The 244,588-nt window shown below is 38.4% G+C and overlaps 23 protein-coding genes and 5 pseudogenes across 28 annotated transcripts; 14 read left to right on the top strand and 14 right to left on the bottom strand.

The window, feature by feature from the left end:
* Positions 1-20,465: 20,465 nt before the first annotated feature.
* LOC121786856 lies at positions 20,466-21,029 on the bottom strand. Its single transcript, XM_042185464.1, has one exon. It carries the CDS (start codon positions 21,027-21,029, stop codon positions 20,466-20,468), a length of 564 nt encoding a protein of 187 aa, XP_042041398.1.
* A 19,397-nt stretch (positions 21,030-40,426) lies between these two features.
* LOC121786559 (probable LRR receptor-like serine/threonine-protein kinase At3g47570) lies at positions 40,427-47,510 on the top strand. Its single transcript, XM_042185201.1, has 2 exons — positions 40,427-40,474; positions 46,947-47,510. Exons 1-2 carry the CDS (start codon positions 40,435-40,437, stop codon positions 47,288-47,290), a joined length of 384 nt encoding a protein of 127 aa, XP_042041135.1. The 5' UTR covers positions 40,427-40,434; the 3' UTR covers positions 47,291-47,510.
* Positions 47,511-48,330: 820 nt separating this feature from the next.
* LOC121787000 (condensin complex subunit 3-like) lies at positions 48,331-54,909 on the top strand. 2 transcript variants are annotated; one of them, XM_042185596.1, is made up of 12 exons: positions 48,331-48,715; positions 49,122-49,325; positions 49,517-49,662; positions 49,863-50,131; positions 50,782-50,873; positions 51,470-51,617; positions 51,695-52,134; positions 52,279-52,790; positions 52,870-52,930; positions 53,042-53,314; positions 54,003-54,264; positions 54,447-54,909. In XM_042185596.1, exons 1-12 carry the CDS (start codon positions 48,350-48,352, stop codon positions 54,773-54,775), a joined length of 3,102 nt encoding a protein of 1,033 aa, XP_042041530.1. In that variant the 5' UTR covers positions 48,331-48,349; the 3' UTR covers positions 54,776-54,909. The 2 variants fall into 2 exon arrangements, with proteins under 2 accessions (XP_042041530.1, XP_042041529.1); XM_042185595.1 differs by having other exon boundaries at positions 50,779-50,873.
* A 533-nt stretch (positions 54,910-55,442) lies between these two features.
* LOC121786059 (15.7 kDa heat shock protein, peroxisomal-like) lies at positions 55,443-56,234 on the top strand. Its single transcript, XM_042184577.1, has 2 exons — positions 55,443-55,675; positions 55,763-56,234. The coding sequence occupies exons 1-2, from the start codon at positions 55,543-55,545 to the stop codon at positions 56,071-56,073; spliced, it is 444 nt and encodes a 147-aa protein (XP_042040511.1). The 5' UTR covers positions 55,443-55,542; the 3' UTR covers positions 56,074-56,234.
* Positions 56,235-56,943: 709 nt separating this feature from the next.
* LOC121786060 lies at positions 56,944-57,634 on the top strand. Its single transcript, XM_042184578.1, has one exon. The coding sequence runs from the start codon at positions 57,031-57,033 to the stop codon at positions 57,418-57,420; it is 390 nt and encodes a 129-aa protein (XP_042040512.1). The 5' UTR covers positions 56,944-57,030; the 3' UTR covers positions 57,421-57,634.
* A 2,364-nt stretch (positions 57,635-59,998) lies between these two features.
* On the bottom strand, positions 59,999-60,535 carry LOC121786855. Its single transcript, XM_042185463.1, has one exon. The coding sequence runs from the start codon at positions 60,533-60,535 to the stop codon at positions 59,999-60,001; it is 537 nt and encodes a 178-aa protein (XP_042041397.1).
* A 7,430-nt stretch (positions 60,536-67,965) lies between these two features.
* Positions 67,966-69,878, top strand: LOC121786268 (annotated as a pseudogene).
* Positions 69,879-74,482: 4,604 nt separating this feature from the next.
* On the top strand, positions 74,483-76,316 carry LOC121785830. The gene is made up of 6 exons (XM_042184287.1): positions 74,483-74,648; positions 74,727-74,785; positions 74,859-74,992; positions 75,710-75,774; positions 75,862-75,931; positions 76,014-76,316. The coding sequence occupies exons 1-6, from the start codon at positions 74,567-74,569 to the stop codon at positions 76,096-76,098; spliced, it is 495 nt and encodes a 164-aa protein (XP_042040221.1). The 5' UTR covers positions 74,483-74,566; the 3' UTR covers positions 76,099-76,316.
* A 200-nt stretch (positions 76,317-76,516) lies between these two features.
* Positions 76,517-77,721, bottom strand: LOC121786994 (annotated as a pseudogene).
* A 1,282-nt stretch (positions 77,722-79,003) lies between these two features.
* Positions 79,004-79,748, bottom strand: LOC121786854 (annotated as a pseudogene).
* Positions 79,749-85,947: 6,199 nt separating this feature from the next.
* LOC121785680 (8-hydroxygeraniol dehydrogenase-like) lies at positions 85,948-89,296 on the bottom strand. The gene is made up of 6 exons (XM_042184084.1): positions 89,282-89,296; positions 87,312-87,422; positions 87,120-87,233; positions 86,515-87,028; positions 86,271-86,424; positions 85,948-86,183 (listed from the first exon to the last, which is right to left on the bottom strand). The coding sequence occupies exons 2-6, from the start codon at positions 87,407-87,409 to the stop codon at positions 85,981-85,983; spliced, it is 1,083 nt and encodes a 360-aa protein (XP_042040018.1). The 5' UTR covers positions 87,410-87,422; positions 89,282-89,296; the 3' UTR covers positions 85,948-85,980.
* A 5,378-nt stretch (positions 89,297-94,674) lies between these two features.
* LOC121787553 (8-hydroxygeraniol dehydrogenase-like) lies at positions 94,675-96,340 on the bottom strand. The gene is made up of 5 exons (XM_042186324.1): positions 96,180-96,340; positions 95,978-96,091; positions 95,373-95,886; positions 95,154-95,307; positions 94,675-95,057 (listed from the first exon to the last, which is right to left on the bottom strand). Exons 1-5 carry the CDS (start codon positions 96,275-96,277, stop codon positions 94,855-94,857), a joined length of 1,083 nt encoding a protein of 360 aa, XP_042042258.1. The 5' UTR covers positions 96,278-96,340; the 3' UTR covers positions 94,675-94,854.
* A 6,791-nt stretch (positions 96,341-103,131) lies between these two features.
* Positions 103,132-106,569, bottom strand: LOC121786853 (annotated as a pseudogene).
* Positions 106,570-108,432: 1,863 nt separating this feature from the next.
* On the bottom strand, positions 108,433-121,944 carry LOC121786852. The gene is made up of 16 exons (XM_042185462.1): positions 120,854-121,944; positions 116,318-116,414; positions 115,037-115,158; positions 114,906-114,959; positions 114,717-114,833; positions 114,479-114,598; positions 112,581-112,716; positions 112,296-112,472; positions 112,070-112,216; positions 111,815-112,000; positions 111,604-111,745; positions 111,373-111,529; positions 111,178-111,294; positions 110,690-111,097; positions 108,639-108,702; positions 108,433-108,555 (listed from the first exon to the last, which is right to left on the bottom strand). The coding sequence occupies exons 1-16, from the start codon at positions 121,942-121,944 to the stop codon at positions 108,433-108,435; spliced, it is 3,258 nt and encodes a 1,085-aa protein (XP_042041396.1).
* Positions 121,945-122,153: 209 nt separating this feature from the next.
* On the bottom strand, positions 122,154-126,282 carry LOC121785745 (probable rhamnogalacturonate lyase B). The gene is made up of 12 exons (XM_042184162.1): positions 126,080-126,282; positions 125,748-125,846; positions 124,890-124,962; positions 124,677-124,798; positions 124,537-124,590; positions 124,220-124,456; positions 124,006-124,141; positions 123,744-123,917; positions 123,500-123,652; positions 123,234-123,419; positions 122,741-123,156; positions 122,154-122,662 (listed from the first exon to the last, which is right to left on the bottom strand). The coding sequence occupies exons 2-12, from the start codon at positions 125,837-125,839 to the stop codon at positions 122,305-122,307; spliced, it is 2,001 nt and encodes a 666-aa protein (XP_042040096.1). The 5' UTR covers positions 125,840-125,846; positions 126,080-126,282; the 3' UTR covers positions 122,154-122,304.
* A 7,949-nt stretch (positions 126,283-134,231) lies between these two features.
* On the bottom strand, positions 134,232-135,950 carry LOC121787465 (ribosomal L1 domain-containing protein 1-like). The gene has a single exon (XM_042186196.1). The coding sequence runs from the start codon at positions 135,912-135,914 to the stop codon at positions 134,550-134,552; it is 1,365 nt and encodes a 454-aa protein (XP_042042130.1). The 5' UTR covers positions 135,915-135,950; the 3' UTR covers positions 134,232-134,549.
* Positions 135,951-136,019: 69 nt separating this feature from the next.
* LOC121786851 lies at positions 136,020-138,743 on the top strand (annotated as a pseudogene).
* Positions 138,643-142,490, bottom strand: LOC121786266 (glutathione S-transferase DHAR3, chloroplastic-like). The gene is made up of 6 exons (XM_042184865.1): positions 142,174-142,490; positions 141,797-141,887; positions 141,549-141,692; positions 140,298-140,415; positions 139,552-139,692; positions 138,643-138,917 (listed from the first exon to the last, which is right to left on the bottom strand). The coding sequence occupies exons 1-6, from the start codon at positions 142,397-142,399 to the stop codon at positions 138,831-138,833; spliced, it is 807 nt and encodes a 268-aa protein (XP_042040799.1). The 5' UTR covers positions 142,400-142,490; the 3' UTR covers positions 138,643-138,830.
* Positions 142,491-148,197: 5,707 nt separating this feature from the next.
* LOC121787222 (probable transcription factor At5g28040) lies at positions 148,198-151,309 on the top strand. 2 transcript variants are annotated; one of them, XM_042185900.1, is made up of 4 exons: positions 148,198-149,187; positions 149,590-149,759; positions 149,938-150,307; positions 151,237-151,309. In XM_042185900.1, the coding sequence occupies exons 1-2, from the start codon at positions 148,304-148,306 to the stop codon at positions 149,627-149,629; spliced, it is 924 nt and encodes a 307-aa protein (XP_042041834.1). In that variant the 5' UTR covers positions 148,198-148,303; the 3' UTR covers positions 149,630-149,759; positions 149,938-150,307; positions 151,237-151,309. The 2 variants fall into 2 exon arrangements, with proteins under 2 accessions (XP_042041834.1, XP_042041833.1); XM_042185899.1 differs by having other exon boundaries at positions 149,590-150,307.
* LOC121787221 (mitochondrial carnitine/acylcarnitine carrier-like protein) lies at positions 150,366-153,804 on the top strand. The gene is made up of 3 exons (XM_042185898.1): positions 150,366-151,306; positions 152,586-152,977; positions 153,203-153,804. Exons 2-3 carry the CDS (start codon positions 152,586-152,588, stop codon positions 153,738-153,740), a joined length of 930 nt encoding a protein of 309 aa, XP_042041832.1. The 5' UTR covers positions 150,366-151,306; the 3' UTR covers positions 153,741-153,804.
* Positions 153,805-155,735: 1,931 nt separating this feature from the next.
* Positions 155,736-157,798, top strand: LOC121787621 (myosin-binding protein 2-like). The gene is made up of 2 exons (XM_042186409.1): positions 155,736-156,752; positions 156,815-157,798. The coding sequence occupies exons 1-2, from the start codon at positions 155,774-155,776 to the stop codon at positions 157,471-157,473; spliced, it is 1,638 nt and encodes a 545-aa protein (XP_042042343.1). The 5' UTR covers positions 155,736-155,773; the 3' UTR covers positions 157,474-157,798.
* Positions 157,799-164,910: 7,112 nt separating this feature from the next.
* LOC121785846 (HMG-Y-related protein A-like) lies at positions 164,911-166,021 on the top strand. The gene is made up of 2 exons (XM_042184315.1): positions 164,911-165,136; positions 165,430-166,021. Exons 1-2 carry the CDS (start codon positions 165,086-165,088, stop codon positions 165,850-165,852), a joined length of 474 nt encoding a protein of 157 aa, XP_042040249.1. The 5' UTR covers positions 164,911-165,085; the 3' UTR covers positions 165,853-166,021.
* Positions 166,022-169,273: 3,252 nt separating this feature from the next.
* Positions 169,274-172,357, bottom strand: LOC121787591 (glucan endo-1,3-beta-glucosidase 2-like). The gene is made up of 4 exons (XM_042186366.1): positions 172,183-172,357; positions 169,849-171,102; positions 169,718-169,745; positions 169,274-169,642 (listed from the first exon to the last, which is right to left on the bottom strand). Exons 1-4 carry the CDS (start codon positions 172,250-172,252, stop codon positions 169,498-169,500), a joined length of 1,497 nt encoding a protein of 498 aa, XP_042042300.1. The 5' UTR covers positions 172,253-172,357; the 3' UTR covers positions 169,274-169,497.
* Positions 172,358-178,432: 6,075 nt separating this feature from the next.
* On the top strand, positions 178,433-180,766 carry LOC121786396 (putative nuclease HARBI1). Of its 3 annotated transcripts, none has more exons than XM_042185027.1 (6): positions 178,433-178,654; positions 178,740-178,799; positions 178,950-179,000; positions 179,207-179,722; positions 179,797-180,022; positions 180,117-180,766. In XM_042185027.1, exons 3-6 carry the CDS (start codon positions 178,974-178,976, stop codon positions 180,587-180,589), a joined length of 1,242 nt encoding a protein of 413 aa, XP_042040961.1. In that variant the 5' UTR covers positions 178,433-178,654; positions 178,740-178,799; positions 178,950-178,973; the 3' UTR covers positions 180,590-180,766. The 3 variants fall into 3 exon arrangements, with proteins under 3 accessions (XP_042040961.1, XP_042040960.1, XP_042040958.1); XM_042185026.1 differs by having other exon boundaries at positions 178,730-178,799; XM_042185024.1 differs by having other exon boundaries at positions 178,730-178,816.
* A 272-nt stretch (positions 180,767-181,038) lies between these two features.
* On the bottom strand, positions 181,039-181,959 carry LOC121786850 (B3 domain-containing protein Os03g0212300-like). The gene is made up of 3 exons (XM_042185461.1): positions 181,909-181,959; positions 181,559-181,826; positions 181,039-181,475 (listed from the first exon to the last, which is right to left on the bottom strand). The coding sequence occupies exons 1-3, from the start codon at positions 181,957-181,959 to the stop codon at positions 181,039-181,041; spliced, it is 756 nt and encodes a 251-aa protein (XP_042041395.1).
* Positions 181,960-199,883: 17,924 nt separating this feature from the next.
* Positions 199,884-201,462, top strand: LOC121788109 (transcription factor MYB20-like). The gene is made up of 3 exons (XM_042186985.1): positions 199,884-200,268; positions 200,377-200,506; positions 200,795-201,462. The coding sequence occupies exons 1-3, from the start codon at positions 200,136-200,138 to the stop codon at positions 201,363-201,365; spliced, it is 834 nt and encodes a 277-aa protein (XP_042042919.1). The 5' UTR covers positions 199,884-200,135; the 3' UTR covers positions 201,366-201,462.
* Positions 201,463-216,770: 15,308 nt separating this feature from the next.
* Positions 216,771-218,458, top strand: LOC121787593 (8-hydroxygeraniol dehydrogenase-like). The gene is made up of 5 exons (XM_042186369.1): positions 216,771-216,945; positions 217,075-217,188; positions 217,260-217,773; positions 217,864-218,017; positions 218,114-218,458. The coding sequence occupies exons 1-5, from the start codon at positions 216,848-216,850 to the stop codon at positions 218,314-218,316; spliced, it is 1,083 nt and encodes a 360-aa protein (XP_042042303.1). The 5' UTR covers positions 216,771-216,847; the 3' UTR covers positions 218,317-218,458.
* A 1,575-nt stretch (positions 218,459-220,033) lies between these two features.
* Positions 220,034-222,995, bottom strand: LOC121787592 (elongator complex protein 4-like). Of its 2 annotated transcripts, none has more exons than XM_042186367.1 (9): positions 222,842-222,995; positions 222,523-222,690; positions 222,218-222,444; positions 222,075-222,144; positions 221,307-221,463; positions 221,001-221,076; positions 220,757-220,916; positions 220,572-220,663; positions 220,034-220,255 (listed from the first exon to the last, which is right to left on the bottom strand). In XM_042186367.1, the coding sequence occupies exons 2-9, from the start codon at positions 222,665-222,667 to the stop codon at positions 220,088-220,090; spliced, it is 1,095 nt and encodes a 364-aa protein (XP_042042301.1). In that variant the 5' UTR covers positions 222,668-222,690; positions 222,842-222,995; the 3' UTR covers positions 220,034-220,087. The 2 variants fall into 2 exon arrangements, with proteins under 2 accessions (XP_042042301.1, XP_042042302.1); XM_042186368.1 differs by having other exon boundaries at positions 222,523-222,708; positions 222,842-222,986.
* Between the last annotated feature and the right edge of the window lie 21,593 nt (positions 222,996-244,588).

The raw sequence follows: 244,588 nt of genomic DNA, 5'->3' as shown, positions 1-244,588 counted from the left end.
TTCTTGTTGTAGTTGGAGAATGATTTGGTCTTGATTTAATGGAGGTGGAGGTGGAGGGGGAATTCCCTCATTGTTCCCATGTGGATTTTCCATTGGCTCAACTTGATGTTGAGCTCTTGCTCTTCTCCTTCGTCCTCCTCTTCTTCTATTGGCAGCTTCTATCTCTAAATTAATCGGCTCAAGGGGTAAACGACTTGAGCGCGTGAGCATAAAAACCTACACAACACAAGAGAGGAAACAAAGTCAAAATAGAGCTAAACTAGAAAACTAAACTAAATAATTAAAGCAAGTAAAATGTCTAAACTAGTATTCTCTATCTTTTCACAATATCAAACACAAAAGCAAATTTAGTCCCCGGCAACGGCGCCAAAAACTTGACTCGTGCTAATTTAGTATTCAAAAGCGTCACCCGCAAGTGTACGAGTTAAGTAGCACGTGGTAAGCTAAATTATCGATCCACGGAGACTAAAAGCCGGTTTGAATACTATGATGTAACTTTGAACACTATCTAGACTAATAAAGGGGTTTTTGGTTTTCTTAACTAAGATCAAAGAACAAATAAGCTAGTAAGACAATTAACTAAGAAAAACAAACAAACAAAGATAGGTTTTCACACAAATTGGGAAAGTATAGGGAAATGGATCCGTTAGAATGGATCAAGGATTTCATCTATGGGTCATGCTCATCTATTGGGCCTCAAATGCGGTTAGGAAAGTCGGGATAATCGGTTAGACCCCCTCTCGGGTGCATCTAACACGTGGGTCAATCTCTAGTGTAGGAGTCTCGTCCATACAATTCGAGATTGACTCCAAAGCACAACGGACCCAAGCCCTCTCTCTAGCTTATGCATCTCTCGATTACATATAATGCACGGAGTTGTTGATTACACATCTATCCTAATCTTGTATTTCTCAATAACATCAATTAGGTACAAGATTTATCTAATTGGTAGCTAAGCAATTAGATATTAAAAGACCAAGGTTCAACAAAACCAACAAAAGAGATAGATACGCATTCAACCATAGATTCAATCCATACAATCCATTCAAACTTCACCAAATCCCTACTAAAAGCTTAGCTACTCATAGTCAAAGCTAACATAAAAGCAAAAGCAAGGAAAACAAAGCTACACATAATAGAAATGATACTAGAACTCCCTATGGTGGAATTGATGGTGGGGGGTCTCCTTCCTCCAATCTCTTGGAAATGGGAAGCTCCTTGACTTCAAATCCTCTCAAAACCTTACTTTCTTGCTAAGATTCGTGGTGTGGGAGTTCGGGTTTAGAAATGAGTGAGAACCCTTTTATATCCGGAGTGAGAAAGAGGCAAAGTTGGCAACAGCGACAAATCGCCCGGTCGGGCGATCTGTAAGTCGGAATATGCCCGGTCGGGCGATCTGGGTAAATCGCGATGAGGCTTCAAACGCCCGGTCGGGCGTTTTGTTGGATGAAAAACGCCCGGTCGGGCGAACTTTCTGTGGTCAGCCCGTTCGCTCCGTTTTGCCCGTTTTAGACCTGTTCTTGCATCAAAACTCCGACAAACTCGTTAACTCTAAAAAATAGCTGAAAAGTGGGTGAAACATATACTTTATACCTCAAAAGATTCAACAACATGTGTTAATCGCCCATCTAAACATCCTAAACTATGAGTTTGTCAGAGGTGGAGGACTCGAAGTAATCCCAAACCGATTTCGCCAGAGGACTCGACACAAAATGACCGGGGCGGCCGGCGCGCCTATAGGCGCGGCGATCAGGCACGGGCTCGTCCTCGCACAACTCTCGGTGGAGGCCCTTCCGCCCCGGAAATGCCGTCCGCCTCGGGGCGGACGTCCTCGTCACTATAGATCGGCGGGGCGGCGGCGGGAATGGGGTGGCTAGCGCGCCGCCCCTATAGTGGATACTCTTAACACTCGTGCATAGCACGGGACATAAGATTTTCAAACAATATAGATAAATTATAAAGTTAGTAGATTAAAAAAAAGGTTGATAAGAATATAATGATGTATATGGTTAAGAATGTGTTAATTACAATAAGTATTTATAATATTATAAACACCTAAAAATATTATACTATAGATTATAAAGTTAGTAGATTAAAAAAGGATAATAAGAATATAATGATGTATATGATTAAAAATATGTGTTAATTACAATAAGTATTTATAATATTATAACACCTAAAAACATTATAGAAATTATAAAGTTAGTATATATAAAAAAGGATAATAAGAATATAATGATGTAGTGTATGGTTAAAAATATGTGTTAATTAAAATAAGTATTTATAATATTATAAACACCTAAAAACATTATACTATAATAAGAATATAATGATGCATATAGTTACGAATATGTGTTAATTACAGTAAGTATTCACAATATTATAAAGACCTAAAAACATTATAAGTAATAGGAGTAACAAAAAGAGAAATATACTCCTCCCAACTCACTCTAAATTAAACATTCACATTCGACAAACAATTTTATACAACTTTAATTTATGATATGAGTGGAGTAAAACAAAATAAATCAAATAACAAAGGAGGGATGTGTGAATAAGGATAAAAAACAATAGAATGTGAAATTAATATATATACCTCAGCAAGAAATCTAAAAATGGATATGGAATATAAAGACAAAATCTAATGTACACATGTGAAATATAAAGACATAATATATACATATATTTCATATTTCTATTTATCATATGAAAAATCTAATAGAATGTGAACAAAATATTTATTAAAGACTTAAATATGTATATACATATATTTCATATCCATTTCAGCAAAAACAAAATAAAACAAATGAACAAATAGCAAAGGAGGGATGTGAATGGTGATATATATACGTATTCAATTTTTTGAGAAGTCTAAAAACATAGAAATACTATGATAAATCAAAGTTAACTCAATTATAACTACCTATAAATTTAATCACTTAATAAAAATGAATTTAATTTTAAAAGTATAGTATATTATATAAATTCCAATAAATTAGAAGTGTAAATTAAAATTTAGCTTAAAACATAATAATAAAATTCACCCGTCATAGTACAAGATACTATATATGCATCTTCAATTTTTTGAGAAGTCTAACATAGAAATATGAGTAAATCAAAGTCAACTCAATTCTAATTGTAAATAATTTAATTACATAAAAAATAAATTTAATTTTAAAATAATAGTATATTATACAAATTTCAATAAATTAGAAGTCTAAATTAAAATTTAGCTTAAAACATAATAATAAAATCCAATATCCAAATTAAAACTCTATTTAATTAAAAATATCAATTACATTACATAATTTTATACTACTATTATTTAAAACCAAAAGTATACTCCAAAATCTAATACACTAAAAGCCCACTAAATGCCTAAAATAATATCCAAATAATACACAAATTAATATCCAAACCCTACAATGCAACGCCCCACGCCTCCATCCCTCTCTCACCTTTCTCTCCCCACCTAATCGGCGGAAATCAATCTCCCCGGCCAGAGCATCATTTCTTCTCACTCGTCGGCGCTCCTTCCACATAGTCTCGCCGCTCGTCCCACCAGTCTTACCTTCCTCACCCGCCGCGCCGTCGTGCCTTCCTCACCCGTCGCGTCGCCGCTTCCTCTTCGTCTCCGGCATCTCTTTCGTTGTAGCCGTCCAGCCACCGTCCTCATCCGCTTACCCGCTTCCCTTCCTCACTCGTAGTTGCCGTCCAGCCGCCAAGCCGGCGTCACTGAGAAGTTTCTGGAGTGGTCGCCGGATTTCGGGCAGATTCGCGTCCATGAGATAAGCACTGTAATCATAAAATTAGTGTACATTAGTTTAAATGAAATCATAAACACAGTCTCAATTAATTGTACACTTATTTATAAGTATGTTCTTCTTTGAGAAGTCTTGCAACAATCCATCTGATTTTATTTCCACAAGTAGTTTTATTTCCACTTTATTGGAGTGTTTGGGAAGCTTTGTAGCTTTTCTCATTTTTTTTTGACTTTTCCTTTTTTTTATTTTCTAACATGTATTGATCAATTAATTAATTTCAACCAATGAATAACTTTTCCCAAAAAAGGTATAAAAAACATGTATTGATCAATTAATTAATTTCAACCAATGAATAACTTTCCCCAAAAAGGTATAAAAGTAACTTCATTCAACTGCCATTTTTAAGTAGTATAGATACTACAAGTAGAAAATAAAATGATTTTTTTATTTAATTAGATATTTCGAATTTAATTAGTACTAGTATTCAATTATTATCAGAAAAGTGGGGATGTGAACGAAATTATAGCAAACTGGTGATGACATCATATCTATTTTTGTATTTTTTTTCTTGTTAAATTTTGGCAGAATCTAAATGAAACAATTATATTTATGCACACTTGTGGAGTATTGATTATGATGGATATCAGAGTGATACAGCTCTATATATGGTTCGAAGAGTTATATTCGTAGTTATCATTAAATTTGTTTGCAAGTAGATGTGAGAGTCAATTGGGAGTAGTAGATAATGAAACAATTTCTAATTAGGTCAATCGTTACAAAAAAGTTGTATTTTTATTGCTAAATTCTTAAAATTAAATGATAATAATAAGCATGACTGGTACAACAAACTATGATACAAATCCGCATAAATCCGCATTAGTTTTTTTATACGATTCATTAATCTACTCTAAGTCACTTTACATCTTGATTTCATAATATTCAATTTACATCTTGATTTATAATTATTTTGCATTATTGTATAATTATAGAATATGAAATAGTCAGTATATAAATTATCTATTTTTATTTGATCATATTAAATAGCATAACTAGTACTATATCAACTTCTTTTTAAATTAAATAATACTCCCTTCGTCCCACATTGAGTCATATTTTGTCAATTGTGTATGTCCCTCATTAAGATTTCTATTTAATTGTTACCATAATAGACCCCAAATTCAACAATTTATTTTAGTCATATTATATTATAAAATTAATATATAATGAGACTCATATTTCACTAACTTATTCAATTCACTTTTATTTACATTTCTTAAAATTCGTGCCAAAATCAAAATAGGACTTTTATTAAGGGACGGATGAAGTAATATTGTTTGAGTGAATATAATGCCACTTTTAAACAAGTTTTAATTTTATAAAGTTTATATAAATAGAATATTTTTCAAAATAAGAAGAAAAATATGTAAATTCGTTAGTGTTTTATCTCATTTAATTGTTAATCCTCACTTCCCCATATCTTTTCACAAATAAGAAGAAAATTATGTATATTCGTTTCTTTTTATTTAATTTTTTAAGCCTAACTTCCCCATATCTATGTTTACAAATTAAGTTTGTGAATACTTTTAAATAAGCTTGGGGATTTGATGTGATGGACAGTGAAATTATACTATAATAATGAGTTGTTACTGATGTTAAAAATCTTTCATTTGAAGCTATTATGACCAATAACGATTTTAGCTATAGGTGCATAGCTAAATGAATTGTTTATTCGTCTTAATTCGTCTTAATTAGGGCTGGCAAATCGTGCGGATTGGGTCGTTATCGGGTCAACCTGATAATGACCCAACCCAATAAGGCCAAACCTGAACCCGACCTGTTAAGGAAACTGTAAATCCGAACACGAACCCGACCTGTTACCTTCAAATCCGAACACGACCCGCACCCGACACGAACCCGTTATCGACACGATATAATATGGGTTGACACGACACGATAACAACCCGAACCTGATATTACACGATTAAAACCTAATATTACACGATTAAACCTTAATTTTTAACCTAATTTACACAATTAAAATTCATTTTATACTATTTAAACCTAATTTGTAAGAAATTAAAAAATTAAAGTAATATATATTTTTTTAAATAATAATAAAAATAATAATATTATTTCTTAATGGGTTACCCGTATCCGACCCGCATCCGACCCGAACCCAACCCGAAATTATCGGGTTCTTAATGGATCAACCCGATAAGGACACGGATCCAATAAGACTTGACCCAAACCCAATAATTTCGTGCGGATTCGTGTCGGATTATCGTGTCGTGTCGAAAATTGCCAGCCCTAGTCTTAATTCGTCTTAGTATATTTACATAAGTGGAGTTTGAGCTTAATATTCCCCTCTAAGTGATTTATCGACACTATTTACACTAGTTTCTAGACCTCGCTCATATTCTAAATTTTGGGATTGACTATCTCCTACACTATAAAAGAAATATGCTAAAAAGAGTTAAGAGGATAAGATTGGAAAAAAGTAAAAGTGGCTTGAGTTGGCGAAAAATGCATTCAAAGCATGGAGAAGAAAAAATTATGAGGTGCGAAAGAAAAAGAATTATAGAGTATAATAGAAAAGAAAACGAAAGAGTTGATGTTGAAAAACAAGGAAGTTGGAAGGATGGAGCTAAATGAATGTAGTAGAGTAAATGATCTTTAGTATTTTAGGATTTGAGTTGCCATAATTTGTAACTAGCAAATCAATGCAATCAACTCTCGAACACAATCGAGATCAACACCGAAACGAACGAAGAACTAAATCGAACAATATATGAAATGAGTAAAACAATGAACAAAACAAGAATGAATCAATGTAAATCTTATTCAGAAATCTTGGGAAGAACTCAAGCTCTCGGATGAAATCTACTTCTCTCTCTCAGCTCGAGTTTGTTGGAAAAATCTAACTAATTTCCCTCTCACTCACAACATTTAAATGTGGTGGGAAATTTGAAAGTACAAAATACAATTTGCATATTAGTCCCTATACTTTTCAAGTGTTTCAGTTTTGCCCTAATTACATAACAAATCTCCACCTTGGGACACAACTGAATAAACTTCCAAACACTTCCAACTTTACCATTCACCTCAGCTTGATCAGATTTACCAACTCCATGCAATACATCAACTTTGAACCGGGTAACACTTTAGTCAGCATATCAGATGCATTATGCTCTGTTGCAACCTTCTCAATCTTCACTGATCCTCTTTCAATCTCATCTCTTATAAAATGCAGCTTGACATCAACATGTTTACTCCTCTCATGAAACGTTTGATGCTTTGATAGGCATATGACACTATTGGAATCACAGAGTACTGTCACTGCATCTTGATGAACTCCAAAGTCTGAACATATTCCTCTCAACCACATGCTCTCTTTCACTGCCTCAGTTAATGAGATATATTCAACCTCGGTTGTTGAGAGCGCCACTACTGATTGTAGGCTTGATTTCCATCTCACTGTAGCTCCATACAAGCAAAACACATAGCCTGACTGAGACTTTCTTGTGTCAAGGCTTGTTGCAAAATCAGAATCACAGAACCCCATCAGAGGCTCCCCCACAACCTTCTCACTCCCATCAAATAGAATTCCATAATTCTGAGTGCCACCTAGGTATCTCAATATCCATTTCAAAGCATGCCAATGCTCTAAACCAGGATCTGCCATGTATCTACTTGCAACACTTATAGCATGACTAATATCTGGCCTTGTACACACCATGGTGTACATAATGCTCCCCACTATGTTTGCATATGGTATTTTGTCCATCTCCCTTCTCTGATCATCATTCTTAGGACACTGATTAACACTGAGTTTGAACTGCTGACTCAGAGGCACAGAGACTGGCCTGCTATGGCTCATCTGGAATTTCTCAGTGACATTCTTGACATAATCCTTCTGTGTTAGCCATATTTTCTTCTGATCTCTGTCCCTTATGATCTCCATTCCAAGGATCTTCTTGGCATCCCCAATATCCTTCATGTCAAATTCAGTTTTCAAGTCTGATTTCACCAGCTCCACCTCTTCTCTATATTTGGCAGCCACCAACATATCATCTACATATAACAGTAGGTATGCCATAGCAACTCCATCTCTTCTTTTAATATAAACACAATGATCATACAGTGATTTCTCAAAACCAATTCTCTGCATAAACTCATTGAACCTCAGATACCACTGCCTTGAACTTTGTTTAAGGCCATAGAGACTTCTTTTCAACATACAAACATTTCCCTCATCCCCTGGTTGGATGAATCCAGGTGGTTGCTCCATGTAGATCTTCTCTTCAAGCTCTCCATGGAGGAAAGCTGTTTTAACATCTAGTTGCTGCAATTCCCAATCTCTTTGTGCAACTATAGCAAGAAAGACTCTAATTGAACTATGTTTAACCACTGGGGAAAAGATTTCATTGTAGTCTACTCCTTCTTGCTGTGTGAAGCCCTTAGCTACTAGTCTAGCTTTGAATCTGACTTGATTGTTGTTGAAGGCCTCAATCTTCTTTTTGAAAATCCATTTACACCGAACCGTTTTCTGATCAGTTGGTCTCAAAACCAGAACCCAAGTATGGTTCTTATACAGGCTGTCAATTTCCTCTTGCATAGCCAACAACCACTTCTGGACTCCTTATTGCCTCCTTATAGGTTGAGGGCTCATGAAAATCCATCTGTTCAGCCACAGCCAAAGCATAGTACATCATATCAAAATTATCAAATCTGGAGGGAAGTTTGATATTCCTTCTTGCTCTATCTCTAGCAATGACTCTATCAGGAGTCTTAGTGTCTCTGTCAGGAGTCTTAGTGTCATTCTGATTCTCAACTGATCCATCATCAATGGTTCCCTCTGGATCATTCTGAGTTGCCATTGCATTTTCCTTCTGACTCTCCACCTCAAAGTGAGATCTCTGAACCACTTTGTTGAGGAAAGGCATCTCAGATTCTCTGAATACAACATCTCTACTGAAGATCACTTTCTTGTTTCTCTCCTCACAGCACCACAACCTATAGCCTTTGACTCCCCTTTGATAGCCAATCATAACACATCTCAGAGTTCTAGGCTCCAACTTTCCTTGCTTTATGTGAGCATATGCCCTGCACCCAAATGACCTCAACCTTGAATAATCTCCAGAAGACCCATACCACCTGCTGTCAGGTGTCTCATTGTCAATAGCAACAGATGGACATTTATTTATCAGAGCAACTGCTGTAGAGGCTGCTTCTGCCCAGAAAGCCTTTGATAATCCAGAAGATAAGAGCATACACCTCACCCTTTCAAGGATGGTTCTATTTGCCCTCTCAGCAACCCCATTTTGTTGTGGGTTGTGAGGGACTGTCCTGTGTCTCTTCACCCCTTTATTCTTACAGAATTCATCAAACTCATGTGATAAGAACTCTAGTCCATTGTCAGTTCTCAGACATCTCAATGGCTTCCCTTTCTCCAATTCAACCTCTGTGCACCAATCTTGGAATTTCTTAAAGGTCTTTGACTTTTCTTTCATTATGAGTATCCACATTTTCCTTGAATAATCATCAACAAATGATAGAAAGTACCTGCCTCCTCCAATGCTATTAACTGGTGCAGGTCCCCATATGTCACTATGCACATATTGGAGTGCCTCTGTTGAGGTATGCTTGCCTACTCCATATGGCAACTTCTTACTTTTCCCGAGGATGCACTCTTCACAGGACCCCACATCTCTGAGCATTTCACTCTCCTGTATTTGAATCATGCTCAGCTTGGCCAACTGTTTCAGTCCAGCATCCCCAACATGGCCCAATCTTGCATGCCAATTGATGGATTGCTGTGTAGAATTTACAGATCCATTGATAGCTTCAGCTTGTAGGTAGTAGAGGACATTGTTTCTGATAGCCTTCATCATTACCCGGCCATCCTTAGTGACAAGCATCTCTCCACCAAACAATGTCAATTTGTACCCCTTCTTTTCAAGAAGTCCTAGTGAGATCAAATTCCTCTTAATGGATGGAATATATCTCACATCAGTAAGTGTTCTCAAGGATCCATCTTCCATTCTGAGGCTTACATTTCCTACACCCTTAACTTCACACACATGGTCATTCCCCAACAACACTGAGCCATCTGATTCTTTTAAATCCCAGAACCACTCAAGGTTTGAAGACATGTGGAAACTACATCCGGAATCCATAATCCATAGTTTTGATATTGGACTGGTTCCGGCTACATTAAGAGCTCTGGCTTCCTCAATTTCTTCAGTGATAGCAGCCGTTCCCTCATCTTTCTCACCCTCAGCCAGCTTCTTTTTCCAAGCATGACAATACTTCTTAATGTGGCCTGGTTTCTTGCACCAGTAGCAAGTCCTTGATTCTTTCTAATCAGCATCTTTGGATGCTCGAGGCTTCCATTTGTCATATTGGGGTTTCTTTTGCTTGAAAGGTTTCTTGGGCACTGCTTTCACATTCAGACTCTCTGCAGCCTGATCAATTGGCTTAGTGATCGACTTCTGCACCCCCTTTAACTTCAATGCAGAATACACTTCCTCTAAGGTCACTTTAGAATCCCTTCCTAGAAGCATGGAGTCTTTGAATTGCTCAAAACTCTGAGGCAGAGCGTTCAACAGCATCAAGGCCTTGTCCTCATCTTTCATGGCGTCATCCATGCTTTCAAGATCGTCAATGCACTTGCGGAATTCTTCCAATTGTTCAGCAAGAACCTTGGAGTTAGAAATCTTGAAGTTGAACAACCTCTGCTTGAGATGCAATCTATTGGAGATTGATTTCTCCATATAAATCTTTTCCAGTCATCCCCAAACTCCCGCGGCATCCTCTTCTTTCTTAACCTTCCTCAAAACTCTGTCACTGAGGGACAACACGATGGAGCTATACGCCTTATACTCCATCTCCTGCGACTTCGTCGCATCCACCTCTTGAGCCTCCTTCTTGTCCGTCTTGGATTTAACATAATCCCAAACGCCTTGCTGCATCAAGACAGCCCTCATTTTCAATCGCCACAAGCCGAAATCATTTTCACCGGTGAATCGCTCTACGTCGAACTTGGTCGTAGACATTGTCGATAGCGTCGTCCTTCTTCGTTCCCACAGACGGCGCCAATTTGTAACTTGCAAATCAATGCAATCAACTCTCAAACATAATCGAGATCAACACCGAAACGAATGAAGAACTAAATCGAACAATATATGAAATGAGTAAGACAATGAACAAAACAAGAATGAACCAATGGAAATCTTATTCAGAAATCTTGGGAAGAACTCAAGCTCTCGGATGAAATCTACTTCTCTCAGCTCGAGTTTGTTGGAAAAATCTAACTAATTTCCCTCTCACTCACAACATTTAAATGTGGTGGGAAATTTGAAAGTACAAAATACAATTTGCATATTAGTCCCTATACTTTCCAAGTGTTTCAGTTTTGCCCCAATTACATAACATAATTAAAGTTAAATTTAAATTCATTAATATACTTGTGAGATATATAGAATTTAAAGATGATATAGGAGTTAACAGTGAAAATGCATTGTTTAGCTTTAACTTATGAAGTTGTATTTTAATAAACTTGTCATTTTTCCATCTATCTAAAAAAACAATGATGAAGTCTAGACTCATTATATGTGAGCTTTCTTTGGTTTATACTTTATATATTGCTTTGCTCAAGGATAAATACGTAGTTAAGTTTAGGTGTTTGATCCACATGAATTTTACATGTTTTTAAGGATTAAATTTGGCTTAATTACATCTATATTTCTATTAGTTGGTTGTTAGATCATCAATTGAGTTTTCAAAATTAAAATTGCTCAAAATTGAACAGGAATGAAAAATGCAAAAGTTAGAGTCAAAACCGCGAGCGATCAACTGACTTTACTGGATAGCAACTCAAACAGTTCGTTGTAATCACACCAAGAGTCCAAACACACACATTATCAGACCTCAAACTCAACTATCCGTTGAGTTTGTATCAAGGAACATAATGCATCCAACAATCTGCTAAAATTATCTAGGGCTGGCAAATCGTGCGGATTGGGTCGTTATCGGGTCAACCTGATAATGACCCAACCCAATAAGGCCTAACCTGAACCCGACCTGTTAAGGACTGTAAATCCGAACACGAACCCGACCTGCTACCTTCAAATCCGAACACGACCCGCACCCGACACGAACCCGTTATCGACACGATATAATATGGGTTGACACGACACGATAACAACCCGAACTTGATATTACACGATTAAAACCTAATATTACACGATTAAACCTTAATTTTTAACCTAATTTACACAATTAAAATTCATTTTATACTATCTAAACCTAATTTATAAGAAATTAAAAAATTAAAGTAATATATATTTTTTTAAATAATAATATTATTTCTTAATGGGTTACCCGTATCCGACCCGCACCCGACCCGAACCCGACCCGAACCCAACCCGAAATTATTGGGTTCTTAATGGGTCAACCCGATAAGGACACAGATCCAATAAGACTTGACCCCAACCCAATAATTTCGTGCGGATTCGTATCAGATTATCGTGTCGTGTCGAAAATTGACAGCCCTAAAATTATCTTAAAAGCGTAAATTTTCTTAGATTTTTTATTTTTTAAAGCCAAATTAACAAAAAGTTAGGATTTTTTTTCAATTTTCTTACCTTTTAAAGTCCAAACTCTTCTCAATTATAAACAACTTTATAAAGCTTGTTTTGTTAATGCATAGCTCAATACTTTCTTTGTCCCAAGAAAGATGACCCTCTTCTTTGGGCGACATAAGATTTTATGCAATTTTATTTTGTGTATTAAGAGAGTAAAGTAGGAAGGAGAGAATATAATAGAAATAAGGTGTTTCTAATTTTAATAACGGGATCAGAAAAAAGTACTCCATTTATTAATTTTGTGGAGTGAGAGAGACACGTGAATATGTGACAGATTTTGTCCTATCCATAGTCGGTGCTGAATATATATACATTGTCACTATAAAATGGAAAATTGGAGTAGGTTTTGAAAACTAGCGATTTATCACAAAAAATAGATATAGGTCAACTGAGTCCATCAAAAGAGAAAATAAGCAATTGAAGTCTTCTAACTCACATCTAATTATTAAATAGATGAGAGCATCCACAACGGCGAGCAGGACGGCGTCCGTCCATGCCAGCGGCATGGAGACGCTTTCCGCCGCTGCGCTCGCCGTTGTGGATGCTCTCATCTATTTAATAATTTCATGTGAGTTAGAAGACTTCAATTGCTTATTGCTCGATGCATCGAGCACGTCCGTGCCAGCGAGCAGGCGACGTGGCAGCGTGTGATTCCGTTGGCAATTTAATTTTTTTTTTTAAATCGGATTTTAATTAAAAAAATTAGATTTTAATTATAAAATCGGATTTTAATTATAAAATCTGATTAAAAATAAAAAAATATATTTTCCCACTTCCCAAAAAATTATATCCGTTTTCTACCCACTTTGAATTTATTTTTCAAATTTTTTCCCCAAAAATACACATTTTCATCTATAAATACCCCCACTTCCACACAAAAAATTCACACCACACTACACAATTATCATCCAAATTCTCTCATTTCCATTCTCATTTCTCATCCAATCTTTCATTCACTCTTACTCTTACAACAAAACAATGTTCTGCCACGGCGATCACCCCCGAGCTCCCACAGTTGGAACCCCGATTGGTTCGGTTCACAACCGTTTCCTAGTCCGGAAACGGAATATTCAGCCCCTCCTCAAACCCAAGGTTCGGAAGTTCCGGGTGGCTATCGGCCATACCCGATCGACGACCAAGATGCCCCCGAAGGGCAATACGGGTGGACACCCGAGCCTAGAGCGAGGACGAGCGGCCCCTCCCAAACTCGGACTCCTTCTACTCGCGGTGTCCGCACACCGTACACTCCGGTGGAGATGGAGCAATTATTCAAAGCGTTCTTGTCAATCTCCGAAGATCCGGAGATTTGCACGAACCAATCCGACGATCATTATTGGTGGCGCATCTGTCGCCGGTACAATGAAAACCGGCCAACTGGAAAAATCGAGCTCAACGAGAGTATGGTGCGCAACGCCATATACAGAGCCAACGAAGAAATCTAAAAGTTCCAGGGGTATTACCTCCAGGAAGAGCGGTCGGCGGGGAGCGGCCGGAGCGAGGTCGACATCATCAGTTCCGCCTTGTCGACCACCAATCCATGAACTACAAGCCGTTCAAGTACCTCAATATTTGGCAGGAGACGCGGTCGCATCCGAAGTATAGGGGAGGCGTAACATCCTCCTCTAGCGGCTCCTCCAAACGATCAAGGTCGCTATCCCTATCCGACGCCGGCTCCGAAGACGTGGCTAGCCAACTTGTTGGAGCTAACTTGGGTAGCCCTGACGCCGGCCCGAGCGGTTCCCAACGCCGACCGCAAGGAAGGAAGAAGGCGGCAGCCAACCGTCGTCGCGCCGTGACTCCATCCGCCCCCGATCTCGAACTAGCTCCCGCTCCCTATGTGCCACCTCAACCCCCCACCAACTCGTTGTGGGGGGTTTCGGCCCAACTCAATTTGGCCGATAGGTCAAATATGACCCCCGAGCAACTTCGATCGCATGTGGCAATGATACGGGGTCTCCAAAGAACGTTGGGGGTATTGTCGGATGATGATTAGTCTTCTCCGGGGGCATTTTTACGCTTAAATTGTGTAATTTTTATTTTTAGTAGTTTAATTATGTAATTTTTATTTTTTAGAATTTTAATTATGTAATTTTTATTTTTTAGGAATTTAATTATGTAATTTTTAATTTTATTGTAATTTGTAATATTATTCCGGGTATTTTTAATGAATTTTAATTTTATGGAAATGTTTTTATTTACATTGAATAATAGAATGGTGAGACCCTTGTGCTCGTCCTTGCGGAAGAGCACGGATGTGGGTGTTGTTCTCTTGCCTAAGAGCAGGCACAAAAAGTGAGGCCGGGCCCACATTCGTGCTCGCTGGCAAGAGCACGGATGTGGATGCTCTAAGGCAAAACACGTTGGTGGCAATGTATAAGGGTATCCACTATGGGACCGTCGCACCTATAGCCCCGGCGGGGTCATTCTGCGAAACCGGGGCGAGGACGCGCCGGTCGGCCTTTCGCCGCGCCTATAGGCATGCCGGCCATAGTGCGCCGGCGCCCCTCAAATTTTTAATTTTTTTTTAAATTAACTCTATAAATACACTCCTCCACCACCCATTTTTCACCATTTTCACACACTCTCCCTTCATTCACTATCTACACTTTCACTCTCTAAAAATGCACGGTGGAGACGACGAATCACCAGACTCGCAGGAATCGGGCTATGGCGGCAATCCTTCACAGCCGTCGAGATATGGCGGCTATCCTTCTCAGCCGTCTGGATATGGCGGCTATCCTTCTCAGCCCTCGGGATATGGAGGGTATCCGTCCCAGCCGTGGATTTGGAGTCAATCTCCCCCGCCGTGGGCATCGTGTCCAAACCTTCCTCCATCTTAGTCGTGGAGGTCTTCTCCAACGCCCCAACCTTTTCAGCGGAATCTAAGTCGCTTGGCGTTTGGAGATTACAGACCCAACCTCGACGCGCTTAACTAGCCGAGTCCGGAGTCCCCTTTCCTATCCAGCCAATCTCCTTACACTGAAGCAGATCAAGACGCTCTGGATACCATGATGGGTCTGCTCAGTTCCGGCATCCCAGATACGCCTGCAGCACGGCCCGTTCCGACCTGAAGCAGTGCCGGGGACGGTGGCGGTAGGGGCGGCGGCCGCGGTGGCGGTGGCTGTAGCTCGGGCAGCGGCGTCGGCAGTGGGGGTGGCTTGGGCTCCAAACGGGGCAAGCTCTACACCAAAGCGGAGTCTATTGTCGTGGTTAGAGCGTGGGATGCCATCACATCGGACCCCATAGTGGGCACCGATCAGACCGATGGGAGCTTTTGGAGGTGCGTCCTGATGGCATACAACGAGTTCAAACCTGCCGGCTCCTGAGAGCGCGACCCAGAACAGATCCGCAAAAAGTGGTCAAGGATTCTGTCGGCTACCAAACGGTTCGCGAGCATATACCAGAACAATCTTCTCCACGCTGAAAGTGGCCGAAGCGAAGCAGACGTGAAGGCCCTATCGATGGGCCAATACAACACGGAGGGCTGACCGAAGTTTACAATGTGGGAGGAGTATCTAGTCCTCGTGGATTGTCCGAAATTCAAGGACATCTGCGCGCAAGAGGTCACTGGAGCTCCTGGGCCGAAGCGTACAAGACACAACCTTATCGGGGACTACAGTAGCGGAAGCGGCTCGTACTCGTTCGAGCAGAACGACGAGCAAGTCGAAGAGCCCGCCGCTACACACACTAGGCGAAGACGGCCCCGGAACAACAGCCCTCTATCCCGCAGCGCCAGAGGGGCTAGAAGTGCCTCCCGCCCATCGTCGGCCGCGTCTGGATCGCGCATCCCGCAACCCTCCCCATTCGCACAGCCCATGGTTCCTGGTCCCCACGAGGTTTTGAGGGAGAACCTCGATGTGCAGCTGATGCAACAACTGCAGGACGTCTGCAGCAAATACCTAGCCACCGATGACACGTACATCAGGAATATATACCAGAAGCTCATCACTTGGATTGAGCGTTGTCTAGGGTTGGCTGATGATGCTCTTGGGGCAACCGCGGCCGGCAGCAGAAAGGGAGGAGGAGAAGAAGAAGAAGAAGAAGACGAGGAAGCCGACTCCGACATCGAGTAGACGGTGGCGGAGTTTTTATTTGTATTTTATTTTAAATATTCGCTGTATAATTTTACAATTTTCAATACAACGGATATTCGGTCCCAATTACCTCGTTTTCTAATTATTTACATTGCAATGATTTTAATTATACCTGATTGAAACAAAAAATATTTTATAATAAAAATTGATTATAAAATTTGGGGACTATTGAAATTGTCCACCATAGTGACGGAAACAAATTTTTAGGGCTATGGATAATAATTTTAAAGTTGTGGACAAAAACTAGGGCGAGGCTATTAGGGTGTCCGCGTTACCGTGGACATTCTAAAGTTCGGTTGTTGGGAAAGTGAGTGGAATTGGTCGTCGTTTTTATTGGAGTGTTAAAAGTACTAAAAAATACGAAAAAGCAAAATATGAATATAAAAATGTGTACGGTGAAGGACGATTGACAGCCTGGATGCAAAACATAATTTTAATTGACACGTGTTCATCTAAATCAAAGTGGGGCCCGAAGCCATCTTGTAATTACCAATCATATATGGGACAAGATTCCCTCCTCGACAACCTCGCCCACGCCTCTCTCATTATCTTCACTCACCATTATTCAATCCAAGAATTACATACTATCTTATCACATTCCCCATTTATGCACGAGGATAAAGAGATGATCAAAGTATAATTAATACTCCTTCCGTCCAGTATTACTTGCACGTTTCATTTTTGGCATAGAGATTAAGGAATGAGTGTATAGCAAAGTCAAATATTACGGCTGTATGTGAAAATTTTTACTAAAAATGGAAATAGTGCAAATAACTTGGGACGCTCAGAAAGGAAATAAGTGCAAGTAGTCCAGGACGGAGGGAGTATTAAATATATAACTAGAGAATAAATCTCAGTTATTAGATCAAAATGATCTAGTTCATTATATGGACGATTTATTTCATTATAAGATTGATTTAGTTCACTACAGGAAGGAGTTAATCAAAACACTATTATAGTGAAGTATTTACTTCGTGAATGATTTAGTTCACTATAAGAGTGATTTAGTTCACTACAGGAAGGAGTGAACTAAATCACTCTTATAGTGAACTAAATCGCTCTTATAGTGAACTAAATCGCTCTTATAGTGAACTAAATTCGTGTTCTTTAGTTATGTATTTAAGTAGTGATTTTCCTATATCACTACTCTTTATGCATATGCTCTTTTATTTTATATATTTACTTCGCCTTGTTCATTATAGTGGATAATAAAAGTTTTTACCTAAAATTAACAAAATATAAAAGAAAAAAATGTTCTCTCCGTCCTTTAAATATTGTCACAATTTGACCAGACACTAAGTTTAAGAAATGTAATGGAAAATGAGTTGAAAAAGTTGGTGTTGATAAGGTGTAGGTCCTACTTTTAAAACATTAGTTTTATAATAAAATGTAAGTGGGAATAAATTCCTGGAATATGGAATCCATTAAGAAAAAATGGTAAAAAGTTAAATATGATAAATTTTGTAGGACAGATGGAAATGAAAAAAAATATGACAAAATTTTAGGAACAGAGGGAATAGTAGATAAAATATTATTAGAAAGGAAATATGATCATGTCAATTTCACATAAGGAGAAACTTACTAAAAATATAAGATAATTAATTATTTTTGAGCTTTGCAAATTGAGATTGATAGATGGAATATAATTTAATATTGTGTATACTATTATATCATAATTAAATTTATATCCGAATAATCAATTATATGATTTTTATGAAAATTATACTCCTACTTAAATTTACATAAACTAAAATAAAAATAAAAAATAAAAAAACTATAACTATAAATTTAAATCTCTAATTTCTCATGGAGAGCTTTTAGAGATCGGGGTACTTTTGTAATTCAGTCTCGTTCATTTACAAATTAATTAACATCATAGTGTCGTTCACATTTGAAAATTCCTCAGTTGATATCGTCCAAGGTCGCCCTCTTATCTGTGAACCATTTTCCGTACTCCATGTTTGTTAGTACTTGGTTGGGTCCATTAAGAGACTAATCTCATGCTTTTAAATATATAATGAATATTTGTTTACGGCTAATTCAACTTTTTTAGTGTATGTACCAAAGTACAAAAAGGCATTGCAAATGCAACTACTCCACTAAAACATAAAGTTATCTAGGAATTCCATAACCCACCATTTAGCTAGTCAATACCTAAATAAAGTAGTGAACCACAACCACAGGTGTAAGTTTAAAGGTATATTTAATGTTTAATAATATTCCCTCAATAGAAAGAATGGTGTAAAAAGATGACACTTATTATTGGATACTGGGTTTAATTTTATAAATATCCCCCAAATGTTCAAATTCTTATCGTGAAGACAAAACTCAAGTCAGATCATCCACTTTTTTGGTATGGTGTTGTTGAACCATTGAAATCAAAAGTATGCATCTCTAATAGGAGTTTTTCGATCTTGCCATGATTCATTATTAAATGACACGTGACATCAATCTAACCGTCGGATGACAAAATCGTGGGGCTGAGATTAAAAAAAACAATAGAACAAAAGATAAAAAAAAAGGAAATGAATATATATATATATATATATATATATATATATATATCATTAGCTAAGCCACCACTTACAATCATCCAATCGTCCAATTCATCAAACCAAAGTATTAATTTTGGAGTTTATAGTATAAAATTTGCATTATCGTGTGTACCATTATATATATACTTGTGATGCGTCAAAACTTAAAAATGCGAAAAAACTTTTAAAAAAGGCCGACAATTTTTCATCAAGATCTTTAATTATACTGCCTAGAGGATAATGCTAATTGTGATGATATATATGTTCACATCGCACATGTATTGATAATAACTAAATTGCATACCTAAAAATATACGGACATACTACTCGTATAAAATTAAAGGACATACTAGTATACGAAGTAGTATATTCGGCCTCTTTAATTAGCCCAATAGATGAAATCGTTCCCTAGGCCTTAAGCAATATTTGATTGAGCTGTCGTTTACTGTATATTAGTAGTATAATTTTCATATGGTGTATTAAAATCAAACACAAGTAACATTTGTAATGGTGTTCGGTTTCCTAGATAAAATAGTACCAAGATATAATTTAAGATTGAGTTGTGAGATTATTTTAGTTGAAGGATGATGTTAGCTATATATGACTAATTATCCCATGATTTTCCATCTAGGATGGTGTTGTAGGATTGAATCTCATGAACTAAACACACTACATATTTAATCCTAAAATACAATCTTGCAAACCGAATATCCCAATTAGAGATAACACGTTTATGAAGAATCGCAGTATAATATTTCAAGCTTTTAATAAACCAGCGTACTTTGTGCCAAATAAATATTGAAGTGTCATATACTATTATCTTATGCATCCTAAGATATTAGCCGCTCAGATAGCAGTGAGCCTGAGGCAGAGAACGAACCCTCCCGGGATTCTCGAAAACGTGTTCGGAAACTGCTTCATGTCGCCTTTAGCGTTCGGGGATCCTTCTGGAGAGTTGCACCACCTCGTGAGCAGGCTGAGGAAGGCGATACGGAGAGTGAGGGATGGTGAGTAGAGAGTGTTACATGAAGGAAATGATGATGCTCGCCGTGCTGATGGTGACGGGGAGAATGGAGTGGTGCTATTTCACGAGCTGGCGGGGGTTCTCTACGTACAAGGTGGATTACGGGCAGTGGGGATCCAGGAATTTATATTCGGGGGTGCGACTCATACGATAAATCATTATATAATATACCAAAAATAAAAACTAATACTAAAAGCAATATATTTTGAAATATACAAATTTTATAGTCATACATTTCAAAATACAAAAATAAACTACATTATAACTAATTTATTTTTCGACGAGTCTTCATTTCTTCAAAACGATTCACTATATCATCATCAGATACTTGTAGAAACACATCTTTCTCAATGGAAGTGACCAAACAATCGTTCAAAGGTTGATCACCCATTCTATTTCTCAACTTATTCTTCACAAACGTCATTCCAGAAAACACTCTCTACACTTGCAGTGGCAACCGGAAGAATCAAAATCAACTTGATAAGCAAAACCACACGCGAATAAACCACATCTCTTTTTGTTTCAACAACCTTCACTAAAAGAGAACTAATATCTCGCAAATTCTGAAAGTCTTCATCACTTCTCATATCTCCAATGAATATATCAAGTTGGCACTCAAGGTCCATTAAATCAATGTTTGAAAAATCGGAACGATAAAAAGTGGTAAGTTTGAGTACCTTTTCCTTGTCAAAAGAAGAGAAGCCATCTTTAGGATTGAAGCAAGCCATACATCTGAGCAACTCCATATTAACTTCATCGAATCGACAATCAAGTTCTTGAAGTAATAAGTCAATCACTTTGATAAACACATCAACACGAAAATGATGAAGATATGAAACTTGTTGAACAAAACGTTTTGATCTTCCATAAGGGCTATAGTGAGCTTTCATATCTGGAACAACAATGCCATGTTTATTGCAAATTGAGATTACCTTGTTCAAGTGAATCTCCCATCCATCCTCCCTCATTTTCTGTAGTTGATCTTTGGTTAAAGTGACCATTCAATTCTAATGTTGTGCATTCACAACAATTATAACTAGACATAAAAAACAACTTATCATAGAAGTCAGAAGATCAAATTTTTAAAATTGAAACTAGGGATGTCAATCGGGCCAGCCCGCCGGGTTTCGGGCCAACCCTATTCGGGTTGCGGGTCAATCGGGTGCGGGCTAATCGGGTTGTTATTTTTTCGGGTTATAAAAGTTCAGCCTTAACCCTAAAAGCTCGGGTTTCGGGCTAGCCCATCGGGTTAATCGGGTTGCTACCGATAAAATTAACATGCGATCAATCCAATAAATAATGGTGAAAATTAGTTATATTTATAAAATGTAAAATATTTAATTATGATAAATTAGTTATATTAACATGATCAAATACTAATATTTGAGATTTATGCCACATAAAACATAAACATCAAGAAATTTTAAAGCATGTTTAGAAATTTAAATATATATTTTTAGTGAATTTGAAGTTTCTAATTCATTTATCTATTATTATATTAATAAAAACTTAATATATAATTTATATATTTAATATATAAAATGGAAAGTAATTTTTCAGTAATCTGTATTATAAAATAATCAATGAAGTGTCAAATTAGAGTCAAACAAATAGAACAATATAAATTTTATCGGGTTTCCGGGCCAGCCCATCGGGTTTTCGGGTCTGGCCCTAACGGGTTGCGGGTTAATCGGGTGCGGGCTAATCGGGCTGTAATTTTATCGGGCTGGAAATTTTCAGCCCTAACCCTATAAATTTGGCGGGCTAATCGGGTCAGCCCACGGGTTGCGGGCTAAATTGACATCCCTAATTGAAACACAATAATTTAGAATCCAAAACAACAATTAAGCTATTTAAAATTAAATACTTGTGCATTTAATACTCTATAATTCCTAAAATAATAGTACATAATTGAGAATTTCTCATCCACAAATAATTGGAAGCACGGCTGTTTTCAATTCACCCCAATTCCAAGACAATAAGAGAGAGTCATAAAGTGTAAAACATTATTCTATTTTGCACAAACTGCCAAAATCCCTAAATTATTTAATGAACTAAACTTTTACACCTAAATTCCTAATCACTCACCTTTTCAACAAAGAACAAAGTGTATGATGTAAATTGAGGCGGCAAGTCACGGAAGAAGGCAAGAAACCGGAGTTGGAGAGCGGTAGTCGGCGGCGGAAGAAGGCAAGAAGCCGAAGCAGTCGGCGGTTTTCAATTGGGGATGGCAATAGGTTTGTTATTTTTATTGTGTTATGTAAAAAATGCTTTGAATTAAAATTAAGTTTTACCACTTTTTGATTTATTAAATGTATTTTATTTCTTTTCCAGTATTTATTGGAGGAATAGCCAAATATGGATTAGGGGACATTAGTTTTTGGGCACGTAGTTTTTGGAGTAGCCAAATAGGGGGACATTATACATATATTATTAATATAAACTCAGAATTTGTCTTTAAATATATAATACTACTAAAAAAAATTGGGGGTACACTCGTACCCCCTTTGTCCCTACTCCCTCCGCCACTTATTACGGGCGACGCCATCCATGCCGATCAAGAATATGGTGATTTTGGTCAACAGCGGCGGAGATGATGTTGAGGCAATAGTCACTATGCTGCCGGAGGTGGTGCTTGCGGTTGGGGCACAAATTAAACTCATATCCAAAAATGCCAACGAAATAAGTATGATTCAATGATGTACTCGTCAGTCGAATGCACTCGTATTTTTGTACTTGAAGAAAAGAAAATTATTCTCTCACATTACGCACCTATCCTACTTCTCTATTTGTGAAAATAACCCAACTTTATCTCCATTTTTAGGTATGTCAATTTTAGCGCTTCCTCCGTCCATGAAATATTGTCTAAATTTAATTCGGTGCGAATTTTAAGAAATGTAAAAAAAATGTGAGTTAGAAAAAGTTAGTAGAATGAGAGTCCCACTTTTGTAGTAGTATTAGTTTTATAATAGAATGTGAGGTAAATAGTTTGTGGAAAATGAGGTTCATTTACCAAAAATAGAAAGAAAAAAAAGCAGAGACAATTTTTCACGGACGGACCACAATGGCAAAACTGGACAATATTTCACGGACGGAGGGAGTAATAGTGTCCTAAAGATTTATTACACTAATTATCGGTTTTTTTTGTGAAATATATCTTGCATCCAGTGGCGGACACAAGATTTTGACGTTGGAGGTCCAACCTATTGGTAACAATTATCGGGTATTTTTTTATGCCAGTGTAGTCAAAAGTTGCGGAATAATAAGGATGCAAGGGAGATGAATAATGAGATAGATATAATTAAATGATATGAAAATTAGTGATATGTACATATTTAATATTATTAATTATAAATAAATTTTGAAATAAGCTAATCAATGAAGTATTATAAAGCATAAAATTTTTTGTGTATAGTAGTTGTAGAAAATAAAATAAAAAACATCGTGAATTAGCAAAAACAAAAATCATCGAGTTTTTTTTTAAATATCTTGCATCCATGTTTTGGGTAGTAATTTTATTAAATGTGTCATAAAGACCATCTCTAATGGTACACTCAAATCTAAAATGAACTAGGTAATTAACTTCAATAATACTTCAAAATTAATTTTATTGGTTTTCGAGTGTGATTGCTGTGTTTTGAGCTAAGATTTAAAATTGTTCTAATCAATATGTTGCTATATTTTTAAAATTTTCAAATTATTTAATTTTATGTTTTAATTGACCGTTTGATTCCTAGGATATCCTTATTACCTTCTTACCTAATGTTGTCATTCCAATTTCAACGACGCCAGTTCCCTTGAACTTGAACTGTGTCATATGCGAGACTATTAAAAAAATCAATGTCAATCTCTTCCTGATATTAGATTATATTTTGAGAAGTTATTATCCTTATAAAATACTTTTATTTTATGAACGACTTTGATAAGGAATAATAAATAAAGTTGTGTGTGTATTGGCCAAACGGTAGAGAGGTTAATAATGCCTGAGGCCAAAGGTCTCAGGTTCAAATCCTTTGTGGCGCGATCTTTAAATTTATGTTCATTTAACTATAAAAAAAATTATATAAATAAATAAAGTTAAATCAAACACACAAACACAAGTTGTAATTTTGTTGCTATGCATCAATACACAAACACAACGTTAATTTAATATGAATACTCCTACTAATTAATTAATCTAACAACAAATGAATTAATTATTTGTACATCTAGATATTTAGGAGATATAATAAATTGTTTATATATTTTATAGAATAAATGGACTTTGAATATTTTAATTAATGAAAGAAAAAGGGTAAAAGAAAGCAAGACTGATAATTTTTTATCCGACGCGAATCTGCACGAATTTAATCCGATACGGACACATACGTTTAGGGTTTGGGACCTTATAGGGTCGACCCAATAAGAACTCGAAGATTTCGGGTCGAGTAAGGGTCGGGTTTCGAGTTGAGTTAGGATTAGATTTCTTATGTCCCGTGCATAGCATTGGTAATACATGATTCATTTACTTTATTTTATTTTATTTTACTCCACTTAGTTTTTTTAATGTCCATCTCTTTTTTTTATATACTCCACTTAGTTCATAAATTAAAGTTGTAGGCATCGTTTGCCGAATATGAAATGTTTCATTTAGAGTGATGTACATTTTTCTTTTGTTATTATTTATAATGTTATTAATTTTTAATAATATTATGAATATTTAATGTAATTAACACGTATTCTTAATTATAAATTTCATTATATTATTATTATCCTCTTTTTAAATCTATTTACCTTATAATTTTTATTCATTATTCGAAAAAATCATTTTCCCCGTGCATAGCACGAGTGATAACACTAGTAGGTAAAATAAGAGAGATGAGAAAAAAAGTAAGAGAGAAATAGTGCTAGTGGATTGTTGAGTCTGCATTATTAATAGTATTCAAATGTTAAACTTTTCATATTTAGAAATTGGTCTAATTTTGGTGGACGACTAAGAATGGTAGAATTGGTCTATCTTTTTGGACGGAGGAAGTACATAGAATATTCTGTTAAATTTGAGTTGAATGTAAATAGTTGGATTAAAATTACTACTCCCTCTGTTCCAAGGTAGTTGGGGCATTTGTTTTGGGAATGGGATTTAAGAAATTGATTTGGTAAATGTTAAAGTAGAGAGAGTAAAGTAAGAGAGATGAGAGCACTAGCAATAGTGACTTATCTTCCGAGCCCATCTTAGAGCCTATCTCCATTTATTCCTGCCACGTCAGCAGGCCCATCTCAGAGTCTATCTCCCTGCAATAAGAGCCCATCGTCCCAGGGTCTATCTCAGAGTCCATCTCATTTCCACATCATTATTTTTATATATTTCACTTTTAATTATTCGTATAAATTAAAGACAACGTAATATACGAAAAAACACAAATTTCATTAAAAACAAACCAAAACATAAATAAAATATCCTACCTTAATAAAACAAAAAAACCACAACATAAAGATAGATAAAACATAAAAAACAACGAAAGCACAACCTCAAACTCACTCGGGTTCCGGCTCGTCCTCCACGACATGACCCATTAACCCTATGAATTTGGGGCAATCTTTCAGTTGCTGATATATTTGCTCGTACTTGAACCCTCTCGCATTGCCATCGTAGAAATCGTGAAATTTAGCGTACTCGTACACCAGGCATTTCCAATGCTTGCGTAGATCGTCGGGCTGGTGTGCTGGAGCCCCTGCGGGATTTACTTGTTCGTATCTTTTCGTGATATGCTCCCAGAAACCGCCCTCACGATTGTTGGCTACAATGGGGTCCTCAGAGATTTCTATCCAACAATGAGCAAGAGCAGTCGACTCATCTATGGAGTATGTACTCCTCGTCCGCCCAGCCTCAGACGCCTCTCCGACTGTCTCCTTCTTATTCCCCTTCATGTCGGGCACCTCATTGCTGAAGTTCATATCACCGTGGAGAGAATTAAAATTGAAATTGATATTGTAAAGGGATGACTGTGAATTGATAGGGAATGAAGTATATATAAGGGATTAAAATTGAATTAAATTTTTTAAAAAAATAATCGGCTCCGCCATCGGCCTGAGCCTCTGCAATGGAGGTCCATTGCAAGGCCGATGAGAAGCCGATGAGGTATCGGCCGGGGCGATCAGTCGGCGCAGGGGCGGAGGCGTTGGAAGGTGGAGATTGGGCTCCCTCCCGACAATGGTGACCTATGACAGCTAATGGGGGGGCTGATCGCTCGGCCCTTTGCAATCGGCCCCATTGTTGGTGTTCTGAAGAGAGAATACAGTATGAGAGAAGATAGACTTTTTATCCAAAAAGGAAATGAATCAACTAACTTGGGACAACCCAAAAAAATGCAACTCAACTACCTTAGGACCAGGCGTGTATTTGATATGACACTTACACTAAACTAAGTTTAGATTTAGTGTAAATAGTTGGAGATCGCTCTAAGATATAAATGTGTTTCAACATTTTACAAGAATTAAACGCCATTTATTTCCACGTGCCTAAAAATTTCAATACTGTTAATTGCATAGTAACACTGGGAAATAGGAGTAGTATTTGGGAATAAAAAAGGAAACTATAATATTTTTATAAAATGACGTATGCCATTAAAGAAAAGAAAAAGGAAATGGGCTGCGTTTCATACCTATGACTGTGCGTTTTGTGCACAGCACAATATGCTGTGTTTTTGGAACAGCAGGGGATCCATCCCATTCCAATGACCAATTAGCAAATGCGACACACACACACACATATATATATATATATAGAGGTATGATCTATAATACAAACTACAAACTTTAATCCTACACACTCCTTGTAAGTAATCAACGGTTAACAATGAGATTCATATGTCAATGTCAACGCCTAATACAAATTCTGTCACTGGGGGAATGTCAATGTCAACGTCTAATACAAATTCTGTCACTGGGGGGAATGTCAACAATGTCAACCCCAATTTCCGTAATAACCCTATAACTAAATCTGGACCACACATTTTTAAAATCACGTGGTCTAGATTCAAACTTAGATTTACTTCATAAAAAAAAGAGTGGGGGTAAATATGTCATTTCGCTCATGATAAAATTTACGTATCCAAATTTCGCTCATTTAATTTCTGAATTTCGCTCATTTTATCATTTTATCAGTCAGTCAAAAGTATCATTTTATCAACTCAAAGTATCATTCTATCCGGCAAAACTATCATTCTATGCAATAAACCTAACATATATCATTTTATAATTTTATCAGTCAGTCAAAAGTATCATTTTATCAACTCAGAGTATCATTCTATCCGGCAAAACTATCATTCTATGAAATAAACCTATCATTTTATCACAAAGCAGTAAACGTATCATTTTATCAACTCAGAGTATCATTTTTATAAGGTTACTGTCATTTTATCCGCTTAGATTATCATTTTATCAGGTAAAAGTATCATTTTATTAAACAAAAATGTCATTTTATACACCAAAAATACCTATCATTCTATCGGCTGAAAGTATCATTCTACCCGACAAAACTATCATTCTATCGGCTGAAAGTATCATTCTATCCGGAAAAACTATCATTTTATGCACTAAACCTAACATTTATAAGCTAAAAGTATCATTTTATCAACTCAGAGTATCATTCTATCCGGAAAAACTATCATTCTATGCAATAAACCTAACATATATCATTTTATCAGTCAGTCAAATCAGAGTATCATTCTATCCGGCAAAACTATCATTCTATGCAATAAGCCTATCATTTTATCATAAAGCAGTAAACATATCATTTTATCAACTCAGAGTATCATTTTTATAAGGTTACTGTCATTTTATCCGCTTAGATTATTATTTTATCAGTTAAAAGTATCATTTTATTAAACAAAAATGTCATTTTATACACCAAAAATACCTATCATTCTATCGGCTGAAAGTATCATTCTATCCGGCAAAACTATCATTCTATCGGCTGAAAGTATCATTCTATCCGGCAAAACTATTATTTTATGCAGTAAACCTAACATTTATAAGCTAAAAGTATCATTTTATCATTCTATCCGGAAAAACTATCATTCTATGCAATAAACCTAACATATATCATTTTATCAGTCAGTCAAAAGTATCATTTTATCAACTCAGAGTATCATTCTATCCGGCAAAACAATCATTCTATGCAATAAACCTATCATTTTATCATTTTATTAGTCAGTCAAAAGTATCATTCTATCCGGCAAAACTATCATTCTATGCAATAAACCTATCATTTTATCATTTTACATGATATTTGGCGAAATTCAGAAATTAAATGAGGGAAATGACAGTTTTACTCCCGCGCTTTTTTTTTATGAAGTAAATCTAAGTTTGAATCTCAACCACAAGATTAGAAAATATGTGTGGTTCAGATTTGGTTATAGGGTTATTACGATATTTAGGGGTATCATTTTATCAGCTCAGAGTATCATTCTATCCGGCAAAAGTATCATTTTATCAACTCAGAGTATCATTTTATCGCCAAAAGTATCATTTTATCTACTCAGAGTATCATTCTATCAAGCAAAACTATCATTTTATCAACTCAGACTATCATTTTATCGGCAAAAGTATCATTTTATCAACTCAGAGTATCATTCTATGCGGCAAAACTATCATTGTATGCATTAAACCTAACATTTATAAGGCAAAAGTATCATTTTATCTACTCAGAGTATCATTCTATCGGCAAAAGTATCATTTTATCAACTCAGAATATCATTCTATGAAGCAAAACTATCATTTTAAGCAGTAAACCTAAAATTTATAAGCCAAAATTATCATTTTATCAAGTGCAACTATAATTTTATCAAGTCTAACTATCATTTTACCTTGTGAAACTATCATTTTATCCCCTCAAACTATCATTTTATGCCTTGAAACTATCATTTTATCCCCTAAAAATGATATTTTATCTCATAAAACCATCATTTTATCAAGTGCAACTATTATTTTAGCCCCTGAAACTATATAAGCTGACACTTTAACCTGATAAAATGATATTCTAAGCGGATAAAATGACAGTAACCTTATAAAATGATATATAAGCTGAAGAAATGGCATATAAGCTGATAAAATGATACTTTAACGTGACAAAATGTCTTACAAGTTACTATTACAACTACAACCTATCTTTACGGGGTTCAAATTCTCTAATCATCTTTTCAACATTGATTTCCCCTTTTTTCCTATCATTCTGAACTTCTGTTGTATCATTGAAAATGTCTCAAAAGCCATCTTGTTAGTTTCTCCAACAAGCAATGCTTCAGTATATTTGGCACGAAGTTTTATGAAAGCCTCTGTCCCGTTCTTCGCTAAACCTGAATTCCAGTTACGAACTGGACCACCCATGTAAGTCTCCATGTGGCGCATCACATAAACTCCACAGTCAACTTTATTTGTATCGTTCTGCCATGGTAGAGTCATGTGTCTGATTTTTGACGTTTTGACAATACTCTCCATTGTTGGATTAACACCATTTCCAAGATAAATTCGGAAGAAAAATTTCTATTCAAATAACACAAAACATACATGAGGTTGATTAAAAATGATATTATGTTTTGGTACTAAATGATATTGAATGCATTTAACTAAACATACCAGCATAGTTGGTGCACCTCCATATTTCTGCTTTATCACCTCTTCAGTAACCAGAGCATTGTCAATCACATCCAGCATTTGAATTTTGAGATTGAAGCACATGATACCAAAAAGTATCATTTTATTAAACAAAAATGTCATTTTATACACCAAAAATACCTATCATTCTATCGGCTGAAAGTATCATTCTACCCGGTAAAACTATCATTCTATCGGCTGAAAGTATCATTCTATCCGGCAAAACTATCATTTTATCAGTTTTATGTCATTTTGTCACGTTAAAGTATCATTTTATCAGCTTATATGCAATTTCTTCTGCTAAACTATTATTTTTATAAGCTTACTGTCATTTTATCCGCTTAGATTATTATTTTATCAGGTAAAAGTATCATTTTATTAAACAAAAATGTCATTTTATACACCAAAAATACCTATCATTCTATCGGCTGAAAGTATCATTCTACCCGGCAAAACTATCATTCTATCGGCTGAAAGTATCATTCTATCCTGCAAAACTATCATTTTATCAGTTTTATGTCATTTTGTCACGTTAAAGTATCATTTTATCAGCTTATATGCAATTTCTTGTGCTAAACTATCATTTTTATAAGCTTACTATCATTTTATCCGCTTAGATTATCATTTTATCAGGTAAAAGTATCATTTTATTAAAAAAATGTCATTTTATACACCAAAAACTATCAACTCAGTATATCATTGTATCCGGTAAAACTATCATTTTATGATGCAAACCTAAAATTTATAGGCCAAAACTATCATCTTAACACAAAAACGGCAATACATAATTTAATTAAATAAGAATTTCAGTACATCAGAAACATAAACCAATCGATAGCTAATATTCATAAAAAATCAAATTCAATACATGAATCAAAACAATCAATAAAATAAAATATGAACACAATCAATAAGCTAAATAATAGATAATGATTGTTACCTTCGTTATTTGCTACGTTCTCCATCGAAGCAAATTCTGACAGCTATTGAACAGATAATCAATGAAAATCTGGAGATTATGGAATAATGAACCAAATCAGAAGGAAATCTGGAGTCTATTGAAATAATCGGAAGGAAATATCTATGGAAATAATCGGAAGGAAATCTGGAGTCTATGGAAATAATCGGAAGGAAATCTGGAGATTATGGAAATCTGAAACCAAATCGCGGAGAATAGGAAAGAATCGAACTGAGAAAGAGAGAAAGAATGGAGCGAAATTCAGAAATTTAAATGAGCGAAATGACATATTTACCCCGCGCCTTTTTTTATGAAGTAAATCTAAATTTGAATCTCAACCACAAGATTAGAAAATGTGTGATTCAAATTTGGTTATAGGGTTATTACGATATTTAGGGATTATCATATGATCACAAATATATATATATATATATATATATATATATATATATATATATATATATATATATATATATATATATATATTTTCTTCGTGAGGACAAGTTGAACGTAGAAATTAAGTTAGGTAGGGACCATTTGAATTTTATTGATAAAAGTCTACATAGCTTTTATATGAAAAATTGATCATCATTGTGCTCTTCAAGACACATTTATTCAATTCTGATTTAGAGCATCCACCGTGGTGCGGATGTCCCAGTGGACATCCCAAAAACAGCTCATGTCACGTTATAAAGATATCCCATTGCACTGCCACGTCATAAGGACATCCCACTGCACAATGACGGACATCCCCCAGGACATCTCGGCGGACATCCATAATAATAAAAATTCACAAATTCACCAAATTACACAATTTACGGAAATAAAATTTCGACACGAATACGGAGAAAATGCAACAATTTTATTTTAAAAAACATGCATAATTATTAAAAAAAACATACATAATTTCAACGAGAAGTATGTAGAGAGAGAAACTCGTTAAAACAAGTAGTGTGAATGAAATGAAGTTCAACGAGCCGTATATATAAAGTTTTTTTTAAAAAAATAAAAATAAAAAATCGCGACGTCCGCGCGGACTTCCCCGGAACGCCGTGGAACTCCGGTGTCCGCAACGGACATCCGTATCCCTCCCTCGCCTAATGGCGGACGTCCAGCACGCCGATCGGACGCCGCCGGGACGGGCGCCATTGTGGATGGTCTTATTCGGAGCACGATTAATGTTCAACAAGTCAACAATAAGGGGACATATCAGATCATCAAACAAGACTTATTGTCTTCCATTTCCATTGCTTTTCTTTGTGCCGGTCTTGATCATTTGGGAATTATATATTTTAATTAGCGAGTAGTATAATAATTATAATAATAATATATAATTATAGTTATAATTATATTTAGAGGTATGACTTATAATTTTAAATTATATGTTAATAAATTAATTACTAATTTATTACTATATAATAATAATAAAATAATAATAGTAAAAAAAATAATAGTAGTAGTAGTAGATGTACAAATTACACTACATTAAATAATTAAATATGTAACAATCCTAAAACTGAGAAAAAAAGAACACCTAAAAAATATGAGAATCATAATTGTAGAAAATTATACTATTCCCTCTGATCGTCGTTAGAAGTCTCATTTGAGTTCGGAACGGATTTTAAGAAAATATAAAGAAAAGTGGGTGGAAAAAATATTGGAATGTGATACCCATTTTTATATATTACTCCGTTTATAATAGAATGTGAATGCAATAAGTTAGTGGAAAATGAGGCGTGCCTACCATTTATAGTAAAAGTGAACCGAGACTTCCAATGACAGATGGACTAAAATAGTGAACCGATACTCCTAATGGCGGATAAAGGAGTACTATTTCCTAATTTTCAGAATTCGGATTAATTTACTACTAGTTTGATTAAAATCAAAACAAACACCGCATTCTAAAAATTAACCAATCAACTTATTTTTAAAATTCTAAAAATTAAGAAATTAAATTGTTTTTTAAATAAAATCTTGACAAATAAACATGACTTTATGATTTTCGACTAGATTTGACTAAATTTTAATTTTTTATAACATTTGTCCTTTTCACAACTACTTTATTAATTTCAATATTCACAACTACTTTATTAATTTCAATATCATTCACGGGCCAAACAATGAATATGTGATGAAGTTTGTTTTTATTATATCACGGTCTGCCATATTTAAATCCAATAAATGTTATTCAGTCATAATAATGCATTAACAACATGGTTATACTACTCCATCCATGAAAGGTATTTCCTTATTAGTCTGTCCGAAAAATATAAATTATTTTCTTATTAATCTGTCCAGGAAAAATATGGACTTTCTAATTTTAAAATAGTTACAACACATTATCTCTGCACATTTTTTTACAACTTATACCTTTACACCACATTACCTACTCTCAACCTACTTACACCATCGTTCATGTATCTCTTCCTCTTTTTTTTACCAGTTATACATTAAAGCTCGTGCCGAACCAAATCTTCATACTTTTTAAGAACAAAGGGTTACATTCTTTCATCTTTTAAATATAGAAATTATTTTCATTTTGGTCTACCCTTCAAAATACAAATTTTCTATTTTAGGAATTTTGTTTTCGCTAATGAGGTGAGATCATCTACTAACAATACTTTAATATTTTTCTTTCTATCTCTCTTTTACTTTTATGAATTATACAACAAAATTTATGTTAGTTTAAAAAATTCTACTAATTTTAAATGACCAAGTAGTATTTATTGTTGGTAGTCTAGCATGTTTCCCCAATCCATATGTGCTGTATCCATGGAGAAAACTTCCGATCAAGTTTTTCAAATTATAGCCTTAATAGTATTAGTTATAACCTCCCAATCCCAAAACTCTTGCACTGCCAAAACATTCACCAACCTTACCACAGATGAATCTTCTCTTCTCAGACTAAAAGCTGAAATCACCTTAGACCCTGATCTCACCATCACAAGAAATTGGAGCAGTCGGAGCTCCGTTTGTAGTTGGATTGGTGTTACGTGCAGCACGCGCCACCACAGAATCACCGCGTTAAACATCTCCAACATGGGAATCTACGGAAGCATTCCGCCACAGCTAGGAAACCTCTCCTTCCTCGCGTCTCTCGACCTCAGCAGCAACTATTTCAGCGGCACTTTGCCTCGCGAGTTGTCTAGCTTGCGCCGATTGAAATATATCTCTCTTTGGTCCAACGGTATGAAGGGAGAGATCCCATCATGGCTGTCTTTGTTACCGAAACTCGAGTATCTCTCTCTGAGAAACAACACTTTCATAGGTTCTATTCCAATATCCATCTCCAACTTAACAAATCTGTATCACCTTGATTTTTCCAACAATTCCCTTCAAGGAAAAATCCCACAAGAGTTGGTTGGAATGCAAAGACTGCAGCATCTGAGCATTCAATATAATTATCTGTCAGGCTCTATACCACCTGCTTTGTTCAACATATCAACGCTACGAGTTTTAGCTTTCTCGGTGAATATGTTGAGTGGCAGAATACCAAATGATCTTTGCGCGAATCTTCCGTCGATTGAGAGGCTTCACCTTCGTGGAAATCGATTGAGCGGCCAAATTCCATCAAATCTGTCACGGTGTTCACAACTTGAGTTGCTGTCGTTGAGGTCCAACTCTTTTAGTGGACAGATACCCGCAGCCGTTGGCGACTTGAGAGCGCTACAATTTCTGGATCTCTCGGATAACCATTTAAGTGGTATGCTCCACTTTCTTTACAAACATTTTATATTTTTTTTCTCCTTCAACTTTGCTATAATACCTAGGGGTGGGTAGGTACGGTATACCTTACCGAAACCATCATACCGTATACCTTACCATAAATTCGGTATGCGAACAAATCATACCTTTACTTTACCAAAATTTTCGGTATACCTTATTTTCGGTATGACCAATTTCCATACCGATGCAGTACCTCATTTTTGGTATACCGTACCAAAGTTCGGTATACCTTACTTTCAACATCAATGAAAATAGATAATTTGAGTTTTTAGAATATTATTTATATTTTATTTTAAAAATATATATATTACATATATTTTATTCATAATTATATTTATATTTCACAATAAATTTTATAATTTTAAAAATATATAAAATATATTTTATACTATTAAATTTATATTTTACGGTATATACCTTAATTTACGGTACATACTGAACTTCGGTATGAAGCGGTATACCGCGGTATATGAAAATTCATACTGTTACCTTACCGAAAGATTTCGGTAAGGTATTATACCGTACCGAAAATCACGGTATACCAAAAGTTCGGTATTTTCGATATTTTTTCGGTACGATAAGGCCAGTATTTCGGTAATTTTCCCCAGCCCTAATAATACCATTTGCAGTTGCTATTGTTTAAAAATATCATCACGCATCACTGAATTTTGATAATTTATTTTCACATTTTAACATTTTTTTACCAAAATATCCTACAACTCTAAAGGGCAAATTTTTTTTCCCCCAAATTTCTTTGTTGTATATTGCATCTCTCCTCTCTCTTCTTTAATTTTTAAATTAAATAATCAATATTTTATGATTCTCTAATTTGCATTTCTCTCATATGCTTGTCTCCGTACCATATGTAGCTGAATTATTTTTATAAATATATAAAAGGGTTTTTTCACAACTCATAAATAGTGAAGAGGATAATATAAAATACGTAATATATTTATCCAAATTATTAATTTCATATAAAATATATTCCCTCTCTTCTCATTAATAGTTTTTAAAGTCTCATGTGAAAGGTTCTCAATAAATATCCCATTTCATTATTATTATATTTAGTAAGTAGATCTCGTATTTTGCTAATTCATTCTAGTCACGGTTATTATATTCCACCCGTTTCCTAAAAATATGAATTTTGAAAACAACATGGGTTTAATGCAAAATCTGTAAAGTACAGTAAATGACAATAAAAGAAAATATAGGTAAAGTAAGAGAGAGGAAGAGAAAAACTGGTGGAAATGGTATTAGTGGATTGTGGGGTGTATTTTCTAAAGGAAAAAGTTTCTATTTTTACGAACCAGACCAAAAAAGAAAGAATTTCTATTTTTAGGAAACAAAATGAGTAAAATTAATAAGAGTATATAAAAGTAGGGTTCACACTCTACTGACTTTTGCCACTCACCTTCTTTCACAAAGTCACAATTTCTTAAAACACGAACTGGTTAAATATGTACATCTACTGGGGACCGGGGAAAGTAATTATTCCATCCGGTCCCAATTGAATGTCTCATATTTGATTGGTGCGGGTTTTAAGAATTGTTTAGACTTTGTGAAAGAAAGTGGATGGAAAAAGTTAATAGAATATGAGTCATAATTTTATTTATTAATTTATAATAATTGTGAATATAATGAGTTAGATGAATATGAGGTGCACTTAACAAAAATAAAAGAAATAAAATTATAGAATGACATATTTACTACTAACCGAAAGGAGTATTTTTAGGTTATCTAGTGAAAGGAGAGATGATATAAAAAGTAAAGAAATTTACCAAAGTAACCCCTAAGGGTTGAAAGGCATTTTGGTTAATAAAGTAAAAGAATAAAAGTTATTTCAGGAATATAATATCAAAGTTTATATATATGAAAGATATTTTTAAAGAATAAAGACGAGAAAGTGATATTATAGCATTGAATAGGTACTAGCATTTTCTGGTACTAAAAATATAATACACCTTCCGTCACATGACAAGAGTATGCACTTTTGATTGGAAATGAATTTTAATATATAATTGGTAAAGAAAAAGAGAGAAAAAAAAAGTAATTAAAGTATTGTTAGTGAAGAATGGATCTCGCCTCAATAGAAGGAGAAAAATTTTTGAAATTAGAAAGTGCATAATCTTATAGGATGAACTAAAAAGAAGAGAGTACATACTCTTGTGCAATGGAGGAAGTAGTTCTTTCCAGAGGTGGATCTACATGGTGTCACAAGGGAAGTGGTTGACATAAGAGCATCCGCAGCGGTGGCGGTTGGCGCCACCGCCGTCCGTGCCAGCGGCAAGGCGAAGGACCGCCACCGCTGCAACCGCGCCGCTGGCACGGCGCTGCTCGATGTATCGAGCACGTCCGTGCCAGCGGACGCACACGTGGCGGTCTCCCATTCGCCAACGGCATAGCCGTTGGTTTCAAACATTTTTTTATTTTTTTTTTTAAAAAAATCGGATTTTTATTAAAAAAATCGATAAAAAAAAAAAAAAAATCACTTCCCCAAAAAATTATATCCGTTTATAACCGTTTTTCCCCACTTTTTAATTTTTTTTTATTTTTTTTACCCCAAAAATACACACTTTCATCTATAAATACCCCCAATTTCACTCCAAAAAATTCACACTTTCACTACACAATTCTCATCATCAATCTCTCATATCCATTTTCATCTTCCTCTCACACCCTACAACACCACTATGTCCGGTAACGACGACAACCCAAGCGGCTCTCACGGTTGGAACCCCGAATGGTTCGGTTCGCAACCGTTTCATAGTCCGGAAACGGAATATTCGGCCCCTCCTCTCACCCAAGATTCGGGCGTTCCGAGTGGCTACCGGCCATACCCAATCGACGATCAAGGTGCCTCCGATGGGCGCTACGGGTGGACACCGGAGCCTAGGCCTCGCGCCCCTTCCCAAATGCCGAATCCTCCATCTCGCGCCGGTGTCCGCACACCGTACTCACCGGCGGAGATGGAAAGATTGTTCAAGGCGTACTTGGAAATCTCCGAAGATGCGGTGGTTGGAACGAACCAATCCGGCGATCACTTTTGGTGGCGCGTCTCTAGCCGGTACAATGCACACCGGCCGCCGGGAACGATCGAGCGCAACGAGAGTATGGTGCGCAACTGCATCGGCCGAGCCAACGAAGAAATTGGCAAGTTCAACGGCTATTTCATCCAGGAGTCCCGGAATGCCAGGAGCGGCCGAAGCGAGGTCGACATCATCACCGCCTCGCTGAGCACCTACCAATCCATGAACGGTAAGTCGTTCAAATATCTTAACGTTTGGCAGGAGACGCGGACGCACCCGAAGTATAAGGGAGGCATAACATCCTCCTCTAGCGGCTCCTCCAAACGCTCACGGTCGGCATCCCTATCCGACGCCGGCGAAGAAGTGGCTAGCCAACTCGCCGAAGCTAACTTGGGTAGCCCCGATGCCCAACCAAGCGGTTCCCGACGCCGACCGCAAGGTAGGAAGAAGGCGGCGGCCGAACGACGTCGCGCCGCGACTCCATCTGCCCCTGCTCCCGAACCCGCACCCTATGTTCCACCTCCACCTCCACCCCCGAACAACTCGTTGTGGGCCCTTTTGGCCCAACTCAATTTGGCCGATAGGTCAACTATGACCCCCACGCAACTTCAAACGCACGAGTCCATGATATTGGGTCTCCAAAAACAATTGGGGTTGGTGCCGCCGGATGCGTAGTCTTCCTCGGGTTATATTAGCCAATAATTATGTAATTTTTAATTTTTAGGAGTTTAATTATGTAATTTTTAATTTTTAGTATTTTAATTATGTAATTTTTAATTTTTAGGATTTTAATTATGTCTTTTTATTTTATTTGTAATTTGTTATTTTTATTGTGGTTTTTTTAATGAATTTTAGTATTATGAAAATGTTTTTGTGTAATTGAATTTTATATTAATTGTGCTCGTCCTTGCGGAAGAGCACAGTTGTGGATGTTGTGCTCTTGCCAGAGAGCAGGCATGAATAGTACCGCCCGGGCCCACAACCGTGCCGCTGGCAAGAGCACGGTTGTGGATGCTCTAAGATTTTAATACCGGGGTCCAAATTACTGTTAACAATTGTTGCATAGTTTTTAGTGTCAACTATGGCTGAAATAATTCCAACTTGAACAATATATAGCTAAGATAGAGATAGATATAGAGGTGTAAAGTGGGCCAGGCTGGCTTAACCAGGCCCATTGACATTTACGTCCAAGTAGGCCCAGACCCATGTCTGGAGTGGTCCGGGCCAGGCCTGGGTTTTTGTATATATAATGGGCCTAGCCCGAGCCAAAGCCCAGTTTGTAAGTGGGTTGGGCCGAGACGGGCGGGGCCGGGCCAGGCCGGCTCAAGTTTGCTAAATAATGGTATGTCTAAATAGAATTATACTACATGTATTGCATGCATAATCAATTATGGAACTATGAAAAAAAATAATAATTTGGAACTAGTATGATATCGCATGGAGTAATATAATTAAGGAACTAATCAACTAATACACGCATTACATGTATAAATCAGTTCTACCCTTCCAAGTTCCAATATTATATAATTCCACAATTCCCACAAAATTAGGAGCTATGATATACTCCTTCCGTTCCATAGTAGTATAATCATTTTATCATTTTGGTATGTTCCATAGTAATAAAGTCGTTTTCCTTTTGGGTAAAAGTCAACACTTTTCTTCACACTTATTTTTACCTCTCTCTTACTTTATTTTCTCTATTTTTTCCTCTCTTCTACTTATTATCTTTTATTTAATGCATTACACACATTTTTTTCTTAATCTTCGTGCCGAAAAGAAATGTCTTCACTACTATGGAACAAATGGAATACTACTATAATTATAAAACTATTTTAAATAGAAATAAATCCATTAATAACTACTATCTATAACTATGCAAATCAATCGAAGGATTCATATCTATAATTATGAAAATCAAATGTAATTGTAAATGAATTAATTGATTAATTTTGCATAATATTATTAATAAAATTAATATTATCTTTGTAATATACAAATATAAAGTACATGCAATCTAATAATAAATTAATAAAAAAGATATGAATATATAGAAATAATATCTAATCGTCTTACCCATATACATATACATGTAAGACAATGAGGCATAATAAATATGTATCATATTACATACACATAAATAAATAATCAATCACTTTATTTATAGAACTATTTTTGATAGATATACATCATTAACAAATGATCTCTATAATTATGTAAATCAAAGTAATTAATTCTAAGATACACTATTTTTAAAAGAGAAAGAGTTAACGATTAATCTTTATAATCATGGAAATTAAATATGATCATTATAATTATGTAAATCAAAGTAATTAATTCTAAGAAATACTATTTTTAAAAGAGAAAATAGTTAACGATTAATCTTTATAATCATGGAAATTAAATTTGATACTATAAGTTTTGATTTAGATTGATTAATTGAATTCATCTAATAATAAATAAAATAAAAGAATATTTAGTATAAACTGAGATGCTGTTGGATCTGGGCCAGACTTTGAGTGGGTCCGGGCCTGGTCCAGTCCCAGATTTGTAAAAAGGCCCAATTGGAACCCATTTACCTTGCTCAGCCCAGTCTAAGCCCTCCATTTCATTGGTGTACTGGGCCTGCCCTGCCTATTTGATATCTCTAGATAGATAATGAGATATGAATAATTTGAGAATAAGGAATAGGAGTATAAATTAAAGATATACTCCATATTGTGATAGTAAGAAGTTGAATTTTTTTAATTATTTCAACATCAATATTGTTATCATATGTATCTCTCACAATTCCGTAATGTATCGAGTCGTTGATATTGAAAATATGCAATAATCGTTAATAATAATTTGGTCCCTTTAATATAAAAATCATACGTCCACGACTGGTCTTTCTATTCAAAATGATTTAGTTCAGTGTATTTTCCAACAGGCACATTGCCCCTCAGTATCTTCGATATATCATCGTTGCAAGTGTTAAGCCTACAGAGGACTAATCTTTACGGGAACATTCCAAGAGAAGTAGGGAATCTTACAATGTTAATATCATTGGATCTGGGATACAACAATTTCACAGGTATGAAGACAAAAGGGTATGTGATACGAGCCTTCGTATAGTTTTGACTTATTAGGGATTTGAATATCTTTTCATATATTTGTTTCTTGTTCATTAAGTAGATATTATAGCATTATAAATAGATAGGGTGTTATCATTTTAGGAATTCAATAAATCAATAAAATCGTTATTTGTCCAACATATTGTGGACTTCTCTACAAACCCTAGTTATCGCGTTGCCCGACGGGAAGAACCCGCGCACAACTCGAAACTATTCTATCAAGAAACTCTAGCAAGCGTGCTGCCCGACGAGAGCTCTCGCGCGCAGCAGCTTCTGGATTCCGACGACCCCGTGTTGAGGGCGCCGGACGTGTGTTTGATCGACAAAAAGGTTCGTCAAATTGTGGTTAAGGGAAAGAACCCTTAACAACTGGTGCTTTCATCTGTGTACTCATGAGACGATACAACAACAACGGTAGGCAAGGTTGGGGCGCAAACCGACCCGACTACTTTCCGAATGGCTCGTCGCGCCGTGATAACGCGATTGGCCGCCGAGACAACGTCGGTTTCAACCGACAGCAGACCGACGAGGGGGACCGTGAGGGTCGCCCAACGGAGGATGCGAACCACGATGATTCCGTGGGTTATAAATTGGATCGCTTGATAGATAGACTCGACAGATGGGATTCTTGGAGGGATGAAATGGATCGCCGGTTCGATAATCTTGAACCAAACCCCCACCGCAGGTATGATCAACGAACATGGTATGACGACGATGATTCTGATGGTGACGGGGCACGACGAAAATGTAATTGGGAGAGGGGGCCTCGCCCCAGAAACCCTAATTTTGGCAGGCATGACAGCCCGCAGCGAGATCGATATCGTCGCGAGGGGATAAATCATAGGGGTTCATGTTGGGACCCACCAAGATATCAACAACATCGTCAACAAATAGGCGGGTATGATCAGCAGTTTAGTCGGCCTGCCACTTGTGACGACCCACCACAGTTGTGGCAGCCCTCTTGTTGGGAACCGTCGCGAGGATATTCGAATTATGATCAGCCACCACTGGGTCCATCTAGTCGTTGGGATCCACCCGACTATCGCTGCCCGCAGACCTTGCAGCCTACGAAGTATGACCGACCGCTGAGTCACCGCACAGCTCCGTTGTCTGCCGTTGCCACGCACCCGCCTCAACGGTCCAGCAGGTTTATTGATTCGGGGAAGCAGCGTGGTCTGCCCAATATTCCCAGTCTCAAGGTTCGTTCGCCTTGCCCGACCCAACTAGCTGCCGTAAGTGATTTCAACGAGAAGTTACGTAGTTGTAGATTGGAGCAAGCCGCCCTTCTCGCCTGCGTGAATGCATTGTTTGAGGAGAATATTGATGACGATAATCTAGCTGAGGATGTTCCCGACAACGTTGCTCACAATGGGAGTGCTAATCTTGTTGTACCAAACGACGAGGCCATAGAAGAGATCGATAAGACCGACAATATGCCGCTGCAAGGGCTCGTCGGGGTATATGATGAGAAGATTGTCGAAGAGGAGGACACATTGCTAGAAGAGGAGGAGACATTGCTAGAAGATAAAGAGGAGACGTTGCTAGAAGATAAAGAGGAGAGTGGTTCTATTGGTAAAGGGGAGAAGATAATCGCATCGTTCAATGTGGCTCAAATGTCATTGACGGATGGTGCGAACTGTGGGTTTAAGAGAGGTGGTGATTGCACTGGTGTAAGGACAATTGCCTATTTCTATGTGGATTTCGTTGATGCCGATGTTCCAAGTATTGTTCATCGTTCGACATCACTCGTCGTCGATGCGCGATTCATCCCTCCGTGCAATGACACGCCATATTTGAGTGTTCTTGGAGGTGATAAAGGAAGGCATTCAACTGTTCGATATGTGTTTGATCCTGGAGGAGATGCCTCGTCAAAGCTTCTGCGTTCGACACTTTGTTGCTTCGTAGTTTCCACCTTGAGGACAAGGTGGATTTTAACCGGGGGAGAGTTGATACGAGCCTTCGTATAGTTTTGACTTATTAGGGATTTGAATATCTTTTCATATATTTGTTTCTTGTTCATTAAGTAGATATTATAGCATTATAAATAGATAGGGTGTTATCATTTTAGGAATTCAATAAATCAATAAAATCGTTATTTGTCCAACATATTGTGGACTTCTCTACAAACCCTAGTTATCGCGTTGCCCGACGGGAAGAACCCGCGCACAACTCGAAACTATTCTATCAAGAAACTCTAGCAAGCGTGCTGCCCGACGAGAGCTCTCGCGCGCAGCAGCTTCTGGATTCCGACGACCCCGTGTTGAGGGCGCCGGACGTGTGTTTGATCGACAAAAAGGTTCGTCAAATTGTGGTTAAGGGAAAGAACCCTTAACAGTATGTTTATTCAGTTGCAAATTTATCGGCAGAAAACATATGAAAAGAATATTAATCATAATTTACTTATCTCCTTTTTTCACCATATTTTCAACTATCTGAAAACTATAAATTATTTTCATAACAGTCTGTTTTTGAAAATTTATAAACTTTCTAATTTTTTAATAGTAAAATAACACACTACTTATTTAAAACTTATATCATTACATTATACTACTAATAATGTGGAACTCACTCTCCACTAACACTACTTAAACTACCATTTATCTCTCTCTTATTTTATCAATTATATGTAAAAATAGTTGCCAAACTAAATATTTACACTTTTCAAGGTCAAAAGGAGTACTATTAATGACAATTTAGGAATTGATGATTAGGAGTATAACTTATAGAGTGGGGGGAGATAATAAATATACAGTTGTCCCTTAAAAATAGAAACTATTTTCATTTTGGATCGTCCTTTAAAAATAAGAACTTTCTATTTTAAGATATAGACTTCACAATCCACTAACACCACTTCTCATACTTTTTTCTCTTCCTTTCTTTTACTTTAACCATTTTTCTCTTCTTTTATCTTACTTTACCAATTATGTATTAGACTCGTGATATTTCAAAAGTTTCTATGTTACAATGGCGGACCTAGTATTGTAATACTCCCTCTGTCTGCGAACAGGAGTCTCATTTTTCCATTTTAGTCCGTCCGCGAATAGAGTTCTCGGTTAATTTTTACCATAAATGATAATAGATCCAACATTCAACTAACTTATTTTACTCACATTTTATTTAAAACTAATATATACAAGTGTGACCCCTATTTCACTAACTTTTCAAATCCACTTGGGGCTGACGGTGGGTCGTTGATGCACTTTTTATTAGCACTAAAAATACCTGCAGGTATACATGGTAGATCTAGTAAAGCTTAAGGTCAGTACCAGATATCAAACATAAGGAATAAATTTATAGACTGTCTACCACATACTCAGCCCATATACTATTTGGACACACAATTGAGTTGATTAAACTAAGAAAAAATAGTAAATATAAGCAAGAAAAGAAAGCAATTAAATGAAAATAATGAAACAGTTTCACATTTTGCTAATAATTTAGTTTGAGAAAGCAGATGAGACAAGGGAATCCTAGGGTAATGATTTCATCAACTCATTAGTAATTATAAGTATTTAGTTTTATGTTCATCCGACTCAAGCTCTACTAGGAGTTATTCCTATCACGTATCAACACTCATGTCACAAATATTGCATTAACACATAAAATATAAACTAATCAAAGTCATCACCGATCAAAGATTGACAATAATCAAAGTAACAACCAAGCAGTTAAATATAAACCAAAGAATAATTAAAGTAAAACGAGTTCTGAACATTAAACAAATAAAAAGAACTACATAGAGTCAATTACTTTCATCCCCTAAGATTCTATAAATTTAGCTATTCATAGACAGATAAACTAAACAAATATAAGCAAAATAAGACATGTTCAATCTAACAAAATACCCAAATATACAAATAATGGACATGCAATGCAACTTTAACACTAAAAAACAGACCAAATAATGACCTTGAAACAATGCAAAATCTGAGCGTATCGGTCGTTTGTCACCGATCCCATCCATGTCCCAACCCAGCTCCACTGGTCTTATGATTGCAAATCTAGGGAAAATCTGTTACTACATACGTCAACTAATAATAGAAACTATTTTTATATTGGTTCGTTATTTAAAATTAGAAATTTATAATCTTTTTTTAGGGTAATTTTTTTTTTAATAAGGTGAGACTCATTATCAATTAACAATAATTTAAATATTTTTTTTTCACATATCTTTTACATGAATTGTGGATTACAATTTATAACGTTTTAAAAGTTTCTTTTTCTAAATATAGAGGTAGCAATATTTAATAGCCCATACAGCCCAACAATTTGATATAATTAGAATTTAATCTTTATCAACCGACTATGCGTTCTCCAACATCTTAGACTCATCAACTATATATTTTTGACTTTATTTTGACAGATGTTATACCAAGAGAAATTGGCCAACATATTATTTCGTTGGAGGAACTTACACTGCAAGGGAACATGTTGAGTGGTACAATTCCATATGAGATTTTTAACATTTCAACTCTTACATCTCTTGCACTTTCTGGCAATGGTCTGTCGGGTGCTCTTCCAACCAATTTTTGCAGCGGGATTCCCTTTCTTAACCTGCTTTATGTTGGTGGTAATAGTTTAAGCGGCCGAATACCTGAATCCATTTCCAACTGCTCCTATCTCATGGATCTCGACCTCAGTGCTAACAAATTAACCGGCCTTGTACCTCACTCTCTTGGAAGCCTAACATTCATCGAAAGGCTTAATATTATAGACAACAACATAATCACTGGATCATCGTCTTTAGAACTCGGCTTCATTACTTCATTGACAAATTGCAGATTTCTGACTACTTTGTTAATTAGTGGTAATCTTTTTAATGGCACTCTTCCATCTTCCATTGGGAACTTATCTTCGCACCTCGAAAGATTTGCTGCATCCTACTGCGGATTGAAGGGCAGAATTCCTGATGAGATCGGCAACTTAACCAACTTGATTAGAGTTCCTTTAGGCAGCAATTACCTATCCGGTAATATTCCACTTACTGTGAAGCATTTGCTCAATCTCCAAGGCTTGTTTCTAGATAACAATTCCTTGAGCGGCTCCGTTACAGATGATCTGTGTGGTTTACACAGCTTGTCTGATTTGGATTTGAGCTCAAATAAGTTGTCTGGTTCGATTCCACAATGTTTAGGAAATGTCACATCCTTGCGTCGCCTTTCACTGAACTCTAACATGTTTACTTCAAGTATACCATTAGGAATCTGGAGCCTGAAAGATTTGTTGACACTAGACTTGTCCGTGAACTCATTGACCGGATTCTTACCTCCAGAGGTTGATAAGTTAGCAGCAGCCATCTACATAAATCTATCCATTAACCAGCTGGCAGAGTCTATCCCAAGCACTATTGGAAGCTTACGAAATTTGGTTGTTCTTTCTTTGGCGCGTAACGGACTTGAAGGTTCCATCCCAGTGTCTATCGGTAGCATGCTTGGTTTGGAAAATCTGGATGTGTCCTTCAATAACCTCTCTGGATCATTGCCAAAATCTTTGCAGGCTCTTCAATACCTCCACAGTTTTAATGTCTCTTTCAATGATCTAAGTGGAGAAATTCCCACTGGTGGTCCTTTTGTGAACTTCACAATGGATTCCTTTAAAGGGAATGTAGCATTATGTGGAATTCCAAGGTTCAATGTCCAACCTTGTGAAGTTGTGTCCGGTAGCAGATCGAAGGGGAAGAAGATAGAACGCGCTATGTTCATTCTTGCTGGTGCTGTTGCTCTTACCACAATTCTATGTTTCCTCAGATATAGAAGGAGAGGTGTTGCAACTACTGGAAGTGATGAAATTTTTTCTGTTGTTGTCCCTGAAAGAATTTCATATCAATAACTCTCACGAGCAACTCAAGAGTTCAATGAGAGCAATTTACTAGGCAAGGGAAGCTTTGGTTCTGTTTACAGAGGAATTCTTGGAGATGGAAATGTCGTTGCTGTAAAGGTGTTTCAACTGCAAGCTGATGAAGCTGCTTACAGGAGCTTTGATGTTGAATGTGAAGTTCTACGTAATATCCGTCACAGAAATCTGACGAAAGTCATAAGTAGTTGCTCCAACGAAGAATTCAAAGCTTTGGTACTTGAATACATGCCAAAGGGAAGCCTTGAGAGATGGTTGTACTCGCACAACTGTTTCTTGGATTTCATACAAAGGATGAACATAATGATTGATGTTGCAGCGGCTTTGGAATATCTTCATCATGGCTGTGGGGCTCCGGTTGTTCATTGTGATGTGAAGCCTAGTAATGTCTTACTAGATGATGAAATGGTTGGTCATGTTTGCGATTTTGGCATATCGAAACTGTTATGCGAGGGGGGCAGTGTTGTGCTGACACACACTCTTGCAACACTTGGTTACATTGCTCCAGGTGAATTCTATGCATAAAATACTTTCAAGAAAATCATGTCTTTTAACAGAACATTGTTTTTGTGATTCCAGAATATGGTTTGGGAGGCCTAGTATCCACCAGGTGTGATGTGTATAGCTATGGTGTGATGTTAATGGAAACCTTTACAAGAAAAAAACCAAGTGAGGATATGTTTGCTGGAGATCAAAGCTTGCAGAGTTGGATCAGAAGTTCAGTTCCACAATCAGCATATCGAGTTATAGATGCCAACTTAGTAGCGAATGTCGACATAGAAGATGGCGAAAAAATTTTGGAATCCGCAGCATCTATATTTGAGTTGGCTTTCAAATGCTCAGCAGAAATCTCTAGTGACAGGATTAGCATGAAAGAAGCTCTAGCGGAGCTGGAGAAAATCAAACGTCGATTTTTGGGATGAAGCCAAAATTACAGTGGCATGGCCTTATCTCAGTATTACTTCTCTACTTCTTCCATGGAATACGTCACAACGCCTATCTTATCCTCGGCTCTAGGCGGCCCACCATGGCCGCGGCCGCGGCCCCTCCTTCCTTTGAATGACATGCTCGCTTCTGTTCAGTTTGCACACTTTCACAAATTAACAAGATTTACATTTCCCATTTTTTTCTATTTGCCTTAAACTTTTTGATATAGTAACATTTTATAGCTAATTAGTAAACTTATTCATATATCCCCTTAGTTGGTTAGCCCATATTCCTATAGATTCTTGTAATTCAACCAAACAAAATCCAACGAGTCTCAAATCATATACACAAGCTAATCATAAGTATATGACCTATGTTCAAAAGTAGGTAAGTCTTACTTAAAAGATTTTTAGTAGATTTAGAAAATTTGTTAAACTTGAAGGCAATAAATTCTCGTAATAAGTATAATTGTAGACCAGTATAAAACACACATTCAAGTTGAAAAGTGATTAAATCAATTCAGCATATCTAATTTGGATGTTTTGATGCACAATTTATCCACATATCATCTTATCCTAATGCTAATTGCATAATTATAAATTATAGTAGTAATCAATTTGAGTAAAAATATCCAGAAATCGAAGCCCCAATTGAAGAGTCCCTGTTCTTCATCCCCATTCAATTTCCACCCCAAGATTGCAACTTTTTTCCTTCAATTATCATCAATACGAAGCATAGTAAGCGGAATAATCACATAGGAGTAGAATTCCAAATCCATGAAAATCGAAAATTAAAATCTTCAACTTGAATGAAATTGAAAATTGGGGAAAAGAGGAGAGGCCTAATTTTAGGAACGAGGTGGGCTTATAAATCACAACCTTAACTTATCCTAGTTTTAAGGCCCATCTTGACCACCAAACTAGGCCCGAAAAGTAGAGACCGTGTAAAAGCCCGTTTGATGAAAATTAGAATTGTTTTCCCGCTTCAAATTGAATTCATGAAAACAAAAACATTTCAAAAAAGCAAATCCCAAAAATTATCCAGCAAAAGCAACAATGGCGATCGGTCAATTGGAAGGCCACCGGAAACTTTCCGCTAAAATAGCTGCGATTCTCCAGGAAGTCCGGTCTTCCAACGCCACTCACAGACGCAAGCTCAAAGAAATCCTCGCTCTCCGCTTGTCGTCTCCGGCCGAATTCTGCGCGGCGTTTTGCGAAGCCCTAGTACCACTTTTCAATTTCCAGAGGAGAAACTCCTCCTCCGAGCGCACCATCAAGTTCGTCTCCTCTTTCGCTTGCTCGAGCAGCGATAAAGACGATTCTGGTGATGAATTTCTGGAGAACTTCCTCAGGTTTCTTCTGTTGGCTGCAACTGCGGCGAATAAGACTGCCAGATTCAGGGCTTGTCAGATTGTTTCTGAGGCGCGTTTGTGTTTTTGTTTCCCTGTATTTTCAGTGTTTTTTACTGGTTGGATTTTCGTTGGTTTTTGTGTATTTAGTTTTACTTAATTTCTTCGCCTAAATTTTTTTTTGGCGAAAATTCATTCTGGTTGGGACAGTTAAGTTAGAGCCGAAGCTGGGTAATAAGAACTGCAACGGAACGACCTTAGCATTTATGATTCCATTCTGCTTTTTCTGCCAGTATCTGGAATTTTGGAGTTGAAAATGGACATTTCAGAAGGGATGGGATGGAATATTTTTCAAAATAGACTAATAGCGTTCAGTGTTCCTAGCTGATTCGTTTTCTGAGTGTGAAAAATGTGATTTGAATTTAAAATTTTATTTTATTATTTATAGAAAGTAAAGGAACATCTTTATCACTGTGTAGATCATTATGCGGTTGCCAGATGATATGGAAGTCAGCAGCGAACTTTGGGATGAGGTGATAGAATGCATGAAGATACGTGCGGGTGATAAGATACCCACAGTTCGAACATTTGCCATCAGGTCTCTTGCACGGTTTGCAAATGATTCAGAGAACCGTGACATTCTCGAGTTGTTCCTTGAGAAGCTTCCACTGGAGCAGAATGGCGTATGTCTTTCATCTATCTCTCCTAGCATCATATCTTTGTAACTTTTTGATTATATATCTGGATGATATGCTTACGCTATTCTTCCCGACCTTCTGAATCACTTTTTCTAATGCTGCTCAAGGAGAATAATTATTTCTGCACATTTCTACATATGGTATGTTACTTGAGTAAGTCCGTAACAAATTTGCAGGATGTTCGTAAAATTCTTGTGCTGTCTTTGCCTCCTTCAAGTGAGACTCTATCAATGATAATTGATTGCACTCTGGATGTGAACGAATCTGCCAGGAAAGCTGCATATTGTGTTCTAGCAAGCAAATTCCCATTACAGAGCCTTAGGTAATTTAGTCAATTAGTCTTTTGTTTCACCTTGTGCATTTTATTTACACTTGCTGTGCATCTCTGATGCATGGTTTCTCTTTTCATTTCCAACATGGTTTCTGCCTATTCAGTTTGGCTTCTATTATCCTGATTTAAATATATAAAAGTACATATTCTACGTGCTTATTTTGCGGCATATTCCTTATCTTATATTTCAGCATCAAGCTCAGAGCAACTATTCTCCAGAGGGGCCTTGCTGAGAGATCTGCAGCTGTAGCAAAGGAGTGCTTCAGGATGATGAAGGATGAATGGCATGAAAAGTGTTGCAATGGAGATCCTATTGAACTGCTTAAATTTCTTGATGTTGAAACCTATGAATCGGTTGGGGAGACAGTTATGTCCACACTTCTAAAAGCAGGATTAGTTAAACTGCAGGATGGCCAAACTCTCCGGGAATTCATTGCACCTGGTGGTGACTCAGCTGAAGGTGAGCATTGCCATGTTGCTTGATTTACTTTTTTGTATGTGACTGAGTGTTTCTTCTCCCAGTTATCATTTTGATTCACCACAAAAATTATGGCTGTTTGATTGCAATCAAATTTTCTTTAAGTCCAGAAGACCTCGTGGGACATCATAACAGGGTTTAGAAGTTGGTGTTGTCGTTATTATTTATCAGAACTTTAATTTCTTAGGTCTTTGCATCACCCAGAGACACCGTGACTTAAGATTTGCTAAAATTTAGCAAAATGTTATGGTTGATATGTAAAATCTGATAGGTCAATTTCAGTACTCAATACTCCCTCCGTCCTAAAAGAATATACACTTTGGGTTCAGCACGGGTTTTAATGTAAAATTGGTAAACTAAGAGAAAGGTAGAGAGAAAAAATAAATAAAGTATTGTTAGTGGAGAATGAGTCACACCTCATTAGAGAGAAAAGACTTTCCAATATTGGAAAGTGCATATTCTTGTGGGACAGAGGAAGTATTAGCCAAAATCTAAATCAAACCTCTCTTACTGAAGTTTGGACATTACTATAACTCTGTAAGGGTTCTATTTCTTGAATTTTCTGATTATGCAATACTTGTGTATAAGCCGTGTAAATTTGTTCACTCTTAACATGTCTTCCAATACAGAAGGAGGAAACTGCAGTCACTCCATTGAGCTAATGGATGCGGAAGTTGCTGTTTTCTGGAGAGTGGTTTGTAGGCACTTGAACATAGAAGCCCATGTAAGCATTCGGTGTTAAGTATTTGGTTGATCCTGGATATTTTTTGCTGATTTTATAGGAAAGGTGTCAATTCATATATTTTTGCACAAGTGAGCTGAGGAAAATCTAAATGCTAAGCATGCTTTGATGATGATTAACATAATTTGAAGTTATGTTATTATAGATGGTTATTTATATCGAGAGTTAGATGACCTGTTGTGAAAATCTTGTGGTCTGCTAGACAATGTTGAATGTGGGTTTACATGTTCACCACTTAAATGGTTTCACTCTGCTCATTATCATGTCTTTCTCTCTGCTAGGACGTATATCTTAGAAGCATTTCTTGTCTTCTTCTTTTCGCTCCTCATAATCTCATTGTTAATTCCTTTGTGCCTGAAACATATAGTTGAGACTTTACTATATCCTATCCTATCACTTGATTTTTCATCGAACTTTAATAGGAGTAATTAATAATGCTAAAAGCTGAAAACCAAGTGACAAAGTCGATGACCATGCATCAATAATGACAGGATTATATTCTCCACCAAATTTGAAGAAGTGCAGCAGTATGTTCAATTTCTATTCAGTTGCTTGACTTTTTTCTCATTATCAATCAGAAAAAAGGTTCCGATGCTGCCATGACTATGGGCACAGAATCAACTGTATATGCAGAGGAAGCTTCACACAACAACGATCTTCTTGACCGAATCCTTCCTGCCTCAGTTTCTGATTATGTTGAATTGGTTAATGCGCACATTGTTGCTGGTGGGTGAACTTCAGACTGACAGTTTTTTTAATTCATAACTCGAGTGCTGGACATTTTATGCTATCTAATCTTGCAGGGGCAAATTACCGATTTGTATCCCGGCAACTGCTACTTTTGGGCACGATGCTTGACTTCTCTGATGTTTCGAATAGAAAAGTGGCCAGTGTGTTTCTTCAAGATTTGTTGCATAAAGCCCTAGATCATGAATTGGATGAGAGTGGAAATGAAGTCATCATTGGAGATGGTTTCAATTTAGGAGGGGAGAAAAATTGGGCTGCTGCTGTAGCAGAATTATGTAAAAAAGTCCATGCAGCTGCAGGAGAGTTTGAAGAGGTTGTTCTCAATGTGGTAGAAGAACTTGCTCAGCCTTGCAGGGAGAGGACGGCAGATTGGAAGAAGTGGCTGCACTGTCTTGCCGTGGTTGGGCTTCTTTTGGAAAACACAACTTCATTTCGTCATATGCAGGGAAATGCAATTGATCCTACTGAAATTCTTCATTCTCTATTGCTTCCAGGGGTATGCTTCTCCTGGACTTCTATTGTCCCTTTTAATTTCTTGCTTTATTGCCATGTGGGTGGTATGCTTGCTGCAATTGTTTGACTGCTATTACTATCCCTTAACCTGCAGTAACTGGGTTTTGTTGTTGGCTACTACATACAGGCAAAGCATTCCAACCTGGATGTCCAGAGGGCTTCTGTTAGGTGCCTTGGCCTTTTTGGTTTGTTAGAAAGAAAACCTAACGAGGATATAGGAAAGCAATTAAGATGTTCTTTTGTCAAAGGGCCCTCTACTGTATCAATAATGGCAGCGAAGGCATTACTTGATCTTGCAATATGGCATGGCCCAGATGAAATGGATAAAGTCATGAACTGCAATCTCTCATCAGATATACATGATGATGAAGTTTCTTCTACCCTGTTTGAATTTGGTGAAGGACATGAGGATTCAAATTTTGAACTGCTTGATCTGTTGTGTGTGGGACTTGAACATGATTGGGATGATTTAGAAGAGATTGAAGATCATCAATCAATTCAAGATGTTCTTGGAGAAGGTTTGGCAAAAATCCTACTATTGAGCAATAAATTCCCTGGATCGCATACTTCAAAACATCATTTGATATTGGCCAAGCTCATCAGACTGTACTTTAGTAGTGATAATGAGGAATTTCAAAGGTTGGTTACTTCTCTCAATTGATTGGTTGGCCTATTTATACGACAAGAGAACAATGTTTGACTTCCTGATACTTTGTAGGTTGAAACAATGTCTGTCAGTTTTCTTTGAGCATTATCCATCCCTCTCCATAAATCACAAGGTTTGAGTTGATACAGTAGCAGCATTGCTATATTCTACTCAATTAGCATACAAGTGTGCCATTATTTTTTAGTTTTGTTTTTCTCATAAAAGCATTTCCCTCAAATTGCAGAAATGTTTGGCAAAGGCTTTCATGCCAGTTATGCGTTCCTTGTGGCCAGGAATCAATGGCAATGCTGCAGGATCCACCATGATGGTATCCAACATGCGTAAAATTGCTGTCCAAGCATCACGCTTTATGCTGCAAATGATTCAAGCTCCTTTACTAGCTAAAGATAGTACAAGCACAGAAGAGAATAAAAGTGAGAATCCTAGCGTAGAGACTTGCCTCTCACTTGATTTAGAGAGTGAAGAGGAAGGGCTCGCTGTTAGAATCGCAGTAGAGGTATGCTACTTATTTTTCATTATTCTATGTATTATACCATTAAGTGGTTTCAAATATTAAAGACTTTCTTCAGTTGATTGCTTTTATTTCATTGTGATCCTTGCAACTGTAATTATTCATGTGACTGTTTACGATGCTTGGTTTTGGTATTACATGGTGTGCTTTGACAAGGCAAAGCTTGTAAATTCAGTTAGCAGTATCTTTTCCAAAGGAGAAATGGGAATATAAATGCTATAACGAAGCTTGTATTTTTCTTGCATTCCCAACATTTTTGACATGTTATAATATTTTTTTCTTCTTGGTTGCCAGGCTCATATATTCGAAGCTTTCAGGTTTAGGCTCCATGTTTCTAATGAAAGAAAGTAGAACATGTTTTTTCTATAGAGATCTTAGCATTCCCATAATAGGGCTCGTCTCTGATATCCCGGTGATAGATATATTTTCCTGCATTATCTTTAGCGATACACATGGTGTGATAGCAGATTACCATTAGAAGAGTTGTAAGCGGTCTAAAAGTCAATATCTAATGTTCAATAGTTATTTTCTGTCTGTTCTTTCTTTATCCGTTACATGTTCCTTTTCAGCATATACGTCTTTACTTTTAACATTTTCCTTTTTCCTTTTAATTTTTAATCCTGCTACTATTTGTTGGTTTCACATGATTATTTCATTGTTTTTGTTAATCCAGGTGGCAAGTTTCGATGCTAAGAAGACAGCTGCAGAAAAATCATACGTGGCTGCTCTTTGTAAAATACTTGTGTTGCTTCAGTTCCGAGTTTCAGAACAGGGAGTTATAAAACTGATGAGGCGGATTTTGAGTCGAGCCAGTGCAGTTGTAGCAGCTGAAAAAGATCTCACAAAGGAACTGAGGCATATGGCTGAACACCTAAAGGCAATAGACAGAAATCCTGACGAACAATTGTCATCTGAGCAAGCTTCTCAGATTTTAGGTAACGTAAAGGATTTCATTCCACTTGATTTGCATAGGCTCGAACTCAAGAGCTACTAAACTCACTACTTAGGTGCTGCCTGTATAATGAGATGAGGAGTAGCCAGAAATAGGAGCTAGCTTTGTACTGTTTCATGATCTCAATTAATATTTTGTTGCTTATTATTGTTCTTATGTTAATAGAGAAGCTGGAGCTAACATTCAACTTGGAAAAAGACGATTCAACGGAAGCGGCCCCTACTCCAGCACCTCAGTCAATCCGGCCAAGACCTACTAGAAGAAGAGCAAGGGCACACAAAGACTCTTCATCTAATGATGAAGGCTCTCCGACTTCTGTGGTTCCCAACACTCCTGTGATCGGTACTCGTTCGCAAAGGGCGAGTAAGACAGCAGCAATGTCAAAAATGGCAGCCAAGACAACAGTTAAGATAGATGAGTACGGCAGTGAGGACGATGAGGATGAGGCATTGGCTGAAGTCACCTCAGAAGATGATTCTGATGCTTCTGTTTAATCTGGTGTGAATCTTAATGTTGTGTTCAAATCTAACATCTCTCTTTTTTTGTCAGCCATTCGAGTTGTATTCTGATTGTATATTTTGTTCAGCCTAGTGTGCAATTAATAGAATCTCCATGTATTCACTTGTCACTACTTCAACTATGTAGAATGTAAGTATTGTTTATGAATCTCAGTCAGTCTCTTCTTAGGCCCAACTCCACCGTTTGCCGCTAAGGAAGCATGCAAGATAATTCTCAGATTCAACAATAGACAACAATGTTATACTCATTTGTCTTAAGGAAGATGACCCTTTTATTGGACGATATGAAATTTATGCAACTTAATTTTTTGTGTAAATAAAGAGAGTAAGAGACATAATAAAATAGAGATAAATATATTTTTAATTTTAATAATATGTCAACTTAGTTGGAATAAATTTAAAAGAAAAGTGAGTCATTTTCAATGGAACGAATGGAATAGTTTGTTTCAGAGATAAATGTGATAAGTAATGATGAATATAGGGAACAAAATATAGTATTATGAAGTAGTTTTTTTTATGGACTTGGTCAATTTATAATTACATTAAAAAAATGCTAAGTACGGCTGTCGATATTAAATAAAAAATCAGAGGGCGAAAATGTAATTTGAATGCTCTAGAATATAATAGAAGTCGAAATAGATGGATATATGTATGCTTCGGAAGCTTCGGGAGGGAGGATTACTCTTTGTAGACCTTATCATTTTAAATAGCAGTCCATAGATACAAATAGCAGTGATTGGATTATGGCTGTGTTTGGCGATCCCTTCCGGCGCTTTATCCTGAGCCCCACAGTGTACCGCTCATCGCCCGGATCAACGGCTCTCCTTGACTGGTTCGAATCCCCCACCGCCCACTTCTTCAAAATCAACGTTCCTGGTCAGTTTGCTCTCTCTCTCTCTCTCCCCCGCTTCCTTCACTTAATTGGAATTCGATTTAGTAACTAACTATGGCTTTTGAGTGCAGGATACAACAAGGAGGATGTGAAAGTGCAGGTTGAGAACGGCAACATACTCGTGATTAGAGGTGAAGGTGGGAAAGCTGAATTTGGGGAAGCTAAAGACAAAGAGAAAGACATCGTTTGGCATGTGGCGGAGAGGAATACATTTGGAAATGGGAAAGGGGAGTTCTACAGAGAGATTGGGCTGCCTGAAGATGTCAAGCTTGATCAGATCAAAGCGCAGCTCCACAACGGCGTGCTTACGGTGATTGTACCCAAAGATGCAACCAACAAACCTCCCAAGCTCAGGAACATCAACGTCACTACCAAACTCTGAATCTTCAATCACTCTCTCTTTATATATCCCTCTCCAGTCTAGTGAGACCATATTCAATAATCATGTGAATTTTCACCATCATTTTTTACTTCTTTCCGAATTTAAGTGCTGTCATATTACACTGTCTTTTCAAGATTACAATCAAACACTCGTTTGGATAATACTGTTTAAAAACAACGCAATTCTCACAATACCATTCCTATGACTAATTTAAGGGCTCATTTTGTTGCATTTGTAAGGTTAAAACAAGACTAAAATCCTGTTTAAATTAGTATTGACAATATGAAATATTGATCAAGGATTATAATAAAATTAACTTATATTGAAATGACAACCTATCATTAATTATGATTATAAGATTTAGGATCAATCTTAGTATGCCACATGTCACGCTTGCTTGCTTATTTATCGTAGATTGTTTGATTATATGTGATTTCGTATCGCACATTATTTACGCCAAATTGCTTGCCTATATATTATTGTCAGACTTGCTTGCTTATTTTATCACATATTGCTTGATTATCTATGATTTTGTATCTTGGAATCATATATCGAATTGCTTGCCTAATATTACAAATTACTTATATATTGCATATTGCTTGCTTAGGTTGTTATTATAATTATAGTGTCACCATAATGCTCCCATGTTGATAAAACCTTATTCAACTAATATATTGTCTATCAAATTAGGATTATTGACTTTTAGCAAACACATCCTAAGATTTTATCAATCCTTGTACGAGAAAATAGTATTGGATCATCACATTTAGGCCATAAAGCCCATAATATTTTCATAATTGGTTCATCGTGGATATCGGAATAGGCCCAACAGGCCCATTGAAAGGTACTTTGCTTAACGAAGTCACTCACCGCTCCAACCATTCCCAATTTAAGATCTCTCTCTGCCTAGTTTCTCTCTCTACAAAATTCCCTTTCATCTCTCTCAGATCACCGTCAATGGCGTTGGAATGGGTAGTTCTCGGTTACGCCGCTGGCGCAGAGGCCATCATGCTCATCTTCCTCACTCTCCCAGGCCTTGACCCGCTGCGGAAGGGCCTAATCACCGTCACACGGAGTCTCCTCAAACCCTTCCTCGCCGTCGTCCCCTTCTGCCTCTTCCTGCTCATGGATATCTACTGGAAGTACGAGACCCGCCCCACCTGCGACTCCGATTCCTGCTCCCCATCGGAGCACCTCCGCCACCAGAAATCGATCATGAAATCGCAGCGCAACGCGCTCCTGATCGCGTCGGCGCTTATCTTCTACTGGCTTCTCTACTCCGTCACGGGGCTCATCGTCAAGATGGATGTTCTCAACAAGAGGATCGAGAGTCAGAAGCGGGAATGATTCGGAAATGAAATTGCGCGTGTTTTTCTTATGTTGGTATTATATATCTATCTCTGTTACGGGCTGTTTTAGTGGTTAATTGAGTTTTTTTGCGTCGTAATTGTTAGGGTCCGTGTTTTCATTTTGTTGTTGGTGTATGCTTCATTTTGAATCTCAGTTGCAATTACATTTCCCTAGTTAATATTGAGGGATTTACATTTGATGTTTCCTGCTATCCTGCGTTTGCTTCATCGTTTTATTTAGGGCTTTCATCACTGAATTCTGATTTATATTTATCTCGTTGTTGGTTTGATCTGACAGAAACTAGGTTCCATGTTTTGGTGTTGAATAATTTTGTATATTACTATGAATTATAGCAGTTGAGGTGATCGGATTACAATATTTACTCTCCAGTTATAGGATCGATGTTGTTGACTTTGTAACTTGAGATGGGATTGATTATACGCGGGGCATGATAGCCTCGGGTTTCTCTGATGATTACTAGGCATTTGTGTTTTGGTTTAAAAGAAGAATCCATCTTACATCACTAGAATTATGTTTTATAGCTGTCTGTTACTTATGCAAATCCAACATGGTTGCTGAAGGCACGAAGCATGGAAATATTGTTTAGTCTTTTAGGTTAGATGAACTTTTATGCATCGTAGCAGTGGATGTAAGTGTTTGAATGATCAATTAAAGCTATGTGTTGGATATGAGTCTGCGCCAACGTTCTTTAATGGTGCAGGGTTTCAATGGTTGTTTTACCATAGTGCTAGATATTATTTCAGTTGGGGGCTATCTTAGTTTGTATCGGTTGTGTGCTTTTGATGACCAGTCACATTTATTGAATTAGGCGTATCCTACCTTGTTCTGATGACTAGGATCAGGTCAAGGATTTTAAGTCTTGCTACTCTTATTAAATGTGCTTGATTAATTAGAACTTAGTAGCAAATTGAAATAAACAAGGCCTATATAGTAGTGCCTTAACCTTTCTTCTTGTTATTTTGGTTCACTGTAAACCTGAAAACTTTCCTGGGTTGTTAATTGTTTATGCACGATGTTCTACCCAGAAGTGTGCCAGCAACTTATGCAACTCACTGTTGGAAAAGTTAACCTTGCCTCCACCGGATGTGTAACACTGACGAGTTAATCATCAAGAAAATGATGATTATTTGGTCATCAGGTGTTTTAGGCGATGGTTTATACTTCTGATTTGTGCTGTTCTCTTTAGGATTTTTTTCCCCATCTCGTCTCTTTGCTGTATTTTTACTTAATGCTTTGAAAGGAAACCTCGGTTAGAGTTTTAGCTTGATAATACTCGCACACCATGATGATTGAGACTAGATGATCTGCTAATATCTTTTCAAGTGTTAAAATATGTTCAAGGTTCATGATTTAGTAAATGGTTCAAGTTTACTTAAAAAGTTACTCTGGAACAAATTATGAATTACTGTTTGATGGAAGATACTAAAGTTGGTCTGATTTACCAGGTTACCTCGGTAGGTATGATTATGGAAAAAGGAAATTGGTGAAGTGTTAACTATAAGTTTACTAGGTGCTTCTTGTGGTAATTGTTCTGAAATTCCCATGCACTATTAAAGAAACGTTGGCTTTTCTCTCAGATAAATATGAAAATATGGTTTTCGTGGATGCTGTGGTTTACTTTCAGGGCTGAAATTTTGTTCTTTTTATAATCTTAACTTATAATGTGATTCTAACTTGGCTCGAGCCTACTGAGTTTGTAGTGTAGATTTCTGGGCCAGTCCAAATCCATCAGGCTTTTCGCCATTCTGCACTGGGCTAGGCTGCAATCTCACCGTGTCTAAAATTTGGCCCAACCAGGCCTGGGCCAGCCTATTGTGCTGGGCCTACTTTCGCCATCTCTACTTGACGTTGAAAGGCATTTGCCAGTAATTTTGAGTTGTAACCATAAGAGATTGATAAAAAACAAAAGGAGATTCATGAGTTGAATTTTGATATTTTGGATGACTTCAATGTTGTGATTTTGACACCTACTAAAAAAAGTAAAGAAATGTGTACCAATTTCTCATAATATTGTACCGGTCAGGCTGGTGGCTGTTATTTTAAGCAAATAATGTTTGTTGAACTTTTATTTTTGAGTTTATCTTGTTGGATTTCAGTGGATTAGCCATATTTTTAATTACTTTTATTATTCACTCCTTTTTTTGGGGGTTGGTTATTCATTCTTTACTAACGCTATCAAATCGAATTTCCTAATGAGTCCAAGTAATTATGATTTTTAGTTTTGGAAAGCGTAACTATCAATTTGATTAGAAGTACTTAGTGAGAATTACTGTGATTTTTTTTAAAACAAAGACGCCCTTTGTGGGCGGGGGTTTAGGCGGACCCACAACCTGTACATAAGATCAAAATATAATGTTCCGACAACATGATCTTAACCCAAAAGTGACTAAGATCCAAAATAAGAACATGAAAATATAAATCAGAGGTCCCACAAGCTGGGATCCTCCATGCTATCAACATGAAAAGAAGTGCCAATATCAAGATGAAAAGAAGTGTCAAATAAACAAAAGGAAGCGATGAATATAAAGAAAGGTAAACCATCATGAGCTCAAGATCAATCCACGTCTCTATGTCGGAAGCGGGAGTTAGGATATCCCAGCAGGTCCATCCTAACTAGCGCCTTTAGGTACCGAGGCGCAGAGATTGGATCAAAGTATGTAAGGGCAGGGGTCTGGACCCCCCTACCTGCCAGAAAGTCGGCAGTCAGGTTCCCTTCCCTGTAGATGTGTGAGAAGCGAACGTGCCGTTGAGATGTCATGCTCCGGATCAAAGCCATATGATGTCTAAAATCTGCGGAGCCAAGATGTCCAGCTGACAATAAACTAACCAGAGCCGCTGAGTCCAGCTCTATCCAAATGTGAGTAGAAAACTCCACAGCCATCCCTAAACCCCGAATCAGAGCCAAAAGCTCTGCTTCAAAGCTCGATGATGTAGCAACCGGAGCACAGAAGGCCCGTAGAAGACCTCCATCAGATCCACGAACCAATCCTCCTTCCCCCGCCTCCAGTGTCAATGTAGAGAAGGCACCGTCAGTGTTCAGCTTCACCCAAGGTGCATCAGGGGGATGCCATAAGACCATGAGCGACCGCATAACACGCTGTCTGGGGAAGAAAGGCATGAAATCAACCGACGGCGCGCATCCCCTCCAATGAGTCGGGGCGAGCTTGCCGGCCAGAACAAGCACATGTATGTGATGAGTGACCTGTCAAATAACATGTGAGTGACGAAAAGGACAGCCACCATGTTTACAGCCGTTCCTCTTCGTCCAAAGAAATCAAGCAATCAAACAAGGAACCAGAAAACCTGCTGATTTTGTCAGTTGATTACTTTTATATCCCAACAATCACATTTATATTAATTAAATAAAACCTGCTATTTTTAAGTCATAGTGTCTATTATTTGAAGATATTTCATGATCAGGAAATCGGAAAAATGAAAACTATATTCAATTAGACGTATGAATTATGAATACATCAACATATGCACACTCATTATTGTCATCATATATAATCTCGAAATTTAATCTTCGCATTTTATGTTATTGATTCGGTTTAATTATAAATATTATAGTAAGATATCACTTTAAAATCTACAAATTTTCGGAGATTAAAACAAAATCATGGTACATTTCACTTTGCAATGTGAGAATCCTAAATACGTGTAACGTTTTTTTTTTCTCAAATTTGCAAGCTTTGTTTTTCACACGGACATGTTTATCACCATTACTTTTCATTTCCAATTATTATTCACATAATCCTACTCTTTTACGCACTCCATTAATTAACTTATTTCTACTACATATTAATTTATTATTCGTATCAATACACTTTGTAGGTTTTGATTAAATGAAAAAAAAAATATTTGCATTATTGGACGAATACGTGTACTTTGATTGGTCATATGGAGTACTATCAATAATTTTGATTTAAATTATCCATTCTAAAAAGTCTATCCTATCTTACTACTATTTCGAAAACTTTCGATAGCGTTTATATACATAAATAATCCAATATTACTCGGTCCATCCATTATTTGTTTGCAGGGGCGGACGCATAAATTTTTTTCAGTAGGGGGCTGCACTATATGTAAATTTCACTTTATCCATCCTTTAAAATGGAGTAACATGTTTTGATCGTTTTTTAAAATGAGATCATATCTAAATAAGGAAACTTTTTTTCTTTTTAATAGGATATGTCTCATTCCCTGTAAGTCCGTAACAATACTCCTATCATTTTTTTCTCTCTCTTACTTTATCAACTACACATTAAAGCACATACCATTTCAAAATTAGCCTATTTTTCGGGAACAAAATATAATACTAATCAAATGCAAAAATTCACCGACACAACAACTAAAAAATTAACAAACACAACAACTAAAAATACATGAATATTTTACAGATAAAAGTAACTAAATTAAAATGTTACTACCATTTAACTAATAATGAATTGTAAAAAATAGTAAAGAGTATTTCGTAAATTTTTACTCCATATCATTGAATTAAAAATAAAAAGAAAGATGAAGAAAATTGAAATTGTGTAGTACTACTAGTATATTAATACTACCGCAAACAAGGCTCATTTTAAAGTAGCACGCCATTTTATGAAAATAACTCGTCATATTATTATAGAGTTTTAAATAATACTATTATATTCATGTTTAATGAATTAGTCTTCTTCTTCTTCTTCACGGTTTAGCGTCCGCCATTGTTTTGGTCTATTCCTGCAATTTTTCTTATTTTCAGGTTAAGTTCAGCCCCACTAATCATTCAGTTTTTAGTAATTTAGTCTTCTAAAGCATTCACATAGTAAGGGCTTAAGACAATTTTTGAAAATTTTTAAAAATATTTAAGTAGAGAAAACCAAAAAAAAATTGTTTTGGTAAGGGCTTAAGCCCTACCCTGTCCTATACTGTGTCCGCCCCCGTTTGTTTGTAGCAATTTTTTCCGATTCATCTCATATATTATAAAAACTTCCTAATCTTTAAACTAAATAAAAAAATAGTATCTGTATTCGGTATTCCAATAACAACACATTCTAACAACTAATTCAACCAAGTACATAACTCATTATGGCAGAAAGATTATGAACAAAGAGAGTATTATGATAAGTATTTAACAAATACCAACAATTACCATTTTTATTCTTTTCTTATCTCTTTCAATATCAATATTCAGTTATACTTGTATAGAATACATCAATGCTGTTGCTATCACTGATGAATTTTCCAACAACATTTCTTGATTTTGCAAATTAGTTGGTTGGAAAACATCAGAAAGAAAGTGTTGTTGTAGGGTGTTATTTATTAGACAAATTACCTAATCAGAGTTATAATCAAAATATAAAAAAGCCAAAGAAAAAGACCGCACTATGCTCAAGTCCGCCATAGGAATGAATACATAGGAGTAGTGTTGCCCACGGTTCGAAAACCGGCGGTTCCGACACGGTTCGAAAACCGGCGGTTCCGAACCGGAACCGCCGGTTCCGGTTTTGGCAGAGGCGGAACCGGAACCAGACCGTGAGGCTATTTCACGGTTCCGGTTCCGGTTCGAAAACCGGCGGTTCCGGTTCCGGTTCGGAACCGCAGGTTTTCCGGCGGTTTTGGCGGTTCCGGTTTTCGAACCGGCGGTTTCGCGGTTCAAATATTTTTTTTTTAATTTGAAATTTGGCTTTATACAACAAATCGGAACAAGACAATGCATAATTCAAGCACAAATAAGACGAATAAAGAGAAAATGAAATAAATTTTATTGATTTTGAGTTGTAACGGACAACGATACATTACAATTTACAATACATAAGTATACAATACAACAACATACAACAATGTAATATAATTTACAAGTGTCGTCGCCTCGTCGGACTCGGAAGGTAAATAAAAAAAACATGAAATGGGGGGGAAAAAGGAAAAATTGAAAAGGGCTTGGGATCAACTTAAACTTTCAAAGTTAAACTTTTCAAATTTAAGTTGAGTTGCCTACATATCCACAATTTTATTGAGGAATCAAAGCACACGTAGTTCTCTTACCTTGGGATCAACCCTTTTTCCTTGCAAAATGTTGCCCATTTTCTAAGCAAACACATATCAGCACGCCATATACACATTGCTGCATTTCTAATAGGGGCAATTTGATCTTCCAAAGCAATCAATGCATCTCGAAGACACATAGTCAGAACATTATTCAAGCATCTAGCATGGAAAAAATCAGAACAAATGCAGCAATGTGTATATGGCGTGCTGATATGTGTTTGCTTAGAAAATGGGCAACATTTTGCAAGAAAAAAGGGTTGATTCCGAGAAGAATTTTCATAGATCATTCAGGATGCGGCTAAGTTGTACTTGAAGATCATTAAAATATATTCCCCATTTGATAAGTATCTTATTGGTGAAAAAGTGGGTATCTTTGGGGCAGATGGTACTGGAACACAAATTTATATATGAAATCTGGATGAATGAGGATCAGATTATAGTTTAAAATGGGAAGCTGGGTTAACTGGCTGCCAATGAACCCAGCCTCCCATTTTAAACTATAATCTGATCCTCATTCATCCAGATTCCATATATAAATTTGTGTTCCAGTACCATCTGCCCCAAAGATACCCACTTTTTCACCAATAAGATATTTATCAAATGGGGAATATATTTTAATGATCTTCAAGTACAACTTAGCCGCAACAACGATACATTACAATTACAATACATACAGTGATACAACAATGTAATATAATTTACAAGTGTCGTCGGACTCGGAACGTAAATAAAAAAACAGGAAATGGAGGGGAAAAAAAATAATTGAAAAGGACTTGAGCTCAACTTAAACTTTCGAAGTTAAACTTTTCAAATTTAAGTTGAGGTGCCTACGTATCCACAATTTTATTGAGGAATCAAAGCCCACGTAGTTCTCTTACCTTGATTACCTATTTGGTCGGCCGTGCTCGCCGTTCATCGTCCCCCGTCATTGCTATTGTTGAGTGCTCTCGCTTCTGACCTCGTCATCACCATCGGAGGAAAATTCTTCACCATCACTCTCTACACGGAAGTCGAAATCCGGCTCTTGTGCTCTCATGTCCGCCTTTGCCCAATCATCAAGTAGCATAGTGGCTTCCATGTTCTTGGCGGAGAGATTGCTCCTTTTATCGTCTAGGACACAACCACCGACACTAAAAGCTTGCTCAACGGCGACGGTGGAAGCGGGAACGGCGAAAATCTCCTTAGCCATGATGGATAGTATCGGAAACTCTTTGTCATGTGTTCCCCACCAATTAAGGATGTCAATTTGTTGCATAGGAGGACCCGCATCTTGAAAAATAGAGCGCGATTCCAAATATATATCTAACTCACTAGTCGCTCTAGTCCTATTGGTTGTAGTACCGTATAGATCTTGCAATTGTGATACTACGTCTGGATCAATCATGACATTGCTAAACTCCCCGCCACCAAAATCAAATGTGGAAGGACTAGGAGGAGCATGTACCTGGTGAGCGGTGTTGTAGCGCATTTCATATTCCGCATAGAGAGCACGAAGTGCACTATCTAACCTTAGTTTGATTTCATCAACATCCGGAATACTTAGTTCGAAGCATTCTCCTCTTGTCAAGCCCATTTCGCGGAGTTGAGAAAAATCCAAATCGTGCAAACAACCATAGTACATGTCTAAAATTTTATAAACACCATGCAACTTCCACTTTGGATCCAAGCATTTTGCAATCAAAAACACATTTGGAATACGCGAAAAATATTTTAACCACTTTTCAACCATATAAAATAAAATTGCCCTCAACTCAATGAATTGAGTATTTTTCACACAAGTTTTAAAACCAATTGCCACATACATGCAATGCTCCAAAACGCGCACAGAAGTAGGATAATAAACACCGGATAACTCAACAGTGGCATTTTTGAAAGCGCGGAATAATCGAAATAAATCCATGCTGTGGTCCCAACAAGCGGATATCAAAATCAAATCAGAAGGAACATGAGGACAACTTCTAAAAAAATCACATAAATACTCAATGTGGTTCAAAGTCGACTCCAACATATCATATGTCGAGTTCCAACGAGTTGAAACATCCAAACGAAAGTTGGTGTACCTGCATTGCTTACTATGACAATATCTCTTCCAAGCTCTACCAATAGGAGCTTTGTTATGAATCAACTTCACATCAGTTCTAATAGGATCAACATACTTTTGCCACAAATCGATCGCATCTTGAACACACAAATTCAAAATATGGGCAATACATCGCACATGAAAATATTTGCCATCAATAACAGAAGAACATGCACTGATTAGTTCATCTATGCTAGCAGTGTTAGCGCTAGCATTGTCAAAACCAATTGAAAAAATTTTATTGATCAATTGAAATTCATTCAAAACTTGAACGATCAATTGAGCAATTGCTTGTGCAGTGTGTGGTGCGGGAAATTCCCGAAATGCAATCAAACGTTTGTTTAAAGTCCAACTGTGATCAACGAAATGCACAGTGATGCCTTTATACGAATTTTTACAAAAACAATCAGTCCACACATCAGAACAAATAGAAACTTTATGCCCTAAGTTAATAATAAACGTACCTAATTGCGCCTTCTTTTCCATGCATTGTCGAACAACGGCTCGAGTCATTGAAGTTCGACTCAATTTTCTTGCAGCGGCATTATAAACTTGCCGCATACTCGACTCAAAAGCATCGTTATCAAAAGCATTGAATGGAAAATGTTCATAACGGCAAATCTAGACATCACATTAAGAGCATTTTTGTGATCATATTTCAAAAGAGTATTGCTACACGTACCTGATGTTTGGGATGAACCCGTCCCACTCCCGGTCCCGACTCCATGTTGAAAGTTGAGTTGAGTTTGGGTTGGAGCGATACCAAACTCGACCGGATGCGCTTTCTCCATGTGACGGGTAAATGTACCGTATCCTCCACCCCTTCGGAATGTGTATACGTTTTCGCAATAGTTGCAATACACTTATAGGATCGTTACTATCTTGTACCTTCTTGAAATGTTTCACCATGATGTTTGAGGTTAAAGACCTTTCAGCTGGTCTAAGAGGTTGAGGAGGTTGTCCTCGACCACGACTACGACCACGGTCACCACGCCGACTCCTTGGTGGTGGTGGGGGTGGCATTTCTTGAACCTCTTCTACCTCCTCCCCCTTTTCCTCGTCGTCATCATCATCATCGTCTTCATCAACATTCATAGGGGTTGGACTTTGTTGTGAATAGGCACCGCGACCGGGAGCACCACTACCGGTACCAACATAAGCATCGCCTTGGTATTGAGAGCGAGAGAGAGCAATAGCATGTGCCACATCTTGCTCTTCTCGAGCCTACAAAATAATATTTGTATTGTAAATACAAAATAAAATTATGAACAATAATGTAATGTAATTCAAAATTAATTAAATTAGTAGATAATAAATATTAACCTGCCACTCATCCATGTTCATTTGAGAAATTTCATCAATAACGGATCTCCGAGATGGCCTCTTGGCCTTTCCCTTTCCCTTATTAACACGACCTTCTCGGGATGAAGACATATTGCTATGTAGAAATGTAGAAATATGAAATAATATATATTTTTTTGTTTTAGCAATTGAGAAAGGAAGACAACTTATAGAACTACGGAACAAGTATAAGTGTATAACAATGCGTAATAAGAGTAGCACTTGCGTAATTAAATGGAAGCACAATAGCACAAATGAGAAATTGGAGACAAAGTGAGAGAATTGGGAGATTGAAGAGAGAAACTCTTATTAACACAAGAGTGAGGTGAATGTAAATGAGGATAGAGGGGGGTATTTATAGATAAAAATGGGGGGGAAAATGGAAGAATTCGAATTCGAAATTTGAAAAAAAAATTTTTTTTTGAATTTTCGGAAAACCGGCGGTTTTTGGCGGAAAACCGCCGGAACCGCCGGTTTCCGGGCAAAACCGCCGGTTTCCGGGACAAAACCGCCGGTTCGGTCAACGAAACCATATGCAAAAGCTGCGCAATGTCTCCTCGTGTCTCGCGCCACAACCGGATACCACTGAACCGGCGGTTAACCGCCGGTTCACGTCCCAAAAACCGCCGGTTTTTCAGCTAAAAAGCTGCCGCCGTCGGCCCCATCCCCATGCCTTGATATACGCGCCCGAACCGGTGGTTCCGCCGGTTAACCGCCGGTTCCGAACCGTCCGGAACCGCCGGTTCGGTGACGGTTCCGGTTCGAAATATTTTGAACCTGAACCGGACCGCGACCCGAATTCCGACGGTTCCGGTTCGGGAAAATGGCCACGGTTCCGGTTCGGAACTGGAACCGCCGGTTCCGATTCGGCGGTTAACCGCCGGAACCGGAACCGGTGGGCATCTCTACATAGGAGATAAAAAAACCAATATACAGTATAAATTACCATGAGATACATATTCCATATATATTCTATGATGAGAATTTCCTTTGACCTAACTAATGCCCATTTGAAATAGTATAAAATCACAAAGGGAATAAATATGTTAAAGTTGGTAAATATACTCGTATTTAAATGTTTTCAATGTATTTTATTAGGTACACGATTCATTCACTACTCTCTCTATCTCTCAATCCCTCTCTTCATTTGTGAAAGTAAGTTTTGAGACATGAAGAATTGCATACACCACCTGAAACTTTGTTGACTTGGCTAAGTTTTGAAAAATGGTGCTCTTGAATTTCCTACACCTTTTCCTGGCGCTCCTTGTTATTATTCCCTCCGCCACGTCGGACATCGCTTCCGACAGGGCAGTGGGCGGCGTGATCTGCTCGCCGGACAAGTCCTCCGTCGTGGAGCTCCGCCTCCCCGGGATGGGCCTCTCCGGCCGCCTCCCTCCCAACACCATCTCCAACCTCACCCGTCTCCAGACGCTCAGCCTCCGCTACAACTCCCCCTCCGGCCCCCTCCCGCCGGACGCCTTCTCCTCCCTCCGCAATCTCTGTATGCAGAACAACTTCTTCACCGGCGTCATCCCGCGCTCCCTTTTCTCCGTCAAATCGCTCGTGCGCGTGAATTTGGGACAACAATTTCTCCGGCCAGATTTCGCCGGCGTTCAGCAACTTGACCCGTTTGGGAACGCTGTTTCTGCAAAACAACCGTTTCTCGGGTGAAATTCCTGAATTGAACTTGCCAGCTTTGATTCAATTCGATGTTTCCGATAACAACCTCACCGGCCGGATTCCGGGCGGGCTCGCTGGAAAGCCGAAAGCCTCATTCGCCGGGAACTCACTCTGTGGGGCCCCTCTCGATTCATGCGGCGATGAGAAGGGAAAGAAGAAGCTCTCTGGCGGGGCGATTGCCGGCATCGTGATCGCGTCCGTGATCGGCTTCTTTTTAATCTCATTCCTGATTTTCTGTTTGTGTAGAATGGTGACTGGTGATGGAGAAGAGAAAGAAGTTGAAAATGCGGAGGCGGCGGCGACGGAGAAAAAGGGGAAGGATAAGGGATTAGTGTTTTTTTGGGAAGACAGGGGAATTTTGATTTGGAGGAGTTGCTGAGAGCTTCTGCGGAGGTTTTGGGGAAGGGGACGTTCGGGACGTCGTACAAGGCGGTGCTGGAAACGGGCATTTCCGTGGTGGTGAAGCGCCTGAGAGACGTGAAGATGGGGGAGATGGAGCTGAGAGGGAAGATGGAAGAGATTGGGAGGATGGAACATCTGAATCTTGTCCCTCTAAGGGCTTACTACTTCGATCGGGATGAAAAGCTTGTGGTCTACGATTTCCTGCACATGGGGAGCTTGTCTGCACTCCTGAATGGTTAGTTTATGTTAGAATCATCAACTCAACTGCACATTGGTTTAATATTATAATAAGTCAATCATTTGAATAATTGTTTTCTTTGCAGGAGCCCTGAAATGGGAGACTCGCGCCGCGATCGCGCTGGGCGCGGCGCGAGGGATATCGTACATCCACTCACAGGGGACAGCCGCGTCCCACACGGCAACATCAAGTCGTCCAACATCATCCTCACGGAGTAGTACGAGGCCCGTGTCTCAGACACTGGCCTTGCACAGCTTGGGGGGGCGCGACCCCCAATAATCGAGTGACAGGGTACAGGGCGGCAGAGGTGACGGACCCACACAGAGTGTCGCAGAAGGCGGATGTGTACAGCTTCGGAGTGGTGGTGTTGGAGCTGGTGACGGGGAAGTAAGGGGTGGATCTGCCGAGGAGGGTGAGGTCTGTGGTGAAACAGGACTGGACCTCAAAAGTGTTGGACGAGGAAGTAGTGAGTGAGAATGTGGAATGGGATATGGTTAAGATGCTGCAGATTGCACCCTTCCTTAGGCCATCTCCAACCATTTACACCAAACTCAAACCCATTTTTCCAGTTCTGTCACATCAAACAGTAATTCTACTCCAACCATTTACACCAAACCCAAAACCCAAAAGAATATTCCATATTCACCTACTTTTTTTACTTTTTCAATCTTAACTACATATTTATTTAAATTACACATTCACCCACAATATTTTGTCAATAATTTTCCAAATATAATTAAATAATTTTGATACAATTATTTATAATAATATATTTTTATATATATATATATATATTAAATATATTATGCATTTAATAAAATATACACTAACTTCAAATTATAATGCATCAAACTTACTATAATAACATTCAAACATAAGTGAAAATACATTCAAAGACATAATTAAAATACATTCAAAGAGATCATGATTATATAAAACATAGGACAACACATAAAAAGTAGCTAAAATTCAAGATTGCGTATTTGAGAAATTTTCCCACAAATGATCAACACATAAAAAGTAGCTAAAATTCAAAATTCAAGTTCTGGTTCTGGTTTACCGGATTATTAGATTATGTTTTTCATATTTGTTATTGTAATATGTCGTTTGTCTTTATTTTAGTTTTATGTCGTTGTAACGTAATTTCCATTTTTAGGACGTGTTATGTAATAGGAGTACTTTTATTACTAAATATTGTACTATTATTTAATTTGATACAATTATTTATAATTTATATATATATATATATATATATATATATATATTAAATATATTATGCATTCAATTGTATTATAATATTTAATATAATTTCACAAATCATACAAAATAAATAGTCAATACTAATAATTTATATAAAATAAAATAATATCGCTAATCTCCAATTACTAATCTCAAATATACTCATTTCCAGTCAAATTAATTCATTAGGCTTTACTTTTATTTACTAAAATTATCAGCCCAAAGCCCATTTGACCACCTACAAATAAAAACCTAAAAAAAGGCATCGTCTTCTTCGCGTCTGGTTCATCTTCTTCAACAAATAGGTTCTTCCTTCTCCATAAATCAGGTATATCTCACAACAAGAGGGATTTATTTGCAATTATAGAAAATAATTTGCGTTTGCTACAGAGCTACTCCATCTTTGGAGTAACACTGTTCAAAAACGCAAAAAAAGGACATTTTGGGATGGGTTTTGGAGTATGGTTGGAGGTGTTTTCAACTGCAAATTTGGGTTTTTGGGGATGGTTGGAGATGCCCTTACCCGGACAACCGGCCCACATTCACCTCCTCTGCCCTCCCAATATCCTCTCATCTTCCTTATCACACACATAAATTCATATCACTTGTCAATTTCTCACATTTTTATTCCTTTTTTTCTCTCCTTATATACACATTTTCTCTTCATTGTATTGTAATTTTTGTTATTTCATTTGGGGACCGGACCACTCCTAATTAGCCCCTTTTATTTTTTTTTATAAACATGACAAAATTTGATTTTGTTAGCATGTCATCGCATGTTATACTTTGTAGTCATATAGTATTTTATTTTGCTGAGAAGATTTCCTAGTATAATTTGATATAGTTAGAAGTAGCTATTCTGGGATTGTACAATCCAACCGATTAAAGATTTGTTTTCAATAAATGACTGCTATCTAAGTTTTGGAATCAATCAAAATGTATGTTTCTTAAAAGTTATTGATTTTGAGTAGCATCCAAGTTTAACTTTAGAGTTGAGATTTTGGAGTAATGTTTCGTTTGGCGTGCGACATGCTAAAAATAGAACTTGAAATGGGGAAATAAATATTGAATTGAAAAAATGCAGAAAAAATTCCCTACTCAAGAAATACTAAGGTGACAATCCTATTTGATATGTCACACTAATAATTTTTTGACATATGGAAATATATATTACCCTAATTCCAACTAGATAAACAAATTATAGAAACACTCTAAATATGACCTCACACTATTTATTATAGGAAAAGTTTTTGCATATTCCATCCTTCTTATGTAGATATATTAGTACACAAATAAGGAAAGAATATATTTCTATTTTATTATCTGATTTTATCTTCCTATTCCAACATGATATTAATGCTAATCTTTTTGTTTATTACTTAATCGTTGATTTTTACGCGGGTTAACGTCTTTGAAAGCTTTAACCATATTTTAGCTGGATTCCGCTAGGAGCTAGCTGTTTTATGGGTTCTACTTGAAATAATTAACATTTTATTAAATAAAAGTGTTTGCTTTATAAATGTCTTAGTAGTTGAAAAAAAGAAGACAATGGAAAGCAAACCCTTTAAATACTTTCTCACTGGATATATTCAATTAAAAGTATTAAAATTCTTAATATCTTGTCTCACATCGGCTTGGTAATGATCCTAGCTCATCTATAAAAGTATGGATAACCCACCCTCTTATAAGGCCTTTTAAGGGGTGAGTAGCCAATTTCTAATATGGTATCAGAGCGGGTCCAAGTCGATGATGAATTTTATCTCTTTACCTCTTCTCTTGCCTACCCACGTGATGGAAATCCGATGTGTCATTCCGGCCCACACATGAGGGGGCATGTTAAAATTCTTAGTCATTCCGGCCCACACGTGAGGGGGCGTGTTAAAATTCTTAATATCTTATCCCACATCGGCTTGGTGATGATCCTAGCTCATCTATAAAAGTATGTATTAAGGGATGAGTGGCTCATTTCTAATAAAAATTTCATTCATTTGCTCTTTTCCCATTCTACCTCACAAATTTGTCTTATGAATTTTATTAAAGAAAAAACTCAGAAATCTTCAATGTCGAAGAATTCAACTTTATTATTACCACTATATAATTAATCGGTCTTGATTGAAATACTACTATTATTTAAATTACTTAAAGTTGAATTATTCCTTAATTTTTTGGAAAAATATCAATGTATAACTATATATGATTTCTTAAATTATATTCATCCATTTTTCAATAAATTTATTAACTGCTATTTACATAAGAAACAGTACTAGTTTTATAATATATGATTATATTCCACAATTGCTAGTATGCTAGTTTGCAAATTTCTATATAATTCGGAATTTCGAATACTATCAAGCCTGCTACGTACTAGTTTTAACCCAAATTGTAATTTGTTTCAAAAGTTGAAAATTGCATGAAAACAAAGAAATCTGGATTGGATATTCATTATGTATAAGTATACCTAACCAAAATGCCAGCCCAATAATAAAAATTATTGGCCCAAAACTAATGGTCTTCTCTTTCTCGACTTTAAAAAAACATCAATAATTATTACATCATTGTGATTGAGGTGTAATAGGAAAAACCGAAAAATGGTTGTCAGATTTTTAAATCCTCTAAACTAGAACTATACTTAATTGCATGCTACTAAAATAACATAAGGATATATTAATCTATATTTAAATTAGTTTACGGCAAAGTGACATAGGGGCATTATGGCATAGTGACATTATTTCTCTAAATCACTAACCTATATTTTATTATAATATTTTTATAATATCATACTCATATACTATAGGTAGGAAACAAAGGATTACGAAGGAGATATAAAATTAAGGTGAAATTTAAATAACTAGTAGGAGTGCTACTTTTGAATCGTAGACACGCCTAATCAATCTGGTATAATTACAGATATAATTACAGAGTAAGTTGACTACCACTTACTATCAATTCCAACTTTTCAAATATTTCTAATCTTTCTAGATTAAGATTCCACTTGCACATTGAAAACACTGGCGAATATGAATTATAGACTATTTTAACAATTTAAACGTGTTGTTTATAAAAGCCAACAGCTATTTTCAAATTTCAGTTGAATTCGATGCTTCCTATCACATCATCCCTCACTTATAGAGAGTTTGAGAATTATTGGGTGCCTTAATAAATGAAAATGTATGTACATTGCCACGCCTTGCATTATCGCAAAGTCATGGAATAATTGCTTTTCTTTAAGTGAATTACATAAATACAATCTAATTGCTTTTCTTTAGGTGAATTACATAAATACAATCTGAACTTTGTAGGTCGCATATTCACCGTCTCTAAAAAATATTATCGGAAGTCCCTAAACTTAAACCGTTCACATTTTTTGAGACTTTGTTCGGACCATAATACCCTTACCCCATAAAGGAAATATAATACTAATAATTGTGTTTGTTTTATTTTATTTTCTCTTCTCAATCCAATTTGACTATATTTTATCAAAATAAAGTTAGTGATAGTTTTGATTTTTGAGTTATTCTATTTCGCAACATTGTACTCCCTTCGTTTCATAGTAATGAAGGCGTTTCTGTTCGGCACGGAGATTAAAAAAAGTTGTGTTGGGTGAATTAAGTAAAAGGAGAATAAAATGGAAAATGAAAAAGGTAGAGAGACGAAGACAAAAAAAAATAAGCGAGAGAATAAAGTAGGTGTGGAAAAATGTATTGACTTTTATTAAAAAAGGAAATGACTCTATTACTATAGAACGTACAAAAATGACAAAATGACTCTATTACTATGGAACTGAGGGAGTATAATATTATTTGTATTACATCAAAGATTGTACTAACTTGTACAATTGGTCGATTTCTTTTTGAAGAGGAAGAGTTGTAGTGGAAACGTCAAATATGAATGTGGCAAAGTTTCACGTGGTTCAGTTTATGTGGTGCTTCTTTATCTTTTTTATCATATTCATTGATTCATCTCAGCACGTGTTTTTCGCTTTGATAAAAGATAGCCATTCATTGCCTCTCTAGTGTCTAGACAAGCCGTAATATGTCCATTATTAATATTTGTATTTCTCATTTTCTATCTTCTCATTTCTCTCTCACTTCCTTCTTCCAAATTTCTAAATCATGGAGATAGACTTTCTGGGTTTGAATTCTCCCAAGTACAAATTGGAGCAGGGGAATCTCAAGAATCCAATCTTAGATACAGGTACTTTACAAATTATTATGCAATTAATTTACTGGATTTTATTGAATTAAATTAACATATTAATTCTTGATTTTCCAGCTGGAGGTGTTGAGATATCTTTGTCTCTCAGTACAAGTTCTTCCCTCAATTTCTCCGATGTGTGTTTTCCCACTCTTTCAATTTCATTTTTTTTATGATTCAGATTGGAGACTCATATAGATTTGTTTGCAGTTACAGAAGAAGAAATGGGAATATTCAGCTTGTGATCAGAATCCTAGCCTACTTGTGGTTGCGCCGCCTGCTTTCCGCCCTCCTGCCGCCGCCGGATTTCTCTACGACCTCAATGATGCCACCCCCAATTTAAGGTACCCAATTCAATCCCATTTCTTGGGAGATCAATTTTCTATTTTCTTTTATAGGCAAACGAATATAAATTTAAAGGCAATTCTCAAATCCGAGATATATGTTCTAACTTGTACACATAGTACTCCTTCCATCTCGCAATAAAAGTCCTATTTGGTTAGAATACCAGTTTTAAGAAAAGGTAAAGAAAAGTGAGTTGTATAAATTAGGTTGAATATGAGCCTCTATATATATATATTAATATTATATTAAAATGTGAGTGGAATAAGTTGATAGATCGTGAGTCCTATTTACTATTTATGATAAAAGTGAAACATGACTCTTATTGTTGACGGATCGAAATGGTAAATAGAACTCTTATTTTACAGTGGGTCAATCGCATAAACTTTTTTCGATGATAATACTCATTTAATACTATGATTATTTAAACATGTTTATGTTTCACGAGCTCGGCAAAGTAAAGGTTATGAAGCTTATTTCCTAATAGAATAAAATAAGTAAGGCGAAGTGACATTTAACAAACAATAATCCCTTCAATTTGTCAACATTAACCATTAATATATCAAAGGCCAACCCATGTTCCTCACATGTCTATCATTATCGACATTAAAATATCTATCCATATATTTTCGTACTATATCCATGTTAAGTTTGCAATATTTTAATATCAAAATGTTGAATCACATATTTGATATTGTTTGGAATATTACTTTATGTAGGGACATCATATCCCAGTCGGCTGAAACTAATGTCTATATTGCACCCACCTGCATCTCTACAGTAGGTACGTTTTGTGTCGTGATTTCAATGTGGGACAATTGGTTTTTTACACATATTTTAGTAGTATTGATTTGTAACGGTGACGGCGTAGGTCGTACTCCAACTGTGGCGATGGCTCGACGAGCAACCTTGGCCAGATTCTTGGAGAAGCGGCTGCACCGGTAAAACTCAATTTCAGATATGAGCGCATGTTTGATAGTGTAGATAACTCAGATCTTGATTCTTATCACGTCAATTTAACAGAATGAATCAAGCTAGAGCATCTCACTTGATGAGGAGTGCCACCACCATCCACAACAAGAAGAGCAACGACCTCAAAACAAGATGATGAATAATCTCCCTCACTCTAGTTATATATATATATTCATTATTAATATTCATATCCAAGATTTGCTTATACAATTGAGCAAGTAATACCAAAAATAAGCAGGCAGTCATTCATTCTTACATGTAGTAGATAGCCTCCACAACTTGGGTTTTAATGATGTTTATTGTTTACATTCAGTATTACTCCTAATCAAAATTAGTAGTGCTATAATTTGTACACACCTAGATTGCACTTTCAAATCATTCTCAAGCAATCAGCTTTTAATTTCTCCTGCAAACTACTACTAGTATTATATTTGTGCAATGAATCTCCGAGTTTAAACCATATCATTTGGTAAATGAGTCAACATTCTGCATAAAGCTATTATGCTAGAGTAAATTTCAACAAAAAGAGAGATATTTTATTGAAAAACAGGCACGAACAGAATAAAAAGACAATCGACATGAGCCATAATATGAACGAATGAGCGAAAATAACATACAACACAGATTGGAACTTCCATCTAAAGCCCAATAGTGGCTCAAGCTTGTTTGAGGGTGTTGGCAACATCTATCACAACGCGATACTTCACATCAGCCTTGGCCAACCGCTCCAATGCAGTGTTAACGTAGTCGGCTGAAATTAGTTCAATGCGGCGAAATCAATCATTTCTTGAGTCTCTTTCATCCCTCCAATCCCACTCCCAGAAATCATCTTTCTCCCTGCAGCAACAATATGAATCCAATTCCAATTCCACATGAAAGAAACAATGTAATCTGTATATGTAAGTGTTTTGAACCTGCAAGGAGAGGAAAGATGGGTAGATGAAGAGGCTTGTCTGGGGCACCAAGCTTTATAAGCTTGCCGTGAGCCTTGGGTAGATGAAGAGGTTTGTCCAGTCCAAAGTATCTCATGGGTGATTCCTGCGCATAGCAGAGGTGCAGCGGAATCCAATGGCATGTTTTCAGGGATACGAACTATGAAATGCTCGTCGGCAACCATGATATCAGAGTAACCACCATGTGTGATGGTTCCATCAGAGTAAGGTGCACGGTAAGTGGGGATGATCTTGGGGCAGTAATTCTCAAGATCATCTTTGCAGCTCTCGCATGATCGACACGATCCGACCATGCATCCCACACCAACTTTGTCTCCTACTTTCACCTTCTCCACCTTCTTCACTACCTCAGTCACTACTCCCACAATCTCATGCCTGTCATTTTAATTCACATTAGTTAAGAAAATGTTTTATAAGAAAGAAAGAAAGAAAGAAAGAAAGGGAAACCCACCCGGGGACGAGAGGATACTGAGAGATTCCCCATTCAGATCGGAGTGGCAGATCCCGCAATACAACACTTTGAACTGTACGTCTTCGTCGCCAGTAGCCCTGAAAAATACGCCACGGATATTGAGGTTTTAGTTTAAAATCGATTGGAGGAATAAAAGAAATGAGTTGTATTTTAGGATGCATTGATATACAGGAAGAAAAGCACCTTGTGGAGAATTTGAAAGGAGAGAGATGGGCAGATGAGTCTGTGGCTGCCAATCCAAAGGCCTTCACAGGGTGCTCTGTTTCATATGATTTCGCCATTTAACACAACTGTATTGTTTTTGGGGATTGAATTATGTTAACAAACAATGAAGAAAATTGAGAGAATGAAATGAGTGAGTGAATGATACTTTGGTATAAGGTTGAAAGAATATTTATAGGGAAAAGAGTTGAAGAGAGGATGATGTATCTGCTGAGCGCGGAGGCATTTGAATGAATGTGATTGGTCAACAAACACAACTCAATTTCTTGCAATTCTTTACTCGAAACTTATTCTATTTACCAATTGTTACTATTATAAAAGTCACAAATGCGCATTCTCTCCATAGACTTGAATTTCTATTTCTTCTAGTAGTTTTGAAATTGAACTATCTGCAAATATATCTAAGTATTGACAGATTGCTTTTAATTCAATATACCTGACTTATTTGAGTTGAATAATGATTAGTTTGAATTGAACAATAAGAAAAAGAAAAGTCAGCTCAGCTGTACTAATTTCATCATCAATCGGAAATGTTTTGAACTACATAATAATATTATCTACTCATTTTATAAGCAATGCGAAAAGCTTCAGAATAGGTACCTTAAACCATTTCCAATTCCAACACATCGTTTTCAGCTGAACATTTTCATTGCATGAGCGTTTTCTTTTTCTACTAAACAAAATAATAAAATAAGAGTATCTAATTAATAAATTTATAACTATTACAATTATAATAATTATTTATGGATTAATTTTTATTATTGAATATGTATTATCCATCTGTCCAAAAAATAATCTCATTTTTGGACGGCATGAGTTTTAATGAGAACTCAGTAAAGTAAGAGAGAAAGAAAAAAAATAGATAAAATAAGATTGATATGAAAAGAAAGTAAATAAAGTATGTGAGAGATGAAAAAAGTGAGAAAAATATGAGAGAAAATTTTCATTTGTAAAAATGAGACTATTTTTTGTGGACATCCCAAAATAGCAACATGAGACTATTTTTCATGGACGGGTGAGTATACAAAAGAAATCACAAATAACCAAATGATTTACATTTGTAAAGTTTTTGAGAAGGAATGCAGAGGTTGAAGGTTTAATGAGGTATAATGCACTAACAAATGCATCATCTTAACACAAAGTAAGCAAGGTCAAACTCATTCCAATAACATGTCTATGCTTTCTTTCAGCAATGTTACTATTGTGGAGTGAAAGTGATACACTATTTTTATTAGTACTAGCATCGTTTTTTGCAACTAGATAGATGAATTAAGAAAGAGTAAATTTCAACGAAGAGAGGTAGTATATTCTATTGAAATAAATCAAAAGACAATGACTTGAGTCATAATTTGCAACACTGATTGAAACTTCCATCCAAAGCCAATAATAAAGGCTCAAGCATGTTTGAGGGTGTTGGCAACATCTATCTCAAACCGATACTTCACATCAGCTTTGGCCAACCGCTCCAACGCAGTGTTAACTCCAACAACTCCGATGTGCATCCCGGGCTTGTCTAGTCCAAAGTATCGCATGGGGCTGTAGGTGGTGATTCCTGCTCACAGCAGAGGAGCAGCGGAATCCAATGGCATGTTCTCAGGGATACACACGATGAAATGCTAATCGGCAACCATGATATCAGAGTAACCACCATAAGTGATGGTTCCATCAGAGTAAGGTGCACTGTATGTGGGGAAGAACTTGGGGCAGTAATTCTCAAGATCATCTTGGCAACTCTCGCATGAACGACACGATCCGACCATGCATCCCACTCCAACTTTGTCTCCGACTTTCACCTTCCCCACCTTCTTAAGGAAATGTTTTATAAGAAAGAAAGAAAGGGAAACTCACCCGGGGACGAGAGGATACTGAGAGATGCCCCATTTGTTCTTCAGGAAATGAAGATCGGAATGGCAGATCCCACGATACAGCACTCTCAACTGTACGTCTTCATCGCCAGTAGCCCTGAAAATATTGATGTACTATTACTTAAAAGAAATGAATTTTATTTTAGGATATATATATATTGCGATTGGAAAAATACCTTCTGGAGAATTTGAAGGGGGATAGATGGCCAGAAGAGTCTGTGGCAGCCAATCCAAAGGCCTTCACAGGGTGCTCTGCTTCATCTGATTTCGCCATTTATCACAAATGTATAATGTTTTGTAATTAGAAATATGTAAGCAAACAATAGTAGAAATTATAGAGAATAAAAATGAGTGACTGAATGATACTCCTACTTTGGTTGGCATGATGGTCAAATAGTAGTATTATTTATAGTAAAGAATTAAAGAGATGATGATGATGTATCTGCTATGACAACAAACATTTTTTTTTATTTTATCTTAACCACATACCTTCTTTCGAATCTTATGACAGAATAGCATATCTGTTTCCTAATCCAGATTACTCGAATATTTACAAAGTTGTTTGTATGCTTACGTGAACAATTAGTATAATTTAATGTTAAACTGTTTTTTTCATCCTAATTAATAAGATTTGTTTTTCAAAATAAAAATGAGGTTGCTTAACTAAAATCTTATGTCGCCTACTGTCCTTTTGATCGATGTGATATAAGAAGACCTTTTAGGCCACCCGCAACGCGTCACGCGGGTGCCCGTATTCCGTTACGAAGGGACGAGACGGCGGCGTGTCACGTTGCAGCGCCCCGTCTCGTCCCCAGCCCGTTCCACGTTCCGTCCCACCGTGACGAATGGTGAGACGTCTCGCCACGCGCCGAGGCGATGTGGAGCGCTTCGGCGCCATGCGTGACGCCCACTCGTCGGCCCGCGAGTGGGCATCGTCACGCTGACGCAATAATTCATTTTTTTAAAAAAATTTGAATTAAATAAAAAAATTTAAAAATAAAAATGGTAATATTACCGTTTTTTTCAATTTTTTTATTTTTATTTTTTTTACTCTATAAACACTTCTAATTCATCCTTATTTCACACACAAATACACATTTATTCTTCCCAAACCATCTCCATTTCCTCTCCAATTTTCATCTAACCTCTCATCACAAAATGTCCGGCGACGAAAACTCTGGCGGTGGCGGTGGCGGCTCCGGCGGGTTCGACATCAACGCGTTCGGCGACTGGGGGCATGTACAATGTCCTCGGTGGTGGTTCCGGTTCGTCGACGCCGGGGGTACCAACCACCCCATTTTGATGTGGATACATACGCCCGTCCCTTCGCCCCGAGGTATTCGCAGGGATTATCCCAGATTCAGGAGGATTATTCCGTTGATCCCACTCCGGAAGAAGGTTGAGGCGGTGGAGGAGGCCGAGGCGGTGGAAGCTCCAGGGCGGAGGCGGAGGCGGACGAGGAGGAGGAGGAGGATCTAGGCCGGCATCCGTACGGCCCCAAAGAAACGCTGGCGGTGTACAACGCCTGGATCAGCGTCTCGTACGATCCCATCGTCGGGAATCAACAACCCCGGGAATCTTTGATGTAGTTGGATTGACAAAGATGTAGACCTCCATCAGTAGTCTTGACAACTTTAACTCCCAAGAACAAGCTCACCTGCCCAAGATCTTTTAATGAAAAGCAAGAGTTGAGCTGAGATATCACCTTATGAATGGAGTCTTGAGAAGTCCCTGTGATGAGCATGTCATCTACATAGATAAGCAAGTAGATAACCTCCCCACATCTCTGTCTAATGAACATGGAAGCATAAGATTTGGATTGGGAGAAGCCAAGCTTGATCAGGACAGAATGAACTGTGAAGAACCATGCTCTAGAAGCTTGTTTTAGTCCATAGATTGCTTTGTTGAGTTTGCACACGAGGACCCGCTTGTTCAAAACCAACTGGTTGCTTCATGTAGATGTCCTCTGATACGGGAATATCTCTACTAATATCCTCAAATCTCTCTTATTTAGTCTAGGATTGATTTAGCATATATTTCTCATATATTATTAGGATATTTATTTTCTTGTTCTCTAAGTCGGGGTAGTCTTATAAATAGGAGGCATTGCATTCTTCCAATTCAATCAAGAAATATCATATTTTTCCTCAATTTATCGTTTTCTTTACTTTCCGCAAAACCCTAGTTGGAGCTAATCTCGGGGAGAGCCCGGGACGTCTGCTTTATCTTTTCATTAATCGCCGATTATCGTCGGCAATTCAGCATTAGGGAAAAACACCCTTAACAACTGGTGCTTTCATTGACGATCTCAGATTATCCATGTCGAATTGAATGGGGAGCCGCACGGAATCGGGAGTTGTGACTTCCGCCGAAGTCATACGCGGACTGGAGCAATTCCCGACGTCGAGTGGATCACTGGCCTCCACGGCGATGGCGTTCGAACATCTCCTGGCGTCGCTTTTCCCCTAATGCTGAATTGCCGACGATAATCGGCGATTGATGAAAAGATAAAACGGAGGTCCCGGGCTCTCCCCGAGATCAGCTCCAACTAGGGTTTTGCGGAAAGTAAAGAAAACGATAAGTTGAGGAAAAATATGATATTTCTTGATCGAATTGGAAGAATACAATGCCTCCTATTTATAAGACTACCCCGACTTAGAGAACAAGAAAATAAAGATCCTAATAATATATGGGAAATATATGCTAAATCAATCCTAGACTAAATAAGAGAGATTTGGGGATATTAGTAGAGATATTCCCGTATCATCCTCCTTAAGCTCACCATTAAGAAAGACATTATTCACATCAAGGTGAGTTACTGCCCAGCCAAGAGACACAGCAAGACTGAGGATGATTCTGATTGTAGTAGGCTTCACAACTGGGCTGAAAGTCTCATTAAAATCAAACACAGGTTATTGAGAGAAGCCTTGAGCAACCAATCTAGCTTTATATCTAGCAATGACACCAGACAAGTGGAGTTTAATCTTGAAAACCCAAGTGCACCCTATAAGATTCTTGCTTGGAGGAAGTGTTGTTAATGTCCATGTTTTATTATTAAGAAGTGCATTAAATTCATTCAACATAGCAGATTTCCAACAAGGAACAAGTAAGGCTTCTAGAGCTGCTTTAGGCAGATGAGATGACATAGAAAGAGTGAAGACTCTAGGCTTAAAAATTCCAGAGTTTGACCTGGTTGTCATTGAATGAGTTGCTTGAATGGTTGCTGGAAAAACTGGAGAAATATGATGAGGTGATGGATCAGATGAGTGAACATCAGGTGGTGGCTATGGTGAACGACTGTTCACTGACTCTGTACCAGATGAGTGATATTTAACCAATTCATAGCCTCCAAAATTGGGGAGCCCCCAAGGCTCCTCCTCCAACCCCAATCCTTCATATATCCATCCATTATTCATTACTTCGTTTCTATTCTAAGTATTGGATAATTGCTTCATGTTTGAGTGAAACATTCTGTGATGGTCTATTGACTTGCTACATAATCGTGACAGGAGGTTGGCGAGTTAGAAGAGCTTAGTTGACACTACAATTAGCTTCTTTTAAAACGACACTGTTAATTGAGAGTGATGACTTTTTAAGGGTCTTAGGAACTTTTGGGAGTTACAAATCTAGGATTGACGCCCCTAGTGTGTGTAACTATGCTTGTGCCGCATGAGTAAAACTTATGTTACTCGTTCTAGTGAAGTATGAACTGTATTATAACTGTGTTTCGTGTAACCATAATTGTGAAACCACTATCCTTGGAATTCCACTATTTGGCTAATTTACTTGCTTTATTTACTTTTTTTTCCTAGTTAAACCAAAACTCTTGTTTATCTAAATAATATATGACGCTTAGTACATGATAGACAGTTGCATTTATATTCCCTGTGTTCGATATCCTAGTACTGACCTTTAGCTATACTATTTCTGCCTTGTATACTTGCAAGTAGTTGTAGTGCTAAAAAATAGTGCATCACTACTTCGACGACATTTTCATTTGTTATGGACCGGTTATTCATAAAGTGAATGTTTTTGGTCAAATTCGTGTTTTGATAATATGTTTAGAACCAAAATTGACATTTACTCTATAAGAAATTGTGTTAAAAGTTAGTTAAGTGAGTGGAGAATAAAATAGTAAAGGAGAAAGATTGAGAGATGAAGAGAGAATAAAGTAAAAGAGAGTGAAGTAAGAGTGAGTAGAGTAAGAGATAAGAAATACTCCTTCGTTCCAACTAAGTCGAGTCAAAACTTTATTGGCACGAAGATTAAGAAATTGTATAGAAAAGTATGAGAGATAGAGAGAGTGATAAGTAAATGATATTTTGTCTAAAAATGAAATGACTCAACTTAGTTGGGACGGAGGAAGTACAACAGAGAAACGAATGAAGTATTTTTTTTCTCTCCCATAGTTAAAAATTTTAAATTAGAACTTATATCAACCCCAAAGTTAATACTCTCTCCATCCCAACTAAGTTGAGTTGTATTCCTCTTTGGGATGTCCCATCTAAGTTGAGTTTTAAAAAAAACAAAATATTCAATCTCTTTTATTTTATTCCACCATCTACTTTACTATCTCTTTATCTTTCCTATTTTATTCATCTCTCCTATTTTTTAACACAATTTTTTAATATCTGTGTCTAAAAAATTTGTTTAAACTTAGTTTTGGTGGAGGCAATAGTATTTTAAAGAAATTTGATAAATTAAAGAATTTTAAATTAAGTTATGTAGATCCATTAGTAGACAATTCAAATATTAAATGCTAAAGTATTCAAATCACATCATCTCCAAAACTTTAAGACTTTAATATAAAATTTTTAATATTATAAGTTGTTATGGGTGATTGACAATGGATTTTGTCCATCAAATATTGTTTAAGTGGCCAAAAAGATAATTTACTGTTTTTTTTTGCTTTATTTTCAATTTTGTTATTTTCGTTTCATTCTTTCTAAGTTTTTAAGGTTTTTTAAATGCTTATAAATAGTGGATATCTTTATTTTGACTGAAGTTTTAAATTTATAATAATAGTATTATTTTCGTTTTGAAGGAATTAGGTGTTCTTAGAATACCTTTCAGTGTAGTCATTCATCATACGTTGGTGCATCAACTTAAGGCGCCTAGGTCTATAAGTAGGGACCTTGTATTTCTTTCCATGCAAGCAATACAAGATACCGTTAATTCTTTTATCCTTTATGTTCTTTCCGTTTAAATCATGTTTTCCAAATTCCATGCAAAAATTCCTTGAATTCCGAAAATCCTCGCCATCCACGACAACAACTAGGGGTGTCGAAACGGGTACCCTAGGGTACCCGTACCCGATTTCGGCCAAAAAGTTAGTCTCGATACCCGTCCCGCAGTGAGTCGGGCATTACCCGATACCCGAGTTGGGTATCCCGCACCCAACACCGCAGGTACCCGACCCGGAACATGTTTTTTTTTAAATCTTCTTTTTTTATTTATTATTATTTTATTGCACACTTCTATTCCTATATGATTTCACATAAACTGTTATATGGAATATGATATTTTCGGATGATTTTTTTAAAGAACTACTGCTAACTAAGAACTTTATGTATTAATTTAATTTTGTTGAGAATTAAGATGAAGCCATGTGATATGTCTTCGTCTATTTCTAAATTTCGAACCTTTCATATCATTACAGTTTCACATCTAAATTGAAGAATGAATAAGGACTTAGAAGTTTAAATAATCATATGAGATGTAGGCGGCGGGTGGAAGGTAAGGAGTTGAATCGTAGAGTAATAGAAGACAAAAGGCGGAAAAAGATAAAAAATACTTAACCCTAAAAACTTTAAACTTACGCTTAATAATAAAATACTAATAAAAAAATTATATTATGACTTTTGAGTCATCCCAAGTCAGCAAGTATTAAAATTTAAAATAATTAATTTTAAAAAACTTGTATACATATCGGGTATTTCGGGACTAACGGAAAACCCAAAATAATTATACCCGACCCCGCCCCCGCCCCGTTTCCCGATTCTGTCGGGTAACGGATACCCGATACCCGCCGGGTATCGGGTCTGGTTCGGGATTACCCGCTATCTGTTTCAACACCCATAACAACAACTCATAGCTCAAGCCACTTTATCGCCAATGGGAGTACTCGGTATGATCAACATTGTATCAAGTATCCAGATGAATAAGTAGCTTGAAATCGGTTGTACATAAAGCATATGGTATACTCATAAGGAATAGGTAAGCAGTTGAATTGAAGTCCATGAGAGAAGTAGCTATCAAAAAGTTCAACGGAAAGAAAAAATCAAAAGAAAAATTTGATTGAAACTGGTGAGTATAATGTGATATGCAATTCAAATAAAAAAAGTAATACTTTATTCTAATGTGTGCGCACAACACAGATACAAAATTTAAGAAACCAACAGTAAAATATATGTGTAAAATTGAACAAAATAAGAGAAGAACAATCTCTTCCATGAAAGACCAAACAAAACAAGAGAAGAACAATCACTTCCATCGAAGACTTGAGTTCAAGATTGTTGAAGAGTGTTGGCAACGTCTATCACAAACCGATACTTCACATCAGCCTTGACCAACCTCTCTAAAGCAGTGTTAACATAGTCTGCTGAAATTAGTTCAATATCTGCTTTTATATTGTGCTTGGCTGCAAAATCAATCATTTCTTGGGTCTCTTTCATCCCTCCAATCCCACTCCCGGATATCATCTTTCTCCCTAAAAGAATATTCATTACAAACACACATTAATCTCATAAAAATAATTGATTTTAGTATATATCATAGAATTTGATACTATTTGTACCTGCAAGTAGAGGAAAAACCGGTAGCTCGAGAGGCTTATCTGGGGCGCCAAGCATGATGAGCTTTCCGTGAGCCTTCAAGAGGCCAATGAGTGGCATCAAAGCATGATGTGCTGATACTGTATCTATAATACCATCCAGTGTCCCCATAGCACCCTACATATATAATTGTAACACAATCCACATCCACATTAATATAGTGATGATGTTGATGTTGATAAAACAATTGAAAATTTCTTTATTTACCTGCATTTCATCAGCATCTTTGCTTATCAAGAACGAATCTGCGCCCAAATGTGAAAGCGCTTCATCCTTTTTGCTGATAGATGTGCTAATGACTGTGACCTTGCAACCGAAAGCCTTGGCAAATTTAACAGCAACATGGCCGAGTCCGCCCAAACCGACAACTCCAATGTGCATCCCGGGCTTGTCTAGTCCAAAGTATCTCATGGGGCTGTAGGTGGTGATGCCGGCACATAGAAGAGGAGCAGCAGCATCCAATGGCATGTTTTCAGGGATACGAACAATGAAATGCTCATCAGCAACCATGATATCAGAGTAGCCACCGTACGTGATGGTGCCATCGTGGTAGGGAGCAGCGTAAGTGGGGATGATCTTGGGGCAGTAATTCTCAAGATTTTCCTTGCAGCTCTCGCATGATCGACAAGATCCGACCATGCATCCAACACCAACTCTGTCTCCGACTTTGACCTTCTCAACCTTCTTTCCCACCTCTGTTACCACACCAACAATCTCATGCCTGCAATCACATATAACATATCCAAGTCAATATTATCTGCATCTAATAGAATGATTACATTATATGTGAGTTAGAATTAGCAGAAAGTTACCCAGGGACGAGAGGATACTGAGAGATGCCCCATTCGTTCTTGAGGTAATGAAGATCGGAGTGGCAGATCCCACAATACAACACTTTGAATTGCACATCGTCATCACCAGTTGCCCTGCAAAACGATACCAAGTATAAGTATAATAGTTTACTTCACAGAGAAATAAATATATATGTTGGAAAAGCAAAGCACCTTCTGGAGAATTTGAAGGGAGAGAGATGGCCAGATGAGTCTGTTGCAGCCAATCCAAATGCCTTCACAGGGTGCTCTGTTTCATATGATTTCGCCATTATTGGAAATGTGTTTGTGTTACGGACGTTCTCCGTAACGAGGCCGGATGGCTAACTTCTCGGAGAGATAGGGTGATCAATCCTTCGACAAGCTCGAAGGAAGGCTCACGGATTTGCTGAGTCACAGACGTTCTCCGATCAGCAGCAAATAGGGAACAATAATTATACTAGATACTCAAGACAAGTTTATGGAAAATAATATATTCATTGAATGATTAAAACGATAACAACCTAGCCCTATTTATAATACTAGAATACTAGCTTAGGAAACAAGAAACAAATATAAGAAAAGATATGCAAATCCCTAATATATCTAAACTAATAAATAATGGTAGAATACTCGTATCAACTCCCCCACGGTTAAAATCCACCTTGTCCTCAAGGTGGGAACCACGAACCAAAGACGAGAGTTGAAAGCACAAGCTTGGCGAGGCGTCTCCTCCTGGATCAAACGCATACCGAATAGTTGGACGTGTCACTTCACCTTCTCCATAAAAAATCATCAAGGTAGGATCAAAACAGTCGTCAAAATTCAGCGCTAAAACGTGAAGCTTGTTAACACGTCCACGAACTCCCAAACACGCCGTGTAATTTCGCGGCGGGACCATCCGTGCATCGATGGCAAGCAATGTCGGTCGCTGAAATATTCTTGCAACATCACTATCACGCAACTCTCCCTTTTCACCCAAACAATTCCCAACAACACCTTGGGATGTCACTCGAGCAACGACAGCCTTCTTCACTTCCTCAATGGAATCAACCTCCTCTACATCGTCTAATAATGCCTCTTCCTCCGTCTCTTTACTCATATCGGGGCTGCACGGTGGGTCAATTTCATCAAAAGATGGAACTTGTTGGTCTTCGAGTCTGCCATCTCTACCTTCCCTAGATCCCCAATTCTCACTAGGCAAACCACGATCCATGAGTTTCTTTGCTACTGCCTCTAATATGGAGTTCTCTGAATCACAAAGCTCTGCATCTAATATGGAGTCCTCTGAATCACACAGCTCCCCGTCGCCGTCTCGTGTTGGCGAATGCGTGTGAGTAATGACCTCTCCATAGTCGAAGGGTTGATAGTGTTCGGGCAGTGGATAACGAGTTTGGTGGAGGTGGTACGGCCGGCGTCTATCCGGCTGATACGGAGGCGGCGGTGGGTACCTATCCGACTGGTGGTGTTGTGGCCGCCGGTACGTAGGCTGGGTGTAACGTCGATTCTGCTTGTCCCAATCAGCGCCACCACGATCAGGAAGACCGTAAGGTGGTTCCGGATCAGGCCGTTGTGGCGGTCGAAGCTTCCCTAGTCGCCGGTCGTTCGTGTTCATACGCGACTCCAATATGTCCACCCGTCGATCCATACTGTCGAGGCGTGCATTTAATTTGGCAAACCCTAATGTGATTGGGTCGACCGAAGCCTTCCCCGATTGGTCGGGACGACGCGGCTGGCCTATATGCAGCGCCGGCGTCGCTTCCCTCGTCGGCCGTTCCGACGTAGATGGGCCATGGTATGTTGACGGCATGAGTACGGGATGAAAGCACCAGTTGTTACGGACGTTCTCCGTAACGAGGCCGGATGGCTAACTTCTCGGAGAGATAGGGTGATCAATCCTTCGACAAGCTCGAAGGAAGGCTCACGGATTTGCTGAGTCACAGACGTTCTCCGATCAGCAGCAAATAGGGAACAATAATTATACTAGATACTCAAGACAAGTTTATGGAAAATAATATATTCATTGAATGATTAAAACGATAACAACCTAGCCCTATTTATAATACTAGAATACTAGCTTAGGAAACAAGAAACAAATATAAGAAAAGATATGCAAATCTCTAATATATCTAAACTAATAAATAATGGTAGAATACTCGTATCAGTTTGTGATTGTTGGGAAGATGTAAGAATGGTATTTATAGATATAAGTGTTGAGATGAATGCATTCGGCTGCTGTTGTGTGAATACTGAAGCGATGATAAGCGTAGACTGAAGAGAGTTTGTCAAGATAGGCAATTCAAAATTTGCATTTTTCTAGAAATATTGACCTTCTTCGAAACTCTTTCGAGAATCTCCTCTCTTTTTTCTTTATCAATTCCACCGCAAACTTTAGAGTATTCAATGCCAACTGCATAGTCATTTCCGTTTGATTGCGCCATTTTTTATGCAAGCGTAGACTACTAATTTTATATTTATACTTTATCTGATTTTATAAAATTATCTTATTTTATTATTTTAATTCTTGTTAATGAATTTTTTTATTTTTATTTTTGTATATTCTTCCTCCGTTTTATTTTAAGTGGGTATTTTTAATTCTAACACAAGTTTTTATTTGATATTGTTTTGTGTATTAAGTGGAGATTAAATAAAGTGAACAAGAGAAAGAGTGATTTTATTTTTAAAAATAATGTCATTTAGAGTATAATATCCTAAAAATGATAATGTGTTATTTAGAGTTGGACGAATGGAGTATTAAATTACTAATAAGGTGAATATTAATATACACTAACATTTTTTCAATAATTTTCTTTTTTTTTCTTATACGTTAACAAATTTGTTTTTATTAATATTCATTTCATTCCTAAATTTTTTATTTCTAAGAGGTGAAATTGTAATAAATTAAGTTTTTTTCATTATGTAGCTCCATTGGCAAACTATTCAAATTAGGGGTGAGCAAAAAAACCGGAAACCGAATATCCGAACCGAACCAAACCGAAATTTTGAAATTCGATTCGGTTATTTCGGTTTTTCGGTTCGGTTTGGGTTTGAAAATACAAAAATCTCAGTTTTTCGGTTCGGTTCGGTTCGGGCGAAGAAAAAAACCGAAAAACCGAATTACCGAATTATATATATATTCTATTAATTTAATATATTATATTATATACTCCCTCCGTCCAGCAATAGGAGTCCCAATTCTCCTGGGCACGGGTTTTAAGAAAGTTGTTGGAGTGTGTAATAAATGGTGTGTGATAGTTGAATTTGTGACCCACTTTAATTGTTTTAAACTCTTTTTTGGTGTGTTGCATACAACATGCTGCCATTTTTTTCCCTTGAACAATGCAGCAACGTTTTGCATATGAGGCTGTACATTTAATGTCATACAATATGCTGCACATTTAATTTTATGTAACCTGAATTTAATTTCAGGCTGCAAAAAAAAAGTCACAATTAATGGGAAACTAAATTTAATAAGAACACTCAACATAAAAAAAATGCCTTCCATACATAATTGAACAAAGTCAGGTGAAATCACCTCAAAATACAAGGGGGGAAGTGAATTTTTCAAAGTTCCCTCTACAAAGTTTTTGAGGGAAATTTGAGTTCCAACCTGTACAAATCCTATGCTGCTATAAATGCCTCAACTACATTCATTTAAGACAACTCCAACAACCACAAATCTGAAATTCTGCCAAAAAAACTCCCAACAATGAAGTAAATTCGGCTCCCTCAGAAAAATTTCATCATCGGGATGGATATTGGGCAGAGGCAAACCATGTACTTGAGCAGCAACATGAAGAATAATGTGGTGCAGTTTCTACTCAAGCACAGCCATGATGGAGTACTAGCAAGAGGGGCTGTAATGGAGGCAGCAGAAACTCATAGCATCAGTAGGAAGACAGTCTAATGAGGCGCCGGATTCGGATTCGGACGAGGCCAACGTGGAAGTTGGATGCGATTTCCGACCGAATCCAACCCATAGATGGGGGATCGGGGTGGAGAGGGTGCATTATCCATGGACGGTCGAATGAGGAAGATGAGGAGGCGGTGATTTGGAGGAGGAAGATGAGGCGTGGATTAGGGTTTCCACGGAGGAAGAGAGTGGAACGCGATTGTGAGTGAGAGAGTGAGAGAAGGAAATCGAGAGACTGAGAGTGTAATTGAGAGAGTGCCGACAATAATTGGTGTATGGGGGGGTGTTTTTTTAATGGCATTTTTGGTAAATTATGAATTGAGGGAGGGTGATTTATTTATCTAAATATGGTAAGTAGAACCGGGACTCCTATTCCCGGACGTCCCAAAACGGAAAAACGGGACTCCTATTGCTGGACGGAGGGAGTATAATATATAGTATATTCTTTTAATAAATTCTACTATATTATATATATTATATGTATTATTAATTTTATATTATATATAAATATTCTATTAGTATATATAAAATAAAATAAATTACACACATATATATATTAATATTATATTTATTTTTTCGGGTTTTTCGGTTTTTTCGGTTTTGTTCGGGTTTTTCAGTTTTTGGTTTTTCGGTTTTGGTTTTTCGGTTTTTCGGGTTCGGTTCGGTTTGGATTTTGAACTAAATTCGGTTTTGGTTCGGTTTTGACAAAAAACCGAACCGAAACCCGAATGCACACCCCTAATTCAAATATTCAATGCTAAAGTAATATTCAAATACCCTCACGCCCAAATCTTTTTATTTAAAGCCTTTAATACCAATATTTGAAAATATTTGGATTAAGGTTTGAACTGGAGGTGTAGTTCAATTAGTAGGGCAGCCACTAGTTTTTAAATCATTTTATATAATTTCGCTGTAACGATTAAATATTGAATAGAGGACTATATTTCACATAGGTAACGTAGCGCTCCAAATATATTTTGCTAAGGTAATATTTCTAAATCATCGTTTATTTTTAAATCAATCGAATTTAGGATTATATTTTGATTAGGAGATGAACCTCAAATGTCAATACATTTAAATTAAAAATGATACTACCAACTGGACACGAATTTTAAGAAATGTAAAAAAAAAAGGATTGAAAAAGTTAGTGAAGTAATGGGTCTCACTTTATATATATTAGTTTTATAATGAAATGTGCGTAGAATGAGTTAGTGTAATGTGAGGTCTATTTACCATTTATAATAAAAGTGAAAGTGGACTCTTATTGAGGGACGGACTAAAATGGCAAAAATGGACTGTTATTGTGGGACGGAGGTAGTACTTAATAAATAGACTACATTTGTCATTTTGAGATGTCCCTTATAAAAATAATTCTTAAGGATAAAAAATTCTCTCTAATGAGGAGGGTCTCATTCTTCACTAACAATACTCCAATAACTTTTTCTTTCCATCTCTTTCTTAGAACATCTCCAATAACCGGCGTCACCACCGCGACGCCGATTTTTCGCCCACGCCGGTTTGACGCCGAACCATTGGAACCGGCGTGGGCGAAATCGGCGTCAAAATCGGCGTCGCCATGCCGATTCCCGCGCTGACGCCGGTTCCGACGCCGATCCTCACGGGCGCCATTGCGCGTCCCGGATCGGCGCCAAACCGGCGTCGGATTTAAATTTTTTTTTGTTTTTCGAAAACACTATATATACGCGCGTTGAACCTCATTTTCATTCGCACCACTTGTTTTAACGAGTACTCTCTCTCTACCTTACTTTCTGTACAAGATCAATAACGAGCAATGGAGAACAACTACGAAGGTACTCCAGTTAATCCCGGGGGATGGTCTCAGACTCCCCCGCCTCCCGGTGTAGGGTCTCAGACGCCCCCGACTCCCGGGGCAGGGTCCCATACTTCCCCGGCTCCTGGGGGAGGTGGTTGGCCTCCGATGAGCGGGTACTACAACATGTACCCGTGGCAGCATATGATTCCGGGGTGGGCACCCGGCATGCAACCCCCTATGCAGATGATGCCGGGGTGGGCACCCGGCATGCAGCCACCGGCGCAGCAGATGATGCCACCGGCGCAACAGATGATTCCCCCGGCGCAGGGGACGCACGGGGGGGACAACGCCTATCGGCCGACTTTTGATTTTTCCACCGGTTCTTCGCACACATCGACCCCAACGGATGCACAGTATACGGAGACCTTCTCCTTAGCGGACTTGGGTTTTGATATTAACGAGGTTTCGGAAACTCTCATTCAAAGCCAGGGAGTAGGGCGGGGTAAGAAGAAGGGCAAGGCGAAGAAGGTCGGCGAGTCGTCGCAGCCCCAAGCCGAAATCCGGGGTCGGAGGAAGTGGACAGACGCGGAGAACGTTGCGGTTGCCAAGGCGTGGGTGAGTGTCTGCGACGATCCTCTGGTTTCGAACAACCAGAGGATCGTCAACTTGTGGGCCAAGATAGCCGCAGCCTAAAGGGCATTTTGCCCTGAAGGGAGACCGTGCACCGGGGAGGAGGTCCGGAAGTGCTGGGACCGAATCAGGGCTGGCGTCTCTCGATTTTCGGGTTTGTACGCCAACGCCCTCCGCATGCAGACCAGTGGCCAAACAGAGGAAGACTGCAGGAGGATTGCGGAGAGAGCCTACCCCGATCCGGATAAGAAGTACTATGAGTTCACCTACTGGAACTGCTACGTTGTGCTCAACGAGTCGGAGAAATTCCGGGCAGGCGTCGACGCTGGCTGGCCGAAGAGGCAGAGACTGAACTATACCGGAGATTATAGCGGCAGCAACGGTGGTTCGTCAGACCTCCCTGAGACGGCCCAGGAGGTCCCGACTCCTCGGTCGTTCGGTCGCCGACCTCGCCCGGTTAGGCAAAGGCGGGCGCAGCAGGTTGCGAGGGGGGCACCCCGAGTTTCCAGGACGTCCATTCGGCATCCCCCCTCGGCAGGTCTACCGAGGAGCTCAAATTCTTCGCGCGCCAACAAACGCGCGCTCAAATGGTGAAGACCTTAGCCGACTTCCAAGCGGCGGTGGACCCCGAGGTGAAGGATTTTCTTCGTGTATTGCTCCAGAGCCAGCGTGAAGAATTGGAGGCGATGAGGAGGGACACCGGCGGGAATAGCCGCGGCGTAGGTGGCGACGGAGGCGGCGGCGACGACGGTGAAGAAGCGCTGGGCGACGACGGAGACGAGGACGACGGCGATGAGTGATTTTGTTTTACTTTTTTAAATTAATGTACTTTTTAATTTTTGTACTTTTTTTATATTATTGTACTTTTTTTTAAAAGTAATGTACTTTTTAAATTTTAATATTATTATTCGAATTTTCCGTATTTGTCTCGTAAATTAAATTCCGTATGTTGATACAAGTGTAAATTAAATTATATAATTGTTATTAGTGATGTGGATAGGTAGTGTGAAGGCTATGTGAGGGCTATTTGATGTCCAGTTGATGTGGCAAGCTGATGTGGCAGGAGAATTGTAGTGCTGATGATGTGGCAGTGTGAAGGCTATTTGATGGCTATTTGACGTCCGTGCTTATTGGAGATGCTCTTACTTTACCAATTATACATTAAAACAAGTGTCGTTTCAAATGTTGTCTATTTTTTTAAGATAGGAGTGAGTAATATTGTTATATAATGTGATATGCAATTCAAAACAAAAGTATATTTTTATTATAATATGTGGATACAACACACATACAGAATTGAACACAGATAAACCAACAGTGAATATATGTCTAAATTGAACAAAATAAGAGAAGAATAGTCTCTTCCATCAAGTGCCAAACAAAACATGAGAAGAACAATCGCTTCCATCGAAGACATGAGTTCAAGATTGTTGGAGAGTGTTGGCAACATCTATCACAAACCGATACTTCACATCAGCCTTGGTCAGCCTCTCTAAAGCAGTGTTAACGTAGTCTGCTGAGATTAGTTCAATATCTGCCTTTATATTATGCTTGGCCGCGAAATCAATCATTTCTTGTGTCTCTTTCATTCCTCCAATCCCACTCCCTGATATCATCTTTCTCCCTAAAATAATATTCATTTCAACCACACATTAATCTCATACAAATGATTGAATTTAGCATGTATCTTAGATTCTTATACTCCATATGGGTATTGTACCTGCAAGTAGAGGAAAAACCGGTAGCTCGAGAGGCTTATCTGGGGCGCCAAGCATGATGAGCTTTCCGTGAGCCTTCAAGAGGCCAATGAGTGGCATCAAAGCATGATGTGCTGATACTGTATCTATAATACCATCCATTGTTCCAACGGCACCCTACATATAATTAACATTAATCTAGTGATGATGATGATGAAACATTGGGATATTTCTTTTTGTACCTGCATTTCATCAGCATCTTTACTGATCAAGAACGAATCTGCGCCCAAATGTGAAAGTGCTTCGTCCTTTTTGCTGATAGATGTGCTAATGACTGTGACCTTGCAACCGAAAGCCTTGGCAAATTTAACAGCAACATGGCCTAGTCCGCCCAAACCGACAACTCCAATGTGCATCCCGGGCTTGTCTAGTCCAAAGTATCTCATAGGGCTGTAAGTGGTGATGCCGGCACATAGAAGAGGAGCAGCAGCATCCAATGGCATGTTTTCAGGGATACGAACAATGAAATGCTCATCAGCAACCATGATATCAGAGTAGCCACCGTACGTGATGGTGCCATCGTGGTAGGGAGCAGCGTAAGTGGGGATGATCTTGGGGCAGTAATTCTCAAGATCTTCCTTGCAGCTCTCGCATGATCGACATGATCCGACCATGCATCCAACACCAACCCTGTCTCCGACTTTGACCTTCTCAACCTTCTTTCCCACCTCGGTTACCACACCAACAATCTCATGCCTGCAATTACATATAACATATCCATGTCAATATTATCTGCATCTGATAGAATGATTACATGATATGTGAGTTAGAATTAGCAGAAAGTTACCCAGGAACAAGAGGGTACTGAGTGACGCCCCACTCGTTTTTGAGGTAATGAAGATCGGTGTGGCAGATCCCACAATACAACACTTTGAACTGCACATCATCATCACCAGTTGCCCTGCAGCAAATACACCCATAATTGTTAAATGTTAGTAATTCCAGAGGTACATGAGAGAGAGAGGGATAGAGAGGATTAGGAAAAGAACCTTCTAGAGAACTTGAAAGGAGAGAGATGGCCGGATGAGTCAGTGGCAGCCAATCCAAAGGCCTTCACAGGATGCTCTGTTTCATGTGATTTCGCCATCTTAGAAAGTAAAATTCGTTTGTAAGAAAATAAAGAGAGTGCGAATTGATGTTGTTGCGGTAGGTGAAATAATGGTATTTATAGAGATTATGATGTTAGGTGATGTATATGCTTAGCGCATAAGCGAGTAGAGGAATAGTCATTTAATTCTTGACATTGTTTTATTGGTCCACTTTGATCGACTTTATTTTCCAAAAACATTTTTCTTTCTTCAAATAAATACTAGTAGTACTACTTTTCGCTATTGTAAGAACAAATAATAAAAACTGTTTTCATTGCATGAATATATATTTATATATATAGTTTAAGAAACAAAAGCTTATTTACCCTAAAACTACTAGAACACAAATAGACAAGCATTACATCAGAAATAAGAGATACGTAGACATGTTAATAGAGATCGGAATATAACTCTTGATTGCAGATCATCTTTTGTAGATAAAGGCCTTCAACTCACATCATTTCATTCTAAACCATATATCTTCTAACCAATTAATCTTACTAAATGTTTGAAAATTGTATGTTGCAATGAACTATCAAACCCGAAATCTAGGAATAAGAAAATATCACAACTAGATAATTTCAAAAATTTCACATGACGGGGGAAAATTTTGCTTCTTGTAATCTTGTTTGTTGATGTGTGATCGCACTATTTTTATGCGCTACAATTAATTGTTCTAAAACTCATACTTGGCATTCAACAATCCAAGATAAACTTTTTAAAAGGATCATATCACTACTAGCTCCAGCCTTCGGCCAATAGTCGTATACACAACGAGTTTCATGTGTTGCTTCGAAGAGTATCCACAACGCAAATGTTCTGCCATGTTCGGGAGTGACGAAACATGGAAAGAACACAGTAACTCAATTGCCTAAGTGATGGAGGGAATGATTTCCCTCCACTTGCCCTCCTCTTTCGGCCAACAAGAAGTCACTGTGAAACCTACTAGCGGGCTTGCGAATGAACTTTGTTTTATCTAATTTTAAAATTATATATATTTATAAATAGATATTTGATTTTAAAAATTGGTTTTTATGTATAAATTTTTTTGTGTACTTAATAAAATTTATTTTTCAAATAAAATTATAAATTCAAAACCTAATTGCATATAATTTTTTATTTTTGATTTGTATACTAGTTTTTTTCATTTTATTCCATTCTTTTTTTCTTTTTTGACTTTTCTTTTTCTAATAGAATGTTATAATTTTGTCATTATGCAGATTTAATTTGAATAATGTCATTCAGTGAGACTTATTAATAATAGAAGAAAGAGGGAACATCTTTTTAGGTCCACGAACTTTGCCGAAGTATCATTTTAGGTCCGTGAACTTTGAAAATATCATTTTAGGTTCGTCAACTATAAGTTAATATCATTTAAGGTATTTTGAACTTTTTCCGGACGAAAATGCCTTCAAAGGGCAATTTGAACAATTCTTTCGCCACTCATCTTGCGTCAAACACCTAGAGTCCAACAATTTTTTTTCCTACTGTTTAATTCAATTACCATCCAAATTGAATTTAAATATAATTAAATTTGCCGTAAAAATAGTACATTTTTCAATTATTAGATGACCAATTATATAGGGATAGTGAATTGAGACTTAGATACTTTATTTTATTTTTTAAATCTAAACTGCATTTTAAGAACTTACTATAGGTGATTTGTGAATTATATTTAGTTTATTTGTTTTGAAATTGGATAGCTATTAATTTGGATTGTCATTCGGAGTATTATTTATACGAATTTTAGAATGGGATCAATTATCATCCAAATTAAATTTAAATATAAAAATTTACCGTTAAAAATTGTTGGACTATAGGTCTCTAGCGCAAGATGAATGTCGAAAGAATTATCCAAATTGTCCTTCGAAGGCCTTAAGGGCATTTTCGTCCAGAAAAAGTTTAAAATACCTCAAATGATATTAACTTGTAGTTGACGGACCTAAAATGATATTTTCAAAGTTTACGAACCTAAAATAAAATTTTGACCAAGTTTATGGTCTTAAAAAAGATGTTCCCTCTAAAAGAAAATCGATTGATAAAGGTAGGGTCGAGGATACTTAAAACACTATGGTTTCGAACCATAGCTGAATATCTTTTGCATCTGTACTCTCAAACGGCAACCATTTGCCAATCGCCCGTTAAAGATATTAAATTAATAATATCAGATACATGAATTTCCCTAGAGCCCAACAAAGCCAGGTCAATTGATTTAAGATTTAATGGCTGCGAAAGAATATAGACAAAATAAGTCTACATTATTTGAGGTCTTGTCCTTTATACAATATTAGTTTAATACTATAATTTAATAAAATATCGCAGCCAACAACGACAAGAGATAAATTTAATATATCCATACAAAACTGAATTCCTGATTTTTTTCCCACATACTTAAATTCGTATAAAAATTTAGAATTTGTGTAGAAGAGTTGAGAGAGAGATAGGAGGTCTATCTACTTGTAAAAAAGTTGTCATAGTTTGCGATATTAGTAATCAATAATCCCATGCACTCAATTTAAGCTTTAATGATGTACTCCCCCTATGTCCGCGAATATGAGTCCTATTTTTCTATTTTGGTCTGTCTGCGAATAGGAGTTTCGGTTCATAATTATCATAAATGGTAAAAAGACATCTCATTCCACTTACATGGACTATCATTTAAAAATAATATATACAAGTGAGACTCATGTTCCACTAACTTTCTTCCACCCACTTTTCTTAACATTTCTTAAATCTTTGCCGGAAAGAAATGAGACTCTTATTCGCGAAAAGATGAAGTAGTATTTTAGGTTTAAATTCGTATAAAAATCTAGAATTCGGATTTAGTTTGTACCAATAACCGTATTATAGTACCTCATTTGCTAAAAATAATCATAGTCATACCTATCTGTCTTGTTTTTCTGCACACAAGAGTGGACTGACTTTTCCTCGTATACAATGAAGATTACATAACACATTACCTATGAATTCATAAATGATACAGTTCTCAATAACGTCTATGTATCAATATGGATATGTTTGCAACATCAGATGTTTAAATTTTTTCAATATTATGATTGACTCTTAACTCATTAATACAAGAATTTGAATGGCCGGATTATGTATAAATCTTCTTGTATGTTTCATTATATTTTCTCGATTAATTAAGATTCTCCATCTACAAAAAAATAGTTCAATTTTATCATTTTTGAATGGTCATAAAAAATAATTTCATTTCTAAAAATGGAAATTTTCTCATTAATATTTTACTCACTTTTTCTCAATATTTCTTTACCTACTTTTTCTTCTTCCCGCTTACTTTATCAATATTTCATTAAAATTCGTATTGTCTACAAATGAAACTATTTGTTGTGACTGAATAAAAAACGTTGGAATAATACCAAACTTCGTTAATTAATTAGTATATTAATAAAGAAGGTACATTTCTATATTCATCATTAATTATAAGTTCTCTTTAGCTTCTTTTGATTCGAAAAAATAATTGAATATGATATCTGAGTGCAATACTGTTGGTGAGATGATAATGGCACTATCTTAGCTATTTCCTTTTAAATTCCATTCAAAGATAAAGGATAGAATCATAATGGTTGGGTGGTGGGTTCCTTTTGCCTCTCACTATCAAGATTGAAATTATGGAATTTCGGTGCTAGTTGTCGTTAAAGTTTTATATTAATACTATAATATAAAATTATTCCTAGTTAATACTATTCCCTCCATCTTATGTTATTTGAGACATTTCTTTTCAACACGAAATTTAAGAAAGTTGTATTTAGTGAGTTAAATAGAGAAAAATAAAGTAGAGCAGAGAATAAAGTAAGGGGAGAAGAAATAGTAAAGTAAAAGAAAGAATAAAGTAAGTGTGATTAGATGTTTTGTATTTAGCCAAAAAAAAAGAAATGACTCAAGTAATTTGGGACAATCTAAAATGGAATACGACTTAAGTAACTTGAGACATAGAGAGTATATTATAAACTTATTTTGATTGAATCTCTAGACTTCTGTATTTTAGAGTCAGAAAATTAATAATCGAAGGAAATTTTATATTGTTCCTTCCGTCCAAAGTAAGTTGGGTCACTTCTTTTGTACATAGAAATTAAGAAATTGTGTTGAATGATAATAAAATAAAATAGGAGAGAGGAAAAAAGTTTGAGAGATAAGAGAGAGTAAAGTAAGTGATGGGGTAAAGTCAGAGTGATTGGATGTTTTATTTTTTGTCAAAAGAAATGACTCAACTTCGATGGACGTCCCAAAAATAAAGATGATTCAACTTAAATGGGACGAAGGAGTATAATTTAAAAATGAAAAGTACAAATTTAGCCAATTTACTATAGGCCCACAATCTAAGGATCAATGCATGGGCATACCCAAGTGTAACATTTATCAAACTAGTGTTATCACCCGTGCTATGCACGGGGCATAATATTTTTAAATAATGAAGTTAAATTTTAAGATAAGAAAAATAAAAAAAAAGAGGATAAAGAGAATCAATAATATTTATGATTGAAAAAATGTGTTAATTATAATAAGTATTCATAACATTATAAAGGATTAAAAATATTATAAACAGTAACAAAAAGAGAAATATAACATTTATGTTTGGCAAACGATTTTATGCAATATTAATTTATGATATGAGTGGAGTAAAATAAAATAAAACAAATGACAAACATGAGATACGCGATTAATGATAAATAGTGGGTTAGTTAGAATAAGATATAAATAAAAGAAAATATATGTACAAATGAGGATATGAGACGAAAAAATCATATAATTTAAATAAATAAATAGTTCCAATAATTTTAATCAACAAAACATATGTATTCAAAAAATAAATTCTATGCATGGGGAAATATATATTTACGTAGTCTTATGTAGCATTAAACAAAATTCTTATAATCACATTTGCACACTTAAATATTTCTATCTATACGTTGACATAAAAAAATTTATCAATCGCTTCCATATTATCCTCTTTATATACTCATAATGCAAATGGTAATACAAAATGATGAATAATTTGGAACACGGATATTATAATTATAATAGTAACAATAGTAACCTAAATGTCTTTAATCACAACGGTTGCGTACTAAAATATTATAATTAAATCACCCATGAAACAATACTCAAAGGGAATTGACAGTGCGTAAAACTTGAATGACAATTTTGGATCAGAAGTTAAAGAAATTATAGGAATCAAAACTTTTTCACCAACGCTATGACCATTCGAAACTTTCGCCTCGAAAACATGATTACCAAAACGTGTGATTATCAACAGAGTTCCATTACACAACTCATTAGAATGATCAATGTTCCTTATCAACAAAACATGAAAACCAACCTTCAAAAGCTATGCATGATTAGGAATACCAAACGACTTCAAATTATTCAGCAAAATAATTAGAGATTGTATCAAACTTGGATATACTATCCGAGCTCAATCAAATAAACACGAACATCATATTTATCCAAAAAGATTATAAACTAATTAACTTCATCAAACTACATCTAAAGGATCAATGCATGGGCATACCCAAGTGTAACATTTATCAAATTAACAACAATCAAGCTAATTTGTCAAAACGGGAAATGATAACGTTGTTGTGTCTATGAAAACTCATCTTGAGTACGACATTCGACTGAAATTCAAAACCCTCGATTAAATCGATGGGTTCAGCTGCAATCGATGATCCGGGTTTCTTTAAACATGAAATCAGTGGGTTGGCACATTTCCTCGGAAGTAAAAAAGTTGTTGGTAACTACATGAAAAAATGTGTATAAGAGGGGAGCAACAATAGTACAAGCTCTTATTTGTACTTAATTATGAGATGTGCTAAAACAGAGCAATGATGGAATAAAAGTCCAATTGTTGTCCCGAAAGTCTAATGAGGAATATGGTCAGGACTTATATCTTGTGCTCGAAAAGCCCAACATAGGATAAAACGAATGATATCATACATATATCTCAGTCACATATATTACTCTACTACTTTGGGCATTGCAACGCAACCTTTGTGGCTTAACGAATGTTATGGTTTTAGTTCTCCCTAACGTGGAAGAGAGCACAAACCGTGGAGAATGAAGAACAAAGATGAAAGTTTTGCCCCCTAGTTGGAGTGCTAGGGTTAGCAATGTGAGTAAGAAGAAAGACATTTTTTATTTCTCAATATTTTGACCTATATGGATCCTATTATTAATGATCCGGAAAAGAATCAAGAAGAAAAATATGAGAACAATGACTAAAAAAAACTTAGTATAATATCATTCAAATGCTTCGAAAATAAAGAAAGAAAAAGCAAGGAAGGAAATACAATATTTAACTAATGAGAACCAAGCCTCTTCGTCTTTCGTTTGGGTTATTAGTTCCTTGTGGGCTCTGAGTTGAGGATCACGACCCCTTGGTCCTCCGCATCGGGCGCCTTGACTTGTACGTTGTTTCGAGGAGGGGCATTTGTCCCAACAAAGCACCATGTAGATCCGCCCGTGGCTGGACCATATCTCGTTTTTCATATGTATCATATTCCACAACGAGAGTTTGACTAGTTTTGTAATTGGTAGCGAATTCATTAATATATAATACTCCCATTCTAACTCAAAACGAAACATTTATTGTTCCACACAAGATTTTATTCAATAGTGTGCTAAGTGGATAGAAAATAAAGTAGCAGAGTGAATCTTTTTTTTAGAAATATGTCACTTTGGTGAAACATCGAAAAAATGTGTTGCTATGAATGGGATGGGAGATCATGTATATATAAGAGAAATACGAAGAATACAAAGGGAACAAACATGCCCTATAAATCTGAATCTTTTTCTATTTTATGATCATAGCTACTAAATGAATATTCTAATTTCAAGTAGGTGGGGCTTCGAGGCAAATGTAATCATATAAAACACCGTTGAAAGTGCCAAACTGTAGTGACTGCTTGAGATAAATGGTATTTGTTCCATGCGCAAGCTTATATCCGTCTACATTTATACTATACAACCAGTATAGCCCATGAATGCCATGTCTCGCTATCGCGTTATCTTTCCCAATTCTTCCAGTCTCAAAGTGAGGGATATTGTCATTTGGATCGTCGTTGATCCATATCTACACATATACATATCAATATTAATCTTTCTATGATAATCGGCTAACATTAATTATTTCATTTAAATTACTTGTATGTTAGCACATTGAGCATAATCTAATGCCAGCCTTAGCGTGTAATTTGCTCCCCTCGTCACATTCAATGCGTCGAATATTATCTTCCATGTGGTTGGTTTATAGCCTCTCTTCCCCTTTCTGCAAATTCAACCAAGGCCAATGGTTATTTAGTTACCAAAAACTATAGATAAATAAAGTGTAAACTACCTGTTTACATGGGAAAAAAACCAGTGTTTATGATAGTCGTTCTTTCCAACAATGTAAGTGAGATCTTGATCAGGATACAAGTGTGCGTATCTCTCCCACAAGCCATATTGTCTATATCTGGAAACAAATGTTAATCATATATTAATTGTTACCGTTTTCCTTAGTTAAGATATTTTTGACTTAGAGCTAACTTGTCATTGTGGTTGATGAATAGTTTTTTTACTAGGGCAGGCTTTGGATCAAGAATATAGAACTCAGTTGCGGTACGATCAGCAATTCCGATCTCCCTTAGTGTCGGCACGTTTCTTGGAGGACGGTACACAATGTCGCCAAGTTCAACTTTGTTGCCTGGTTTTATTAGAATGTTGAATTCATGTTTGAAATCTCCGAGTACAGTTGGTACCCAAGCATACAAGTTGTACTTGCCAGCTCGAACGCTTGTTATGGTGAACGAACCGGTTTCATCAGTTTGTGTCCAGAAGTGATTGCCCAGACATGTGATAACATCTATGATCATTATTTATATGGTAAATGAATATATGTATGTATGTATGTATGTATGTATGTATGTATGTATGTATGTATATAACCTTAGATTCACCATGATCCAGCTTTTCCAGGTGCAGCTACTCCAACATATGCAGATTTAGCTGGGACGGTTTTGCCTTGGTTGAGGTAGTTGTCACGTACAAGCAACCGACATGTGATAGTACCACGCTGATCCGCATGAAAATAATCAATCGAGGTTGGGAAATCATATGGCCATTTCTTGGTTTCTTTCAGCATCTGATCAGGTCAACTAGTGTCAGTGTAAGTAAATCTATCAAATTCTATGGTTGTACTGAAAAAGAAGATGACTTGTGTTTTAGCATCTTCCCAAAGTGTGTTTCGTTTAGTTTTATTAATCCCCGAGTTGAGGTAGATGAAGACTGGGGGCAAGCACCTTCTTCCATACCTCTCCATTTCTTACTCTAACTCTAACACCAACATAATGGTTGCTCAAAAACATCTGCCAACAACGATGTGTTGATTTAATTTGTGATTATGTTTAATCTATGTATATGCAAGTGAAGTGAACATACGGCTAATGAAGTAGAGCTAGCATGTGAGGTGAGGTCTCGTTTGAGAGGGCCGCCGCCTTGGAATTCATCACTAGGCCTTATCACCCAAAATCCCACCTTTGATTCCGAGCTAATCCATCCGTGTATTCGGTTATCCTTTGTGTTGCACGAGTATTGATACTTGACATCCATCTCTCCTTGGAGTGTTGGATTGCTAGGATTTTCCAATACCACAGCTTCCTTAAAATCAAGGGTACGACCCTTTTCCCTGTCGTTGGTAGTAGGCATCTCTTTTTCCTGTCGTTGGCAGTAGGCATCTCTCGTTGCATATCGTTAGATATTATCATATGCTGAAACCTAATCATTCAAATTTATCACATAGCAAAACGTGTTTTTTTTGTTCTAACGCTTGGACTAGAATTCAAATCTCACATGTTCTCGTCAAGCTTGAACACAATTCTTGCTTCACCTATGTTCACAGCGGGCCACCCTTCCAAATGCTCGAATATTGCGTATGAGTAGAAACTAGAAACTCCACGCAAGATAATATACCTGAAGTATATACCAAATTAATTTGATACATGTTTTTTTAACCATTATCAAAAAAACAAACTAATTAGTTCATTTATGTTCACCTTTTGTCAATATTGAGTGGCGCGACATTTTCACCATGGGACACATTCCATGTGCTAGTGAAAGAAACTTCAATCCGATCCTCAGTTTGAGCTATAAAGTTAAAGCTCGTACAATGGAGTCTGCATATAGCATAGGAAGCCATCAAACACTGATTGTTGAAAACACAGAAATATTGAAGTATGTTTTAGATCTCATCATACGCTGCGTTCTGACTTGTGCTTGATTTAACCCAGACCATGTCCCAGTAAATGCATTGCGAAAATTGGTCACATATAAAACGTTTTTTATCATCTAATATAAAAACGGAAAATTTGAAGTAACGAAGCTCACCCTCTATGGGTTTCCGTATGTCGATGATAGAACCTTAATCTATCGGACTAGAGCACCAACGATTTGTAGCGAAACGAAGAACAAGATAAACCCTAGTTGAGGTGCTAGGGGGCGATTTCCGCCAGAACCAGGAATGAGAATAAGTTTATACTTTATTTCTCAATGAATCAAAATACTAGAGAATTCTATAATTTATAGAATTCTAACCCTAAACCTATCTTGCTAACCAAGCAAGATAATTAAAATAAAAGATTACAAAAGATATAGAAAATAACTAAAGATAACTAACAAAAATAAAAGATATGCTGGATCAAGAAATATATTGGAGAGATCTTCTGCGATATTTGCTAAATCGAGGACCCTATCAACTCTCCCACCGTTGAAAACTACCTTGCCCTCAAGGTGGGTCATGAATTAAGAACACGAGTGTCTCGTCCAAGGTGGAAATACTCTCAAAATCTCCAGGGTCAAAAATACGAACTCCTTTCATCGCACCAAAGCAAAGAGTTTCATGCCCCCGTCTCGTACGAGTCGTAGCGAATGTTGAAGCAGGAAAGAAAGGCGATAATACCCGCTCCTCCAGAAACATCAAACTCTCCATGAAGAACTCCATCGCCAGCGACACCAAGTTCTTCTCAAGGAAAACATCTGTCAAGCACATGGGCTTAACATCCGTGCCCGGTGATTCAACAGCATGATCCTCAAAGAATGCATTCACAACCTTAGATGAGTGTTCGACAGCATTAGTAGGGACCTTTCCCTCACGTCCCTCAGAATTTGCAACAACAATGGTAGAGGCTTTCTCATCCCGCTGTAACTCAGACAAAGTACAATTAGTAGCCTGCTCTTTAAACCCTTTATAATAAAGATCCAACACACCATCATCTATCTTGGAGAGCCAATGCATAAATATCTCCACCCGAGAAGAATTTGTAATGGCAAGATCCTCGTTCACAACGTTGGGTGAGTGAACAAAAATTCGGAGACTATTAGGTACGACTTAGTTTGGGAGCCCTTTACGGCCATTGTAGTATGGATCAAGGAGACCCGCTGCATCACCGGAAAACCCTCGAATAGGTCGTGCCACACCCTGCAATCCACCGCCATTGTTAGAATCAACGTCCTTTATTTCATCCATAGCAATGATAGCAGCTGGCTGTCCAGAATCAAATTGGCCATTAAAAATAAGATCTTCAGCCTTCACAACAATATTTTCCGACTCCACTACAATATTGGGAACAAAATCTCTTGCTTGAGGTGAGTCCCAGCTATTTGCCGCAAAACTCTCTTAATCCATGAGCGGCGGTGATGGCCCTGCGCAGATAATATCCTGCACCTGCACCAGCGACGTTGTGTTGTGGATGTCCTGGCGGTCATCACGGGATGTCCCGGCTGGTCGAGGGGAGGCTCCTTGCACGACGGCCACGGTCTGGTAGGTCCGGTGTAGGGTTGGTTGACGCCCTACGTACTCATCATGTGAATCGGACTCAAATCGTTGTCTAACATCAATTAAAAATTCGTCCCAACCTTTACCTTTATTGGTTTCCTCCCAGTACTCTCTCCACTCCGATGCCGGATGATCAAACAAGTATTGGGTTAGGTATAAACGATCATGGAGCGGCATGTACTGATCATTGTAGTAGTGTTGGATTTTATGAATCCAATCCAGAGCATTGTCGCCGTCAAAGCGAGGGGGATCGAAGCGAAGGCGCGGTAAGGGCTCGGCCTTGACGCCCAGTGGCGGCTGTGTGATGGACGGCGGAAGTGTCCAACACTGCGGAGGCATTGCGACTGGCTGTTGGTGGAGCTCCTGATTCGCAACTAGGCACGCCGTTTTGCGGTTGGGCTTCCGCTGGTCCCGGCCAGTCGCCACGTCTGGTTTGTAAATTCGGGATTGAACCGCGTCTCTACGGCCAACAAGAAATCATCCCAACTCTTACCTTTGTTAGTTACCACCCAATATTCCCTCCAATCTGATGCTGGGTGATCGAATAAATATTGTGTAAGATAAAGACGATCATCTAGCGGTGTGTAGTGGTGGTTATAGTACGTCTGGATCGTACGAATCCAATATGGGGCATTCTCTCTGTCGAAACGTGGTGGCTCGAGGCGGAGGCGTGGTAGGGTCTCGGGTTTGATACCCAGCGGTGCTTTCGTGACCGACGACGGCAACGACCAACCTTGCGTAGGCGTCGCGACTGGGTCGGGTGGCTCTTTCGCTCGCGCCCCGGTGACAGTGGCTATGAGCTTGGCGAGGCTTTTCTCAATTCTTTTGTGAACAGGATCTTGTCGTCGTGCGAAAGATTCGTGCTCGAATTCCGGTGCCATCGGACGTGTGGGTGATTAAGATTTGAGAGAAAGTGGCGTGAAACCTTTGCTAAAATTTGAGAGGACTTTGGAGGTAATGGTTTGTGGTGGGAGAAGAGTAAATCAATGGAAGCACCAATTGATAGAACATTAATCTATCGGACTAGAGCACCAACGATTTGTAGCGAAACGAAGAACAAGATAAACCCTAGTTGAGGTGCTAGGGGGCGATTTCCGCCAGAACCGGGAATGAGAATAAGTTTATACTTTATTTCTCAATGAATCAAAATACTAGAGAATTCTATAATTTATAGAATTCTAACCCTAAACCTATCTTGCTAATCAAGCAAGATAATTAAAATAAAAGATTACAAAAGATATCGAAAATAACTAAAGATAACTAACAAAAATAAAAGATATGCTGGATCAAGAAATATATTGGAGAGATCTTCTGCGATATTTGCTAAATCGAGGACCCTATCAGTTGATGGTCTAGAACGTTCTCGATTTCTCGGTATCCGACCCTTGCAATGGTGCCGCTCGGTTTCACCAGTGTAAGTTTAATAATACCGCTGTCTAGATGCACCTGCAACTCCGATCAAATTCATAATTAATGATGTTTATCTTATACTTATGGTAAATATGATGATACTTGATTTATGGACTTACATGCTTTTCTGTTACCTGGAGCTTCAATGCTGCAAATGTTGATCGATTACTCTCTCTAATCAATCTGCAAACATGTTTTCATATATACTATATGTGTGACAATAATGAAAATGCCAATCATTTCAAAATATGAAAATCTGATGGTAGTAAATAGCAATTGGCTGTCATATTTTCATATTTAAAGATTCAAAATTATGGCTAATAGACAGAAGACCACTATGTATACATGCATAAATATAAAGAGTATACAAGACCTGTCCGTATGGATCTCGGAAGTGAAGAAGAGGAAGATGAAGAAACATAGCATCATAACAAGGCATCCTATCGCTCCACTTTTTATCATATAATTCACTCCCACACAATTACAATTAACAACCTGCGCAACAAACCATTAATCAAATCGAGCTCCAAACTACATCGAACGCTGATGCGAGTCCCGTATGCTCACGGAGCTCTCTTCTCGGGCTTGAGGTGAGGATCACATCAGAAGCTGTTCATGAATCTTTGGGATAAAACGCAAGAACATTTTGTATTATAAATAAAAAAATTGATTTCATCTTACTGTTAGAACATGTTTTTTTTTTCTTGTGGTTTGAAGCCTCTATAATGTTTAATGCATGTGTATACAAGCATATAAAAGGAACGTAGTATGGTAACTTAAGTCCCATCATCAACGATTAATGTTTCACTCTAAAAACTACGAATAGTACTGGATATCATTAGAATCTAGCTAGCCACTATTTTGGGTAGTAACACTTTGAGTAATAATCAACTTAATTGTGGCCTGGTATTCATTCTAAAAATGAAAATACAGTAATTAATCCTTACCAGAAATTCCATTAAAGTTGGAACTGGATCAGTTCTCGACCCTCTGCAAAAAATTTATTCTCGTGTGAGATAAAACAATCTACAAAAGTACTGAATCATTAACGACTCTTACCTTAAATAAAAAAATCCAATCCTTAGATGTTCACTTTTGGCATAGGGAGTAATTCTGAATCGCATGTTTATATTATACTACTTGTATAACTCTGATCATGTGTTTGTAATATTAATTATATAATTCTATTATTTTATATCAAAACCTACTGGCATATAGTAGTATTTATATATTGCCATTGACCTCCACTTTGCGTCAACATGCATGCACGTTTTGTTTCTATAGAAGCATTCAATCAAGTTGGGTATAGTTTCAATATCCATTAGTGAAGAATATCCCATTTTCCTTTCTATCTTTTCATCTCTATTAATTCCGAGGTTGTCTTTTCATTTGTATAAGTATCATTTTTTCACGTTCTCTAAAGAAAGGGATCTTTACATGCATGATGTAAAGTATCATCTACTATATTTAAGGAAACGTAACATTATTTAGATTGAAGCAACACTTAAAGTGAATAAAGAAAAAATCATATTCTTATTATACGTTAACTATGGAATTATAAAATAGTAATGCCATTACCTCTTAAGAAAAATATGATTTCTTTAAAATTTCATACTCCCCTTCGTCTCATTCTAAGATAGAATAAAGTAAATGATGGGATAAGTAAGAGTGATTAGATGTTTTTTTATTGTCCAATAAGGAAATGACTCAACTTAGTTGGGACATCCCAAAAAGGAATACGACTCAATTTTAGTTGGGACGGAGGGAGTAATTAATTAGTGTTCATGACATGATAATAACCTATTATAACAAATAATTTTGAGATAGTAAGATTCATAGTGGGACACGGATGATGGCATATAAAGCTGAGAGAAGATCTGGTTCGAGTAAGTTATGTCCAATATCTGCAATCATATTTGAGATAGAAAACAGATGCTGGTTTGCTAGGTAGATAACTCCAAAATAAGGGAATTATATATATTTTAAAATGTGTGTTTTTGTTTTTATATTTTGTCTTATCTCATCTCCCTTATTAATAACCGCTTATTTGACATATAAAGTAGTATTCATAGTTCATTAATGGATGTAATGTACAAGCGAGTGAAAGATGTAAATTAGAAGCAAGTTGATAAGCAGAGAATCCGAAATCAAGCATGCACTGGAAACACACATGGTGTTTATAGAGGCGCATGCATTGCTAATATTTGGAGCAGAGGAGTTTTGAGGCAGGGCTTCGAAGCGAATGTAGTCATACATGACGCCAATGAATGGCGATGAAGGACGTGACTGCCTCAGATATATTGTGTTTGTTCCTTCGACCAATTGAGCTCCCAATATAGTCACATTGTATAAGCTGTGGAGCCCATGAATACCATGCCTAGCAATCGCGTTGTCTTTCCCAATCAATCCTGTCGAGAAATGGGGGCGAGCACCCTTGAACTTGTTGATTCGCACTTGGATTTCCGCCATGTTGGAAGATGCCAATGCAATCCTAAGTGTGTAACGTCCTCTCCTAATCACCTTACTCATGTTGAACACAATTTGCCATGTTGTTGGTACATAGCTTGTATTCACACGCCTGCAATTGCATTTTCTTACATCTCACAAATTTAACATTATCAACTAATGCATGTTTAATGTGTGTGTATATATATATACCTGTTTACATGGGCAAAAAACCAGTCCCTACGATAGTCACTCACTCCGACAGTGTAAATCAAATCCTGATCAGGATACAAATCAGTGTATCTGTCCCACAAACCATATTGCCTATACCTGCACATATGGTGAAATGTTCCAAAATAAGCCCAATATTAGTTTGATTACTCTAAAATAAAATCTCAAGTGATGTACTTTTCTGTGTGGTTCACATATAGTCTGTTTACTAGGTGTGGGGCTGGATCGGGAACGTAGAATTCAGCTGCAGTTCGATCAGGGATCCCTATTTCCCATAGAGTCGGACCATTTCTTGGAGGAGTATATGTAATATTACCCATCCCAACTTGGCTTCCTGAAAGGATTAGGAAATATACATGCTAGATAAGTCTCTTAGCTTGTCAAAGGTAAGCAAGTATGTGAGAACACCTGGTCGGACTATAATGTCAGCATGGTGTTTATAGTCTCCGATAACTCCTGGCACCCACGCATACAAGTTGTAAATGCCTTCTCTAACACTTTTGATGCTGAAATGGCCCCTTTCATCACTTCGACTCCAAAATTGATAGCCCTGTGCTGTTACTGAATTTTAACAGAGCTAAATGATATACTATTTCACTCAAACGTGTATATATATAACCTTAGAGTTGGTTTGCCAAGATCCAGCATCTCCAGGTTGGGCCAATCCTACATATGCTGAAATTGCTGGTGTAATTACGCTGTCGTTTACAAATAGTCGGCCTGTGACAGTGCCTCGTTGGTTGGAATGGGGAAAATCTCGGGACAATGGAAAATCGTAAGGCCAATTCTTGGTCTCTTGAGAAGCCTGTTATGTAGAAAAAAAATATAAAAAATGTATGTTTTTACTTTGTAATGTTAGTGAAGAAAAATTGACCTGTCTCTTAGCATCTTTCCAGATTGATGTGGAATCCGAGTCCGAGTTGAGGTACATGAAAACAGGGCCGAATACCTTGTTCCACCACTCTCCACCGCGTAATCTCACTCCAAAATCCTCACCAGCATAATGCACACTAAAGAATATCTGTCATTGGAAAATCAATTTGATGAATTAGTAGAAAAAAGTATGTATATAGCATTAACAATGAAGGAGACTGACTGACAGCTAGGGAAGTAGAGGAAGCGTGAGAAGTGAGATCTTGTTTGACAGGACCACCGGATCGGAACTCATCACTAGGCGTTATCACCCAGAATCCAATCTGCGGATTAGATTTCGAACTAATCCATCCGTGCACACGATTATCCTTGTTCTCACATGAGTACTGATATTTATCATCCACCTGCGTATTCATGTACAAAATCTTGCATGTCACTACACCTTTCTTTTGTAACAAAACCATGTACTCAAAAAAAAACCCATGTACTTAATCATTAACTAGTTTAATTACCTCTCCTCTCAGTCGTGGATTGCTGGAATTTGTTATCAAAATAGCTTCCTTGTAACTAAGATGTTGGCCTGTTTTCAGATCCATATTTGTTGGCATTATCCTTTGCTTATCGTCAGATATTACCATGTAGTGAAACCTAATCTCTCAAAATCATCAGTCTAAATACAAAAATTTTACACAAATTGGACTTCAACTAGTTAACATTTTTGTAGCATTATTTAAATAATACAAATTGGGCTTTACATAACTGTGTTTTTTGTTTATGCCTTAGTAATGTTGTACGATAAAGTCTAATGGTAGCATCTATTAGTAATCCATTGGAAAATTTCATTTAAAATTTTGAATTAACCCCTTTTAGACCATATTTTATGCGTAGTTTAATTTTTCTCGCTCTTTATCTCCCTCAACTACAAATCACAATTCCGACAATCTATGTTATTTTTCCCCAACTTTATAATACTCCCTCCGTCCCGCACTACTCGCACTTATTTCCTTTTTGGGCGTCCCAAGTTACTTGCACTCTTTCCATTTTTAGTAAAAAATTTCACCTACAGCCGTCATTTTTGACTTTCCTATACACTCATTCCTTAATCTCCGAGCCGAAAAGGAAATGAGCGAGTAGCCCGGGACGGAGGGAGTACTACATTTTTTGCCTAATATCTAACATAGTTTTTCAACTCAGGTATAGTTAAAGAAATCCTAAGACTTAAACTCGTAAAGGAGGTCTTTGTGTTGAGTTGTACTAATAGAAATAAATCAAGAGTTTACTATAGGAGTGTTCGGTTGACAAGATTAAATCTCATGATTAAATATGCATCATGTTTGGTTCATAAGATTGAACCCTTCAACTTAATCCTAGATGGATAGTCTCATGATAATTAGTCATAGCATTCCCCCTCCAACTAAAATAATCTCACAACTTAATCTTAGATGGATAGTCTCATGATATTAGTCATGGCAACCGAACGCCACCTATATGTATATAGGAGTATTAGATTAGTGAGTAGAGCATAGGAGATATGATTAACGTATTATAGGTATACAATTTCCTAAATAAGTGATCAGTGGGGATCGTAAAACCAACGTGATCCTTAATTGATTAGAATGTCTTAGGAATGACTAAAAAAATTTTGAAGTAATTCTGAATCAAACTAGGACTATCTCTTGCCAGGGCAGTCCCGACAAAATCAGAGGCCCTGTGCAAAAATCTAAAATGAGGCCTACCACTATAGAAAAAAAGACAATGCGTTTGCGCTGCTCCCAATCGCAATGGCCGACGATGGCAGGCGCTGCAGAAGCGATCAACGATGGCTCTGGTGAGCTGGTCCCTGTTGCGGCGTTTGTCGATGAGGAACACCGAACACGAACAGGCGGCTCCCAGGTCTACGATCGGGAAAAGAAACCGATCAGAATTGGAGTCACGGTGCTAGAAAAAGGCCTGGGCGTTGCTATACAAGAGAAATAGCTTTGTTGGGCTGAAAAAATATGAATACATGTATATGGGCTGAAATATTTCAGAGGCCCCTGAAAATTGGGGGCCCTGTGCGGTCGCACAGGCCGCACGGGCCAAGGGACGGGCCTGTCTCTTGCCTTACTGTGTTGTCAACGACCTGATGGTGTCCATTGGTGATTTCAACGACCTGATCGATACGCCGGCAATGAATGCATGTTGATGACACTTATGATGATAGCTCATCGATGTACTTCAGCGTTGCTAATTCGTCAATAACAGTCATTAACGCTAATTTACCTACGATTATTTCAATGGTGTGTGTTATATGCCGGTAACTCATGTTATCGACATATTCGTATAGCTTCCGAAGGAAACTTTATCGGTAAACTTCATGTTCTTGTAGTATGAATGTCAATATAGTCAGGTACTATGAATTACGTCTTACATGTCTTGGTGAAGCTTGAAGGCGATTCTTGCTTCATATATGTTTAGATCGGGCCATCCTTCCATATGCTCTAAATTTGCATATGAGTAGAAACCCGATGATCCACGCAGGACAATGTACCTTGAAATATATTTTGCATGTATACAATTATTATATACGTTGACATAATTAATTCATGCTAAAAAAACATATGTTGTACTAATATAATGCATGAATGCATGGTAATAGTAGGGAACACCTCTTATCAATATTGAGAGGCACGTCTCCATCAAGGGAGTGATGCCATGTCCTTGTAAAAGAAAGTTCAACTTGATCATCGGTTTCTACTATAATTCTAAGGCTCTGACAATCGAGCCTGCACAATCATCATCGAAAATTTAATTTTTACTATTGTACGAATAAAACCTTGTTAAACCAAAGAACTTACCTATCAAAATAACTTTCGTTGCGATCTGGCTTACCCCACATAATATCATAGTACCTGTTATTCAATTATAGAAAAATTAAAAAAATATATATTGTGGATATACTCCAAAAATTTGAAGGACTTGTGCTCACCCTCTTCGCCCTTCTACAAGGCGATATTCAAGAACATTGGTGATGTTTTTGTACCCGAGGCTTGTGATCATGCCGGTCGGATTAGACAACGTGATTTTAACAATGCCGTTATCTATCTCCACCTAAAATAAAATTTAAAGATCAATATGTGTTGTTTACCGTTATTAATTTATTTTGGGTTTTGCATTATAATTTGGTGTTGTAAACTTTCAATTTCCAGTATTTATTGTTGAGAAGTAATTTGCAATTAAGTTAGTCAAATGTATCCCAATGAAGAGCCATGCAGAGGTTACTCTCTCGGTCCACGATTTAAATTTTCATTTGCCATTTTGGGATGTCCGTGATTTAAAGTCTCATTTTTTTCCTTTTAGGTAGATGGACCCACATTCCACTAACTCATTTTCGCATTTTTCTTCACAAAGTCAAACAATTTCTTAAAACTCGCGCCAAGTCAAAATGAAACTATAAATGGTGGATGGAGGGAGTATGGAGTATTTATGTTTAACTCATGTATTGCCTAGATTTATGTTTAGATGTATTTATAAATACAGGGACGTAATCAAATGCAAACTCTATATATTGTACAAACTTCAAACTATGATCTGAACCGTTAGAAAATGTCAACAAATGACAAAATAACATCAACAGAAAATATCAACGCAGTGTCAACGGTCGACACCGTGTTGACATCAGAATCTTGAAATTTTACACTATATTGATATTGTGTAGACACTGTGTTGAAAAGTTTAGAGTTTATACAACATATAAAGTTTGCATTTTATCACTACCCTATAAATACATTTGTCATCCTTATATTTGATTAATCAAATCAAGTTAAATATATAGTTGCCGCAGCACTATTCCTACTATTGTGGTACTAGTCTTGTTATTCAACATGATATATCATGTTTTCTTCATAATCTCAGGATGTTGATATGTAATTTTCATTTAAGTTAGTCAAACATTCATACATCTATCATGTTTTATCTATACATACACCTTTAATCCTTACCATTTCAATGATCAAACTGAATCCAAATAAATTCATATTATATTTTTCCATCAATATAGAAGTGTGTAACACACTAACACTCTTCTTACTTCTCATAACCAACAAATATATTGATAGACTTACATGTTCGTCCGTTACGTGGAGTTTGACTGGTGGGGGTGACCTGCGAATAATTCATATATTAAGAGGCAACAAAGGGTGGATAAAATTTATTTTTCATTAAAGTATATAGTAATATTTAGGTATTAATAAAAAATAAAAAGAAAAACCTTTGTGCATAAATCTTGGTAAGAAGGAAGAAGCAAGACAACATCATAAGAAGCCACCGTCGACCCTTCTCCATGGTCTCGCCGCCTCTCGATCAACCTACACCGACAAAGACATTATCGCGTTTGATGACATACAAAACCAGTGCCTGCACTGCATAACAAATATAGAAGAATTAAGAATATGATCAGAGGTAAAGAAGAAATAAAATATTTTTATCATTCTCGCGCTCCTATCCTTTCATTCTGCCCCTTTTTCCCGGATACGTATTAATTCAGCCGACGAAAAAGCTGTAAAGAATTAACCAACAGAAGCAACTAGGGCGTACCGGAGGAACAGGGTGGTACCAACAAGCTTAAATTTAATTGTATATGAATTTGGTTGCCTTAACTAACTTGCTCTTTGATCATGGAGAGCGGTTCACTTCTCAGGGGATTATGATGGAAAATCAAGAACTCAGTATTCTGTTCTTGTAGTAGCAAATTTCGCGAATACGAGTTCTCTACAAGGATTATATTATTATTGTTAACATATGATTGGTTGAACAATCCATGGTTTTATCTGTAATTCTGCTACTTGTTATAAATAATGCTAGGTATTATTTTTCCTATACTTATTGATTCTTACGTGTGTTCACGTCTTAGAAATCTTGAACAAGATTTTGGCCGGATTAAGCTAGCTGTTTTAAGGGTTCTATATGTAATTAATGATTAACATATTACTATTATTAATCCCACGCCATTCGCCAATCACAATTCTAGTTTCTAAATAGAGTGAACTACGAGACAATTCTATTTTTGTTCTAGAAAATTAATGGAATTCCATTTTAATGAAGGAGATTAGATTTATTCCGAATGGGGGAGTGACGCACAAGGGTTATGCGTCGTTATTATTGAACGATGCACAACCCTTATGCGTCGTTGGTTAACGACGCACAAGGATTATGCGTTGTTTAAAGACGCATAATCATTATGCGTCTTACCCTAATGATGCATAACCCTTATGCGTCACACTGGTAAGCATTCTCGCTTGTCACCTGGGTGACCCGGGTTCGATCCCCAGCAATGGCGCATTTTTACTGTTATTATTACTATTATTTATTAGAGTATAGTCACCGCTATTATAATAAGCATTATTTTATTTTCTTATAATAGTGTGTAGAACATTCATTAATCAATATTGCAGCAAGGACTTTTGGAAATTATTTTATTTTGTTTTCTTATAACATAAAGACTTGGATTATTTAATTAATAGTATATAATATTATGCCATGTATTTTATATAAGCGTAATCTATAAGTGAATAAAGTTTTGATTTTTATGTTATTATACAATTAAAGGCATAAACAATAGTAATTTTTAAGATATTCGAAAATAAACTTAATATATAAAATAAAATAAACAGTGGTCATAGATAATAGTAGTATAAATTACTATTATTATCAGTGTGACGCATAAGGGATCGAACCCGGGTCACCCGGGTGACAGGCGAGAATGCTTACCAGTGTGACGCATAAGGGTTATGCGTCATTAGGGTAAGACGCATAATGCTTATGCGTCTTTGAACGACGCATAACCCTTGTGCGTCGTTAACCAACGACGCATAAGCGTTGTGCGTCGTTCAATAATAACGACGCATAACCCTTGTGTGTCACTCCCCCATTCGGAATAAATCTAATCTCCTTCATTAAAATGGAATTCCATTAATTCTCTATAACAAAAATAGAATTGTTCCAGTGAACTACGCAAATAATCCCTGAACTATACGTTTTGCACGTAAATGATACCTAAATTTTAAAATTATCATGGGTAGTCCCTTAACTAAGGTGTAATCACATTTTTTATACTTTTCCACTATTCATTATAATTTTGCACTAGAAATGTCCTCCAAGGCATGAAGGACATTTTTGAACCCTCATATCTAGGTACTGGATTTGATGTTTTCTTTATCTTTCTCTCTAGTACTAAATATGATATTTTCTTATAGTTTGAGTACCTAAAATGATATTATTCACTTTATTTTTTTCAATCACTTTATGTTATATGTTCTTTCTTTCTCTTTTTCTAAAAATTTTGAGAAGTGAAAAATGAAAATAAAAAATAGTATGAAATTCTTAAAGATATTAATTAAAAAAATCAAAATTATAAATTTAATTATAAAAATAATTTATAGCAAAATTGCATTTTGATTGTGATTTGATTATTTTTTTTAATATTAAAAATTAATTTTTTTTAATTAAAACTAAATTCTTAATTTTCAATTAATCATAATATTTAATATTAAAAAATTATTGAACCAGAATCAAATTAAATGTAGCTAAAATTTATTTTGATAATTAAATTTATAATTTAAAATTTTATTCCATATTTAAGAATTTCATAGTGTATTTTTTTACTTCCTAAATATTTTAGAGAAAGAGAGAAAGAAGATATGACATAAAGTGATTGAAAAAAGTGAAGTGAATAATATCATTTTAGGTACTCAAACTATAAGAAAACATCATATTTAGTACTAGAGAGAAAGATAAAGAAAACATCAAATCCAGTACCTAAATATGAAAGTCCAAAAATGTCCTTCATGCCTTGGAGGACATTTCTGGTGCAAAATTATGATGAATAGTGAAAAAGTATAAAAAATGTGATTACTCTTAGTTAAGGGACTATCCATGATATTTTTAAAATTTAGGTATCATTTACGTGTAAAACGCATTGTTCAGAGACCATTTGCATAGTTGACTCTTCCAAATAAGTTTGGACTTCCAAACCTACTCATTGGTGTCCTCCAAAAAAAAATTACTCCTCACTACTTAAATACTGTTATACCTTGCTAAAAAGTAAACCACAAAATGCATAGGTTTCGACGAAATATATATGGTGTAACTATCTACCCCATTAAACCATTGAAATTGCTCAATATTGTATCAGGCCAAAAAAAAAGTGTGGTGCGCTGCACCCACTTGTTGCAAGGGGGTCGATCGGGTGGGGTACCAGGGGAGGGGATTGGCACCAGGGCCATGGCAGTGTGCGTTGCTGGGTAGGCGCCGCACCGATCAAGTGGGGGTGGTTTTTTGGGCCATGGTGCAAAAAATAGTATTTTTTTATTTAAATTTAAAACTCTATATATACAACACATTTTTACAATTTATTTCATCCCTTCTCTCATTCTCTACCTACATATTTTTCAATATGTGTTTATGTCTAACGTTGTTTAGAAGTAAATTGTAATAATGATCATTACCATTTAATTCTCGATGGTTTAAATTATACTACTCCTACGAGATAAATATAGAACTTTAGGTTTCATTTTTGTCACCTTTTTACATGATCAACTTGCTAATAAAATTCTGAAGATAATAATAAAAATAATATTAATACCTTTAAAAATATAATTAATCATGTTAAACAATAGATTATACGAACGTGCAACCCTTCTAGTGGTTTCAAGCATACCATTTGCCACTTTCTGGATATCATAGCAATTAAGTTTTAATACTAACAACTAACAAGTAAACACCAAGTTGCACTAGTTAATTGTTACTAGTATATAAAATTCTTTTGTTCTTCTTAATTTGTGAATATCATTGATCCATGTTAGTATCATATCTACATAATTTTGGTGGGACTGAGAGAAATGAAACTAGTTGTTTGAATTAAAAACAAAAGCCCCTAAAAAAATGCTTGCAAAACTAAAATACATGAATGAAAATAATGAAAAACATGCATACTTGAATAAATAACAAAAAACATTATTCATATGGACAATAATGCTTGCAAAACTAAAATACATGAACGAAAAGAATTGATGAAAAAAATCTGTGTATGTATATATATGCAGAGTGAGCATTTTGATAGAAAAGGCGAGCGTTAAGTTAACGTTGAGGCGGGTTGTTAAGGGTGCACTCCCTTAACACGATTCCGGCGACGACAAGAGGTCGACGACGGAGGGATAAAAGTGGACGTCTCGGGCTTTCCCCGGGATCAGCTCCAAGACTAGTGTTTGCAGAAAATTAAAGAAGACGATAAAATTGGGAAAATATGTTATTTCTTGATTGATTGAAATGAATAACAATGTCCACTATTTATAATAGTGGATACCCTAACTTAAGGAACAAGAAAACAATCCTAATAAATATGAGAAGATATGGTAAATCAATAACTAACTAATTAATAAAGATATGGGGATATTATTGAAGATATGCTCTTATCAACTCCCCCACGGTTAAAATCCACCTTGTCCTCAAGGTGGTAACCATGAAGCAACGATGCGCGTCGAGGAATCCTCCTGGGTCAAACATACACCGAATAGTTGAGCGTCTCCCTGCATCATCTCCATCAAAAATCACAAAGGGATGACCCTTATGGACATGATAATTCAATTCTAAAATATTGTGAATGCGTCCATGAATACTCAAGCATAAAGTGTCATTTTGTGGAGGAATCAACCGGGCATCGGCATCGAGTGATGTTAATCGATGATTCATATTTGCAACATTCTTAACATGTGATGAATCACTCAATAATTCCACAGACGTGTTGTACCTCATGGAATTACCCAAATCAACCTTAGCTTGAAGAACCTTGATTGGAAAAGCATTTAGTTGCATCGAGGATTCAAACTGCCCTTGAACTTGTTCCTCCTCGCGCTTGTGATCCTGACTGGATTTCGTCTCCTTCTCAGCCTTTTCAACTCCACAAAAACCAGCAGAAGAATCAAGAATCTTCACGGTGGAATAATCAAATCCATCCTCAATGGAGCCATCCTCCTCGTCTATCACCTCAATCGGAGGCAATTCTTCTGTCTGAACCTCTTCCATGATCAGCATCTCTACGTCACTGGAAACAGAGATAGGTTCTGCGAAAATCTGAAATTGGGCATGCTGCGGCGGACGCGGCAAATGTTGGATTTCAGCAAACCCATTGGCAGGGATTGAGATCGGGATAACAGTACAGGGCAGCGGCGTGGCTGTCGGTGGACACCAGCAAGACAGTGAATGTTGCGGGGGTGTTGGCTGCAAGCCGATTGAGGGCGGTGCTGAACTCAGCTGCGTGTGGGGATCGGTGTAGTACTGCGGCTGACTATAGGGATCAGTGTCAGACGGCGGCAGACTATATGGATCGGTGTAGGTGAAGGGCGGCTGCAGGGCAGCAGCTGTAACCGGCCAGTAGGATGGCTGTTTGTGGTATGCGTGCTGCTGTCCGTCAATCTCGTCCATACGCGACTCCAATCTCGCCATACTTGCCATCATATTTTCGAACATGACTTTAATTGGGTCTAGGGGCGGTGATTTGACGACCAACGACAGCACTGGGTCCGTTACCGCCGGTAGGGAACACATGGGTTCCGTACGACCTCCGAACGACTGACAATCCTGCTCTTGTGAAGCTAACTGCTGCGGTTGTGGGTTGTGTTGCCAATCCGGCATATCGGGTGGTTGCTGCCAGGGTTGGGTGTTCGGGCGTGGGGGCTGGCTGTGCAGCGTCGGTTCCTCCCACAAGGGCACACCGAATTGGTACGTCTGCTGCCATGGCTGGGCGGCACTGTGGAATATGTGTGGCTGCGCTAGCCAGTAGGGAAACTCCGCATTGGGAGGTGATCTTATACGGTGGTGGGCGGCGTAGTTGTAGGACATGACGACAGGAACTGGGGGTGAGATCACAATGAAAGCACCAATTGTTAAGGGTGCACTCCCTTAACACGATTTCAGCGACGACGAGAGGTCGACGACGGAGGGATAAAAGTGAACGTCTCGGACTTCCCCGGGATCAGCTCCAAGACTAGTGTTTGCAGAAAATTAAAGAAGACGATAAAATTGGGAAAAATATGTTATTTCTTGATTGATTGAAATGAATAACAATGTCAACTATTTATAATAGTGGATACCCTAACTTAAGGAACAAGAAAATAATCCTAATAAATATGAGAAGATATGGTAAATCAATAACTAACTAATTAATAAAGATATGGGGATATTATTGAAGATATGCTCGTATCACGGGCCTTCTAGGCGAATGTAGTCGTACAGAACACCGGTGAACGGGTTTCCACCTCGCGATTGCCTCAGATATATTGTATTTCTTCCTTCAACCAACAGACACCCCGATATCGTTACACTGTACGGTTTGTAAAGCCCATGTATCCCATGCCTCGCAATCGCGTTGTCTCTCCCAATCCTCCCCGTTGAGAAATGAGACCGTTGGTTGTTGTTGTTGTTGTTGATCCGTACTTGTATTTCTGCTAAACTCGAAGATGCCAACGCAATCCTCAGCGTGTAATTTCCTCTCCTCGCCACCTTTCCTAAGTTGAATACAATTTGCCATGTTGTTGGGACATACTCATTATTCACATGCCTGTAAAAAATAAATAAAAAATAAGTGAAATTCAAAATTTAAATTTAAATGAGCTTGCTAGGTGCTATAGATGCATACCTGTTTACATGGGCGAAAAACCAGTCTTTGCGATAATCGCTGGCTCCAACAGTGTAAACGAGATCGTGATGAGGATACAAATCTGTGTATCTGTTCCACAGGCCATATTGCCTGTACTTTTCTGGGTGGTTGATGAATATTTTGTTTACTAGGAGAGGGTTTGGATCCGGGACATAGAACTCGGCTGCAGTGCGATCAGGGATCCCGATTTCCCAGAGCGTTGGTCCGTTTCTAGGACTAGTGTACACAGCATCGCCTATTTGAACTTGCTCACCTGGTCGGATTGTAATATCGCCGTGGTATTTGTAGTCTCCAATGACACCCGGAACCCAAGCGTACAAGTTGTATGTGCCTGGTCTAACACCTTTTATACTGAAGTAGCCTCTGTCGTCTGTTCGTGTCCAAAATTGATAGCCCTGATAAATGAAACAGGATTTTAGCAAAATCCTCTTATAATTTGCTTCTAACTACTTAAATTTAGTAACTATGTAACCTTAGAGTCATCTTGCCAAGATCCTACATCTCCGGGTGGGGCCAATCCCACATATGCTGATTTTGCTACCGCGGTTTCCTTATCTTGTACTCGCAGACGCCCGCGGATTGCACCGCGTTGATTGGCATCTGGAAAATTTGGTGATTGTGGGAAATCATAAGGCCATTTCTTCCTCTCTTTTACTGTCTGATTTATTGAAAACTGAAATGAGTACTTCCTCAAATTTAATTTAAGGTTTGTGCATTGCAAGAAAAGAAAAAGAGTACCTGTCTCTTGGCATCTTCCCAAATGGCAGTAGAGTTATTGTTGCGATCTGAGTTGAGGTAAACGAAAATAGGGCCGAACACCTTCTTCCAATGCTCTCCATTGCGCAATCTAACTCCATAGTTAACACCAGCATAATGTGCACTGAAAAACGTCTGCCCATGAAAAAATCAATATGAATATATATGTTAGTCCATCACCTCATATTTCAAAATATTGATACAAATATCATGGGAGTAGACTTACAGCTAAGGAAGTTGGGCCGGCATGTGATGTGAGGTCTTGTTTGACAGGGCCGCCGCCTCTGAATTCATCACCTGGCATCACCACCCAAAATCCAACGTGCTGGTCTGTAGAGCTGATCCAGCCATGCACGTGGTTATCTTCGTTATTACACGAGTACTGGTACTTGTCATCCACCTGATTCATTCATTACACTTTTTTAGTACACTATTAGGTTTTTCAGATTCATAAAACTGAATCCATGTTTATTCTTAATTTCCTATACCTCTCCTCTTAGTCGAGGGTTGCTCGAATGCGTTATCAGAACAGCTTCCCGGTAATCAAGCGTATCCCCTACTCTTCTGTCATTGTCAGATGGCATGATCCTCTGCTTGTTGTCTGATATTACCATGTAATGAAACCTATACCCAAAAAATCCATCATCATCATCAACTAGAGAAAGGACATTTAGTCTTTATAAATACGAATGCAATTCTTACATGTCTTGGTGAAGCTTGAAGGCGATTCTTGCTTCGTCTATGTTGAGATCAGGCCATCCTTCCATATGCTCGAATATCGAGTAAGTGTAGAAACCAGAAGATCCGCGCAGGAGAATATACCTTTTGTCGATATTGAGAGGCACTTCTCCATCAAGCGAGCGATCCCATCTCTTCGTGAATGAAATCTCAACTTGATCATCACTTTCTACTATAACTCTCAAGCTTGTGCAATACAACCTGAACACAACAGCAACCACTTCAATTTCACTACATCAATTGGTCAAGTATAAAAACTCGATTTCTCATTATATACGTACGTGTCAAAATGGCTTCCGTTCCGATCTGGCCTGCTCCACACAATGTCCCAATATCTGGCATTGCAAAACCTCATTCCAATCAACAAAGAGGCTATAAATATCTTTCTTGAATTTTAACATTTGGAAGAAGTTGCACTAACCCTCTTCGGCCTTCTGCGTTACGATACTCGAGAATATTGTCAACCCCTTTGTATCCGATGCTTGTGATCAACCCGGACGGGTTCATTAATGTTAGCTTAACAATGCCGTTGTCTATCTCCACCTGCACAAAAAAATTCATATTGGTCACCTTATATAGTTGATGATTATTTTTAATAATTTGATGATATATATAGAGTTTATTTAAGACTTACATGGGTGTCCGTTACATGGAGCTTGACTGGAGGTGATGACTCTTGCTTACTCATTGGAACTAATCTCCTTACACTACAAAAAAACTTATCTTTTAAGGACATAAAAATTGAAACGCAATTACTTGCTTTGGAACATTATAAAAAAATACCAATATAGGACGCAAAAGAAAACGTCGACAAATTAATTTAATGTTTTGCTTTTTCATGACGTTTCCATTTGCGTCCTCTAATATTAGTTAGAAACACCAACAGTAAGGATGTTTTTTGAAGCGTTGGTGATATATTTAGAAACAAAAATTAGGTCCTTAATTGTATAAAAAATGTCTTTAACAGTTTTTTTTCGTTGTTGTTGTATGATAATTTGGTAATTAGTAAGGCAACATATATCAAATTAGAGAAATATTAGACTATGCATAAATTTATTTAGCTTTGACAACAAATTCAAAGGTGACAGGTTTCAGTTGTAATGAACTTCTCCAATGAAGTTGGATTAGTTATGAAATTGAAGAAGGGAAAAGAGTGGTATGGTTGGACGCCTACTTTATATCTTGACTTCAACTGCACAAATATGAGTTCATAATTACATAATATACTGTGGAAACCAATTAATTAGTCACATTCTCTCCTAATTCTACACCAACTACCACGCATATATAGAGTTAAAATATTTTTACTTTTCCATAACATAAAATTCAACATTGCCACATAAACCAAGAAAATATAAATATATTTACACTAAACAATGTAATTGGTTTGTATTAATTCGTTGGAAGATGGAGGAATATTTGTCTCCAAAATAGATGAATATATAGATTTTAGTCTCCCCATGAAGAAATAGAAACAAAAACAAAAACAAACCTGGCTGCATGGATCATAGTAAAAAGGAAGAAGAAGCATAGTATAATGATTGGCCATTGATGAAGCGATGGTGGTCGTCGACACTTTGCCATTCTCTCTCTGCATAAACAAGCTAGATCAAAATGATATATCGAATCGAAATCGAAGTTGTAGGCAGACGTCCCTTTTGCAACTCGGACAAGAAAAACAAGAAACTTACACCCAAAAAAACGTTATCGTGTTCTATGGCATACAAAACCAGTTATATACGTAATAACATATGCAGAAAAATGTAACGCCAAAAAAGAAAAAAGTTTTGAAGAATTAACCGAAAAAGGAAAAAGAATGCGTACCAGGTTATCTAGAGCAGAGGCTGGAACTTGGGCGTGATTTTGGCAAAGTTAATTAATTGTAGTATAAATAATAAATGAGTTGATTACTGATTAGTATGAACAGGCCAGGAACAGAGCCTGTGAAATAAGATTTTTCGAATTCGAATTCGAGTTCTACTACAATTATGACGAGAGTTAATTTGATATCTACTAGGTTTATGCTTTCCAAATATAGCTGCTACATATTTATACAAAATCTAATGGTAGTGGTGTGGTAAACGAAATCTCATTAGGACTAAAACATTGACTTTGTATTGCATTAGGTATTTAGGTATATAATTCGGAGTTTGAATATGTATTTACTATTAAAATACTATAGGTAAGTAGAATTTGAACAGCTTTTTTTTCCCGTTATTACCACCAAATTCTAATATGCATATAATATAATTAAATATATTGTTTACACGACTAGAGATTAATTAATTTATTAATTATTTATACTTATCTAATTACAATTAAATCATATTCCACCGTAGACGCCTGAGGTTTGTCGTCTGCTCTGGAAGAAAAATTGATGACCAATTATATCAAAGGAATTCTGGAAGGCTATTAAACGAATTTTCTTACTGTTTAGGTGAGTTGGGCGGAATTTTGGCAGACAAGCTAGAAACTAAAATTCAACCATTCATGAATTATGTTTAAATCTTTATACATTAATTCTCGGTGAACTACAAATGAATCTTGCATTAATTATTCTTAAGAATACCTACTACGTTACAATACTTTTATTATTTGAAAACTCTAATGCAAATCATATACTATTAAATTATGATTTTAGAAAAAAAAAATATTCCCTCCGTCACTATTAAAATTGAGTCACTTCTTTTCGTCACAAATTTAAGAAAATTATATTTAGTGAGCAGTGAAAGAATAAAGCAAGATTAAATTAGGTATGTTATATTTTTGCCAAAAACAAATGCTCAACTATAATCGACAATTAAAAAAAATACGACTCAATTATAAAGGAATTGTGTCTGTATATATATCACCTAAAATCTCGTGCTCAATTATGGATTTAGGAATTGAACGAAATTGATATACTGTGTAAAAATGAAAAGTAGTAGATAATATTTATAATTTATATTGTTTACACGACTAAGACATTAATTTATCGATTATTTATCCTTTTCTAGTTAAATTTAATTCTTATCCAGGTAGATCAGCTTTGTTGTCTGGATAAGCAGAGGTTAAAATGTATTCAAGCGATATAACATACTTGGCTATGTCTTCTGTCTCATGATTAACTTTGAGGTCCACGTTTAAATTCTCTTTCTTAGTAGTATTATTTTTCTCCTTTAGCCGTTGTTAATTTTTCTAATTCAATCTATACTCATTCTCTTTTATGGTTTCGATTTTTATGTTTTAATTATTTTTTTTTCTGTTTTACACCCGAACTAATTAACTTATTATACCAATTCAATTTGTAATGCTATTGTTACGTAAGAAAATTTATCAAAATAATATTGTTAATATAAGAAAATTTATTGAAAGAATATTGTACTATTTCAAATCATTAATAAAATTATGGATTCATGGAAAATGAAAAATGAAAAATATTGTCCTATATAGTCTTTTTTTTACATGATTAAAATTTAGGCCGACGCGACTACCCTATTGGTAGATGTAAAAATATGGAGTACCAAACTTGGGCATAAATCAGTTATTCCGCATACGGAAAATTAGATATACTTCGCTTGCATGAAATATCATTAGTCAAACTTGATATCGACTTTGACTTATATCTAATCATAGTTTTTTCTATGTCAAATTTTGGATAATGAATAGCGATGTGAAGGGTTTTCAATATTTGTAAATTTTCGATTCTTGTGCAAGGCTATTGCCGTCGATCCATGTGTATGTTGCAAACATCACACCAGGCATCTTCTCAAAGCTTGTAATATCCATGCACTCGCGTGGACGTAGCTTCCATGTTGAGTTTGTAGAAATAACAATCTCTTTAATTTATCAATCAAAAGAATACATTGTTTGGTGATTCATATATCTTTCCTCTTAATACAGCTTACTACCTTGATTGGTGAATCGGGCCAAACGAGCACGAAAAATTATACTCATACGTCCGTCTCCATGAAAGTATAAACATTTGATTCGACACGAATTTTGATGTATAATAAATAAAGTAAGACAGACAGACAGAAACATAGAAGATAAAGGGTAGTGTAAGTAATAATAATGGTGTTCCAATGGCCGACAGCGTTCACTTGAGTCTACGGTTCCGCTTCAGGAGGAAACTCGCAGTAATAATAATGGTGCTCCTCCGGTGGTGGTGGCACATACGTCTTCTCCTTGGGAGCGGGCGGTGGAGGAGCTCTGGACTTCTCTACTGCTTCTAGCAGCTTCTTCTCCATCTGCTCAAATCGAGCCTCCAGCTTCTCGTCGCTTCGTGCCTCTGCTGCGTGCACCACTCCTCGTCTGTACTAGCCTCGAGAAGTCTCATACGATCTCTTTGCTTCGATTAACCTCTCCAGAATGCTCTTCGCTTGACTGAACGGGGTTTTTGAGAAATCCCCTTGGGCAGCTAGGTTCAGATCATTTTTGCTGTCCACCGTCAATCCACCATAGAAGGTTGAATAGACCTCCCGCTCTCCCATCTTGTGATTAGGACACGCTTGAAGCAGTCCCTGAAATATGTCCCAATATTGGCCCAGAGGCTCATCATACTCCTGCCTTGCCTCTGTAATCTCTCTCTTCAGGGCACTTGTCTTTGATGCTGGGAAGAAACGGTCTAAAAAGATTATGCGAAACTCAGCCCAGGTTCTAATTGAGCCTTCCGGCAACCTTGATAGCCAGACTCCTGCATCACCCTTCAAAACGAAGGGTATCACCTTTAGCCTATAATCTTCTGATGTGGACCCAGTCGGTACGGGTTGAATATCACAATATCTGCAAAATTCTTCTAAAAAGGCATAAGGGTATTTCTTCGAGAGTCCGTAGAAATTTGATAACACCGCAAGCACCCCCGATTTGATTGTGATTACTCGCATTCCTGGAGTAATAGCGATGGCATGAGTGGGCTCCTTCTCGTCATGAGCATGTAGGGAGCCAATTCCCCAATCGTTGTCTACGACGGCCATCTGCTTTTCTGCTTCCTCGAGTAGTGGTGGTTTAGGCGGCGTGGTCAGTTCTCCTTCCTCCTCACTGGTCAGTTGCTCAGTAGTTGATGACAAAGCGCCTGCTGCTAACGCGGCTCTGTAACGAGTGGTTACCACACCGGCCTCCTGGACTCGCCACTGAGCGTTTATATTTCTGTAAATGAGAGGATGATTTCAGTGTCCTCCGCGGTGGTACCTTCTCATTAAAAGAAAGAAAAACAAATTAAAAGCAAGAAACAAAACTATTTACACCTATGCATTAAACACATCTTTGTAATAACACCATGCTTCCCCGGCAACGGCGCCATTTGGTGAAATGAAGAGGATATGTGAAATATGTGCGAACAGATCAAGCCAAGAAATATATCAAAATAACAACCGACCGAGTGGATCGGTTTACAAGTATCGTTGCGACTTAATCAAGGCGCTTCTCTCTTTCACAAAAAATATTTATAACTCCCTAACATGCATCCTACTTTTAACAGCAAGCGGCAAGTACGGGGTCGATCCCACAGAGAAACTGGTGCGTTGAGTGTGTGTTTAGTGAACAGGGTTCGGCTGCTGCCATGCTTTAAGTTGGGAGTTTTAAACTACTGGATTAAACTAGGTTGAATGTAAACTAACTACTGGATCAAGTGACTCATCATGTTGAAAAATAGCGAATCGATCAAGTAAACGACAAACTGGAATAAAAGATTTTTTTTTAAAATTAACTCCTATATAAGGGAGGAAATTACAAATAAATTCATATACTATAGATAGGAGAAAATTACAACTGATATCAAGAGGGCTCGAACTCGGCACCTCATGCAATAATGTCTAAGCTCCTTCTCGTTAGGACAAAGGCTCTGGACAAACTGGAATAAAAGATTCAACTACCTAAACTGCTACGAATCTACGAAACACTTTGTCATTCAACATAATGAAAGTTCAACACTGGATCTGGGATTTTTAAAGATAAAGATGAGACTAGAACAGTAGACGAAAATTCCAAAACAAAATAACTTTGAGTTTTAACTCAGAACTCAAAACCGAACTGTGAAGATGCGGAATACAAAACAAGAACGATTATTTAACTACGCAACAAACATGAAATAAAACTAGGCAACTAGATCTAGAGTATAAGAAAGCGAATAAAGCCGAGAGATCCTCGGTCGGAAACTTGAGACGGTGCCGAACAGATCTGGGTTTCTCTGTCGCGCCCCTTTCGGTCGCTTTCCTTCTAGCTAACCATTACTACTATCTAATCTAAGCTATTTTGGAACTAGAGAAAGACTTCGAACTAGGAACAGGCGGGAAAAAAGAAAAGAAAAACTACTCACTATGGCGATGCGCCCTCTATTTATAGGCTCTCCACAACAACCTCCAGTTGTGATAACAACTTTGGCAGCGAATATTCGTCCTTGCTGGGATTGCGCGTCTCATCCGTCGATACGTGTCCTCCTTCTAGAATGTAGTGGTCCTTGATAACCGATTGATGATCGCTTTACAGCGCATCGGATATACGTGCCCTCTTTCTGTTTCGCAGTGGTCCCCCGGCTAACTGCTTGACCATCAACTTGATCAACTCATACTCTTTTTGGCCTTTTCTGCCTTCTGCGCCAGCTTGATCAGTTTGGCCTTGCTGCCCTTGGTCAAGCGGCATTCCTGCACAATTAACACTCGCTTTCCGCATGAAACTGATCAAGTAGCATATTTTTTACCCTTTAAACCGATGCATGAAATAGGTCTTATCAGATTCCAACCCCAAACCACTCCACTATACTTGATCTATTCACTCTCTGAACCTCACTTCACAAGAAACCTCTCAACAAGAAACCCTAACTTCTCTTGAACCCAAGCAACCGAAGCAGTTGCTTATCGCCCACCCACACACACGTTTAATCACTCAAACACTCGTGATAAACCATCGTGTAACACTCAGAGAATCATCAGAGAAGAAGAAACACCATGGAAATTAAATCGCCAGAAAGTAGAGAGAAGTGAGAGAAAGAAGATGAGGCGGTGGTCTGGAGTGAGGTGTGTATATCATCCAAGTAAACGGGCTAGGGCAAAGCAGAAGCCCAAACAATCTGGGCCAGAATTAATCCCAGGCCCAAACAATAGTCCACCAACATAACAGTCCATTTAATCAACAGTTACATTTAAAAAGTGCAAACAAAGTATAAATTTATACACCAAAAATTACTAAATTTTGTGATATGCTTTTATATATTTTTGCGCCAAAGAAGCTGCATAATCTACCCCATCTTGTTGAGTAAATCTCTTGGCCACTAATATGGCCTTGTACCTTAAACCCTCCACCTCAGTTTTTAGCTTATATAACCACCTGCAGTCTACAACAGAAGCACCCAGAGGCAGAGGTACAAGTATGCAGGTAAGGTTTATTTTCAGAGACTTCATTTCCTCTAACATAGCTTTATGTCATTCATTCCAGAATTTAGACTTAGTAGCCCGTTTATAAGATTGAGGCTCATCACCATCAGAGTCATGAACATTAACTGCTAAATTGATTAAAGCAGCCAACCCCACATAGCCATCATACCTAGCAGGTTTTTGAATATTCTGCCTTCTAGGCCTATCTCTAGATAACACATAATCATTCAAGTTGGGAGCATCAATAGCATTTTGAACCCCTGAGCGACTATTCAACACATTCTGGACAGGCATAGCAGGAGGAATTCTAATAGGACTAACAGGCATATTAGCAGCATTGTTCACATTATCAGGCAAAGGCACATTAATAACAGCATCATCTTGCAGATCCCCCTCATTAGGTGTTTCACTAAGAGTATAGATTGGTGTAGAGTTCCAAAATGGCTGCTCCACCTCACTTGGAACATCCTCTGGATGCTCCACATCAGTGGGCTTGTCTGTGGACTCCACCTCAGTGAGAGGGTCACTGTCCACAATCTGTGGAGCTGGGTTTTCAGTCAATCTGTGGAGGGTCACTCCACCTCAGTGTAGTGTATTGGTATGAATTGTAAATAAAATGAGATGTAGGAGTAACGTATTGTTTAACTATTCCAAAATTAGAATGTTCATACTCTGCAGGGACGAACAAATAAGAAAATGGTTGATACGTTTCAAGATTTAGGGAGTATAATTTCTTTATTTAAAATATTTTTATTGATATTTTGTGTCCATAATAAATATTGCTCATACATACTACTCCATCCATCCGCAAATATGAGTCTCATTTCTATTCGGCACAGATTTTAAGAAATATGAAGAAAAGCAGGTGGAAAAAAGTTAGTAGTATATGGGACCCACTTGCATATACTCCTTCCTTCCCACCATAAGCGAGTCATTTTCCTTTTTAGAATATCCCCCCATAAGTGAGTCATTTTCCTTATAAGCAAAAAAAACTTCTCTCTTACTTTATTTTCTACTTACTTTATTCTTTTCACTTCTCTACTTTTCTCTCTCTCTCATACTTTATTCTCTCTACCTTAAATCTTTAAATACCAATTTCCTTATATCTTGTGCCAAAATAAGTGGATCGCTTATGGCTGGACGGAGGGAGTATTACTTTTAAATAAAATGTTAGTGGAGTGTGGGGCATATTACCATTTATAGTACAAATGAACCGGGACTCCTATTCGTGGAGGGACCAAATTGAAAAAATGGGACTTCTATTCACGAATAGAAGAAGTATCACATATGAGTGTTATTTTTACTCGAGTTAAATATGTACTCCGTCTATCTACAACATAATGTCCACATTTGTTCAAAAGGGCAGCGCAGTTGGTTTTGACTTCTGGTGGAACAGAGTTGCAAGAATAATGATATTTGTCCTTTTGGTTCGTCCACAAAACAATGTCTACATTTACTTTTTCTATTTTTGGTAAATGGACCACATTTTTTCTACTAATTCATTACACTTATCTTCTACTATTATAAAACCAATGTATAAAATGGAACTCAAATTTAACTAACTTTTTCAGTCTATTATCCTTCATATTTTTTAAAACCCGTATTGAGTCAAAATGAGACTTTAAATTATGGAGGAAGGATTACATTCTTTTCAAAATAATTATCATTTTTAATTTATATATAGATATTTTTTATGATAAATTTTAAATATACAATAAATAAACTAATGAGTCAATTTATATTTAAAAAATTACGACTCCATTATTTAACTAATTTTGAAAAGTTTTCAAAACAGTAATGAAAATTAAACAGTCCATAAATACTGAGAATGATTTTATTTCTGGCCAATCCTATTAGGTTGCAGATGGGTTTGGATCCCCTGCTGTGCAATCCACCACAGCAGGGGATGCTGTTACAAACACACCAATATTATACTTATAAATTATAACATTAAAATATTAATATCTTTTATATAAAATTATGTAGTGTGAGTAACAGCATCCCCTGCTGTGGTGGATTGCACAGCAGGGGATCCAAACCCGTTGCAGATAGCTTCATGCCAACACTATCGAGCTGCGGGCTTTCCAATTCATGGTCATTTGAGTTGTTATTTTTTCGTTCTATAAATTTTCAATTATAATCCTATAAATTGTCATGCCATTTGAGCTAACCAATATGTTTTGGATTGAATTCAGATCCCTAATCTTGACAATAAATCAATCCAGATCCCTAATCTTGACAATAAATCAATCCAGATCCCTAATCTTGACAATAAAGGAGACTTGTCGAATATTGAATTATTAGGTACAAAACGATATCCAGATAATTATAATAAAAATTAGCCAAACTCCAGAGTAACTTCACAATTCATCCTGATTGAATAATTCAAATTTATTAAAGTGCAGCCTTGCATGCAAGCATGTTGTTTTAGAGGCAGTGTAGTTGGTTTTCACCAAAAAGTGGGACTTTTTTTTTTCAAAAGCTATCTAATTTAAATTTCCTACACTCAATCCTGATTATCAATTCTCGAATTTTCTATATACGGCTTATTTGCATATTCACCTAGCCATTAGCCTAAAGTAACCAAATCAAATCATAATTACTTATCACTAATCATTCTACATAACTGAGCCAAAATGAGTCTTTCTCGATGATAAAACAGTTAATAAAGGCTGCCGTTCAATCCTCTAACAAAACTCTCATACAAAAGTCGGAATCTAGAAAACGGTGCAAGCATGTTCATAAGCATCTGCTAATGCACAAATGCAAGCAAAATTCCAAGAAAAGACAACAACTATTCTTAATTGAAAAAAAACAATAAACATCTCCAAACGATCAAAGATTATAGCACGACTATTATAACCAAAACTTTTTGGAAATTCAATCAACACAATCCTCATTCTTCCTCATACCTTGATAAGGTAGAAACCTCTAGCTGAATTTGATCATTTCCCTGACACCCTTTTCTTCTTCACATCCTTCACCTTGCTATTCGACTTTCTCCCAACCTCGCTCTTCTTCTTCCCCTCCGATTCAGCAGCTGCACCCGACTTCTTTGGTTTCACACCCTCACTTTTCTTCACCCGCTTCTTCCCACTCAAATCCCCCGAGACACCTTCCTTCTTGCGCCTTCTCTTCCCCACACCCTCATCAGTCTTCAACTCCTCATCATCGCTACTCGCTTCTTCAATCCCCTTCTTCCCCACCTCGGTCTCGTTCAAATTCAGTAAGACGCCTTGCTTCTTGCGCCTTCTCTTCCTCACACCCTCATTAGCCATCATCTCCACATCCTTCACCTTCTTATCCTCATCATCACTACCCGATTCTTCAACCCCTTGCTTCCCCGCATCGCTCTCATTCATATCAACATCACTATCACTATCACTATCCCCTTCCACATCCTCTCCAACATCCATATATCTAACCTCATGAATCCTCCCCTTTTGCTTCTTCTTCCCACTCTTACCACTCTCACCATCACTAACCACCTTACTCACCTCACCTCCCTCTTCCACCTCCTTCAACCCCTCAATCTTCAGCCTCACATCCGGCAATGCCTGATAAACGGGCAACGCCACCGAATCAGACAACTTCAAGTGCAGGCTCCTCACACCATCCCACTTCTTCGGCACCCTCTCAACCGCACCCTTGATTGCCTCCACCACATTCTCCACAATCCCACCCTTCTCCATCTCCATCTTCCCAACCTTAAGCACCGAACACGTCCCCTTCCCAATAAACAACAACGCACTCCCTAAAACCCTCTCCACCTGCACCTTCAAATTCTTCTTCCCCAAATCCACCCCCAAAGGCAGCTTCTTTTTCCTGAAAAACTCCTTCCCAATCAACTTAGGCAACAGATGAACAACCCTCTTATCAACCAAAAACATATCATAACTATTGCAAAGCTTCCTCCTCGCCTCGAAGGGCTTGTAGTTCGCCTTCAGCTTCGACAGCTTTATCACTTTCGAAATCGGAATGCTCTGCGATTTAATCAATTTCTTGATCTGATCCGACGGCGGCGTGGTCGTCCCGGGCCGGTCGTCGACGATTAAGCATACCTCCGAGGCGGCGGCGTCGAGAATTGGGTGGGGAAGCGGGATTCGGTAGGGGTTAGTGCGAGGGTTTGAGGGGATTTTTTTGAGGGTGAGATTTAGGTAGAAATAATCATCTTGTGGTAGTAACTGGAGCTTCTCGTGTGCGGATTGAGCGGATTTGTGTTTCAATAGGGCGGTTACGGCCGCCTCTATGGCGGATTGACTCACCCTCGAGGGTGTGGCGGCGGCCCGGGCTTCTGTCGTTGAAGACATTTGCAGTAAGAAGGCAGAAGAAGAATAGGGTTTTAGCAGTAGCCGAAACGCTCTCCAATTGAAGATTTATTCAAATGGCTATTACTTATTGGGCTTCGGAAAAAAATGGGTAATAATTTTGTAAAGCGCAATTACTGATTGGGCTGACAATCCATTAATTGCGTTCGTAAATTTGGGCCGAACTACAATACTGAATCACTGATTTGAAATTTGGGTCGAACTACAATCCATTAATTCACCATAAATTGTTTTAACAATTGAGGTCAACGACTTTTTCTTTTTTCACTCATTTACTTTTCTTATTTCCTCCATCTAAATTCTTACCATCCAAGTCCAACCAAAGCAAATCATGTTTCTTTTTAAGACCTTCTACGTAGACTCAGTCATTTTCTTTAACCAATATATTTTCTTTTGCTGTCCACTCGATGGAGCATATTTAAAAATATATATATCAATAGTTTGGTTTTCATCTATTTCTATGAACATTCGAGGGATCATATTTATAAAAAAATATATATACTATATTAATAATTTTCATCTATTTCGTGACTCAAACTTTATTGGACGAAGGTAAAACATATTGTACCAAGTAAGTTGTGGGAACAAAATTAAAAATAAATAATGATGTTTTCTTATATAAATAATTAAGTTCTATACGAGGTAAATCAATTCCCAAAAATTTATAAGAGTTTTTTGCAAATGAACTAAAAAGATTTTGGAATTCTGAAATTGGCTAAACTTGTAGTTGTATCTAAAGGTTAACTTACATTAGCACTATAATAGAACTATGTAAAAGTGGTACGACATGAACGACACCAAGAAATATTTTTAACTTCAATTTTGTTACTATATTTTTAGGCGTAGTAAATTTTAGTTACATTTATGTTATTTTTTAAAAAATAAGATCAATAATGGTTCTCCATCTACCCTGTGATGACTCAAACCTCCAATTTATTAGTTGGAGAGGAAACGTCTTACTAATTGAGTTACGCTTCATTGTAAATAAAATTGAGTTACATCTACATATGCATTATATGGGTATATGTTTTTTGTTACATTTAAAAAGTGCAAACAAAGTATAAATTTATACACCAACAATTACTAAATTGTGTGATATGCTTTTATATATTTTTGCGCCAAAGAAGCTGCATAATATATCGGTTGTTGAAATGTGATGGGTGCAAGAGCAAACTCATAAATTTATGCGTTGACCTGCCACCAATGTATGATTACTTAATAGGAAAAAATATTACTACCATGATTTAAGAATACTTAAAAATATAATACGCTTAAAAGCAAGAGATCCATACATATATAGAGAGACAAAAGTTGAATGGATGTGAGCTGTAGTTTGCTCATAACAATAAGTAGTAGTACTAATATTTTGGATTTTTCAAGTGGAATCTATTTGTGTATGATCCTATGCATAGAGTTATTTTGTTTTGCCACTTCTTTTTTTATCACCACCACCTGAGATACCAACCACCATCTCGTGAGTTCTACTACATTTCAAATTTTATAGAGTTGTTTAATTTTAAATCAATACTATCATACTATGTAGTACTTTGATATTTTTTTCAGCCAATTATTTTGGGAGTGATATGACATTATTATAGTATACCATGATGCATACTCCTAAAATAATGAGTAGTGCGATTCACCTATTTTGTGGTTGGGAATGCATTAAATAACATTCACTATAAATTCACGAGAATACATATATGTAAATCGGAAACTGATATTAAATAATTTTTTTAATTACTATCGCTATTTAATTAGGAAAGCATTTCGGCCTAATTAGATTTTGCCTACACATATAGTGAGACATATTAAGACCGAACATAAAACAAAACCAGAATCATTTCAAACACACAACCATTGCTAGCAGCCATCCCCATCTATCAACCCTTCTCCCCCAAAAACCACTCCTTCAAACACAAAACCAGAATCATTTCTTGCAAGCAAATAACTCCCACAAATGCTACTAAAACAACATCCAAAACCCTAGCCCCCCCAAATTTCAAATTCGAAGAATACATGAAAACCATGGCCAAAAAGGTAAACAAGGCCATAGACGACGCCGTTCCTCTCCAAAACCCGGTAAAATTCCACGAGGCGATGCGGTACTCCCTCCTAGCCGGGGGGAGCGCATCCGCCCCGTCCTCTGCCTGGCCTCATGCTCGCTCGTGGGCGGGGACGAGGCCGCGGCCGTCCCCATGGCCTGCGCGTTAGAGATGATCCACACGATGTCCCTCATCCACGACGACCTCCCCTGCATGGACGACGACGACCTCCGCCCCACCAGCCACAAGGCATTCGGGGAGGAGACCGCCGTCCTGGCCGGGGACGCCCTCCTCTCCCTGGCCCTCGAGCACGTGGCCGCTAAAACAGTAAACGTGGGCCACGAGAGGGTGCTCCGGGCCATCGCGGAGCTGGGGTCGGAGGGGATGGTGGCAGGGCAGATGGTGGATTTAGCGAACGAAGGGAAGGAGGTGAGCTTGGACGAGCTGGAGTACATCCACGTGCACAAGACGGTGGTGGTGTGCGGGGCGATTGTGGGGTGGGGAGGAGGTGGAGGCGCTGAGGAGGTATGCGAGGTGTGTGGGGCTGCTGTTTCAGGTGGTGGATGATGTGTTGGATGTGACGAGGTCGTCGGCGGAGCTGGGGAAGACGGCGGGGAAGGATTTGGCACAACGTTGTAAAAACAAGAAATGGCACATCGCAATCATGCTACTCAAACATTCCCTCGAATCCAATTCAATTCACTATCATCATATCAGCAATACACTGTTGGCGATATGTGAATTGTTCCATGAACTGCATTCCTAGAAACTATTTTATTTTTTTACATAATATATAAACTAATACATCAAAATAATTTCAATTTCAACATCAACACGGCCGGAAGAAGATAAATCAGCCTTCAACTTTTGGTCGCCAACCCTCAATCACATCTTCTACTAGAGCTCTAGTGTTAATGAACGACTCCCTCGAGAATATAGTCTGAGAGTCAAAGCCAAACAATATGAAATCAGCGCATACAACATCCACATGTAAGATCAAACTAAATTTCTCATGATGAAAGCATATACATATGTATGAAAAACAGGATAAATTATTGTAAGATTAACTGATGTCCATTAAAATCTTATCCTTCAGTACAAGTAGGGTGGATAAAATAAAGAAGTTCTCATATCATACATTAACTATTAGTATTGAATCTATTGATTTAATATTGTGGTCATCGGTCTAGAATCAGAGCTACTGATTTTTCCACATATTTTACAGTCAAAACCAAAGTACCTTTGGATCATTTAAATAAAGTTGTACAGAGTTCAAAAGGCATATTGCTTGCGGTATTCAGTTGGTAACTATAGACGTTAAATTAATTGGAATGTATGTCAATAAAACTAAAATGGAAGAAGAACAGAGAACAAGCATCAAAGATTAGTTTTCACCCAGATAACAAGTGTGTGCACAGGATCATAGATGCATAGCATGGTTTGCCTAGTTCCAGAGAAAATTGGCATCTAGATTACTCCATGTTAAAGCAATATTGGCAATATATAAACCTATGACATCGCAAATGCGACTCGATGCTGGAAATAAAGAACTATTGATGCATAGTTACACGTACCTTCATGTATGACTTAACGTAGGTGAGTGAGTCTGGAATGGACCACTTCTTATAGTGTCCCAAAGCAATTTCTAGATGATAAAGCTTAGGAGCAAGAGACAAATCCGCAGCAGATATCACCTCCCCATTAATAAATGGGCCCTGAGCATGGAAGGTTCAAACCCATCAATGTTACAAAAATAAGATTTGGCAAACATGTCATCATGAACTAAGTTTCCCAGTATGACATTTTCATCACTGTGATTGGGTCTTAGCATATGAAAGAGTTATATAGAACTGTTCAGACAGCCAATATCATGAGGCTAATAAGTTTAGCATAATCAGCATAACACTTTCATCAATAGGTAGACCAAGCAAACAAATTGGAATCTGATAACAGTAACGTCATTCTTTCTCTCCCTCAATCATGTACTCGGGACAAGCTAAAAATTTCTGGAAAGACGGTTAATGATTCAAAATCCACTGCAAATGTTTGGTTGCTGTAATTAAAAAGAAAAAGAAAAATAAATGTATTTGAAAGAAAGGAAGGCTTCTGGAATTCCTTAGAAAGAAACTGAAGCAAGGAATTGGCAGAGTACCCTGTTCAGTGTTCACTCTCAGAGGGCCCCCTTATAATACCAGATCCTCGAGAATACTTAACTAGATACATTACCATCATGACTGCTATCGGTATACACTTAATTTAAAAACCATGTCGTCATAATTCAGTGACAATAAACATTGAAAAATAAGATCAGAATCCTCACATTTTTTTCAAGGTAACTATTGAAATCAGTCAGCTGGTCGAGTAATGCCTGCTCTGTTCCATCACTTGTGTCTTTGCTTTTAAGAAATCCAATAAACGTGGAGAAGATCTTTGAACCACTACAAAATAAATTGATACTAGTGAGTGAAAGGATGTTGACTGTTGTGTGTTGAAAACTAACCATAAAATATTAGCAGGCAGTTCAATACTACAAACAGAACCCATAATATGTTGGAAACCACGGGACGTCTATAAAGCAATCACCTTATTATATTGGCATGCATGAGAAATATCATCAAGGAAAAAAGCATCCTTTTAGCATTAGGATACATGAACTTGTAATGTTTACTCATTTCTTTTTAAGATTAAACAAAGCAAGGAAAGTTGTGGTTTTCCTTAATCCTTACTAATTTTAAAGAGAGTATGCAACCTTATGGTGCAATACGTACAAAATTCAGCCCAAAAGTCAAAGTGAGAGTAGATAAATTAGCTAGACAACAGGGCCGACCAAAGTCATACTAACTAAATCAAACAAACAAAATATTTCCAGGTGCAAAGAACATTTAAATCTAACCTTAAGGTAGGAGAAAGAAAGACAGATGCAAACTTCCTAAAGCATACTAGGAAGCAAGAATGGCAACAAAAAAAACCATTAGATTGTAGAAATGCATCAGTATTCAAGCATGTGATAAGTCATCCTGACAGCCACCAATGAACCTGGAGGAACACTCAGAAGCATTTTTTTCCTCCTCATTAAGACTTAAGAGTCAACAAAGACCAATTTTTATTAGGGAAAACGGTATTCACACCCCAAAAAATTGAATTCCAGTCTCCACTAGTAATTTTTGCCCTCTAAACAGTTGCCTAAAGGTCGAATATTTTTAAAAATTAAAAAAATCAATATGTTACATCTACGACGAGTAAATACAATGAGAACCTACTTTATCATTTCCATCAAAATAAAAACAAAGATAGATTACCTAACAAGTTCGATTTTAATGTAGTTTGAGAAACATGCCTAGATAATACTCAAATAAAGCCACAAAACTTCAACGACATTCTGAAACCTCCCCCAAAGGGCCCTAGGAACCAGCTTGGCTTTTAACATCTTTGCTAAAATTAATAGGACAATGAGTCACGGTAGCAACATTTTGAGCAGATATTCAAATTCACACACACTTCTACTCTTAGTATCTTTAAAGATGAATAAAACAAGGTGCAGTCATAAAGTTAGGCGCAAATGTGCACGTACACTGCAGCTTTCTCAGGAGGTGTAGCAAGAGAAGGTTCAGGGAACTTTTCTTCCAATGCCTGAGTTATAACATCGGAGTCTGGAGTCCACTTCTCATCAAGCTTTATCAGCGGAACTTTACCTTCTGGACTAAGATTTAAGAACCTAAGCAATACCCGGAAAAAGAGTACATATTCATACAAAACAGCCCAAATAATCAACACGAGCACGAATAGTAACAGATACAAACAAATCAGTAGGGCCATTACCACTCAGGCTTGTTCCTAAAATCAACCAACTTCAAGTCATAGGGAAGGTTCTTTTCCTCCAATGTAAGCAAAACCCTTTGCGTAAATGGACCTGTGAATAAGTTTAGCATTATTTCACAACTCATACCGCATACCTTAAATGGGCGGAAAGGCACATTTGAAAAGATGGTTTTTGTTGAAAAAAATTTACTGTAACAAACAGCTACTGAAGCTCAAAACAAATCCAAAAAACTCAATTATTCATATGAACATACTTAATCTCTTATTCAATGACATAGAACACCAAATACGGATTCCGGCTCATCAATTTTCCCTCCGCGGCACAATCAGATAGTAAAAAATTAGATTTTTTTTAGTAAGAGAGTCGATTAACTTACAGTCTCCGAGCTTGTTGGGGGTAGTGACAGATTCCTTGGCGCAGACCTCGAGCGGCTCCGACGCTTTGGAGTAGATTTTTGGAGCGTAATTTCTCTGTCGTCGACCAATTACCAGCGGGGGTAATAGAGTGATAAGAAATGTGCGGCGGGAAGGAGGGGTCAAGGAAATGTGTCTGATGGTGGCGGAAGTTGCCGTGGACGACGGTGAGATTCTCGCCGTCGACATTTATCCGCTTTTGTAGGAAACTGATGTCTCTGGAAAGTGGGAGAGAGGCGATGAGCCGTGTGTGATGGATGTGATGTGTGTAGGCGTAAAGCACATTCATAAATTTGCTTCTGGAATTTTGTTTGAAATTTTTTATTTAAAAAAAACTCCAAATAAATATTGCATACAATATATTTTTGTCTGAAATTAAGTTTGAAAACAGGGAAAACTTTTAAAAAGTCGTTAACTTTTCAAAATTTCGAGTTTTTCTTATTATCTATAAAAGTAACGTACAAAGTCATGAACTTATTAATAGTTGCGCCGTTTTCCCATATCGTGTTTCCGGCTACGAAGCGAGATGACGTGTCTTTTTAAACTGACGTGGGTGCTGACTTGTTAAATCTAATTTGTGCAAGAACAAGGATCCCCTGATGTGCGCAGCAAGGGCTTTGTTATTTATGCACACACAACAACACAAAAGAAAAAGAAAAGGAGATAAAATAAAAGAAAAATACCTACGTTTTATTGTGTCATGGTTGTGTTCCCGAGCACAACACCTGCTGTGCACAATAATGGATCTCTAGACTTTGGTCAAACTGCCTTAAAAGTAAAAATTTGATATTTCCCATGAACTTCGAATGTAGTATACACAGGGACGGAGCCACCTTACAAGAAGGTGGGGCAAATGCCCCTCCTCAAATATGTTTACATGTACTAATTTATGGTCCAATTTTGTAAAATTATTAAAATTTTATTGTATTTGCCCCTTCTCAAATTCTAAAATTTTCATCACATATAACTTTGCCCCCTTTCATTTATAATCCTGGCTCCGTCCCTGAGTATACAAAGTAATTTGAGCAGAATTTGAGCTACGTGATGCTTGGCTCGTTAAGTCGGCTAACATATTCGAAAGCAATCCAATTGAGAGCTATTCTAAACTAGGCTCAAAACTTTCTAAAGTCGAGCCATATGATGATTGACTTATCAAGCTCACACACATGTTGACAAGCAATTCTAGGGCTGGGTAAATATACCGAAAAAACGGTATATCGATCATATCGTACCGAAAAATATCGAAAAATATCGAATTTTTGGTATACTGAAATTTTTAGTACGATACAATACCGTATCTAGTTTCGATACGATAATGATATGAATTTTCTTATACCGCGATATACCGTTTTATATCGAATATTTGATATATATCGATATTATCGGTATACAGAAATATATCGAAAATCAATACCTATTGAATTATCGATACCTACCATTTATACTGATTATAATAATAATGTAATTTATTTTTTAAAGATTAAAAGTTTAAATAATAGATAGATATCCATTTAATTTATTTATATATTCAAAAACTATTTATTGGAAACTCTAAAATCATAAATAGATATCCATTTAATTTCGATATACCGTTCGGAATGGTATACCGAAGTTCAGTATGATATACCGAATTTTCGATACAGTAACGGTATAGATATTATCCATACCGAAATCCGGTATACCGAAACTTTCGATATGGTAACGATATTTTTTATACGATAACGATACAAAATTTCACTCCTAAGCAATTCAATTGAGCTTTATCAAACAGAAAAAAATGAAATACATGGTGGTTCTAAATAAATCTAGTTGTAACACTTAAAGATTCATTTCTTCATCCAATTTTTATAAAGCCAGTTTTGTAACTTATTGATAGTAAGAGGTTAAATTGTTTAACTTTTGAAATCTTAGGAAGATGTGGTAGGACAATATACTCATAAAAGAATCACATATGTAAGTAAGAAGTTAGGTCATTTCATGTGTGTGAGTCACTTATGAAATTCAAAGAGATGTTTTATGGCCAAAATGGACACAAACCTAATAACTATGAAGTTGAGATAATATTATGTTAATCTATTGATTTATCAATTATCATACACAAAGGTGGTATATTTCAAGGCATCTCGTCTACTAGCCCGCTAATATGTTCGATAATTCTATTAACTATGGAATGTTCAAAATCACAAATTACCTCTCCAAATGCAATAACATTTCTCGAGAATCGAGCTAAAAGTTTGCATCATGCATATGCATTTTCTAGGGTCGATATGTTTGTTTGAACTTATAGCTTTAACCAATTTCGGGATTGTTCTTTAACCTTCCCCATCTTTTAACCATGATTTGCTTAGTGGTATCTTAGTTACATGATCTTTTATATTCCACTTTTATGTCTATAGAAACATGGAGTTGTGGATGAATTTTCATATCGACAACAAACTACCTTCTCACTAGTTGTCTACCTCCTAGTGTGCATTTTAGGAGCATTGTACTATTCAATTATCGATTTTATATCAAGTTAGCTAATGTCTTTGAATTTGAGGTATTTTTACTTGATAGAGTGAAAATCATTTCATCTTATGAGGCTTATTTTTATCGGTGAACACTAATTGGGGTCCATATCATTTTATACCTAGAAAAATAGCAACGATTCGATTTTAAGAACACACTAATTTGATTATTATAACCTTTATTGTTATTTTACTTTATTTTATTTTATTTATTATTATTATTATACTTGCATATACTCATATTTTATTTCTAACAGCAACATGAGTTTTCTACAAACTATTTGTTGTATAATTTCATACTCCTTGTAGTACTATCAAATTCAACGAACAATATCCAATCCATGCAAAATTGATTTCCCAAAATCATAGACTAAAGAAAATACCAAAAGTCCCCCCCTTAATATATATATATATATATATATATATATATATATATATATATATATATATATATATATATATAGGGTAGTGATCAATGTATAACTAATCTTAAGTGTATAACTAGAGAACAAATCTCAGCCACACATCTTAATGGAACAAATATTATTTATTTTAATTATAGAAAATATGCTGAGGGTAATTTTGGAAATCACATTATGAACATAAGATGCGTTCCAAACCAGATTTCATTCCAAATCTGATCTATTTCCTTCTAAATCTGCTTCCAAATCTGATCGATTTCATTCAATTCATAAGAAAAATCACGATATATAATTAGGAAGAAAAATATCCCAATCCTAATTTTTAAACATCAATCCATGAGCAATTAGGTAGGAAATGTACTAGATGAAGAAGCAGAAGCGTGAGCTGAGATGAATTTGGGGGATTGCTTTTGAGATGAAGCAGCTCCATTGGAGATTGCGAAATTGAGGGGCGTAAACAAGCTCGAGTTTCTCCATCCCACACCGCAACAAGAACTGCGCACACAAACAATAAGAGAATCGCACAAATTGGGGAATCGCGCGAAGAGGCAGGCCCAGGTGCGGCGCTTGCTCATGAGGCGGAGCAGCAGCGCCGTGGAATTGGAGAGCTCCGGCAGCGGGGGAGTCCGCCATGGATTGATTGTTGAATTGAGGGAATATTTGTTTGATTGAATTGGAATTGAGGTTTGCTTTTGGGGAGGGTTTTGTTTGCAGCTTGGATGGTGCCTTTTTCTTTTTTGTGTTTCTCTTTTTGGTTGGAATGGTGCCTTTTTCTTTTTTGTGTTTCTCTTTTTGGTTTGTGTTTTTTATGCATTATTATGTAATTGTTTGGTATTCTGATACGTATTCAATTCTAATCAATGTACTTAGATTGATTGTATACATGCGGGAATCAGTTCCACCAATTCATAGTAGTACCATTTTAAATAAAACACATCACTATTATAACGATCTTACTTCACTCTTGTTTACAAAACACATCACTCTTAGCATTATCTTACTTCACTCTTGTTTACAAAACACATCACTCTTAGCATGATATTACTTCACTCTTGTTTACAAAACACATCACTCTTAGCATGATCTTACTTCACTCTTGTTTACAAAACACTTCACTCTTGTTTATAAAACACATCACTCTTAGCATGATCTTACTTCACTCTTGTTTACAAAACACATCACTCTTAGCATGATCTTACTTCACTCTTGTTTACAAAACACATCACTCTTAGCATGATCTTACTTCACTCTTGTTTACAAAACACATCACTCTCATCTAATCCCATCATATTCTACCGGAGCTTGTTTTTCATTTTTCCATCTCACCTCATTCTCTGGTCACCATCAACGATTGACCGTTGCAATACCTAAATCGCGTTTTTTGTTCACATTTCTTTTCTCTCATCCGATTTTCTATCAGGGGATATTCCCCCCCTAGCCTTAACAAAATTCTTGATTTGTCGAATATAAACCTTGAGTTGCACATCAAACCTAGCAAACAAGTTGAGTATGATAATTCGACTCGAATGTAAATACTCCTACATTAAATTAATTGGTTCGTTGAAATGTCACGGTATATATTCATGTGGTTTCTTTCTTCTATCTCTTGCACGAGCATACAAATGATGTCTCCCTAATAAATAATTTCAATCAATAGTTAGTTATATTTTCATGATTTCTTAATTTGATTTTGTTAATTTGTATTAGAGTTTATAATTATATATACTCTAGTTATGAATTAATTAGATCTTGATTACAAAACACATCACTCTTGTTTTGATTTTACGTCACTCTTGTTTACAAAACACATCACTCTTATTCTGATTTTACTTCACTCTTGTTTACAAAACACATCACTCTTTTACTTCACTCTTGTTTACAAAACGCATCACTCTTATTCTGATTTTACTTCACTCTTGTTTACAAAACGCATCACTCTTATTCTGATTTTACTTCACTCTTGTTTACAAAACACATCACTCTTATTATGATATTACTTCATTCTTGTTTACAAAACACATCACTCTTAGCATGATTTTACTTCACTCTTATTTACAAAACACATCACTCTTAGCATGATTTTACTTCACTCTTATTTACAAAACACATCACTCTTAGCATGATTTTACTTCACTCTTGTTTACAAAACACATCACTCTTAGCATGATTTTACTTCACTTTTGTTTACAAAACACATCACTTTTAGCATGATTTTACTTCACTCGTTTAGAAAACATATCACTCTTAGCATGATTTTACTTTACTGTTGTTAACAAAACATGCTTTTTTAATCATCATCATCAGCTGTTACTGCATGAACATTGAAAAACGATATACAATATACTATTTCTGTTGGATTTAAGGTAACAACAAAATGGTTGAAAAGAATGAAGAAATATACACTAGTGGTATAATCATAATACATGTTTTACAATAATAAAAATCATCCATCCTCTCCAGTAGCCTACTAAGAAAAGGTTCAAAATATATTAACAAAGATAGAGATAGAGATACAGATAGCTCTGCCTCAGTTCAACTCGTTCATCATTCTCTCGAAATCCCTAAACGACATTCCACGAGTCAAAACCGGCGCCGAATTGTACGAAACCGAAACTCCGCCTGCTGGCGGAGCGGAGGCGGAGGCGGCTAGGCGGCGGGGAAATAGTAGAATCCTTTCCCGTGAGGCTCTGAACGACGGATTTGAAGCTTCCTGAACAGAGAAGGGGAGAAGAGGAGAAGAATGATCGCGGTTCTTTTCAAATGAATTCAATTTGCCGACGTAACCTAATTTTGGCTATGCAATGACCATTATACCCCTGCCTTGTTATTGTGGAGTAAATTTGTGATTGGGGGAACTAATTCCTCTTTAAATTAGAAAATTACATGTATTAATACTAGCCCTTGATTTTCTTGATCTTGTGGTTGTGATTTGTTCTCTAGTTATTTGATTAAGGGGTGTTTGCCATAGATCACTACCCTATATATATATATATATATATTGGCAGAAGTAACAAACAGCTTATGAAAATTAAAACCAAAATAAAAATCAATGCGAAGATTTAATCGGAAACAGAAAAACTAAAAATGAAAGAGAAAGAAAAGAGAATAAAATTGCAATTAATCAGAGAGGAAGAGGTTGAGCCCCAATTCTGCAGTTAATCACCATGGACTCCACCCTAATTCAATCCCCCAACAACAAGACATACGCTTCCAAGCTCCCCATCAAACGCAAAACCCCCGACCCAATTCCTCCCAACACGCCTCCGTTCAAATTCCACCGGATATGGACCGAATCCGACGAGATCCGATTCCTCCAGGGCCTCTTGGACTGCTCCTCCCACAATTTAGCCTTCCCGCGCGACTTGGGAATCTTCTACACCCGCTTCTCCCACACCATGTCGCAGCCCTACACCAAATCGCAGCTCTCCGAGAAGCTCCGCCGCCTCCGCAAGAAGTTCCGGGTCATCTCCACCCGCCTCTCCAAGGGCATGGACCCGTCGCAGTTGTCCTTGCATGATCGCGCGCTCCACGGCCTCTCCAAGCGCCTCTGGCACCCGGAATTCGCCGCGATCTCGCCCTTCAGCGGCGCCAGGAATGTGGGATTGAGTCACGGCAGCAATGCCGGTGGTGGCGGCGATGGGAATTTGAAAAAATCGAGTCTTGTTGGAATCAAAGTCGATTTTTCGCCTACGCTGCCGGTGATGGAGTTTGGGAATTCGGTATCAAATTGTGGCAATGAGGGGAGTGATGATCGCGATGATGAGGTTAAATTGAGTGAGGTGAATGTGGAGTTTGAAGGGAAAGAGGCTACGGCGGAGGATGAGGCATTAGAGGATGCAGAGGTGGAGGTGGAGGCTAGGCAGAATGTGGATTTCAGAGGTGAGATTGAAATTGGGGAGGTGGCGGCTAAGGTGGTGATGAACGTGTTTGATGAGTGTTTGAAGGAGGTGAGGAGGGTGATAGGTGGTGGAATGGGCTCACAGAGTTTTCATGCTCGGTGGCGAGATCAGCGGATTGCTGAACTCGATGTGTTAGGGAGCAGATTGAGGTTGGTCCTCGAGCACTCTCTTACAAAAAGAAATTGAGGAAACTAGGAAAGTATGACTACTTTTTCAAGGGGTAGGAAAAGTTGATTATATAAGAGAAAGCCCTCTTTTTTGCGCTTCATTATAGGTTCATCTTGCTCAATTTTAGTTAACTTGAGATACCTGTAAATTTATCTGGTAGTATAAACAAGTCCTTGCTTTTCTTGGTCTTTGGTGTGTTTTATGGAGTACAATTTTGTTATCTGTATATTTTTCATTAAATGATTTGAGAGCAGTTCAAGAAACCATATGGGAAGGATTAGGAATAACAACAATTAAGCGAGTAGGGCCTTGCTTTTCCGGACATATGTCTGCTATTTTGGTTGGCGTTAAATGTGTGTTGCTAATTTGGTAGCTTATCATAGTCCAAACATGGTCGAGTTAAGGGCATCAACAGCCTATTAGGGGTGAGTCTAGCTTGTGGTGGAGCAGAAAAGTCATTTCTTCTGTATGCACTTGGATTAACAAACTGTATCTCGAGCTATTGCAAAGTTTGGGAGTTAGACCTAACTTGAAGACTGAAGTTGGTTGAAAGGTATGTGTGATACCATCACCTCTATCATTTTCTGATTGCCATGTTAAGTTATTTGATGGAATTAATTTCTCCAATAAAACTATAGTATATACTAGGGGGTGTTCAAAAGAATCAAAACAATGTAAATTTCATTCTTGTCTATGACCATGAATTTCTTTGATTGATGGAGTGACTATAGGATAGTTGGAGGTGTGAAGCGAAGGAACCCATGAAGCTTTATGTTGGGATTTCCCTCCTCTTTGTGGTCCATTAGTTTTCTGCGCTTTATGAGACGTTAACAATGGAGATGATGAGGTCCGAGTTGTGTGTTAGTACGGTGTTGGAGAGGTTGATGGCGAGGTGTGCATGTATATATAACTCCATGGCATACAACATCCTAGGTGATTCTCTGATGTTGAATGCTGATCTTGATTTTCTTAATATGCATTCGGGTTGTCTGTGGTGGCCAGAATTTGATTGATTAGTGGTGAAGATGAAGCTTTATTTTGGATTTTTCCTCCTATGAAAGGACGAAAGTTGATGATGGAGACGATAAGGTCCCAGTTATGGTGAGTACATACATATAACATGTACACTTCATATGCATTCGTCTTCGCAGGTGGACTATTCTTCTTATTGAAGACTCAAACTATTCTTCTTATTGAAGACTCAAAACAATCCAACATTTGCATATCCTGATTTATCATCAATCAGGAGAATTATTGCCTTATAAATTATTGATATCTAGCAACTCTAAATTGGTAAGCTGATCTGTATGGTTGGGGCATGATATTGGGAAGGTGGATTTCAACAACACCAACACGATTTCAGCTTATAAAATACTACCAATCGCTTAATAAGGGACAAGGGAGTATAACTTTCTGAATAATTAATTAATACAAATAAATGCAATTATTTATTTCATTTGGACTTTATAAGAATTTTTAAAATTATAAAACATTCAATAAGAAACGTGTCAAACTGAAAAATCAAGGGAAACGTTTTATCAGTGTGCTATAAACTTGCTTAGGCATTGCTCTAACGAAAATTATGATAACTCCCTGACTGACTTATAAATGGACATCTTCTAAAATCCTAGTGCCATTTATTATGTAACGAGGGTACATAGGCAACAATATTGTCTTGTCTTGGTTAAAAATCCTCGTGATTGTTGTGGTGGGGAGGCAGGGTGTAAGGTTGATATTGGCCCAAAAACGCCGGCCGCATCTGTCTCACCCACTTTTCCATGGCCTGCATCGTCTCTTAGATTACACTCATGTGGCCCTCCAAGATTCCTGCTTTCCATCTCTCTCCACCAACTACCACTTGTTTCACTCTATATGTTCACATCCTCGATTTCCTACCCAACCCATCTCTATTATTTCATTCTATTTTAATACGCCTGTAATTCTTTCTTTCTTTCTTTCCCCCTCTGAATAGAAAGAAAGACTACTCTCTGTAAAAAAACACTTAAATTGCATTTCTTATTTAACTGCAGGAAGGGGCGTCCTTCTTTTGGTTCTACAGCACTCATCTGGGACTGAAGGAGGAAGGTAACATATTCAAAGGTGATATTTTTTAGCCAAATCACTATTTAATTCTTCATGTTATTTATGTATTCGAAAACTAGTTGCCAAGTTGTTTTGATGTTGGTGTACTGAATTGGCCTCTGTTGGTGAAATCAGTTTCTCATACTGTTTCCTGTGTGGTCATGCAAATAGAGGTGGTGGAAATGACATTAGACCATCTCCAGCCATACTCTAAAAATGAGTTTTGGTGTAGAAATCTTCTCCAATCGTACACCAAACTCAAACCCATTTTTGGTGTTTTTTGTGAAACAACACCAAATATGGTGTTATGCAAAAATTTTGTGAGACAAAAACTCAAAAATGGTGTAAATTTTAAATTTGGTGTAAATGGTTGGAGTAAAACTACTTTTTGGTGTGACGTATACTCGAAAATGGGTTTGTGTTTAGTGTAAATGGTTGGAGATGGTCTTAGACTCTGCTTATTTGTATGATTGGGCGGACCTTAATTGATTAGGGGTTTAGGTAATGAAATGTGTAGAAACTAAGACAAGACTGAAACTTTCAATTCTTTAAGAGTGAAATGATAAGTAAGTTGGAAAAATGCTGATTGAAGAGGCAAATATGTATCATATCAGAATCAGAGTGGTCTACATTCCATGTACTTTCTGTGTATGGTATCTGAATTGAGAAAATTCAGCCCTTCAGGTCCTTGTGGATGTAACAGTGGCAATAACATCGAAAAACATGGAATACCTCATAGCAGTATTATAAGTATTAAATAAAAAAAATTGAAGTGTTCTACCTACAGGGTACAGATTCTGTTCAATTTTGTGTTCGTGCAGTTATGAGTTACTATTATCTATGTCTTTGTGATAGAGGAGGTCAATCTTTTCTTTCGTGTATACATCTATTGAAGGAAAGACACCTTCCATTCCTGTTGATTAATCAGATAGTCTGGTAGAGGATTCATAGAGATGATAGTCAGATTAGTCAATCTTTGTGCTAATTTTCGTTAGTTATCATCATTTCAAGAGTTTTTGAAGTGGTTTTCTGTTTTCAAAGGCATTAAGAGAGTAAACAAGACCCAATTTGTTGGTTTTGATAAATAGTGTGGTGTCTAAAACATCTTCAGGGAGTATGGTAACCTTATAAGACAATGAACTTAATTGTCTTCACGTGTGATCGTCTTCACATCCCGTGGTTACGTATGAAGATCTATATATTAGCACAGATCAATAGTTTCCTTGAAGATTATTTTTTGATCTCCTTATGGTTGATATCTACTGGCTAATCATGTTTTGCACTACAATCCGTGTAGATGGGTGATGTAGCTAAAGATCTAACCGCTGGGACTGTGGGAGGGGCAGCACAGTTGATAGTCGGGCATCCCTTTGACACCATTAAGGTCAAGCTCCAAAGTCAACCTGTTCCACCTCCTGGACAGGCTCCAAAATATTCCGGTGCCATAGATGCCGTGAAGCAAACATTGGCTGCTGAAGGTCCGAGGGGTTTATACAAAGGCATGGGAGCCCCACTTGCCACTGTGGCAGCCTTCAATGCAGTGCTCTTCACTGTCCGTGGCCAAATGGAGGCACTCTTGAGGTCTTCTCCTGGCACTCCTCTTACTGTCGGTCAGCAGGTTGTGTGCGGAGCTGGAGCTGGTGTGGCTGTTTCCTTCCTGGCTTGCCCCACTGAATTGATCAAGTGCAGGTTAATATTCGAGTCAAATTCTAATCGAACCAAAGTGCATACATCCCCTTGAAATGCTTAATCCGATGCTGTTATAGATGCTAATATTCATACATTTGTACATGCATTCACTCACACACACGCGCCTCATTATGCATTTCTGCATCTGAAACTTCATAGCCTTACTACAGTATAGATCGTCTGGCTAATCGTTTAATCACTATGACAATAATCGCACGAGTGTAGACTACAAGCGCAGAGTTCACTAGCAACTACTGGGCCGGCAGTTCCTCCTGCACCGGGTGGTGGTGCTGCTGCTGTTGCTGTTGCTGTCAAGTATGGAGGGCCCATGGATGTGGCAAGGCACGTTCTTCGGTCAGAAGGAGGCGCGAGGGGTCTGTTCAAGGGGTTGCTCCCAACCTTTGCCCGTGAAGTTCCTGGCAACGCAGCTATGTTTGGTGTGTATGAAGGACTGAAGCAGTATCTTGCAGGAGGGCAGGACACTTCCAGTTTGGGAAGAGGTTCGCTGATACTAGCCGGAGGGTTAGCTGGAGCTTCGTTCTGGGGTTCTGTTTATCCGACCGACGTTGTCAAGAGTGTGTTGCAAGTCGACGACTACAAGAACCCCAAGTATTCGGGCTCTGTCGATGCGTTCAGGAAGATATTGAAGTCGGAAGGAGTGAAGGGTCTGTACAAAGGGTTCGGGCCCGCGATGGCCCGTAGTATTCCTGCAAATGCAGCTTGCTTCTTGGCATATGAAGTTACCAGGTCTAGTTTAGGATGATGATTAGATAGTTATCTTAATTTAAGTTTCTAATGAAAAATGTGAATATTTAAGTTATCATTTCTATCTTGGCCTTTCTTCAATCATTGCATAGTATCAATTCTTTCACCCAAGCAGTGTGATAGCATTATACTACGATAGAGAATTGAATTCATTGAATATTAGCTACATTTTAAATGCAAAATTTTTTGATTGGAAATTGGCCCTCAAACTACCTATAATAGCATGATAATAGTTGGGTGGAAAAGGGTGAACACAATCATAGATGGTGATAATGTTCATGCCCCCGTGACCAAATAAGATTTAAATCAACAATTAAAAAAAACCATTTTGACAAACAATATCAAGAAGAAATCTCTTACAAATTTGGAGATAATAATTTAGGAAAGCTTAGGTTAGGACCACCATATACACACTTGAGAGAAAAAGAACTGAAAAAGTGAAAAGAAGCTTTGGTTTGAATATTTAATCCACACCTATATGTAAAGCCTTTGTTGTTCATTATATAAAAGTAGAGAGTCATCTTTATCACTGCCCTTAATTTGATGTTCACTTTTTTCCATCTCAACTTTTTTCACCAAACATCTTGTCCATTCTTGATAACTGCATTTCATTAATTTATCTCAATTTATTGAAAAAATTATGTATAGTTCTTACTCTGCATTTTATTTGATATTGATGTCCTATTCTTGCTCCCCACTCGAAAAAAGAAAAGAAACGGTCGCATGCTCTCTATTTGTGTTGAATTACTTCTTTAATTTGGTAGTAGAAGAAATTAAATGTAGAATGTTAATAAAGTGGTTAGGGATCTTCAAAGTATGCTCTCATTTACTTGTCAAAAAATTAATTCCAAGATCACTCATTGATTCATTAATCACAACAAATTACCGGATCTAATTGATTGTAATAATTTGCATGTTGCAAAATTGTACTATTAATAGTTCCACAATAATCATGAAATGCCATAGAATAAAAGCTTTAGGTTGTGATAATAATGACAAATTCAGTGATTTTTTTGGTTAAAGTGACATACCCTCAATTTCATGTTACGTCCTCTAATGCAGTAATGCACATGTCTCGGGCGGAAATAAAAGACCTAAAATTGAAACAATTTGTATAAAATAAATTAAGTGCATTAGAGTTCAATGAAATTTTATGAAAATATAATATTGCAGATCCAAATCATAACAGCTGGAAAATACATTTTGATTTATTTTTGTCGCTCAAATTTTAAAATTTAAATATGCACAAATACAAGGATGATTCGGAGCGGATTCTGCTGAAATCTCGACTCCTTTATTGACAAATGAGTTAGTATTAGTATAATTAATTACTCTAAACAAGGCATTAATTATCGTTGTGAGCCTAAACCTTACGCTTTACCAGCCTTGCAACTCAATATGCTGATGATGTGGTTGGCTTAATAATATTCTACTTTTCATATCAATACTAAAATATAAATACTATAAAATACTCAAAACTTTATCAACATTATAAAATCTGCATATATTATGGAATAATTGTAGATCTAAAATATACTCCATAATCAAGGCACTGTGTTTATTAAACTCAAAACGGATTCTCACTAATGAATTATGATCACGTTGCAATAATTGTATTTTTTTTTTCATTTTTAATATAGTGATTAGTGAGCACTTCTCATTTTTTGTCAAAAAGGAAAACCACAAAAATATCATGTAATCATATCGATCGACAAAGAGATTTTGAATCATCGCTATCATCATAGGATTTAGAAATTATGCGTTTTTGATTGAGATTAAGTACTCAATCCACTCACAAATGAAACCTTTTTTCTCAATTAACATGACCCTAATCAAATGGAAAAGCACCTTTCCAAATTTTGGAAAAGGTAATGAATTGGCCCACTCCAAAAACTTCTATCACGTCCAAAAAAACTTTTTTCACATGGGGATGACCCAAATATTAAAACAAAAACACTATAAAATTATTTGCATCTAGAATTAAATGGAGTATAATTGTTACTATAATGAAAACCACCCCATATTTCTTTAATGAGATTAACTCAGAAAACAAAAGCAGCACCACAACTAAATCTCCTCCATTCCACAAAGGCAACCAAGCCAGCTTCAATTCATACACAAGAGCACCATTCATGTTTTCTTCTTCTGCATAGGAAAGAAGCATCCATGGCTGCCAACAAGTTTGCAACCATGCTACACAAAAACTGCCCCAAAATGATAGTGATTCTAGTGTATGCATTTCTTGAATGGATCCTAATACTCCTCCTCCTCCTCAACTCCCTCTTCTCACATCTCATTGCAAAGTTTGTCGAATTCTTCGGCCTTAAACCATCCTGCCCATGGTGCTCCACACTAGATCACCGCTTTGATCATGTGTGTGAGGCACACGGTGCAAAGATAAGCAAGATGACCTTCTGCCCCACGCACAACAAGTTGGCCCCCGACTCCCACAGTTTGTGCATCCGTTGCTCTTCTTCTACTGGAGCCATGAATGATGTTTCATCCACGGTTGCCTTCTTTACATGGAGGAGCGAGAACGCAGGAGGCGAGGAGGCGAGATGTTCGTGCTGTGATGATCAAATTTTCACCACACATCAATCTATTCCCTTCAAGCCTACTTGGGATCTTCTTCTTGAATATGTGCATAAGCATAAGCTAGGGTATGAAGCGAAAAAGGAGACTGAATTTCAAGAAAATGGTAGAGATGATGGTGATGGAAAAAAGGCTGAGGATTCAAATGTTGAGGTTGAAGAATGGGACTCTAGCCACACAGCTGATGAGCCCTTCAGCCAAGGGCGAAACGAGGACGAGGAATCCGAGTACATAGAAGACATGCTTTTGCAGAATGCAGAGTTGATGGACTCAGATAGATTCATCTGCATAGAGCTCATCGACACAGACACAGAAGCAGCTGCAGCTCCCACACCCACAAATAGCTCTGAAGATGACACAAAGATTGATGGAGCAGCACTTGCACATAAAATTGGCCTAATTGAATCCAACAATATAGGTAAAGTCTTGCAATGATTTTCTACTCCAACTAAATCTATCTAATACACATATGATCTGCAGAGCAATTGAGCAGAAACGAGAGCCACACGATCGAGGCACTATACGCAGAGCTAGAGGAAGAAAGAGAAGCTGCAGCAGAGGCGGCCAAGGAAAGCATGGCTATGATAACGAAGCTCCAAGAAGAGAAGGCGGCGATGCAGATGGAGGCGGTGCAGTACCAGAGGATGATGGAGGAGCAAGCCGAATACGACCAAGAAGCGCTCCAGCTCCTCAACGACCTCATCATCAAACGAGACAAGGAGAATAAGCAGCTCCACGAGAAGCTCCAAATGTACAAGCTCACCCCAACGACATCTCAAAACAAAACAAGGATGACTCATTCAATTGATTCGGAACACGAAATGGCAGATGTAACTCTAGCTGAATTCGACGAGGAAAGGGCGTCCATCCTCGAGCAAGTTAAGGTTTTGTGTGATGATCATAATGATCATCCAATGGCGAAGAAACTACTACCACTTTTCGATGGAGCAGAAGATGATGAAGAGGAGATGGTTTTGATGGAGGATGTTTATGAGAGGCTGCAAGCTCTTGAAGCAGATAGTGATTTTCTGAAACACTGCATTCGGTCGATGAGCAAGGGTAATGAGGGGATGGCTCTTCTCCAAGAAATTATGCAGCATCTTCGTGATCTCAAATCCGTACAGGCAAAGCTTCTCTAGGATAGAATGTGATGTATGTATATATAGTATTGGATGAGCTTTGTGATTACATGATGAATTGAGAGGGAAGCGGTCATCCTGCTGATTTTGGAATTTGTGTTTATTAGTCAAGGTTTGTCAGAATATATCACGGAAGATATTTCCTCCAAGAAGAGAAGATTAGGGAATGATTAGGGGATAATTTATTGATTCAATCATACAATAGCCTAGAATAGATTGATCTTATATTTATGGTATTTACCATAGTTAAGGGCAAGTTTTACCTATATATTGAAGGCTGTAAATTGTAAGCCATATACACAAGAAATACAAAACACATTCCCTACTCTATTGTGCTCGATTATAATCATCCTTTCACCATCACAATCCACCTCTCTCGATTACCATCTTCAAGATGGTATCAGAGCAGGACGATCCGAACTTGAGACTCAGAGCAATCTCATCATAGTCTCGATTACCTTTCCCGACCTTTTGAAGCCCTGCAAAACCAACCAACAAACAGGATGTCAGAATCCGGAACCAATAATTCCCAACTTACCAGCCAACCCATAACCCTTTCTGCTGAACAATTTGCAGAACTTGTGAGACTAAGCATGTCTCAAACACCTCCAAAACAGCTGGTCCAGACTGAACCCCAACCAGAATCGTTGGGAGATGTACACGTGCAGACCAAGCTCAATGGGGAGAACTACCCCCTATGGGCGAAATTGATGAAGAAGGCGATCGGAGGGAAGGGTCTGATTTCTCACATTTCTGGAGTGTCAGACCCTCCTTCCCCAACCGACCCAACCTACTCAAAATGGATCCAAAGAGATCATTGCTGCTTCAATTGGCTTATCAACAACATCGACGCCAGCCTCGTAAATGAGGTCTCCCAATACGAAACGGCTCAAGATCTGTGGGAGAGCTTGGCCGTCACATACGGGAGTGGCGCCGACCCATTCCAAATCGCAGACCTTCACCGTCAAGCATACGGGATGAAACAAGGAAACCTATCCCTGGAGAGTCTATGGCAGAAATTCCAGGACTTGTGGATATCCATAGATAGCCGAGACCCGAACCCTATGGATATACCATCCTCCATCGAGAAATACAATCAAGTGACCCAGCGACATCGGCTGTATCAATTCATATGGGCACTCGACGACAGATACGACAAGATAAAACGAGAAATCCTGAACATGGACCCTATCCCAACAGCCAGAAAGGCCTACGGAATGGTCAGACGGGAGAATGTGAATGAGAAATTGATGAATCCAGAATCTAAGGAGTCTGGAATTGGGGCTGGACTAACCACTATCGACCGAACCCGGATGCATACCAGTCACCACCAGCCGCCACCAGCCAACAGAACCTACCGAAGAGACGAGGACAAGAGCAAGCTAGTATGCTCTCATTGTGGGGGTAAGAAGCATACTAAAGACACTTGCTTCCATCTCCACGGCTACCCGGATTGGTGGGAGGAGATGAAGAAGGCCCGCCAACAGAAAAGCAATCAACGGAGTAATAGCGGCGGCGGAGGGAGAGCGGCAGCAGCCGTCGTCCTCGAGGACCGAGTCACCTACCCCAGTACAACACCGGAGGGCAGCGTCGGTCCACCGAGGATGAATGGGAACGGCGACAGAAACCAATCGGCGACAGAGGAGAAGGCCATAGCTTCGGCAACAGTAGCAAGAGTATGGTCTGAAGGTAAAGAAACGAGGAGAGACCTCATCGGCGACAGGCAGACGACGACGGCGAGGATCCCCACTGAGGAGGACAAGGCGGCAGCGGCTAGGGTTCCAAATCAAATTGGGGATTTTGGCCCAATTAACCTCCCAAATCCGAAAACTGCACTTTACCCCCAAAATCTACCGAAATTCTACCCTAACCCCCGAGCCAGAAACCTCACCCAAATAACACCCCCAAACTCCTTAAAATCCCACTCCGACCCCCGAACCAAAAATATCCACCAGATGCTACCCCATGAATCACACAAATTACAAAACCACCCCAGAAGATTAAAACCACCCGATTTGCATTCCCCAGAGACCAATAAATTCCAGTATGTACCCCACACAGAAAAAACCTTACAGATTACACCCCAAATGTTTGAAAAATTCGAAAACTCACCTTCCATTCCCTGTAAAAATTCTTTTGATGCCTTAGCCTTTTCATCCGTGTCACAAACAGATCCAAAAGACAGCCAGTGGATTTTTGACTGCGGGGCCACTGACACCATGTCATTCGATGCTTCAGATTTTTTGAATATCTCAAAATCTAATAAGTCCTATGTCCAAACAGCCAGTGGGGATCTAGCCCGGGTCCAAGGGGCCGGCACAATCAATATTTCGCCTACTCTACGTCTTTCCAACTGTCTTTTTGTCCCGTCATTATCACATAAGCTCCTATCTATCAGTCATGTGACGAAGGAGCTCCATTGTAAATTACTAATGCAACCGAAATTTTGCATGTTACAGGATATCAAGACGGGGACGATAGTTGGGCGTGGCACTGAGCGACGAGGACTGTACTATGTGGACGAGATAGCCCAACAGAGTGTGGCGATGCTGACTCACGGACTGACAGACAGGCAGGCTTGGCTTTGGCATCGTCGGTTAGGACATCCGTCTATAGGATATCTTCGCATGCTTTATCCTAAGTTAGTTAATTCTATGCACTCTTTTACTTGTGAAACTTGTCTGTTAGCCAAAAGCCACAGGCACACCTTTAAGTTGAACAATACGAGAATGAATAAACCATTTGCTTTAATACATTCTGATGTGTGGGGCCCTGCTCCTGTTAGTGGGGGTCAAGGTTCTCGATATTTTGTGTTGTTCATTGATGATTACTCACGTATGACTTGGATATATTTCTTGAAACATAAATCTGAAGTTTTTGATAAATTCACCCAATTCTATGCCCTAGTCCAAACCCAGTATAACCAAACAATTCAGATCTTGCGGTCAGATAACGGGGGGGAATTTGTCAACAAAAAAATGCAAGACTTCTTTCGGAAAAATGGATTAGTTCATCAGACATCTTGTGCGTACACTCCAGAACAGAATGGAGTAGCCGAAAGGAAAAATAGGTATATACTTGAAATTACTAGAGCCCTTTTAATCGAGTCCAGAATACCCAAATCATGTTGGCCTGAAGCCATTGCTACGGCCGTCTACCTTATAAACCGATTACCTACAGGGACTCTAGAATTCAAATCACCCTTAGACCTTTTTTCCACACATTTCGAACTACCTTCTTCCCTATCTCTAGAACCCAGGGTGTTCGGGTGTACTGTCTTCGTGCACATCCCCAAGCAGGACCGTACCAAATTTTCCCCATGTGCTCTCAAATGTGTCTTCCTGGGTTACGGAAAAAACCAGAAAGGGTATAGATGTTACGACCCAACCACTAGAACCATGCATACCACTATGAATTGCGACTTTGTAGAGGATGAGTACTTCTATAGCCAATCTAGTAGTCAGGGGGAGACACAACCTTCGGATAATCATCCAAACAGTGACCTTCTAAATTGGCTACCTACACCCATGCCTTCTGACCCAAGGGAAATCCAATCAGAGGGAGAACCGCAGCCACAACCAAGTCCTGTCACAGACGTCGGTCCAACAGAGGAGGTTAGCGACACCACCGGGCCGTTGATTCCAATAGTGCAGGACGAGGAGCAAAGTGGCGACATCCAAATATCACCCTCGTCACCAAATCCTGAGGTAACTAGTTCACATATTGAGGCATCTTTAGAAAACACTAATCTTGACAGGAACGGTGAAGCTGAAAGTGGAACCAGTGGAGAAAGTGATAATACAGGACTACCGTACGAGTTACCAACTAGGAGTACAAGAGGAGTTCCACCTCGAAGATACTCACCTGAATGGAAAGGAAGAAAGGCCAGATATGCAGTAGCAAATATTGCCCAAGGACAGATGTCAGAAATGGCTCGAGCATTCGAAGCTGCCCTTTATGAGGAGGAAGAAATCCCACAGTCATTCGAAGAAGCGTTAAAACACAAGCATTGGAGAGAGGCCATGAAGAAGGAAATAAATGCCCTCGTCACAAATGGAACATGGGAAAAGTGCACACTACCTAACGGAAAGAAGCCGGTTGGATGTAGATGGATATTCACTATCAAGAGGAGAGCAGATGGTTCAATCGAGAGATATAAGGCGAGACTTGTGGCGAAAGGATACACTCAAGTGTACGGAATAGATTATGAAGAGACCTTCTCCCCTGTTGCAAAGTTGAACACTGTTCGAGCTCTGTTATCTGTGGCAGCGTGTAAAGATTGGCCCCTGCACCAGTTTGACGTCACCAATGCCTTTCTTCATGGAGAGTTGGAAGAAAACAAGGAAGTCTATATGGAAGTCCCGCCTGGTTGCTCGGCAGAATTCGGAGCTGGCCAAGTGTGTCGTCTGAGGAAGACACTATACGGACTCAAGCAATCGCCAAGAGTCTGGTTTGGGAGGTTTTGCCAGGCCATGATTAAACAAGGGTTTAAACAAAGTCAATCAGACCATACACTCTTCACGAAGAAACGAGGAGACAAGATAACCTGCCTAATTATCTATGTGGACGACATGATTATCACGAGAGATGACGGTGAAGAAATTCAAAGCCTAAGAGAGAACCTCTTCAAAGAATTTGCGATGAAAGACCTCGGAGCATTGAAGTATTTCCTTGGAATCGAAGTACTGAGATCTAGACACGGAATATTCCTGAGACAGAAGAAGTATGTCCTGGATCTGTTGGCAGAAACAGGACTATTGGAGTGCAAACCGGCAGAAACTCCTATGATCACAAACCATGGCTTGAAGATGGTAAAAGGAGCCGACCTTACTAATCGAGAACGGTATCAACGGCTGGTAGGTAAGCTTATATACTTATCACACACACGGCCAGATATCACTTATGCAGTTGGTGTCGTCAGTCAGTTCATGCACCAACCACAAACCAACCACATGGAAGCTGCCCTAAGAATCGTTCGATACCTGAAAGGGACGGTAGGCTACGGAGTATTCTTGGCCAAAAGGGAAAACCTTGAGATCGACGGATACACCGACGCTGATTGGGCAAGTAATCCCGTCGATAGAAAGTCTACGGGTGGCTACTTCACCTTTGTTGGGGGCAATCTTGTGACATGGAGGAGCAAGAAGCAGAAAGTGGTAGCCTTATCAAGTGCCGAGGCGGAATTCAGAGGCATTAAAAGTGGACTTATGGAAATCATGTGGCTAAGGAGACTACTGACCGAGATTGGCTACCCACCGGCACGAAAGAGCCAATTATTTTGTGACAATAAGGCAGCGATTAGTATCTCAGAGAATCCGGTGCAACACGATAGAACTAAACATGTAGAAGTCGACAGGCACTTCATCAAGGAAAATCTAGAGGCAGGCACCATTGAGTTCCCGTTTGTACGATCCGAAGAACAGTTGGCAGATATCTTGACCAAAGCAGTCCATCCAAAGGCCTTCAAGGAGATTTTGGGCAAGTTGAGTATCGGGGATACCGTTTCTCAACTTGAGGGGGAGTGTCAGAATATATCACGGAAGATATTTCCTCCAAGAAGAGAAGATTAGGGAATGATTAGGGGATAATTTATTGATTCAATCATACAATAGCCTAGAATAGATTGATCTTATATTTATGGTATTTACCATAGTTAAGGGCAAGTTTTACCTATATATTGAAGGCTGTAAATTGTAAGCCATATACACAAGAAATACAAAACACATTCCCTACTCTATTGTGCTCGATTATAATCATCCTTTCACCATCACAATCCACCTCTCTCGATTACCATCTTCAAGAAGGTTTTTTTATGTTTTATTCATGATATGAAACAAAATCATTATCATAGGTGGCAATTACGCAACTTCTTGCGTGAGGGAAATGCAATTGCAAATTGGTTAATTTCAAATTGCGATATTTAGTTTTTCTTATCATATTTATTATGGTGTATATTCAATAAGAAATTAAAAATCTAAAGTGTGAGTTTGGGAACTCTTAAGTTTAAGAATCTAATAGGGGTTGCTTTGGTAATGTTTAAGAATCTAGAATGCGGATTTCCCCAAATTCCAAGCGGAATACGAGCCTAGCGGTTCAAAGAGGATGAAGGTTGGTGCTCGTGGCAGCTAACGAGAAGCGACAGGGGCGATGCGATGCAGTGGACTTGAACTTTCCTATAGGAGAGAGTTTTGGCACACAAGTGTCTACAAAGAGTTGTCCCATTTAGCGTTAAAGCGGCCAAGAGGAAGGCGAAGGCAACATCAACCGAGCCACAAGCCTCAACACCGCTGCCTAGAGACCCGACCCTCGATGGCTTGGTCCAGGCTTTGTTGCAGGGGATGTTGCTGGACTCCGTCAAGTCACTCTTCGTGACCCAGGACAAGGAAGAGAGAAAACTCCTACAACAATTCATCAACTACCTTACCAGACAATTGAAATTCAATTGATCTAGTTTATTTATTTTGTCTACTAGTTTTTTTTCCTATATTCTTTTTTGTTTTGTTGCAACTTTAAAAAAAAAAGTTATGTTTTGGTATTGCGTTCAATTTATGTTATATTTTGTTATTTTATATATTTGTTAACATTTTAAAAATTTAAAATAAAATAAAAATAGTAGCGAAAATGGGAATAGGTGGATTTTAAGGGCAAGATTTAGGTGTTATTGCTGGAGTTGGCTCTGGAAGATAAAATACTGACGTGACAGGGAGAAAAATGAGAATAAACAAATCTATAGGATGAGCTTCTAGGGCATTACTATAGATTGCCTAAATTATTTATATTCCTTTTTTGGATGTCACCCCTAAATCAAATTATTTTTTATTTTTAAAAAAAATATAAGCACAATTATTCTCTTTTATTTTATTATTATTTTATTACATCGTCTTTTTAAATGAAACTGCGTGCTTATAGTGGGTGGATTGCAATACCAAAAATATTCATTTTTATAATAATTTTAAAATATAATATAAATTAAAATAAGAAGAAAAAGTAAATAAAGTAATCCATCTATCTTAATAAAATTAAAACGTTTTTATTTTTGAGATGACTCATTAAAAATGAAATTATTTTCAAAAATGAAATTATTATTTAATATTTCAAAAATGAAATTATTATTTAATAAAATAAAACTATTTTTATGGAGGAAGAGAATATATATTTATCACCCGAACTTCAAAAATATACATAACCCAAAACAGGTCGTATATTTGAAATCATGTCTGGTATCCCTAGTAAAGTTAGCAGTTTGGTGAAATCAATTTAGTTTATTTATTCTCTCAAGTCCGATCCAAAATAAACCGCAACCGAAGTCCAAGCCACGTCATTAATCCGCAGAAGTTAGCATTTCCTCCTGTTTCCAACCGTTAGATCAGACGCACCTCAACCGTCCGATTTCTTTATTTTTCGAATTTAATAGAACTGCCATTGTTTCATGATTCCAATCTCTTTCCCATAGTCTATCTACCTTTCTCTCTCTAAAATTAAATCCTTTTTTTAATTTCTTTTCACTAAGCTGACCTGCTCAGCTCAAGTTTCTAAATTCTCGGGTTTCTCTCTGCCTTTTTTCTTATTGTCGTTTTCTTTCACAGTGTTTCTCTCTCCAAACTCAGCTTCAATGGCTACTGAAGAGCTCAGCAAACCCTCATTTCTTCCCCCATACCCGCAGGTAGATTTTTTTTTTGGCATGTTATGTTTTAAATCAACGTTTCCCTGTTGTATGTTCATGAATTTTGCTCAAAAGATCCCTTTTGTGCGTAATTAAACCCTTATTTCCAACATTGTTTGTGAAATTATGCGAATAATCCTGGAAATTTGCATATTTTACCCTAAAGTATACAACAAAGCTTCAATCTTTCGTAATTTTGAAGATGGTAAACACAGAATCAAAATCAATTGAGCAATGTTTCAAGGAATTTTCCTGTTTCCGGTTAATTATTGATTAATTTGCTGCGAGAGCAGATGATTATGGAAGCAATAGCTGCAGTGAAAGAAGCAGACGGCGCAAACAAATCAACAATTTCTCAATACATAGAGGCAAAGTATGGTGTATTGGGCGCACCAAATGCTGAATTGCTCAACCATCACCTCACCGCCATGAAAGACGGCAATGAGATTCTCTTTGTGAAGAACAATTACCTCCTTCCGACCTCCGATGGGCCTGTGAAGCGGGGCCGGGGCCGGCCCCCGAAGGTCAAGGAGGGTCCTCCCCCTGCTGGGGCTAATGTGGGCCCCCCACGCCCCCGGGGCCGCCCGAAGAAGGACCCCAACGCCCCGCCTGCCCCGAAGAAGGCCAAGACCGCGGCTGCGACTGGGCCGCCGAGCGGGAGGCCGAGGGGCCGGCCCAGGAAGGTGCAGCCGTTGCAGAATGGTGTGGAGGCATGAAGTTTGTTGTGACTGTTTTGGGATGTTTTAGGTGCTTGTTGTGTTTGATGTTTGTATGAAATTAATGATCAGCTTGTTTGGGATTTAGAGTGCATTTGGGTAGCCTTTGGATGTAAATTTGGTAACTAAATTGGCTAATCAAATGCTATTTGCTGGTCAATTACTGAGATTCACTGTTGCATTGCATGCATTTTCATTGCAGATATTGTTTGTTGTATCTTTCATTTTATCTGCTCAAGTTTCAATTATATTCCGTCTCAAAGTTCTAAAAATGAAAATTATCATTTTTAAAATTTTAATCTCTCTAATTAATATAGTACTTATTCGATATAATCATTTGTCAGTGAAGAAACATTATTCTTGAATGGCAAGGAGAATACTATATAGAGGGTAAGTATGTTAGTTTAATCTAATGTTGCTTATTCATTCAAAAATATCTTGATAGTAGTAGTAATTATATGCTCCTATCAAACAAGTGTGAAATAAAAATGTTCAAATTTGAACAGTAAGCTTAAAAAATTATTGATATGATGCTACACCATAGGGAGAAGCATCAAGCGTATCCCAAATCGGCCCAAATGAGAAGTACTAATCATAAGACAGATTAGAGCATTAGCAATGGGGCACCCTATGCCACGCCACGTCAGCAGTTTTATCCTCCTACCTCTCCACCTGCAGTGGGGCGCCCTAAGGCGCACCGCATCATCATTTTATTGTTTTGTTTAATTAATTTAACTGTTTTCAAATAACAAGTAACGAGTAAATAAAAAACGGTCTAAATAACAAACGGGGAAACTTTAATAAAAAAAAGTTACATAATTTAACTAATAAAAAAAAAACTAAGTAGGACCAATTCCCAACTTCCGACGCAGCTCATCAAGTAATGCCCGGAGATATTCGGCTTCGTCGGGGTCGGTACACTTCTTGAGGGCCCTGTGCGTCTGCAACATCGTCCTTGCCATCGACGCTGTTGCTAACGACTCAAACGCGGTGGCCGTCTGGGTCAGGAGCTCTACCGGGACCGGAGCTTGGGTTGCAGCGGTCGACGATGAGGTCGCGGTCGCCTTCCCCTTGGCCTTCGCAGCCTTGACGCCGGGAGGACGTCGGAAGGACACCGGTGTGCCGGAACTCCCTTCATCCACGTACGTCCGGTTGAGGTCAACCGGGTGGTTGCCGCTGCCGCTGCTCGTGTAATCACCAGCTTCAGTGGTCTTCGTCCTCTTCGGCGCACCAGTGTGCAGAATTCCACCTTGGAACTTCTGCTTGTCCCTCAAGAGCGCCCAGATGGCCTCGTGCTTGAAGTCGCCGTACATCGAACGGTACGACAACAGCGCTTTAGCGCGCAAGTTACTCGCGCTCTCGCCGCTCCCCTGTGACCGCGTGAACTTCTCGAACTCCGCCGCGTAGAAGTTCACTTGCTTCTTGACTTGATCCCAGTGCTTGCGGAGTTGCTCAAGCTTGCGCTTGTACGCGGTCGGCGGCTTCACCGAATTGTAGAGGTCCGCGATGCGTTCCCAGTACGCGATCTGTCGCTGGTTGTTCGCGAATATTGGATCTTCCCATATATCTACCCAACACCGGGCCAAGGTGAGAGTTTCTTCGTCGTTGTAGTTCGTACGGCCGGGGGCGTACTCGCAATCACCGGGAGGCGGCAACTTCTGCGCCCGCTGCCGGTTCCGCTTCTTTCTGGCTGGGGCGGAAGCGGTCGCGGCGGGGTCGGGATCGGCCGCTGCGGTTGGGCGGTGCGGAGACGGCTCCATGTCAGACCGGTGTGCCGGAACTCCCTTCATCCACGTACGTCAGGTTGAGGTCAACCGGGTGGTTGCCGCTGCCGCTGCTCGTGTAATCACCAGCTTCAGTGGTCTTCGTCCTCTTCGGCGCACCAGTGTGCAGAATTCCACCTTGGAACTTCTGCTTGTCCCTCAAGAGCGCCCAGATGGCCTCGTGCTTGAAGTCGCCGTACATCGAACGGTACGACAACAGCGCTTTAGCGCGCAAGTTACTCGCGCTCTCGCCGCTCCCCTGTGACCGCGTGAACTTCTCGAACTCCGCCGCGTAGAAGTTCACTTGCTTCTTGACTTGATCCCAGTGCTTGCGGAGTTGCTCAAGCTTGCGCTTGTACGCGGTCGACGGCTTCACCGAATTGTAGAGGTCCGCGATGCGTTCCCAGTACGCGATCTGTCGCTGGTTGTTCGCGAATATTGGATCTTCCGATATATCTACCCAACACCGGGCCAAGGTGAGAGTTTCTTCGTCGTTCTAGTTCGTACGGCCGGGGGCGTACTCATCGCAATCACCGGGAGGCGGCAACTTCTGCGCCCGCTGCCGGTTCCGCTTCTTTCTGGCTGGGGCGGAAGCGGTCGTGGCGGGGTCGGGATCGGCCGCTGCGGTTGGGCGGTGCGGAGACGGCTCCATGTCAGACAACCCATACGATTCCGTACTGAAATCGGGATCGTAATGAGCGTTGGTGTCGAACGAACGATAATCGCCGGGTTCTGTACCCGGCCAATACGCCCCTGCGCTAAACGTAGGACTATTGGGGCTTGAATCCATTTCGTAGTAATTATGTAATTGTAAGTTTCGAAAATGAAATCGAGTGAAATGAAATGTTACAAATGAACGGTATTTATAAAAAATAAAACCGCGTGCCATCGTCCGCGGTTGATCGTCCACGACCTCCACAGTGGGGCGGACGATGGCGCGGACGATGGCCATCGTCCGCGACAGCCGCAATGGGGCGGACGATGGCGCGGACGATGGCCATCGTCCGCGCTATCCTCCGCGACCGAAGTATAGGGCGCGACTATCGTCCGGCGCGCACCCGCAATGGGTGCGGACGATGGATGGCGCGGACGATGCGCGCCCTCGGGCGTGCCATCGTCCGCCCATTGCGGATGCCCTTATACTCCCTTCGTCCCATAAAAATAAGGGCGGATGAGATGGCATGAGAATTAAGAAAAAAATTGTAAAGTAAGAGAGGAGGAGAATGATATGGTGAAGTAAGATAGAAGTGAAGAATGGTAGTTAAATAGAGTCAGTGGATAGTGAGACTTACATTATTAAATTGATATAACTTTTCAAAATTGAAATGCACATATTTTTAAGGGAATGACGAAAATGTTAATTGTACATATTTTTATGGGACGTATGGAGTATAATTTAACTTGAATTTATTATTTTTTTTAATCGAGAATTAGAGGTTTTAGGCTATTATTCACAACTCAAGATTACTCTTGACTGTAAAGGAGAGTTTTTGACCTATCATTTTCATGACTCAAAATATTTTTTAAGCTATTATTCACAATTCGAAATACTTTTAATTGTGAATGAGAGTTGTAAGGTTCGTGACTGGCCTTATTTTTTCACTCGAATACAACCTAATGTTTTTAATTATTCCTCTAAATTTACTTTCACTCATATATAAAATCAAGAGCTTTAGATAATCGAACACCTTAATTAATTGAATGCCCTCCTCGTCTACTTGCAAGAATACAACCATAAATTGGTATCCTGTACAATGCCACTTCTCCAAAAAATTCACATGCATCTAACAGGTAACCCGATCCTCGTAATTCATGCACCAAGAAACCTCGCATGTGTTGTGTTGTTCGAGGGCGATCCACACTCAGCCAACTAAGCAGCAGACTACGATACAACTGCAATCCATAGTGCTCCAATCAGAGCATTCGCTATGGAAAAAGCATTCATGTATTCGAACATGGCCACAGAGCTTGCACTTTTCGTGTCCATAGCTGGAATGGTGCTGTTTAAAAGCGAACCGTTCCTGTCACTGCACCAATACAAAACACATTGTTTAAGTTTTATGCTCCAAAAATATCAAAATTCTTGACCACAATGGACATACCTTCCGGGGAATATGCATGAACCGTGACCTGCAACGATTTCATAAGAAATGTATACATAGCAATATTAGATATACAACCAATTTTGAAATGAAAACGGTAAGTTCAATTTGAAGAGGGTGTTGGTGTTTACTTGGATTGGTAGTGGTGATAGTTGCCACTCCATTGAAATCACAGCTTCCGGGAGCCCTCCCCATCTGATGGTAATAAGTGTCAAACGCGTATGTTGCATGTGCAGCCACGTTGTCTGGTTCGTAGCACGCTTGCCCCTGCAACAACGGTGCACAGTCCACTTTCCCGGGTCCACAAGCCCAGTCCAACGCAGCCTGCAGCATTTTCGAGTCCACACCTGGCTTTGCAGAACAGTAAGTCTGGTTTGTGGTGTCGTTTGTCAGTACGGATCCTGAGTCAGTCAAGCGCAAAATGTATATTGGCTTTCCATCTGAATCGAACAAGCCCCAGTTCTTCTCCGAGAGAGGTCCCTCTTTCATGTCTTCGTTGTAGAGCTCATAAATGTAAGTACTAACAGCAATGCTGGGATGCTTGGGAGTTCCTGTTTTCTTCAGCACATGCCTTATTAAGTTGCTGTTGTAAGTGTTGGCATTCTCCGCATTGGCATCTGGCTCGTTGGAATCCCCTTTCGATGGCCATCCAGACTCGGTGACCAGAACAGGAACGTTAGTGACATTAAGGTCAGCCATTGCGAAATATGCAGCATCAACCATGGCATCAAAGACATTAGTGTAGTGGAGGAGTGTGTTTGAGTCCACGGCTTCCTTGTTAGCCGGGAGAGGCTTGAAGAGCGCATAGTCTAACGGAATTACACCATTAGACTGCATGTAATCAAAGTAAGGATACACATTGAGCATGAAATATGAGCCTGTGGATTGCAAGAACTTGAGCATAGGGATCAACACCGGATTCCAGGTCTGGTTAAAGAAGGCTTTAGACGGTGGGAAAGAATCTAGGATCATGGAGGAAGCAAGGGGGGTCGACACTTTGATTTGCCTGGCGAGATTGGATGCCACAAGCGCCGACTGAATATATTTGAGAGCATTGATCAAGACAGGTGCCACATTCGGCATGGCAGTCAGAACCTCAGAACCAACACAGATTGTGGTGATATTGGTGGCAGGGTAATGCGCCACCACATTCTGTGCAACCCAATTAGCAGCAGTTGAGTTGGACTGACCAATGCCTAGAAGTTGCTCGTTGGGCACGGTGATGGCAACTCTGATCCCTGTATTGGCAAGTGCAAGAAGCATGCCGCGGTCTGCATCGTACAGCCTGACATTACGGAGTTGCTGGGCTTTGAGAAGTGCAACCACCTGAGTTGGATGAGGCATATCTGAGAGCTCCGTTCCAATGTTCACTCCGATGAACGCTTCTACAAGAGACCAACCAAATCCCTTCGAGTTATTTTAGCACTCTATATCTCAAGCCAAAGTATTACTCAAACTTATAAAAGATATTGGATGTAGATAAAAATCAAGTCTTTCTATGTATGAAAGATAGTGATATATCTAGCTGCTGAATGTGCCACCAAACATTGAATTTTCTGATATTATTACTTGGATTCAAAAACTCATCTTGTAATCTACAAACAAGGCAACTTAGTGAGATCTTCAAACATCAAATCAGGCCTCTTAAACATGTCAAATTGGGACATCCAATAACCTACCAAACATTACATACTAATGTTTCAAGAAGCTTACAAAAGTCAGCCTCGGCCAAATTTACAAGGAAGATTTCATATCTTGAAATCAAATCAATGTATCCATCAATTTATCTATTATACCACCAAATATAAGCACTAAAATAAATAGTAGGCCATAACAATGACACTGGACCATGTTGGGACTTATTCATACAACTTGAAGTGCATCCCTGCTAGCAAGAAACAGACAAATATAAATGGCCTAGAAGTATGGGAGTGTAGGCCCTCTTACAGCCATTGAGGCATTGTTATTCTTTAAACACTAACGCCGACCAGCTAAATTGCAACAGACAAAACAATAAAGAAAAAGGTGAAAGATATTTTGTTGAACACCTTTGGTCTTATTACATTTCACTCATTAAAAGTTTGAGCTTGACCATACCATAAAAACCTGCATTCCAACACTGCTCTTGAATCCTAGGTAACTGTAGCTGGAGTTGAGCCAAATATCAAGAAACTAAACAAATGAAAAATAAAAGACAGATCCCATTTCCAAATTTTCAAAAATGCAATTAAAAATCAGTTCTTTAGTTCAACTGAATCACTCGGGTAAAAGAAGTCCTAAAATATCAGGCAAACAGAAATACAAACAACCACAACCCACCAAATGAAACTTACAACAACTTAAATTAATAGAGAAGCAAACAGAAGAACACACACAGCATTATAATAAGATTAATTTCACAAAAAGAGAGCTTCTAAAGCAAAATAAGTTAGCAAGATTGAATTTTTATCATTTAATTTTGTTACCTTCATCAGCAGAAACAGCTGACACTGTCAAAACCAAAAGTAACAGCACCAATGCCATTCTCTTCGCCATCTCCAGAACCTAACCTCAGCAAAATGTGAGGGCTAAAAAGAAGAGAGAGGAGCAAGTGCAAGGTCAGGGAAATCAGGAAGAGTAGAAGCAGTGTGTGTGAAATGGTATTTAAGTAGAGGAAAATTGGTTGAGCATCAATCACTAAAAGTTCAGGTCAGATTGATCCGACGGCTGAAATATCATCTTTGTTCTGTCCTGTTCTAATGTGTGCCTTTATTATTTGGTTTTTACTGAAGGTGGGCCTTTTCACAGTCCCATAGTTTGTGCCTCGAGCAAAAACATTTTACTTTGTTGGTAGCCGTTATAAGCTGATGGATTAGCGTGTGCTTGTTTTCATTTCTAATCCCATTTATTTACATTGCAGATTTTAGGATTCCCTCATGGAAGAAAAAATACCAAATTTTGCACTACTTTCAACAAGTATGCCTCGATTACAATCTCATTTTGAAAATTTCTACCATCTTCTATTATCTCATGCATTTTGGAGAGCAAAAATCTTGATTTAACTGAACAATGACATAGATTTAAATTTTATGTATTGAATAGTGCAGGTGGTACATTACATGCCATAAGAGCATCCGCAATGGGCGGACGATGGCACGCCCGATGACGCGCATCGTCCGTGCCATGCATCGTCCGCGCCCATTGCGGGTGCGTGCCATAGGACGCGGACGATAGTCGCGCCCTATACTTCGGTCGCGGAGGATAGCGCAGACGATGGCCATCGTCCGCGCCATCGTCCGCCCCATTGCGGCTGTCGCGGACGATGGCCGCGGACGATGGTCATCGTCCGCGCCATCGTCCGCCACATTGTGGAGGTCGCGGACGATCGACTCGGACGATGGCACACGGTTTTGATTTTCTATTTAAATCTCGTTTCTCATTCAGTTGTGCATACGAACATATCGACTATCTCTTTACATATTCTCTCTCTACATCCAACCAAAATGAATCTCAGCGACGACACCAATAGTTCTAGTTCGTCTGAATCCTGTGGTTCGCTTGACGAAGCATTAGATGCAGCCGTTGAAGAGGCCATGGCGGCGTGCTATGCGCAAATGCAGCGCGAGAAGGAGGCGGCGGCGGCGGCAGCGGCGGCTGAGCAAGTCCATTGGCCTATTCGACATAGGTCGTATGTCCGACGCGACCACCAGGAAGCTCACAGACGTCTGGTTGAAGACTATTTTGCCGATCAACCGCGATGGGGCCCGGCTATTTTCCGCCGCCGGTTTAGAATGTCGAGGTACCTTTTTCTCAGCATTGTTCGTACATTGTCTTCACGTGATGAATACTTCACGTTTCGGGAGGACGGCATCGGGAAACCCGGCCTTACACCATTGCAAAAGTGCACGACTGCTATTCGTCAGTTGGCATACGGCACCACGACGGACCTTTTTGACGAGTACCTCCACTGTGGGGAGACTACAGGCCGCGAGTGTCTGAAGAGCTTTTGTCGGGGGATAGTAGAGGCCTATGGCGACACATATTTGCGCAAGCCGACAACCACTAATTGCCAGGGTCTGATGCAGATGCACGAGAGGGCGCACGGGTTTCCCGGGATGCTCGGGAGCATCGACTGTATGCACTGGGAGTGGAAGAATTATCCGACGGCGTGGAGAGGCCAATTCACAAGTGGATACAAGGGCAGCCACCCGACGATGATCCTCGAAGCCGTCGCTGACCATTGGCTCTGGATCTGGCATGCTTACTTCGGCGTAGCCGGGTCAAACAACGACATCAACGTCCTCAACTCGTCCACCCTCTTCACCGACCAATGTAACGGCAACGACCCGGCCATCGAGTTCACTGCCAACAGACGCCAATACCATATGGGGTACTACTTGGCTGATGGCATCTACCCACGGTGACCAGTTTTCCTAAAGAAGGTCAGCTGCCCAATTGGTGAGAAGAGGGTTTTATTTGCGTAAAAGCAGGAGGCGGCGCGGAAGGATGTCGAGCTGGCATTTGGGGTGCTCCAATCACGGTGGGCAATTGTGAAAGGGCCGGCTCGTTTCTGGTACTAGGAAGTCATCGCCGATGTCATATATGCGTGCATAATCATGCACAACATGATAGTCGAGAGTGAAGACGGAAGCATCACCGACTGGAATGAAGACGACCGTGCATCTAGCTCTTCCGGCACATCGACCGACACACCCGATAGAGGGTTACCGTTAGGCTTCGAAGAGGTTCTATCTAGACAGGCCTCAATGCGCAACAAACAGGAGCATGCACAGCTCATGAGTGACATGATTGAAGAAGTGTGGGCTCGTAACCGTCGTCGCTGAGTTTGCGTTTTTTTAAATTCGCATTGTAATGTATTAATTTTTATTAAATAAAATGAAGTTTATGAAATTCGTATTTTAATGTATTATTATTTTTAAATTCGTATGGATTTTGTAAATATTAAAAAAATGATGACGTGGCGCGCTATAGGGCGCCCCACTGCAGGTGGGGAGGTAGGAGGATAAAACTGCTGACGTGGCCCATAGGGCGCGCCTTAGGGCGCCCCATTGCTAATGCCCTAATTTCTTATGCGGTTAATATAAGTTTGTTCATGAATTGATGTGTGTGTTTTTTACGCATTATAGTATCCCCATCCGTGCTCTTTGACAAGAGCATGGATGTGGGTTCGGACCCACTTTTATTACTTTTTTACTATCTGCTCTTCCCCAAGAGCACAATACTCACATTCATGTTCTTCCGTAAGGACATGCTCAAGGGTCTCACCATTTTATTATTTAATTTAAATACTTCAATTACTAAAAATATTTCCACAATATTAAAATGCATTAAAAATACCCGAAATACTATTTCAAATTACAAAAAAATTAAAAATTACATAATTAAAATCCTAAAATTTAAAAAATTACATAATTAAATTCATAAAATTAAAAAAACTCACTACTCGTGGCCGAATTTCTCCCAAATGGATGATGAATGTGTGTATTTATAGATGATTTTGGGATTAATTTTTTTAAAAAAATTTAAAAAAATCAAAAAAATGTAATAAAACGGCTATATTTTTGGGAATCCGAAAATATATTTTTTAAATTTTTGGTATTATTTTCGATTTTTTATAAAAAAAAAGAAAAAGAAAATGCCAACAGCCAATAGAAACACGCCACATCGCCTTGCTCAGCGGCACGGACGTGCTCGATGTATCGAGCAGAGCTGTGCCGTTGGCAAGAGCACAGCGGCGGACATGGGTGTGCCATGCCAGCGGCACGGACGCTGTCCTTGCGGATGAGCACAGCTGCGGATGCTCTTAGAAACTTTTAATGTATTTGAAATGTCATATAGAGCTTAAATATTATACTCCCTCCCTCCCTTAAATTTTACTTACATTTTTTCCAGACACAGAATTTTAAAAATGTAATAAAAATAAGTTGAAAAAGTAGTTGGAGAGTAAATTCTATTTTTATATAATGTTAATTTTATAATAAAATATGATTTTGAATGAATTAGTAGAATATGAGATCAATTATAAGAAAATGGTAAAAACAAAATGTACAAATTTACGGTATAGTCAAAAATTTAAAAAATTGTGTTAAAATTTAAAAGATTGAATGATAAGAGCATCCACAACTGTGCTCTTGCCAGCGAGCACGGTTGTGGGCCCGACGCCACTATTCTTGCCTGCTCTCTGGCAAGAGCACAACACCCACAGCTGTGCTCTTCCGCAAGGACCAGCACAATTCAATTTAAAATTCAATTAAACAAAAACATTTCCATAATATTAAAATTCATTAAAAAACCACAATAAATATTACAAATTACAAATAAAATAAAAAAGACATAATTAAAATCTTAAAAATTAAAAATTACATAATTAAACTCCTAAAAATTAAAAATTACATAATTAAAAGCTAAAAATACCCCGTGGACAACTACTCATCCGGCGGCACTACCCTCAATTGTCTTTGGAGGCCCAATATCATGGCCTCGTGCGATCGAAGTTGCGAGGGGTCATAGTGGACCTATCAGTCATATTTAGTTGGGTCAAAAGCTGCCACAACGAGTTGGTGGGGGTGGAGGTGGCTCATATGGAACGGGAGCGGGAACTGGAGCATCGTCGGTTGCAGCCGCGGCTCGACGGCGGTTGGCCGCCACCTTCTTCCTTGCTTGCAGTCGGCGTTGGGAACCGCTCGGGCCGGCGTAGGGGCTACTCAAGTTAGCTCCGGCGAGTTGGCTAGCCACTTCTTCGGAGCCGGTGTCGGATAGGGATACCGACCTTGACCGTTTGGATGAGCCGCTAAAGGAGGATGTTACGCCTCCCATATACTTCGGGTGCGTCCGCGTCTCCTGCCAAACGTTGAGGTACTTGAACGACTTGTAGTTCATGGATTGGTAGGTGCTCATCGCGGCAGTGATGATGTCGACCTCGCTCCGGCCGCTCCCCGCCGACCGCTCTTCCTGGAGGAAATAGCCATTGAACTTGCCAATTTCATCGTTGGCTCGGAAGATGGCGTTGCGCACCATACTCTCGTTGCGCTCGACTGTTCCCAGCGGCCGGTTTTCATTGTACCGGCGAGCGATGCGCCACCAAAAGTGATCGTCGGATTGGTTCGTGCCAACCACCGAATCTTCGGAGATTTCCAAGTACGCCTTGAACAATTTATCCATCTCCGCCGGAGTGTACGGTGTGCGGACACCGCGAGTAGGAGGAGTCGGAGTTTGGGAGGGGGCAGTCGGCCTAGGCTCCGGTGTCCACCCGTATCGCCCTTCGGGGGCACCTTGGTCGTCGATTGAGTATGGCCGGTAGCCACCCGGAACGCCCGAACTTTGGGTTTGAGGAGGGGCCGAGTATTCCGTTTCCGGACTAGGAAACAGTGCCGAACCATTCGGGGTTCCAACCGGAGCCAGGGGGTTATCGTCGTGGCCGGACATTGTTATGGTGTAGGAGTGGAAGAAAGATTGAGAATTGATATGGGAGAATGAAGATGAGAATTGTGTAGTTTGGTATGAATTTTTGGGTGTGAAAGTGAGGGTATTTATAGATGAAAATGTGTATTTTTGGGGAAAAATAAAAAAAATTAAAAAGTGGTAAAAAACGGTAATAAACAGATATATATTTCTTTGGAAGTGAGTTTTTTTTAATTAAAAACTGATTTTTAATAAAAAAAAAATTTCAAAGGCAACGGCATAGCCGTTGCCCAATCGCGTGCCGCCACGTTGCCTGCTCACTGTCACGGACGTGCTCTTTACAGCGAGCAGCGCCGTGCCAGCCGCGCGTGCACGGACGAACGCCGTCCATCCACCGCTACGCATCCTCTAACTACTTCAAAAGCCACATAAAATCGAGAATAAAAAGTTGTAATGATTAAATTAATGCATTGGATTGGTGAAAATGGGAGGTTAATTGGATTGGCCAAATGACGCCACCTCTGACGTTGTCGGAGAATACAGCTGTTTCCAACGGTCAAATAAGTTTCAACCTTTCCTATTTCTTAATTATTTTCAAGAAAAATCGAATCTGTTATTAAAATTTAAATCAATAGATTTTTTCATTTTCCATTTTATTCCCCTTTTACTTAACTCATCTAACACAATTTTTCTTAATCTGCATGCCAAAAAGAAATGCATTCATTATTATAGAACAGAGGAAATACATAAAAGGTAATTCCTCCGTCCCAACTAAATTGAATCATATTCCTTTTTGAAATGTCTTAACTAAGTTGAGTCATTTCTTTTTTTGACTAAAAACAAAATATTCAATTATTTTTATTTTTTTTATGTAACTCCTTTACTCTCTCTATGTCTTTCGAAGTGTTCACAGTTAAATAACATAATTTTTTTTCCACTTATAAAACTTACTCTCTTTTTTCCACACTCCACTAGCTGCATTTATAGATATCGACTAGATTAAGATATCATCGGGTTTAACTAATTATAGTTGGATTTTAATGAAGTAACGCAGATAAAAGAGTGCAAGTCCATGGACCCGGAGCCTATGATGCAATTATATATATATATATATTTTCTAAAAATATATTATTTAAAAAAAATGTTTAGAACATATAATTATTCTCTTTATCAAACAAAAATGATATGTAAGTTCAATAAGAGGTTTTCTAGCTTCTTTGAATAGTATACCGAAAATTGTTTATGCATAGGATTAATAATGAACATAGATGCCAAAAGTACGAACAAGTAAGTTCTCTAACTGTTGTTTTTATATGCTTAGGGCTCGTTTGATTGCCCGGAGAGGGTAAGATAAGCCCTCTTATCTAGGGCGTGTATAGTATTTGATTGCCCTGATAAGCTTACCCGAATACCCGGTGTACAACCACCGACCCGGTTGTAATTGAGATACCACCCACGTTTTTGTGTATATGGCTATCGCGGTTTTCACCTCCGATACGGCCGTATGCAATGTTTCCCGATTGTGAAAAATTCAAGGTGAGTTATGTGAATGCCCAAAAGACCCTTCTATATTTGTAAATCAATTTCCCTCATTGGCGTTCAATTTTGCAGGGGTAAAAAGGATGAGGAACTTGTAATCGGACAGAATTAATTCCATTCATTCGCGTTCAATTTTGCAGCGGTGAGCACTTTATTCCGGTTAGTGCTTGGATGAATTGGTGTATTTCGTTCTCAATTGTTTGTTGGGTTCATGGTGAATTGCATTATTTCGGTTAATGCTTGGAGGAATTGTCGCAGCGTTTTGCTAATCGGTTTCATATACAATCTGTAGGTCTGAAATCGGCGTGCGTTTTGAATGGGTAACGCCGAGGATTCCCGAAAGGTATGAAATCAGGTTTCCCTAATTGGTTATGATATCGGTATTAGGTTTTGAATCGAGTGGAATACGTTGTGTTTGTTATCCAATTACGTTGACAGTATGCACGTGTTCCACCTTGGTAAGTAATTGCAGGCTATCTTCTGTGTTTTATAATTTGGACAAGATGTTGTTTCCATCCCAATTGTTTACAATTGCTTGTATGTCCACAGAATAACCTGACCACCGTGGTGTTCTTGCTAGAAGAGATTATACGGAACCATCAAATTAACATGCTTCTCATATCTTTGATGATCACATTAATTTTCCCGCAAAACCGCAAGCGTAAACGGTGGGATCGGCTAGGTCAGTCTGTGGTTCTAGATTCTATCCCGGATCATGTGCGTCAACTAGATAGGCTTGTGCGTGTGACAGACATAGCTTGTGTGGATAATTTGAGAATGGATAGGAATACCTTTGGGCGTCTATGTCGTATTCTCCGTGACCGGGTAGGCCTAGTAGACCAGAGACAAGTGACTGTAGAAGAACAAGTGGCTATGTTCCTGTGTGTGCTTGCTCATCACAAAAAATCCCGCATAGTAGGTCACAATTTCATGCGATCATCTCAAACCGTCTCCAAATATATCCACACTGTACTCCATGGAGTTCTCACGCTTCACAATCTTTTTTTGGTGAAGCCCATCCCAATAGATGAGGGTTGTATTGATCGTAGATGGAAATGGTTCAAGGTAAGTTCACATTGAGATGCTTACAGAATTTTTGGATATCCGGAGCATCAATGTGGTTTGAAATGTGCTTGCAGGGTTGCTTAGGTGCTTTGGATGGGACTTACATCAATGTGCGTGTCCCAATTGCCGACGTTCCCCGGTACCGTAATCGAAAAGGTCACATCACCACCAATACACTAGCCGTGTGTGACCCCCAGCTCAGATTCACTTACCTCCTTCCTGGTTGGGAAGGCTCGGCAGCCGATTCAAGGATCTTAAGGGATGCAGTCAGCCGACCTTTAGGTCTGAAAGTACCCAAAGGTATTGTATGCACGGTTTTATAATAAATTCATCGTACTAACAACTTGTTACACCCCTTTATACTTTGACAAAGTACATGTCTTGCATTTTTCAGGATGCTACTATCTCTGCGATCAAGCATACCCAAATGCCGAAGGTTTCTTGACACCGTACAAAGGTGTCCGCTACCATCTCAAGGAATGGGGGGTCGGAAGGCAAGCCCCCCAAACACCGGAAGAGCTTTTCAACCTTAGACACTCCAAGGCGAGGAATGTCATCGAAAGATCATTCGCGGTGCTGAAGATGCGTTGGGGAATCCTAAGGTCAGCAAGCTTTTATCCCATAGATGTTCAAACTGGACTCATCATCGCATGCTTTCTTCTACACAATTACATACGAGGTGAAATGGTAGTTGATCCCGTCGAGGCTGAGGTGGTTAATGAGGCTGATATTGATGATGAGCCTGCCAACGATCCTTTGTTGTGTGGTGATAATATCAGTAGCGTGGAACCATCTGCATTATGGACCCAAAAAAGGGATGATCTTGCAAGGGAAATGTGGGGAGACAGAAATAATGGACAAGTTTGATTGTCTATGCTAAGATCTGTGCTATTTTTATGCAAATGGACCTTATTCTTTCCAGTGTTGAGTTCGATTGTGCGAATTGAAGTTACTTTCTTGGAATTTTTTTTTAATTCATGACTTATTTTCATTCAAGCTGTAATACATTTTTATTCCAGAATGCAGAGCCTTCAATTTTTTTTATTCCTGTGTTTAATCGGAGGGTCCGTATTATTTTGGCAGTAGATGTTATGTTTATTGAGGTTCATACCAGCCCAAATAATATACGATGTCAAATGGAGCTAACTGAATTTAGGAATCAAACGGCATCCGGGATTCAAAATAGCAAGCCGATTAGGAAAATTTGGTGAACAATTCTCACCACAGTACACGCTAGTTCATTCATAACACACTAACATCATACATACTAACATAGTACATAGGTGCTTCACCGAAGCTGCAGACAAAGGAAACTCTCAAGGCCGATCAAACCACACATAAAACTGAACCTCATTCCGATCAATGAGTTTGAAGTGGCACCGCACACCAACCACTACATTGTTACGTTCCTTGAAACGTCTCCAGCCGCGTTTCACCCAGATCTTGGTCTCGTTGTGGTCAAGAATGATGAACCAGCAGTCCCCGTTTACATTGAAGTATACCGGGTCTTGAAGGGAAATCATTCGAATGTGGCGGCGCCAAAAAGCCATCGGAATTTCCAGTGTCCCGTTGATGTTCGACGAATCAAACGTAACGGTGAACGTCGGGCAGCCATCCTCATCCAATACCCCTGCGTCCGAAGCGTAGTCGTCACCGTCCGACGAGTCCCCACCCTCTGATTGCGTTGGCACGTAGTCGTTCGATGTATCCACATCCGGGGCATCACTATGGTCGGAGTCTCCATATCCAGTGGCTTCGTAAGTGTAATTAGGGAAAATAGGAAAGTCAGAGGCAACGACCACATACTAACTAAATTTATTCGGTTATATCACGCACCTTGTAGATCACCGAGAGGAGGACATCCAGTTCTTGGGTTATAGCGTTTCACAAGGAATACCCCCGCGTCGACCATGGTAAAAGTAAGCACATCATGGTGAACAATTTCGTTGGTGATCCGAAAGTCCGACCAACCAGCGTGGAAATGGCAGCCACTCGCAATATTCAACACACGAACTGGGAAACTCCTCCTTCCTAGCAGCGTGATTAGTCGGCAGTCGAAAGGTAGGTTCGCACCATGAAGAGCCACAAATTCTGGTGGAATGCGCTACACATGTAACAAACACTTGGGTCAAGCATTAAGAAGTCGATGTTGTAAGCACAACACCGAGAAAGACCAAAAACATTACCAACTCATTCAAACTAGTAGCTTCGGAAAACGTCTTGATGAAGGACGGCATTCGTAAGTACTCCATGAGTCCGTCGTTGGCCATGAATGAAAAAAACTCTTGAGAGCTTGGTGAGGTCTAGCTTTGGTAAGGTGTATTTAACACCACTGAATACACCCGCATCAACTGTGTTTCTGAGGCATTGATTAGCCATATCACTGCAACCCCATGAGCCTTATTACACTCTCTTTATTGCAGAGCCTAAGTTGGTGAACACCACACATCATAGGTTGTCAAAATTTAGCCTTTCAGAGGCCAATTGATTGTGTTTCTTTCGGTGGGTTTTGGCAGTATATGGCTTGGCTTAACATAGATGTTGATTCCGAGATTTGATGCATTTATTCCAACTTGTTTGACCGATGCATTAAGCACCACTAAACTGACGATTTCTTGGTAATTTAGAGAACATTAAGCACCACTAAACTGACCGCAATAATCTGTATTACAATCAACATGGTAATTTAGAGAACATTAAGCACACCCAAGCATAAATGAGGTAGTAATTATGCAAAATGTAATAAGAAAGTATCCAAATATATTGATGAAGCATGATTAAGAGTAGCTTCATCACAACTGCTAGCCATACTCAAAATAACATCACTACATTGTTCTCTCATTCAAACATAATGAGGTAGTAATTAGCAAAATGAAATGGGGTCCCTATGTTAAGATTACAGCTTCTCGTCGGCTTCTAACAGATCAAACACAAAGGCTGCACGAGCAGATTCGGGCAAGCCTCGAAACAGATCAAGGAGTTCGGGTTCCTTAACGAGTTTCTTTGAAATATAGAACTGCAACTTGAGAGATAAGCCGGGTATACTTTTGAGTTGGTCAAAGACCTCCGCCCTCTTGTTGCTCAGATCGAACTCATACCCAATCCTAGTCGAAATCTCTTTCAATCGTTCATTTGTGTCTGTGTGAATCTGCCCCATGAGAGTTATAACTCCATCCATCTTGTCTTCCACTTTTTGCTTCTTAAGCACCTTTTTGCCAACTTGTTTTCCTCTCAATGCACCTGATCCACAAGCATCCCCTGTCGTTGTTCCTGTCCCCCGTGTCTCTCCTCCTAGACCCACAGTAACATCAACACCAGAACCAGGCCCTTCTACTTCGGTGGCGGACTGGCTCTCATCAATCATCTCAGGCAGGACACCTTCCGGGAAGACCATGTCAGGAAAAAGATCTTGTAAAGTCATGTGACTGGATGTCCCATCCGCGGCTTGAGTCTCATCCGCGCCCGGAGAATCACCTTTGTTCCCGTAAATGGTCCTCGCAGCAGCACCAACGTCTATACGTTTCTCACCATCAGCCCGGTCATTTCCAAAAACCTCCTTCCAGTCTTCGTATTGAGGCCAGGATTTGTTCCGCATATACTTGGCATGCCTGTCTCTCTGGACGCAAACACTCACACAACGTATATTAAAAATTACATTCTCTTATGTCAATGGAACTAATATCAGAGCCAGTTATAAATGAAGTCCTGTTTTATGATACGTTTTGAAGCCAATACCGCTGTAGTCACCATAAGATAATACATACCTTACAAAATAGCGCCCATTGCTCGTCATCATATTCAATTCGGTATGTACCATCTGAATTGAAGCCGATGCCGCTGTAGTTAAGCATCGTCTTAAGTGATCCGTAGTTCCTCTTCCAAGTAGTAATTTTTGAGTAGATATGCGGGTGTGGCAGTATATCGGTATTTGGAAATTCACTCTTGATCGCCTCCCTCGCCCGAACAAGGTAACCATTGCGAAATCCATTGTCGGACTTCCAGCCGTTTGCTGCCAACTCCTTTAAAGTTGCCATTAGGATTTCTTCCTCACGAGCCGACCAAATGCGTCTCGACCTATCAGATTTTGCATTTCTGTTTGGGCCCAAATCCTTGCTACCTACATTCAGAAAACACCCAATATAATTCTGAGTACCAATAGAATAGCAACGACCTTAACCAAACGGACTATTACCTTCCGGACTTCCATCGTCTTCGCTACCTTCAGTTTGTTGTGACGCCATATCAATCAAGCTGTAAACGAACAGGTGGTTGACAGTTCATTAGAAACCCTTTCAGCCCAGGCAATTACATTACAATAGGGTAGCCATGTAAAACACATGATTCCCAAACGGCATAGCTAAGACGCGCAAACGGTCTTGGGTCTGAGTTATATACAATTTATGTAGAATATATAAGAAAATCAACCCACAATCACAAACCAATTTCATCCACACACATACCAAATCAATGCACAAACACCGACCAAATCAACGCACAAAAACAAACCAAATCAATCCACAAACACAAACCAAATCACAATAGCCTCAATACCGACATTAAGGTGTGAATAGATACATACCCGTCTGCAATGCAAGTTTCGGGGTTTTTGTTCGTCGACCACCCGCTCCTGGAGTGAAATAAGGCGCTCGATTTTTGATTTTAGGCGGCAGACTATATTTGGTTAGGGATGAATTAGGGCTTGGAGGCCAAATTTGGAATTATGCAATTGTTTTGAGGGTAAAGTTGTCAATCGAACTCGGTATCGGTACTTTCGATCGAGCTTAACAAAAACAATATAAGCTGTCTGATAAATTGTCTCAGGGCAAACAAACGCCTTAAATTAGATAAGCTATCTTATTGGTTATCAGCTATATCTTACAAACTCCGATATGACTACCCTATCTCGTATTGCCATCTCCGGGCAATCAAACGCGCCCTTAATGCAAAATGTTTAGTACGAAAAACTAAATAACTAACCGTTGGGTCACTCGCACGCCACACGAAGTGACCATCACCGCCCCCATTGGTTTCACAGGGAAGGATGCACGGAGGGTCACGCCCGCTTCTCACAACGTGTTCCTTATTTGTCTCATCCTGACGGGTGCCTAGGCTTTCATTACGGAAGCTCAGAGAGCAACAACAATGACAAGAATAAAATTTATAATGATATAAAACTAGTTTAAATAGAATTTGATTCATCGTGGGCGACCACAAATTGAAGTCTTGTAGGGGAATGTTGGGCCGGCCGGCAAAGGACATGATTGGTCTGGGCTTTAATAGGTTATGGGCCTTAACAATATAGCATATTTAAAACTAATTTTCGGAATCATAATTTTGTAACCTGTAATCTGTTGATTGATTATAGAATTCGATCTAGGCCCATTACCCACAAATTTATAACACAAACTAATTTATTTAAATGCATTAGTAATTATAGAATTCGATCTAGGCCCATTACCCACAAATTTATAACACAAACTAATTTATTTAAATGCATTAGTAATTATAGAATTCGATCTAGGCCCATTACCCACAAATTTATAACACAAACTAATTTATTTAAATGCATTAGTAAAGATGAAGGTATATGGCCGTAGACTTATTGACTATTTTCTTATATTCTTATTCAATTCATAGGATGTAAAAATAAATAAATTAACACACCTCTATTTAAACGAATTGCAGATGCATCGACGCAGTTTGCATGCATGCTTGCAATTCACGTATAAGAAGATGTAATTCTTTCATATTCCAAAAACAGTATATACCTAAAAATTGCAGTAAAAGAGTCTAATCAAGTGTGAGAGTTTAAGTGTCAAATCTCCTTTATTCTTTAATTTGTATTCTTTTCTTTTTGAGAATCATGGATATTACTAACGTGGCATCAATAGGCCAACACAAAAAAGCCACGGACAAAACCATGATTATTTCTCTACCTGTCAACCAATAGAAAGGGATGAATTTATGCGGTTGTAATAATTAAACAACCTTTTCCTTTTGCAACTTAAAAGTGGCAATGCCAAATATTATTATCCACCAAACACTTCCCTCCAACAACTCCAAAGATATTGCAATACAAAGTACTCAATCCTAACAAAACCTCACACAAATGCAAAAAGTGATAGGGATATGTTAGAAAATGGTTGAAACAAATAAGCATGAGTGCAAAGTGCCCCAAAACAAACTGTCTGCCCCTCTCCCACCCCCACTGAACCCCCACCTTACCATCTAAATGCTACACCTTGCCAAGAATTGGAACATTGTAGAATTTGTAGTGTGATTGAGAAAGATAAGGTTATAAATTTGAGAGATAATGAAATGTAGTAATAATGTTTGAGCCCATTATTAGTGTAACTACAATGATTAATAATGAAAGTTATACCTATGTATGAAATGGAGAAGATGCTAGCAAAGAGTGAGTTAGAGTTTCTCTCTCTTTGGCGGTGGTGGTGTTTTTGTCATTTGTGATGTGGTGGCATTGCAATTGACCTACATTTGGATCCAACTATGTTATGGATGACCAATGCCTTGTTTATTGTCATTTTTGGCACTATATCCAAGTCAAAAAGAGCATATATAAACCGCGTACTCCAATAGGGACAGTTTTTATGTGATTTGTGATATATATAAAGTAATAAAACGCAAGAATGATAATTTATGAAGATTATAAAAATATTATCGATAAAAAGTTGTACGATTTACTAGAATGTTTAAAATAAAAGTGGGTATATATGTGATTTGTTTGTGTAGTGGATCGGAAAAGAATATACATATACTCTTTGACTTGTTCATATATGTAAAGGTAAGCAATGCATCACACGCATGTATTTATTGTGTCATACCTATAGATTTAAATGATAGATATACAAGTGCTAAACAAAACTTCCCTCAAAACATATACCCCATATCATGTAAAGTATGTATTATCTACTAGTAAAAGAAATAAATTATTACAAGCACTCCATTATACCTATCTAAAAATAAATTTTAAGATGGAAGCCTATATATTTTTAACACTACTCAACGGAGAAGAAAAAGTAATTAGAGTACTTAGATTCTTAACCATACATAAGCGTAACCTCAACTCCTTTACACAGTTTGATAGAAAACACAAATAAACAAAATATTATAGAAACACACATTTTAGATAATTTTTTGTCATATAAATTATCTCCATATCAAACTGACATTTAAGTTAATTTAAACTGTATATGAATTGACCGAACAATAAAATGATTAATGTCTGAAATCAAAAATTTGAAGTTTACTTTCACCTTAAATTATCTTTAAATTTTTATGTATTTATAAAATCAATGATGATTAATAAAATATAAAGAGCATAAAAGGGGGCCACTTGAAGGAGCCAATAGGATAATTAGAGACATGGATGCTGTGATTCCGCCACCGCCCCAGTGTCTAAGCATGCTCATCTCCACCATCCTAAATAAAGGAACATTTTTATATATATAACACCTTGCTTTCACCATTATTTTAAATATAAATATTTAATAATTTAATTTCAATCTTGTACATCAATTCAATACATTTATTCAATTATAGCAGTAGAAAGTGCTTCTTGAGTGTTATCAACAAATTTTACGTTAAATAAAGGAACATTTTTATATATATAACACCTTGCTTTCACCATTATTTTAAATATAAATATTTAATAATTTAATTTCAATCTTGTACATCAATTCAATACATTTATTCAATTATAGCAGTAGAAAGTGCTTCTTGAGTGTTATCAACAAATTTTACGTATTCTATTAATTACTACTCTATATAATATCAATCACACATATCGCTTTATATTAAATAAACCTTAGAGCGTCCACTATAGAGTGGACGCGGCGGACGCCGCGAAGGGGGCGGTAGGCGCGGCTATTATAGTGGGAGGGGTGTCCGCCGCGAGGGTGGATGCGGCTGGTGGGGGGGAGGGCGGCGGACGAGGCTTCGCCGCGAGTGGGGCGAGGACGCGGCGTAAGGTGTATAGGCGCGGCTATTATAGTGGCGGATATCCGCCGCGGCTATAGCCGGATTTTTTGAATTTTTTTTTTCGTTTTTTCCTCTATATAAATACCACTCTCCCTCCTCCCCCACTCCCATTTTCACAAAATCCATACACCCACTTTCTACAAAAACACTCTCTACAAAATGCACCGAGCAGACGACGAATCACTCGACACTGAGGAATCGGGATATGACAGCAATCCATCTCAGTCGTCGGCCCATCATTCGCCGCCATCGGGATTTGGTGGATATGCTTCTCAGCCGTCGGGATTTGGCGGATATGCGGCTCCGTCACAGCCTTGGAGTTGGAATCAATCTCCACCACCGTGGGCATCGAGTCCACCCCTTCCTCCATCTCAGTCGTGGAGATCCTCACCAACGCCGCCCCCTTTACATCGGAATCTGAGTCGTTCCGCTTTTGGAGATTACCGACCCAACCTAGACGCGCTTCACCTGCCGCGGCCATACGCAGGGGAAACTGACGGTGCCGGAGTTTTGTTGTTGTATTTTATTTTAATTATTCGTTGTATAATTTTACCGGTTTGCAATACAACGAATATTCGGCCCTAATTACCTCGTATTCTAGTTATTTACACTGCGATTATTTAAATTACACTTGATTGAAACTAAAAAATATTTAAAAATGAAAATTGATTATAAAATTTGGGGGCTATTGGAGCTGTCCACTATAGTGGCGGAAATAGAATTTTGAGGCTATGGACAACAAAATTAGGGCTATGGACAAAAACTGGAGCGGGGCTATTGGGCGTGTCCGCCTTACAGTGGACACCCTTATAATATGTAAAAGTAGCTTTAGTCAAAAGCTAATCCGGATTAACTTTTTTCCCTTCTCATGTTCATACCTAATTTTCCTTTTTTGGTGTATGGACCTATGGTAGAGACATAGTATATTTGCCAACCTCAACTATGCTATTATACTATTCTAATAATCATTAATAAGAAAATAGGATACATTTTTCTTGGATCCATCACAGAGTTCCACTACATTTTTGCCGTTGTCATAATCGACAGGGATACCCTCTCTTCTACTATGATCTGACGGCCTTTTATCCTAAATATTTTATTGCTGTTCATAATTAGTTTTTCTATTCTCGGCCCCAAAGCATTCCAATAGAAATAATTTTAAATAAGAATATAATTTAAATTAAAAAAAGTATGTGTGGTTTATAAATTTCAGTTACTTTAGGAGAGAGAAATTATTTTGTTGGGTTGTGAGGAAATTGATTTGATAACAGCGTCAATTCTGTATGGATGAGATTGAGTAGTAAGTTATCATAGGAGTATTAATTAAGGGCCTAAAATGACTCAAGTATTTAAAATTTTATGTTACTATTTAATTTTATTTATTTATATACAAAAAAGTAAATTAAAGGTAAATTTAAGACAATTTTTTTATGAAATCCTTATTGTATGGAGTATTATATTAAGTGAAGAAATTAAAAATAATACTGTAATTTTTTGCGAGGAAACATAATAATGTTATTGGGAAACATGGTATTGTATTTGTTATTAACACTGGTATTGTTTATTAATAAAAATGATAATCTGAAAGCATGAATGAGTATAAAAAATTATAGATACATGTGGAATAAATATATAACGAATAAGAAATAATGAGGTTATGACTTAATGTGCATTATATGGAAATCGACTAATATTTTTTTGTTTAATAGTATTAACTCTAAATATTGATAGTGATGGTGCACTCTGCGAAACATGATATTGTTTGTGGGAAAACATGATACTTTTTGTGGTGAAAAATGATACAATTGTTAGTCGGAAATACGATCTTTTGTGGTCTGAAAAACATTAGACATTTAAGATTTAACAGTACTATATATCATTTTCAATTTGATGATATTGATCAACACCAGTAATATGTGACTGCGCCGATTTTTTTGCAACAGTTATAAAATTGGACAATTTTATCATTTTGTTGGTTTAAAAAATTATATCTTATGATTGAATATGTATTATCTTTAATTATGATACTAAATAAATGAATAATCATATGTTAATAAGTTATGTCCATCTCATCTAACTAAACTAATTATATAATTTAATTCTAAATGGATAATCATATAATAATAAGTTATCGAAACCAAGAATATGTAAGTGATGTTATAATGAAGTTGTAACGAATGTCAGTTTTGTTGAATCACAGATTTCCATCTTTAAATTCATTGGTTGGAATTTAGTTTTAATTATGCATCACATTATTATCTCACCTTTAACAACTCTCTCTCAATATTAGAAATTCATTGATCATTACTTTATTGGATATGTGAAATTAATGTTATTGTTATATACATCTACGATTCAAAATATTGGAAATGTTTGAAACAAGTAATCAGTAACACACATTATTTTACGGTCTCGAACCTTATTTGTTGAAAATGGTGACGTTTGAATTAACATTAGGTTTTTCCCCGTGACTATTTTATTAATATATGTTATTCCAACGATATATCTTAAGTAGCAGTGGTAATAATAGTAAAAATGGCAATGTTGTTTTAAAAGGTAAATTGTAATTTCCATCTATGTGGTATACTCGGAGATGTTACTAAACATAAATTTGTATATCCGATGGTTTACACGGAAATTGGACCTAACTATAATGATAAAATAACGTTTTATCTGTCGTTCTTTAATTTTGCTTAGTTTAATTAATAATTACGCCAATATGAGGTGAAGCCCCTCAATTGATGACTTAAACATCTTATCCAACTTGTTTTTATGCCATCGGAATATGTATTACAAATCATATTGTGTAAATAGCAAGCTAGATTTTTTTTTTTGGAAAAATGAGTATTGGTTTGTTTGTGCATGGCAATAAAGTCGTGCAGATTAAGTTATGTTCACATGCAAAATTTCTACTATGATATGACCTGAAGTCTTTAGCTCAACAAGAGGTAAAAAAATGTAAACTTGCTAGGGTTAATTGCCTAAAAAATTATAAAGTTTGATCAAATTTTGATTTGTCATGTCCCTTTCAAAATTTGAATGACAAATCATAAAGTTATAAAAATTCAAAAATAATACAAAAATAAATAAATATTAGTGAGTGTAAGGCCTAAATTAAATAAGGGCACTTATAAAAGGAAAAACTCAATTTCATAGGAGAAATGGAATAATAGAGTGAGTGTCACTCGTCAATTATGAATTAAGGAATCTATCAACAGTGCAAACATAGAGTCACATTTTCACACTGAGCTAGAGCCACATTTTCTCAAGCCTAAGTCGTTTACTTTAAGATGATTGGTTTTCAACTTTTTTTTTTTACTTTACTGTTAACATCAATTTTGTTTATCCCTGTTTAATTTATGAAATTAGAACCGGGTCTTATTTTTTCACAAAAAAAAAACACCGGGTCTTAGTTAATAGGGCCCACATTTGTCTTCTCACTCAATCAGCTTGGTTAGATAGAAATAAATGCCGCTAGTTTAAGAGCCGCTAGTTTAAGAGCCGCTAGTTTTGTTTCGGAACCGCCGGTTGTGGCCATAATCAAAAATCACGAACAAGCAATTTTTGTTTTGTTTGATTTTCACTTGTTTCCACGAATTTCCTATTTTTTTTTTATTTTGACCAAAATCGCTTTTAACCACTGGTTATGGTTTTAAAAAAGTCTTAAGCTGATACTTGGTTATATTCAATTCACGAGAGATAATTATGGTTCAAAAACTAGAACTGTTGATCTAATTTCAGACAGAAGTGACGGTTAAGGTTTAACCATGCATCATCACTAACATTGATTTCTCATCTTGAGAGTATTTGAGTCATATTTAGGAGAAAACGATGATAATTATAGAATTACAAAAAAATTGTATAAGACAGGTAAATCAATAGCATTAAGGGTGTGTTTGAGAGCATTGTTGAAATACATCAAACAAAGCTCGAAGTGAGAAGCCGAGAACAAGTTACCGTTGGAAGCCGTTGGTGACCGTTGGAAGATATTTTCCAGTTAGTTAGTTAGTTAAATAATTAGTTATGGATGAGCTGGCACTTTCTAGTTTCTTTCCCTTCTTGTTTGATCAACTATAAAAGCGTGTTGTAACCGAATGTAATCATTGATTGAGTATATTCAAATAAAATTTCTCTGTTTTTTTCTCTCGTTGGTTCTATCATTTTATGTACATAGTTTTATCATTCTATGTTCATGGTTCTATCATTTTATGTTCATGTCAGTTGGTTCATATTGCTCGAGTGAGCTTTGTGTGTGTAGCTCAATCTCGTAGTATGTGTGTTTGGTTTCTCAATTTCTACATGGTATCAGCAGTTATTCCATAATTCCGCTTCGCTTATCTTTCATTTCACTCGATGGCTCGTCCTATTCGAGGAAATCGCGATGGTGATGTAATTGTTCCGGTTGAAGATAACACAAGTCCGTACTATCTTCATGCTAGTGATAATCCAAGTCTCCAGCTTGTTCCTTACTTGTTAATCGGTTCTAACTACATCAATTGGAGTAGATCCGTCGTCACAGCCTTGATCGCTAAGAACAAGCTTGCGTTTGTCAATGGATCGCTTCCACGACCACCAATTGATGATCTCCTATCTCCTTAATGGATTAGATGCAACAGCATGGTGATTTCATGGCTGCGAAATTCGGTTTCTCCTCAGATCTGTTCGAGTATAATGTATATTGAAGATGCTCATGAGCTTTGGTTAGATCTTCGTGATCGATTCTCTCAAATCGACTCTGCCAGATCCTATCAGCTGAAACAACAACTTATGTTTCTCACTCAAGGTAACTCAGATGTGAATTCTTATTTCACAAATCTCAGAATTGTTTGGGATGAGTTTAAACACTCTCAGCCTCTTGCTTGGTGCACTTGCACTACCTGTCGTTGTGACAGTGCTCTGAAATGGCACAAGTATCAGGAGGATGACTGCACAATGCAGTTCCTCATAGGTCTGAATCCATCGTTCTCTCAGATCAGATCCAGCATTCTCTCTATTGTTCCATTACCCTCACTCTCCAAGGTTTTTTCCATGGTTGTTCAAGATGAAAGACAAAAGAGTATTGAAGGTTGTCTACCATCATCTACTTCAATTACAGCAAGTGAGCAACCATATGCCAATGCAGCTTCTATGAACTATGGCCGAGGCAGGCTGCAACGTTCTCACTATGGAAGAAATAATCATACTGTGGATAGATGTTTTTCTTTGCATGGTTTTCCTCATAGTTATGGAAGAGGTCGAGGAAAGTTTTTGCCTACAAAATCAGTAAACTATGTGGATGATTACTTACCTGAAAACACTGATAAGGCTATCTCTACACCTTCATCACCTTCTTTGCCATCTTCTGATCAGTGTCAACAGTTAATATCTTTGCTGCAGTCACAACTTGCTGCCATCTCAGCTCCATCAACATCATCTCCACCTCCTCCTTCAGTCGCACAAAACAATTCTCCAGTTATCAGTTCAGCCGCACAAATTCCTTTCACTGGTACTACTTTTTTCTCTCCTTTGTGGCTACTTGATACTGGTGCCACTCATCATGTGTGCTGTGACATTACTATGTTTACATCTTCATCTCCAATTGATAATGCATCTGTAAACTTACCAAATGGTGCTACAGCTACTGTCACACACATAGGTTCTGTTTATCTCACTCCCACCATCACTCTTCATTCAGTTCTCTGTGTTCCCACCTTCACTTTTAACCTCATCTCTGTCAGTTCACTTACCTCATCTTTATCATGCTTTGTTAATTTCACTCATGACTCCATCACTATCCAGGAAACTTCTCCGGGGACTGTGATTGGGAAAGGTAAAAGAATGGGGAACCTATACACACTTGATGTTGAGCCTGATCCTTCCTCAGGTTCTTCTACTCCTTCTTCTCTTCCTTTTATAAACTATGTTGTTTCTATTGATTTATGGCATAGAAGACTTGGCCATTTATCCTTTAATAAGCTCAAGTCCATGTCATCTTTTCTTCATTTCTCAAATAAAACTCACTCACTATGTGAGATTTGTCCTTTAGCTAAACAAAATCATCTGCCTTTCCATGCATCAGATTCTATTGCTGATGACATTTTTACTCTTATACACTGTGACATATGGGGACCTTTCTCTCCTTGTACCTCACAAGGTTTCTCATACTTTCTTACCATTGTTGATGATAAGTCCAGATTTGTATGGACCTTTTTGATGCAACATAAATCGGATGTTAAGAATGTCCTCACACAGTTCTTCAACACAATACATACTCAGTTTTCTAGAAAAATAAAAGCCATTAGGTGTGATAATGGACCTGAGTTTCATCTTCCAGATCTGTATTTTCCTTTGGTACAGACATACAACATTCTTGTGTGGAAACTCCACAACAAAATGCTCGTGTGGAAAGGAAACACCAACATCTTTTAAATGTGGGAAGAAGTTTGCTTTTTCAATCTCATTTGCCTAATACCTTTTGGGGTGACTGCATTCTTGCATCATCTTACCTCATAAACAGAACCCCATCTTCTGTGTTGCCCAACAATATATCCCCTTTTCAAGCTCTTTTCCAAAAACCTCCATCCTACTCTCATCTCAAGGTTTTTGGATGCTTATGCTATGCATCTACTCTCAATCGCCATAGAGACAAATTCTTACCAAGAGCTTCTAAATGCATTTTTTGGGGTATCCCTCAGGGTATTAGGGCTATAAACTTCTTGAGATTGATTCAATGCAAGAAATCATTACCAGAAATGTGGTGTTTCATGAAGGTACCTTTCCCTTTGATCACCTCGCACCTTCTGTTTTTCCCATTCCTACTGATATGGCACAAAATTCTCCAGCTTCCACTTCTGATATGCTACAAAATTCTTCAACTTCCCCTCCCACAGATGTCACTCTACCTCCTCAAACTCAAATCACACGAGCTGGTAGACAAACTAAATCTCCAGCCCACCTTACTGACTACCTTTGCAATTCTGTCTCATCCTTATCTTCCTATCTCATTTCAGCCTACTTCTCACTCTCTAAACTATCTCCTCCTCACCTCAAATATATCATTCTCATGACTGCTGTGTTTGAACCTAAATCCTACAAACAAGCATCTCCATACCCTGAGTGGCAGCAAGCCATCCAAGAAGAATTATCTGCTCTCATACAGAACAACACATGGACAATTCTTCCTCTACCTATTGGGAAAATACCTATAGATTGTAAATGGGTATTCAAAGTGAAATTTAAACCAGATGCCACTGTTGAAAGGTACAAGGCTCGTTTGGTGGCTAAGGGGTTTACTCAACTAGAAGGCATTGACTTTCTAGACACATTCTCACCCGTGGCAAAATTGACTACTGTCAAATTCATCCTTGCTCTAGCTTCTATACATGGCTGGTCTCTCTATCATCTGGATATAAATAATGCTTTCCTTTATGGTGATCTCAAAGAAGAGATCTATATAAATATTTCTCCGGGGCTTCTTGTTGAGGAGGGCAATCACAGTGGCTCTAGAATGGTCTGCAAGCTCAATAAATCCTTATATGAATTGAAGCAAGCATCAAGACAATGGTACTTGAAGCTCACTAAAGTACTAGCCAAATTCGGATTGCAACAATCAGCCTCCGACCATTCTTTCTTCTTCAAGAATGATGGTTCATTATTCTTTGCAGTGGTAGTGTATGTGGATGACTTAATGGCAGCCACTAACAAGCCTGAGGTCATGAAGGATTTCAAAGAGTTTCTGAGTCAGTTCTTCAAGTTTAAAGACTTAGGAACTCCCAAATATTTTCTTGGTTTGGAGATAGCAAGAAGTGAAAAAGGCATCATGGTCTGCCAAAGAAAATATGCAATGGATTTAGTGAGAGTTGCAGGTTTGCTTGGTTGCAAACCATCTTCTGTGCCGATGGATCCTTCAAAACAATTACAACAGAAGATGGTTTGCAACCCAGTCATTGGGAAGCAAGTGAGAGGATATTGAGATACTTGAAAGCTACACCAGGTCATGAGCTGTTCTATTCTAGCAAAGCAACACCAACACTTAGCATTTTTTCAGATGCTGATTGGGCAGCTTGCCCAGATACTCGACGCTCTATGACTGGATACTGCCTTTTTCTTGGATCTTCACTAGTGTCATGGAAATCCAAGAAGCAACAAACCATATCTAGATCCTCTGCCGAAGCTGAGTACCGAGTAATGGCTCAAGCAACTTGTGAAGTGACTTGGGCTATTGCACTATTAAAAGACTTTGGAGTAAAAGTAGAGAAGACAGTCCCTCTCTTTTGTGATAATCAAGCTGCGGTGCTCATTAGTGTGAATCTGGTTTTTCATGAACGTACTAAACATATAGAGATAGATTTTCATACAGTGAGGGAAAAGTATTTGGAAGGAATCATCAAACCAGTGCACGTCAAGAATGACTTGCAACTGGCAGATATATTTACAAAGGCTCTTGACGCTGCTGCTTTTGAGAAGATCTTGAGCAAGATGAGTTTCTACAGCTTATACACTCCATCTTGAAGGGGGATGTTGAAATACATCAAACAAAGCTCGAAGTGAGAAGCCGAGAACAAGTTACCGTTGGAAGCCGTTGGTGAACGTTGGAAGATATTTTCCAGTTAGTTAGTTAGTTAAATAATTAGTTATGGATGAGCTGGCACTTTCTAGTTTCTTTCCCTTCTTGTTTGATCAGCTATAAAAGCGTGCTGTAACCGAATGTAATCATTGATTGAGTATATTCAAATAAAATTTCTCTGTTTTTTTCTCTCGTTGGTTCTATCATTCTATGTACATAGTTTTGTCATTCTATGTTCATGGTTCTATCATTTTATGTTCATGTCAGTTGGTATATCTTCATATTGCTCGAGTGAGCTTTGTGTGTGTAGCTCAATCTCGTAGTATGTGTGTTTGGTTTCTCAATTTCTACAAGCATGGAATTAGAGGTGTGGAATGAGAATTGGAGCCTTCCATTCCAAATCTAATGTTTGATACAACAAAAATGTTTGGATTTGGAATTGAATTGTAATTCCAAATCTTCCAATTCCACAATTTGAATTCCATATCAAAAGCAGAAAATTGGATAGATTCACTATATATCCACAACACACACTATCACACACTTCACGCACTACACACATTTCACACACAACACATGCTACACACATTTCATGCATTTCACACACAACACACTACACACATTTCACACGCTTCAACATTTCACATATTTCACACACTACGCACATACACACATTTCACACACGGCACACACTACACACACTTCAGGCATTTCACACACAACACACACTATACACATTTCACACGCTTCAACATTTCACACACTATACACACTATACACATTTCACACACTACACGCATTTCACACACAACAGACACTACATTTCACATATTTCAAGCATCTGATTTTTTGATTTTTTTTTCTTTTTTTAGATTTTTTTCGTTTCGAACCGAATCGTATTGAAAAATTAAAATTTTCTAAAAGTTTAACTAAACTAACAAAAAAACTAAAAAATTGAATCAAATTTGAAATTTCAGTTTGTCAATAGTGTGTGTGTATAGTGTGTTATTAATGTATGGTGTGTATTTTGTGTAAAATGTGTGTAGTGTGTGTTTTGTGTGTATATTTTGTGTATAGTGCATGTAGTATGTTTATTTTATGCATAACGTGTGTGTAGAGTGTGCAATGTGTAAAGTGTTTTTTTTATATAGTGCATGAACAATGTATTTTGTTTATAGTGTATACAACGTGTGTAGTATGTGTATATTGTGTACAATATGTGTATGTTGTGTAGAGTGTGGATTATGTGTATTTTGTGTATGGTGTGTGCAGTGTGTGTACTTTGTGTATAATGTGTTTGTAATGTGTGTAGTGTGTGTATTTTGTGTATAGCGTGTGTAGAGTGTGAAGTGTGTATTTTGCGTGTGCATGTGTGTATATAGTATGTGTATTTTGTGTAAAGTGTGTGTGAGTGTGTATTTTGTATATAATGTGTATTCATAAATTCTTCAAATTCAATTCCATATCAATTACTTCATTTTACCAAACATTGGATATGGAATTGAATTAGAATTTGAATTCCAATTCTGTGTTCCAAACGCAGCCTAAAGGCTTTCCTAATTTGATTGCTTTGTGGGCTGCATTACAATGGAGGAGATTCAAGAGTATCATCACTAAGTTCTATGATTGCTTTAGAGTGTCTGAAGTAACTCTACGACATTACAGTAAACTTTCTCTGCAAGAGCCACTTTGGGACTTCGCATCATCAACAAACAGCCTAGTAAGACGATGACTATTGAATTATTCGGTATTAAGGAAGTCTCAATTCATAATAATACAAATAGGGACGGAGTTGTAATTGGCTTAGTACAAGCCCTTGGGAATGCCCAAGTTCGTGTGTTTTTCGTTACTTCCCCCTCCCCAGCTCGCTAGCCTAGGCTAGTTGGCTGTACCCCTCGGGTATGCCCGAGTATTGCTTGTATGTTTACTTTTGCTATTTTATTGATTGATTCATAAAAAAAAAAAACAAATAGGGACGGAGTAGCTTATAGCTAGCATGGCCAAATGCCCCCAAGTTTCATCACACATATATTAGTTAAACATAATAAATTTTATTTTTTAAATTTCGCACTAATTACCCTCTTAAAACTCTTCAATTATGCCTATATATATTTTTCTCCCTCTCAATATAAATTTCTGGCTCCATCTCAGAATATAAATATGATGAGAATTGGGTTCAAAACATTTATATCACTTTTGATTGAGTCCACAATCTACAAAAGCGCACTTCACAACACAAAAAAAAAACTTGACATGGTTAATTTTATGAACATGGACGAACAATTGAAGAATCTTGGTTATAGGCTAAGGGTATTTAGGCCCAAATTGATGGGTCGATCTTTTTGTTTCACGTGTGGAAGTTTCCACACGTGCAATCTGACCTACACATTTTTGTTTCACATCAATTTGATAATGAACTTTGTGAATTGTGCTCGGTAAGCGCTCACTTATACAGACATGTATTTGCTAGCTGCTCGCAAAAGTGTTCGATAAATTGTGCTCGCACTTATTTATAATCTAAATTTGATGTTAATTATCAATTGTGTTTATTTGGTCTAAAATTCATTAACAATCCATCCACATTATCCTTGTCGGAGACACTCAATACTGCCATTCATACACATGTCTTAAGAAATTAAACCCAAAAAATATCAGCTATGATTAGATTAATAGTAATCATAAAAACACTCATATATGTGCATGATTATTTGATATTTAACGATATCTGCACCTGTGTTTGTACATTGAATAATATTAGTATGATGAGAATTTAGAGGATAAAATTGATTTATGTATATATGCATGTATATGTGAAGTATATCTAGCTTTGCTATTCACTCAAAGAAATGAAGAAGTAAAGTTGATTTGTTAATTACTTCACTGCAGCTGCATTTTCTTATCTTTTAATATTCGGTTATTAGTTAATCTTGGACAGATTTTGCTTTGGACATAAGGGTGTGGGTCCATTTTAGAGTGCGAGTAAAATAATGTTAGCCTACAAGATAATAATGACAATGATTTTGCTGCTTTGCGTGCCCATATATAAATATTGCATGTGTGTTCGATTATATATAATATTGTAATATGATGTTATATTAATTAAACTTACACAATATTATAGAATATTACCCTTTTCCGCCAAGTGCTTTTTCTATGGACATTGAACACACAACTAAGTAAATTCAGAATTAATTGAACTTCGTCACATTTTATAATATACATATGTATATACGTCGGAGCGAAGGAAACTACATTTCAAATAAAGTTCAAATATATAAAGTGAAACATCTCAAACTTTATAGTGAAGACGTTTATCATGCTTTACACATTAAACTTATTCAGTCAAAATCCAATATGAACTATTTACCTTAGATATCAAGCTATGTTACTATACAAACATGTCAAATTTCATAGATTTGAAACATACAAAAAAAAAACCCATATAATTTAGGAGTTTAAATTGGTTGAGTATGAGATATCTATTGCTTGAAATTTAAGTAATGGGAATGGTATGTTGATGTGGCGCTTTCGGAGGTTGACATGAACATGACAGAGGTTGGGTTATATATGACTTATAATTTCACCATGAATTTTAAACATTACTATTATTTAAAAAAATACAAAACCGTGCCATTTGTTTAGGGAAGTGCTGGAATTTCTTTTTCTTTATTTTTTCTTAATTAATTTAGGGGTGGACCTTTGCTGTCTGAAGTTTGTGTTATATATATATATAAGTAGGCAGTGTGGTGGTGATCAATTAGTTTCCAGTCTCATCAATCAATATTAATTCTTCCTGCTGCATTGTAACAAATATTGTGCTTGAAAATCAAGGTTTGTCGATAGTTAGAAGTGATCTCTCGAGGTTCGGGTATGGGGAGGCAGCCGTGCTGTGACAAGGTTGGTCTGAAGAAAGGGCCATGGACTGCCGAGGAAGACCGAAAACTCATCAATTTTATCATTACCAATGGCCAATGTTGCTGGAGAGCTGTCCCTAAGCTTGCAGGTTCTTTTTCCTCTTTTCGTCGTATTAATTTATTTATTTATTTTCCCTACCAAACCGGCCTCGCCTTAGAAGGGAAGAGTCCTAATTTATTTGTGTGTGATGGTGTAGGGCTGCTGAGATGTGGTAAGAGTTGTAGATTGAGATGGACTAATTATCTGAGACCCGATGTGAAAAGAGGGCTGCTTTCTGAATATGAAGAGAAGATGGTTATTGATCTTCATGCCCAGCTTGGAAACAGGTCTTTTACTTCATCAATTTTTATTTTTTTTTCCAATCATACTTTCACCAACCCCAAAGTGTTCACTAGCCAATTAGAAGCAGTTGAATTCTGTTATACATAAATTCAACTTCTCAGTCCACTGATGTGTAAAATTGAATAGAATATTCCTTTCACCAATTCATTACCAAAGTGTGTGGCAGACATTTGATGAATACAAATCCACCATCATTTTGCCACTTTAGTCCAACTTGCCAGCCAAAATCTTTCCTTTAATTTAAATATTTAATCTGAAAAATAAATATGCAGATGGTCCAAGATTGCTTCTCATCTCCCGGGCAGAACAGACAACGAGATCAAGAATCACTGGAACACTCACGTTAAAAAGAAGTTGCGGAAAATGGGAATTGACCCCCTCACCCACAAGCCTCTGCCACCGCCCGAGGAAGCGAACAAAGTTGAAGAAGTGATCAATCCGGCCGACTCAGCGAACAACGAGGGAAAAGAAATCGTCGACGGCTCCAAATCCGACCCCACGGAAATAGTCAACAACGACTTCTGCGTAGACGAAATTCCGGTCATAGAGCCACATGAGATTTTACTCTCATGCGACGAGCCCACACCTTCTTCTTCTTCTTCCTCTTCCTCTTCCTCATCCTCATCTTTGTCGTACTCCCCGACAAACGTGCTGGAAGAGCCGCATTTCCTGCCGAGTTTCGACAGCGAGATCATGATGGACAGCATGTGGTCCGATGATTTCAGCGGTTTGGAATTGCTGATTAATGATTGTGATCAGAGAGATTATGCAACCAGTTTTGAACCTTCTTTGCTACAATATCCAGTCATGGTGATGGATGAAGACTACTCATTGAATTTTTGAGCACTCTTCCATTCCTCTATGTAAATTTGCTTACTCAATCCATTTTATGTAATAAAGATCCATTAATTAAAATATTAAATTCACGTTTGCTTCAAAATGTTACTTATGTGAAATATACTTCACTTTTGAAAACGTGAAATGAATCCAATAAATTAATCTAGCATTCTTGATTTTTACGAGTAGATTGATTGTATGGTTACATTCCATTTATGTGATCTCGAAATGTCAACTTTCTTTCTATGCTATGAAAAAGCATGTCCCGTTAAAAATGTATGGATTACTTTGTGGTTACACAATGAATAATTATTGTTATTTTTTACTTCAATTACTGCATTGAGTAAGTTCTATTTTAATTCTTTTATTATATTGGGTTTGATGTTAATTAAGATTGAGAAAAATTGTTTAACTAGTTAATCTTGTGTTTTGTCAAAATTGGATAAACCCTGTTTATTTGAGTAACTAGTTTCGTTTCTCTCTTTCTTGCTTATTTAATTTCTCCTTATTTGTCCAATGTATATGTATCTTATGTATCTCATGATTCAGATCCTCCATGTCCCATCCACATACATTTATAGTATTTTTTATACTGTTTGTTACAAAATGAAAATTATTAATACATACCCCAATTATATTTATTACTAAAAATTTACTATTAAAAATACACATGGATATTTATGGAATGAATTAATAATCCTATTAATAATTTATTGACTAATTAAATAAATTCAATACCCCTGTTGGTTTTACAATTTACTCAACTATATTTAATATTAGTAACAAAATTAAACTAAAAAACTGAAATTTGATTATTTGAACACTAAAAAGGGGATAAAAGATCATTGTATAAGTATTTTACTGTTGCCTTCTTATTAATAGTTTTTCTATTTCCCATACAATGATTTGATAAGATATTATGCGTCATGGGCATTGATAACACAAATGAAAAGCAAGATGTAACATGTGTGTTCCCTAGCAAACGATATTAATTTTTTAAATATTGTGATTTGTTTCTCTCAATTTTTTACTAGCACACATTCATCTAATTTATCTTTTCTATCCCTCAAATTTAAAATTTTCGACCTGAACCAATTCAATGATAACGTGGATAGATTCAAATATTGGGTTAACTCTGGATAGCCCCTGTTTTATTTGTCATTTTGTTGGCGTTTACTTTGTCTAATTAATGCTACTATATATAATTTTTTTTAAAAATAGAATAATCAATAAGTTCAAAAGTATTTAACGCGCTCTAGAAACCTTTAATTTACTAGTATGCAAGTATAGATAGCATATTATTGACCATAATATTCATAATATTTCTTCAATCAATGAAATTTTAATAAATGCGTTCCTTCAAGAGGCCATTGGTTTTGTTACACGATTAAATAAATTATGTATTTAAAATTTTATAGAGCCGAATTATATGAATTTGACGCATATTTATTAGGTCAATTACTTAGTTTGGTCAAACAATTTATAAAGATCAATATCGCGTTTAGGTATTGAAACTAATTAATACTAAAAGAAAGAATAATGTAGAGAATAGTCTTCTTGTTTGTATTGATCTCTTTATTACTTTAATTATTTATTATTATTTTTTTAAAATAAGTGTATAAAAAGAAATGACTCAAATAACATAGGATAGATGGAGTATTGGTTTCAGATTTTGTACGATCACGAGTTCATATATAAGTCACAACCAAATCAAAGATGATTTTATTTGTCAAAGTAAAAAAGTACCATAAAAGTTACATACTGAAACAATAAAATGAGCTTTTCTTCTGAGAGACTTATAACTAATTTGATCCAATTGTCATTTTCGAACTAAACTTGAACAAGTATATTTTCAAAGTCTCGTGCTTGTATTCGTGAAAATTGACAAGTGATGCATTTACTTGCTTATTTTGTCAAAAAAATATAAAGCCTCATATTCGAATTAAGCATGTTATTGATGAGATCATCATGCCATGAGCATCATGTCATAAAGTAATGCCGTTTTATTTTTTATTTTCTTTGGCTTCCCTACCTCTTTTTTTGTAGGAAAAATACGTGTCTATGTTCTGATTATAATAAACACATAAAAGAGCCAAATGGATTTGATTATTATTTAAATTTAATTTTCATTAATTAATGTAGAACTTTAACAGCAAGGGTCTATGATGCAATTAATATATACGTTTTTTAAAAATATAAACTTTTGAAGATGTATGATTTTTTATATAATTGGTAAAGTAAGAGAAATGAAAAAGAAAATATAGTGAATTTATAGTGGATAGTATAGTCCACATTATTGGTAGTGTTTAGTGATTTCAAATATATCTCATTTTAGAAAGTTTTAAGGAACAAACATAAAATTATTTATTTTTTAAGGGATAGAGGGAATAATATTTTTCTATTGTAGAGAAGTATGTAAAGAATTCAAAATGTCTGTAAATTCATTCTTTGATTATACTATAGAATAATATGTATGTTCAATCAGAGATTTCCTAAATTTCTATGATTGAACTATGTACTATTAATTATTCCGGTATCAAAATGATATACACGCATGTAGACAACAATTATCTTAGTTGTGTTTGATTGCACACAGAATATCTATTACAGTGTAAATCATATTTCTATATATTAAATAAATGTACTCTGTATTACATATCATGACATAAGTTCTTAACAATCCAATATATTTAATTTTTATTACCGAAGAGTAACTTAGTTTAAAAATATTTTAAAAATAGTGTTAAACAAGTTCAAATAATTTTACTGTGCCATAGAGAATAATACAAGTAAAATTACAATATATAAGTGTAGTATATATTCTAGTGCAATCAATATCCCTTATCAGAAACAAATAAAGTGTGATTAAATTGTGTATGAGATTATTTAGTCATTTAAGGGAAAAAGCCCAATTAAAAGCCATCGGACACTCTCTGAGTCGACAATGGCAAGAAACTATGAATATAGTAGATTTGTATGATTTTTTCAAAATGAGAAGCCCAATAGAATAAGTAAGAAATTTAATTACAATACTAAAATAATATCAAAGGACTTTTGTCGAAAGTTTTAGTAATACTGTGTATAGAGTCCGCGGTAAATTTTTCGACGCCCAATCCGTCCTTATATTTGACGAGGATTTTGGCGCATACATGTCACATTAAAAGTGTCCATAGTAGTTTGGCTAAGTCCAACACCAAGTCACAAATACAAAAAAACTTATCCAGCCCAATAGGGGCAAGCCATAACTACAAATCTAATTATTTTATCAATTGTTGTTATATTGTAATTCAATTAGAATAAAAATTATCGGACTATAATAATTATAAAAAATGCATAATTAATAGTTATCGTATCCCGAGTCGCCTTAGCCAGGGGAATCACCATCTCCACCTTGCATATTGATACAACAAAAATATAGAGAGTGAAAATTAGAGTGTTAAATGTGTGTGAGGTGAAAATGAGTAATATGTACTCCCTCTGTTCCTGAATATTTATCACTTATTTCTTTTTTTTGGTCCGTCCCTAAAAATTTGTCACCTTTCACTTTTACCATTTTTGGTAATGGATCCTACATTCCACCAACTCATTCACTCACAATTTATTATAAAACTAATATATAAAAGTAGGACCCACGTGCCACCAACTTTTTCAACCACTTTCTGTTATATTTCTTAAAACCCGTGTCAGTTCAAATGGTGACGAATTATCAGGGACGGAGGGAGTAGTATTTATAAAAAAAATTGAAAAAAATAAAATAAAAAGTTTCCGGCGCTGTGCAATAGGGGCCGCGGGCAGCACCGCGGCGCCAGGTAGGAAGGCGCGTCCAGGCCGAGTAGTCGGCCCGCCCATGTCCACCCCCCCCCATCCGTTTCCGTAGCTATAGGGAGCCGCGGCCAGTCGTGTCCTAGTGCAGAAGCCCTATTGTGGACACCCTATCAGTAATATATAGTGGAAACTCCATTGATTGTAGTGTGATTGCATATGTTCCTTTGATATTAATAGGGTTTTAAGAATTAAATAATATATTCTTATTTGTAGTCAAGTTTTGATATAGATTTTGCAAAATATTTTTTCTTTAAAACAAACTTGAATATGACTATTTTATAAAGTTTTTGTCGAAAAAATTGGTTGTGGGATGATGACTGTACGACGGAATAGTAGAGCTTTACTCATTTGTCTTAAATCTCAGAAATTACCTGACTTTGTTTCTAAAGTAGAATACTTTCTACAGTACTACATTTCTGTGAGTGTTTTTGAGAATGTATTGTTGTGAAAATCGAGGTACAACTTGCCGGGCGAAATTACAATGGAAAATAAAGGAAATTACATGGAAAATAACTGAACAAAATACACGGAAAACTTGTGGAGAGTGGTAAGCCGAGTCGAGGAGTCCTCTTTCCGCAAGACGAGATACGTCTCGGTAGTGCTCTCGGTTTGGCGTGTCGTCCCCAAAGATAAAACGGCTTCGTCTCTGGAGTAGCAGCACCGCTAGCAACAGAGCTCCAGCGAACGGGAGTGAGGCGGGGGCAGAGCTTCGACGGGAAGTTTATGCAGAGAGGGAGAGAGCGTGTATGCAAAATGCTTGAGTATGTTTTGTATAGAATGCAATGGATGCATGGCTATTTATAGGCCAAGTCCACCTGCAGGGCATTGATGGAGTCAACAGCCATTATGTGTGCCATGATGGCTTGATTGTAACCGCCGGGGGTTATTGACTGGTGCACTAGCCAGTAGGAGCTGAAGAGACACGACGCACCTGGACACGCTACACGACGGGATACACCATGGACCCGTCGGGGTCCATCGGGGACCTTTTGTCTCCCGTTATGGGTCGGGGTCCAGCGGGGACCTTTTGACTCCCGTTGTGCGTCGGGGTCCAGCGGGGACCTTATGTCTCCCGTTGTAAGTCGGGGTCCAGCGGGAACCTTTTGTCTCCCGTCATGCGTCGGGGTCCAGCGGGACCATGACGTGGACCAGACCCGTCGGGGATAGCGTGGAGTTTGGGTTGGTCTAAAAAGAACAAGCGGGGCATGAACCACGCTCAACGACCAGCTCCAAAGAACAGCCCAAAGACCACCCAAAGACCAATTGCCAAGATCCAAGATCCAAGTCACAAGGCACAAGGCACCCGGTACACGGGGCACGGGGCACGGGGCACGGGGCACGGGCACGGGTCACGGGACACGGGACACTGGACACGGGTCACGGGTCACGGGACACGGGTCACGGTGCGCGGTGCGCGGCTTGCGGCTCGCGGGCGGGCGGCGCGCGCGTGTGCGCGCGTGTGGGCTCTGTCACCCGTCTTATTCCACGATAATTATTACACATGATAATTCATCTGATTAAATACTTCATCAAAGAAGTTTATCATCCCCGATGTGGGATAATTAACACCTAGTTATTTAATCCCTTAGTCTTTTCACATAGCTCATTTCTAGCTTTATTGTGACCAACTTTAATATATTATTTCTCACTCACAGGGAATCGGATTTGAGAAAGTGAATATACTACGGTCATCTACTCGGAACGTAGATCGATGCTATTGCATTTAATTTCACAAAATTAAATGTCTTACACCATTTATTATTAGTCAAAAATCCTTTGACCAAGCACGATTCCAACAATCCCCCACATGAGTGGAAATTGCCCAAATGCATATGTATGCAGACACAAGCTCAACCCTCAAGAGGTATGTAAGCATAAAAATAGGTAGTTTTTGGCTTTGAACCCTCCATAGTCAACACTATCGGATACACAGGCGGACTAGTAGCGCGATGCTTTGAACTATTCCTCCACAGCGTGCACCGAGACAATGATGTTAACACTTAAACACCTCAACCTCATCCGTTCTCACGTTTTGTGTCCATTTCAGGCCTTGGACACCACTTTGGATTCATAAGTGTATTGTTTGAAGCGGCCCCACTTCACACTTACATAGGTGATTCCTCGTTAAGTATCTTGCCATACTCGGTCTCCTTGAGAACTTCATCTCAACGAGATCCTTTAGGGATCATTAAAAGTCATAGACTTAACCTCACCACTAGGCAAGTTTTTCAACACTCTATTGCTCTTCTAGGGAATAGATATAGATGAGTGTTTCACACGAACTCTCATAGCTTAGTTTTCCCATTGAACCAAGTTCTTGGGATCTCCAGTCATCATGGTTGGGTTACCACTATGACAATTCTTTAGTTTGTGGATTTCAAACCCATTCCCTCTAGCAATTTATTCATTTGATCACGATTTAACCCTTTGGTTAGCGGATCCGCTAGATTATCCAATGACTCCACGTAGTCAATTGTAATCACCCCTGTTGTGATCAAATGTCTCACGGTATTATGTCGTCGACGAATGTGTCTAGACTTACCGTTGTACAAGCCACTGTTTGCCCTCCCAATAGCTGCTTGGCTATCACAGTGAATTAACACTGGAGGCACGGGCTTTGACCAACATGGAATATCTTCAAGGAAGTTTTTAAGCCATTCGGCTTCTTCCGCGGCTTTATCTAAAGCTATGAATTCAGATTCCATGGTAGATCGGGCTATACATGTCTGTTTCGTGGATTTCCACGAGACAGCACCACCCCCAATAGTAAAGACATATCCACTTGTTGAAAGTGAGTCTTTGTTATCGGATATCCAATTTGCATCACAGTACCCTTCAAGTACCGGGGGGTATCTCGAAAAATGTAGCCCATGATTTTGAGTATACTTGAGATATCTCAAAACTCTTACAAGAGCTTTCCAATGCTCTTTGCTTGGATTGCTCGTATAACGGCTCAACTTGTTCACGGCGCAAGCAATGTCGGGTCGAGTGCAATTAGTAAGATACATAATGCATCCAATGACCCATGCATAATCCTCTTGTGCAACGGGCTCACCCCTGTTCTTGCTCAAGTGAACATTGAGCTCTATAGGCGTCTTAGCCGGGATGCCATCATAGGCGTTGAACCTCTTTAATACTTTCTCAACATAATGAGATTGTGTTAAGGTGATTCCTTCGGATGTTCTTAGAAATTTCATTCCAAGGATTACATCGGCTAGACCCATATCCTTCATGTCAAAGTTTCTCTTTAACATGGCTTTCGTTTCGTTATTCACTTGGGTGTTACTACCCATGATTAACATATCATCAACATAGAGACACACTATAACATATCCATTATCAGTGTTCTTAATGTAGACACATTTGTCACATTCGTTGATTTTAAATCCATTTGATAACATCACGTTATCAAATTTCAAGTGCCACTGCAACGGCGCTTGTTTCAATCCATAGAGGGATTTAACCAGTTTGCATACCTTTTTCTCTTGTCCAGGTACTACAAAACCTTCAGGTTGTTCCATATAGATTTCATCTTCAAGGTCACCATTTAGAAACGCAGTCTTAACATCCATTTGGTGAATCTCAAGATTGTGTACAGCAACAATCGCGAGAAGCACTCGTATTGATGTAATCCTCGTTACAGGTGAGTAGGTATCGAAGAAATCGTACCCTTCATTTTGTTTAAAGCCTTTGACTACCAGTCTAGCTTTATACTTGTCAACTGTTCCATCGGCCTTAAACTTTCTTTTAAGGACCCATTTGCATCCTAAAGGTTTAGCACCTTCAGGTAGATCAACCAACACCCACGTGTGGTTTAGCAAAATTGAATCAATTTCGCTTTGAACAACTTCTTTCCAATGCAACCCGTCTGGGCCAGCAAAGGCTATTTTTATCGATGTTGGTTCTTCATCCAACATGAATGCAATATAGTCAGGACCAAATGTCTTTGGTGTTCTGACCCTGCTACCACGTCTTGGTACCGCATCGTTTGGATCAGGCCTTGTTCGCTTGCGCGATTCTGGCTCTTCATCCGCTGATTTAGAACTAGTGGCTTCATCCTCAATTCTCGTCTCAGAATTGGGTACAATATTTTCCTTGTCTTTGCGAGGAAATATGTTTTCAAGAAATACAGCATTTCTTGACTCGATTGTTGTTCCCACGGTCACAGTCGATATTTCAGACTTGTGGACAACAAATCGATATGCACTACTATTAAGTGCATACCCAATAAAGATGCAATCAACCGTTTTAGGACCGATTGTAACTTCTTTGGGCGGAGGAACCATCACCTTAGCCAAACACCCCCACACTTTGAGGTATTTGTAGGATGGCTTCCTTCCCTTCCACAACTCATAAGGAGTAACGTCCTTACCTTTGAGTGGGATTTTGTTTAGAATGTAGTTGGCTGTCAAAACAGCTTTCCCCCACATGTTCTGGGGCATCCCCGAACTGATCAGTAACGCATTCATCATCTCTTTGAGAGTTCGATTCTTGCGTTCTGCTACACCATTAGACTATGGTGAATATGGTGCAGTCGTTTGGTGAATTATACCACTTGCGTTGCATAATTCCTCAAACGGGGCTACGTATTCACCTCCTCTATCACTTCGAATCATTTTGATTTTACATCCAAGTTGATTCTCGACTTCGTTCTTATAATTTTTGAACGCTTCTATTGCTTCGTCTTTACTTCTTAAAAGATAGACATAACAATATCTCGTGCAATCATCTATGAATGTGATAAAGTATTTTTTACCACCTCTCGTTTGCACCAATTTTAAGTCACATACGTCCGTGTGAATTAATTCAAGGGGTTTCATGTTCTGTTCAACCGAATGAAACGGTAACTTAGTCATTTTCGCCTCAAGACAAGTTTCACATTTGTTTTGAGTTTCTACTTCATTTGCCTTTAGTAAATCTAAACTTACTAATCTTTTAATGGCATTTTGATTTATATGTCCCAATCTATTGTGCCACAAGTTAGAACACTCAGCCAAGTAAGAAGAAGTAGATGCATTCTTATTATTAGCCAACGGCTTAGGGACATGGCGTGTAGCTACACTAAGCTTGAAAAGTCCGTCGGTTACAAAACCTTTTCCGAGCGACTTTCCAAACTTGTACAAAGAAAACCTATCAGATTCAAATACAAGTTTAAACCCCTTATTCACTAGTATTGATCCTGACACTAGGTTCTTCCGGATGTCCGGGACGTGCAGCACATCCTTCAAAGTAATGGTGACGCCGGACGTCATCATGAGGATCACGTCTCCAATGCCAAGGACTTGAGACGAGGCTTGATTCCCCATGTTGATCTTCCTCCCTTCAACAGCGGTGTAGGAGGCGAACTTGCTCTTATCGGCACAGACGTGGGCAGTAGCTCCAGTGTCGATGTACCAGCCACCTTTGTTATCAACAAGGTTGACTTCTTCCGTGACCACAGCAACAAGGTCACTTTCATCCCAGTCCTTGAACTCTTTTTCAACAACGTGGGCAGCCGGCTTCTTCTTCGGCTTGCGGCAGTCTTTGGAAAAGTGGCCAGGTTTGCCACAATTGTAGCAGTTGCCTTCAACCTTCCTCGTCGGCTGCTTCTTCTTGCCCTTGTCCTTTGCAATTGGACGGGAGCGTTTGTTGGAGGGACCGCCCCGCTCCAACAGATTGGCCTTAGCAACAGGTGGGCCATGGCCCTTAGCCAAACCATCGCGTTTGCGCACGTCTGACTCGATGCGCAGCTTCACGATCAAGTCTTCAAGATTCATCTCCTTTCGCTTGTGCTTAAGGTAGCTCTTGAAGTCCTTCCAGCCGGGTGGAAGTTTTTCAATGACCGTGCCCGCCGTGAAAGCTTCGGGCAGGGCCATTCCCTCGGCGGCGAGGTCGTGGATGATGAGCTGGAACTCTTGCACTTGGTCCATGATTGGTCGGGAGTCGACCATTTTGTAGTCCAAGTACTTGGCTATTACAAATTTTTTAGTACCCGCATCATCACTACGGTACTTCTTATCTAGCATTTCCCACACTTGTTTTGATGTGGGAACAGTGCAATACACGTTATAGAGACTATCATCTAAAGCACTTAAAATAAAGTTTTTACAAAGATAGTCTCCTTTGTGCCAAGCGTCATACTCGACGTATATCTCGACACGTGCCTCGTCCTCGCTTGGCGGGGTTGGCTCGTTCTCCTTGCGGAAGTTCACGACGCCCAACGTTGTTAGGTAGAACAACATTTTCTGATGCCATCTCTTGAAGTCTGTTCCAGTGAACTTCGACGGCTTCTCGACGGGTGGCATCATCCTTGGTGCCATCGGTGCCGAGGTTGTCCCATGGAAGGGACCAAGTCCGTTGCCCCCGTAGGAGCTAACCATTGGTTGGGTCACAGTACCCCCCATATTTGCGTGGAGCATGGAGGCCCCCGCATTTGTACCGACCCCGAAAGATCCAGCACTCGTGCCGACCCCGAAGGATCCAGCACCCGTGCTGCCCCCGAAGGAGCTAGCACCCGTGCCGACCCCGGAGGGTCCAGCACCCGTGCCGTGCCCGAAGGCCACGACACTTGACCCAATGAAGGATCCAATGGAACCACTGAAAGTGGAACCGACCGACCCACTCGAGGTGAATCCAGAAACCGTCCCAAATGGGTTGTCAAACACCCAAGGGGCTGTTGATGAAGAGGTTGAGAAGCCAGGAGTCGGAATCATCGTTATGTCCGACGTCGTGGTGACGGGAGCGACGGGGGACACCGTGGATGGAACGGTGGCAGCGGCGGTAGACGGGTCAGTCGACATCTCCAAGCAAAGGTGTTGATTAAGTTCAGTAGGTGTGTGTAAAGTCCTTTAGTGGCAAGAATATCTCGTCTTGCGATTGTTGTGAAAATCGAGGTACAACTTGCCGGGCGAAATTACAATGGAAAATAAAGAAAATTACACGGAAAATAACTGAACAAAATACACGGAAAACTTGTGGAGAGTGGTAAGCCGAGTCGAGGAGTCCTCTTTCCGCAAGACGAGATACGCCCCGGTAGTGCTCTCGGTTTGGCGTGTCGTCCCCAAAGATAAAACGGCTTCGTCTCTGGAGTAGCAGCACCGCTAGCAACAGAGCTCCAGCGAACGGGAGTGAGGCGGGGGCAGAGCTTCGACGGGAAGTTTATGCAGAGAGGGAGAGAGCGTGTATGCAAAATGCTTGAGTATGTTCTGTATAGAATGCAATGGATGCATGGCTATTTATAGGCCAAGTCCACCTGTAGGGCATTGATGGAGTCAACAGCCATTATGTGTGCCATGATGGCTTGACTGTAACCGCCGGGGGTTATTGACTGGTGCACTAGCCAGTGGGAGCTGAAGAGACACGACGCACCTGGACACGCTACACGACGGGATACACCATGGACCCGTCGGGGTCCATCGGGGACCTTTTGTCTCCCGTTATGGGTCGGGGTCCAGCGGGGACCTTTTGACTCCCGTTGTGCGTCGGGGTCCAGCGGGGACCTTATGTCTCCCGTTGTAAGTCGGGGTCCAGCGGGAACCTTTTGTCTCCCGTCATGCGTCGGGGTCCAGCGGGACCATGACGTGGACCAGACCCGTCGGGGATAGCGTGGAGTTTGGGTTGGTCTAAAAAGAACAAGCGGGGCACGAACCACGCTCAACGACCAGCTCCAAAGAACAGCCTAAAGACCACCCAAAGACCAATTGCCAAGATCCAAGGCACAAGGCACCCGGTGCACGGGGCACGGGCACGGGTCACGGGACACGGGTCACGGGACACGGGACATGGGACACGGGTCACGGTGCGCGGCTCGCGGCTCGCGGGCGGACGGCGGAGGCGCGCGCGTGTGGGCTCTGTCACCCGTCTTATTCCACGATAATTATTACACATGATAATTCATCTGATTAAATACTTCATCAAAGAAGTTTATCATCCCCGATGTGGGATAATTAACACCTAGTTAATTAATCCCTTAGTCTTTTCACATAGCTCATTTCTAGCTTTATTGTGACCAACTTTAATATATTATTTCTCACTCACCGGGAATCGGATTTGAGAAAGTGAATATACTACGGTCATCTACTCGGAACGTAGATCGACGCTATTGCATTTAATTTCACAAAATTAAATGTCTTACACCATTTATTATTAGTCAAAAATCCTTTGACCAAGCACGATTCCAACATTTATGTCTAGCACAATCTTAAATATCGCTTTGTTATTTTGAAAAATATTATTAGGATAGTCGTTTGAACCTCGTTTCTTCTTGAAAGTACTTACGTACAAGCTGTCCCTAGTAGCCCATTTTGAAGCTTAGAGCATCCGCAACGGTAGCGACGGTCGCCACCGCCGTCCGCGCCGCTGGCAAGACGAAGGACCGCTGCCGCTGCGCTCGCGCCGCGCCAGCGAGCAGCTGACGTGGCGGCACGGGATTGGGCAACGGCATAGCCGTTGCCTTCAAAAAAATTTTTTACTTAAAAATCGGTATTTAATTGTAAATAATGATAAAAAAAATTCCAAATCCAAAAAATATGGCCGTTTTTTTCCATTTTTTCTGAATTTTTTTATTTTTTTATTTTTTCCCCCAAAATCATCTATAAATACACACATTCATAATCCATTTATCACATCAAATCATCTCTCATTCATCTCTCATTCATAATTCTCATACAAACTATCAACACATTCATCCCTCACTCAAAACCTCAAATGGATTTCACCCATATTATGGCGGAAGCGGAGCGCGAAGAACAAGAATACTACGAACAACATCGTGCCGCTTACGAAGCATATGTCGCGGAGAATACCCCCGCTCCTCCTCCTCAACGAACTAGATCAAATCGCCGCTACATCCATCGTGACCGGGAGGGAGCCCACGAAAGTCTCGCTGCTGACTACTTTGCCGACCAGCCGCGGTTTTCGGCAGATTACTTTAGGCGCCGTTTTCGCATGTCAAAGCGCTTGTTCATGCGAATTGTCAACACATTGTCCGCACGTGTTGAATTCTTCCAAACAGGTCCAGATGCAGCCGACCGGAAAAGTATCACGCCGTTGCAGAAGTGTACGTGTGCCATCCGACAACTCGCTACTGGGCAAACGGCCGACATCTTCGACGAGTATTTGCATATCGGTGAGTCCACTGGAATCCTTTGTCTAAAGAATTTTTGCGAGGGAGTTCGTTCAGCTTTCGGGGATGAATTCCTTCGGGCACCCAGCACCGATGATTGCCAACGGTTGCTTCGTCTTCACGAATCAGTCCATGGCTTCCCCGGAATGCTTGGCAGCATTGACTACATGCATTGGAGGTGGAAGAATTGCCCGAATGCTTGGAGGAGGCAACACTTAAGCGGTCACAAAGGCGGCGGCCCAACACTTATCCTTGAGGCGGTCGCCGACTACCGCCTATGGATTTGGCATGCATATTTTGGCGTTGCCGGAGCCAACAACGACTTGAACGTGCTCTATTCTTCACCACTCTTCAATGATATGATGAATGGTGTAGCACCGACGATCGACTTCACCATCAACGGAAATACATACCACATTGGTTACTATCTCGCCGATGGTATCTACCCAAGGTGGTCGACGTTCGTGAAGACGCTCCACAACCCGAGACGGGTTCTTTTTGCGGAGCGTCAAGAGTCCGCGCGGAAAGACGTCGAAAGAGCCTTCGGGGTCCTTCAAGCCCGATTCAACATAGTGAAGGCCCCGGCTCGGCTGTGGTACGTGAATAATATCGCCGACATCATGTTCACGTGTATTATCTTACATAACATGATTATAGCCGACGAAGGGCCGAGGGCGGCTAGCTTCTACGACGAGGATGAAGCCGGAAGCTCAACAGCGAGGTCTCCCCCACGCCGAGGTGAGCATACGACGGTTGGCCAGAGGATCGAGACAAGGCACACAATGCGCGATACCCGAACCCACATTCAGTTACAAGAAGACCTAATCAACCACATGTGGGCGAAATTCGGCAACGAGTAGTGTTTTTTTAATTTTTAGTATTTTAATTGTGTAATTTTTAATTTTTAGGATTTTAATTATGTCGTTTTTATTTTATTTGTCATTTGTAATTTTATTTAGGTTTTTTTAATGAATTTTATTATTATGGAAATGTTATTGTTTAATTGAATTTTAAATTAATTGTGCTCGTCCTTGCGGAAGAGCACAGCTGTGGGTGTTGTGCTCTTCCCAGAGAGCAGGCAGAAAAAGTGGGGCCGGGCCCACAACCGTGCCGCTGGCAAGAGCACGGTTGTGGATGCTCTTAGGCCACATTCATTTCATAGCCTGAAAATTATTTGTCTATGCCACATCAGTTCTCCCATCCACACCCCAATTTATGCATATTACACACTTAGTCAAGTCAAATATGGGGAATTTTATACTCCATCCGTCTCATGTTACTCGCACTTTTTATTTTAGACCGTAAATTTGAGATTGATTTTTTAGTATAATTAAATTAGAATTTTAAGTGTAATGAGACATAACTTAATAAATGGGCTCTTAACTTAATCTAACATATTAATTAAATACATTAATTCTAACTTAAACTACAAATAATGTAAGTAGTTTGAGACGAGCCGAAAAGCAATAGTGCAAGTAACAAGGGACGGATAGAGTACTATTTAAAGATGAAGAGTGGCGTTGCATTGAGAACCTTCTGAGAAAAAGAACATGAATTAACCGAAAAAGAGAACAAACCTCGAGTCAGGGAACGCAAAGAAAAGAAAAAAAGAAGAAAAGAAAGAAGAAAATGTATATCATATCGACCCACTCATAGTCACATGCCTATCCATTTTCAATCCAAAATTGCGCAACAGGGCAATCCCTCAATCTAAGTAAGACGTTTTCTTTTTCGACAGTAAGTAATTCACTCATCTCTCCTACTTTATCATCTTTTATATCTCCTACTTTATCAGCTTCCATACTTTATTCTCTTTCTCTTTTTTATTACTTTAATCTCTCTTTCTCTTTCTTACTTTATTCTCTTTTACTTTACTATTAATAATTTAATTCACTTAACGCATTACCTAAATTTCACTTAAACATTTGGAAAATTCTGACCGATTCTTAAGAAACTGCAGTAACTTTTATGTGAATAATTTATTTTTGGAGGTGAAGATGAAAAAATTGTCTTATTTGGCCTCCTCTTGCCGCTTCTCCGGAAGATTCTAGAAATATGTAAAAATTAATATTGCGTTCACGTCCATAGCTATCATACAACTAGATTATTTATTATTGGCGACGAAGTCAATCTTATGTTATTTGTATTGAGTTGTAAGCTTTTCAGATGATATTTGGAATTTTATACATGTATTTCAAACCGCAAAGTATGTAAAATAAATTTTCAAGTCAATGGTAATCAGAATGTAATTTTTCTTTTTTTTAACATTGCTTGTATTTTTATTTTTATAATAATTTACTAGACATTTTACTGGAACACAAGTAATTGTTGTAAGAATGTAGAATGAGATGATGAGTAATCGGTATTCCTTATTCTTCAGCTAGTTGCATTAAAAAGTTGGTTGGCTTTATTGACTAATACTTCATCTATAGAAGCAAGTCTATTCATTGTTCACACAACAGCAGCCGAATGGGAATGAGACGTCTGCATTCATCTCACCACTTATATCTATAAATACCATTCTTACATCTTCCCAACAATCACAAACACATTTCCAATAATGGCGAAATCATATGAAACAGAGCACCCTGTGAAGGCATTTGGATTGGCTGCAACAGACTCATCTGGCCATCTCTCTCCCTTCAAATTCTCCAGAAGGTGCTTTGCTTTTCCAACCTATATCTATTCTGTGAAGATGGAAAAAGAAGAATAATAAACTAGGATGTAGGAAGTAACCTATACAGCTATACTTAAATACTTATACAGTTATACTTGATCACTTTGCAGGGCAACTGGTGATGATGATGTGCAGTTCAAAGTATTGTATTGTGGAATCTGTCACACTGATCTTCACTACCTCAAGAACGAGTGGGGCGTCACTCAATATCCTCTTGTTCCTGGGTAACTTTCTGCTTTTCCTCAATAATTGAAATAATCATGCCATTATAATTGACATGGATATGTAATTGCAGGCATGAGATTGTTGGTGTGGTAACAGAAGTGGGAAAGAAGGTTGAGAAGGTCAAAGTCGGAGACAGAGTTGGTGTTGGATGCATGGTCGGATCCTGTCGATCATGTGAGAGCTGCAAGGAAGATCTTGAGAATTACTGCCCCAAGATCATCCCCACTTATGCTGCTCCCTACCACGATGGCACCATCACGTACGGTGGCTACTCTGATATCATGGTTGCTGATGAGCATTTCATTGTTCGTATCCCTGAAAACATGCCATTGGATGCTGCTGCTCCTCTTCTATGTGCCGGCATCACCACCTACAGCCCCATGAGATACTTTGGACTAGACAAGCCCGGGATGCACATTGGAGTTGTCGGTTTGGGCGGACTCGGCCATGTTGCTGTTAAATTTGCCAAGGCTTTCGGTTGCAAGGTCACAGTCATTAGCACATCTATCAGCAAAAAGGATGAAGCGCTTTCACATTTGGGCGCAGATTCGTTCTTGATAAGCAAAGATGCTGATGAAATGCAGGTAAATAAAGAAATTTTCAATTGTTTTATCAACATCAACATCATCACTATATTAATGTGGATGTGGATTGTGTTACAATTATATATGTAGGGTGCAATGGGGACAATGGATGGTATTATAGATACAGTATCAGCACATCATGCTTTGATGCCACTCATTGGCCTCTTGAAGGCTCACGGAAAGCTCATCATGCTTGGCGCCCCAGATAAGCCTCTCGAGCTACCGGTTTTTCCTTTACTTGCAGGTACAATACCCATATGGAGTATAAGAATCTAAGATACATGCTAAATTCAATCATTTGTATGAGATTAATGTGTGGTTGAAATGAATATTATTTTAGGGAGAAAGATGATATCAGGGAGTGGGATTGGAGGAATGAAAGAGACACAAGAAATGATTGATTTCGCGGCCAAGCATAATATAAAGGCAGATATTGAACTAATCTCAGCAGACTACGTTAACACTGCTTTAGAGAGGCTGACCAAGGCTGATGTGAAGTATCGGTTTGTGATAGATGTTGCCAACACTCTCCAACAATCTTGAGCCACTATTGGGCTTTTGATGGAAGTTCCAATCTGTGTTGCATGTTATTTTCGCTCATTCGTTCATATTATGGCTCATGTCGAATGTCTTTTTATTCTGTTCGTGTCTGTTTTTCAATAAAATATCTCTCTTTTCGTTGAAATTTACATCATTTTAATCCGCATTATCAATAACCGAGACTCGGCTTGAAGCAAGGTAATCACATCCATCGTCAAAGATGAGACAATGGAGTATAGATAGGCACTTTGAAGACCAAACACCTTTATGTTATGTTTCTTTGTCTTCAGTATTTATTCCTTTCGTGTTTAGTATGTTAGGCTTTAACAAACCCATCATATAGAAGCTCTTCAATTATCAAACCCATCATATAAATGAATAAGACTATTGCAAGAATAAGGCTTGATTTCCTCTATTTGTTTCATTGTTTTCTTCATAGCATCAGAGTTTAGTTTTTTCGAAAAGTATCAATAATAGTTCTCTATTTACCCTCGAGATGACTTGAAACCGTAGAAGGAGGAGAAACCAATCTAAGCTCTCTCCGTCCCTCTTAATCAGTTTCTTACCTCTTCTCTATTAATATGTAATACACATCACTCGTGGAGGAGGTGAAGGGGTGGAAGATGTGGAGATTATTAAAAGGGTAAGAAAAGAGATTTAAAGCTGTTATTGATTTGGCTGAGAGCATCACAGCAGGAAGGACTTCCCCACGGACTAGAACTAGGACTTCCCAAAAACACCTTCTGCCACGTCACTAGGACTTCCCACCCCACTGCCACATCACTAGGACATCCCACTACACAATAGTGGACAAGCACTAGGACATCCCGGCGGACAAGTACAATAATAAAAATTCACAAATAAGCAATTACGGAATAAAATTTCGCCACGAATACGGGCGGAGAAAGTGCAATAACAATTTTATTAAAAAAATAATAATAAAAATAATACAATGCAACAAAAAAAACAACAATTTAAACAAAGTTTAGTATGTCTTGAATCTTTATAGTTTGCCGCTAGCCACAATAGTATGATATGTTTATGTTTTAGGCCTTCATTTTCGACGATCGTTGTGCATTAAATGAAATGCAAATGGAATGAAGTGCAACGAGCCGGATATATAGAGTTGAAATTAAAAAAAATAAAAACTAAAAATAAAAAATAAAAAATCGAAAAATGCTCTCGTCCGTCGGGTGCCCGCAATACCGGACGAGACGGCGGACGAGCTAACGGCCAAGCGGCAAACCCGACGGACGAGGGGTCGTCCGCCCAGTTCGTCCACTATTGTGAATGCTCTTAGTGGGAGAGAAAGTAGAGAAACAGTTAACAGTAGTAGTATTTGGAAAACTAGATTTTGGAAATAATTTTTTAACCAAGAGATATGTAAATAAAATAAATCAAATAAAAACAGGATTTAAGTATGACAAAAGTGGGAATTCTAGGATATTGATTTCGCTAACTCCATCATTTATGTACTCCATCATTTATGATATCTTAAGTCAACTTATTTATGATATCTTATAGTGACTGTGATGTGAATTACTAAGACGGTCAGTTATGTATTCTAGGCCTGCTCTCACACAATGTAGAGAGTAGATTACTTTCAATGACTGATTAAAGCATCTTATGTAGTAACTCCAAACCAATCTTAGGATCACACATACAGTGACTAAAAGGCACCAAAAAAAACCGGATGCTCTAGCAAAACATTTCCAAGATATCATCAGCCGACACCAAAAATTCAATAATCTTAAATAGATACACGCATCATCAACTAAAAGTCGAAGGAACCTGTTTTAGAAGACCCAGAACAACTACCAGAAGAACCATAAGAGCTTCCAGTTGCACCGTCTACAGGTGCTTGGTTTATACATTCCAGAACTAAGGATCTTCGCTTTTGCAGTTTCATTGAGAATGTGGTTGTCTCCAGAATTGCAGGGACCTATGTTAGCCAGGGCACAAATCAGATGTTTCTAGCCATATCATATTATGATAATTTAGGACAAAAATGTTCTAGATGAGTTCAGATGCTTCATTGTGATGGATACCAGTCATTTTACAACACAAAAGAGTATAAATTATAAAAACAACTGCAATAGTATAAGTATCACTTTCATTTGACATAGGAATAGTAAATGAGGTGCCTTTTTTCTTCCCGGTGTGGAGTTCAAATTTTCTAGCTTTTCATTGTAGTGCTCATACAAAACAACATAACAAAAAGCATCAAGTTATAGTAGCAAACCACACATATGACGTACCTGTGTGTTAAAACGTGCAACTTTGTGCACACTAAGAAGTCCAACCATATCCTGGTATCCTGTAAGAAGCTTGGCCAGTTCCTTGTCTTCATCTAATCAAGGCAAGGCATAACTAGTATGTTACATTTGCGCGCAAGTATTGTGGGTAGGTATTATGAATGAAAATAGAAAAGAGCAGTAAACACCTGGAATTGCTTTCACGGAAACTAATGTGTCAGCCAAATGTTGCAGCCTTATTGAGAAGGTTGTTGAAACGAGAGAAGGTGAAAATGTTACGACAGCTACTGCATTTGACAATCTCACAACACTTTTCAATGATCTAACAAAAGAAAGCATTTCCCATTCCTATAGCAGAGTAGAGATCTATCAGCAGGGCCAAACACCTCATTAAATTATAAAATACAAGATTCAAATGAAATAGATACTTACTCTGTTGGAATATTCACATTGCGGCGAACACAGTGACTGAATAGCAATACGTCCCCCTGTTATGTTCCCATTGTTCCTAAAAGCAGATGAGACAAATTAGATTATACTACCTCCAGGAACCAAAGAATGATTGGGTCATTTGCATATATAGTTGATTGATCAACTTTGATTTGATCACTGTCATCCCAATTCGATCAAACCTCATGTTGATTTATTTAGTAATACCATGAATATTGACCTACTATTATAATCATAAATAAGAATTTATAGGGGCTCTAGTAGAAGCATGAATGTAATATGACTTACTGATTTGCTTGCGATAAGAAACTCGAGCAACGTTCATGAAATGCGCCAAGATCAGCAGATTCTTTTAGGCTAACACAATCAATCTGCTTCCCACTAAAGAAATGCCTCTCCAGGGGTTTCCGCAGATCAAAGTCATTGCAGTACTCTGACTTTCCACCTGTTTATCAAGCATATGAAGTCATGAACCATTTTCAGACAGGAAATGTGAAGATGTAACTGCTAGCAAGTCACATTCATAGGGTCCAGTAATATTCTATTGCATCACGAAATATTGAGTAATAAGAATCTTCCACCTGATCTCACAAGCAATTACATCTATTTGCCACTCGACTTCATGCACATCCTTTGTCGTGTCTTATGTTTTGTCATGTTATTCAATCATGCAAGTAAAAACAATGATTGGATTTCCCTTTCTTTCTCGGGAAACACTTTCATAAGTAACTTCCGACAAGACATTTTTTTACCACATATCTAAAAAAAGAGTAGTGCCACTAATCCTTCCTCTTGGTTGAAAGAAATGTCTCTTCAGTCAGTTAATGTTGATCCACAATATAATCTATCTAATACTGATTCAAAGTGCTTCCCTAATGCAGATAGTGGACATCCATATTCACCAACTCATTTCAAACACCAATTGGAGGAAGAAAACGGCTAAAGATCACATTAAGCAGTAAAAGCTTATAAAAAATATCGTGATTACAGAAGTTGCAAACAAGAAAAGAAAGCAGTAACAAAGTTGTAAAACTGACAAGTATTGATTAACTTCACCTCTGTGAGACTCTGAAGTATGCTCCCCAATATACTTCTTGTATTGCCATGCAATTCTCAGCCCTTTCTCCTATATTCAGAATACATTTTATTCCTTCAAATCCCATAGATGAACTTGTGTTCATCAACTAGAAAAAAGGTACCTGCTCGGTCTCATGCACACGCGATTTCTCATCCTTGGACACCATGGGACTAGGCAAGGTGCCAAGAAACCCTCTGGGATCACTTGCAGGACTTGCATATATTAGAGGTTGACGATGAACCAGCCCCTGAGACATGAAATTTCTCAACAATAACATATGATGTGGTGCCTCCGGATCTTCCGTCACCACCACTAAACTTCCCAATGCAAGTCCACCACCCAAAATCTCTGTCAAGATAAAAATAATCTCAAATAGTGTATATCGAACTAACACAAAAACCAACTCCGCTGAGTAAAAGGAATTACTATCGAGGTCAGGAATGCCAGACGAAAGTAACATGGTCCCGTTTGGACCATGCTTAAGCCCAGGAATGCTAGGAACAGAGCTTGATGCTGCACCGAAATTCCGTGAGAAACTGCCGCTCCGAGGTTTATTAGCAGCCATTACCATAACTGAAGCTACCACCACCACAACTACAAAAAAACATAAATCTGAAATCAAATTAACATAACTGAAACAAGTCAATTCCAGAATGCTTTGGGCATTTCATCGAACACAAGATGCGCAACAAGTCGGTAGACTCAGGTTTAATAAAAACAGTATCTTTTGAGAATCGAAGAAAACCTCTCGATCCTCACTTCAGTAGGCGACAGAAATGTTTAAGAAACTTCGGAGAATTGAAGTTCGAGATTGGCAATACAAAATCAGTTAAACTGGAATCAGTCATTCATTTGTCAAAATGAGGTTTGAGAAGAAGCAGCCAACGCTTACTGTAGTGGGCCGAGTTATGAATTCAATATATGGGCAGCCCAAATTTACCTTGTGTGGGCTTGAAATGTGCCATTAAATTCTTATACTTTGAAACCAAGATCCAGTATTCAAGTTTCACGCGGGCACCAAAATTAAGCGATTTACCGTTGTTAAAAACTAAAACTGAAAATCACCTCATTTTCATTTTTTAAGTAGGTTAGGAATATTGATGACATCAGCAGTTGTCGCAATTAAACAAGGGTACAGTTTTTTTTTTTTTTTTAAATTTAAGGAGGATCGACGATGATTCCCCATCTACCCCCGAAGTGACTCGACGATGGTACAGTTTTATATTAATAATCTAAGTTATGCAACCATAATTACTATTTGTAAATAATTAATCAACAATTAAATTATATAGGGAAATAACATAAACTAAACATATATAATAAATCATGGTATGAGAAACAATTGAAATAAAAATATATATATATATTCAATTATTGATTAATCCATAATTCAGTTATGCATATATGTATATATTTTTTTAAAATATTCAAATTTTGGTACTAAAATATGAGTATTATAGTTTATTGTATATCAATAAATTTAATCTCATAATATGAGTATGATCGTTTATTGTACTCCCTCCGTCCCAAGGAAGATGACTCCTTTCTTGGGCGGCACGGAGTTTTATGCGGTTTTATTTTATGTGTTAAGTGTAGAGAATAAAGTAGAGCGAAATGTGTTTCCATTTATAGTAATGGGTCATCTTGGATGTGACAAACAAAAAAAGAAAGTGGGTCATCTTTAATGGGACGGAAAAATATAAGATAGTGGTTGGATACAATATGGAGTACAACACAAGATCTTAAAAAATACTACTAATTCGTCTAAATAGTGTGTTACTTTGGTCAAATTTCACGGGAAATCCCACCCCTTCACGAGATTTTCCACTCTCCCAACTATTAATCATTTTATTTATTTATTGCTAATAAGAATCCCATTTTTTTAAAAAAACAATTTACGCCTTCCTTAATTACACGTTTATTTTTCCCAATTCCCAAAATACTAGCTCCTCTATTTGGGTTTGTTTTATCTCTATTGATGCAAATGCAAATCCATTACTTATATCTTGCTTGATTGCGACAGTCGTAACACCGACGCAAATGTACTTATTAAATTCTTAATTTCATTTTATGTATTATAATCGCATTCATATTTCTTACTATTTCATTTTATATTTTATTGTTTTCTTATATACAATGTTATGCATGACATATCAAAATATTTATGTCCGCGAGGTATGATGACAGTAAATTTGTGGTTTTAGCTATCTATAAATCGGTAGCATTGTATGATTGTATAAAAAAAGTTAAAAAAAGTGCCTAATATTTGAGTCAGGATAGCTTTGTATTTTTATTAGGGTAAATTGTTTCTAAAATCATGAACTTTCACAATAGTTTGGTTTTTCTCGTGAATTTTAAAAGTTGCGTCAAAAATCATGAACTTTACCTTCATGTGCCGATTTCCCGAGTCAGGTATTCCGGCTAAGCAGTGTGATGATGTGTGCATTGATGCTGACATGGAAGATGATTTGGATGCTGAGTGTGTTTATTCTCATTCTTTTCCACTTCATTTACCCTAACCATAATTTTAAAAAAAAGAAGAAGATCTTCTCCTTCCTCACTCCAGCGCCGCCGCCGCCTCCAGCGCCACCGGCTGCCGCCGCTCCGACGCACCACCTGCTCCTCCCCTTCTTCTCTTTCTTTCCCTCCTTTCTCCCTCTTTCCCCCTCCTCTATCTCTCCCACTTTCGGCCTCTTCGTGCCGCTCCCGCCTCTGTGGGAGCGGTGGCGCTCCGTCGCACTCCGTCACTTCCTCTCGCTGGCTCCGCCCCCATCATCACCATCCACCGTCGACCGCTCCTCCCTCTCCTCCAGAGACCACCGCCGACCGCCCCTCCCTTACCTCTTACTCCAAATATTCAAAGGCAAGATCCCCAAATCTGAAAAGGATGTGAAATCGTGGCTATTCGGATGATGATGTTTATTAGAATTGGAAAATAAAATGTAATTAGGATTTAGTTTAGCATTTATTCTCAGCCTATATATAAGGCAATGTATTGTATTTTGTAGTTAACACTTTCACAATGTAATCAATAAAGATATTTTCCTCTTTTCTCCTCTCTCTTAGTCTGACGGTTTCTTCAATCTACCATGGCAGTTTCTTCATTTTTCCTCAATACTTTTTCTATGTATTTTGATTCTCCAAACTTTACATGGTATCAGAGAAAATCTTCCGCATATCACTCTTATTTCCCGATCTATTTCCTCTTTGTTCATAATGAACAATGGTGGTGATTTGTTGCTGGTGAGTTCTCCAATCGACTCACCGCCGACGAAAAAAAAAGAAAAAGAAAAGAAAAAAAAAAGAAAAAGTGTTTGATCTCCTCTCAGATTTTCAATTTTCTCTCATCAATCTCTGTTTTTCATTTCAATTTTGAATCGGTTGATTTGAATCTCGCCGATCTGATTTTTTTTCTCATTGAAATTTATCTGTTCTCACCGATCTAAATCAGTTCTCTCTGATTTCACCGATAAAATTCGGTTTTCTCTATTCTCACAGATTGAAATAGGATTCTATGAATTTGAAATATCAAATTTGTTTCTCATTTTTAATCTTCTAAAAGATTGAAATAAGATTCTATGAATCTGAAATATCAATCTCAATCTCTGTTCTATCATTGAATCTCTCTAAAAATCTCAGCGAGCCTCATGATTTTTTTTGTTGTTCATCTCAATCTCTCTAAATATGTTGCCTCTGTCATCCAAGTCTTGTTCTCTAGCATGTTGTGTGGCATTTGTTGGATTGTGTTTCTGTAAATATTCTGGTTTTATTGTGCTGTTTCAATGCCTTTTGTTTGGTTTTTTGGAAGATTGTTCGATATTGGCTCAGATCTCTTTACTACTGTGAAATTGATGAGCCTACTCCTTGATTGAAGACCATATTAAGTTTTCGAGTTCCTAATCAAGGGGGTGGAAAGTTGATAAGCTCAAGTTGTTGCCAATCCTATTGTGAATCTTTATGCTATGGATGTTGTTCTAGGAAGCAATGCTCGACATCAATAATATGCTCAAGATTGAATGTAATAAGGATTTAGTTAGAATAAGATTGAGATGCTTGTAGTTCTTCTTCTTTTGTAGTTTGATGTTATTGTCAAGATGGTAGCAATTTTTTGCTTCCTGAGGGAGGCTATTAGAATTGGAAAATAAAATGTAATTAGGATTTAGTATAGCATTTATTCTAAGCCTATATATAAGGCAATGTATTGTATTTTGTAGTTAACACTTTCACAATGTAGTCAATAAAGATATTTTCCTCTTTTCTCCTCTCTTTTAGTCTGACTGTTTCTTCAATCTACCATGGCAGTTTCTTCATTTTTCCTCAATACTTTTTTCTATGTATTTTGATTCTCCAAACTTTACAATGTCCTCCCCAGCGGCGCTGGAGGAGTTTTAGGTGATGTTCTACCAGCGCCACCGCCTGCCGCCGCTCCGATGCACCACCTGCTCTGGCGCACCACCAGCTATGATAGTCAGCGAATTTTTACTTTTTTTTCAACAAACACAAAACGACGTCGTTTTGTGTTCCGGCTGCCTAGTCACGCTTCCGGCTGCCACATAGGATAAGTTTTTGCCAAAAAACTACCGGGTCGGGTCGTTTGGGAAATTTGCACAACCCGGTAAAGTTCATGATTTTTTACGCAACTTTTAAAGCTCACGGGAAAAACTAAACTATTGTGAAAGTTCATGATTTTAGAAGCAATTTATTATTATGTATAAGATATGTCACATAAAATAAAAAAATTATCATAATATGATTTACTGGGTATAACGTACAAATTAGAATATATTCTCTTTTTTCCCATGATGAACTTAGATGATGATTTGGCGGAAATATTCGCCACTAAAAGTCTCAAATTCTCTAGTAAAATGATTAATGGCGGATTAGTGGCAGAAATGAAACGTGACAATTTCTTGTCAATAATAATTTAGGAGATTACTACGGAAAAATAATTTGCCATGAAAATTTGGCCACTAGAAAAGGAAAATTAGTGGCAGATTAGTAGCACTTAGGTCATCCAAAATAGGAATAGTCCAGCAATAGCCCAGCCATAGCGTAGCCACAAACTCCTCCTGCCACATCATCAACACTAAAAATCCTCATACCACATCATCAAAACAAGCAAATAGTCCAGTCATAGCCCAACCATAGCCTAACCACATCACTAATAACAATTATATAAAAATAAAATAATTAACAATCACACAATATATGGAATTTAATTTACAAGACATATACGGGAAACATTAATAATACTATTAAAATTTTAAAAAGTACAATAATTTTAAAAAAGTACAATAATTTAAAAAAATTACAATAATTAAAAAAATACAATAATTCACTCCTCGTCTCCGTCGTCGTCTCCTCCGTCGCTGTCGCCACCGTCGGCTCCTCCTCCGTCGCCGCCTCCTCTACTCCCGCCGGTCTCCCTCCGTGCCGCCTCCAAATCCTCCTGTATGCTCAGGAGCAATGTTTGAAGCAAACTCTTCTCCACGGGGTCCACCACCGCCCGCCATTCGGCCATCGTCTTGACCATCTGATTGCGCGTTTGTTGACACGCGAAGAATTTGAGATCCGTTGTGGATTGGCCAAGGGAGGATGTCGACTGGACCTCCTGTGAACCCCCGGCTGCCCCCCTCGCCTCCTCTTGAGCCCGTTTGTGCCCAACCAGACGAGTTCGGCAAGCGAACGAACGAGGGGTCGGGACCTCCTTGGCCGTCTCGGGGAGGTCGAGGGAACCACAGCTGCTGCCGCTGAAATCACCGGTATAGTTCAGTCGTTGCTTCTTCGGCCAGCCAGCGTCGACACATACTCGAAACTTCTCGGAGTCGTTCAACACAAGATAGCAGTTCCAGTAGGTGAAGTCCTTATACAACCCGGGCTGGGGAAAAGCTTTCTCCTCTATCCTCCTGCAGTCTTCCTCCGTTTGGCCACTGCTCTGCATGCGGAAGGCGTTGGCGTACAAACCAGAAAATCGGGAGACGGCAACCCTGATTCGGTCCCACCCCTTCCAGCAATCCTCCCCGTTGAGTCGCCTCCCCTCCGGGCAAAATCTCTGGTAGGCTGCTGCTATCTTGCCCCACAAGTTGACGATCCTCTGGTTGTTAGAAACGAGAGGATCGTCGTAAACACTCACCCACGCCTTAGACAGCGCGACGTTCTCCGCATCCGTCCACTTTCTCCGTACCGAGCCGTCGTCCTCACCCGGCCCTTCTTCTTTGGGGCGCCACGACCCTGCACTGCTCCCCCGTTTGAACGGGAGTATCCGGAACTCTGAGAATATCAAACCCCAACTCCTCTAAGGAAAAAGCATCAAATTGCGTGAACTGCGCATCCGTTGGGGTCGATGTGTGCGAAGAAGTAGTCGAAAAATTAAAACTGGGGCGATAGACGTCCCCCTCCCCCGGCGTCCCCTGCTTAGCCGGTACTCAATAAGATATACTACTACTATTAGTTTCGATTTGAATTATTATTCATTTGTACGTGTGTTTACTCATTATAAATACGAATTTATCAATAATATTTATTTATTTATCACTAATTAAATTTTTCAATATAATTGGTCTGTATGAGTTAGAATTGACTATTTATAAACTAACAAAATTATAATTTGAATGACTTGTAACCCAATAACTTGACAATTTGATAGTTGGCCCAATCCGAATGGGTTGGCTAGATTAACAATTCTACATGAATACTCCCTCCGTCCATGAAATAACGTCTTATTTTATTATTTTGGAATGTTCGTGATTTAAAGGTTTTTTTTTACTTTTTTCCATATTTAGGTAGGGGGTGATCATTTTTACGCTTAGAGCACCCACAACCGTGCTCTTGCCAGCGAGCACGGTTGTGGGCCCGGGCACACTTTTTCTGCTTGCTCTTCGGCAAGAGCACAACACCCACAGTTGTGCTCTTCCGCAAGTACGAGCACAATTCAATTTAAAATTTAATTAAACAAACACATATCGATAATATTAAAATTCATTAAAAAAACCGAAATAAGATTACAAATGACAAATAAAAAAAAGACATAATTAAAATCCTAAAAATTTAAAAGTACATAATTAAAATCCTAAATATAAAAAATTACATGATTAAACTCCTAATAATTAAAAATTACATAATTCAAAGCTAAAAATACCCCGTGGAAGACTACTCATCCGGCGGCACTACCCCAATTGTTTTTGGAGGCCCAATATCATGGCCTCGTGCGATCGAAGTTGCGAGGGGGTCATAATGGACCTTTCAGCCAAATTGAGTTGGGCCAAAAGGGTCCACAACGAGTTGGTGGGGGGTTGAGGTGGCGCATATGGAACGGGAATGGGAGCATCGGCGGTTGCAGCCGCTGCTCGACGGCGGTTGGCCGCCGCCGCCTTTTTCCTTCCTTGCGGTCGGCGTTGGGAACCGCTCGGGCCGGCGTCGGGGCTACCCAAGTTAGCTCCGGCGAGTTGGCTAGCCACTTCTTCGGAGCCGACGTCGGATAGGGATACCGACATTGAACGTTTGGAGGAGCCGCTAGAGGAGAATGTTATGCCTCCCTTATATTTCGGGTGCGTCCGCGTCTCCTGCCAAACGTTGATGTACTTGAACAGCTTGTAGTTCTTGGATTAGTAGGTGCTCATCGCGGTAGTGATGATGTTGACCTCGCTCCGGCCGCTCCCCGCCGACCGCTCTTCCTGGAGGAAATAGCCATTGAACTTGCCAATTTCTTCGTTGGCTCGGTAGATGGCGTTACTCTCGTTGCGCTCGGCTGTTCCTGGCAGCCGGTTTTCATTGTACCGGTGAGCGATGCGCCATCAAAAGTGATCGCCGGATTGGTTCGTTGCAACCACCGGATCTTCGGAGATTTCCAAGTACGCCGTGAACAATTTATCCATCTCCGCCGGAGTGTACGGTGTGCGGACACCGCGAGTAGGAGGAGTCGGAGTTTGGGAGCGGGCTGTCGACCTAGGCTCCGGTGTCCACCCGTATCGCCCTTCGGGGGCATCTTGGTCATCGATTGGGTATGGCCGGTAGCCACCCGGAACGCCCGAACTTTGGGTTTTAGGAGGGGCCGAATATTCCGTTTCCGAACTAGGAAACGGTTGTGAACCGAACCATTCGGGGGTTCCAACCGTGGGAGCCCGGGGGTTATCGCCTTGGCCGGACATTGTTATGTTGTAGGAGTGGAAGAAACATTGAGAATGGATATGGGAGAATGAAGATGAGAATGGATATGGGAGAATGAAGATGAGAATTGTGTAGTATGGTGTGAATTTTTGGGTTTGAAAGTGAGGGTATTTATAGATGAAAATGTGTATTTTTGGGGGAAAAAATATAAAAAAAATTAAAAAGAGGTAAAAAACGGATATATTTTTTTTGGGAAGTGAAAAAATATATATATTTTTTATTTTTAATCGGTTTTTTAATTAAAAATCGATTTTTAATAAAAAAAATCAAAGGCAACGGCTATGTCGTTGCCCAATCGCTGCTCGCCACGTCGCCTGCTCGCTGGCACGGACGTGCTCGATGCAGCGAGCAGCGATTGTGCATCTTTTGTCTCCCGTTGTGCGTCGGGGTCCAGCGGGAACCTTTTGTCTCCCGTCATGCGTCGAGGTCCAGCGAGACCATGACGTGGACTAGGACCCGTCGGGGATATCGTGGAGTTTGGGGTGGTCTAAAAAGAACAATCGGGGCTCGAACCACGCTCAACGACCAGCTCCAAAGAACAGCCCAAAGACCAACTGCCAAGATCCAAGGCCCAAGGCCCAAGACACAAGGCAGCAGGCACCAGGCACCCGGTGCACGGGGCACGCGCACGGGTCATGGGACACGGTGCGCGGCGCGGGACGCCGACGGGCGTTGGCGGCGCGCGCATGTGGGCTCTGTCACCCGTCTTATTCCACGATAATTATTACACATGATAATTCATCTGATTAAATACTTCATCAAAGAAGTCTATCATCCCCGATGTGGGATAATTAACACTTAGTTAATTAATCTCTTAGTCTTTTCACATAGCTCATTTCTGGCTTTATTGTGACCAACTTTAATATATTATTTCTCACTCACCGGGAATCGGATTTGAGAAAATGAATATACTACGGTCATCTACTCGGAAAGTAGATCGACGTTATTGCATTTAATTTCACAAAATTAAATGTCTTGTAACATTTATTATTAGTCAAAAATCATTTGACCAAACACAATTCCAACAATCCCTCGGATGAGTGGAAATTGCCAAATGCATATTTATGCAGACACAAGCTCAACCCTCAAGAGGTATGTAAGCATAAGGATAGATAGTTTTTGGCTTTGAACCATCCATAGTCAACACCATCGGATACACAGGCGGACTAATAGCGCGATGCTTTGAACTATTCCTCCACGGCGTGCACCGAGACAATGATGCTAACACTTAAACACCTCAACCTCATCCGTTCTCACGTTTTGTGTCCATTTCAGGCCTTGGACACCACTTTGGATTCATAAGTGTATTGTTTGAAGCGGCCCCACTTCACACTTACATAGGTGATTCCTCGTTAAGTATGTTGCCATACTTTGTCTCCTTGAGAACTTCATCTTAACGAGATCCTTTTAGGGATCATTAAAAGTCATAGACTTAACCTCATCACTAGGCAAGTTTTTTCAACACTCTATTGCTCTCTAGGGAATAGATATAGATGAGTGTTTCACACAAACTCTCATAGCTTAGTTTTCCCATTGAACCAAGTTCTTGGGATCTTCAGTCATCATGGTTGGGTTACTACTATGACAATTCTTTAGTTTGTGGATTTCAAACTCATTCCCTCTACCAATTTATTCATTTGATCACGATTTAACCCTTTGGTTAGCGGATCCACTAGATTATCCAATGACTTTACGTAATCAATTGTAATCACCCATGTTGTGATCAACTGTCTCACGGTATTATGTCGTCGACGAATGTGTCGAGACTTACCATTGTACAAGCCGCTGTTTGCCCTCCCAATAGCGGCTTGGTTATCACAATGAATTAACACTGGAGGCACGGGCTTTGACGAACATGGAATATCTTCAAGGAAGTTTTTTAAGCCATTCGGCTTCTTCCGCGGCTTTATCTAAAGTTATGAATTCAGATTCCATAGTGGATCGGGCTATACATGTCTGTTTCGTGGATTTCCATGAGACAACACCACCCCCAATAGTAAAGACATATCCACTTTGTTATCGGATATCCAATTTGCATCGCAGTACCCTTCAAGTACCGGGGGGTATCTCGAAAAGTGTAGCCCATGATTTTGAGTATACTTGAGATATCTCAAAACTCTTACAAGAGCTTTCTAATGCTCTTTGCTTGGATTGCTCGTGTAACGACTCAACTTGTTCACAATGCAAGCAATGTCAAGTCTAGTGCAATTAGTCAAATGCATAATGCACTCATTGCCCCGTGCATAATCTTCTTATGCAGCGGGCTTGCCCTTGTTCTTGCTCAAGTGAACTTTGAGCTCTATAGGCGTCTTAGCCGGGATGCCATCATAGGCGTTGAATCTCTTTAGTACTTTCTCAATATAATGAGATTGTGTCAAGATGATTCCTTTGAATTAGAATTTTTCATTCCAAAAATCACATCAGCTAGACCCATATATTTCATGTCAAAGTTTCTCTTTAACATGGTTTTCGTATAATTAATCATTTAGTTACCCATGATTAACATATCGTCAACGTAGAGACACACTATAACGTATCCATTATCAGTGTTCTTAATGTAGACACATTTGTCACATTCATTGATTTTAAATCCATTTGATAACATCACATTATCAAATTTCAAGTGTCATTGCAACGACGCTTGTTTCAATCCATAGAGGGATTTAACCGGTTTGCAAACCTTTCTCTCTTGTCCAGGTACTACAAAACTTTTAGCTTATTCCATATAGATTTCATATTAAATCACCATTTAAACTTGTCAACTGTTCCAACAGCCTTAAACTTGCTTTTAAGGACTCATTTGCATCCTAAAGGTTTAGCACATTCAGGTAGATCAACCAACACCCAAGTGTGGTTTAGCAAAATTGAATCAATTTCGTTTTGAACAGTTTGTCTTTAATGCAGCCTATCTGGGCCAGCAAATGCTACTTTTATTAATGTTAGTTTTTCATCCAACATAAAAGCATTATAGTCAGGACCAAATGTCTTTGGTGTACTGACCCTACTACCACGTCTTAGTATTGTATCGTTTGGATCGGGCCTTGTTCGCTTGTGCGATTCTGGCTCTTCATCCGCTGATTAAGAACTAGTGGCTTCATCCTCAATTCTCGTCTCAGAAATGGGTGTAATATTTTCCTTATCTTTGCGAGGAAATATATTTTTCAAGAAATATAACATTTCTTGACTCGATAGTTGTTCCCACGGTCATAGTCGGTATTTCAGACTTATGGACAACAAATCGATATGCACTACTATTAAATGCATACCCATTAAAGATGCAATCAACCGTGTTAGGACCGATTGTAACTTCTTTCGACAGAGGAGCCATCACATTTGTCAAACACCCCCCACACTTTGAGGTATTTGTAGGATGACTTTATTCCCTTTCACAACTCATAAGGAGTGACATCCTTACTTTTGAGTGTGATTTTGTTTAGGATGTAGTTAGCTGTCAAGACAGCTATCCCCACATGTTTTGGGGCATCCCTGGACTAATCAGTAACGTATTTATCATCTCTTTAAGAGTTCAGTTTCTTATGTTCTGTAGCACCAATAGATTGTGGTGAATATGGTGCAACCGTTTGAAAAATTATACAACTTGTGTTGCATAATTCCCCAAACAGGGCTACGTATTCGCCTTATCTATCACTTCGAATCATTTTGATTTACAATCCGAGTTGATTCTCGACTTTGTTCTTATAATTTTTGAACACTTCAATTGCTTCATCTTTACTTCTTAAAAAATAAAGATAGCAACATCTTGTGCAATCATCTATGAACGTGATAAAGTATTTTATACCACTTCTAGTTTGCACGAATTTTAAATCACATACATTGGTGTGAATTAATTCAAGGGGTTTCCTGTTCCGTTCAACAGAATGAAACGGTAATCTAGTCACTTTTCACCTCAAGACAAATCTCACATTTATTTTGGGTATAAACTTCTTTTGTCTTTAGTAAATTCAAGTTTACTAAACTTTTATAGCATTAGGATTCACATGTCCTAATCTATAATGCTACAAATAGGAGGAAGTATTTGCATTTTCATTATTAGCCAATGGCCTTTCAAACACGACGAATAGCCGATACACTTAGTTTAAAAAAGGACCCTCGGTTACATAACATTTTCCGATGGATTTTTCAAACTTATATACAAAGAACTTATCGAATTAAAATACAAAGAAAAAACCCTTATTTACAAGTGTTGATCCAGAAACTATGTTCTTGCGTATGTCCGAGACATGTAGCACTTTCTTAGAGTGATTGTCACGTCGGACGTCATCTTGAGGACCATATCTCCTAAGTCGACACATTTGGACAAGGCTTGGTTCCCCATGTTGAGCTTCCTCCCCTCAACAGTCTTGTAAGTGTAGGAAAACACATGTGATAATTTCAAAAGGCTAGGCCTTTGGCTTTTCACATGGTGTAACCTTTATGAGGTGCCCTAATTACAAGACCTTTCACTTGTGTTTCCTAGCCTATAAATAGGCTTGTTTTGAGGAGAAGAAGAGACAACAAAAAACAAATCTTCTCTCTACATCACTTAAGCATTCTAGTGGGCATTCTAGGAGCATTGTCTAGCTCGGTTCTCGCCTCCAATTCAAGTTCGCCGGAGCCTACGAGTTTGAGGTGCTTCAACTCGATAGGAGGAAAGTCGTTTCATCTTTGGGGACATTACGCCAATCCGTGAGCACTAGCCGGGGCGTATTTCATCTTGCGGAGAGAGGGATACCTCGACTCGACTTGAAGAATACTATAGTTTGCATCTCTTTACTTTCGTTGTAATTTATTTGTTATATTTACCTTCCAGCTTTGTGTTATTTGTAATAACAAGGGTTGCCAGTGTAAAGGCCACTATATTTCCAACAATCGCGAGACGAAATACTATACTCTTGCTGAAATCATGTCGACCGAAGCTGGAGGGAACGGAAACAACACCATTGGATCGTCTTCTGCTGCCGCTAACACCTCAATGTTGGCACCTGTTTCGACCTCAAGGGTCATGGCTCAAGCTGAGAAGCCTGAAAAATTTAAAGGCTTAGAATTCAAACGTTGGCAACAAAAGATGTTGTTCTACCTAACTACGTTGGGTGTTGCCAACTTCCTCAAGGAGGATGCTCCAACTGTACCTGAGGAAGAGACGGACTTTAATGTTCGAGCTGCCTATGATGTTTGGCATCAAGGAGATTTCTTGTGCAAGAATTATATCTTGAACGGCTTAGAGGATAGTCTCTATTCTATCTTTGCCGAGGCTAAGACCTCCAAAGTGTTGTGGGAGGCTCTTGACAAGAAGTATCGCGTCGAGGATGCTGGTACAAAGAAATATGTAGTCGCAAAGTTTTTGGACTACAAGATGGTGGACTCTCGTTCAGTGGTGGCGCAAGCTGAAGAGATGCAAATCATAGTCCACGATGTCCATGCTGAAGGGATGGCCCTACCAGACCAGTTCATTGTTTCTGCAATGATCGAGAAGCTTCCTCCGTGCTGGATGGATTTCAAGAACTATCTAAAGCACAAGAGAAAGGAGATGACGACGGAAGACCTAATAGTCCGTCTTCGTATTGAAGAGGACAATAGGTGGTACCATCAGAAGTCGGGAGGGACAGAAGTCGCCAAGGCAAATCTGATGGAGAAGGGACAATCCTCCAAACGTCCCCGCCCGAGCGCAAAAGATAAGGGCAAATGGAAAGAAACTGTTGGCAGAAAGTTTGAAGGCAGTTGCTTCAACTGTGATAAGCCGGGCCATATGGCGAAGGACTGCCGAAAGCCTAAGAAGATGAAATTCAAGAAGAGTGCTCAAATGGTCGAGAGAGACTTCAACGATGATGATCTGGCTGCTGTGGTTTCTGAAGTGAACCACATTGACAATCCGAAGGCTTGGTTTGTTGACACCGGAGCTACTGTGCATGTGTGCTCCGATCGTAGCCAATTTTCGACCTACAAGCAAGTCGAAGGGAAGAAGCTCCACATGGGCAACCAAGACTCGTCTGAAGTCATTGGCATGGGTGAAGTGAAGCTTTTAATGACATCTGGTCGTGAGCTAAAGCTGAGGGATGTGCTGCATGTCCCAGACATCCGTAAAAATCTTGTTTCTGGTAGTTTGCTTGTTAGTCATGGCTTTAAGCTAGTGTTTGATTCTGACAAGTTTGTTTTATCTAAGTTTGGTACTTTCCTTGGAAAAGGTTTTCTTTCCAATGGTTTGTTCAAACTCAATGTAATGGCCAAGGGCCGTGTACCGAATCAAGTGAATGATAATAAGAATGCTTCTTCTTCTTACTTGCTTGAGTGCTCCGATTTATGGCATTGTAGATTATGACATGTAAATCTAAATGCTATAAAAAGATTAGTAAATCTTAATTTACTAAAAGTAGATAAGTTTAACTCACAAGAAAAATGTGAAGTCTGTGTTGAAGCAAAAATGACCAAGCTACCGTTTCGCTCGGTAGAAGCACAAAACCTCTAGAGTTAATCCATACAAACGTATGTGATTTAAAATTTGTGCAAACTAGAGGTGGTAAAAAGTACTTCATCACATTTATAGATGATTGCACAAGGTATTGTTACCTTTACTTATTATGAAGTAAAGATGAGGCAATTGAAGCGTTTAAAGACTTCAAAAATGAAGCCGAAAATCAACTTAATTGTCGAATTAAGTGTGTGTTCGAAGTGATAGAGGCGGTGAGTATGTAGCCCCGTTTGCAGAATTTTGTCATGCAAGTGGTATAATTCACCAAACAACGGCTCCATATTCTCCCCAGTCAAATGGAGTTGCTGAACGCAAAAATCGAACACTAAAAGAGATGATGAATGCCTTGTTGATTAATTCAGGATTACCCCAGAACATGTGGGGGAGGCTGTGTTAACAGCGAATCATATCCTGAATAAAATTCCACTAAAAAATAGGGATGTGACTCCTTATGAGTTGTGGAAAGGGAAGAAACCTTCATATTCATACCTCAAAGTGTGGGGGTGTTTAGCGAAGGTAGAAGTGCCACCTCCGAAACAAGTTGCAATAGGCCCTAAAACAGTCGATTGCATCTTTATTGGCCATGCACTTAATAGTAGTGCCTATCGTTTCCTAGTCCATAGGTCAGCTGTGCCTGGCGTGGCTGAAGGAACAACGATTGAGTCAAGGAATGCTATATTCTTTGAGAATGTATACCCTTGCAAGATGCAAGAGGATCGTTCTAGTGAAAGAATGATGGATGAATCCACTAGTTCTAATCCTCCAAAAAGGACGAGGTCAAGTCCTGAGGATGTTGAACCAAGACGTGGTAAAAGAGTTAAAGTTGCTAAAACATTTGGTCCTGACTTCATAACTTTTATGTTGGATGACGAACCAAAGTCATTGGCGGAAGCTCTGTCTGGCCCAGACGCGGCGTGGTGGCAAGAAGCTATCAACAGTGAAATTGAATCCATCATGAGAAATAACACTTGGGTGTTAGTAGACTTGCCTGAAGGCTGTAAGCCTTTAGGGTGCAAGTGGATTCTGAAAAGGAAATATAAGCCCGATGGTACTATAGATAAGTACAAAGCTCGCCCAGTTGTCCAAGGCTTTAAGCAGAAAGAAGGGCATGACTTTTTTGATACCTATTCACCTGTTACGAGAATCACTTCCATTCGGGTGCTTCTTGCGATTGCTGCTTTGCACAATCTTGAGATTCACCAAATGGATGTGAAAACTGCGTTTCTGAATGGTGATCTGGAAGAAGAAATATATATGGAACAACCCGAAGGGTTTGTTGTGCCTGGGCAAGAGCGTAAAGTATGCAAACTGGTAAAGTCATTATATGGGTTGAAGCAAGCACCATTACAATGGCATTTGAAATTTGACAACGTGATGTTGGCAAATGGATTCACTATCAATGAGTGCGATAAGTGTGTTTACATTAAGAACACAGATAACGGTTTTGTTATTGTGTGTCTGTATGTTGATGATATGTTGATAATGGGCAGCAATAGTGCCATTATTAACGAGACAAAAAACATGTTGAAAAGAAATTCCGATATGAAAGATATGGGTCTAGCTGATGTGATTCTTGGAATCAAAATATTGAGGACTAATGAGGGAATTGCCTTAACGCAATCTCATTATGTTGAGAAAATGCTTAAGAAATTCAACTCGTCTGATTGTAAGCCAGCAAAGACTCCTTTGGAGCTCAATGTCCATCTGAGCAAGAATATGGGTGATTCTGTTGCTCAAGAAGAGTATGCAAAGGTCATAGGAAGTTTGATGTTTATCACAAACTGTACTCGACCTGATCTTGCTTGTCCTGTAAACAAGTTGAGCCGATTTACGAGCAACCCAAGTAAGGAACATTGGAAAGCTCTGTGTAGAGTTTTGAGATACTTGAAGTATACTCTTAACTTTGGGTTGCATTACACAAGATATCCCCAAGTACTTGAAGGGTACTGTGATGCAAATTGGATCTCTGATTCAAAAGACTCATTTTCTACAAGTGGGTATGTGTTCACTGTCTCATGGAAATCAACGAAACAGACGTGTATTGCTCGTTCCACCATGGAATCTAAGTTTATCGCTTTGGATAAAGCAAGGGAAGAAGCCGAGTGGCTTAGAAACTTCCTAGAAGATATTCCATGTTGGAAGAAGCCAGTGCCGACAGTAGTGATACACTGTGATAGCCAAGCAGCTATAGGTAGAGCACACAGTGGCTTATACAATGGTAAGTCTCGACATATTCGTCGACGACATAATACCGTCAGACAATTGATCACAAGTGGTGTTATCACAGTTGACTATGTAAGGTCAGTGGATAACTTAGCGGATCCGTTAACAAAAGGTTTAAACCGTGATCAAATGCATAAATTGCTAAAAGGAATGGGACTGAAAACCACATCTTAAAAGATGAATATAGTGATAACCCAACCATACGATTGGAGATCCCATAGGATTGGTTCAATGGGAAAACAAAGCTATACAAATCTAGCTGTAACACTTAGAAGATTTTTAATCTTCGCCCATTCTTTAGAAAGCTTTGAGTGTTGTAACTTGCAGGTGGTAAGAGGTTAAGTCTTTTGACTTTTAATGATTCTTGAAATCTCAAGGAGATGCAGTATGTCAGGATACTCATAAAAGAATCACCTATATAAGTGAGAAGTGAGGCCGCTTCGTGTGAGTAAGTCACTTATGAATTCCAAATAGGTGTTCCACGGCCGAAACGGACACAAACGTGAGAACTGATGGAGTTGAGACAATATTGTGTTAATGCTATTGACTAGGCATACACAACGGAGGAATAGTTCAAGGCATCGCGTCCACTAGTCCGCCGGTATGTCCGATAGTGTTGACTATGGAAGGTTCAAAACCACAAGTTACCTCTCCAAATACAGTATCGTTTCCTGAGAACTGATCAAAAGAGTCTGCATACATGCATACATGTCTAGTGTTGGTTTGAGCTTGCAGCGCTCTAACCAATGTGAGGGATTGTAGGAAAACACATGTGATAATTTCAAAAGGCTAGGCCTTTGGCTTTTCACATGGTGTAACCTTTATGAGGTGCCCTAATTACAAGACCTTTCACTTGTGTTTCCTAGCCTATAAATAGGCTTGTTTTGAGGAGAAGAAGAGACAACAAAAAACAAATCTTCTCTCTACATCACTTAAGCATTCTAGTGGGCATTCTAGGAGCATTGTCTAGCTCGGTTCTCGCCTTCAATTCAAGTTCGCCGGAGCCTACGAGTTTGAGGTGCTTCAACTCGATAGGAGGAAAGTCGTTTCGTCTTTGGGGACATTACGCCAATCCGTGAGCACTAGCCGGGGCGTATTTCGTCTTGCGGAGAGAGGGATACCTCGACTCGACTTGAAGAATACTATAGTTTGCATCTCTTTACTTTCGTTGTAATTTATTTGTTACATTTACCTTCCAGCTTTGTGTTCTTTGTAATAGCAAGGGTTGTCAGTGTAAAGGCCATTATATTTCCAACAGTAAGTGTAGAACTTACTTCTATTGGCACACACGTAGGCAGTGACGCCTGTGTCGATATACCAACCACCTTTGTTCTCGACGTGGTTGACTTCTTCAGTTACCACGACGGCTATGTTGCCTTTGAAATGTTTGATAAATTTGGATCCACCAAGCTTCTTGGTTGGTGGCTTTATCTTTCTCCCGACATCTCTCATGGAATGGGCGGGGCCAAATGTCTCCCGACATCTCCCATGGAATGGGTGGGGCCAAATGTCTCCCGACATTTTTTTTCAAGACACGGACGGGTGTCGAATGTCTCCCGATATTTTCTAAGGGACCGACGTGTGCCTTATGTCTCCCGACATTTGCTAAGGCACGAACGGGAACCAAATGTCTCCTTATGTCTCCCGACGATCGGGAGACCGACGGGTGCAAAATTTCTCCCGACATCTCACATGGGATGTATGGGTGCAAAACGTCTACTGACATTTCCTAAGGCACGGATGGGAGCCCATGTCTCCCGACGATCAAGAGACCGACGGGTGCAAAATTTGCTCCCGTCATTTCCCACGGCACAGATGTGTGCCATACGTCTCCCGACATATTCTAATGCACTAACGGGAGCGAAATGTCTCCCCATGTCTCCCGACGTTTTGAAGGCACGGACGGGTGAGAAATGTCACTCGAAATTTCCCATGCAACGGACGGGAGTCGAATGTCCGTCATGTCTCCCGACGAACGGGAGACGTCCCTTGGGACCAATGTGTGCCAAATGTCTTCGAACATTTTATAAGGCACGGACGGGAGCAGAACGTCTCTTATGTCTCCCGACGAACGGGAGACGTACCTTGAGACCAATGGGACACGCCCAACCACCCTATCCATGGGAACGACGGGAGACGTCCCATAGGACTTACCGACCATTCACATTCACGAGGTGTCTCCCCCACATTGGAGTCAGTCGTGTTGATCCCAAAGACATCAATGTGGGGGAGACACCTCGTGAATGTGAATGGTCGGTAAGTCCTATGGGACGTCTCCCGTCGTTCCCATGGATAGGGTGGTTGGGCGTGTCCCATTGGTCTCAAGGGACGTCTCCCGTTCGTCGGGAGATATAGGAGACGTTCTGCTCCCGCCCGTGCCTTAGAAAATGTTCGAAGATATTTGGCACACATTGGTCCCAAGGGACGTCTCCCGTTCGTCGGGAGACATGACGGACATTCGACTCCCGTCCGTGGCATGGGAAATGTCGGGAGACATTTCTCACCCGTCCGTGCCTTCAAAACGTCGGGAGACATGGGGAGACATTTCTCTCCCGTTAGTGCATTAGAATATGTCGGGAGACGTATGGCACACATCTGTGCCGTGGGAAATGACGGGAGCAAATTTTGCACCCGTCGGTCTCCTGATCGTCGGGAGACATGGGCTCCCATCCGTGCCTTAGGAAATGTCAGTAGACGTTTTACACCCATACATCCCATGTGAAATGTCGGGAGAAATTTTGCACCCGTCGGTCTCCCGGTCATCGGGAGACATAAGGACACATTTGGTTCCCGTTCGTGCCTTAGCAAAGGTCGGTAGACATTTGGCACACGTCGGTCCCTTAGAAAATATCGAGAGACGTTTGACACCCGTCCATGTCTTGACAAAATGTCGGGAGACATTTAGCCCCCCAACTCCACGAGAGATGTCGGGAGAAAGATAAAGTCACCAACCAAGAAGCTTGGTGGATCCAAATTTATCAAATATGCCAAAGGCAACATAGCCGCCGTGGTAACTGAAGAAGTCAACCACGTCAAGAATAAAGGAGGTTGGTACATCGACACGGGCGTCACTGCCCACGTGTGTGCCGATAGAAGTAAGTTCTACACTTACAAGACTGTTGAGGGGAGGAAGCTCAACATAGGGAACCAAGCCTCGTCCAAATGTGTCGACTTTGGAGATATGGTCCTCAAGATGACGTCCGACGCGACAATCACTCTAAGGAAGTGCTACATGTCCCGGACATACGCAAGAACATAGTTTCTGGATCAATACTTGTAAATAGGGGTTTTTTAACTTGTATTTGAGTCCGATAAGTTCTTTGTGTATAAGTTTGGAAAATCCATCGGAAAATGTTATGTAACCGATGGTCTATTTTAAACTAAGTTTATCGGCTATTCGCCGTGTTTGAAAAACCATTGGCTAATAATGAAAATGCCAATACGTCCTCCTATTTGTAGCACTATAGATTAGGACATGTGAATCCTAATGCTATAAAAGTTTAGTAAACTTGAATTTACTAAATACGAAAGAAGTCAATACTCAAAACAAATGTGAGATTTGTCTTGAGGCGAAAATGACTAGATTATTGTTTCATTATATTGAACGAAACATGAAACCCTTTGAAAATTCACATTGTTGTATGTGATTGAAAATTCGTGCAAACTAGAAGTGGTATAAAGTAATTTATCACGTTCATAGATGATTGCACAAGATATTGCTATCTTTATCTTTTAAGAAGTAAAGATGAAGCAATTGAAGTGTTCAAAAAAAATTATAAGAACGAAGTCGAGAATCAACTTGGATTGTAAATCAAAATGATTCGAAGTGATAGAGGAGGCGAATAAGTAGCCCTGTTTGACGAATTATGCAACGCATGTGGTATAACTCATCAAACGACTGCTCCATATTCACCACAATCTAATCGTGTTGCAGAACGCAAGAATCAAAATCTTAAATAGATGACGAATGCGTTATTGATTAGTTCAGGGATGCCCCAGAACATGTGGGTGAAAACTGTTTTGACAGTCAACTACATCCTAAACAAAATCCCACTCAAAAGTAAGGATGTCACTCCTTATGAGTTGTGGAAGAGAAGGAAGTCAACCTACAAATACCTCAAAGTGTGGGGGTGTTTGGTAAAGGTGATGGGGGATAGGGCACCCCAGGCCCCAACAAGGCTTCGCCACTGGTTATCCCGTTAAAAATAAAACGTTTCCTAAGATATAAATAATTTTATCTCTACTTTTCCCTCTCTATTACTTTACTCTCTCTTCTTTAACTCACAAAATAACACTACATAAAATTTCATGCCGAAAAGCAAACGTTTTATATTTATTGGTGTTGGAATCGTGCTTGGTCGAATGACTTTGACTAATAATAAATGTTATAAGACATTTAATTTTGTGAAATTAAATGCAATAACGTCGATCTACTTTCTGAGTAGATGATCGTAGTATATTCATTTTCTCAAATCCGATTCCAGGTGAGTGAGAAATAATATATTAAAGTTGGTCACAATAAAGCTAGAAATTAGTTATGAGAAAAATTAAGGGATTAATTAACTAAGTGTTAATTATCCCACATCGGGGATGATAAACTTCTTTGATGAAGTATTTAATCAGATGAATTATTATGTGTAATAATTATCGTGGAATAAGACGGGTGACAGAGCCCACCCGCGCGCCACCGCCGCCTGCCCGCGAGCCGCGACCAGCGCACCGGGTGCCTTGTGCCTTGTGCCTTGTGCCTTGGTCTTTGGGCTGTTCTTTGGAGCTGGTCGTTGAGCGTGGTTCGAGCCTCGCTTGTTCTTTTTAGACCACCCTAAACTCCATGCTATCCCCGACGGGTCCTAGTCCACGTCATGATCACGCTGGACCCCGACGCATGACGGGAGACAAAAGGTTCCCGCTGGACCCCGACGCACAATTGGAGACAAAAGGTCCCCGTTGGACCCCGACTCACAACGGGAGTCAAAAGGTCCCCGCTGGACCCCGACGCATAACGGAAGACAAAAGGTCCCCGATGGACCCCGACTGTCCATGGTGTATCCCGTCGTGTAGCATGTCCAGGTGCATCGTATGTCTTCAGCTCCCACTGACTAGTGCACCAGTCAGTAACCCCCGACGGTTACAGTCAAGCCATCATGGCACACATGATGACTGTTCACTCCATCAATGCTCTTGCGGGTGGACTTGGCCTATAAATAGGCAGTCACTTCATGCATTGCACACAAAAATTAGACACACAACACATTTGCATAGCTCTCTCCCTCTCTCTGGATAGTCTTCCCGTCGAAGCTCTGCCCTCGCCATCATCTAGTTCGCCGGAGCTTGTTTCGTCTGCGGTGCTGCAATGAACAAGACGAAGCCGTTTTATCTTTGGGGACGACACGCCAAACCGAGAGCACTACCGGGGCGTATCTCGTCTTGCGGAAAGAGGACTCCTCGACTCGGCTTACATCTTTACGGTTTATTGTTTCGAATTCTTCTTTGTAATTTCAATTCAGTTTGTTCCGTTTAATTTCTCCATTCTTCATTGGGTTGTATTGCCCGGTTAGTGTATATTTGTATCACAGTTAACAATCATTTTCGACAACAATTGGGACGGAGGGAGTATGTTTTAAGTGCTCCTAAAAA

Source organism: Salvia splendens, chromosome 22, assembly GCF_004379255.2.
Source record: "Salvia splendens isolate huo1 chromosome 22, SspV2, whole genome shotgun sequence".
In the NCBI taxonomy this organism is placed as follows: Eukaryota; Viridiplantae; Streptophyta; class Magnoliopsida; order Lamiales; family Lamiaceae; genus Salvia; species Salvia splendens.
Note: the sequence above shows the minus strand (reverse complement) of the source record. Positions and strands in the feature narration are given on the sequence as shown.

Coding starts and splice junctions, on each gene's coding strand:
- LOC121787553 (XM_042186324.1), bottom strand. CDS start 96,277: ATGGCGAAATCACATGAAACAGAGCATCCTGTGAAGGCCTTTGGATTG. Junction 96,092..96,179: donor CCTTTCAAGTTCTCTAGAAG/GTTCTTTTCCTA, acceptor TATTTGCTGCAG/GGCAACTGGTGATGATGATG. Junction 95,058..95,153: donor GGTTTTTCCTCTACTTGCAG/GTACAATACCCA, acceptor ATATTATTTTAG/GGAGAAAGATGATATCAGGG.
- LOC121786396 (XM_042185027.1), top strand. CDS start 178,974: ATGGGTAACGCCGAGGATTCCCGAAAG. Junction 179,723..179,796: donor GTAGATGGAAATGGTTCAAG/GTAAGTTCACAT, acceptor ATGTGCTTGCAG/GGTTGCTTAGGTGCTTTGGA. Junction 180,023..180,116: donor AGGTCTGAAAGTACCCAAAG/GTATTGTATGCA, acceptor TGCATTTTTCAG/GATGCTACTATCTCTGCGAT.
- LOC121787592 (XM_042186367.1), bottom strand. CDS start 222,667: ATGGTAATGGCTGCTAATAAACCTCGGAGCGGCAGTTTCTCACGGAAT. Junction 222,145..222,217: donor GTGTGCATGAGACCGAGCAG/GTACCTTTTTTC, acceptor TTCTGAATATAG/GAGAAAGGGCTGAGAATTGC. Junction 220,256..220,571: donor TTGCACGTTTTAACACACAG/GTACGTCATATG, acceptor TGGCTAACATAG/GTCCCTGCAATTCTGGAGAC.
- LOC121787221 (XM_042185898.1), top strand. CDS start 152,586: ATGGGTGATGTAGCTAAAGATCTAACCGCTGGGACTGTGGGAGGGGCA. Junction 152,978..153,202: donor ACTGAATTGATCAAGTGCAG/GTTAATATTCGA, acceptor GCACGAGTGTAG/ACTACAAGCGCAGAGTTCAC.
- LOC121787593 (XM_042186369.1), top strand. CDS start 216,848: ATGGCGAAATCATATGAAACAGAGCACCCTGTGAAGGCATTTGGATTG. Junction 217,189..217,259: donor CAATATCCTCTTGTTCCTGG/GTAACTTTCTGC, acceptor ATGTAATTGCAG/GCATGAGATTGTTGGTGTGG. Junction 217,774..217,863: donor AAGATGCTGATGAAATGCAG/GTAAATAAAGAA, acceptor TTATATATGTAG/GGTGCAATGGGGACAATGGA.
- LOC121786850 (XM_042185461.1), bottom strand. CDS start 181,959: ATGCCGTCCTTCATCAAGACGTTTTCCGAAGCTACTAGTTTGAATGAG. Junction 181,827..181,908: donor CTACTAGTTTGAATGAGTTG/GTAATGTTTTTG, acceptor TTACATGTGTAG/CGCATTCCACCAGAATTTGT. Junction 181,476..181,558: donor TCCTCTCGGTGATCTACAAG/GTGCGTGATATA, acceptor ACACTTACGAAG/CCACTGGATATGGAGACTCC.
- LOC121788109 (XM_042186985.1), top strand. CDS start 200,136: ATGGGGAGGCAGCCGTGCTGTGACAAGGTTGGTCTGAAGAAAGGGCCA. Junction 200,269..200,376: donor AGCTGTCCCTAAGCTTGCAG/GTTCTTTTTCCT, acceptor GTGATGGTGTAG/GGCTGCTGAGATGTGGTAAG. Junction 200,507..200,794: donor CATGCCCAGCTTGGAAACAG/GTCTTTTACTTC, acceptor ATAAATATGCAG/ATGGTCCAAGATTGCTTCTC.
- LOC121787000 (XM_042185595.1), top strand. CDS start 48,350: ATGGCGATCGGTCAATTGGAAGGCCACCGGAAACTTTCCGCTAAAATA. Junction 53,315..54,002: donor CTGTTAGAATCGCAGTAGAG/GTATGCTACTTA, acceptor TTGTTAATCCAG/GTGGCAAGTTTCGATGCTAA. Junction 54,265..54,446: donor GCAAGCTTCTCAGATTTTAG/GTAACGTAAAGG, acceptor TTATGTTAATAG/AGAAGCTGGAGCTAACATTC.
- LOC121786559 (XM_042185201.1), top strand. CDS start 40,435: ATGTTAATATCATTGGATCTGGGATACAACAATTTCACAG. Junction 40,475..46,946: donor GGGATACAACAATTTCACAG/GTATGAAGACAA, acceptor TTGTGATTCCAG/AATATGGTTTGGGAGGCCTA.
- LOC121786856 (XM_042185464.1), bottom strand. CDS start 21,029: ATGAGGGAGGATGGATGGGAGATTCACTTGAACAAGGTAATCTCAATT.
- LOC121787465 (XM_042186196.1), bottom strand. CDS start 135,914: ATGTCTTCAACGACAGAAGCCCGGGCCGCCGCCACACCCTCGAGGGTG.
- LOC121786059 (XM_042184577.1), top strand. CDS start 55,543: ATGGCTGTGTTTGGCGATCCCTTCCGGCGCTTTATCCTGAGCCCCACA. Junction 55,676..55,762: donor CTTCAAAATCAACGTTCCTG/GTCAGTTTGCTC, acceptor TTTTGAGTGCAG/GATACAACAAGGAGGATGTG.
- LOC121786266 (XM_042184865.1), bottom strand. CDS start 142,399: ATGTCGACGGCGAGAATCTCACCGTCGTCCACGGCAACTTCCGCCACC. Junction 140,416..141,548: donor CCTCCTGAGAAAGCTGCAGT/GTACGTGCACAT, acceptor TTTATTTTGTAG/TGGTTCAAAGATCTTCTCCA. Junction 139,693..140,297: donor ATAGTTACCTTGAAAAAAAT/GTGAGGATTCTG, acceptor TTCCATGCTCAG/GGCCCATTTATTAATGGGGA.
- LOC121786060 (XM_042184578.1), top strand. CDS start 57,031: ATGGCGTTGGAATGGGTAGTTCTCGGTTACGCCGCTGGCGCAGAGGCC.
- LOC121787621 (XM_042186409.1), top strand. CDS start 155,774: ATGAGATTAACTCAGAAAACAAAAGCAGCACCACAACTAAATCTCCTC. Junction 156,753..156,814: donor AATTGAATCCAACAATATAG/GTAAAGTCTTGC, acceptor TATGATCTGCAG/AGCAATTGAGCAGAAACGAG.
- LOC121785830 (XM_042184287.1), top strand. CDS start 74,567: ATGGAGATAGACTTTCTGGGTTTGAATTCTCCCAAGTACAAATTGGAG. Junction 74,786..74,858: donor CTTCCCTCAATTTCTCCGAT/GTGTGTTTTCCC, acceptor ATTTGTTTGCAG/TTACAGAAGAAGAAATGGGA. Junction 75,775..75,861: donor CACCTGCATCTCTACAGTAG/GTACGTTTTGTG, acceptor GTGACGGCGTAG/GTCGTACTCCAACTGTGGCG.
- LOC121785680 (XM_042184084.1), bottom strand. CDS start 87,409: ATGGCGAAATCATATGAAACAGAGCACCCTGTGAAGGCATTTGGATTG. Junction 87,029..87,119: donor CAGTATCCTCTCGTCCCTGG/GTAACTTTCTGC, acceptor ATGTGATTGCAG/GCATGAGATTGTTGGTGTGG. Junction 86,425..86,514: donor AAGATGCTGATGAAATGCAG/GTAAATAAAGAA, acceptor TTATATATGTAG/GGTGCTATGGGGACACTGGA.
- LOC121786852 (XM_042185462.1), bottom strand. CDS start 121,944: ATGTCCTACAACTACGCCGCCCACCACCGTATAAGATCACCTCCCAAT. Junction 116,415..120,853: donor GATTTGGGTAATTCCATGAG/GTACAACACGTC, acceptor TTGTCGGTGTAG/GTTGATCGAGAGGCGGCGAG. Junction 114,960..115,036: donor CTTGTAGAAGGGCGAAGAGG/GTGAGCACAAGT, acceptor ATTGAATAACAG/GTACTATGATATTATGTGGG.
- LOC121785745 (XM_042184162.1), bottom strand. CDS start 125,839: ATGGCAAAGTGTCGACGACCACCATCGCTTCATCAATGGCCAATCATT. Junction 124,963..125,747: donor ACTATGATCCATGCAGCCAG/GTTTGTTTTTGT, acceptor GTTTTTTTGTAG/TGTAAGGAGATTAGTTCCAA. Junction 123,157..123,233: donor CTTGGCAAGATGACTCTAAG/GTTACATAGTTA, acceptor TTCATTTATCAG/GGCTATCAATTTTGGACACG.
- LOC121785846 (XM_042184315.1), top strand. CDS start 165,086: ATGGCTACTGAAGAGCTCAGCAAACCCTCATTTCTTCCCCCATACCCG. Junction 165,137..165,429: donor TTCTTCCCCCATACCCGCAG/GTAGATTTTTTT, acceptor CTGCGAGAGCAG/ATGATTATGGAAGCAATAGC.
- LOC121786855 (XM_042185463.1), bottom strand. CDS start 60,535: ATGCGGTCGCTCATGGTCTTATGGCATCCCCCTGATGCACCTTGGGTG.
- LOC121787591 (XM_042186366.1), bottom strand. CDS start 172,252: ATGGCGAAGAGAATGGCATTGGTGCTGTTACTTTTGGTTTTGACAGTG. Junction 171,103..172,182: donor AGCTGTTTCTGCTGATGAAG/GTAACAAAATTA, acceptor GGTCTCTTGTAG/AAGCGTTCATCGGAGTGAAC. Junction 169,643..169,717: donor TCATGCATATTCCCCGGAAG/GTATGTCCATTG, acceptor GTATTGGTGCAG/TGACAGGAACGGTTCGCTTT.
- LOC121787222 (XM_042185900.1), top strand. CDS start 148,304: ATGGACTCCACCCTAATTCAATCCCCCAACAACAAGACATACGCTTCC. Junction 149,188..149,589: donor GTGTTAGGGAGCAGATTGAG/GTTGGTCCTCGA, acceptor AGCTTATCATAG/TCCAAACATGGTCGAGTTAA.